This window comes from Oncorhynchus keta, chromosome 19 (assembly GCF_023373465.1).
Source record: "Oncorhynchus keta strain PuntledgeMale-10-30-2019 chromosome 19, Oket_V2, whole genome shotgun sequence".
Lineage (NCBI taxonomy): Eukaryota > Metazoa > Chordata > Actinopteri > Salmoniformes > Salmonidae > Oncorhynchus > Oncorhynchus keta.
The window spans coordinates 18,905,972-19,189,091 of record NC_068439.1 but is presented as its reverse complement, the minus strand read 5'-3'; the positions used below and the strand labels follow the sequence as shown (position 1 = coordinate 19,189,091).

The following is a 283,120-nucleotide window of genomic DNA, read 5'->3' as shown; positions in this document are numbered from 1 at the left end:
AGGGAGTTTTTCACCCATTCAAATGAAAGGGCAAAATCTATACTTTAAAATATATCATTTATACTGTGGACATTCAAATCCCATCTGTGACCAACATGTACCACACCCGGGAATTAAACCCAAGGTTTAGTTTTCATGGGTCAGAGAAATCTTCACATACTCCTCAAACACAGACTGGACATAGTTGAGTGATGACTGATTGTTGCATTAATGTTTGAAGGGAAACAGTTGGGAATCCTGGGGAGATCTTCAACTGTGTGATAAACTCTCTGGCCCTTAGGATACCTCACATTCCAGTGCTTTAGGCTGGACCAGACAGCCACTATCCACTATCCAATAGAGACCTGAATTCAAATTCTATTTCAAATCTTTTTTTTAATTCAGCGTTTGCTTTGGCTGCCTGGATGTGCCAGATGGGCGGGGTTTAACATTTTGGGACTATTCTATTGGTCCATTAAGCCAGGAAAGCCCAGATAAGGTATTTGAAATGATTTTAAATAGTATTTGAACACAAGTCTTATCCACTAGTCCTCTGAGAAAGACTTTTGTCTGAACAACTATCAAGACATGGTGACTTACTATTCGAATTTCACTATTGTTGAAAATGAATGTTATGGTGCATTACCACCTATGGTGACTCATATACAGTACATTACATTTACATTTACATTTAAGTCATTTAGCAGACGCTCTTATCCAGAGCGACTTACAAATTGGTGCATTCACCTTATGACATCCAGTGGAACAGCCACTTTACAATAGTGCATCTAAATCTTTTAGGGGGGTGAGAAGGATTACTTATCCTATCCTAGGTATTCCTTAATGAGGTGGGGTTTCAGGTGTCTCCGGAAGGTGGTGATTGACTCCGCTGTCCTGGCGTCGTGAGGGAGTTTGTTCCACCATTGGGGGGCCAGAGCAGCGAACAGTTTTGACTGTCTAGGTCTTGACTTAGTCCTTTATGAGCATCTCTTGATTCCACTACTGGATGTTGATGCTTGATGTTCAGACGGGTCAAACACGACACATAGATATCAACAGAACTCTTGTTCTAAGTACTACTCAAACGAGGAGTAATGTTTTTACATGTAGACCTGTAATTGTTATCAACTGCGGTAGATTCGTAGCCACCATTGTTGTATGTGTCATAATGAAAAGATACTGGAGTCTTGCAGGCAGGGAGCATCTTTCATTTCATATTCATGGATGCAGGCTGGTCTCAAAGTAGTTCAAGATTTCCAGCGTCTCAGTCAGAGAACATGAGCCATGTTCAGCTGCAGTGCATTGGGCGTGCAGCCATCAACACATTTCATCCCAGCAGAACTCTCCCCTCCCCTCTCTGATCTCGCCTTTCACTCAGGGAGAGAGAGTTGAGTGTGGGTTGTCTGGCTATTCCAGTGATGACTCATTTTTTTCTGGCACTGCTCAGGGAGGAGAGAGGAGGCCAATGGAGGAGGCCCACGGAAAAAGAAGAGCAGCGCTTTGGGCATTTTGAGGCAGACTAGGCAACTTCACGAGCTAGATTAGGGCCCCAACACTCATACCCAGTTCATTTTCTCTGTTTTAAGACTGTTGGTATCATTACAGTGCATGGTCCACATCTTCCTATATTGTTAGCTCTGCCTGGGCTTACTAGGGATAGCACAGATATCAGAGGAGGTATTCCTCATTGAAAATAGGGCATCTTGTCAATTATATCTGCTTGGTTGAAAAAATAACTGTGTTCTTGTTTGACTTCTGGTTGAATAACGGTTTAACTGCATGAATCAATACATGAACACAATGAATAAACCAGCACATGAAAATACAAGTGGAATATTGTCAGGTTGGAGAAAGGCCACGGATGTCATCAAGAGAGAGTCGGGATATGGGCCGACACTTGTAAAACATATAACTGCCAAACCGTTGGCAACTGTGGTTAGTTAGATGAAGTTAGAACATATGAGTATTTCTGATATGAGAATGTGTATAGATGTTAGTGTAATCATTTTCCTCTCTGGTGAAGTTGAACACAACGGCCATACGAAGTATTCCCTCATTTCTCTAAGGGGACGTATGAAGTCGTATTGTAGGACTATGTGTCTTTGGAGTGTCTGTGATGTGTGATTCAATCTTCTTCTCCGAGAGAACAGTCTTTATAGCCTACTTTTGATTATTTCCAAACTACATTAAACTAAGTCTGTTTTACTTTACAGGGTATGCAGCTTCCATAAATGATATACATATATAGACTTTCACAACTTTGATGTGGAAAGGACATGTCGGTCTTTATAGTAACCACGTATTTACTATTCAATGTAAGATAATATCAACATCTTTAATGTGCTAAATCTTTAAAGAGGCCAAGTGACTGTGAGAGGTACAGATAGCAATATTGAGGTAGTAATGTGACTACTGACATGTCTGGTCATGTGGCCATCTGAAATTAGATCCCTCTCACCTGCCCTTTGTATACTCCCATCTAAGCTGTCGACTACCTCCATTTCATTCCATAGCAATGCACAGGCTCTTCCTAAATACAGGGCTCAGTACCTTTTGAGAACCAGATCCACCAACACCTGTGTTATAATGTATTCATTCATTAACAGATGTGTTATAATTTATAGCAGCAAAACTCATATACTCTACTGTAATGAATGTTGCTTGGGGGTGATCTGTCATTAAACGTGGGATTTTATTCACTCAGATAGACATGTCAAATGTTTGGAAACTAAATGCTATTCATACATTTTCTGTTTGGATTAGATGAAATTGCTTTATTTTAGGTAGGAGTAATTTAGACCGTTTCGGGAAGCTTTACAATGTTGTCAGGCAGGGAGAGGCCTGTGTGTGAAGTCAGTTAAATGATTGTGCAAAAAGTAAATAGTGATTATAATAAACAAAACATAATTAAATTAAATAAAGTGAATACAGACGGCTTTTGTGGAAAATAAGTCAAATATAAGCTAAATCCGCGGTAAAGTAGAACTTGAAGTACAAACAGACCAATTCGACATGAAATGAGTTATAAAGAAAGAAACATCTCTTGCATCCTATCCCTGTATGGCATTTGATTCTTTAAATCCTATTGAAAGAGATGCAAGGCCCCGATGCCCATGCATTCCTGCGCGCACCCCACTGGACATATTACGCACCAGACCCGAACCAGGCAATGCACAAGGTGACAGTCGGATGCCCAACGCGCCCTCACTCAGCCGCGACGCACTGACTGAACTTCCCTTTCCCTCTCGACTACACGTCCAGTGAGATGAACCATCTTACAAAAAGTCTGAAAAAATGCAGGTCTTGCTCCTTTTAAAACGTCTACATTGTCCACGTCCTCAAGAATGGATCTAATTAAACCGTTGCACTCGTCATCATCGCCGAAGCATTGCCAACGTTTCTGAGGGAAGGCTGGAGATGAAGGACCACATGACTTATTGGGGCTGGGATGGGATGGGAGTCATAGGATTTCACTTCTCCTATTGGTCCAGGGGCTAACTCTTGACACGCAGACAAAGGAACCTCCTGCCATATAAATAGGACTGATTGGTCTTTATTATTCTAGCATCACGGCAGCAGGTTTCCGAGCTTGGAGTTATTCTAGTCACCACAACTGTATGCCTGCTTGAAGTAGTTAAAAACAGGGCACTGCAGCACAAGGAGTCTGCATGTCTGCTTAGACATGCTCAGCTTTGTGGATAACCGGATTCTGTTGCTGCTTGCAGTAACTTCATTGCTAGCATCATGCCAATGTAAGTTTGATATCTGCTTTTTGTCTTTTACCGAGGATTTTTGGTCCCGTTTTAAGAGTTCGGGAGGACTCTTATGCTTGGGTTTTTATTTGGAACTTACTTGGAAATCAACCCGAGGACAGCTAAAAGTTCTTTTGATGGCTTCCCTCTGGCTAACCCGTATAAAACCGATCGGATCCTGGTCATTTCGGTGGATTCTTCATTATTCTTCCGTGGATACAATTGTCAATTTGATTAGTCTCAGAGAGAGAGAGAGAAACGCCCTGATGAGAAAAAAAAACAGCCTTGAAGGAAGTTGTAATTTAGTGCTTTTTGAATAGATTTTAGAACAGTGGAACTACCAACATTTAGACTACAAATGGAATTTATCTGTAAACTCCTAGTATTAAAAGTTTGGGGCGTTGTACGTATTGTTTCAGGAGTCCAGGCAATTAACTTTTATTATAGGGAATTGAAAGGCCGCCCCCTAGTGGTCATATTGAATAGGATCCTTATTAACATCAAGCCTCTTCGATTTATTTTCTATAGAAATACATACATATAATTATTTCTACATATTATTGAAGTGACTTAGTGCAATGTATGACTCATTTTCTGGGCATTGTGGAAGATAAGGTTTTGCATAGTTAGGGTTAGGGCTAGGGCTATTTAGTTTGAAAAAAAGTTATTATCAGTATTATAAGAATATAATGCATTAGTTTCAAGCAATACATGACATTTGATTTATATTTACAAGTAATATAAATTGAAACAATATTTTCCATGATTATTTTATTTTTAGTGTCCAAAGGTGCCTCCTCGTGGTGAGGGCCTGACACCGTAGTATTTAAGAGGAGGTGCAATGCCACTCCATCATCAGCAGGGCAGGACCAAATGTAGAATAAATTACCAGTTGTTATGCCACATCAGATTGAGGACACCACTGAGGCTTAGTCATTTATACCAAATTGAACTCCTAAAAATGAAGGTATTGTAAAAAAAACAGCTTCTCACTTGAGTTATAGTTGTGCATCCACACCTAAAAACACAATACTTTTTTCTGGTCTCTCCACCACAGTGCCAAGTTGTTGTCCTTATGGGATGTGGCAGTACAGACCTGTGTTCACCTGACTGTTTTCTCGTTAGCTAGTGTTCGATTCACACTGAAATGAACAGTCAGTAGGATGTTGTGAACAATGCAGAAGATTCTAATGGTTTTTAGATACATTCCTGAGAGACAACTGCTGTTTAACTGTAGAAGCTAGTTTATTAGCAGTGTGTGTATTGAGCCAATGCTTACAGTACTATGGGCCCTAAAAAACTTCAGGCCTCCTGAAACCCAAATGTGTTGACTAACTGAATTAGCACATGTATGTGGCCAGCTTCTATCACTTTCACTTTTTGTTTATTTTGTCAGATAAGATTTTAGATTAATCTAATGTTAATCTTTATTCATACATTTGGATATAGGCTAATATCAGTTCCCTTGCATTTCATTGATTAGATCCAGTTCTGTGTATATTATACAACCACAGAATTCATACCAGTAATTTAGTCTGAAGGAAAAGAAGAGGGCGACTTGAATTGAACAAATGGTTGGAACATAGAAAGTGGATAAACATGTAGTCTGCTACAACAAAAAAATGATTGTACTTCATATGTCAGACATTTGTTTTTCCTAAAGTTATCATGTTCTAACTGAGTATCCCTTTTCCCCTCTCCTCCTCTTCCTCCTCTCCTCATCCTCCTCTTCCTCATTATTGCAACATCACAGCGGTTAGTACATGTGCATGATATTATCTATCAAGCAGCTTTTAGAAGATATTTTACCTTTTGCATCTTGTCTGTTCCAAATTCCAGCTGATATTCGGTGAAAAGATCCCTCTGTTGACAATTTGAGCGATCTCAACTATAGCAGACTGTTTCAGTTTCATTTTAGACTACCCCCTTTTTTATTCACTTTCTGCCAATGAATAGGTGAGGGTCCTATTGGTCAGGGCTAGTGTCAGTGAAAGTTAAAACCGCCCGTGCTGGTGCTGCTTTACCCATGGGACCACTGGGCACAAGATGTCCTTTAATAGGATCAGGAAGAGGTTTGAAAGCTAAACATTGCAGATACATTCCAGGCCAGCACTTCTCTGAGACCTAGTGAATATGGATCTTGGGATCAGTTTATCCTTTTAAATCATAACAAAAAACATTATGTGGACAGGGGGGACCTGATCCTAGATCAGCACTCCTACTATGATTTATTTTACAGTATGAAGGAAGTTTGGCCTGTTCAGAATTGCCTGGTATAGTTGAGATTGCTACAAATTGCTCACCTGGATATTGTATCTCAGCAGTTATATTGGCATTCTGATGTTTTAAAGGGGCAGTGGATCTAAAAGGTGAACTGATTATGATAGATTAGGGTTGATTGATTGACTGATTGGTCTATCCACCTGCATAGCCTACTGTCATCCAACATCAATCTGGATTTGGCTTTCAGCCAGTTAAACCAGCTCCATTGTGCTCTTTTAAACATCTCTCTGCAATTGTGAATAAGATAACATTAGATCTGTATGTGTTATGTGTTTGATATTTGTTGTAGTTATCTGCACGAGCATGTGGCTTTATAATATACATGTATGCATGTAATAATGTTTTGACACTGGCAATTAATATGCTTTGTTGGCAAATAAGAGGGATGAAAAAAGCTGATCTATAGTAGATATAGCCTACACGTTGAATGACATAAGAAATGTGGTGGAAAAGACTGAATAAATAAATCTTATATTTATTTATCTTATTTTCTATCCAGGGGGGACTCAAGGTGAGCAAACATGTTCTTATGTGTCATTTACTAGTATAGAAAAGTGTGGCATATCTGAACTTTGTGGCTCAGGCTCAAAGGTCAAAGATCAAATGTTGAGGCCTAGTCAGCATGCACTGTTGACTCATACAGTAAAGTTAATGTGTGGATATGCTTGTCCTTAAACCGTAAGGTCAAGTTTATGTACACATTACGTACACATACGTACACATTATGACACATATTGTGATACTACCTTCAAATGTATCAACATTGATGCATCATTCATTTGAGATTAGGGTCTATAACCTGCTCTGCTTGAGGCACTGATAAGCTTTTAAAACATATATTTCAGTCATCTGTCTTGTATGTTTGTCTGATTGAGATATTTTCCAACCATAGGGCCCAAGAGGAGCTAAGGGGCCTCGAGGTGACAGGGTAAGCAAATTAAACCCAGCTGTTTTGTGTGAACTTTAAAAATGCTTTGACATTTTCCTTGTTCAATAATTATTGTAATTTTCCATTGGTGTGTAGAGATTGTATGTTATGTGTCTGTAAGTCACTACACTTGTTTAAATACACATTTCTGAGAGGGCTACCCCGTGTGGCCACACCCCTTGTTGTCATGACACAGAGATCTAGATCCTCGATGTTGACAATAATATTATTGGATGTATTTTTACCCAGCTATAATATGAACATATTAGCAATTACATATTATTTTATATGATTTTAAATAAATTATACATGATGTAAATCATAGAAATGGTGTAGTTTTGCTTATGTAATATGTTTTCCCATTTCTCCATAGTGTAGGAGTATAGCACTTACAGTATGTCGCAGGACAGTACAATCACACCAGAAAGCAAAACAGAAAACAAAACTGAAATAGAAAGTCATCAACAACAACAGAAATATGTATAGAACATAAAGTATTTTAGCTCAGACTTTCTTTAATAGTAAGTATTTCTTTCTGTCTGATAGGGTCCCCAAGGTCCTAATGGAAGAGATGGTAAAGCTGGACTTCCCGGTGTTGCCGGCCCCCCTGGTCCCCCTGGACTTGGAGGAGTAAGTTCACCTATATTATTTTTACCACAAATGTCCTTACTTTTCTCTAAATGACTGACAGTTCTGTTACTCTAAAAATGTCCCTACTGTTCTCTAAATGACTGACAGTTCTGTTACTCTGAAAATATCTGACAGATCTGTAACTGAAGATTACCCTCATTTTCTCACTCAAAAAATTACTGACAGTTCTGTAACTCAGAAAATGTCATCCATTTTCTTCACTGGCTGTAATTTGTCCCTCAGAAGATGGCAGACATTTTTCACCCAACAACACCCATCTGCTCTGGTGTGTTTATCAGGCATGGCACTTGGTTCCTCTTTCAAATCAGCCATGTTAAGTGTTCAAAGTGTGCCTTACTCACTAGGGATGGGTTGAATTGGGTAGTCTTGACCCCATGACCTCATGCCCTGAGGAACTCTCATGACCTCATGCCCTGATGAACTCATACCCTGTTGACCTTTGACCCTGTGGTCTATGACCCTATGACCCCACAATGACCCTGTGGCACAGTAAAACATAAACATAGCTGCCAGTGCTGTTGTTACATAGTTACTACCATGTTATTACACACGACATGGTGATTGTAGGTTCAGTGAGTTTATATTATGAGATTATTTCGTTTTAGACCAAAAATAAATGTTCAATACTGGTACAGTTTGTCAATATTGTTCATTGTGGTTCATCATGCTTGACACTAAGGACTACTACTCTCATGTCTCAAGGCCCTCAACCGAACATCTGGGATTAACCAATGGAATTTATGACTACTATGCAATTATTATTTGTCACAATACATGTATATTATCATAATTATCTAGACATGGCTTTTATTCCTTGTTAATTTGTGTGCTAATGATTTGTGTCCCTTTTTTCTTTTGCCAGAACTTTGCTGCTCAGTTTGATGGAGGAAAGGGCAGTGACCCCGGACCTGGACCAATGGTGAGGCCCCAAATATACAAGAGGGAGGGGGTGACCATGAATTAACCCCAAATTAAACCCTCACCCCTTGGCACTATCCTGTAGCCCCCACCTACAAGGCACCAGCCCCTGGCACTGTCCCTATTTAGCCCATAGGCATATTCCCTTGGCACTAGCCCTTGCCTAGCCCTGGTCCCTAGGCACTTGTGTGGATCTGATAAGATGGATGTAAGCAAGTAATGTTGTGAAAATCCCACCTGGCCTATGAGAGGGCAAGGTAGAGTTATAACTGTAAGGCTTCTACCTATTCCCAATCTTCTCAGTGCCTATGGGTCTATATTGGAATTCAGCCAGAAACAACGTTGTGGAATAGATCATTGTAGATCATGCACTGTTATGCCACTGATCATAACCTCTTCATCGTCCTGCATGGAGCAGCTGCCAGAATATTACACCAAACTCTGGACATGATAGGTGCACTGCAGTTATTTCTTTATCTGTTGCTGTGACCCCTCTCATAGCTAAGTGTTTACCAATAGATACATAGATAATAATATATGTATCTATAATAATATATTATATTATTATAGATACATAGATAGCTAAGTGTTTACCAATAGAATACTAATTGGGTAACCAATTACCCTTATATTCTCTTCGAATTGTATTCCCCTTCCTCCCAAATTCTTTAAGATTTAATTTCAGATAAGATCTCATACATTTCATTTCAGATAAGACCTTATACATTTCTCGATTTTTATAGGCATGCGTTCCCCGATTTTATGCAAATGGGTTGCCATATTTCCAATTGCATTCCCCCATACACATATTTATATCGAAATTGGATGTGCACTTTCATTGAACAGTATTGAAATGATGTAGGTGCTTTTGTTTGATCTTATTTGAATCGGATTTGTCTTTCTCTCCTCAGGGTTTAATGGGATCTAGAGGACCCAACGGACCTCCCGGATCCCCTGTAAGTAGTTCACTAATGTAATATGTAATATGTCAAATGACTCAATGTTGTCTTTCTCTCATATAAACTCAACACAAAGGCCAGAAGGTCTTCTTGACTAAGTGACCTGGTCAGACCACATGGTCAGGATGGAATAACTCCTGGTTCTGCTCCTTACACCTAACTGATAAAATGGCTCACTGATGTGTCTTCCCATCAACAGGGACCCCAAGGATTCACAGGACACGCTGGAGAGCCTGGAGAGCCCGGACAGACTGTAAGATGAAACTCTAACCTAAACTGGCACACCTAATTTCATTAGTCAACTAATCATCAAGCCTTTTACTAATTGACACTACTGCACAGAAAGGCAATTTATAACTTAGAACCTAGAACTTAGAATGTGAAAGTGACCTTAACTCTGAACCCTGACCTCTGACCTCTGACCTCTCTCTCATCCAAGGGCTCCATTGGTGCTCGTGGACCCACTGGATCCGCTGGCAAACCTGGTGAGGATGTAAGTAAACAGTTAAAATCATCTGCATTATTTTGGTCTAACTTTTGAAATAATTAACTGTGGCACTACTTGCCTACTGGGGCGATAAGTGAATGTGGAAAATCTACAGACTCCAAATGCTACAAATGCTTTCATGATATTGGACCTACAGTATACACATCTAATGCAGCTTGTCTGTTCACTTGTAGGGTAACAACGGCAGACCTGGCAAGCCTGGTGACAGAGGTGGCCCCGGAACTCAGGTAAGGGCAATGTCCAGAGCTGACAGATTTGTTAACTAAATATACATTTGACACTAAATATGCATGAACCCACTAAGTGTTATCACTTAAAATATGCAGAGAAAGAGTTTTTCTAATCTCTTCTCTCGATCTGTAGGGTGCTCGTGGATTCCCCGGAACTCCTGGACTTCCTGGAATGAAGGGACACAGAGTGAGTATTTACATAAATACATGCTAGGCCCTGCCACTCCTAATATCTCCCCAACGCCTTCAGGTGGGTGCAATGCTCTGAAGGTTACATATAGAGGTGACTTATATAGAGCTGATGTGATTCCCTATTCCACATGACAGAGAAGCGTGTCTATTCTACGTAATACATTTCTATCTGGATGCTCTGTAATGTTGCACCTCACTGAATGTGACCCCGTCATGTTCTGAAAATATGTATCCCACACATCTCCACCTGCTTCCTCTTGCACACATATCCCTCATTTCAAATGACACCCTATTCCCTATTTAGAGCACTACTTCTAACCTATGTGGCCCCAGTCAAGTGCACTATGAAGGGAATAGCTTGTGATATGAAGGTAAAACTGTGGTGATTATGGGAAGTTAGGAGTTGTATCCCATGAAGCTGAGCGAAAATGCATCCCATATCAAATAGAATGCAAGAAGCAGAGATCTCTAGATAATGATCAAACCAAAAACTCCCTCAGTTAATCAATATGCTCTGAACGATATGGGGACAAAATATAATTTGATATACATATTTTACAGTTTTAATAGATTTTAGACTATAATAGTTGTGTATTGTCTCAGGATGCTAACCTGTTCTTGTTGTGCTCCAGGGTTACAATGGTCTGGATGGACGCAAGGGAGAGTCTGGTACCGCTGGTGCTAAGGTAACGTTGCAGCCACACCTTCCTCCATCACTTTGTGGGCTAGTTTCCCAGACACAGATTAGGCCTAGTCCAGAACTAGGAAACACTTTCAATGGAGAGATCCATTGTGCATGCTTTTTATTCCACATATAGGATTAATCTGGGTCCAGGAAACAGGCCCCGTAACACCTAAAAGTAAAGTGAGTTTCACATACAGTAGCACACGTTTAGTCTTGATCACTCTACGTTGATAGCAGTTACTCAAAGGTCAGTTCTTGTTTAACCACTAACATGCATAGTACTACGTATTTTTTCTAAATCTCAGAGAATACATTTTTTTAGGACACTCATGCTTACCAATCTAGATATGTCCCAAAGTTCAAACTCATCGTAACTTTCTACCTCCTATGAGTGCCTGTCATCTGAATACGTGTTCTTCTGCTTCTCACATAGGGTGAGACAGGTGCCCATGGAGCTAACGGAACCCCCGGACCAGCTGTAAGTTCACACACGACGTCACCCTTGTCTTTTCCCTCGTATTGTTCCCTAGAGGGGAATGTCAGCATCAGCATGTTGTCAGGTGCCAGGCAAGGCAAATGTACATGTATCACTAATGAAACATGTCACATGCATAGAGTCTGAATGTACCTCACAATGATTCTTTACCATTTGTCACATTCAAAAGACATTCACATAGCTGATTGCAAAGGACACACACAGTGGAGATGAGGACATCAATTGTACAACCAGGAATACATTATATACAACAAATTCTCAGTACATACAGACACATTACAAAATCCCAGTGCACTTGTCCTCAACCATTCTCTCTCTCTCTCTCTTACCCTCCCCCCAGGGTTCTCGTGGTCTGAATGGTGAGAGAGGGCGTGCCGGCCCTGCTGGACCAGCTGGTGCCCGTGGTGCTGATGGAAGCACTGGACCCGCCGGCCCTGCTGTGAGTCCGGCTCCCCTTTGACCCAATAACCTCTGACCCCTTAACCTAATGTATCACATACATGTGACCCCTCTGTTGTGTAATATAATGCCAGATAGAAGTCACTGTGCCTTTAGGCCCAAATCTGGTCCCTCCCCGAATCATAACCTAAATCATTACAGGTGGAAATGCTAAAACTGAAGTTAAATCATCTGCTTCTAGGGGTAGCTTCATCTAACACACTTTACTGTAACCCTTGACCTCTATTTAACTATGTCCTCTCTCTATTTCCTGTTTCACAGGGTCCTCTTGGAGCAGCTGGCCCCCCTGGTTTCCCTGGTGCCCCTGGCCCCAAGGTAAGTGTGATGTCATCATGGTCATCTCCAGAGCAGTTCTTCATTATCACAATCCTTAGTATATCATCCTTGGAACATCACCTGTAAAATGTCATCTGTAGAATATCATATACGTTATTAGTGTGGACACCAAGGAAGATTCACAGATTCACAGTTCTGGGAACTGTAAAGGCACATCTAAGAAGCTTTCTCCACACCCAAAACATCATAACTCTCTAATTGGTTATCACTATCCGGTAATCTGATTGGTTTACTGTAAAGGGGCCAATCACATTGACCAAACTACTGATTCCAAACATAGTATTCCCATGAGGATTTATATACCATAAAACATCTATACAACATCTATATAGCATCCTAAAACAGCCCACTGGATGGTGTGACTCTATTACAGGGAGAGATTGGAGGTGCTGGATCCAATGGCCCATCTGGACCTCAGGGAGGCAGAGGAGAGCCCGGTATCAATGGAGCTGTTGGCCCCGTCGGTCCCGTTGTAAGTATACACAGATACCAATAAACCACAACATTCTCACAGTGTGAAACATGTCGTATTGAAGGCTCTATCTTGGTTCTCTTTTCCTGATGTACTGTATGTAGCGTCATTATTTTGCATCATGGTTTCTTGTCGTCTTGGCACCTCCACACACTTGTCTGCAACACTCTCTTTCCTTCTCCTCTCCTTGTAGGGTAACCCTGGTAACAACGGTATCAACGGCGCCAAGGGAGCTGCTGTAAGTATTCTGGCCAGAGTTGCATTGTGGGTAGACTAGATTGACAGTTCAATGGTAATTTAGGGCCAGACAAGGGTCAAGATGTAAAATCTTGTTCACTTGATCCTTGAACTTGTACAGAGATATGAGTTATGAATGTAGCACAACAGCAAATATCACTCAAATAACATCAACAATGAATCACTTTAGCTTTGGAATTCATGATGTACAGAACTTATTTCAGTTGTTCCCACATTACATACATGTGATATTAGCCATTGGTAACTGTTATAGTGAAACCATTGGATGTTGGGTAATGTGATTAGGTAATGTTTATGCAGTAGGTCCTTCAGCTGTCTCCTTACTCATAATTTCTTCCATTCTGTGTGTGTGTTCTAGGGTCTCCCCGGTGTTGCTGGAGCCCCTGGTTTCCCTGGCCCAAGAGGAGGTCCCGGCCCCCAGGGCCCCCAAGGATCCACTGGAGCTAGAGGCCTTGGTGTGAGTACTGCTGGACCTAAAAACCAATGCAACAACACTTAACTTTATTCACAGAACATTTACTTTATTCACACAATCGGTATGAATATTGAGTGATTTGATCATGTTTCTGTGTTTCTTTGAATGCAGGGTGACCCTGGACCCTCTGGACAAAAGGGAGATTCTGGTGCTAAGGGAGAGCCAGTGAGTATCCATACTACTGCTATTTAGCAGTATAGGTATGCTCTAGCATTATGTCAATACATGGTGTGTTTGTGGCAGTCTCTAATGTCTCTGCTTTCTCCTTCAGGGTCACTCTGGTGTCCAGGGTGCCGCTGGTCCCGCTGGTGAGGAGGGCAAGAGAGGCTCAACTGGCGAGGCTGGTGCCACTGGGCCCGCTGGTCTGCGTGGAGCTAGAGTGAGTATATTATCCCAGACCCAGTTTACCAGACCCAGGCTAGGTAAATATTTTGTGGTGTGTTTGATATAAGTTGCAGATGAGTGGTTATGGTTGAATAATGTCTCGCTCTGTGTGTGTCTCGTAGGGAGGTGCTGGAACTCGTGGTCTGCCTGGTCTGGAAGGAAGAGGTGGTCCCATTGTAAGTTACCAAAAATATGATTTACCATTATGACAATTGTTCAAAAGCAGAAAAAAACGGACTTTTACCTTTTAATTTAGTGACTGTTTTGTACTCATGGGTTGCTCTTCCTCCTCCTCTCTCTGACAGGGTATGCCCGGAGCTCGTGGAGCCACCGGCCCTGCTGGTATCCGCGGAGCCCCTGGTGATGCCGGTCGTGCTGGCGAGTCTGGTCTGACTGGAGCCAGAGTAAGTGTTACACACACCCGTCAATCAAAATATTTGTATCAGATGTGTAATGGATTCTCTGATTGTCTAATCTCTGAACCAAATATAGCATGTGTTCTCTAGCTGTGATGCTGAATGACTAACAAGTTCTGTCTGTTTATAGGGCCTCCCTGGAAACTCTGGACAGGGTGGACCCCCAGGCAAAGAAGGCCCATCTGTAAGTGATCAAACATGTCATCTCCAATATTGATCCTTTCAAATGCTCTACATCATTTAAAAAAAAGTATACAATAAAACTGGTGCCATGGTAATGGATTGGTTTAAAGCACTTACATTGTGTTGGTGGTACGGTTACCCACCCCATCCACCACCAATGTTAACACCCACCTGGTGGTGGTGTGTCATATCTGATCCCTGTTGTTTTGTGTGTTTCCTCTTCCAGGGTGCTGCTGGTCTGGATGGCCGCACTGGTCCCCCTGGCCCAACTGGACCCAGAGGCCAGCCCGGTAACATCGGATTCCCCGGCCCCAAGGGACCTGGAGTAAGTAGAAACTGGAAGTAGAACCAGCAAGTAGAGATCTGCTCGAGGATGACTTGATAGCATAAGATTGGACCATGAGAGAGACAGCTAGGGTCTTGTTGCACTTCGCTATGGACAGATTATGATCTAAAGAGTAAAAAAGAAGTGATATTGAAGGATAAAATAAAATATGGACAGAATGATTTTAGGAGTAGAAAGAGTTGTACTTATCTTGATGATGGTCTGAACATCAACATGATGTTCATCTGACATTTCCATGCTCTCTTCTTCCCTTTCACCCTCCAGGGTGAGGCTGGCAAGGGTGGTGATAAGGGACCTACTGGTGCAACTGGTCTGAGAGTAAGTACCCCCGCATCCGACAACATTCATTACATTATCAACTCTCTACTGGTTTAAGAGTAAATACCCCCGCATCCGACAACATTCATTACATTATCAACTCTCTACTGGTCTGAGAGTAAATACCCCCGCATCCGACAACATTCATTACATTATCAACTCTCTACTGGTTTAAGAGTAAATACACCCGCATCCGACAACATTCATTACATTATCAACTCTCTACTGGTTTAAGAGTAAATACACCCGCATCCGACAACATTCATTACATTATCAACTCTCTACTGGTTTAAGAGTAAATACCCCCGCATCCGACAACATTCATTACATTATCAACTCTCTACTGGTCTGAGAGTAAATACCCCCGCATCCGACAACATTCATTACATTATCAACTCTCTACTGGTTTAAGAGTAAATACACCCGCATCCGACAACATTCATTACATTATCAACTCTCTACTGGTTTAAGAGTAAATACCCCCGCATCCGACAACATTCATTACATTATCAACTCTCTACTGGTCTGAGAATAAATACCCCCGCATCCGACAACATTCATTACATTATCAACTCTCTACTGGTTTAAGAGTAAATACACCCGCATCCGACAACATTCATTACATTATCAACTCTCTACTGGTTTAAGAGTAAATACCCCCGCATCCGACAACATTCATTACATTATCAACTCTCAACTGGTCTGAGAGTAAATACCCCCGCATCCGACAACATTCATTACATTATCAACTCTCTACTGGTTTAAGAGTAAATACCCCCGCATCCGACAACATTCATTACATTATCAACTCTCTACTGGTCTGAGAGTAAATACCCCCGCATCCGACAACATTCATTACATTATCAACTCTCTACTGGTTTAAGAGTAAATACCCCCGCATCCGACAACATTCATTACATTATCAACTCTCTACTGGTTTAAGAGTAAATACCCCCGCATCCGACAACATTCATTACATTATCAACTCTCAACTGGTCTGAGAGTAAATACCCCCGCATCCGACAACATTCATTACATTATCAACTCTCTACTGGTTTAAGAGTAAATACCCCCGCATCCGACAACATTCATTACATTATCAACCCTCTACTGGTCTGAGAGTAAATACCCCCGCATCCGACAACATTCATTACATTATCAACTCTCTACTGGTTTAAGAGTAAATACCCCCGCATCCGACAACATTCATTACATTATCAACTCTCAACTGGTCTGAGAGTAAATACCCCCGCATCCGACAACATTCATTACATTATCAACTCTCTACTGGTTTAAGAGTAAATACCCCCGCATCCGACAACATTCATTACATTATCAACTCTCTACTGGTCTGAGAGTAAGTACTCCCGCATCAGACAACATTCATTACATTATCAACTCTCTACTGTAAAAGGGAATTAATTTACTATTATGGTAGATATCTCTCAAATGTGCGGTTGGTAACGCTGAGTATCCTAAATCTGTGACCTCGTAGGACTGACAGGGCGCTAGCCAAACAGTCCAAACAAATGTATTACTTACTCTAGATTTATCGTCGGTCATTACAATAGAGTTGTGTTTCCTCAAATCATGAGTTCCAGGATAAACTCTGACCAAACTATCATGGATCATTGATCATTCACCTACCTCTCTCTCCCTGTCTCTGCTTAGGGAGGCCCCGGTGCTGATGGCAACAATGGAGCTCCCGGCCCAGCTGGAGTCGTTGTAAGTAGTCTGCACTATTTCATTTAAATACACACATGTAATAATTAGAATCTTATCTTACAGTGAACTGTATTTGATTGAACTTGATGCCATCCTCTTCTACAGGGTAACGCTGGTGAGAAGGGAGAGCAGGGGCCCTCTGGTGCACCAGGTTTCCAGGGTCTACCCGGCCCTGCTGGACCTGCCGGTGAGGCAGGCAAAGCTGGCAACCAAGTGAGTAACCAAACCTAAAACCTTGACCTGTAACACAAACCCAGTGTACATCCACAAACCTAGAACCTTGACCTGTAACACAAACCCAGTGTACATCCACAAACCTAGAACCTTGACCTGTAACACAAACCCAGTGTACATCCACAAACCTAGAACCTTGACCTGTAACACAAAGCCAGTGTACATCCACAAACCTAGAACCTTGACCTGTAACACAAACCCAGTGTGCATCCACAAACCTAGAACCTTGACCTGTAACACAAACCCAGTGTGCATCCACAAACCTAGAACCTTGACCTGTAACACAAACCCAGTGTGCATCCACAAACCTAGAACCTTGACCTGTAACACAAACCCAGTGTACATCCACAAACCTTGACCTGTAACACAAACCCAGTGTACATCCACAAACCTAGAACCTTGACCTGAAACACAAACCCAGTGTACATCCACAAACCTTGACCTGTAACACAAACCCAGTGTACATCCACAAACCTTGACCTGTAACACAAACCCAGTGTACATCCACAAACCTTGACCTGTAACACAAACCCAGTGTACATCCACAAACCTAGAACCTTGACTGTAACACAAACCCATTGTACATCCACAAAGCCATAACAAACCAACATCCACAAATGCATATATATTTCCACAATCACTAACAGCAAAATATGTTTTTGTTTATAGAAATGTTACCTCTTACTGTTTATTTCAGTATATTTTAATCATATTCTCACTATGTAATATTTTGACCTAACAAAGCATTGTTTTGTAATATTTTTAACTAACAAAGCATTAATCTCTCAACAGGGTATGCCCGGAGACCAGGGACTCCCAGGACCCGCTGGTGTCAAGGTATATCCTCACTCATGAATCCCTCTCACAGAACATTAAGTATGATCTGGTGGTCCTTCTGTGGCTCAGTTGGTAGAGCATGGTGCTTGTAACGCCAGGGTAGTGGGTTCAATTCCCGGGACCACCCATACGTAGAATGTATGCACACATGACTGTAAGTCGCTTTGGATAAAAGCGTCAGCTAAATGGCATATATTATTATATTATATTATCTTCTAACAGCTGGTCAACCAAACACATGTTTCTGTTCACCCATTTACCTGTACTCTTAAGTAGGACGAAGGCCCTATATAGGCCTTAACTAGACCCTATTTTTACAATTCACATCCACACACTTGTAATGTGTACATACTGTGGTGTGCCCATGACAGAGCACTGGAGCTGACTGTTGCCCTCTCTCTCTATGTCTGTACCTAGGGAGAGCGTGGAAACTCTGGTCCTGCTGGTTCTGCCGGATCTCAGGGAGCCATCGGTGCTCGTGGACCTGCTGGAACTCCTGGCCCCGATGGTGGCAAGGTGAGCACAGCTCTATGAAGGTCTTAGTAAACAAGGCCCAGAGTTTGTCCTGTTCACCTGGTCAGATCATATGGTCTGGAAATCCTCCTGACCCTACAGTCGGTATAAACAAAATATATGAACGATAGCTCTGATAGTACTGGTGTATTCTGTATGAGAAATAGACCACTGTTCTTTTAAGCACTGTAGTCAGATGAAGCTCCTAACCACTCACGAGCTTGCTCCATGAGTTGGATCGCTTATAGGTGGAACCATTCTTCACCAATGTCTCTGTTTCAGGGAGAGCCTGGTTCTGTCGGCATTGTTGGTGCCGCCGGACACCAAGGACCCGGTGGTATGCCCGGTGAGCGCGGTGCTGGTGGTACTCCCGGACCCAAGGGTGAGAAGGTAAGTCCCCCCAGAATATGCCGCCTGCAAACATATAAAAAAGTTACATTTCACAAGAAAAACAGAAATCATGTGAAAAGTTGTATAAAAGCTATAATTGATGTCAATTATAATTTCTGATATGCTGATGTGAAATGCAGTGCTTGATAAAGTTGTCCTACAGTACAAACACTGGGAGAATTTGAAATACTGATTTTATCTGATAGACCTAGACTAAAAACAACTGTATATAATGGCTATTTTAAAGGAGTAACATGTCTTTTCCCCCTTTCCAATCTAGGGTGAGGGCGGACACAGAGGACTTGAGGGTAACATGGGAAGAGACGGCGCCCGTGTAAGTTCCTCTCTCCTAATGTGGTCACTTTCACAATGAAAACAACATCCAATTCATTGTTATTCTGTCTCTATTGGGTTTTAGTCTGACTTTACCTTGTGTCTCTTTCTAGGGTGCCGCCGGACCAAGTGGACCCCCTGGACCTTCCGGTGCTAATGGTGAAAAGGTAAACAGCCTGAATATCGGCTCCTTTAACTTCAACACATGAAAGGATATCTAAGGATGAAGGAAATACGTTGGTTCAGATGATGAGAAATAATGTGGGGCTCACTTAGGGAAGATTTGTCAACGATTGTGCATTTCCAAGACATCCAAGATGGAGTAGGCCTAATGTTCACTGACCTTCAGAGGTGCAATGATGTCCATGGCCAATTCAAGACTCTTTGGCTTGACCTTTAGAGGAGCAATGATGTCAATGGCCATTTCAAGACTCTTTGACTTGACCTTCAGAGGAGCAATGATGTCAATGGCCGTTTCACTCTTTGGCTCTCCACAAGTGATCAAGATATGGACTGGACCATATTGTCGAGTGTGGTCATTCTGAATATTTGGACAACAACAAATGCCTGTCTACTCCAAACCAAAGAGAAGGACTATGAGCACACCACCTGCCACAGCTTGTGAAGCTAGAATCTCAACCTCGCCATCTGCTGGGCAGTTTGCAGTTGCACACTGCTGAGGTCACAACAGCTGATGTCATCTCCAAAGGATGGAAACCAGGGTCATGTTCAGGAGGGTACACCATACCGCTCACCCATATTTTTTTTAACATTTTGCATCGGAAAACAGAAAGTAGCATTTCTAATTGGACAATCACCACCCTGTTTCAAAACATTTTCGCTGGACATGAACCTGGCAGAAAGCACACTGCCTGGACACCTGCTCCATTATACATGATCATACTTCAAACTCATCTACCAGCATATGGCAGTTGATGATGGTAGTCATAGTAACAACTATTTTTCCATTTTTGGAAACAATTAGTCAATACACTTAAATACTGGATATTCTGTGGAACTTGAAGGTCTAGGGTTGACTGATCAAAGTTATACAGACTGGATTGATTCAGCCCACACATTCTCATCTTTGCTCTCTTTCAGGGTGAGTCTGGCTCCTTCGGCCCTGCCGGACCTGCTGGTCTTCGTGGACCCAGTGTAAGTACCTACAAACACTTGTATAACACATTATAACACATCTATAACACATTATCACACATCTATAACATATTATAACACGTCTGCTCATCACCCCTCATCAAAGGAATTAAGGACTAACATGATCTAATATTCAGAATATCTACCCAATATAGACGCTATATCAGTCAACACTATCATGTTGTTAGGTTCTAAACAAACAGAGTAAAAACTCAAACAGACGACTAGAAAAATCTCATACCAAGTTCATTCAACCCACTGGGTGCTTCAGCAATAAACACAACATACAAGTCACACAAGCATATTTATGCCTTCTGACTAGGCGGAGTCACCTCCTAGTATGTCTAAGATAAACAATCTGTCTCTGTTGCTAGGCAGGAACTCAGCCTGTTCCTCTTACTGCTGTTGTCATAGCCGTGTGTGTGATAGGACTGTAGTTAGGTGGGCTTCGGGGAGGGCCCCTTTGGCCCCCCTCCCAGAGGTTTCTTCTCTCCAACTGTTTACCTTATCTCGAGTTGAGTTCCACATCCTAGTTCTACAGGAACTGGCCTGCCTTTATCAGGAACTGAGACTAGACTTTTGCTCTTTACCTCCTTCTGTATAAATATTAATTTTCAGCAATAAAATGTTTGAACAGACAGAAACTTTCTGTACTGCCCCTTGTCTGACACAGTAACTTTCTGTACTGCCCCTTGTCTGACACAGTAACTTTCTGTACTGCCCCTTGTCTGACACAGTAACATTCTGTACTGCCCCTTGTCTGACACAGTAACTTTCTGTACTGCCCCTTGTCTGACACAGTAACTTTCTGTACTGCCCCTTGTCTGACACAGTAACTTTCTGTACTGCCCCTTGTCTGACACAGTAACTTTCTGTACTGCCCCTTGTCTCACACAGTAACTTTCTGCACTGCCCCTTGTCTGACACAGTAACTTTCTGCACTGCCCCTTGTCTGACACAGTAACTTTCTGCACTGCCCCTTGTCTGACACAGTAACTTTCTGTACTGCCCCTTGTCTGACACAGTAAGTTTCTGTACTGCCCCTTGTCTCACACAGTAACTTTCTGTACAGAGTTCCTAGTCACCCTTCATTGACCCCAACATATACATTTCTTATAGATGTAAAGTAATCAATAAATTCTAGTATGGCGACAGGAATAAGTATATTTCAAGAGAGAATCCAACAATGTCATGTTATATCAGTGTCTAGTTGATGCTTGATTATCTGTCTGGATGGTTGGATGGATGTGTAGATCTCTACTGTACATGGATGGGCTCCTCTGACCGTTTGCCTCTGTGTTCCTGCTCTGATTTAGGGAGAGCGTGGAGAGGGTGGACCTGCTGGGCCTCCCGGCTTCGCCGGACCCCCTGTAAGTACTCATTCGGTTGATACCCTGAAACCACACACAAACACGTCACATACATGTATGCATCAAAATATAGTGATGTTCTTTAACATGGAAACACACACGCAAACTCACTCCTTCACTGACCGATGTATGGAAACACACACGCAAACACACACACTAATTCACTGTCTGACAGACTAATACACACACATACACAAACTAGTGTGCACACACCTTTACACACACTACCTCGTGTTTCTGCAGCCTTTGTTCTGTGGGCTCTGTTCTGACCCATGTCTGTGCATCCCATGCAGGGTTCTGATGGTCAGTCTGGCCCTAGAGGAGAGAAGGGACCCGCTGGTGGAAAGGGAGATGTCGGCCCCGCCGGCCCTGCTGGACCTTCTGGCCAATCTGGACCTTCTGTAAGTCACTTACTTAGTTGGCCCTCTTAATTCCAGTGTGTGACACACAGCCCATTCTTACCACCTACTTCAATGGGAATCCACTGAATCATTCACACAGACAATTATATGCAGTACATGGTCCTGTTTGGCTTAGGTGGTAAAGTATGGTGCTTGCACTGCCAGGGTTGTGGGTTTGATCCCGGGGCCACAAATATGTAAAATGTATGCAGGCATGACTAAGTCACTTTGGATAAAAGCCTCTGCTAAGTGGCAAATGTTATTATTCCAAGATGTACATCCTCACTGGGAATGATATCCTCTACTTGTGAAGATGATGCAAACTGACTTCCTGTGCTTGTCTAGGGTGCTAGCGGACCCGCTGGTCCTCCTGGTGGTCGTGGTGATGCTGGACCTTCTGTAAGTACTGTCACTGATATCACACACAACGACACCCCATATCTCTGTGACCTTGGCTGCTTTCTAACCTTTCTAACCTTTGACCTTTGTGTGTGGTCTTTCTCATCAGGGTCTGACCGGTTTCCCTGGTGCTGCCGGTAGAGTTGGAGGCCCCGGTCCCGCTGTAAGTGCGGCAGTAGTGTTAACACACACACACGGAGGTGCCATTTTGTACAGATGTAGGATCTTAATTTGATCACCCTGTTGCAAGATAACTTTTACACATTTAAAACGTGTGGTGTGTTTGAGGTTTAAAAAGGCTTCTTAAGTCTGTAATTTAGACTTTGACATTCCCTGACAAAGAAATGATCAACCTCTACAAAAATGTGCATTCATAATAATCCACATTTCCTATTGCTGCAGGTTTATTTTCTTGCTATAGCAAATTGGCTAGAATTAAGAGCCTACATCTGTACTTAGAAGCAATATCATGCTGTCTAGACATCATGTAGTTATTCAAACCCCTTGTGTTCATATTTCACTCATGTCAGTCTCTTATCAGTGATAACATCCTGGCTGATTCTGAACAAACACAGATACTTCTCCCACTTTTTATTCTCAACAACCACCTGTCCTCTTCCCTACACACAGGGTATTTCTGGGCCCCCTGGCTCCGCCGGTCCCGCTGGCAAGGATGGCCCTCGTGGTCTCCGTGGTGATGCTGGCCCCGGTGGACCTCAGGGAGAGCAGGGAGTTGTTGGACCCGCTGGTATCGCTGGAGACAAGGGACCCAGTGGAGAGAGCGGTCCTCCCGTAAGTCATCATAACTCCCATTGAGGCCTCTCAGTAAGCTTCTCCTCAATAAAGGATTTATGCTGTGGCTTTCACTAGCCTGGTTCCAGATCTGTTTGTGCTGTTTTGTCATAGGACCATAGGAGTTGGCAAAACAGCACAGAACCATTCTGGGACCAAGCTAGCTTTTCATTAGGTCTCAAAGCGTTTTACATTGTTTGGGCTGCATAACAAAACACCCCCATTCACCACTAATGGCGATGACGGGGGAAAGTGATTGTGTTTCTTTCTCTGTTCTCTGCTTTTCTCCACTCTCACCTCCTGATCTCCTGTCCCTGTTCAGGGTGCTCCTGGTACCGCTGGACCCCAAGGTGTGCTCGGACCCTCTGGCTTCGTTGGTCTGCCTGGTTCCCGTGGTGACAAGGGTCTTCCTGGCGGTCCTGGTGCTGTGGTGAGAACATCACACCTTCTGTTTCAAAACATTATTCAAACTGCCCTAGCAGACAAATCCGGCCACAGAACAAACAAGAGGGCTCTGTAAAAATAGCAATTTGTCATATTTTATGGGAATGATTTTGATCAAATGGGGCAAATTACAGTTCTATTCCAGACAGGTGGAGCCCAGACAACCAGATGTGTTTGTGCTGCGATCCATTGAGTTATGGATACAGTACATAGTTACTTACTATGGTATGTGTTTGTACTGTGTTGACCCTGTGATACTCTGTGCCATTCAGGGTGAGCCTGGTAGACTTGGACCTGCTGGTGCCTCTGGACCCCGTGGTCCCTCTGGTAACATTGGCATGCCCGGTATGACTGGTACTCAGGGAGAAGCTGGACGTGAGGTAAGGTTTGATGTGTTAAACAAGTACTCAGAGCCTGTATTCTAGATACATGGCCCAAATCCTACATTTTAGTTCACCCACAATTCCCATGGCAACACAATTAACATGCTATTGTGTCACCCCACAGGGTAACTCTGGCAACGATGGACCTCCCGGTCGTCCCGGAGCTGCTGGCTTCAAGGTACACTCTCTGTCAGTTATGCTGTAGGGTGAAGTTGCCCCTAGATGCTAATCTAGGGTCCGTTTAGCATTTTCCCCTCTAATGGTTAAGGTTACGATTGGTAGAGGGGAAACTGATCCTAGATTGCTACCTTGGGAAAACTTCACCCCGGAGTGTAATTTATACCTCACAGTACTGAAGGCACTGTTCACCTGAGGTGAATTCAGGACTAAATCCATCTTGTAGTGGAGTGGAAATGTTCCCTTGGGCTTCCATTTTACAAACTTCATCTCAGGAACATGTTAAGTTCATATGAATATCAGTTAAAACTATAATGTCTTGAACTTTCAACTTTGAATCTTTAACTTTGCAGGGTGACCGTGGTGAGCCTGGTTCTCCTGGAGCCCTTGGAAGCTCTGGTCAACCTGGACCCAACGGACCCGCTGGCTCCGCTGGCAGACCTGGAAACCGTGGAGAGTCTGTAAGTGCCCCCCCCCCTACCCGAATTGGACCCCCTGAACAGGGTTGACGAAGGGCACGTTTTACCTGGTTTCTAGAAGGAGGACGGTGGAGTCCATGTTAGCAATGTCATGGTGTTACAGTATTTCCCATGAGGCTCCTTCTTCACATACCCATATAACCTCTGTAACTATTCCCCAGGTCATTAGTGGAAATGAGAATGTGTTCTCAGTCAACTTACCTGGTAAAATTAGGGTTAAATAAATACTACAATAATTATAGAAAAAAAGCATTCACATGAAACAGAAACATCACTTCTACTCTACACAGAAGAATGGTTCCTGTGGTTCTATCTCTAGCATGCTGATGTGGATATATCTTCTCCCTCTCTGCCTCTATAGGGCCCCACTGGAAATGGTGGTCCCGTCGGTGCTGCTGGTGCTCGTGGTGCCCCCGTGAGTACCCTGTCCAACCTCATCTTGACTCGGACTGCTGAATTAGAACTCCACTAATCATTTCAACTATCTTAGTGCATCACCGTAGCCTAGTTGTGCCTATACTGTAGACTATACTGTAGCCATAGCCTAGTTGTGCCTATACTGTAAGACTATACTGTAGCCATAGCCTAGTTGTGCCTATACTGTAGCCATAGCCTAGTTGTGCCTATACTGTAAGACTATACCGTAGCCATAGCCTAGTTGTGCCTATACTGTAAGACTATACTGTAGCCATAGCCTAGTTGTGCCTATACTGTAGCCATAGCCTAGTTGTGCCTATACTGTAAGACTATACTGTAGCCATAGCCTAGTTGTGCCTATACTAAATGTGAAATAACACACCTGTGTTATGGTTCTGTGTCTCTTTGTGTTGTAGGGCCCTGCTGGTCCCCGTGGAGAGAAGGGTGGCGCTGGAGAGAAGGGAGACAGAGGCATGAAGGGTCTGCGTGGACATGGTGGTCTCCAGGGAATGCCCGGACCTAATGTAAGTCATCATGACTGCTGTGACCATCCATTCTCCATCCATTAAGATCAATTCAATATGATCTAATCTCATATCCTTAAATATCCCATCCCATATGCCCAAGTTTGTATTGGCTTCACCATTTCATTTAGAGACGCCTTATAGCCACTTCACGTAAATATCTGAATAATTTGCAGTACGACAATGTTCTTATGCTGTAGCTACTCCTGAGCTAACCGTATCTCTCCCCTACAGGGACCAACTTTAGCTACCCCTGAGCTCTCCTGTCTAATCATATCTCTCCCCTACAGGGACCATCTGGTGAGACTGGCTCTGCTGGTATCACTGGACCTGCTGGACCCAGAGTAAGTAACTATTACTATCCACATCAAACGCTTCCTCCATTGTATCTTCCAACTAGACAGATACATGTATTTGACACCTCTCATTGTCTCTAGGGCCCCGCCGGACCCCATGGTCCCCCTGGTAAGGATGGTAGAGCTGGAGGTCATGGTGCTATCGGACCTGTTGGACACCGTGGTTCCCCTGGACATCTTGGACCTGCTGTGAGTATATCTAGTACTCACATAACTGCCTCAGTCAGCCAGTCAGCCAAATGCCACAGAATTGGTGACAAAGGGGAATGATTGTTTAAGGTGTGAAGGCAGACACTAGTTGTTAACATAGCAACTCTCTTCTCTCGCCCACAGGGTCCACCCGGCTCTCCTGGTCTTCCCGGACCCGCAGGTCCCGCTGGTGGTGGATATGACCAGTCTGGTGGATACGATGAGTACAGAGCCGATCAGCCCTCTCTCAGGGCCAAGGACTACGAGGTGGACGCCACCATCAAGTCCCTGAACTCCCAGATCGAGAACCTGCTCACCCCCGAGGGCTCCAAGAAGAACCCCGCCCGTACCTGCAGAGACATCCGACTCAGCCACCCCGAATGGAGCAGCGGTGAGTTGGTGGCACAAACATCGGTCTTTCTCTTCATTGATAGTTTGACTCACTGAGTTGCCACAGAACCCTCACACTCTCTTTGTAAACTCTTAACCACTAAAATCTGTAATTCGTTCTAGTCTCAACACAGACTAACTTTCCATATCTTTATCTCTGTAAGTCGCTTTGGATAAAAGCGTCTGCTAAATGGCTATTATTATTTATCTATCACCCTACATGTCACTATCAATACTCTCCTTGAGCGATCAAACCCATACAATAGACAGTATCATGTTGAATAGTAATAATAACCTGAAACTCAAAACACAAACAACACCTAAACACAGCAAAACCCCAGTGAAGTATTACTACTAGAAATCATAACATTATCAATGATAATCAATGTCATTCTTTCTTGTACTCTCCTGCAGGTTTCTACTGGATCGACCCCAACCAGGGCTGCATCGCTGACGCCATCAAGGCCTACTGTGACTTCTCCACCGGACACACCTGCATCCACCCTCACCCCGAGAGCATCGCCCGCAAGAACTGGTACAGGAGCTCTGAGAACAAGAAGCACGTCTGGTTCGGCGAGACCATTAACGGTGGTACTGAGGTGAGCGGACTGAACCTGCACTGATTCTAATGACAAGAGCAGACAGTTTGAACATCTGAGAGGAAGATAAATTGATGTGATTGGTACACCAGTTTGATTCTAGGCATATTTTAGTAGTATTGTATAGACCCATGTTATTGGCTTACATTCATCTCCAGCACCATAAACCTGATTGCATTGGTTTCATTTGAAAGAGATCATCAGATCTCTGATTCTTCACCCAGGTTTTTCTCTAAATGCTTGATACTGCACCTTGACAGTGATCCTGTCTTAACTCCTATGTTGTTTCTCAGTTTGCTTACAACGACGAGACCCTGAGCCCTCAGAGCATGGCCACACAACTGGCCTTCATGCGTCTCCTGGCCAACCAGGCTACACAGAACATCACATACCACTGCAAGAACAGCGTGGCGTACATGGACGGAGAGAACGGCAACCTGAAGAAGGCTGTGCTCCTGCAGGGTTCCAACGACGTGGAGCTGAGGGCCGAGGGCAACAGCCGTTTCACTTTCAACGTTCTGGAGGACGGCTGCACTGTAAGTCCCCTTTCTTTTACCCTGCAATGTCTGGAACAATAGCTTTGTTCATTCTCTCTCTGTGTTCACTCCCACAAGTAGATACAGTGCATGGTAGAAGGGTGAACTCAGGGTAGTTTTCTGTAACTTCCTGGTTAGTGAAAGAGTTAGGAACCTGACTCTTTATTTAAAGTATCATAGGTTTCTACTGATATCAAGATATGATATACTGAGTGCACTATTCTGATACATGGTTTCTCCTTTCATCCTACCTCTGCAGAGACACACTGGCCAATGGAGCAAGACAGTCATTGAATACAGAACAAATAAACCATCTCGCCTGCCCATCCTCGACATTGCACCTTTGGACATTGGTGAAGCTGATCAAGAGTTTGGTTTGGACATTGGCCCAGTCTGTTTCAAATAAATAGACTCATGATAAATTAAAAAAAGGGAGAAAGAAAGAAAAAAAGAATCTCTGCCCTTTGTGTTTTTTTTTTTAATACTGAATGCTCATTTCCTCTGCGCATCCACTTGCTTAAGCTGGGCTCTATCGGAGAGAACCAATGGACTGAACGGAGCTTTGTGCAATGCAAATTAATACAGCAGCCCAAAGAGACGCGGGAAAACACCATGTTGTGGAACATGTCAACATTTTGTAAAAAATCTAATAAGTGTAATAAAAACGCTGAAAGTATGCATCACTTTGTGGTCTTTGTATATCTTCCAAAGAGGAGGTTTAAAACCACATTTTTTTTTTATAAAAAAAAAAAGGTTGAAGCTACCTCATGCCTGTGTTTTAGAAAATTCTATTGAGAAGCTGTCTGATCCACAACGTAGATGTTACGAACTCTACGGCTTCAAGCTCTGTCCTGTATCAAAGGTGCTGAATTACTTGAAGCAGAGATCTATGGTGCTAAACATGCAGCTGTGGAAAAGCAGGAAACCACTCATTCTCACTGTGTTACTTTGTATTGACTTTGAGTCTTGCACAGGTCCCCCTGATAAACCCCATTTTAAGCAGGTGGAATTTTCCTAAATCTGGTCTGTTTGTCTGGTTTTGACTTTGTTTCTGGTTTTTTAAATATTTTTTTTTTGTCTTGGAAGTTTTGTTTTCTTTTTGTTCAGACATTTTACTCCTTCAATTCCCCCTATCAATGCAGTGTTCATGCTGACAGCACATTATTTTATCCATTTTTAATGGATTTTAGGCGGCCTCTCTCTCAAAACCACAAAGTTTATTGTACCTATTTTGTATATGTGAGATGTTTAAATAAAGTGTGAAAGTTCTGAAATAAAGCATGTCCAATGTTCCAAAACGACACCATTCAATGACTAAAGTGCTTTCATGTTTTACGATGATGATATTATTAAATGAGGTTGGAGTTGAAAGATTGTTTTGTGTTTTTGGTGATATATATAGAACTTAACTCTTCCTTCCACATCATCTTCACGACCAAGAGGAGAATACAAAGACCCTGCCAGTATGCAAGTAGCTTCTTTAATCATCATTATGTATTTTCTATCAGTAAACCAAACACCTTTTTTCAATAGATTAAGAATCAAATAGCCCAACAAGTACATGAAAACGGATGTCTGTTTACAAATGTAGCGTTCACCACAGCTAACACAGGCCAACAGTAGGCTACAACATCCACCATAGCTAACACAGGCCAACAGTAGGCTACAACATCCACCATAGCTAACACAGGCCAACAGTAGGCTACAACATCCACCATAGCTAACACAGGCCTACAGTAGGCTACAACATCCACCATAGCTAACACAGGCCTACAGTAGGCTACAACATCCACCATAGCTAACACAGGCCTACAGTAGGCTACAACATCCACCATAGCTAACACAGGCCAACAGTAGGCTACAACATTCACCATAGCTAACACAGGCCTACAGTAGGCTACAACATCCACCATAGCTAACACAGGCCTACAGTAGGCTACAACATCCACCATAGCTAATACAGGCCTACAGTAGGCTACAACATTCACCATAGCTAAAACAGGCCTACAGTAGGCTACAACATTCACCATAGCTAAAACAGGCCTACAGTACGCTACAACATCCACCATAGCTAACACAGGCCTACATTAGGCTACAACATCCACCATAGCTAACACAGGCCTACATTAGGCTACAACATCCACCACAGCTAACACAGGCATACAGTACTGTAGACTACAACATCCACCACTCTTAATACAGGCCTACAGTGGGCTACAACATCCACCACAACTAACATAGGCCTACAGTAGGCTACAACATCCACCATAGCTAACACAGGCCTACAGTACAATAGAATACAACATCCACCATAGCTAACACAGGCCTACAGTAGGCCACAACATCCACAACAAACACAGGCCTACATTAGGCCACAACATCCACCACAGCTAACACAGGTCTACAGTAGACTACAACATCCACCACAGGTAACAAAGGCCTACAGTAGGCTAAACATCCACCACAGGTAACAAAGGCCTACAGTAGGCTAAAACATCCACCACAGCTAACAAAGACCTGCAGTAGGTGAAAACATCCACCACAGCTAACAAAGGCCTAGAGTAGGCTAAAACATCCACCACAGGTAACAAAGGCCTACAGTAGGTGAAAACATCCACCACAGCTAACACAGGCCTAGAGTAGGCTAAAACATCCACCACAGGTAACAAAGGCCTACAGTAGGCTAAAACATCCACCACAGATAACAAAGACCTGCAGTAGGTGAAAACATCCACCACAGCTAACGCAGGCCGAAAACATCCACCACAGCTAACACAGGCCTAAAACATCCACCACAGCTAACACAGGCCTAAAACATCCACCACAGCTAACACAGGCCTCAAACATCCACCACAACTAACAGTAATATGGTTACAATGAACTCAACTATGGATTGCCATTGGATAATGATGATTATGTCATGGTTCCACCTGTCACCAGAGGGCGGCAGAGACCGTCCTAGAGACATTAACGACACTCAGGTGAATGCTGTATTCTCATGATTTCCCTGAGAAGCTTGAATTGTTTACTGTGTGTGGTTGTTTCTTGAGTGAGTTTTTGAGATGTGGGGTTTGTTGTTTTTCAAGTATACTGTGATTGTGTGGCTACCGTTTCTCATTAAAGTATTACATTTATCCTTAACCCCTGATTTCCTCGTCTGGTCTCTTCTCTGTACCTGGGTCCAACCTCACCACATCACAGACAAATTAAAATGTCTGTGCTTTGCTCACATCACTAGAGTAGGGAATTGATAATGCTTGGTCATGTTAATCCTTGTAAGAACAATTTTCTATAAATTTGTCAAGAATGTGTGCTTATGCTGCACTGTCTGCGTGAGCAGGGCATTGAGTGAAATGAGTGTCTTTTGGAGTCTGTTCCGCCTATTGTTATTAATGTGACTATCTTGCATACACTCAGAAAAAAAGTGTTCTTTGGCTGTCCCCATAGCAGAGCACTGTTTGGATCCAGGTAGAATACTTTTTGGGTTCAGGTAGAACCATTTTGGGTTCTATGTTGAACCCTCTGTGGAAAGGGTTCTACATGGAACCCAAAAGGGCTATACCTGTGTTGTGTCTTTGGCTATGCCGGATTAAGTGATATGACATGCTATTCTATAAAATAATTTCTCTCTAATTAATATTACCTGATTAAGCTAATCATGTAAATGTAATTAACTAGAAAGTTGGGGCACCACGAAATAATGTTTATAAAGCTGTTATCTTCCGAATAAACTCTTAAAGACCTGGTAATCTTTTACATCAATAACAGTCAATATTTAATCGTCGCCTTATTCAGTCTCATCTGAAAGTTGTAAATTCTTGGTTATCTTGACGAACCCTGGCTAACAAGTTGAATCAGCAATACAAAATTTGGTTTAATTATTTATTTACTAAATACCTAAATAATCACACAGAATTACATCTACACAGAATGGATCATACATTGATTACAAATTATGTCATAAAGGAAAACATCCCTAGCGGACTGAACAAATATGACGGCTGGTTACACAAAGAAAGGGGGTTGAGTTTTGAATGAAAGAGCGGGAAGACTGAGTAACAAAGGGAGAAGCTATGCTATCGGGCCGTAGGCAGCTACTCTATCGTAAACACAGAATCTTATGCATTCTAAATAACCGGCCATTTGGAAAAGGAAAATGCAATAAATATTTACTCTGAGCTGCGCTTCAATTGGTTGGTCGTAGATGGAAGGCCGGTTTTTCCTTTGAAGAATGTCTGGTGGTAGAACGGATACTTGGTAGTATCGTCGTCGTGTGGTGGGTCAGATACTCTGTCCATCCTCTCCTAGCCCACGTCTACAGATGCTGCTCTAACGCAACAGCTAGGACGTATCACTTCTTTAGTGAATAAGAGTTCAAAGTTCATACCTAGTTGCCATACTTTAAGCTCATGCTATATTCTAGCTGGTATCATCGAAATTCATCCAACTTAAGGGACCTTCCCAACAATGCAGAGAGAAAGAAAATAGAGAAATAATAGAAAAGTAGTAACACGTAATAATAGATACACGATGAGTAACGATAAATTGGCTATATACACGGGGTACCATTACTGAGTTGATATGCAGGGGTACGAGCTGATTGAGGTAGATATGTACATATAAATTGGAATAAAGTGACAGATAGTAAACAGTATATGATGAGTCAAAGTTAGTGCAAAAAGGGTAAACGCAGTTAGTACAGGTAGCTATTTGGTGAACTATTTAACAAACTATTTTGCAGTGTTATGGCTTGGGGGTAGAAGCTGTTCAGGGTCCTGTTGGTTCCAGACTTGGTTTATCGGTACCGCTTGCCGTGGGGTAGCAGAGAGAATAGTCTATGACTTGGTATAGAGATCCTGGATGGCAGGGAGATCGGCCCCAGTGACATACTGGGCCATATGCATTACCCTCTGTAGCGCATTGCAGTCGGATACCAAAGCAGTTGCCATATCAAGCGGTGATACAGCTAGTCAAGATGCTCTAAATGGTGCATCTGTAGAACTTCTTGAGGATCTGAGGGCCCATGCAGAATCTTTTCAGCCTCCTGAAGGGGAACAGGTGTTGTCGTGCCCTCTTCACGACTATGTTGGTGTGTTTGGACCATGATAGGTCCTTAGTGATGTGGACACAGAGGAACTTGAAGCTCTCAACCTGCTCCACTACAGCCTCGTCGAGTGCTCAGCCCTCTGTTTCCTGTAGTCCACAATCAGCTCCTTTGTCTTGCTGACGTTGAGGGATAGGTGTACCCGAGTGGTGCAGCTGTCTAAGGCACTGCATCTCAGTGCACGAGGTCCCTGGTTTGGCAGTTCAGTCCCTGAACAAGGCAGTTAACCCACTGTTCCTAGGCCATCATTGAAAATAAGAATTTGTTCTTAACTGACTTGCCTAGTTAAATCAAATAAAATAGGGCACTGCACAATTGGGCCGGAGTTGGCCGTCATTGTAAATAAGAATGTGTTGTTAACGGACTTGCCTAGTTAATAAAGGTTATATAAACAAATAAAGGTGGTTGTTGTCCTGGTGCCACACTGCCAGGTTTCTGACCTCCTCCCTATAGGCTGCCTCATTGTCATCTGTGATCAGGCCTACCACCGTCATGTCACCAGCAAACTTAATGATGGTGTTTTAGTCCTGCGTGGCCACTTAGTTGTTGATGAACAGGGTCCTTAGATTAGTGATGAGCTTGGAGGGCACTATGGTGTTGAACAGCAATCTCACATAGGTGTTACTTTTATCCAGGTGGGAAATGGCAGTGTGGAGTGCAATAGAGATTGCGTCATCTGTGGATCTGTTTGGGCAGTATGCAAATTGGAGTAGGTCTAGGGTTTCTGGGATAATGATGTTGATGTGAGCCATGACCAGCCTTTCAAAGTATTTCATGGCTACAGACGTGAGTGCTACGTGTCGGTAGTCATTTAGGCAGGTTACCTTAGTGTTCTTGGGCACAGGGCCTATGGTGGTCTGCTTGAAACATGGTATTAAAGACTAGTAACACTTAGATTGGACAGATTGAAAATGTCTGGGAAGACACTTGATAGTTGGTGTGCGCATGCTCGGTGTACATGTCCTGGTAATCCGTCTGGCCCTGCGGCCTTGTGAATGTTGACCTGTTTAAAGGTCTTACTCACATCGGCTATGGAGAGCATGATCACAGTGTTACTTGCCTCGAAGCAAGTATAGAAGTAATTTAGCTTGTCTGGTAGGGTCGTGTCACTAGGCAGTTCGCGACTGTGCTTCCCTTTGTAGTCTGTAATAGTTTGCAAGCCATGCCACATCTGACGAGTATCAGAGCTAGTGTAGTAAGATTCAATCTCAGACCTGTATTTACGCTTTACCTTTTTGATGGTTCGTCGGAGGGCATTGCTCCTTGAAAGAAAGCGGCAGCTCTAGCCTTTAGCTCGGTGTAGATGTTGCCTGTAAGCCGGTGACTGAGGTGGTGTACTCCTCAATGCCATTGGATGAATCCCGGAACATATTCCAGTCTGTGCTTGCAAAACAGTCCTATAGCTTAGCATCTGCTTCATCTGACCACTTTTTTATTAACCGAGTCACTGGTACTTCCTGCTTTAGTTTTTGCTTGTCACTGGTACTTCCTGCTTTAGTTTTTGCTTGTAAACAGAAATCAGGAGGATAGAGTTACGGTCAGATTTTCCAAATGGTGGGCAAGGGAGAGCTTTGTACACGTCTCTGTGTGTGGAGTAAAGGGTGGTCTAGAGTTTTACTCCCTCTTGTTGCAAATGTGACATGCTGGTAGAAATTAGGTAACAAAGATTTAAGTTTGCCTGCGTTAAAGTCTCCGGCCACTAGGAGTGCCTCTTCTGGATGAGCATTTTGTTGAGTGCGATCTAAGTGCCAGTGTCGGTTTGTGGTGGTAAATAGACGGCTACGAAAAATATAGATGAAAACAATATTTTTTGTAGCCATCTATTTGCCACCATGATAAGGGAATTTTGTTTAAGGAAATGACTAAAGAATTCCACCCTGAAACATAATTATTAGATGATGTAACACGTATAACAATAATTAGACTAACGTAATTATTAGACTATGTCAAATGTATTAAGAATAATTAGACTAAAGTCCAATAAGGTTTGGTCGAGACAAGTAAGGGAGAGAAATGTGTGTGTGTGACTAAGAAAACACAGAGGACAATTAAACTATACATGACTTGACCTGGTTGGAACTTTGAAAAACTTCCGACAGGAAAGAGACACTGTCATGGTCCCTCTAATCTCGGGAGGGAGGGAACGGTATGAGACTGCCAGCTTGGTAGTGATATACGAGGAATGCGAACTGTGGGGAAAGACACATCCCACCTACTGTTTGTGTGTCTGTGTGTGTGTGTAATCCCCCTACTGTTTGTGTGTGTGTGTGTGTGTGTGTGTGTGTGTGTGTGTGTGTGTGTGTGTGTGTGTGTGTGTGTGTGTGTGTGTGTGTGTGTGTGTGTGTGTGTGTGTGTGTGTGTGTGTGTGTGTGTGTATGAGTTGAAATGTTAAGCAGCTCCAGACATCTGTTCTCCCAGAGAAGGTATTACCTCTTGCTCTTTAATCATATATAATATTAAACTGAGGCAGTGTTTCTTTCTCCCTCTCTCCCCTCTCCTTCTCTATCTCCCTCTCCTCTCTCTCTCCCTCTCCTTCTCTATCTCCCCTCTCCTCTCTCTCTCCCCTCTCCTCTCTCTCTCCCCTCTCCTCTCTCTCTCCCCTCTCCTCTCTCTCTCCCCTCTCCTTCTCTCTCTCCCCCTCTCCTCTCTCCCCTCTCCTTCTCTATCTCCCCTCTCCTTCTCTATCTCTATCTCCCCTCTCCTCTCTCTCTCCCCTCTCATTCTCTATGTCCCCTCTCCTTCTCTCTCTCTCCCTTCTCTCTCTTCCCTCTCCTCTCTCTCTCTCTCTCTCTCTCTCTCTCTCTCCCCTATCCTTCTATCTCCCCTCTCCTTCTCTATATCTCTCCCTTCTCTCTCTTCCCTCTCCTCTCTCTCTCCCCTCTTAGCTTAAATAATTGTTCAGTTATCATCATTGGGATTGAAAATTCTCGTGACACACCACATACCGAATTTGGCAGTAAGACTGCACTCAACGAGCTATATAAGCAATCAAGAATAAGCAATCAAGAAAATGCCACTGTATTAAACTAAGCATAGGTGATTTGATGATGTTGAAATGTGTAAGTTGAAATGCTGGAATAATGAAGGCATAATACTGCTTTCTCTTTGACTTGCGATATCTCTCCGTGGTTCTAAATCAATGGTTGTTTGGTAGTCTGAAAACGTTGGAAACATGAACTTGCTTGGCCATGCTGTAGGTCATGTAACCAGGGGCGCAACTTTCACTGAGGATGGGGGGACATGCCCCCCCCCCACACACACACACATTCTGAAATGGCATTTTTCTCCCTCCAAGTTTTGTCATTGGAATGTGATACAAAACGAGCCAACGTGTGCTTTAAGACCATGTGGACGTCTCCAAGCAGTCGGGTAGGCTGTTTGAAGTGTTTAAAAAACACTTTTAAAACATAAGTTGCGCCCCTGCATGTAACTGTTTATTATACTTTGTGGACTTCAATGGACAGATGTGGCTCTCCTGTTTTATGATGAAAAAAAAGGTGTGGTTGAATGTATTTTGCCACTGTGTCTTCTTATTGTCTCGACCTTTAGCCTATATATTATTGTGGCAAGGCATAAGAACTAACAGGTTATAGAGCAAACAATGCAATTATCACAACACATAGGTTGCCATATGGCTTTTTTCCCCTGGTTTTGGATTCCCCAGTGATTTTTCTGATGATATAGGCTAAATCAAGTGTTATCAAGTGTTGATCAAATGTTATGCTGCTGTGGCAGTACTGTTGATATTTAAACTAGGTAGCTACCTACACACACTCTACCGGTGACCGCATCTCTCAAGCCATTCAGGTTTGGATACCAGGCGCATGCAATCTCTGTGCAGGGCAGACTGGGAAACAGGCCCAACCGGGCCGTGCAAGCTCTGTAGGCGCAACCAACAGACGGGTGCAACCAACGGATGGGGTGGTGAACTTGATGATGATGTCATGACAACTTGCGGGCTCCGAACAATGACACAAATGTATAACAAAAATCTAAATCTATTTAGGAATTGTTTTCATTAGTCCACTGTTGATACAGTCCCAAAATGTTTTATATGTCAGCAGTCAAGTTTTCAGGATATAGTATTTTCAAGAAGCAAAGTGTCACTTGCCACATCAACATGATGGTGTGTTCTTTTTATAAAAAATAAACACAATATCACTTACAGTTTTGTTAATATATTATATACAATCATTTATTTGGGAAAGGAGTAAAAAAACGGCCAATTCTTCACACATAGGTCACTAAACCTAATTAATTGAATGAAACGCAGCAGAGTGCTCAATTGGCCTGCAGGCCGTCTGATCCAGACAATAGCACTAGACCAAGTTGCCCCACAAGTTTGACGGGAGTATTGATTAGGCCTACCATCTCAGTGTATAACACAGGAGAAGCATTCAAGTTAAGTCACCCTCAAATGACAGTCCCTTTTTAGCAGCACTTGTTCTTCGTAATCGGTAGACAGTTCTTATTAAATCGGTATGGCTTACATCACCGAGCAGTGCACTAGAAAGAGCTGAATCATGATGACGTCATTGATCTTCAGGTCGTAGCTCTAGCAAGAGGCCCGTGTTTCTGATTTACAATTTCGAGTTGGATGACCGTTCAAAACTTATTTCCCTGCTGGAGCTCGTTTTTCCAGGAATTCCCAGTTGTCTTGAACTCACTGAAGTTAAGTTTTTTGCAGTTCCGAGTTAACCGTAGTCTTGTGCGAGGCACAAATCATGCTTCATTGACAGCATGGCCCATGTTGAATGTTTATAATTTTAAACTTGGAAAAGAGACACTTAATCCCAGATTTGGGACCACACAGCCACTCCACTGAATAGCAGTTTGGAGATTGCTTTGCAATGCTTGCAGTTAGCCACTCTCACTGGTTCCTTCCAAACCACTCATTGTTGAATTTGCGATTTCCAACTTGTGTAATGTTTATGTCCAATGGCCGATGAGCACCGATACATTTGACCTATTACCTAAGGTAACTGAGCTAAATGACTACCACCCCGTAGCACTCACTTCCGTCATCATGAAGTGCTTTGAGAGACTAGTCAAGGACCATATCACCTCCACCCTACCTGACATGCTAGACCCACTCCAATTTGCTTACCACCCCAATAGGTCCATAGACGACACAATCGCAATCACACTGCACACTGCCCTAACCCATCTGGACAAGAGGAATACCTATGTAAGAATTCTGTTCATCGATTACAGCTCAGCATTTAACACCATAGTACCCTCCAAACTCGTCATTAAGTTCGAGACCCCGGGTCTCGACCCTGCCCTGTGAAACTGGGTCCTGGACTTCCTGACGAGCCGCCCCCTCCACTTCGCTGATCCTCAACACTGGGACCCCACAAGGGTGCATGCTCAGCCCCCTCCTGTACTCTCACTCAACGTCAACAAAATGAAGGAGATGATCGTGGACTTCAGGAAACAGCAGAGGGTGCACCCCCCTATCTACATCAACAGGACTGCAGTGGAGAAGGTGGAAAGATTCAAGTTCCTTGGCGTACACATCACTGACAAACTGAAATGGACCACCCACACAGACAGTGTGGTGAAGAAGGCGCAACAGAGCCTCTTCAACCTCAGGAGGCTAAAGAAATGTGTCTTGTCACCTGAAACCCTCACACATTTTTACAGATGCACAATCGGGCTGTATCACGGCAAGACAGTGGTGCGGTCTGCCCAACACATTACCGGGGGCAAACTACCTGCCCTCCAGGACACCTACAGCACCCGATGTCACAGGGAGACCAAAAAGACTATCAAGGACATCAACCACCCGAGCCACTGCCTGTTCACCCGCTATCATCCAGAAGGCAAGGTCAGTACAGGTGCATCAAGGCTGGGACAGAGAGACTGAAAAACAGCTTCTATCTCAAGGCCATCAGACTGTTAAACAGCCATCACTAGCACATTAGAGGCTGCTGCCAATAGGCATAGACTAGGAATCACTAGCCCCTTTAAGGAAAGAAAGTCTAGTCACTTTAATAATGTTTACGTATCTGGCATTACTCCTCTCATATGTATCTACTGTATTCTATACTATTCTACAGTATCTTAGTCACTTAATAATGTTTACATATCTTGCATTACTCATTTCATATGTATATACTGTATTCTATACTATTCTACAGTATCTTAGTCACTTAATGTTTACATATCTGGCATTACTCATCTCATGTGTATATACTGTTTTCTAGACTAATCTATGGTATCTCATTCACTTAATAATGCTTACATATCTTGCATTACTCATCTCATATGTATATACTGCTTTTCTATACTATTCTACTGTATCTTAGTCTGTTCTGCTCTGACATCGCTCGTCCATATTTAATTAATTCCTACTTAGATTTGTGTGTATTGGGTATATGTTGTGTAATTTGTTAGATATTACTGCACTGGCAAGGCTAGAAGCACAAGAATTTCACTACACCCCCAATTTGATTTGATCTTCATTGCAGCCAATTTCTTTATGTGTCTTTCTGATCATTGTACCCTCAGTTGATATCAGTCTTTCAGATCATTGTACCCTCAGTTGATATCAAAAAGCCATGGCAATCCAGAAAGTCAAATCACCACAATTTCTATAGTTCCAGGAACGGAATGATTTTAAAACGTAACAAGGCAAGTCAGTTAAGAACAAATACTTATTTACAATAACGGCCTAATCCGGTCAAACCCGGACGACGCTGGGACAATTGTGCGCCACCCTATCCCTGCAGTGCCTTAGACCGCTGCAGCACTCTGGAGCCCCTGATGACAACACAATGAATACAATTCAAACAACTGATACGATTTTGCAGGATACGTTTTCAGGATCCTTTAATTGCACTGTTGATTTATTTAAATCATGTTTGCATTGACGATGGAAGGTGAAAAGCAGATGCAGGTGTCTGGATCAACCTCAGGTTTAGTACAGCGTCGGAAATCGCGCACCGGTTATGCCCCACACAACAGTGCCAGACAGCGGATGCGTGGACGCGCGGGTGTACTCAGCCCCCGACCACCCCGCTGTATCCTATTTGTCTACTTGTTGTCATGGAGGAGCCAAGATGGCGGTCCTGGCCTATAGCCTAGGCAAACGGGAAATAAATCAGTATTTTTGCATTAAAAATGCTAAATTATTATCTCTCGCTGTCGTCATCCTACTCACCGTGTTTCACACAGTTTCTCGCTATTATGGAGGTAAGCGACTGGCTTAAATATGTTTGTTAGATAGCCAGGTAACGTTACGTTAGCTAACAGACACTTGACTCAACTGTGTTCGGGGAACTTGTAGCTAGCTAACGATATAGCTTCCCTCTTTGCTCGCTGTTAGGGCGTTTACTAACACAATCTTACTGGTTACAACAATATGGTATTTGCAAATTGAGAAAACATAATAATAAAACCGCAAAGACTTAGCTACAGCCAAGCAATTGCAAGGAAGCATGAATACACTTGCAGGAGCCTGAATTAACTACCTAACGTTAGCTACATCGTTTTAGCACAGATAGAACAATGATATATAACATATTTGGTGCATTGCTGTGATGCATTCAACCAAGAGACAGTCAAGCACAATGTGTAAAGTATCCTAGTGGCATCGTCGCGAGTTAACCCATGTTTAATTACACCATTGTAGTAGCTGGCTAGTAACGTTAAGATCTTACTGGCAAACTAGCCTACTGTATTAGCTGATCGCAACTAGCTTGTTAGTGAATATGTCTCTTATTTGTCATCAACCTAAGCAAACGTTAGTTAACTGGTCAGTTAACGTTAGCTAATGAGTTAACGTAAGTAACCTACTGCGCATGCGCATAACTAGCTAACGCTTGCTAGTTACTATAGAGCGTCATTTATTTAAAATTTTTACGGGAAGCTCAAATTTGACATTACTGTTGATTTGATAGTGGGGATAATAAAGCCATAGCTGTCTGTGGCTAACTGTGTAATCTAATGTATGTCTTATGATTGTCAAGTATGCACATACAGCCACAGAGGAGGCAGGAGCCTAGCTGGCCATTTCTAAATTATTGTTTGTATCTGGCAGGCAAGCGCTCGCCTCCGGGATGATGGCTTGCATACAGTGATCTTTGTTTATGGAAGGCATAGGACACAGTGGGCTCTCTGTGTGTACACTGAGAACAGCTGCTGCTGTTGTCTGGCTGGTGTTGACATTGACTGCTCTTGACGCCTTCTCTTGTCACCCCACATCTTTTGCTCGTTTGCATTGATTAATTGCCAGATGGTTCTATTCAATTAGAACACAAGTGAACGTCATGAGATGTGTGTGCTTTAGTGGAAAATGTTGATGGCTTAATTTGTACTGCAGGCTGCAATGGTGTCTTGGCTGAACCTTGCATTGCGCACACTGCATTTGTAGTGTTGAAAACCGTGTAGAGGCAGCAGGTTTCATTGTGTGTGTTTTTTTGTTATGGCTTACTGGAATGATCTCTCTGTCTTCCCCCTCAGGCGGAGACACATGTGAGTGGTTGCTGTCCAGTGGTCGGTTCTTAGGAGAAAACGTATGGCAGCCCTATGGCTGTATGATGCACAAATATAAAAGCATGTGAGTCACACCAATGGGGGGAATGTATGTATGTGGTGTGTGTAAAATGTGTTAAATACTTTTGAGAGCATTTTAACCAAGCCCAAAACTACACAATTATCAAATTTTTTGTCAGTTGTTGTTACTATGTGCGAGTGAGTCATTAGTTGTTGTTTTTTCCACAGTGAAGCAAAGACTTGCCTTGCTGAGAAAAGGGTGGCCTTCATTGGCGATTCCAGAATACGGCAGCTATTTTATTCATACATACAAATAATCGATCCTACACAAAAAGAGAATGGAAGAAAGGTAAGCTAAATCCCCCTGGCATAAAGCACACACAAACCTGAATCTCTGAGCTTATGGCTGAATCTTAACTTGAGATCTCTGCCATTAAGTTACTCTCATTAAGTTACTCTCATTCTCTATTCTGGATAAGAGCGTATGCTGAATTGCTCAAATGTAAGTGTGTGTGTGTATATATATATATATATATTACACACACACACACACACACACACACACACACACACACACACACACACACACACACACACAGTGGGGCAAAAAAGTATTTAGTCAGCCACCAATTGTGCACCAATTTTCATCATAGGTACACTTCAACTATGACAGACAAAATGAGAAAAAGAAATCCAGAAAATCACATTGTAGGATTTTTAATGAATTTATTTGCAAATTATGGTGGAAAATAAGTATTTGGTCATTAACAAAAGTTTATCTCAATACTTTGTTATATACCCTTTGTTGGCAATGACAGAGGTCAAATGTCTTCAAGGTTTTCACACGCTGTTGCTGGTATTTTGGCCATTCCTCCATGCAGATTTCCTCTAGAGCAGTGATGTTTTGAGGCTGTTGCTGGGCAACACGGACTTTCAACTCCCTCCATAGATTTTCTATGGGGTTGAGATCTGGAGACTGGCTCTGCCACTCCAGGACCTTGAAATGCTTCTTACGAAGCCACTCCTTCGTTGCCCGGGCGGTGTGCTTGGGATCATTGTCATGCTGAAAGACCCAGCCACGTTTCATTTTCAATGCCCTTGCTGATGGAAGGAGGTTTTCACTCAAAATCTCACGATACATGGCCCCATTCATTCTTTCCTTTACACGGATCAGTCGTCCTGGTCCCTTTGCAGAAAAACAGCCCCAAAGCATGATGTTTCCACCCCCATGCTTCACAGTAGGTTTGGTGTTCTTTGGATGCAACTCAGCATTCTTTGTCCTCCAAACACGACGAGTTGAGTTTTTACCAAAAAGTTATATTTAGGTTTCATCTGACCACATGACATTCTCCCAATCTTCTTCTGGATCATCCAAATGCTCTCTAGCAAACTTCAGACGGGCCTGGACATGTACTGGCTTAAGCAGGGGGACTGCAGGATTTGAGTCCCTGGCGGCGTAGTGTGTTACTGATGGTAGGCTTTGTTACTTTGGTCCCAGCTCTCTGCAGGTCATTCACGAGGTCAACCCGTGTGGTTCTGGAATTTTTGCTGACCGTTCTTGTGATCATTTTGACCCCACGGGGTGAGATCTTGCGTGGAGCCCCAGATCGAGGGAGATTATCAGTGGTCTTGTATGTCTTCCATTTCCTAATAATTGCTCCCACAGTTGATTTCTTCAAACCAAGCTGCTTACCTATTGCAGATTCAGTCTTCACAGCCTGGTGCAGGTCTACAATTTTGTTTCTGGTGTCCTTTGACATCTCTTTGGTCTTGGCCATAGTGGAGATTGGAGTGTGACTGTTTGAGATTGTGGACAGGTGTCTTTTTATACTGATAACAAGTTCAAACAGGTGCCATTAATACAGGTAAAGAGTGGAGGACAGAGGAGCCTCTTAAAGAAGTTGTTACAGGTCTGTGAGAGCCAGAAATCTTGCTTGTTTGTAGGTGACCAAACGTATTTTCCACCATAATTTGCAAATAAATTCATAAAAAATCATACAATGTGGTTTTCTGGATTTTTTTCCTCATTTTGTCTGTCATAGTTGAAGTGTACCTATGATGAAAATTATAGGCCTCTCATCTTTTTAAGTGGGAGAACTTGCACAATTGGTGGCTGACTAAATACTTTTTTCCCCCACTGTATATATATGATCTTTAGCCATTGTATTCCTAAAATAAGATGGGTAGTTGCTGCACTCAGTCAATGCTCTAATCTTGAGTAGAGAAATAGAGGGACAGTGACTGTTTTATCCCCTGTTGTGATGTCTGTCCACCAGCACGAGAACATTCCCTTCGAAGATAGGAGCGCTTCAGTCAATGTGGTGAGCTATTTGTGTATCTCTCTCTCTCTTCACATCTCCTCTGTCTCAGTCAACAATAACAATGTCAAAGCCCAACAATTCCTTTTTTTAATTTGGCGATGTAGATTCACCTCCCAATTATTATTTTTTCTTCCTTCAAGGCAAACAGCATGTTTATTTTGGGGATTGTCCTGATAAGATCGATTGTTTCCTGTTTTGTTGTTAGGACTTCCTGTGGTATGCAGAGGTGAATAACTCTCTGAAGGAGCGCTTGATGTCATGGACAGAGGTAAAGGCAAGCACATGTGCCTTGCAAAAGTATTTTTTCCTATTTTGTTGCACTACAACCTGTAATTCAAATATATTTTTATTTAGATTTAATTTAATGGATATACACAAAATAGTAAATATTAGTGAAGTGAAATGAAAACATTTATTTTATGAAACATTTTATGGTGGGGAAAGTGGTACGTGCATATCTATTCACCCCCTTTGCTATGAAGTCCCTAAATAAGATCTGGTGCAACCAATTACCTTCAGAGGTCACATAATTAGTTAAATAAAGTCTACCTGTGTGCAATCTAAGTGTCACATGATCTGTCACATGATCTCAGTATACAGTTAAATCAGAAGTTTACATGCACCAAATACATTTAAACTCAGTTTTTCACAATTCCTGACATTTAATCCTAGTAAAAATTCCCTGTCTTAGGTTAGTTAGGATCACCACTTCATTTTAAGAACGTGAAATGCCAGAATAATAGTAGAGAGAATGTTTTATCACATTCCCAGTGGGTCAGAAGTTTACATTCACTCAATTACTATTTGGTAGCATTGCCTTTAAATTGTTTAACTTGGGTCAAACATTTCAGGTAGCCTTCCACAAGCTTCCCACAATAAGTTGGATGAATTTTGGCCCATTCCTCCTGACAGAGCTGATGTAACCAAGTCAGGTTTGTAGGCCTCCTTGCTCGCACACACTTTTTCAGTTCTGCCCTCACATCTTCTATAGGATTGAGGTCAGGGCTTTGTGATGGCCACTCCAATACCTTGACTTTGTTGTCCTTAAGCCATTTGGAAGTATGCTTAGGGTCATTGTCCATTTGGAAGATCCATTTGCGACCAAGCTTTAACTTCTTGAGAAGGTAGGCCTTGAAATACATCCACAGGTACACCTCTTGAGATGTTTCTTCAATATATCCACATAATTTTCCTACCTCATGATGCAATCTATTGTGCACCAGCCCCCCGGCAGCAAAGTACCCCCACAACATGATGCTGCCAACATCGTGCTTCATTGTTGGGATGGTGTTCTTCGGCTTGCAAGCCTCTCACTTTGTCCTCCAAACAGAACGATGGTCATTATGGTCAAACAGTTCTATTTTTATTTCATCAGACTAGAGGACATTTCTCCAAAAAGTATGATCATTGTCCCCATATGCAGTTGCAAACTGTCATTTGGCTTTTTTATGTCCGTTTTGGAGCAGTGGCTTCTTCCTTGCTGAGCAGCCTTATAGCAGCGATATAGGACTTGTTTTACTGTGGTGATAGATACTTTTGTACCTGTTTCCTCCAGCATCTTCAGAAGGTCCTTTGCTGTTGTTCTGGGATTGATTTGCACTTTTCGCACCAAAATACGTTCACCTCCAGGAGACCGAACATGTCCCCTTCCTGAGCGGTGTGATGGCTGCGTGGTCCCATGGTGTTTATACTTGCATACTATTGTCTGTACAGATGAACGTGGTACCTTTAGGTATTTGGACATTTCTCCCAAGGATGAACCAGACTTGTGGAGGTCTGAAATTTTGTTTCTGAGGTCTTGGATGATTTCTTTTGATTTTCCCATGATGTCAACCAAAGAGGCACTGAGTTTGAAGTTAGGCCTTGAAATGCATTCACAGGTACACCTCCAATTGACTCAAATGATGTCAATTAGGCTATCAGAAGCTTCTAAAGCCATAATATAATTTTCTGGAATTTTCCAAGCTGTTTAAAGGCACAGGCAACTTAGTGCATGTAAACTTCTGACCCACTGGAATTGTGATATAGTGAAATAATCTGTCTGTAAACAATTGATGGAAATATGATTTGTCATGCACAAAGTAGATGTCCTAACCGACTTGCCAAAACTATAGTTTGTTAACAAGAAATTTGTGGAGTGGTTGAAAAATGAGTTTTAATGACTCCAACCTAAGTGTATGTAAAATTCTGACTTAAATTGTATATACATCTGTTCTGAATGGCCCCAGAGTCTGCAACACCACTTAGCAAGGGGCACCACTAAGACCAAGGAGCTCTCCAAACAGGTCAGGGACAAAGTTGTAGAGAAATGCAGATCAGGGTTGGGTTATAAAAAATATCAGAAACTTTGAACATCCCACGGAGCATCATTAATTCCAATATTAAAAAATTTAACAAATATGGCACCACAACAAACCTGCCAAGAGACGGCCGCCCACCAAAACTCATGGGCCAGGCAAGGTGGGCATTAATCAGAGAGGCAACAAAGAGACCAAAGATAACCCTGAAGGAGCTGCAAAGCGCCACAGTGGAGATTGGAATATCTGTCCATAAGACCACTTTAAGCCGTACACTTCACAGAGCTAGGCTTTACAGAAGAGTGGCCAGAAAAAAGCCGTTCCTTAAAGGTAAAAAAACAGCAAACACGTTTGGTCTTCACCAAAAGGCATGTGGGAGACTCCCCAAACATATGAAAGAAGGTACTCTGGTCAGATGATACTGAAATGTAGCTTTTTGGCCATCAAGGAAAACGCAAATTCTGGCGCAAACCCAACACCTCTCATCACCCCGAGAATACCATCCCCACAGTGAAGCATGGTGTTGGCAGCATCGTGCTGTGGGGATGTTTTTCATCGACAGGGACTGGGAAACTGGTCAGAATTGAAGGAATGATGGATGGCGCTTTATACAGGGAAATTCTTGAGGGAAACCTGTTCTAGTCTTCCAGAGATTTGAGACTGGGACGGAGGTTCCACTCTCAACTTAAAGATTGCCGTACACCAGCAGAACCCATTCAACTTGAAATAGCAGGCGCAGTTTTGCCTTGAAGAATGGGCAAAAATCCCAGTGGCTAGATGTGCCAAGCTTATAGAGACACCCCAAGAGACTTGCAGCTGCAAAAGATGGCTCTACAACGTATTGACTTTTAGCATCAGTAATTCTACATTTGTTGTTAGCCCAGCTAGCATGGACACTTGACAGTTGTGAATATGATGCAGCCAAAGAGTTACTGCTTACTTACCTGGGAAAGCACAGAACAACAGACAGGGACGTTGGACCATCGAAGAGGCGTAAATATGAGAACTACATTGATTTGGGGTTCACTATTATTGGGAGTAGTGCCTTTCCTCAGCCATAGTGCGTTTATATGTGCAAAAGTACTATCTCAGAACTCGATGAAACGTTCCCTCTTGCGCAGACATTTAGAAACAAAACCTGCTAATTTGAAAAATAAGTGACATGGCAAGAGATGTTTTGAAACAATTACTGCTTCGCATACAATTCAGTCAATTCTATGCGTTACAGCTGGATGAGTCAACAGACTTGGCGGGCCTGGTATATGTCCGTTACATTTATGGGGGGTCAATTAAGGAAGACATCCTCTTCTGGTGGCAAGCAGTTGCTCCCGACGCCACTTGGGTACACTGTAGCATCCACAAGAGGCTCTTGCTGCCAAGGGAATGCCTGACTGCTTGAAAGACGTTTTGGACACTACAGTGAAAATGGGTAACTTTGTTAATGCAAGGCCCCTGAACTCTTGTATTTTCTGCACTATGCAATTATATGGGCAGTGACCATGTAATGCTTTTACAACATACAGAAAGAACTATGCTGGTTATCAAGGGGCAAAGTATTGACGTGTTTTTTTTAAATTGAGAGACGAGCTTAGTTATTTACTGACCATAATTTTCACTTGTCTGACCGCTTGCATGATGTTGAGTTTCTCACACGACTGGCCTATCTGGGTGGTGTTTTTTCTTGCCTGAATGACCTGAATCTAGGATTACAGGGACTATGCAACTATATTCAATGTACTGGACAAAATTGAGGCTATGATTAAGAAGTTGGAGTTCTTCTCTGTCTGCATTAACAAGGACCGTCCTCCATGGCCGGCCTCCAGTCCACTTACCGATATCTGAACAGGAGAGCCTCATCAAAATTGCAAATGGAATTTAATCAGAAGCCACTGCCAATTTTCTGGATTGGGCTGCGCTCAGAGTATCCTGCCTTGGCAAATCTCGCTGTTAAGATACTGATGCCCTCTGCAACCACGTACCTATGTGAGAGTGGATTCTCGGCCCTCACTAGCATGACAACTAAATACAGGCACAGACTGTGTGTGGAAAATGATTTAAGACAGACTGTCCAATACAACCCAACATTGCAGTGTTATGGGCATCTTTTCAAGCACACCCTTCTCATTAACCTGTGATGAGTTAATCACCATTTTTGATGAACAAATAAAGTTTTATATGTAACTATTGATTATTATTTGTGCCCTGGTCCTATAAAGGTTCTTTGTCACTTCCCACGAGCCGGGTTGTGACAAACTCCTACTCGTTCTTATGTTTAATAAAGGTATCGTACAATGTGTGTGGCAGGCTTACAATGATGGCAAAAAACTACATTGGAGAGTGCGCTGACCCTGGTCCTAGAGGGGGTACGTGGCTGGAGGTTGAATGTTTTGAAGGGGTACAGGACTATAAAAAGTTTGAAACACTGGTCTAATCCCACATAATCGGAATAACATCTTTGTTTACACCTCTTCTGTCCTCAAACATCCGCGTCTTATTCGTGAAAGTGTGTATTTAATGAGAGATTTTTAAAATGTATTTTTTTGTTTGACAATGCGTATGCAATATGCAAGAGAGATTATATTTAAGTGCTACTGTATAAATACTGTGATTTAATTAGGTTTGATTGAATTGAGCCCCTGGAAGAGCCCTCAGCATTAGGCTATTTCTGTTGCCCGTAAGCAGATGATACATAGCAACAGTTTACTGCGACTTTAAAGATCATTCCAAAATAGTAACATGGCATGATTTAATATGACTTCTTGACTGTGTTTCAGGATCCTTCTGTAAAACCAGATGTAGTCATCATCGGAGCTGCCACTGTTAGTGAAATATGCTCATTCTCAACTCTGTTTACCACATATTTATCACATTTCCTCCTGCATAGTTTAGATGGATTTCATCATAGAGATTTCAATCTTTCCCATAGTGGTCCATCAAGTTGCGTAGTGGCAGCAGTGAGGCGCTGCAGCAGTACAGGGCCAACCTCACAGCCATCTCCTTGCCTCTGGAACAACTGGCTGAGGATGGGGAGGTCTACTGGGTCTTACAGGGTTAGTGCTTTACTGTTCATCTACCAGTCAATCAAAAGGAGACATGTTGATGAGTGCTTTGAAAATGAGGAATTTATATTAATTAAGCATTTCTCTCTCTCCCCTCCGCTCCATCTTTCTATATTTTCTCTCTTCTTCCATCTCTTTCCAATCTCACTGTCCTCCTCCCCCTCCATCGCTCTCTTTCAACCCCCCCTCTCTCATGCCCCCTCTCACTCCCTTTCTCTCTCTCCTCCAGACCCTGTCCATGAGGAAGTTCTGAGTGATAACAGGAAGATGATTACTAACGAGCAGTTGGAGCTGTACAACGAGGCGGCACTCGGCACTCTGAACAGCAACAAGAAGAACGCCAAGGCCAGAGTCAGGTTCTTGGGCGCCTCGCGCCAGGCTGCCATGGAAACCATTGCCCAATCAGCTGATGGCCTGCACCTGCCCGAGAACACCCGGAACGTGGTAGGCTTTCAGGTGGTCTGTCTGGCCTGGCACCTCTACCTGCATCTGTATGATCAAATAACAGCTGGTTTAAGACTAAAATAGAAACAAAAATGAAATATGTATGGTTTGAAACAGTTTAGTGCTGAAAAACCGTCCGGCTTTATGACTCTCTTAACCAGCACCATGTCAAATTACACTGTCCATCCTGTATACCTTGACAGCTTCTATGTTCATCTGCATTTGCCTAGTTAGTAGATTGGTGTGCTCCCCTTTATAGAAACAGAGTCTTTGAGGACAGGGTTCAAAGTACAAACAGAAATCAAATCCAATTTTATTTGTCACCTGCGCCGAATTCAACCGGTGTAGACCTTACAGTGAAATGCCCTAACCAACAGTGTAATTTTGAAGTAAAAAAAATAGGTATTTAGATGAACAATAGATAAGTAAGGAAATAAAATATATATACAGTAATGAGGCTGTATACAGGCACCGGTTAGATGGGCTAATTGAGCTAGTATGTACATGTAGGTATGGTTGAAGTGACTATGCATATATGATTAACAGAGAGTAGCAGTAGCGTAAAAGAGGGGGTGGCGGGACACAATGCAGATAGTCCGGGTTGCCAATGTGCGGGTGCACCAGTTAGTCGGGCTAATTGAGGTAGTATGTACATGAAAGAATAGTTCAAGAGACTGCGTATATGATAAACAGAGAATAGCAGCAGTGTAAAAGAGGCGTTGGACACACAATGCAAATAGTCCGGGTAAAAGCTGTTGAAGCCTTTTGGTCCTGGACTTGGCACTCCGGTACCGCTTGCCATGTGGTAGTAGAGAGAACAGTCTATGACAGGGGTGGCTGGGGTCTTTGACACCTCCAGGTGAAGAGGTCCAGCAGCTTAGCCCCAGTGATGTACTGGGCCGTACGTATAAGGTTACATACCGTAAGACTGCGGTAACCTGCGAGTCTGTTACAGCACGAGCCGCGCATAGCTCATTCTAACCTGCCCTGGGTATGAAGTTTCCCAAAGGTACAGGTCTAGGATCAGCTTCTACTCCCCATAATCCTAACCGTTAGTGGGGAAAACGCAAAACTGACACAAGATCCATGTCTAAGGGCAACTTCACCCTATACCTGATAATTCTGTCACAGTAAACCTAACCTTTACCCTTAATCCGGAGCCAGGACAAGGCTTGCACTGTGCTGGAGTCTGGCGCTCTATAATAATGTCCCTCTACCCTCCACCAGGGTGCCATGATCCTGATGAACGCTGTGTGCAACAAGGTCCTGCGGCCCATCCACGGCTCCTGCTGCCAGGCCCTGCCGGCCCCCAGCCTCCTCCAGAAACTGACGGCCTGTGTCTTCCTGGGCTCAACACTGGTATTCCTGGTGCTTCATGCTCTGGGCCACAACAGGTACACGCTCCCTTGTGGGTCATGGGTTCTATTCCCGCTGGGGCCACATATACTGAAATATATACACCTTGACTATTTTGTGTTGTTCAGATCCAGGGCTCTAAATTAAAACATTTCACTGGTGCTCCCAACGTAAACAATGTTAGGAGCACCCCATGAAATGTAGTAGCACCAGAAAGTGTTTTTATTGATTGAGATGCAGCTTACATTGAGCCTATATGAATTCTAGCTGCTTTTGAAGCACATGTTGAGCCCTAGAAAATATGGAACACTGTAAACACATGAGTTTATTATAAAAACTCAATTGTTGATACGAATCCCTGTCATTAAAATTAAAGTAATTTGTAGAATATTAGGTTTCTACATTGTGTAAAAGCACTATTTTCCGATTGAGATGCATTACATTCAAATTTGTTCACTGTCTCTTTAAAAAAACGTCAGGTTTGTGATCGGGATGCACCGATATGACATTTTTGGCTCATACCGATATCCAATATTTGACTTGCCAAAAACAACAGATACAGATAGCGATATTTAAAAATGTGTCAGCCTTTTAAGCATTCTAGTACAGCTAAATAGTTGAAACAAGGTGTCAAATGTTAATTTGTTCAGTTAGGAATAGATGGTTTAATAACTTGTAAATGAGAAAAATTACAAATCCATTTAATCGCACAACAGTTATTCATGACAATTATTTTAGCTGCCCCGTATTACAAAGATGGTTAAGTTGTTGGTGGCTCTTCTTACTATCCAATATTTACTGTGTGGACAAACTTAAAAAATGTAATTAAATATTGGTGGAAACTAAAATGCAGTTAATAAATTGCTTGATAAAAGTGCTGTCTCTAGGCTGTCATAAACTGCTATAACCTTTCAAATGTGCTTCACTGACTTGACTAGCAAATGTGAAATTTACATCTCATCTTTTATTTAGGAAATGGTTATTTTTTACAAAAGAACAAAACTGCTTTGTTTTAAATTCAATAAAAATCTTGACCTATTATACCAGGCATGAATGAACAACAGAAAAGCCACTGGGCTTAGTCAATTTTTCCAGTGCCTTTAGATGGCTGGGTTACAATATGACTGCCCATTTACAATTTTAACATTTGGGGGAGGTTTTTCTTCACAAAGAGGACCTGCTCAGCTTTGTCACGAGAGTCTGTTTCTTTTTTCGTCTACAATGTGTGAAGCTGCACTGAAAAAGCGCTCACTGTCCACACTAGTAGAGGGAGAACCAAGATACTTGTGCACAGCTTTAGCTAGGATGGGGAAACGGTGCTTGTTACTTCTCCGGTATCTAAGTGCATCTTCATTCCTGGTAGGTTCTGTCAGGTATCCTAGGATCTGCAAATAATGGGAAAGGGGGAGTTAGAACATTGAATACACCATATTGCATTATTCTTACATTCCAAAGGATCATTAGGCATAGATCAACATTGGCAAATGTTGGCTGATGTAGTAACAGAAAATGAAAATACAACGCATCTCTCTCACAGAGACAGACACACACACTGACCAAAAAGTTATTTTGTTGGCATTTACATATGTCCCCATTACTAGTAAAACATAGTCAAACCCTATTTCTTTCACTTACTTGCTGCCGCGCCTTTTCGTTGTTTATTTGTTGAGTCGTTTTCATTCTCACAAAGGATTTCATCATACATGTCAAGCAGTGACGTTTAAACATATTAACAGGCACTGGAAGTCCCGGCCCACTCCCCCCGACGTGGAGAGTGGCGAGGAGAAGCCGGCCACGGCGGCGTCGCCTCTCAGCCACAAGGCTCCGTTCCAGGCCATGTGTAAGATGGGCCTCATCATGGCTTACTTCTACCTGTGTGACCGGGCCGACGTCTTCATGAAGGAGCAGAAGTTCTACACCCACTCCACCTTCTTCATCCCCCTCATCTATGTGTTTGTCCTGGGAATCTTCTACAGCGAGAACAGCAAGGAGGTGAGACGGTTTGGGATGGAATGTTTAAGGGAGTTGGAAAAAGTGTTATGTTTCTTGGAGGTGGAAGCTTAGGCCTAAATGAATTCAGAGATGCTTCTGTTTTAAATATGTTGTTGTTGACTGCTAAACTCAATCGTCCATGTGTGACCTGATAGAAGGCTCTATCTCAGTGATGTTCTATTTCCCACTCAGACCAAGCTGCTGAACAGAGAGCAGACCGACGAGTGGAAGGGCTGGATGCAGCTGGTCATCCTCATCTACCACATATCTGGAGCCAGCGCCGTGAGTTTTACCATTACCTTTGATTTATATTGATGTGTTAACTGTCGCTATGAATATAAACTCATTGACCACATGTATAATTGCATTAGAAAGCATTTACAGCCTCCCAGGTGGCGCAGTGGTCTAGGGCACTGCATCACAGCGCTAGCTGTGACCATGTAACCTATTTAAAAAAACTTTTTTTTATTTTTTTACTGCGATGTGTGATCAAGTGAAGGGGGGTGTGTTTTAAAAGTCAATCTTCCTTCCCAGTTCATCCCGGTGTACATGCATGTTCGGGTCCTGGTGGCAGCATACCTCTTCCAGACAGGATATGGACACTTCTCCTTCTTCTGGCTCAAAGGGGACTTTGGACTCTACAGAGTGTGCCAGGTAACTAATAGGTTTTATTAGAGTTAATAAAATGTTACTGTGATACTGATTCGAGCTGCTTAGACCTAAGGGACTAAATGTAACGTAAAATACACAACTGCTGACATGTCATTGTTTCTATGGCACCACATTTTTTAAATCAAAAACCAAAACATGGATAGTTAGCAACAACTGTATTGATCACATATGTAGAGGTATTGATAAGGAACCCCTTGATAAGAGGGATCGGTATGGTCTGGCCCAAGCTTACTTCACACAGGTTGTACTTTGGTTATGCTGCAGTATCAAGTTACTTATCTCAAGTCACCCTCTGTGTGTCATTGTTAAAAGCAATGTCTGTTCCACCATGCCAAACTATTTCTATTTCATTTACATAAATATCATTGTTTTTTAAGCACGTTCCATGTCTGTTCTTTTAGAATGCTTTGTTAAAAGTGAGAATGGCCATTTCCTGTTTCCTGTATCTGTATCTCTGGGGTGAAGATTCCCCTAGGTACAGAACAAGGATTAGCTTCCCTTCCCCCAATCCTAACCTTTACCATTAGTGGGGGAAATATTGGACCAGGTCTCTCTTGGAAAAGAGATATTATCTCAATGAGGAAAAAACCTGTATAAATAAAGGTAAAATAAATAATAAAAAATAAATGCAAAACTTACCACAGATCAGCGTTTAGGTGCAACTTCACCGTATTCCTGTCTGTTTCCAGGTCCTATTCCGTCTCAACTTCCTGGTCATAGTTTTGTGTCTGGTGATGGATCGGCCGTACCAGTTCTACTACTTTGTGCCTCTGGTCACTTTCTGGTTCGTCATAATCTACGCCACCATGGCCATGTGGCCCCAGATACTGCAGAAGAAAGCCAATGGTCCGTATGGGTCAGCCATTGTACTGGACAAGTAGTGGTAGAAGTAAAGATAGTAAATAAAGCAGTGTTTTAAAAGCTAAGAAATGCTTTGATTTTAAAAGTGATTAATTCAGAAGGGATTCATACTAGTGTTGAATTGTGAAGAACTTCTGTCCAGCACAGTGAGTGTTTAGTCATTTGTCTTTTTACAGGTAGTGGGATGTGGCACATTGGAATTCTAGTGAAGCTGCTTGGGCTACTCCTGTTCATCTGCTTCTTTGCGTATTCACAGGTGAGTTCATCATCCGGGATATTCACTCATTTAGAGCCTTTAACTCTCTTGATATTTTGAATGTAACTAAAAAGTTCTCAACTGGTATGGGTCAATGTTTAAGACCAATGGCTGTATTCATAAAGAGTCTCAGAGCAGGAATAGTTATCTAGGATCAGGGCCCCCATGTCCATGTAAGCTTACCTTATTTTATGTAAAAGGCTAAACTGATCCTAAATCAGAGGATGTTTAACTGTCTATCTCTTCCAGGGGTTGTTTGAGAACATTTTCTCAGTCTGGCCCGTCTCCAAGCTCTTTGAGCTGAACGGAAGCATTCACGAGTGGTGGTTTAGGTGGAAGCTGGATCGATTTGTAAGTAGATATTTGAACATGTTTTTACACCCTTTAAGTGGCTCTCTCCTATCAGATTTTCTTGATAAGGTATCAAAATATCACAGTATCACATCTCTTTAGGAAGTTGCACCAATAACTTGTCAAATGTTTTTTTTATTGTCACATACACCTGATAGGTGCAGTGAAATGTGTTTTGTAGGGTCAGCCATAGTAGTACATTTCTACTTGGTGTTGCTGGTATTAGAACCAGCAAACTTTCGGTTACTGGCCCAACACTCTAACCGCTAAGCTAACTGCCACCCTAGATGAATCTGTTGGTTGATGTTTAATGTTGGTGATCTAGATGGTTCTATTGGTTGGTCAGTGTGAGTAAGTGGTACTGTGTGGTTCAGTCGGTAGAGCAGGGTGCTTGTAACATCAAGAGTGTGGGTTTGATTCCCACTGGAATACACACACTACTAAGTTGTTTAGCATAAAATAATCTGTGAAATGGCATTTTTTATTGTTATTATTATATATATTTGTTATTATTATATATATTTGTATCTGAATGTGTGTGTTTTGACTTTGTGTGTGTGTGTGTGTGTGTCGTTCAGGCCATTATCCACGGGATGCTGTTTGCCTTTGTCTACCTGTTGCTGCAGAAGTGCCAGGTCCTCTCTGAGGGGAAAGGAGAGTCTCTCTTCTCCACAACAATCTCCAACATCCTACTCCTCATCTCTGTGGTCTCATTCATGGTAAGAAGACCATTTTTGATGTATTTATTTAACCATTACTAATACTACACTCTAAAACCATATTCTAGTATTGACTTTATTAGTCTGTCAATCTCCAAACCATTGTGCTTGTCAGCAGTCCAGTTTTGAAGAGTAAAAAACTGTCATGATGATGTGTTTTTGTAGTATTCATTTTAATCAGTCAGGTGAGTGTATTGAGCACCTATTCTCATAAAGTTAACCTCATCATTTATTTTTTATTTGTGAACATTCACACTGAGGTCAATGCAAATCTCAGATGGAAGATGTCCCTTCTATCCCTTTCTGGTGCACATTGTGCTCCTTGTTACTAACCTTAGCTTTTACCTTGTAGTCCTTGAACAACACTTTCCTAACCTCTCCGTGTACATTGTGATCCTTGAACAACACTTTCCTAACCTCTCCGTGTACATTGTGATCCTTGAACAACACTTTCCTAACCTCTCCTTGTACATTGTGATCCTTGAACAACACTTTCCTAACCTCTCCTTGTACATTGATACTTGAACAACACGTTCCTAACCTCTCCTTGTACATTGTGATCCTTGAACAACACTTTCCTAACCTCTCCGTGTACATTGATACTTGAACAACACGTTCCTAACCTCTCCTTGTACATTGTGATCCTTGAACAACACTTTCCTAACCTCTCCGTGTACATTGATACTTGAACAACACTTTCCTAACCTCTCCTTGTACATTGTGATCCTTGAACAACACTTTCCTAACCTCTCCTTGTACATTGATACTTGAACAACACGTTCCTAACCTCTCCTTGTACATTGTGATCCTTGAACAACACTTTCCTAACCTCTCCGTGTACATTGTGATCCTTGAACAACACTTTCCTAACCTCTCCTTGTACATTGATACTTGAACAACACTTTCCTAACCTCTCCTTGTACATTGATCCTTGAACAACACTTTCCTAACCTCTCCTTGTACATTGTGATCCTTGAACAACACTTTCCTAACCTCTCCTTGTACATTGATCCTTGAACAACACTTTCCTAACCTCTCCTTGTACATTGTGATCTTTGAACAACACGTTCCTAACCTCTCCTTGTACATTGATCCTTGAACAACACTTTCCTAACCTCTCCTTGTACATTGATCCTTGAACAACACGTTCCTAACCTCTCCTTGTACATTGATCCTTGAACAACACGTTCCTAACCTCTCCTTGTACATTGATCCTTGAACAACACTTTCCTAACCTCTCCTTGTACATTGTGATCCTTGAACAACACGTTCCTAACCTCTCCTTGTACATTGATCCTTGAACAACACTTTCCTAACCTCTCCTTGTACATTGATCCTTGAACAACACTTTCCTAACCTCTCCTTGTACATTGATACTTGAACAACACTTTCCTAACCTCTCCTTGTACATTGATACTTGAACAACACTTTCCTAACCTCTCCTTGTACATTGATACTTGAACAACACTTTCCTAACCTCTCCTTGTACATTGATCCTTGAACAACACTTTCCTAACCTCTCCTTGTACATTGTGATCCTTGAACAACACTTTCCTAACCTCTCCTTGTACATTGATCCTTGAACAACACGTTCCTAACCTCTCCTTGTACATTGATCCTTGAACAACACTTTCCTAACCTCTCCTTGTACATTGATCCTTGAACAACACTTTCCTAACCTCTCCTTGTACATTGATCCTTGAACAACACTTTCCTAACCTCTCCTTGTACATTGATCCTTGAACAACACTTTCCTAACCTCTCCTTGTACATTGATCCTTGAACAACACGTTCCTAACCTCTCCTTGTACATTGATCCTTGAACAACACTTTCCTAACCTCTCCTTGTACATTGATCCTTGAACAACACTTTCCTAACCTCTCCGTGTACATTGATCCTTGAACAACACTTTCCTAACCTCTCCTTGTACATTGATACTTGAACAACACGTTCCTAACCTCTCCTTGTACATTGATACTTGAACAACACTTTCCTAACCTCTCCTTGTACATTGTGATCCTTGAACAACACTTTCCTAACCTCTCCTTGTACATTGTGATCCTTGAACAACACTTTCCTAACCTCTCCTTGTACATTGATACTTGAACAACACTTTCCTAACCTCTCCTTGTACATTGTGATCCTTGAACAACACTTTCCTAACCTCTCCGTGTACATTGATCCTTGAACAACACTTTCCTAACCTCTCCTTGTACATTGATACTTGAACAACACGTTCATAACCTCTCCTTGTACATTGATACTTGAACAACACTTTCCTAACCTCTCCTTGTACATTGTGATCCTTGAACAACACTTTCCTAACCTCTCCTTGTACATTGATTCTTGAACAACACTTTCCTAACCTCTCCTTGTACATTGTGATCCTTGAACAACACGTTCCTAACCTCTCCTTGTACATTGTGATCCTTGAACAACACTTTCCTAACCTCTCCATGTACATTGATCCTTGAACAACACTTTCCTAACCTCTCCGTGTACATTGTGATCCTTGAACAACACTTTCCTAACCTCTCCTTGTACATTGATACTTGAATAACACTTTCCTAACCTCTCCTTGTACATTGATACTTGAACAACACTTTCCTAACCTCTCCTTGTACATTGTGATCCTTGAACAACACTTTCCTAACCTCTCCGTGTACATTGATCCTTGAACAACACTTTCCTAACCTCTCCTTGTACATTGATCCTTGAACAACACTTTCCTAACCTCTCCTTGTACATTGTGATCCTTGAACAACACGTTCCTAACCTCTCCTTGTACATTGTGATCCTTGAACAACACTTTCCTAACCTCTCTGTGTACATTGATCCTTGAACAACACTTTCCTAACCTCTCCTTGTACATTGTGATCCTTGAACAACACGTTCCTAACCTCTCCTTGTACATTGATCCTTGAACAACACTTTCCTAACCTCTCCTTGTACATTGTGATCCTTGAACAACACGTTCCTAACCTCTCCTTGTACATTGTGATCCTTGAACAACACGTTCCTAACCTCTCCTTGTACATTGTGATCCTTGAACAACACTTTCCTAACCTCTCCGTGTACATTGATCCTTGAACAACACTTTCCTAACCTCTCCTTGTACATTGTGATCCTTGAACAACACTTTCCTAACCTCTCCTTGTACATTGATCCTTGAACAACACTTTCCTAACCTCTCCTTGTACATTGATCCTTGAACAACACTTTCCTAACCTCTCCTTGTACATTGATCCTTGAACAACACTTTCCTAACCTCTCCTTGTACATTGATCCTTGAACAACACTTTCCTAACCTCCTTGTACATTGATCCTTGAACAACACTTTCCTAACCTCTCCTTGTACATTGATACTTGAACAACACTTTCCTAACCTCTCCTTGTACATTGTGATCCTTGAACAACACTTTCCTAACCTCTCCGTGTACATTGATCCTTGAACAACACTTTCCTAACCTCTCCTTGTACATTGATCCTTGAACAACACTTTCCTAACCTCTCCTTGTACATTGTGATCCTTGAACAACACGTTCCTAACCTCTCCTTGTACATTGTGATCCTTGAACAACACTTTCCTAACCTCTCCGTGTACATTGATCCTTGAACAACACTTTCCTAACCTCTCCTTGTACATTGTGATCCTTGAACAACACTTTCCTAACCTCTCCTTGTACATTGATCCTTGAACAACACTTTCCTAACCTCTCCTTGTACATTGATCCTTGAACAACACTTTCCTAACCTCTCCTTGTACATTGATCCTTGAACAACACTTTCCTAACCTCTCCTTGTACATTGTGATCCTTGAACAACACGTTCCTAACCTCTCCTTGTACATTGATCCTTGAACAACACTTTCCTAACCTCTCCTTGTACATTGTGATCCTTGAACAACACGTTCCTAACCTCTCCTTGTACATTGTGATCCTTGAACAACACTTTCCTAACCTCTCCTTGTACATTGATCCTTGAACAACACTTTCCTAACCTCTCCTTGTACATTGATCCTTGAACAACACTTTCCTAACCTCTCCTTGTACATTGATCCTTGAACAACACTTTCCTAACCTCCTCCTTGTACATTGATCCTTGAACAACACTTTCCTAACCTCTCCTTGTTTCATCTGTTCCAGACCTACTCCATATGGGCCAGCAGCTGTAAAAACAAGACAGAGTGCAACGAGATGCATCCCTACATCTCAGGGCTCCAGGTAAATAGAGCAGGAAGTCAGGCCTTGCTTACTGTTGGTCTCACAGACAAAGCCATGCTCACAGTAGTTTTCCCGTACACATATTTAAGTTTTGTTACTTGTCAGGCAGTTACCCCGAAGCTAAGGAGTTAGTGAACATCTTTAAACAGTTAATGCACACCTACCTTTAAACAGTACGGAACGTACTGTAGTTGACACAGACATGGATTTCAATTATTCATATTTTATAAATCCTTAGCCCTTCTCTGAAGGCCCATTGTTCCCCACTGTGTTTGGGTTAGTAATCATTTGTAGAGGGGCTATATTTCCCCCCAGCATGCATTTATTCACTATTCTTAATGTCTGAAGAATCCAGATGTTGTTCTGAAATATGAACACAGAAATAATGAACATTTTCAACTCTTATGGTGGTGATTTGACAAAATTACAATCATGGCCTTGAATTGGGCTTGCATTCTTCTGGTCTCGGTCTTGACTCGGGTCTCCCTCCTGGTCTTGGCTTGATTTGCTCTGGTATTGGGCTTGTTTCGGTTTCGCTTTAGGTGGTCTCGAACACAACACTGTGATATAAACTCAGCAAAAAAAGAAATGTCAGTTTTTCAGGACCGTCTTTCAATGATAATTAGTAAACATCTAAATAACTTAACAAATAAATAACAGATCTTCATTGTAAAGGGTTTAAACACTGTTTCCCATGAACCATAAACAATTAATGAACATGCACCTGTGGCACAATCGCTAAGACACTAACAGCTTACAGACGGTAAGCAAATAAAGTCACAGTAATGAAAACTTAGGACTCTAAAGAGGCCTTTCTAATGACTCTGAAAAACACCAAAAGAAAGATGCCCAGGGTCCCTGCACATTTGTGTGAACGTGCCTTAGGCATGCTGCAAGGAGGCACGAGGACTGCAGATGTGGCCAGGGCAATAAAATAGATGGACACCTGATCATCCTCGCAGTGGCACACCACGTGTAACAACACCTGCACAGGATCGGTACATCTGAACGTCACACCTGCGGGACAAGTACAGGATGGCAACAACAACTGCCGAGTTACACCAGGAACGCACAATCCCTCAATCAGTGCTCAGACTGTCCGTAATAGGCTGAGAGAGGCTGGACTGAGGACTTGTAGGCCTGTTGTAAGGCAGGTCCTCACCAGACATCACCGGCAACAACGTTGCCTATGGGCACAAACCCACCGTCGCTGGACCAGACAGGACTGGCAAAAAGTTCTCTTCACTGGCGAGTCGCGGTTTTGTCTCAGCAGGGGTGATGTTCGGATTTGCGTTTACTGTCGAAGGAATGAGCGTTACACCGAGGCCTGTACTCTGGAGCGGGATCGATTTCGAGGTGGAGGGTTCATGGTCTGAGGCGGTGTGTCACAGCATCATCAGACTGAGCTTGTTGTCATTGCAGGCAATCGCAACGCTGTGCACTACAGGGAAGACATCCTCCTCCCTCATGTGGTACCCTTCCTGCAGGCTCATCCTGACATGACCCTCCAGCATGACAATGCCACCAGCCATACTGCTCGTTCTGTGCATGATTTCCTGCAAGAAAGGAATGTCAGTGTTCGGCCATGGCTAGCGAAGAGCCCGGATCTCAATCCCATTGAGCACGTCTAGGATCTGTTCGATCGGAGAGTGAGGGCTTGGGCCATTCCCCCCCCCAGAAATGTCCGGGAACTTGCAGGTGCCTTGGTGGAAGAGTGGGGTAACATCTCACAGCAAGAAGAGGAAAATCTGGTGCAGTCCATGAGGAGGAGATGCACTGCAGTACTTAATGCAGCTGGTGGCCACACCAGATACAGACTGTTACTTTTGATTTTGACCCCCCTTTGTTCGGGGACACATTATTCTATTTCTGTTAGTCACATGTCTGTGGAACTTGTTCGTTTTTTGTCTCAGTTGTTGAATCTTATGTTCTTACAAATATTTACACATGTTAAGTTTGCTGAAAATAAACTCAGTTGACAGTGAGAGGATATTTATTTTTTTGCTGAGTTTACGATACATAGCCCAAAATGACGATGGAATTAGTTGCCTTCTACAATAACAGGAGGGGTGTAGTTTACTGTAGCTCAGCCAAAGAAGAATAAAGAACATGCTTTGCTGTTCCCAAATGAAACAGTGAGCCGACATTCTCTTGTTTCTATGTATTGGATCGTCTTTTTGGTCCAGCCCCTGTTAGCTTTGGCATGTGCTTAACCCCCCCACCCCCCACCCTTAATACAGTTGGTCCATGCCATGCACTGACTGTCTGGAATGTCTTTCTCCTCCTCCTCTCAGATCCTAGCCTTCATCCTAATCAGAAACATTCCCGGATACGCCCGCTCTCTATACAGCTCATTCTTCGCATGGTTCGGGAAGATCTCCCTGGAGGTAAGATTGATGCCACTTGCAGGGATGCTGCACTCACTGTTCATCAGCAGAATCTCTGTATGATACTTGTAAATTTCATTTATTGCATCGTACTCCCTCCCTTTCCCTCTCTCTTTCCGACCCCCAGCTGTTCATCTGCCAGTACCACATCTGGCTGGCGGCGGACACCAAGGGCATCCTGGTGCTGATCCCAGGCAACCCCTCGCTCAACATAATTCTCAGCACCTTCATCTTTGTGTGTGTGGCCCATGAGATCTCCCTGATCACCAACGACCTGGCCCAGGTGGCCATCCCCAAGGATGGGGCCGCCCTGCTCAAGAGGCTGCTGGCTGCCGGGGTCTTCACCCTGGGTCTACTTCTGATGTCCAAGAGCCAGGGTGAAGGGAACCAGGGAGAAGGCCACTGAGATGAGGGGAGGGGGTACCACTGTGGGGGAGAGGTAGACTGATTTCTAGACTAATAAGAGTGACTGACTGGTTAGTCTTCCATGACCCCAGGGTCGTATTCATTTGGCACCAAACTGAAGAAAATTGACTGATAGATGTGTTCCATTGCAAACCTTTTAAAACCTTTTGCTACGGTTTGCATCAATGAATACGACAGAGTTGAACAGGCCAAGTCAAGGATATGGCACTGCTGTCTGTCTCTCTTGACTGCTCTGCTTTGAGTACTGGGGTGAAAGTCATACACTGAAGAGGACGAGGTCCCAACTTGGGCCCACACATCACTGAACAGCACATTAATAAGGTACTGACTCCATACTATAGACGTTTACAATGGAAGAAGGGTGAGGTGGGGGTAGAGGATCGGGGGTAATGGTGGGTTTGATGATGTGTGGATTTTTTAAACAAATTGCTCCCCAGATGACTCCCTATGCAGTGTACTAGCTTTGACTGGGCTCTGGTCTAAAGTAGTGCACTATATAGAGAAGGGTGCCATTTGGGATGCAGGTAGAAACAAATAAAATTTGCCTTGTGCTGAAAAGTGAGGTCAGCAGTCACCTAGCTCTGAAATCTATGTTTTATGCACATTATTTATTTAAATGAAGCTTCTATTTTATACAGGGTTATTTTTGTTGTTGCTTTTATTTTTCCATTTGTTGTGTATGTGCCCATGACTGCTGTTTGTTTGTGAATGAAGTATTGCCTAGATATTTTCCGTTTAATTTGTCACCACCTCAGACCACAGCCAGGCCATGGAGAAGATGCAGTAATGAATTTTCATTGCAGAATCCTGTTGCATTCTGGGTCTGACACGAGCCTATCCAATCCGGGTGAACAACCACTGGTGTCTGTGTGCATCCGTTTGCGCAGGTTCAGTTTCACCAATTTCTACTAGTATGTTAAATGAGAAGTGTGGATGTTGTTTCTGTGTTAGTCATCTTAAAGCAGGCTTCTCAGAGCTACAATAGAACAGGCACTGCTTTGTAAATACATCTAACATACCGTGGCAGGACATCCGTCAAAGCATACTTACCACTATAACGAAGCCACTGCTAATGAGTGGATGGATGATATGCACCTGACTTAATGCCTTCGTTCTACTCCCTACAGTTTTCTCTTCAGTTGCCACACGGCATCAGTGCCAAGTTTGCATTGAAATCTGACGCGTCGTGATCAAGGTTGGAACTTAAGGATTTTGGGCAGTGGCTTGCTGGGCTAGTAGACTGTAATTTCTTCTATCCCGGTTGGTATTCTGTGCTATATTGTAAAACACCTAATTTCACTCGCCGCCGGGCTAGTTAAACACATTTTCTACTAGCCCAGTCTGAAAAGTGCTAACATCGGGGCTAGCTTAATTTCCAACCTTGGTCATGATACTTCATGATGTAGTTTAAAAGGGGGGGGCGGTTGAATGGGAATTATTGCTATAAAGAATAAAAAGCAGTACTTCATGTTGAGCCTGTCATTTACCTACAGATGGACAATATACACCAACCGTTAAGCCTTCTTTCAGCCAACGAGTCAAACCCATGTTCTTTGTGTGTATTTTCCAATTCTGCTATGTAAGGTTTTTACAAGGGAAGGTTATTTAATTTTAAATGGCATAGTAAAACTAAGATTTTTGTATATCTGCTACTTCATCCATTTTGTACCTCACCTTGGCGGTAGCCTAAATACAACAGCCAAAATTGTATGGATTTAAGGAAACACTGAATCGCTTCATATCCAGTTGTTGAATCATTTAGATACCACTTTGATCCATTGGTTATAGTGCCCATTATTTAACACCCTTCACAATGTGTAAATCACCTGCTTAAAGCTGGATGTTAAGGCAACTTAGCAGATATTGTAAGTGTACATTAAGAAGACTGCAAATTAGTTAGTTATTTTAGTTTAATCGCATATGAATTTTATCTGTATATTTTCTGTGCCGTGGAAAGGTAACTGAATGGGGTGTACACTGTAGAATTATTACAGGTTGATGTAGCTTCTCAATTAAATTAATTCAATACCATAGATTGGTCTGACAGGTCTTGGCACTATTCAGAAGTCTGTATCCCAAATGGCACCCTATTCCGTATGTAATGCAAACCTCTTAAACCTGAGCCCATAGAGCTCTGATCAAAAGTAGTACACTTTGCAGGGAATAGGGTACCATTTGTTTGTTACGATTTGCTTGAAAGTCAAAACATTACACATTTTGAAAATTGGATTGATCAAGGAAATTGCACCGACTGTAAATGGACAGCAATTGTTCTGAATTTGGTTGTCAGGAAAATGGTTATCTACCTTGATTTACAGTATGTTATTCACAATTTTAGATTTTTCTGTTTTAAATTAGTTTTGGTCAAATTAAAAGAAGCAACAACTATATATACCCAGAGAAGTTTTATGTAAATTATTTTGTGACGTCTTAAAAATGTGAAATGTACCCATTTTATTTATAAATGCCTTTATTCTGTTGTACATTGTCAATAATACATACCTTCATAAAAATATTGTCTGACTTCTTTGTCCCTTCCTTGTCAACACCGTGAGGTTAATCACTAGGCTTAATCTGTGTCCGGGAAGCCGGCCCCGAATGTTTTGTTTTTGGTCTTTATGTTAACACTACTAAAATTGCCCTCAGGTGGACACCAGCAAGAAAGTGGAAGCGAGGCAGACTAAAAACACCATGGCAGCGTTGGCAGAGCTGGAAGAGACGGGTCTCTCTTAGAGCGGGACAGTGGTGGCAGAGCTGGGTCTCTCTTAGAGCGGGACAGTGGTGGCTGAGCTGGAAGAGACGGGTCTCTCTTAGAACGGGACAGTGGTGGCTGAGCTGGAAGAGATGAGTCTCTCTTAGAACGGGACAGTGGTGGCTGAGCTGGAAGAGACGGGTCTCTCTTAGAACGGGACAGTGGTGGCAGAGCTGGAAGAGATGGGTCTCTCTTAGAGCGGGACAGTGGTGGCTGAGCTGGAAGAGACGGGTCTCTCTTAGAACGGGATAGTGGTGGCTGAGCTGGAAGAGACTGGTCTCTCTTAGAGCGGGACAGTGGTGGCTGAGCTGGAAGAGACGGGTCTCTCTTAGAACGGGATAGTGTTGGCTGAGCTGGAAGAGACGGGTCTCTCTTAGAACGGGATAGTGGTGGCTGAGCTGGAAGAGACTGGTCTCTTTTAGAACGGGACAGTGGTGGCTGAGCTGGAAGAGACGGGTCTCTCTTAGAACGGGACAGTGGTGGCTGAGCTGGAAGAGACTGGTCTCTCTTAGAACGGGATAGTGGTGGCTGAGCTGGAAGAGACTGGTCTCTCTTAGAACGGGACAGTGGTGGCTGAGCTGGAAGAGACGGGTCTCTCTTAGAACGGGACAGTGGTGGCTGAGCTGGAAGCGATGGGTCTCTCTTAGAGCGGGACAGTGGTGGCTGAGCTGGAAGAGATGGGTCTCAGAGCGGGACAGTGGTGGCTGAGCTGGAAGAGATGGGTCTCAGAGCGGGACAGTGGTGGCTGAGCTGGAAGAAATGGGTCTCTCTTAGAACGGGACAGTGGTGGCTGAGCTGGAAGAGACGGGTCTCTCTTAGAACGGGACAGTGGTGGCAGAGCTGGAAGAGACGGGTCTCTCTTAGAATGGGATAGTGGTGGCTGAGCTGGAAGACGGGTCTCTCCTAGAACAGAACACAAGCTGTGGCGAAAGACAGGCTCCAGTGTTTTATGTCCGACCCGGGACTAAGAGGATTAAGGAAGTACCTAATTCATACAACAAGCTGGAGAATGATGAAGATAGAGTGGGTCCTCCTGGCCTGCCACAGGCCTGGTTCTACAATTGACACCAAACAGCAAATTTAAATAAAATGTATTTTTACTGTTATGTGACAGAAAATTAACAGTTACACATACATTGTCAGACATTAAACATAAAAGCATCTCTGTCTCTTCATCTAAAGAGTACAAGGCCAGTAAAAATACAGATATATCGTTAATGGCATATCATTTCTAGAACAAAATATTTAAATAAAATCCTATAAACATAGCATTTTAATATTTATTAGTAAGCTTGAATAAACACATTCGTAAACTCATCAACATGTATAGTTGACTACTGATAAATGCAACTGCTTGGCATTGTGGTGAAAGTGTGCACAAAAATATGTATCGTAAAGTAGGGTCAAGTGCCTTATTCACGGGCACATCAACAGATTTTTCACCTTGACAGCTCAGGTATTTGATCCAGCAACCTTTCGGTTACTGGTCCCAACTCTCTAACTGATAGACTACCTGCTGCCCCAAAGATCATATAGTGCAAGATCTGTAGTGTAATTGTTTTTTCAGGCCCAATCAATTGGTCTACTTTTTAACCAATACTAAGTGCGCTTATCAGGAGTCTACTGTACTCTGCAACACTCACTCACATATATAAGTGCACACGGAAAGACAATAGCGTCGAGTATGAAAGCACTGCTTGGGCATGCAGATTGGCACAGATGTAGTGTTTGTTCCAAATGGCATCCTATTCCCTCCATAGTGCACTACTCTATGGGCCCTGGTCAGAAGTGTGCACTATATAGGAAATGGTGTGCTATTTGGGACTTAGACATAGAAAAACACTTGGCTAAAAAGGATAGAGACAGACAGACAGCAGCTCCAGCACTCTGGGGGTTTTCTCTCGTCACAAATTCACTGCTTCAGCCACTTTCCTCTCAGGAATACCATTTGCCTAGAATGGAGAATAAAATACATGAATCAATATATTGCATAATATAATGTATTGGGATATAAGATACATATAGACTGTTTACAGGTTCTGAGAGGGAATATTGTAACTGCATGGGAATATGGTCACTATATTGTAACTGTGGAAAGATGAGGGCACTCAACCTACTTGAGTCGAGGTGCAACCCAAAAATGTGATCATTGAGTGAAGGCCAGAACGTCCAACTCATAGTTGTTTAAGTAAAATATTATGATTTGAATGCTGAGCGAGCGTAGCACCTTCTCCTTTTCAACTAGTCTACTACTGTTATATTAAGTGCAAAATAAAATATTCTCTCCTATAGTTCAGAGATTCCTTTAAACAAAACCAGACCAGTATACTTGCCTCCAGTCTCCGAAATGTCGACATACAATAATTCTCTCTATCTCCTTTGTTAGCAGTAAAAAGAACAACAGAGCAGTGATTTACACAGAGTAGTGATTAAGACAGAGTAGTGATTAAGACAGAGCAGTGGTTTAGACAGAGTAGTGATTAAGACAGAGCAGTGGTTTAGACAGAGTAGTGATTAAGACAGAGTAGCTAGTTAGGCAGAGCAGTGATTTAGACAGAGCAGTTAGACAGAGCAGTGATTTAGACAGAGTAGTGATTAAGACAGAGCAGTGGTTTAGACAGAGTAGCTAGTTAGACAAAACAGTGATTTAGATAGAGCAGTTAGACAGAGCAGTGATTTAGACAGAGCAGTTAGACAGAGCAGTGATTTAGAAAGAACAGATATTTAGACAGAGCAGTGGTTTAGACCGAGTAGCTAGTTAGACAGAGCAGTGGTTTAGACAGAGTAGCTAGTTAAACAGAGCGATGATTTAGACAGAGCAGTTAGACATAGCAATTAAGAGGGCCCTCTTGTAGTTCATTGACATGCACACAAGCGGGAGCCATATTCTAGTTAGACACAGTAACTACAGAACAGTAGGTGGGTGGAAGAATGTATTTGATTGAGGTGAATAAAAAGGAAAAATCAGGAAAGAACTATTGCAGTCAACATTAACTATGTTATCAGAAGTGAGCCTCCATGTTATTTAATCTAAAATGTGATAGGTTAGATGATTGAGGATGACCATGATTAATCTATGTCCAAGGTAGTTATGTTACTTAGTGAGGACTTTACTGTATACATTTTCATTGGTCCATGAGATAATAGACCAATCGTACTAAAGCAGAACTCAATACTAACCTGATGGCTGTTGCTGTGGTATCTGAATCTGGTTCTGCAGGTTTCTGAAATTAGAGGTCAACAGATTATAAGGACCCCCAAGCCATAAGACTGCTGAACAACTAGTCAAATGGCCACTGGACTATTTACATTGACCCTCCCCCCCTCAATTGTTTTTACTTTAGGTTATTTGGTAAATATTTTCTTAACTCTTCTTGAACTGCATTGTTGGTTAAGGGCTTGTATGTAAGTAAGCATTTCACGGTAAGGTCTACAGTCATGGCCAAAAGTTTTGAGTATGACACATTAATTTTCACAAAGTTTGCTGTTTCAGTGTCTAGGTATTTTTGTCAGATGTTACAATGGAATACTGAAGTATAATTACAAGCCTTTCATAAGTGTCAAAGGCTTTTATTGACAATTACATGAAGTTGATGCAAATAGTCAATATTTGCAGTGTTGACCCTTCTTCTTCAAGACCTCTGCAATCCGCCCAGGCATGTTGTCAATTAACTTCTGGGCCACATCCTGACTGATGGCAGCCCATTCTTGCATAATCAATGCTTGGAGTTTGTCAGAATTTGTGGGTTTTTGTTTGTCCATCCGCCTCTTGAGGATTGACCACAAGTTCTCAATGGGATTAAGGTCTCGGGAGTTTTCTGGCCATGGATCCAAAATATAATGTTTTGTTCCCCAAGCCACTTAGTTATCACTTTTGCTTTATGACAAGGTGCTCCATCATGCTGGAAAGGGCATTGTTTGTCACCAAACTGTTCCTGGATGGTTGTGAGAAGTTGCTCTCTGAGAATGTGTTGGTACCATTCTTTATTCATGGCTGTGTTCTTAGGCAAAATTGTGAGTGAGTCCACACCCCACACATGAGTGGTCTCAGGATGCTTTACTGTTGGCATGACACAGGACTGATGGTCGCGCTCACCTTGTCTTCTCCGGACAAGCTTATTTCCGGATGCCCCAAACAATCGGAAAGGGGATTCATCAGAGAAAATTACTTTACCCCAGTCCTCAGCAGTCCAATCCCTGTACCTTTTGCAGAATATCAGTCTGTCCCTGATGTTTTTCCTGGAGAGAAGTGGCTTCTTTGCTGCTCTTCTTGACACCAGGCCATCCTCCAAAAGTCTTTGCCTCACACCTGCCTGCTGCCATTCCTGAGCAAGCTGTGTACTGGTGGTGCGCCGATCCCGCAGCTGAATCAATTTTAGGAGACGGTCCTCGTGCTTGCTGGACTTTCTTGGGCGCCCAGAAGCCTTCACAACATTTGAACCGCTCTCCTTGAAGTTCTTGATGATCCGATAAATGGTTGATTTAGGTGCAATCTTACTGGCAGCAATATCCTTGCCTGTGAAGCCCTTTTTGTGCAAAGCAATGATGATGGTACGTGTTTCCTTGCAGGTAACCATGGTTGACAGAGGAAGAACAATGATTCCAAGCACCACCCTCCTTTTGAAACTTCCAGTCTGTTATTTGAACTCAATCAGCATAACAGAGTGATCTCCAGCCTTGTCCTCGTCAACACTCACATCTGTAACAAGAGAATCACTGACATGTTGTCAGCTGGTCCTTTTGTGGCAGGACTGAAATGCAGTGGAAATGTTTTTTGGGGATTCAGTTCATTTGCATGGTAAAGAGGGACTTTGCAATTAATTGCAATTCATCTGATCACTCTTCATAACATTCTGGAGTATATGCAAATTGCCATCATACTGAGGCAGCAGACTTTGTGATAATTAATATTTGTGTCATTCTCAAAACTTTGGCCACGACTGTACACCTGTTGTATTCAGCGCATGTGACAAATAAAGTTTGATTTGATTTGTATAGCTTGTATAGAATGTGTGTTCTATAATTATCATAGGAAAGCATTTTTACTTGAAACTATTAACAGGACCCATTTGCTCTGGTTTTCCTGAGCCATGCCATACTAGAAATCATATGACAGATTTAGCGTTTAGAGTTTAAACCAGTTTTACTCGGAGCGCTTCGACAAAAGTCTCACTATGCTGGTTGTAAGCATGGTATAGCTCAATACATACTGTATTAGAACAACATTGTGAATGCATGTGTGTGTGCGCACCTGTATTGTTTGTGTGTGTGTGTGTGTGTGTGTGTGAGAGAGAGAGAGAGAGGTGCAGAGGAAATATAGTGTATGTCTACATGTCTCCCTGCATGTGTGTGTTGGGACACCCCAGCCACTCGGTGTGTTTGGACACCCCAGCCACTCTGTGTGCTTGGACACCCCAGCCACTCTGTGTGCTTGGACACCCCAGCCACTCTGTGTGCTTGGACACCCCAGCCACTCGGTGTGTTTGGACACCCCAGCCACTCGGTGTGTTTGGACACCCCAGCCACTCGGTGTGCTTGGACACCCCAGCCACTCGGTGTGTTTGGACACCCCAGCCACTCTGTGTGTTTGGACACCCCAGCCACTCGGTGTGTTGGGACACCCAAGCCACTCGGTGTGTTTGGACACCCCAGCCACTCGGTGTGCTTGGACACCCCAGCCACTCGGTGTGTTGGGACACCCCAGCCACTCGGTGTGTTGGGACACCCCAGCCACTCGGTGTGTTGGGACACCCCAGCCACTCGGTGTGTTTGGACACCCCAGCCACTCGGTGTGTTGGGACACCCCAGCCACTCGGTGTGTTGGGACACCCCAGCCACTCGGTGTGTTTGGACACCCCAGCCACTCGGTGTGTTTGGACACCCCAGCCACTCGGTGTGTTTGGACACCCCAGCCACTCGGTGTGTTTGGACACCCCAGCCACTCAGCCAGGACTCACGTCTGTGTCTGCATCAGGGGCATGCTTGTTGTCTCGTAGTTGTCTGGGTGTATGGGGGGCACCACCTCCCCACTTTGGCTGAAGACAGGCAGGGTGGAGAGGGGCCAGGAGATCTCCCTGTTCTTAGACATGCTCCGCAGCTCCTTGGTCGACTTCTGGATGGAGCTGTGATGCACTAACTGGATACTGAGGAGAGAAGAGACGGACAGAAAATAAATCAATCATATTTAAATAATACAGAAATAGATCTTAAGTCTTAAAGTGGTACTTTGGCAGTCAGATGTAGTCATGGATACCATTTGTATGACTGCGTCCAGTATGAAGGAAGTCAGAGGTAGTTTGTTAATGCAATGACTGGAAGTCTATGGGTATCTGATAGCATTCAGTAGGCACCCATATACTTCCAGTCTTTGTGCTAACACTAATTAGTGTTGGCTTGCAAAACTACCTCTAACTATGAGACACAGAGACATACAAATGGTATCCATGAGTTCATCTGACCCTGGGGAAGTAGATATCCGGACTCATTGTATCCCTTGTTGTATCCTTAACATCGCAGTCAACACGCACACTCTAGTGTACTGTACACACATGCATTAAGGTATATATTATATAGGAAATATTTTGTAGACCAACAGCATAAAGAGTGTTTATCTTTGACAGGAGGGAACTGTTTTGTTGTTACTATTGGTTATTTGGCTGCTGAGTCTAATGGAGTTTGTTTGAGAGTGTCTCCACTCCCTCTCATGCTGTCATACTCACTCTCTTTTCTCCCCCCTCTCTCTGTTTCTCTCTCCCCCTCTCCGATCTCTCTCTCTCCCTTCCCCCTTCTCTCTCCTCCTCTCTCTCCCCCTTTCCCCCTGTCTGTGTCTCTCACACTCTCTGTCTCTGTCTCTGCCTCCCTCATCTCCTCTCTGTCTCTGTAAGCAACACTGGTCTGATATTTCTCTGCTTCAGGTACAGAACTATATAAGTTCTCCTTAACCACAGATGTAGGGTAAGATTACTGTATCACCCAATCCCAGATATTGGTGAATCAATATCTGGCCCTGGATCAGTTAAGGTCGACTTCCATTCTAACACCTTCCTGCAGCTTTGAGCAGCTCATTGGATGACGGGATGTAAAACACACAGATGACAGTATGAATGGACATGAGGATGTCACCATGGCGATTCAAAAGCAAAAGGTGATAGGGAAAATTATTTGAAGGGGGGATACAAACTAAGAAGAACCAAAACTCAAAAGAAAAAAAAACACAGGAGAGAATTAACACTTACTCTGGTGTTTGCATGTTTCTTTTATCCCTAGAAACAAAACAAAATTAATGAATTAAATACTAATATTAATAGTTAAAAGACATTCACAGACGCGAATGGAGAGCACGTGATGTTGGATGGATGAATGGTGCGGGCGAAGCAACAAACAGTACTTCATGGACACACTGAGTGGTGGGTGGAGGGACACAGTCTCTCTCAGCCTGTAAATGAGGGTTGGAGGAGCAATATAATGGTTGATTGACCATCAATGTCATAATGATTATGCTAATAACCATCAAGATGAATATGAGAAATCAAAGCTGAGACAGAACAGTGTAACGTATGGAGAACATACATCGACCATAAGACTGGATGGTCATTGACAAGCTGTGCTTCCAGAATATTAAACCTCTTGACGTCCATCTATAGTGACTAAGTAGCACAACTAAACATCCCTTAACTGACTGGGCCTGTGACACTGCACTCAGAGTAATCAGTCTATCCCTCAGGATCTGAGAACCCCTACGTGACAACTAGAAAGAAAAGTGTCTGTGTGTGTCTGTTTCTGTCAGTGAAAGCAGCACACTTACACCCCTTCCCGCCGGCAGCACATGGAGTAACCCAGGACGCTGAAGAGGACCATGGCCACGGCCGAGGGCACCGCCAACGTGATGAGGAAGTCGGCAAAGAAGTCCCTGCTCTTCAGAGACTCTGGCGGAGGGTTGTACCCCCCGATGTCAGGCAGGACCCCCGTCCCTGGGTCCGGATGATTACTGTGGGTCATGATCATCTTGGTGATGTCCACCTGGAGAAGACAGAGGTTCAATCAGCACATCATTTACTATAGATATTAGGGTGGTCAATTCTGGTCATTTCCACAAAATTGAGACGTTTTCCAGAAATCCCAGTTTGAGGATTCCCATTTCCTTCTTATTCCCTCCAGATTTCAGCCGAATACATGTTCAAATATACCTAAATGTAATTTTTCTTATTGCGAATGTGGAATGGCTTGTCCAAATACATGATGCTACTGTCAATGTAAAAAAGCACATAGCTTGTGAACAACAATCAACAACACCTCAGAATCTCTGATCTATAAAAATTTGTGTGTGTGTGTGTGTTTGTCTGTTTGGCATAGTTTTGTGTGGGTTTGTGTGTGTGTGCATATGACTCTACAAAAACACACTACAATCTTTGAAAGGCATGGTCAGAGAACAGGTCAAGAGGTCACACCATGGTTCCAGGGTCCTGTCCAGTCCTCACCAGATTGATCTTACACCAGTCGATGTCGAACTGGGCTCTGAACTTCTTGTCACAGCTGATGACAGGCTCCATCTCCTGGCTGCAGCGGAGCTGGTTCTGGGAGTTCTCCACCTCCCTCAGGCAGGAAGAGAACTGCACATCAGCTCCCACCATCACATACACACTGGAGAGGGAGGCAGTGACTTAGACACTGTCTTATAATACAGGTGGCTGGTGGCCCCTTAATTGAGGAGGACGGGTTCATTTTAATGGCTGGAACGGAATAAATTCAATGGTATCAAGCAAATCAAGAATGTGGTTTCCAGGTGTTTGATAACATTCCATTGACTCCATTCCAGGTATTATTATACGCCGTCCTATCCTCAGCAGCCTCCTGTGGTTTACAGGTATAATGACAGACAGACAGACAGACAGTTAGTGGTATATCTGATAATAAAGGTATAATGACAGACAGACAGTTAGTGGCAGGCAGGCAGGCAGGCAGGCAGCAGGCAGCAGGCAGGCAGGCAGGCAGGCAGGCAGGCAGGCAGGCAGGCAGGCAGGCAGGCAGTGGTATATCTGATAATACAGGTATGATGACAGACAGTGGTATATCTGATAATACAGGAATGACAGACAGACAGACAGACAGACAGACAGACAGACAGACAGACAGACAGACAGACAGACAGACAGTGGTATATCTGATAATACAGGTATAATGACAGACAGTGGTATATCTGATAATACAGGTAAAATGACAGACAGACAGTGGTATATCTGATAATAAAGGTATAATGACAGACAGACAGTTAGTGTTATATCTGATACTACAGGTATAATGACAGACAGTTAGTGGTATATCTGATAATACGGGTATAATGACAAACAGACAGACAGACAGTGGTATATCTGATAATACAGGTATAATGACAGACAGACAGACAGACAGTGGTATATATGATAATACAGGTATAATGACAGACAGACAGACAGTGGTATATCTGATAATACAGCTATAATGACAGACAGACAGACAGACAGACAGACAGTGGTATATATGATAATACAGGTATAATGACAGACAGACAGACAGACAGGCAGACAGTGGTATATCTGATAATACAGGTATAATGACAGACAGGCAGTGGTATATCTTATAATACAGGTATAATGACAGACAGACAGACAGTGGTATATATGATAATAAAGGTATAATGACAGACAGACAGACAGTGGTATATCTGATAATACAGGTAAAATGACAGACAGACAGTGGTATATCTGATAATAAAGGTATAATGACAGACAGACAGTTAGTGTTATATCTGATACTACAGGTATAATGACAGACAGTTAGTGGTATATCTGATAATACGGGTATAATGACAAACAGACAGACAGTGGTATATATGATAATACAGGTATAATGACAGACAGACAGACAGACAGTGGTATATCTGATAATACAGGTATAATGACAGACAGACAGACAGACAGACAGACAGACAGTCAGACAGTGGTATATCTGATAATACAGGTATAATGACAGACAGTGGTATATCTGATAATACAGGTAAAATGACAGACAGACAGTGGTATATCTGATAATAAAGGTATAATGACAGACAGACAGACAGACAGTGGTATATATGATAATACAGGTATAATGACAGACAGACAGACAGTGGTATATCTGATAATACAGCTATAATGACAGACAGACAGACAGACAGACAGACAGACAGACAGACAGACAGACAGACAGTGGTATATATGATAATACAGGTATAATGACAGACAGACAGACAGGCAGACAGTGGTATATCTGATAATACAGGTATAATGACAGACAGGCAGTGGTATATCTTATAATACAGGTATAATGACAGACAGACAGACAGACAGACAGTGGTATATATGATAATAAAGGTATAATGACAGACAGACAGACAGACAGACAGTGGTATATCTGATAATAAAGGTATAATGACAGACAGACAGACAGACAGACAGTGGTATATCTGATAATAAAGGTATAATGACAGACAGACAGTTAGTGTTATATCTGATACTACAGGTATAATGACAGACAGATAGTGGTATATCTGATAATATGGGTATAATGACAAACAGACAGACAGTGGTATATATGATAACACAGGTATAATGACAGACAGACAGACAGGCAGTGGTATATATGATAATACAGGTATAATGACAGACAGACAGACAGACAGACAGACAGTGGTATATCTGATAATACAGCTATAATGACAGACAGACAGACAGTGGTATATAAGATAATACAGGTATAATGACAGACAGACAGACAGACAGCCAGACAGTGGTATATCTGATAATACAGGTACAATGACAGACAGGCAGTGGTATATCTTATAATACAGGTATAATGACAGACAGACAGACAGTGGTATATATGATAATACAGGTATAATGACAGACAGACAGACAGTGGTATATCTGATAATACAGGTATAATGACAGACAGACAGACAGTGGTATATCTGATAATACAGGTATAATGACAGACAGACAGACAGACAGTGGTATATCTGATAATACAGGTATAATGACAGACAGGCAGTGGTATATCTTATAATACAGGTATAATGACAGACAGACAGACAGTGGTATATATGATAATACAGGTATAATGACAGAGACAGACAGTGGTATATATGATAATACAGGTATAATGACAGACAGACAGACAGTGGTATATCTGATAATACAGCTATAATGACAGACAGACAGTGGTATATCCGATAATACAGGTATAATGACAGACAGACAGACAGACAGACAGTGGTATATCTGATAATACAGGTATAATGACAGACAGTTAGTGGTATATCTGATAATACAGGTAAAATGACAGACAGACAGTGGTATATCTGATAATACAGGTATAATGACAGACAGACAGACAGTGGTATATATGATAATAAAGGTATAGTGACAGACAGACAGTTAGTGTTATATCTGATAATACAGGTATAATGACAGACAGACAGTGGTATATCTGATAATACAGGTATAATGACAAACAGACAGTTAGTGGTATATCTGATAATACAGGTAAAATGGCAGACAGACAGTGGTATATCTGATAATAAAGGTATAATGACAGACAGACAGTTAGTGTTATATCTGATACTACAGGTATAATGACAGACAGTTAGTGGTATATCTGATAATACGGGTATAATGACAAACAGACAGACAGTGGTATATATGATAATACAGGTATAATGACAGACAGACAGACAGTGGTATATCTGATAATACAGCTATAATGACAGACAGACAGACAGACAGACAGACAGACAGACAGTGGTATATATGATAATACAGGTATAATGACAGACAGACAGTGGTATATCTGATAATACAGCTATAATGACAGACAGACAGACAGACAGACAGACAGACAGACAGACAGACAGACAGACAGACAGACAGACAGTGGTATATATGATAATACAGGTATAATGACAGACAGACAGACAGACAGACAGACAGACAGGCAGACAGTGGTATATCTGATAATACAGGTATAATGACAGACAGGCAGTGGTATATCTTATAATACAGGTATAATGACAGACAGACAGACAGTGGTATATATGATAATAAAGGTATAATGACAGACAGACAGACAGTGGTATATCTGATAATACAGGTATAATGACAGACAGGCAGTGGTATATCTTATAATACAGGTATAATGACAGACAGACAGACAGTGGTATATATGATAATAAAGGTATAATGACAGACAGACAGACAGACAGTGGTATATATGATAATACAGGTATAATGACAGACAGTGGTATATCTGATAATAAAGGTATTATGACAGACAGACAGACAGTGGTATATATGATAATACAGGTATAATGACAGACAGACAGCCAGACAGTGGTATATCTGATAATACAGGTATAATGACAGACAGGCAGTGGTATATCTTATAATACAGGTATAATGACAGACAGACAGACAGTGGTATATATGATAATACAGGTATAATGACAGACAGACAGACAGTGGTATATCTGATAATACAGGTATAATGACAGACAGACAGACAGTGGTATATCTGATAATACAGGTATAATGACAGACAGTGGTATATATGATAATACAGGTATAATGACAGACAGACAGACAGGCAGACAGTGGTATATATGATAATACAGGTATAATGACAGACAGACAGACAGGCAGACAGTGGTATATCTGATAATACAGGTATAATGACAGACAGGCAGTGGTATATCTTATAATACAGGTATAATGACAGACAGACAGACAGTGGTATATCTGATAATACAGGTATAATGACAGACAGTGGTATATCTGATAATACAGGTAAAATGACAGACAGACAGTGGTATATCTGATAATAAAGGTATAATGACAGACAGACAGTTAGTGTTATATCTGATACTACAGGCATAATGACAGACAGACAGACAGTGGTATATCTGATAATACAGCTATAATGACAGACAGACAGACAGACAGACAGTGGTATATATGATAATACAGGTATAATGACAGACAGACAGACAGACAGACAGGCAGACAGTGGTATATCTGATAATACAGGTATAATGACAGACAGGCCGTGGTATATCTTATAATACAGGTATAATGACAGACAGACAGACAGTGGTATATATGATAATAAAGGTATAATGACAGACAGACAGACAGTGGTATATCTGATAATACAGGTAAAATGACAGACAGACAGTGGTATATCTGATAATAAAGGTATAATGACAGACAGACAGTTAGTGTTATATCTGATACTACAGGTATAATGACAGACAGGCAGTGGTATATCTTATAATACAGGTATAATGACAGACAGACAGACAGTGGTATATATGATAATACAGGTATAATGACAGACAGACAGACAGTGGTATATCTGATAATACAGGTGACAGACAGACAGACAGACAGTGGTATATCTGATAATACAGGTATAATGACAGACAGTGGTATATATGATAATACAGGTATAATGACAGACAGGCAGTGGTATATCTTATAATACAGGTATAATGACAGACAGACAGACAGTGGTATATATGATAATAAAGGTATAATGACAGACAGACAGACAGTGGTATATCTGATAATACAGGTAAAATGACAGACAGACAGTGGTATATCTTATAATACAGGTATAATGACAGACAGACAGACAGTGGTATATATGATAATAAAGGTATAATGACAGACAGACAGACAGTGGTATATCTGATAATACAGGTATAATGACAGACAGACAGACAGGCAGACAGTGGTATATCTGATAATACAGGTATAATGACAGACAGGCAGTGGTATATCTTATAATACAGGTATAATGACAGACAGACAGACAGTGGTATATATGATAATAAAGGTATAATGACAGACAGACAGTGGTATATCTGATAATACAGGTAAAATGACAGACAGACAGTGGTATATCTGATAATAAAGGTATAATGACAGACAGACAGTTAGTGTTATATCTGATACTACAGGTATAATGACAGACAGTTAGTGGTATATCTGATAATACGGGTATAATGACAAACAGACAGACAGTGGTATATCTGATAATACAGGTATAATGACAGACAGACAGACAGACAGACAGACAGACAGACAGACAGACAGACAGTGGTATATCTGATAATACAGGTATAATGACAGACAGGCAGTGGTATATCTTATAATACAGGTATAATGACAGACAGACAGACAGTGGTATATCTGATAATACAGCTATAATGACAGACAGACAGTGGTATATCCGATAATACAGGTATAATGACAGACAGACAGACAGACAGACAGTGGTATATCTGATAATACAGGTATAATGACAGACAGACAGACAGACAGTGGTATATATGATAATAAAGGTATAGTGACAGACAGACAGTTAGTGTTATATCTGATAATACAGGTATAATGACAGACAGACAGACAGTGGTATATCCGATAATACAGGTATAATGACAGACAGACAGACAGACAGACAGTGGTATATCTGATAATACAGGTATAATGACAGACAGTTAGTGGTATATCTGATAATACAGGTAAAATGACAGACAGACAGTTAGTGTTATATCTGATAATACAGGTATAATGACAGACAGACAGTGGTATATCTGATAATACAGGTATAATGACAGACAGACAGACAGTGGTATATCTGATAATACAGCTATAATGACAGACAGACAGTGGTATATCCGATAATACAGGTATAATGACAGACAGACAGACAGACAGACAGACAGACAGTGGTATATCTGATAATACAGGTATAATGACAGACAGACAGACAGTGGTATATATGATAATAAAGGTATAGTGACAGACAGACAGTTAGTGTTATATCTGTTAATACAGGTATAATGACAGACAGACAGTGGTATATCTGATAATACAGGTATAATGACAGACAGACAGACAGTGGTATATCTGATAATACAGGTATAATGACAGACAGACAGACAGACAGTGGTATATATGATAATAAAGGTATAATGACAGACATACAGTTAGTGTTATATCTGATAATACAGGTATAATGACAGACAGACAGTGGTATATCTGATAATACAGGTATAATGACAGACAGACAGACAGTGGTATATATGATCATAAAGGTATAATGACAGACAGACAGTTAGTGTTATATCTGATAATACAGGTATAATGACAGACAGACAGTGGTATATCTGATAATACAGGTATAATGACAAACAGACAGTTAGTGGTATATCTGATAATACAGGTAAAATGGCAGACAGACAGTGGTATATCTGATAATAAAGGTATAATGACAGACAGACAGACAGTGGTATATCTGATAATACAGCTATAATGACAGACAGACAGACAGACAGACAGACAGACAGACAGACAGTGGTATATATAATAATACAGGTATAATGACAGACAGACAGTGGTATATCTGATAATACAGCTATAATGACAGACAGACAGACAGACAGACAGACAGACAGACAGACAGACAGACAGACAGTGGTATATATGATAATACAGGTATAATGACAGACAGACAGACAGACAGGCAGACAGTGGTATATCTGATAATACAGGTATAATGACAGACAGGCAGTGGTATATCTTATAATACAGGTATAATGACAGACAGACAGACAGTGGTATATATGATAATAAAGGTATAATGACAGACAGACAGACAGACAGTGGTATATCTGATAATACAGGTATAATGACAGACAGGCAGTGGTATATCTTATAATACAGGTATAATGACAGACAGACAGACAGTGGTATATATGATAATACAGGTATAATGACAGACAGACAGACAGTGGTATATCTGATAATACAGGTATAATGACAGACAGTGGTATATCTGATAATAAATGTATTATGACAGACAGACAGACAGTGGTATATATGATAATACAGGTATAATGACAGACAGACAGACAGACAGTGGTATATATGATAATACAGGTATAATGACAGACAGACAGACAGTGGTATATCTGATAATACAGCTATAATGACAGACAGACAGACAGACAGACAGACAGACAGACAGACAGACAGACAGACAGTGGTATATATGATAATACAGGTATAATGACAGACAGACAGCCAGACAGTGGTATATCTGATAATACAGGTATAATGACAGACAGGCAGTGGTATATCTTATAATACAGGTATAATGACAGACAGACAGACAGTGGTATATCTGATAATACAGGTATAATGACAGACAGTGGTATATATGATAATACAGGTATAATGACAGACAGACAGACAGGCAGACAGTGGTATATCTGATAATACAGGTATAATGACAGACAGGCAGTGGTATATCTTATAATACAGGTATAATGACAGACAGACAGACAGTGGTATATCTGATAATACAGCTATAATGACAGACAGACAGTGGTATATCCGATAATACAGGTATAATGACAGACAGACAGACAGACAGACAGACAGACAGACAGACAGTGGTATATCTGATAATACAGGTATAATGACAGACAGACAGACAGTGGTATATATGATAATAAAGGTATAATGACAGACAGACAGTTAGTGTTATATCTGATAATACAGGTATAATGACAGACAGACAGTGGTATATCTGATAATACAGGTATAATGACAGACAGACAGACAGACAGTGGTATATCTGATAATACAGGTATAATGACAGACAGAGACAGTGGTATATATGATAATAAAGGTATAATGACAGACATGCAGTTAGTGTTATATCTGATAATACAGGTATAATGACAGACAGACAGTGGTATATCTGATAATACAGGTATAATGACAGACAGACAGACAGTGGTATATATGATAATAAAGGTATAATGACAGACAGACAGTTAGTGTTATATCTGATAATACAGGTATAATGACAGACAGACAGTGGTATATCTGATAATACAGGTATAATGACAGACAGACAGTGGTATATCTGATAATACAGGTAAAATGACAGACAGACAGACAGACAGTGGTATATCTGATAATAAAGGTATAATGACAGACAGACAGACAGTGGTATATCTGATAATACAGGTATAATGACAGACAGGCAGTGGTATATCTGATAATACAGGTATAATGACAAACAGACAGTTAGTGGTATATCTGATAATACAGGTAAAATGGCAGACAGACAGACAGTGGTATATCTGATAATAAAGGTATAATGACAGACAGACAGTGGTATATATGATAATAAAGGTATAATGACAGACAGAAAGTTAGTGTTATATCTGATAATACAGGTATAATGACAGACAGACAGTGGTATATCTGATAATACAGGTATAATGACAGACAGACAGTGGTATATCTGATAATACAGGTATAATGACAGACAGACAGTGGTATATCTGATAATAAAGGTATAATGACAGACAGACAGACAGTGGTATATCTGATAATACAGGTAAAATGGCAGACAGACAGACAGTGGTATATCTGATAATAAAGGTATAATGACAGACAGACAGTGGTATATCTGATAATACAGGTATAATGACAGACAGACAGTGGTATATCTGATAATAAAGGTATAATGACAGACAGACAGTTAGTGGTATATCTGATAATATTGTTATGACTAGGTGAATCTTAAGGCCAAGATGTACATGTACAGTGCATGCACACTCACATGTGCACACACGTGCAGTCACACACACAATGGGGAGGAAGGATTTGAACACCTTAATCTACACACAAACACGCAAGCGCATTAGAGGTAGATGAGAGGACGATTTAACAGCTAGGTTACACAGTCATATCTTGCTAACCATTCACATACACTTTCACAACCCCACTATGAACCACATAGTGTTTTCCCCTCCTGTCTCAGTCAGCATGGACAGCTTCCGGATATTGTACTGTCAGGGAATCTTAGTCTTTCTATGGGGCTCTCCTCTACCTTTATCTTCCCAAATGGGGGCCATGCATGTTACAATGTATGAACAACATGACAATTCATGTGGGGATTCATCCTCTCTGACTGCTACAAACAGCCTGCCAGTGTCTCTCTGAGGCTGTAATGTCTAACACACTCAGTGTGTTGATCTGGATCGCTCCCTCTTCCTCCCTCTCTCTCTGCCTCTCTTTGCCTTTCACCCTCCCTCTTTCACTCTCTCTCTTCGCCTCTCACTCTCCCTCTCTCCCTCTCCCTCTCTCCTGTCTCTCCCACACACACTCTCTGCATTCCAATTAAAGGAAACCTCATCAGGATGCGATAGTGAGACCAGGCTGTAAAGTGAGAAGAAAGGATGGGAGTTTTTACATTAAGGTCATGCATTGCATAAGCATATTTAAGTGCATGTTTGTGTTGCAACTGATGCACAAAATGTTATGAAGGTGCTTATTCAAAATACAAGACTGTAGACAAGGCATTCTAAAGCTGCTATAGTACTTTCTGAGGATGAATATTTAGGTAACAAACCATCCTGTTATGTCTTACATCTACCAGGCAATATTTAAATTCATCATCAACCTCTCTCTTGTTTCTGTAAGGGCTGAAGATAATGTACTTGAAGTCATCATCTGCTTTCAACTGAAGATACTTGAATGAATCATCCTCTACCAACTGAAGATATTTGAATGAATCATCCTCTATCAACTGAAGATATTTGAATGAATCATCCTCTATCAACTGAAGATATTTGAATGAATCATCCTCTATCAACTGAAGATACTTGAATGAATCATCCTCTATCAACTGAAGATACTTGAATGAATCATCCTCTCTCTACCAACTGAAGATATTTGAATGAATCATCCTCTACTAACTGAAGATATTTGAATGAATCATCCTCTACCAACTGAAGATATTTGAATGAATCATCCTCTACCAACTGAAGATATTTGAATGAATCATCCTCTACCAACTGAAGATATTTGAATGAATCATCCTCTATCAACTGAAGATACTTGAATGAATCATCCTCTCTCTACCAACTGAAGATATTTGAATGAATCATCCTCTACTAACTGAAGATATTTGAATGAATCATCCTCTACCAACTGAAGATATTTGAATGAATCATCCTCTACCAACTGAAGATATTTTAATGAATCATCCTCTCTCTACCAACTGAAGATATTTGAATGAATCATCCTCTACCAACTGAAGATATTTGAATGAATCATCCTCTACCAACTGAAGATATTTGAATGAATCATCCTCTACCAACTGAAGATATTTGAATGAATCATCCTCTATCAACTGAAGATATTTGAATGAATCATCCTCTACCAACTGAAGATATTTGAATGAATCATCCTCTATCAACTGAAGATACTTGAATTCATCATCCTCTTTCAACTAAAAATACTTGAATTCATCAATTCATCAAACTATGTATCAAACTGCTCTGGTCCTGTAAGGGCTGCAGATGGTGACCCTGTCCCTCACCCCTCTGAGGTTGTTGATGGGCAGGAGAACTGTCCAGGGCTGAGGTGATGTTGATATGTAAATTTATCCTCAAACTCGGTTAAACCATGTTTTGAACTGTGCTAAAGAGGGTCACTCTCACCCATAGAGAGATGTGTTTCTAATTATATTTCTATGCCCTCACCCCTCTTTGAGGTTGTTTATGGGCAGGGGAACACGTCCGCCCCTGTCCAGGGCTGAGGTAATGTTGACGGCGTTGAGGCGTTCGGGCTGCCACACGTTCTTCACTGCCCCTAGGAAGTCTCCCAGAACCTCGCTTGCCAACATCTCCTCCACATTCATGTTCTTTATGTAGAACTCTGCCTGGTACGGCAGTGGGTACTCTGAGAGAGGGAGGGCGAGAGGGAGGGAGTAAGGGAGCGAGGGACGGAGGGAGACAGAGAGAGCGAGGGAGAGAGGGGAAGAGAGAGATTACAGATACAGAATCTGTTCATTTTCAAATGTGTGTTTATTAATTTACACAGATGTGACTACCGCATTATAAGGTGTTAACTTGATTTAGAAATTGTGGGTTTGGTTGAGTGTGTTGTGTTGCCCTTTTAGGGGATGTCATTGTGGATATGTGAATGATATTCAGCCACTCTTGAAAGAAATTGAAATAGGAGCTTTTGGGCCTTTTAGTCTTTATCAGGAATTTAGGACTGTGGCGGTCATGAAATGTTGTCAGCTGGTGATTGTCAAGCAAATAACTGCCGGTCTCACGGTAATTGACCCTTAACTAACATAAACACATTTAGCATTTACTGGCTTCCACGCATAGCCTACAAGCCACTGATACAGACCTCTACATTTTAAAATGTCTAATAAATCCATGTAATATAGCTTACACCATCACAATAAATCCATTATTTATTTTAGACAGGTCTAAAGAAACATGATATAAAGAAAATGCAGTCTATTTCAGAAGAAAATAATTGCATACTTTGAGCTGTCTTTACTCTGATGTAGTCCCATGTAGCTCAGTTGGTAGAAGATGGTGCTTGCAATGCTGGGGTTGTGGGTTCAATTCCCACGGACGACCAATATGATTTTTTTTTTTTTAAATGTATGCACTTGCTCTGGATAGGAGTGTTTACTAAAATGTAGATGTTAGACCCTGATATAGCGGTAGACTACACAAGTTAATTTAGCAGACAAGATTTGCCTAGAATTCCATGGCATTAATTTATAGTATGAAGAATACAATTGAACAGAGCTGAATAAAATAGAAAGAATATTTTCTCCAAAATGATTTGAGGGAGCGTCACATGTGACTATTCTGTGTTGAGTGGTTAACAAAGAAGCAGGTCCTCCTATATGCTTAATTTAGGGTTATTTATGCAACTTTAGTAGTGATACAAACGTTGGGCTGTATGTTTTGATGTTTAATACATTCCAAGGCTGCATGATGCGACTCTAATGATGATTTGAAAACAGTTGCATGAAAGGCATGAGCTCTGCTTTGTTTCTTGTGCAGGCTTCACACACTTAAGGACTCAAATTTCCCAGTGGCATCCCCTTTCTGTGGCCACAATGCCCCCTAAAATAATCCATGCCTTTTGAGGCCAGTAGCCGTTGTGCACTTTGGCTGAATATAATAATTATAATTCCCTTATCCCGGCTGCATGCCCCCGAAGCACTCACATGGCTCTCTCAGAAATCTAAGTTCTTATTAACCAATGCCCGTCGCGTGATTGGGTCCTTCTCACAGGCTACAAGTGAAGACAGACATATCGGGGACGTGTGCGTCCTTATCGAATACCGAGGTGCATATTGAAGATGTTGGAAGAACTGTCCACGTTTACTTTTCGTCAGCCAACAAGATGAGTAAGCCTAACGAACAGCAAAAGCTTGAGCCTATGTCAATCTACTATCCCCCATAGTACAAAAGTTTACCTATTCTATTCTGTGCAAGAAATAAATATTCCAAACATAGTCTGGGACAGTTGTGGGATGCGATAGATCCCAAATTAATACAACCACGAGCATAAAAAACCTCCGGTTAAAATCAATTAGGTTGACGCAAAAGGTCAGAACGTTTAGCTTAAAATGTTGCTAAACTATTAGGCTATTTCCTCACATTATAAGCGCAGCAATGCACACACGGCAGCAGGCTATAAGCACAAATGTTCCAAAATGCAATCAATTAGCAGGAAAACACCATTCTCAAAAGTGACCGCAAATCTGATTATGCATGTACTGCTTTCATTAAAAAGGTGCATTTTTATGGTGAAAAGAAAAGAAGGTCGACGACATCCGATCCTCGTTTGCTAAGTCAAACGACACCGCTGGTTCTGCTCACACTGCCCTACCCTGTGCTCTGACCTCTTTCTCCCCTCTCTCTCCAGATGAAATCTCGCGTCTTGTGACGGCCGGCCGCCCAACAACCTGCCCGCTTGACCCTATCCCCTCCTCTCTTCTCCAGACCATTTCCGGAGACCTTCTCCCTTACCTCGCTCATCAACTCATCCCTGACCGCTGGCTACGTCCCTTCCGTCCTCAAGAGAGCGAGAGTTGCACCCCTTCTGAAAAAACCTACACTCGATCCCTCCGATGTCAACAACTACAGACCAGTATCCCTTCTTTCTTTTCTCTCCAAAACTCTTGAACGTGCCGTCCTTGGCCAGCTCTACCGCTATCTCTCTCAGAATGACCTTCTTGATCCAAATCAGTCAGGTTTCAAGACTAGTCATTCAACTGAGACTGCTCTTCTCTGCATCACAAAGGCGCTCCGCACTGCTAAAGCTAACTCTCTCTCCTCTGCTCTCATCCTTCTAGACCTATTGGCTGCCTTCGATACTGTGAACCATCAGATCCTCCTCTCCACCCTCTCCGAGTTGGGCATCTCCGGCGCGGCCCACGCTTGGATTGCGTCCTACCTGACAGGTCGCTCCTACCAGGTGGCGTGGCGAGAATCTGTCTCCTCACCACGCGCTCTCACCACTGGTGTCCCCCAGGGCTCTGTTCTAGGCCCTCTCCTATTCTCGCTATACACCAAGTCACTTGGCTCTGTCATAACCTCACATGGTCTCTCCTATCATTGCTATGCAGACGACACACAATTAATCTTCTCCTTTCCCCCTTCTGATGACCAGGTGGCGAATCGCATCTCTGCATGTCTGGCAGACATATCAGTGTGGATGACGGATCACCACCTCAAGCTGAACCTCGGCAAGACGGAGCTGCTCTTCCTCCCGGGGAAGAACTGCCCGTTCCATGATCTCGCCATCACGGTTGACAACTCCATTGTGCCCTCCTCCCAGAGCGCTAAGAACCTTGGCGTGATCCTGGACAACACCCTGTCGTTCTCAACATCAAGGCGGTGGCCCGTTCCTGTAGGTTCATGCTCTACAACATCCGCAGAGTACGACCCTGCCTCACACAGGAAGCGGCGCAGGTCCTAATCCAGGCACTTGTCATCTCCCGTCTGGATTACTGCAACTCGCTGTTGGCTGGGCTCCCTGCCTGTGCCATTAAACCCCTACAACTCATCCAGAACGCCGCAGCCCGTCTGGTGTTCAACCTTCCCAAGTTCTCTCACGTCACCCCGCTCCTCCGCTCTCTCCACTGGCTTCCAGTTGAAGCTCGCATCCGCTACAAGACCATGGTGCTTGCCTACGGAGCTGTGAGGGGAACGGCACCTCAGTACCTCCAGGCTCTGATCAGGCCCTACACCCAAACAAGGGCACTGCGTTCATCCACCTCTGGCCTGCTCGCCTCCCTACCACTGAGGAAGTACAGTTCCCGCTCAGCCCAGTCAAAACTGTTCGCTGCTCTGGCCCCCAATGGTGGAACAAACTCCCTCACGACGCCAGGACAGCGGAGTCAATCACCACCTTCCGGAGACACCTGAAACCCCACCTCTTTAAGGAATACCTAGGATAGGATAAGTAATCCTTCTCACCCCCCCTAAAAGATTTAGATGCACTATTGTAAAGTGGCTGTTCCACTGGATGTCATAAGGTGAATGCACCAATTTGTAAGTCGCTCTGGATAAGAGCGTCTGCTAAATGACTTAAATGTAAATGTAAAATGATCTTCACCAAACTTGAAACTCGCGTGATGCTTATGTATACCAGTTAGGCTTTACACTCGTTATAAAGCGGATTAATATGCTTAATTTTAAGATTTTTTTGGTTGTGATACAAACCTTATCAAAACATATAGGCCTATTGGCTAGGCTACATGAGGTGTGCAACTATGGTAGCCTAGGCGGCAGGTAGCCTAGTGGCTAGAGCGTTGGACCAGTAACCGAAAGGTTTCTGTATTGAATCCCTGAGCTGACAAGTTAAAGATCTGTTCTGCTCCTGAGCAAGGTAAAAATCTGTTCTGCTCCTGAGCAAAGTTAACCCTCTGTCTGCCGAAGACGTGGATGTCGATTATGGCAGCCCCCATCACCTCCCTGATTCAGAGGGGTCGGGTTAAATGCGGAAGACACATTTCAGTTGAATGCATTCAGTTGTACAACTGACTAGGTATCCCCCTTTCCCTATGATGTGAAAAAGTTGTAAAAAAAAGGCATGCGATATTTCTTGCCTTACTGCACACAAGCTGGGCATCATTCACAAGTGATGAATTAATATTGTCACCCATCAGACTATTCTTGATTTAATCTTGTCTTAACATATATTAAATAGTATATGTTTGAAATTTGTTTTGATTTAGAATGGACTGTTATCATGCACCAGTCTCGGAACAAGGACAGGGGAAAAAAGACATCTATGCCCTTAAATAGGGAATGGAGGACATTCATGCCAGCCAGGTAGGCTATACTGCTGTTGTAAAGAGAAGCAACGTGCTTAATGTTAGGAAAGTTGAGAAATACATATAGTTGATCTAGCCTAAACAAAGCTGATGGGCCCCTCCTCTTTTTAATAGAGGCCATCGAAACTCTGTTTTTTGTCACGCAATTGCATAGCCTATAGAAATTTTACACAACATGAACTCATGGCTCTAATGAAGTGTTTGATTAGATTTTTGATTATATTTGCATCGATGTCAGAGTGATTAGAGGGACAATAGAGTGCTGAGTACCAGGCAGTTAGCAAGTTTGGTAGGCTACTAATGACCATCAGAGGCATCAGAGCTTGGAGAAGCCTGATTACTGTGACTAAACGGTCACGTGGAATTTGACTGCCATCATGACTCGTGACCGCCGGTGTGGCAGTAATGCGGTCACCGTTAACAACCCTAATCAGGATTCATGGGGGTGTCATCATTGAAGGTGACCCTTTAGATTTCAATAAAGAACATCCTGCTTAATAATCTCCTCACTAAGCCGGTCCTTTGTCTCTCTCTCTCTTTCTTACCTTCTGTGGACATGATGTTTATGACCAAGTTGTGCCGGGCCGTTTCGAAAGTACGTCTGTTATAGGCAATAATCTGGAACACATAAGGGGAAAAGTTTAAGCCCAGATCAGTGCAGCTTACGCCCCAGGCTGAGGCTCGCTGGCGAGGTCTGAGCCAGATGCAAACATATACCATAGTAGAAGGCTCAGAGGAAAGCGGGACATGGGGTACTGCCATCCTATAGGAACATTCCTACAAGGAACATAAAGCCTTTGGGAATATGCTACAGTAGGTTAGGTACAGATAAGCCTGAAACACATAATGGTCGAAGCCTGCCTGTACCTTACAGACTAGACTAGATGTCTAAAACCCTAGGAAAAAGCTATATCACAACCATATGACAGCTACTATGATCAAAAAACACATTGTTCTACCTGCTGGACTATCTACTGTAAATAATAACTAACCACTACTATGATTATTACAGGTTGTACCGAAATACAGTACCAGTCAGAAGTGAAGACATCAAAACTATGAAATAACACATATGTAACCAAAAAGTTTTAAACAAATCTAAAAAAAACTGAAACTTTTCAGGACACTGTCTTTCAAAGATCATTTGTAAAAATCCAAATTACTTCACCTATCTTCATTGTTTAAACACGGTTTCCCATGCTTGTTCCCATACTTGTTCAATGAACCATAAACAATTAATGAACATGCACCTGTGGTCGTTAAGACACTAACAGCTTACAGACAGATGGCAGGCAATTAAGGGCACAGTTATGAAGACGTAGGACACTAAAGAGGCATTTCTACTGACTCTGAAAAACACCAAAAGAAAGATGCCCAGGGTCCCTGCTCATCTGTGTGAACGTACCTTAGGCATGCTGTAAGGAGGCATGAGGACTGCAGATGTGGCCAGGGCAATAAATTGCAATATCCGTACTGTGAGATGCCTAAGACAGCGCTACAGGGAGACAGGGCGGACAGCTGATCGTTCTCGCAGTGGCAGACCACGTGTAACAACACCTGCACAGGATCGGTACATCTGAACATCACACCTGCCGGACAGGTACAGGATGGCGGCAACAACAACTGCCCGAGTTACACCAGGAACGCACAATCCCTCCATCAGTGCTCAGACTGTCCGTAATAGGCTGCGAGAGGCTGGACTGAGGGCTTGTAGGCCTGTTGTAAGGCAGGTCCTCACCAGAAATCACCGGCAACAACGTCGCCCATGGACACAAACCCACTGTCGTTGGACCAGACACAGGACTGGCAAAAAGTGCTCTTCACTGACGAGTCGCGGTTTTGTCTCACCAGGGGTGATGGTCGGATTCGCGTTTATCGTCAAAGGAATGAGCGTTACAGCGAGGCCTGTACTCTGGAGCGGGATCAATTTGGAGGTGAAGGGTCCGTCATGGTCTGGGGTGGTATCTCACAGCATCATTCGACTGAGCTTGTTGACATTGCAGGCAATCTTAACGCTGTGCGTTACAGGAAAGACATCCTCCTCCCTCATGTGGTACCCTTCCTGCAGGCTCATCCTGACATGACCCTCCAACATGACAATGCCACCTGCCATACTGCTCGCTCTGTGCATGACTTCCTACAAGATAGGAATGTCAGTGTTCTGCCATGGTCAACGAAGAGCCCGGATCTAAATCCAATTGAGCACATCAGGGGCCTGTTGGATCGGAGGGTGAGGGCTAGGGCCATTCCCCCCAGAAATGTCTGGGAATTTCCAGGTGCCTTGGTGGAAGAGTGGGATAACATCTCACAGCAATAACTGGCAAATCTTAATGCAGCTGGTCGCCATACAAGATACTGACAGTAACTTTTGATTTTGAACCACCCCTTTGTTCAAGGACACATTATTCAATTTCTGTTAGTCACATGTCTGTGGAACTTGTTCATACAAATATTGACACATGTTAAGTTTGCTGAAAATAAACACAGTTGACAGAGAGAGGAGGTTTCTTTGTTTGCTAAGTTTATATTCTATATTTGATTCTCCAAAGTAGCCACCCTTTGCCTTGATGACAGCTTTGTGCACTCTTGGCATCATTACAGCACTGTATATAGACATATTATTTGAAATGTCTTTATTCTTTTGGAATTTTTGACATTTTTGTAAGTGTAATGTTTACTGTAAATTTTTTGTTGTTTATTTAACTTTTGTTTATTATCTATTTCACTCTATTTGGCAATGTAAACATACAGTTGAAGTCAGAAGTTTACATACACCTTAGCCAAATACATTTAAACTCAGTTTTCACAATTCCTGACATTTAATCCTCGTAAAAATTCCCTGTATTAGGTCAGTTAGGACCACCACTTTATTTTAAGAATGTGAAATGTCAGAATAATAGTAGAGAGAATGATTTATATGAGCTTTTATTTCTTTCATCAAATTCCCAGTGGGTCAGAAGTTTACATACACTCAATTAGTATTTGGTAGCAATGCCTTTAAAAGGTTTAACTTGGGTGAAACTTTTCGGGTAGCCTTCCACAAGCTTCCACAATAAGTTGGGTGAATTTTGGCCCATTCCTGACAGAGCTGGTGTAACTGAGTCAGGTTTGTAGGCCTCCTTGCTCGCACACGCCTTTTCAGGTCTGCCCAAAAATGTTCTATAGAATTGAGGTCAGGGCTTTGTGATGGCCACTTCAATACATTGACTTTGTTGTCCTTAAGCCATTTTGCCACAACTTTGGAAGTATGCTTGGGGTCATTGTCCATTTGGAAGACCCATTTGTGACCAAGCTTTAACTTCCCGACTGATGTCTTGAGATGTTGCTTCAATATATCTTTATCATTTTCCCTCTTTATGATGCCATATATTTTGTGAAGTGCACCAGTCCCTCTTGCATCAAAGCACCCCCACAACATGATGCTGCCACCCCTATGCTTCACGGTTGGGATGGTGTTCTTCAGTTTGCAAGCTTCCCCCTTTTCCCTCCAAACATAACGATGGTCATTATGGCAAAACATTTCTATTTTTGTTTCCTCAGACCAGAGGACATTTCTCCAAAAAGTACAATCTTCGTCCCCATGTGCAGTTGCAAACCGTAGTCTGGCTTTTTTATGGCGGTTTTGGAGCAGCGGCTTCTTCCAAGTTATTTCTTAGTTTTACTGTGGTGATTGATACTTTTGTACCTGTTGCATCCAGCATCTTCACAAGGTCCTTCCTTTGCTGTTGTTCTGGGATTGATTTGCACTTTTCACACCAAAGTACTTTCATTTCTAGGAGACAGAGCACGTCTCCTTCCTGAGTGGTATGACGGCTGCGTGGTCCCATGGTGTTTATACTTGCGTACTATTGTTTGTACAGATGAAGGCGTTTGGAAATTTCTCCCTGTTGATTTCTCTATTTGGTTAGGTCGGGGTGTGATTTGGGTGGGCATTCTAGTTTTCTATTTCTTTGTTGGCCGGGTAGGGTTCCCAATCAGAGGCAGCTGTCTATAGTTGTCTCTGATTGGGAATCATACTTAGGCAGCCTGTTTTCCACCCTAGTTCGTGGGATTTTGTCTTTGTATAGTTGCTGGTTAGCACTACAGAGCTTTAAAGTCGTTTATATTTTGGTGTTTTTTTGGGTGTTCATTTAATGAAGTACAATGAACACTTCCCACGCTGCGCTTTGGTCTCACTCATTCAACAACGGACGTAACAATTATAAGTGAAATAATCTGTAAACAGTTGTTGGAAAACTGATTGTCATCCACAAAGTAGATGTCCTAACTGACTTGCCAAAACTATAGTTTGTTAACAAGAAATGGTTTTAAAAAACGAGTTTTAATGACTTCAACCTAAGTCTATGTAAACTTCCGACTTCAACTGTATGTTTCCCATGCCAATACAGCCCCTTCAATTGAATTGGAATTGAGAGAGAGCTCTGCAGACAATATACTCCAGCTGCATTAGCAGTAAATGGAGCCACACACCTCTATGATGGTGGCCTTGCCCACGTGTTCGGCAGTGGGGGATCCGTAGAGCACACCATCGCTGTGGGAGGTTCTCTGGATGTAACGCAGCCAGCCTGGCCGGTCTGGGTAGCCCATCAGGTTGGTGTTGAAGGTGATGGGGTCGTTGCTGGAATCCCCTGTACGGACAGACGTTGGTACATGTACAATAAACGCACCCAGCCTAGTAGTTAGTCAACTAGACCCTGATAGTGTGAGATGTAAATGCTACTCTGACACTGACATTTATGCATTTACTGTATTGTAGCTTAGCTAAATATATGTTATTACCGAATAGATGAGTATTTATTATTAGTATTAATAATAAATAGGTACTAGTAGTAATAGTAAAATGAGTCATCTGGTTATTATTGAATTGAGTGATCCAATGAGGAACACAGACCAGGTTTGGGATAGGGGGGAAACTCTCCTTTGAAGTGCTCTCTCTCCAGGACGTGGACAAACAGCACACCTGCAGACGGGTAGACGTTCCGGTCGGCGTGCAACGTCGACAGGATGGTGACCACTGTAGCACAGAGAGAGAGAGGACACAGAGGTAATTAGCTGGGGGTCCTGTGTGTGGGGGAGGCAATGCGTGTTTGTCTTCATCATTACAGCCCCTACCAACGGCATTCAGGAGGGAGAAAATGTCCCTTTCCAAGGTGAAAATCTCCATCATGTGTACATTGTTCAAGTTCTTTGTTTCTGGCCATATTGAGCCTGTAATCGAACCCACAAATGATGATGCTCCAGATACTCAACTAGTCTAAAGAAGGTCAGTTTTATTGGTTCTTTAATCAGAACAACAGTTTTCAGCTGTGCTAACATAATTGCAAAAGGGTTGTCTCATGATCAATTAGCCTTTTAAAATTATAAACTTGGATTAGCTTACACAACGTGTCATTGGAACACAGGAGTGATGGTTGCTGATAATGGGCCTCTGTACGCCTATGTAGATATTCCATTAAAAATCATCCATTTCCCTCTACAATAGTCATTTACAACATTAACAATGTATACACTATATTTCTGATCAATGTGATGTTATTTTAATGGAAAAAAAAAAACATTCTTTCAAAAACAAGGAAATGTCTAAGTGACCCCAAACCTTTGAATGGTAGTGTATGAGCTTAGTTCAACTGTCGTACCCCATCAGAACCCACATTTTTGTCAACAATGTACATGATTAAAAGTATAATCTTAATGTAATGGATGGTCAGTCCTTTCATCCATTCCTCTGTCTATTCATTTATATTTCACCAGCCCCATTCCTCAGCTTTTTTTGTTGTTTCAACTCGATTCCCACTTTAATTGATCTAGAAATCTATTTGGAGGATGCTGGCTAAATTGGGAGAGCTGGTACATAAGTTTTGTTTCCTTGCCAAACAAGGCCAGTAGTATATAGCCAGAGAAGTTTAAGCTATTCAGTCTGGTCTTTGATATAGGCCGAGCCTAGTGGTGATGAGTGCAGGAACAGTCAGCCAGGCACCCAGGCTACAGTTGACTTGTCAGTAGTTATTAAAGGCCTATGATATCAGGAACCAGAGAGTCAGAGGGCCAGAGCAGTGAATGGTTGTCAACGGCAGTAGGGAGCTGCAGTACTGGGACTCAGTCAGCCTCTTAAAGATACAGTCTGGGATTCCAACAACCAAACAGCCGCCCCGCCCCGCCTCTTATTTTGGTAAACAGCTGTCGGATGGGAGTTCTGAAAGGATAAGACAGTTTTGCTCAGCTCATTTATAAGTTATGTTCCACAATAATGAATGGCTATATATAATGAATTTAAGTTTTAAAAAATGATCCCAATCCCAGACTGTTCTGGAACCTAGCGTACCTTCTTCTCTGTCTCATACTCCCTGACTCCATTATACCACAACCTACTGTTTAGACCCTCTCCACTTAGAACACAAACACACATATTCTTTATTCAGGAAGTGTGGCAGAGGCAAATGGAAGCTCTTAAGATGGTTTATGCAAGATAGAGCTAGAGGTGTTGTGTGCCATTACTCTCTTTCTCCCCCTCCTCTCTCCTCCCCTCTCCTTCTCTGGTTTGACAGTGTTTCTCTTTCTATACCTCTTCTACCTCCCCCTCCTCCCCCTCTTCTTCTCTGGTTTGACAGAGCGTTTCTCTTTCTCTCTTTTTCCCCTCCCTCCTCCAATGGAGCTACGTCTTTTATCACTATGGGAAAGGGAGTGCGCTGGGAAGGGAGGGAGGGGGTAGAACTGCAGTACAGTGTGTGTGTGTGTGTGTGTGTGTGTGTGTGTGTGTGTGTGTGTGTGTGTGTGTGTGTGTGTGTGTGTGTGTGTGTGTGTGTGTGTGTGTGTGTGTGTGTGTGTGTGTGTGCGTCAAAGAGAGAGACAGCTCCACTGTTCATGACTGCAGACAAATAACTTAAATTCCATTATCAGGAAATGGAGCCCGGAAGAGATTAACATATACTACATGACCAAAGGTATGTGGACACCTGCTTGTCAAACATCTCATTCCAAAATCATTAATATGGATTTGGTCCCTCACTTTGCTGCTATAACAGCCTTCACTCTTCTGAAGGCTTTCCACTAGATGTTGGAACATTGCTGCGGGGACTTGCTTACATTCAGCCACAAGAGCGTTAGTGAGGTCGGGCGCTGATGTTGGGCGATTAGACCTGGCTTGCAGTCAACGTTCCAATTCAATTCAAATCAGATTTTATTTGTCACATACACATGGTTAGCTGATGTTAATGCGAGTGTAGCGAAATGCTTGTGCTTCTAGTTCCGACAATGCAGTAATAAACCAATGAGTAATCTAACCTAACAATTCCACAATAACTACCTTATACACACAAGTGTAAAGGGATGAAGAATATGTACATAAAAATATATGAATGAGTGATGGTACAGAACAGCATAGGCAAGATGCAGTAGATGGTATAGAGTACAGTATATACATATGAGATGAGTAATGTAGGGTATGTAAACATTACATTAAGTGGCATTGTTTAAAGTGGCTAGTGATACATTTTTCCATTATTAAAGTGGCTGGAGTTGAGTCAGTATGATGGCAGCAGTCACTCAATCTTAGTGGTGGCTGTTTAACAGTCTGATGGCCTTGAGATAGAAGCTGTTTTTCAGTCTCTCGGTCCCTGCTTTGATGCACCTGTACTGACCTCGCCTTCTGGATGATAGCGGGGTGTACAGGCAGTGGCTCGGGTGGTTGTTGTCCTTGATGATCTTTATGGCCTTCCTGTGACATCGGGTGGTGTAGGTGTCCTGGAGGGCAGGTAGTTTGCCCCCGGTGATGCGTTGTGCAGACCTCACTACCCTCTGGAGAGCCTTGCGGTTGTGGGCGGAACAGTTGCCGTACCAGGCGGTGATACAGCCCGACAGGATGCTCTCGATTGTGCATCTGTAAAAGTTTGTGAGTGCTTTTGGTGACAAGCCAAATTTCTTCAGCCTCCTGAGGTTGAAGAGGCGCTGCTGTGCCTTCTTCACAACGCTGTCTGTGTGAGTGGACCAATTCAGTTTGTCTGTGATGTGTACGCCGAGGAACTTCAAACTTACTGCCCTCTCCCCTACTGTTCCGTCGATGTGGATAGGGGGTGATCCCTCTGCTGTTGTTTGATGGAGTTGAGGTCAGGGCTCTGTGCAGGCCAGTCAAGTTCTTCCACACCGATCTCGACAAACCATTTCTGCATGGATCTCACTGTGTGCATGGGGGCATTGTCAAGCTGAAACTGGAAAGGGCCTTCCCCAAACTGTTTCCACAAAGTTGGAAGCAAAGAATCATCTAGAATGTCAATGTATTGTATGCTGTAGCATTATGATTTCCCTTCACTGGAACTAAGGGGCCTAGCCCGAACTATGAAAAACAGCCCCAGACCATTATTCCTCATCCAAAACTTTACAGTTGGCACTATGCATTCGGGCAAGTAGCGTTCTCCTGGCATCTGCCAAACCCAGATCCGTCCGTCGGACTGCCAGATGGTGAAGCATGATTCATCATTCCAGAGAACCCGTTTCCACTGCTCCAGAGTCCAATGGTGGCGAGATTTATACCAAACCAGCCGAAGCTTGACATTGTGATCTTAGTCTTGTGTGAGGCTGCTTTGCCATGGAAACCCATTTCATGACACTCCTAACGAACAGTTATTGTGCTGACGTTGCTTTCAGAGGCAGTTTGGAACTTGGTAGAGAGTGTTGCAACCGAGGACAGATGATTTTTACGCGCTTCAGCACTTGCTTGACGGTCCCATTCTGTGAGCTTGTGTGGTCTACAACTTTGTGGCTGAGCCGTTGTTGCTCCTAGACATTTCCACTTCACAATAACATCACTTATAGTTGCCCGGGGAAGCTCTAGCAGGTAAGAAATTTGACGAACTGACTTGTTGGAAAGGTGGAATCCTATGATGGTGCCATGTTGAAAGTCACCGAGCTCTTCAGTGCAGGCCATTCTGCTGCCAATGTTTGTCTATGGAGATTGCATGGCTGTGTGCTCGATTTTATATACTGTACCTGTCAGCAACGGGTATGGCTGAAATAGCCTAATCCACTAATTTCTAGGGGTGACCACATTAGAGGTCGACCGATTATGATTTTTCAACGGCGATACCGATACCGATTATTGGAGGACCAAAAAAAGCTGTTTTTTTTGTCAGTATTTGTAATACTGACAATTACAGCAATACTGAATGAACACTTATTTTAACTTAATATAATACATTAATACAAATCAATGTAGCCTCAAATAAATAATTAAACTTGTTCAATTTGGTTTAAATAATGCAAAAACAAAGTGTTGGAGAAGAAGGTAAAAGTGCAATATGCCATGTAAAAAAGCTAACGTTTAAGTTCCTTGCTCAGAACATGAGAACATATGAAAGTTGGTGATTCCTTTTAACATGAGACTTCAATATTCCAAGGTTTTAGGTTATAGTTAATATAGTATTTATAGGACTATTTCTCTCTATACCATTTCTATTTCATATACCTTTGACTATTGGATGTTCTTATAGGCACTTTAGTATTGCCAGTGTAACAGTATAGCTTCTGTCCCTCTCCTCCCCCCTACCTGGGCTTGAATCAGGAACACATCGACAACAACCACCCTTGAAGCAGCGTTACCCATCGCTCCACAAAAGCCGCGGCCCTTGCAGAGCAAGGGGAACAACCACTCCAAGTCTCAGAGCGAGTGACGTTTGAAACGCTATTAGCGCGCACCCCGCTAATTAGCTAGCCATTTCACATCAGTTACACCAGCCTAATCTCGGGAGTTTATATACTTGAAGTCATAAACAGCGCAATGCTTGAAGCACAGCGAAGAGCTGCTGGCAAAACGCACGAAAGTGCTGTTTGAATGAATGCTTACGAGCCTGCTGCTGCCTTATATCGCTCAGTCAGACTGCTCTATCAAATATCAAATGATAGACTTAATTAGAAGATAATAAAACACAGAAATACAAGCCTTTAGTCATTAATATGGTCGAATCCGGAAACTATCATTTCGAAAACAAAACGGTTATTATTTCAGTGAAATACGGAACCGTTCGGTATTTTATCTAACGGGTGGCTTCCATCAGTCTAAATATTCCTGTTACATTGTACAACCTTCAATGTTATGTCATAATTCCGTAAAATTCGGGCAAATTAGTTCGCAATGAGCCAGGCAGCCCAAACTGTTGCATATACCCTGACTCTGCGTGCAATGAACACAAGAGAAGTGACACAATTTCACCTGGTTAATATTGCCTGCTAACCTGGATTTATTTTTGTGAAATATGCAGGTTTAAAAATATATACTTCTGTGTATTGATTATAAGAAAGGCATTGGTGTTTATGGTTAGGTACAGTCGTGCAAAGATTGTGCTTTTTTTGCAAATGAGCTTTTTGTTAAATCATCCCCCTGCGTTGCATCGCTTATATGCAGGACACGCTAGAAAACTACGCATGGTTGATTATATTACTAGGTTAACTAGTGATTATGATTGATTGATTGATTGATTGATTTTTATCAAATAAGTTTAATGCTAGCTAGCAACTTACCTTGGCTTCTACTGCATTCGTGTAACAGGCAGGCTCCTCGTGGAGTGCAATGTAATCAGGTTGTTAGAGCGTTGGACAAGTTAACCGTAAGGTTGCAAGAATCCTGGAGCTGACAAGGTAAAAATCTATCGTTCTGCCCCTGAACAAGGCAGTTAACCCACCATTCCTAGGCCGTCATTGAAAATAAGAATGTGTTCTTAACTGACTTGCCTAGTTAAATAAAGGTGTAAAAAAAATAATAATAAAAAAATGTTTAAAAAAAAATCAGTGTCCAAAAATACAGATTTCCGATTGTTATGAAAACTTGAAATCGGCCCTAATTAATCGGCCATTCCGATTAATCGGTCGACCTCTAGTTCACATACTTATGACAATTTTGTGTAGGTCCCTACTCCCTACTGGAAAACATGTTACCATCATCATCTTCATCATCGTTATGACATACTGGGAGATTTGGGCCGCTTTCCCGGACACAGATTAGGCCTAGTCCTAATTGGACTAAAAATCACTTTCAATGGAGAATGAACATACTTTCTAGTCCAGTACTAGACTTAATCTGTGTCTGGGAAACTGGAGAAAAATAAACACAAGAGTCCACATAAAGGGTTAAACCACTCTGGGACAGAGGATATTACAGACAGCACAGTCAGATTACGCTAGCCTACGTCCTATCCAGTACACACAGTTGTCTGAAGCCCATTCAAAATCAGACTGTGAACAAATGTCTCAATAGACTTTGACTACTTTAACCAAACAGATCTAGGATCCCCATCTGAATTAAAACACTAAACATTAAAGTGTCCCAGATATCCTTTGTCCCCGGGGACCTGGTCACAGAAAAAGGCGGTCAATGATCTAAACGGTTGTATAGATGTGAAATAATCACACGCTTGGGATCAGTGGACTGTGACGAAGACATAGAAATAGAACCGGCCCAGCAACCGCTAACCTGCCCGGCAACCACTACTGCACATTGAGCTATGATCTAGGCTACTCCTGTAGTTGGCTGAATGTTCCAATACACCAGTACACCATAAAACTAATGTTGCATCCCAAATGGCACCATATTCCTTACATAGTGCTCTGTCCCTATGGGCCCTGGTCAACAGTAGTTCATTATATAGGGTATAGGGTGACATTTTGGGAAGCAGCCCAGGTCTGTCAGTGACCCTCTCTTAAATCACACTTAAGTATATTATTCTATTAGGCGTCACACTACAAACCCCATGGTGGTCACAGCCGTAGCCAAGGTCAAGCATCGACCCTTCCTTTCAGAGATGGTTGATGCGGTTTAATTAACACACATTGCCCACAGACGTGTCAGCCCATAGAATGAGACTTACTAGAATGGAAATCCCCATTCAAGTCAACATTCCAAATTCAATTTCTATGTGTCAGCCCAGATGGCCTTTCCCAGGTCGCCGTCAAGTCTATTTCTTAGAGGCTCCAAGAGGGCTGCATCCTAACTTGCACCCTATTCCCTACATAATGCAATACACTCTTAGAAAAAAAGGTGCTATCTAGAACCTAAAAGGGTTCTTAGCTGTCCCCATAGGAGAACCCCATTTTGGTTCCATGTAGACCTGGAACCCAAAAGGATTCTACTTTGGGAACAGCCAAAGAACCATTTTGGAACCCTTTTTTCTGAGAGAATACTTTTGACCAGAGCCACATGTGCCCTGGTAAAATGTAGTGCAGTAGCCTATATTGGTAATAGGGTGGCATTTGAAACGCATTTGAGAGACTCCAGCCAAAGAAAGCAGATATAGTTTGCTAATTTAATGACAGGCCGTGCTAATAGCATCAGATCTGCGTACACCTGGATTTGTGGGCACAGCAAGGCCTTCTGGAGATGATGAACCAACAGCCTACTCTAATACATCACCCATTAATGGTTAATGCTAAACTCCCTAACCACGAGATAATCCCGCGGGAGCCATCACACGCACACAGATACAAACATACTAACACACACACACACACACACACTCACATGCATATAGGCTAGGGTACACACACACAAAACACACACACACCTTGCCATGTTCCCTTGCTGCAGATCACTAACAGAATGGATAACCCTTCTTTTATGCATTTATGGACCAACCCGACCTTGGGCACACAGCAGCCTCAGCCAAAAATAGTCTTTATTAATGTCATTGGCCACACATAGAAAAAAGAGCTTGTCTCCTGAAAGGCTGGCTAGGCAGCAAGGGGATGTCCTCTGTCCTGTTATTCTTTCCAATCAGCAGTGTAAGGTGGAGGAAGGTGGATCAGTCTGTAATTTCCGGTCAGGGGGAATGCATGTGCATTTAGTTCTCATTAAAACTACACAGACTTATGGGAGCACTATTAGATTTGATCTAGCCTTTGGTCTCTCTCTCTAGACTGGAGTGATCCTACATGGAAGTGAAACTGTGCTCTGTGTCTGCCTCTATAAGCAGTGATCCTACCTGGAAGTGAAACTCTGCTCTGTGTCTGCCTCTATAGGCCGTGGTCGCTAGCAGGGGAGGACCACAGCAAACTCAGACGTCCCTACTGTACCTAACCTGAACTTGGAGCACAACCATTCTGGACTAAGGTAACAATGAGAATATTTTTTCGTTCCAGGGAATGGAGTCTTTTGGAGAAGTTAAGAAAGAAGAAGTAGGCTGTTGTCTGGGATTTTCAAAATGTTATTATTTTCTTGGTCTCTCGATAGGCGGGCTCTATAGGTTGACGATATCGTTGCATTAAAAACTCAGTGAGCATCAACATTTTAACTATCAACTGAAAGTCTCTTAACAATACAAAGGTTATAGTAGTTGGGTAACCAAGCAAAGGCTAATTTACAGTAAACTCAAATTTACAGTAAACTTGAATTTACAGCCACTCTAAATAATACAGTTATGGCTAGTCAGGATTAGACTGTGACTCAAGAAATCGAAAACAACCGGAGAGAACAGATTACAAACAAAGCATAAGAGGTTACACCACAGTCTGTTACATTCAAGACAAATGTGTCCATTAATGGGGAACTATTTGAGCATATCTTCGTGTTATGATGAGCGGCTGGGCTCAGTGGGGAGTCACAAGATATGCACCACTGCACATGCCCACTCACCGTCTTGAGGGCAGTTCTCTGCTTCAAACCCAGATTATCCTGTAGTTGGCTATTTCTTCCAGTCACATCATAATAATGTGTGACACGAGAGACAAGCACAATGAAAACTTAATAGGCCAACAAACACAAACAAAAGTAATATTTTAAACCTTTTCTCAAACTGATTAGAATATGTTTGCAAAACAGTAACTATTCACATTAAATTAAAATATTATAATTTTAATTCAAACACTGAATGCCTCCCTCTAATGTCTAGCACATCTAGCTAGATACCATGCACAATTCATCAATTCACAACTGTTGCAGCTGTGATGAAATAATATTCACGTGGTGAGGAAAGATGTTTTCACAAGTGATTACTATAGTATTCAATATGGCTTTTGTAGCCTAGGCTACATATAGCAGACTAAACTCCATTCCTGGCTACATGTCATGCAAAAATATGAGAAATGCATATGAGAAATATATGAGAAATGCAAGATGAAGAGTAACATCTTCTCATGAATTGCAGGACTGATGACATACTGTAGCATAGACGTAGTAGGTGTAATAATATTGGTAGTTTATTGTACATGTGTAACACCTGGGCTAAATAAGGTGATACGTTGTGTCAGTGAAAGACTGTTGAAGGAACATGCTATTAACCAACAACACATCCTTGGAGGAATAGCAACATTGTTGCAAAATAACGTTAATGGTAAAATAGTTATATTGTAGCTACTAATAACTAACAATACCATATCCTAAATAGCTCGTTTGTTATCTAGATAAACACAAGTAGATTTAAACGACAAGGCACCTTTTTCCCTGAATAACTTGAGAGGAAGCTAACGTTAGCTATTTGTTCCATGACAGTGTGAAGAAATGACCAGCCCACCAACCACATAGCTGTACCATGCTAGCTTGCTACTAGCTAACATTCATAACATGAAAAGGCGTGCATATTTCTCAATATTTCCATTTTAAATCTATACATACCCATATAAATCCATACAGGAACAACCGTTATGTCCATTTTTCATTGGAGTCGGGTGAATTTTACATGGAAAAATATGTTTTTCTCATCGCTAGTGGTTTGACAGCCATAACAAGCATCCCTGAAATTCCAGCCTCCGCCTCCTCCTTCCCGAGCGCTTTCATTGGTTGGAACATCTGGCGCAGAAACTGGAAAATAAAATGAGCAGTCAAACGATAATCTATAGCAAATTATGCAAATCAGTGGGGCAACTCCTATCATAAAAATGGGAATGATGCAATTTCATCTACGTTAAAAAGCATCACAATTTCAATTTACATAATCGAGTCACTAAAATAACGATCTGTCCGTCTGTGTTTCTGACTATCTGTCTGTCTGTCTCTCTCTCTTTCTCTCACTCACTCACTCACTCACTCCCTCCCCCCTCTCTCTCCCTCTCTCAATTCAATTTCAATTTAAGGGGCATGGGAAACATATGTTATTGGCATGAGAAACATATGTTTACATTGCCAACCAAGTGAAATGGATAATAAACAAAAGTGAAATAAACAATAAAAAATAACATTAAACATTACACTCTCAAAAGTTAAAAAATAATAAAGATATTTCAAGTGTCATATTATTTCTATATACAAATAGTTAAAGTACAAAAAGGAAAATAAATAAACATACATTTCGGTTCTATTTACAATGGTGTTTGTTCTTCACTGGTGGCCCTTTTCTTGTGGCAACAGGTCACAAATCTTGCTGCTGTGATTTCACATTGTGGTTTTTCAGCCAATAGATATGGAAGTTTAACAAAATTTGATTTGTTTTCGAATTCTTTGTGGGTCTGTGTAATCTGAGGGAAATATGTGTCTCTAATAGGGTCACACATTTAGCAGGAGGTTAGGAAGTGTAGCTCAGTTTCCACCTCATTTTGTGTGCAGTGGACAAAAAAATAGGTGGAAACTGAGCTGCACTTCCTAACTGCCTCCCTCGCTCTGTGCTTTGCTTCTAAAATTATGTAGATGTGATATTGACCCTGCGTGACCAACACAACCCCTCCATCCCTGCCACCCCTCCTTGCAATGTGTAAATCCAGCTGTAAAGAGGGCAGTAAGATGTCTGAGAAGTCTATTAAAATCTGTTCTCCCCCTGTGGTGAACCAGAGCAGACAGATGGCCATGCTCAGCCCCTCAGCCCCCTTTCCTCTTTGGGCTATTCAGCTCAGACAAGGGTCCTGAAGAAGGAAGAAAGGGTCAGTCACTCTTAAAGGCCCAGTACAGTTAAAATTCATGTTTTACTGTGTTTTGGATCATATTGTGAAACAGCTGATGAAACTAATCAGTGTTAAGTCTGAAAATATTTGATCAGTGTTATTTTCTGGTTGAAAAGCCAATCTACACAGGACCGTCTAATTAGCAGGTTTGCATGGGCGGGGGTTTCGGGCTATCCATGGTGACATCATCATGCAGTAAATGAGTTAATAGTCAAATAAAAAACGTAGTTCCAAACCTTTCTACCAATGACAGAACGTTTTCAGCCCCCCCCACTCAGATCACTCCCAGACAGTCCAACAAAAACATTTTTTGCCCATTTTAATGGAAGTCTATTACAGTAAGGTACTTAATTGTTACCCAGAGATTTGATATTGATATAAAAACAGCTGCGTTGGGCCTTTAAGTCTCCATCTTGCTCCCTTGGAGTTTATTATGCTGGGCACAGATACAGCAAGACACACTGGTAATGCTTTTTCCACCACAAGTCTTTAGAAAGGTTCTGTTCCGGCATATATGATCAACGAGTGTGATCCACGATACGGTAGTATATTAAATGTGTAGAGATTTTTTATAATGATTTTGATTGGGTGCATTCAATGCACTGTGAAGAATAGTATAGCATCTCCTGTTCTCTGCAGTTCCCGGATGTTTTTCTTTCTCAATTTCCAATAAAAAAAATTAGGTTGCTTAGCAACATGTTGAGATTTGAGGTGCTAGTAATTGTGGGTGGAGATGGTGAGTGTATTTCATAATATAGCCTATATACTGTAGTCTATATGGGGATTCCCATTCATTGGCCAGTTGAGGACTAAACACTGTAGTCAGTGGGGGAAACCATGTTTGTCAATACAAGCCTTCTAGAATTCTGCTGTATTAGCACATGCCTTTACTCTGCCCGGGATCTCATTTTCTAAACAGACAAGCCTTTGATCCAGGTGATCATCATGCCAATGTGAAATCTATTTATCTCATAATGAACTGCATTAAACCTGATCCTCTCCCCTTCCTTCATTGCATCCCCAATATGATAATGTCAAGTGAATAGTGTACTAAATACAAAATATGACTATAATAATACCACAGTGAGAACTTGTTGTGATAGTGAAGTGTCCATGATGTTGATATTAGTAAAACGGCATCCCCACATTAAAAAAGGAATAATGAGCTCCTTTCAGATCCCAAAGATCCCTAGGTTCTTAATCACATGGCCCAGTCAGCTGCATATGCTATAAGCTGGCTCCTTTGACGCAATACTTTTATTCTAATATAATGTGTTCTTAGATTCATATGGTGTGTGGTGGTACATGTAACCCATTCGGTACTGTAAATGGTAGGATAAGTTAGTTTCACCTAACACTATAACCCTAACCTTAACCACACTGCTAAGCTTATGCCTAACCCTAACCTTAAATGAAGACCAAAAAGCAAATTTTTGTTTTCATAAATGTTTATGATCAAGTCCATTTAGACTTTGTGGCTGTGGTAACTAGTGACAACCATAGTAAAGCCAGTGAAGTTATTTGTGGTGGTATTTTTGCCAGACTGCACTTTCCTGGACCGAACCATTACTGCGATAAGGTTAAACACCTGCCACATGTGTATGCCATTTGCAAAACATCATATTTCCTAAATGTAAAATGTGTTTTTGTTAGTAGTTGATTAAGATATATAAGATGTTTTCACATCCAGTTGCGCACCCTTCATTGAGATGGAATATTTAATAGCGTCGGCTCCCACATTGTGCACACGGCAGCATCACCCATTGCCTGCAATGGCGTTGTTTAGCGGTGTGTAGACCACGGCTTGTGTGTCAAAGTGTCAATAGGGCGACAAAATACTGGACTATCGACGGGCTTGAATGGAAATGTCGTATTGGAGGGGATTTATAACGATAGCAGAGTATTTCATGTGAATTTTTACTGGACTATTTTATGTCACGGTCATTCATCACATGAATCAATGAACGAACGTAAGTCACTCTTTTGTTTTGTGCTTTGTGAAACATCGAGAGTAGCCTGGTGGAAACAGTTAACTTCTGCTTTTTCTATACATGATAAACAACACTATGCAGTAGCCCAATCGTTTTCCTTTACATGGGCTACTGAAATTAAATAATGTATTATAATATATAGAGTTCAAGTGGAGCTGACAACCATGCCTGTGTGGGTGATGCGCGTCTATCTGTTCGACGTAGGATATAGCTCGAGCGGGCGGAAACAATGTTACACGTTCGAGTTTTATCCTCTGCATCTAGAAGTTTAACATTTATGTCCGACGTTGATAAAATGGCTGGGCGGATAGGCTACTGCTTTCCGAAAAAGATTCTAGCACGTTTATATTGTTTATCATAGCAGCAACGTTGCAATTTTTGCATTTTTGTTGACCAGCTGATGATGAAAACATTTTGTCAAATTTATCCGATATCTTTTCACTTTGCAACATTTAAAAATGTATCTTTGTTCTCGTGTATCCTAGTGTTTTCCACCTGATACCCTACGTAGCCCATGTGGGATTTTTTTTATTAGCAAATGTGAATTTCACAAACAGGGTGGTATGATGAAATTACATTAGTATAATAGTAATAACACATACAAACACATTTGAAATAAGGACATTTTATATTGAAATGAAAATTGCGTTGTTCATACTAAATGATATAAACATTATGACAAATGGAATGCACAGTGTATTTGGATCGTTTTTATCAATGGATTATATCACAGTTATGTGTGTGGTGTGTTGCACCCTTTCCCAAAAACCGCCCGTCGAGCCTGCATTTTTCTGCCTGCCTGTCTTTATGAGCTGAACTGTCCTTCAGTCCTTGACTTAATCGAGATGATCATGCAGAATGTCTCGGGCCGGGGCGGTGGGGAGACAGTAAACTACATGGTCAGACCTCAGGTTTAGGATAGGCTTCTATCCTACACGGAAAATATTAACATTAGCTACATAATGGAGAGAAGGCATGTCTCTATCACACAAACATTGAATTTATGTTACAAGATGCTATAGTTCACATTTGTTCATGTATTCAACAATGTTCAAGATGTTTCATGTTTTGTTGAGTCTCTATCTTCAGATGGCCCACACATGATTTCAATCACCCATATTGATCAGTGCTTGTTTTAGCTTACACGTGAGGAAGTGAGTATTGATAAGATAAATGGGTCAACTCACTGCTTTCTAAACAGAGGCATCATTACCATCAGAATGTGTTTTAGTATTGATGGGTATAAATCCATACAGTTGAATATCGGGATATTCTTTTTCACAATATTTCGTATTGTATCGTTTTGACAATATTGCAATATTTTTTGGGGCACTAGTAAAACTCCAGTACTTTTCCTTCATAGATTGTTCTCCATCTTCTTTTTAAATAGGGAGCCAATTTGTTTTCAGCACTTTTATTTCCATGACTGATCAAAAAGAGTTTTCTCATGGCTCTCTCTTGTTCCTCTGCAGCAGACATATGGTGAGCAATATGTTTGGACTACGGAATCGCAATAAAATCACAGTATTGAATCGCAATACATATAGAATCGTGATAATCTCAATACATATCGTATTGGCACCTAAGTATCATGATAATAACGTATCGTAAGGTCCCTGGCAATTCCCAGCCCTAGCTTTTAGAGGGCAAATATAATTTATATTCAGTGCATTACTTGTGCTAAGAGCTTTTAACAGATAGAGCATCGTCTTTGATTACGTTGATTACGTTAATTCATGCTAGGAATGAATGGTGTTTATCAAATGTTCTAATGCTTGATTGCAATTGATCTTCACCTCATATTGTAGTGTAAAGCATAATTATGACAGTTTGGTTGGTATCTTTTTATCTAACAGGCATCGCCTTTTCTCTCCCAGGTGTCCATGGCCCCTAATGAAGTGTGAAATCAAATCACAGTGACAATCACACAGGCAGGAAACTCGCTGGATACTACAGTAGTATATGTGAGATGAAGGCCCAGCGATGCTGCTGAGATCCCCTCCGCCTCCTCATCTCTGACACCATCATGCTGAAGACGGAGGCCTCAGGGGAGAGGAGCAATCTCCGGAGCGCCTCTCCCCACCGCAACGCCTACAGGACAGAGTTCCAGGCCCTAAAGAAGGCCTTCGACCAGCCAACCCGGCAGGACAGCAAGGAGCCCCAGCTCAAGGACACTGAGCGGGTCACCCAGCGCCGGGGACGACAGTATGGTGCCCACGTTAGCCGCATCAAGGACATGTTCATGCAGATGCAGGGCACAGAGAGCTCCAGTACCTCCACCAGGCGGGAAGACCCGTCGCCTCAGAAGATGACCAAGCCCACCAACTTCATCAACAAGGTTGATGGCTCAGTCATCAAGCTCACGCAGCACCCTATAGCAGACCGAACCAGCGCAGGGTCAAAGGTCGTAGAGGCCAGGAAGCTGTTTGAGCAGCAGTCACGTGATGCGTCCCAATCGCCTGTCTACTCCTATGGCCGGGAGAAGAGGGGTTCCCATGAGCACCTGGATGACTGGCGAGGGTCGCGCTCCAACAGGGGCAGCACAGACTCCCTGGATTCACAGTGTTCCAGGACGGAAGCCCAGTCGCCCACCGTGAGCCAGCTGAGCGCTGTGTTTGAGAACGTCGACCACCAGGGAGGGGGAGGAGGGGGCCCATTCCGGCGAGGACGGGCACTCTACTCCCCTGATAACTTCCACCGGCACGGCGACCTCAGCGAAGATGACTCGCGCCAATCCCCGGTGCGTGGTGGAGGGTACAGGAACCGCGTGGGGGGCAAACTTCCCGTGTCCTCATCCTCAGAAGACCTCCTCAGCCCTAGCCCGCTGTCGGAGACGGTGGAGCTAAAACCCTTCCTGCATGAGGAGGAGCCCCAGGAGAGAGAGGAGACAGCAGGGGAGTTAGGACAGAGGGACAGAGAGAGACATCCCGTAAGGGCCACCACCAACGGAGGGGAAGTGAACGGATCGTATGAGGAGAAGCAGGTGGAGGAAACCGACACCTCCAGAGAGACGTCGGGAGTCTGCACAGACTCAAGGCCCACAAATGATGCCACCGTCAGGGACAAGACTTCCGAGGACACCTATGATACCCCAGCTACCCCAGCCCAGGATGAAGCCCAGGATGAGGCAGAAGCCCGTGGGGTGGAGGTGGAGAATGCCTCCTCCAGGCCCAGGGTCTTTCCAGAGGACCAGGCAGAAGAGCCCAATGAGGAATACAGTGGGAACGAGAGGGTGATTTTTAACGCGGACGGAGACGCTTGCTACCAGGGATGGGGGGAGAGCTGTACTGACCCTGAGGATGACCTTTACGGTGATGATGACGTCATCTATGACCCTGGGAATGATCTTACTGAGATCCCTGGTCTACCAGAGGAAGAGAAGGAGGATATCCCTCCGAAGAGGAAACTACGATTCAGCACCAAACCCATGATGGTAAGTCTGTTTTTTCATGTTGTGGCCTTTAACCTCATCAGTGTTGGGTAATATTTCTGGGTGTAAGGTGCTGGGTCAGTTTCATATTTCCCCCACTAATGCTTAAGGTTAGGATTGATGGAGGAAAATGTGACCCTAGATCTGTTAACATTTAATGTTTTTCGGGTCATATAATTATGATGAGATAATCTGAGTTTAGCCGACTCCCTTCATGTCCCAAAATACCATTTATAATACCATTAGTCAGGTAATACCATCAGTCAGATGATACCATTAGTCAAGTGATACCATTAGTCAGGTGATACCATCAATCAGGTGATACCATCAGTCAGGTGATACCATTAGTCAGGTAATACCATCAGTCAGGTGATACCATTAGTCAGGTAATACCATCAGTCAGGTGATACCATTAGTCAGGTAATACCATCAGTCAGGTGATACCATCAGCCAAGTGATACCATTAGTCAGGTAATACCATCAGTCAGATGATACCATTAGTCAAGTGATACCATCAGTCAAGTGATACTATTTGTCAGGTGATACCATCAGTCAGGTGATACCATCAGTCAGGTGATACCATCAGTCAGGTGATACCATCAGCCAAGTGATACCATTAGTCAGGTGATACCATCAATCAGGTGATACCATCAGTCAGGTGATACCATTAGTCAGGTAATACCATCAGTCAGATGATACCATTAGTCAAGTGATACCATCAGTCAAGTGATACTATTTGTCAGGTGATACCATCAGTCAGGTGATACCATTAGTCAAGTGATACCATTTGTCAGGTGATACCATTAGTCAGGTGATACCATCAGTCAGGTGATACCATTAGTCAGATGATACTATTAGTCAAGTGATACCATCAGTCAGGTCCATTAGTCAAGTGATACCATCAGTCAGGTGATACCATTAGTCAGGTGATACCATTAGTTAGGTAATACCATTAGTCAGGTGATGCCATTAGTCAAGTGATACCATCAGTCAGGTGATACCATTAGTCAGGTGATACCATTAGTCAGGTGATACCATTAGTCAGGTGATACCATTAGTCAAGGGATACCATTAGTCAGGTGATACCATTAGTCAGGTGATAACATTAGTCAGGTGATACCATTAGTCAAGTGATACCATTAGTCAGGTGATACCATTAGTCAAGTGATACCATTAGTCAGGTGATACCATTAGTCAAGTGATACCATTAGTCATGTGATACCATTAGTCAGGTGATACCATTAGTCAGGTGATACCATTAGTCAAGTGATACCATTAGTCAGGTGATACCATTCGTCAGGTGATACCATTAGTTAAGTGATACCATTCGTCAGGTGATACCATTAGTCAAGTGATACCATTAGTCAAGTGATACCATTAGTCAGGTGATACCATTAGTCAGGTGATACCATTAGTCAAGTGATACCATTAGTCAGGTGATACCATTAGTCAAGTGATACCATTAGTCAGGTGATACCATTCATCAGGTGATACCATTAGTCAAGTGATACCATTCGTCAGGTGATACCATTAGTCAGGTGATACCATTAGTCAGGTGATACCATTAGTCAAGTGATACCATCAGTCAGGTGATACCATTAGTCAGGTGATACCATTAGTCAGGTGATACCATTAGTCAGGTGATACCATTAGTCAAGGGATACCATTAGTCAGGTGATACCATTAGTCAGGTGATAACATTAGTCAGGTGATACCATTAGTCAAGTGATACCATTAGTCAAGTGATACCATTAGTCAGGTGATACCATTAGTCAAGTGATACCATTAGTCAAGTGATACCATTAGTCAAGTGATACCATTAGTCAGGTGATACCATTAGTCAGGTGATACCATTAGTCAAGTGATACCATTAGTCAAGTGATACCATTAGTCAGGTGATACCATTCGTCAGGTGATACCATTAGTCAAGTGATACCATTCGTCAGGTGATACCATTAGTCAGGTGATACCATTAGTCAGGTGATACCATTAGTCAAGTGATACCATTAGTCAAGTGATACCATTAGTCAGGTGATACCATTAGTCAGGTGATACCATTAGTCAAGTGATACCATTAGTCAGGTGATACCATTCGTCAGGTGATACCATTAGTCAAGTGATACCATTCGTCAGGTGATACCATTAGTCAGGTGATACCATTAGTCAAGTGATACCATTAGTCAGGTGATACCATTAGTCAGGTGATACCATTAGTCAAGTGATACCATTAGTCAAGTGATACCATTAGTCAGGTGATACCATTAGTCAGGTGATACCATTAGTCAGGTGATACCATTAGTCAAGTGATACCATTAGTCAAGTGATACCATTAGTCAGGTGATACCATTAGTCAGGTGATACCATTCGTCAAGTGATACCATTAGTCAAGTGATACCATTAGTCAGGTGATACCATTAGTCAAGTGATACCATTAGTCAAGTGATACCATTAGTCAGGTGATACCATTAGTCAAGTGATACCATTAGTCAGGTGATACCATTAGTCAAGTGATACCATTTGTCAGGTGATACCATTAGTCAGGTGATACCATTAGTCAGGTGATACCATTAGTCAAGTGATACCATTAGTCAAGTGATACCATTAGTCAGGTGATACCATTAGTCAGGTGATACCATTAGTCAAGTGATACCATTAGTCAGGTGATACCATTCGTCAGGTGATACCATTAGTCAAGTGATACCATTCGTCAGGTGATACCATTAGTCAGGTGATACCATTAGTCAAGTGATACCATTAGTCAGGTGATACCATTAGTCAGGTGATACCATTAGTCAAGTGATACCATTAGTCAAGTGATACCATTAGTCAGGTGATACCATTAGTCAGGTGATACCATTAGTCAGGTGATACCATTAGTCAAGTGATACCATTAGTCAAGTTATACTATTAGTCAGGTGATACCATTAGTCAGGTGATACCATTAGTCAAGTGATACCATTAGTCAGGTGATACCATTCGTCAGGTGATACCATTAGTCAGGTGATACCATTAGTCAAGTGATACCATTAGTCAGGTGATACCATTAGTCAGGTGATACCATTAGTCAAGTGATACCATTAGTCAGGTGATACCATTAGTCAAGTGATACCATTAGTCAGGTGATACCATTAGTCAAGTGATACCATTAGTCAGGTGATACCATTAGTCAGGTGATACCATTAGTCAAGTGATACCATTAGTCAAGTGATACCATTAGTCAGGTGATACCATTAGTCAGGTGATACCATTAGTCAGGTGATACCATTAGTCAAGTGATACCATTAGTCAAGTGATACCATTAGTCAGGTGATACCATTAGTCAGGTGATACCATTCGTCAAGTGATACCATTAGTCAAGTGATACCATTAGTCAGGTGATACCATTAGTCAAGTGATACCATTAGTCAAGTGATACCATTAGTCAGGTGATACCATTAGTCAAGTGATACCATTAGTCAGGTGATACCATTAGTCAAGTGATACCATTCGTCAGGTGATACCATTAGTCAGGTGATACCATTAGTCAGGTGATACCATTAGTCAAGTGATACCATTAGTCAAGTGATACCATTAGTCAGGTGATACCATTAGTCAGGTGATACCATTAGTCAAGTGATACCATTAGTCAGGTGATACCATTCGTCAGGTGATACCATTAGTCAAGTGATACCATTCGTCAGGTGATACCATTAGTCAGGTGATACCATTAGTCAAGTGATACCATTAGTCAGGTGATACCATTAGTCAGGTGATACCATTAGTCAAGTGATACCATTAGTCAGGTGATACCATTAGTCAGGTGATACCATTAGTCAGGTGATACCATTAGTCAGGTGATACCATTCGTCAGGTGATACCATTAGTCAGGTGATACCATTAGTCAGGTGATACCATTAGTCAAGTGATACCATTAGTCAAGTGATACCATTAGTCAGGTGATACCATTAGTCAGGTGATACCATTAGTCAAGTGATACCATTAGTCAGGTGATACCATTCGTCAGGTGATACCATTAGTCAAGTGATACCATTCGTCAGGTGATACCATTAGTCAGGTGATACCATTAGTCAAGTGATACCATTAGTCAGGTGATACCATTAGTCAGGTGATACCATTAGTCAGGTGATACCATTAGTCAGGTGATACCATTAGTCAAGTGATACCATTAGTCAGGTGATACCATTAGTCAGGTGATACCATTAGTCAAGTGATACCATTAGTCAAGTGATACCATTAGTCAGGTGATACCATTAGTCAGGTGATACCATTAGTCAGGTGATACCATTCGTCAAGTGATACCATTAGTCAAGTGATACCATTAGTCAGGTGATACCATTAGTCAAGTGATACCATTAGTCAAGTGATACCATTAGTCAGGTGATACCATTAGTCAGGTGATACCATTAGTCAGGTGATACCATTAGTCAAGTGATACCATTAGTCAGGTGATACCATTCGTCAGGTGATACCATTAGTCAGGTAACTTGTATTTGGAGATTTGAAAATAGAACACTCCTCAACCTACAGCACCAATGGTAGCTATGCCTCTCTGATGAAGAAGATGATGATGATGATGATGAGCAGTAGAGCGTAACAGCCATAAACTTATTTAACTATCTAGACAAGGCCTGGGGGTCTGGTAGCAATGTGGTATTCGGGGTCACACTGCTGCCTTCTGGGTAATGTGTGCATGAAAAGCTAACCGTATATTCGTCATTATTCTGGCTCAGCGGCCAGTCGGTCTTCACACCGGTAGAGACCTTGATGTGTTTTAACCTCCATTCCATGAGTCTGTCAGTCAGTTCATCAATGTTCTTGGTATTATTCACGAGCCACAAAACAGAAGCAAAGTGGCTGAAGTGGGCAGGGGCTACCTGAACTTGTTTTGGTTTAAGTTGTAAATGTTTTGCTACGGTGTGAACTAATGAATATGACCCAGGTCTCCAAGTGGGAAATGGTGTGGATTGATTGGGTAACATTGTGAGCTGTGCATTAGATGTGTGTATCCTGCTGAGTCATGTTAAGTACATTTCTCAGAATATGAAACAGGACAAGGAATTATGTTGATGTAGATTTTTAGAATATGTTTGCATCACATTTATCCATAGCAGGACAGATGAATTCAGCACATGTATTCTGAATATATAAAACTCTTTATGTTATTACAGTTCTTTTTTCAAAGGATTACATCCAGTTTATAATGGGTGCGTCTCGACTCAAATTCCTCCAGTTGGTTTATTTCCTTGTTCTTGAAGATCTGTTAACTCTCTGGGAAACAATGACTTCCCTGTCTGTGTTATTGCTACTGATATGAACAATAACACTGATCAAGAACTGTGTGTGTGTGTGAGAGAAGGGAGTGTGTGTTGTGTGTTAGTGTGTGTGCGTGTGCGCGTGCTAGTGTGTGTGTGTGAAGGGAGTGCCTATCAAGATCAGAGGCTAGCTAAGACAAACATTCCACAGGTTTGGGATAGATCCTATTAACATGCTGTAACGGAGTGGAACAATTACCCCAGTTATATGTAATGTTGGACCGCTAATCTTCCTCTCACACACACACACACACACACACACACACACACACACACACACACACACACACACACACACACACACACACACACACACACACACACACACACACACACACACACACACACACACAGGAGCAGCCGGAACACACACTCATGGAGGCACATAAATGCACACACCAGCACACACACATAGATACACACGTGTGTGCTGTGGCCTTTCCCTTACCGAAGAGGATAGGATCAGCGAGGTTTACTTTTTCGTACAGTATGAAGTACATCATATTCTTTGAATACCATTATCAGATCACATCCCCATGCTACACAAAAATGTTATTCTCAGATAAGCCAGCTGATTGTAAATGTTATTCTGTATATAGGTCTGCCAGCCGTGCTGCCCAAATGTACTATAATGATGCAAATAAACCATAACCAGCCATCACAATATGTAACAGTGACTGCTTTTAAAACATGAATATTGGGTTAAGAGTTCAACCATTTCATCCCACTGCTCCTATTAATATACAATATAAGAACTCAAAACATTTCCAAAGAGCTATAAAGCGGTTATTGTTCCAAGACAGTCTGTGTTTGTGCATGTGTGTGATACGATAATAGAAAATACAAAAACTACACATTGTGGACCATTCAAATTGAGTTTTGAGACTCTAAAATCAATCATGGTCAAACGTGTGTGTGTGTGTGTGTGTGTGTGTGTGTGTGTGTGTGTGTGTGTGTGTGTGTGTGTGTGTGTGTGTGTGTGTGTGTGTGTGTGTGTGTGTGTGTGTGTGTGTGTGTGTGTGTGTGTGTGTGTGTGTGTGTGTGTGTGTGTGTGTGTGTGTGAGTTGAAATGTTAAGCAGCTCCAGACATCTGTTCTCCCAGAGAAGGTATTACCTCTTGCTCTTTAATCATATATAATATTAAACTGAGGCAGTGTTTCTTTCTCCCTCTCTCCCCTCTCCTTCTCTATCTCCCCTCTCCTCTCTCTCTCCCCTCTCCTTCTCTATCTCCCCTCTCCTCTCTCTCTCCCCTCTCCTCTCTCTCTCCCCTCTCCTCTCTCTCTCCCCTCTCCTCTCTCTCTCCCCTCTCCTTCTCTCTCTCCCCTCTCCTCTCTCCCCTCTCCTTCTCTATCTCCCCTCTCCTTCTCTATCTCTATCTCCCCTCTCCTCTCTCTCTCCCCTCTCATTCTCTATGTCCCCTCTCCTTCTCTCTCTCTCTCCCTTCTCTCTCTTCCCTCTCCTCTCTCTCTCCCCTCTCCTTCTCTATCTCTCTACCTTCTCTCTCTTCCCTCTCTCCCCTCTCCTTCTTTATCTACCCTCTCCTTCTCTCTCTCTCTCTCTCCCTTCTCTCTCTTCCCTCTCCTCTCTATCCCCTTTCCTTCTCTATCTCCCCTCTCCTTCTCTCTCTCTCCCTTCTTTCTCTTCCCTCTCCTCTCTCTCTCCCCTCTCCTTCTCTATCTCCCCTCTTCTTCTCTATCTCTCTCCCCTCTCCTCTCTCTCTCCCCTCTCCTTTTCTCTCTCTCCCACAGCAAACAAACAGTGTTCTGTCTTTTGTTCCGGCTCATGAAAGAGACCGAGATATTTCTCCCTGAGCATGGCCCTTCACTGGGGCTGACCACGCAGGAGACCCGCTTGACCCCGAGGCAGGCAAACTTACAATGAAGAACATTGAAAAGAATAGATGTAGTCAGTTAATCTTACTTAAAAAATATATGGAATATGTCTTGGTGCCTCTCAAAGTGGATAAAATGATCTTGACATCCCGTTTCTAAACCTTAAAGGGACAGTCTGCAGTTGCTACATTAATTTTTGGAGTTATAAATGAATTATATTTACCTATTGATTATTGAAGAATTTAACTTATGAATAACTCATGAGTTTAAAGTACTACTTGATATTGGTATTTTGTTAGGATCCCCATTAACTGTTGGGAAAGCAGCAGCTATTCTTCCTGGGGTCCACACAAAACATATCATACCGCATCAGAACCCAAAATATTTACTCCAATGTTTGTAAACAAAGTAAATGTAAACACGCACTATATAGACTATAAAAATGGTTACAACTATAATCTTGATATAATGGATGGTCAGTTCTTTCATTCACTCTCAGTCCTTTTCATGTCTATTCATTTGAGAGTTGGTTACATTTCTCGTGCTCCAGTCCTCAGGTTTTCTGTTGTTTCAACCTCTGATTCCTGCTTTAATAGATCTGAGAATCTATTTGGAGGCTGCTGGTGGCTTGTGGAAAACTGGTACATAAGCTTGTGGCGGCTGGCGATATAAAAACACACTTTGTTTATTCCTTTCTGCATTGATGCACACAGATGCAGAAATATCTATTTATGCCGATATACGTCTCTATACAAACAGAATGCTTGTTTAACTAACTGATTTTTATTGTATATATCTAGGCACCAGATGATCTCCATACACCCATTTATCTGTCAGTATGTGGAGGGACATTGCTCGGCTCGTCCGAGGCAGAGCCAGCCTCTTCTCATGGAGGGTCTGGGTCTGACACATAGGACATCAGTCTTACTGGTCATTGGAGCCACTCAGCTTATCCTTGGCATCATGGCCTCCTCAGCCAGTCATTGGTTGCATCCAAAAAGGCAGCCTTTTGCCTACTTAGTGCACTACTTATGACCAGGGCCCATTGGGCTGTAAAGAGAATAGGGTGCCATTTAGGGCGCATACATGGTCACATCTCAAGACTCTGCTGTGCTGGTGTGTTACTGTGCAGCTCCCTCTGTAGCCTCCAGGTTCTACAGTCACAGTTCATATCATATAGGATTAGAATGGTCAATCCAGAACAGGAGAAATGGGATGCTTTAGGATTCTTTGATCTATATAGCTCACCCTTAATCCACATTGAATCATTCTGGGGAATAGCAGAATACTTACACAGAGAACTACAGTACTGTGTGCCTTTGCACCAAGGACTTTTCAACATTAGTAACTAACTGTCTGTTCTAATTGAATGGTCATTTGCGCTTGTTCAGGATACTGGTAATCCAAACAAGGGCCTCTACCACCTCTTTCTGAGATTCTCTCCCTGTCACTGTCCCCTCTCCTCTTTATTGCCTTTAGTAAATACTGGCTCTTGTGACAGCTTCCTTACCTGAGAACTAGAAACCTATGTGAGCTCTCCAAGCTATCACAGAGGCTTTATCTCAATGGGCTACCACAGTCATGTGGTCTGAAGGAGACTCTGGTTCAAACCCAGTGGGTCACACCTACTGTTGTGCGGGACCTATAGTCCCTCGCTTTCTCTGATTCCTTCCCTATCTTCCTCCACTTGAATGGTGTTTATAGCAGCTGTAATGAAACGTTTGTGTCTAATATGGAAAAGTTGCTTTTGCCTCAGCTGTGACATCTTGATTTCCTAATGGAATGAAGCACATGTGAAGGACTGACTGGTAGGCAGAGGCACTAGTGAATGAACATTGAAGTGATTGTGTAATTGTATCCTCTCTGTGCTGCACTTACATCAAATAGGCTAGCGTTTAGTCTGTTAGGGTTTCTGCTCACCGTTTAGCCCACTGTACTCAATCAGTTACATGCTGAGTAGTGAAGAATGTAGCTCTGAAGAACCAAAGGCATATTAAATCAATGTGGAGAGGAGTAGGTCTATTTTGAGAGGGGCTGAATTTATTGAACAGTCAGCATTACGGAGAAAGTATGGACAGTTTTATGTTGTACTCTACCTTTGTTTTCATTTGACTCTGATAAAGGGTTGGGATTGTCTAGTTCAGGGTGTTAGTGTGCATTCCTCTACAAATGGTCAAGAGCTGCGCATCCTCCATAACACAACCAAGCCGCACTGCCCACATAACCCGGAAGGTATCTTTCTACATGAAATAACATCATCATCTGAAAATGTTAGCCTTTTCCCCATTTAAAAAACATAAACATAAACTTTTTATGGTCTCCAATGGGTTGGGATTGTCTAGTTCAGGGTGTAGGTGAAGGTCAAGAGCTGTGCATCCTCCATAACACAACCAAGCCGCACTGCCCACATAAGGAAACACCATATACCTGGCGACTGTGTCAGCATGCATTGCACCTGGCCCGCCACAGGAGTTGCTAGAGCGTGATGGCACAGGAACATCCCTGCCAGCCAAATCCTCCCCTAACCTGGATGATGCTGGGCCATTTGTGGGTCTCCCAGGAACAGACCGCTGCAACAGAGCCTGGACTCGAACCAGGATCTCTAGTGGCACAGCTAGCACTGCGATGCAGTGCCTTAGACCACTGTTCCACTCGGGAGGACCCTTCACTTTAGCCTCCTAACAGGATTAGGTCCTCTAGCCTGGCTACAGATCTGTTTGTACTTGAGCCAACAATGCAGACTATCAAAGGTAGTCAGAGGATTAATTGTCTAAAGCACATCTGGACAAGGCTATAGCATAGGGGCATAGGGGCTAAAGAGCCTCCGGAAGAGGAAGAGGCTGATATTCAGTGGGACAGAGAGACTGAAGATTTTGTTTGTATACAGTTGAGAGGTTGTTTTCCCTTCTCAATATTCAGAGAGAATTTGGTGCTATTCTTGTGTGAACAAAACCATCGCACACAGGTCTATGACAATGTCTCTCTCTCCATCCCCACCCTCCCTCTGACTGAACTCAGTGAAGCAGTGTGACTCCCTCCCGTCAGACTGAACAATCTGTAATCTGTGTTGGTCTGTAATGAGGCTGAATTTGTAATATGTGTTGGGCTGTAATGAGACTGAACATGTAATCTGTGTTGGTCTGTAATGAGGCTGAATTTGTAATATGTGTTGGGCTGTAATGTAATCTGTATTCTTCCACATTTTGTTACGTTACAGCCTTATTTTACAATGGATTAAATTAACAAATGATCCTCAGCAATCGACAAACAATACCCCTTAATGACAAAGCAAAAACAGATTTTTTTACATTTGAGCAAATTTATCAAATATTTTAAACAGAAAGACCTTATTTGAATAACTATTCAGACCCTTTGCTATGAGACTCGAAATTGAGCTCAGATGCATCCTGTTTCCATTGATCGTCCTTGAGATGTTTTTACAACTTGACTGGAGTCCACCTGTGGTAAATTAAATTGATTGGACATGATTTGTAAAGGCACACACCTGTCTATATAAGGTCCCACAGTTGACAGTGCATGTCAGAGCAAAAAAAAAAAAAATGAGATCGAAGGAATTTTCCGTAGAGCGCCGAGACAGGATTGTGTCGATGCACAATCCTGTGCATCGACACAAGGGTACCAATTTTTTTTTCAGCATCATTCTTAAATGGAAGAAGCTTGGAACCACCAAACTGAGCAATTGGGAGAGAAGGGCCTTGGTCAGGGAGGTGACCAAGAACCCGATGGTCACTTTGATAGAGCTCTAGAGTTCCTCTGTAGAGATTTTATTTATTTATTATTATTTATTTTTTTTACCTTTATTTAACCAGGCAAGTCAGTTAAGAACACATTCTTATTTTCAATGACGGCCTGGGAACAGTGGGTTAACTGCCTGTTCAGGCGCAGAACAACAGATTTGTACCTTGTCAGCTCGGGGGTTTGAACTCGCAACCTTCCGGTTGCTAACTAGTCCAACGCTCTAACCACTAGGCTACGCTGCCGCCCCAGATGGGAGAACCTTCCAGAAAGGTCCAACTCTGAAGCACAACACCAATCAGGCCTTTATGGTAGAGTGGCCAGACGGTCAGTTTAAGGCACATGACAGCCCGCTTGGAGTTTGTCAAAATGCACCTAAAGACTCAGACCATGAGAAACAAGATTCTCTGGTATGATGAAACCAAGATTGAACTCTTGGCCTGAATGCCAAGCGTCACGTCTGGAGGAAACCTGGCACCATCCCTATGGTGAAGCATGGTGTTGGCAGAATCTTGGGGATGTTGGGGATGTTTTTCAGTGGCAAGGACTGGGAGACTAGTCAGGATCGAGGCAAAGATGAACGGGTCAAAGTACAGAGAGATCCTTGATGAAAACCTGTTCCAGAGCGCTCAGGACCTCAGACTGGGACGAAGGTTCACCTTCCAACAGAAAAACAACCCTAAGCACACAGCCAAGACAACGCAAGAGTGGCTTCAGGACAAGTCTCTGAATTTCCTTGAGTGGCCCAGCCAGAGCCCAGACTTAAACCTGATTGATCATCTCTAGAGAGACCTGAAAATAGCTGTGCAGCAACGCTCCCCATCCAACCTGACAGAGCTTGAGAGGATCTCAGAGAGGAATGGGAGAAACTCCCCAAATACAGGTGTGCCAAGCTTTTAGCGTCATACCCAAGAAGACTTGAGGCTGTAATCACTGCCAAAGGTGCTTCAACAAAGTACTGAGTAAAGGGTCTGAACACTTAAGTAAATGTTTTCTTTTGAATAAATTAGCGGAAATTTCTGAGGTATTGTGTGTAGATTGATGAGGGGGGAAAAATCTATTGAATAAGTTTCAGAATAAGGCTGTAACCTAACAAAATTAGGAAAAAGTCAAGGGGGTCTGAATATTTTCAGACTGCACTGTTTATCCCTCTGTGTGTATTATTCATGATGTGGTGTTTTTGTTTGCTTGTTTCGGTGACACCCAACCCTCTGGGATTACATTTGTAATGATCCAGGAAACCTGAGCCGATGCCTGTGGTTATGGAGGCCTCCTGCCCAGTCTGTCGTCAGTTGTTGGTCGATGATGTGTAGAGAGGTCCGTGTCAGTCGCCTCTCGTCCCCTCTTGTGACTTCACTGTCCTCTCACAGAGGCAGAGCGCGTCGTATTGTCCCGATGCCCTGTTTTTACAGAACACCAGATGAACATCCCAAATTGCACCCTATTCCCTAGTGCACTACGTAGGGAATGGGGTGCTGTTTGGGACTGAACCTAGGAGGCCTCTTAACAGTGATACAGTGTTCAGTGTTGTGCAGAGCCACCCAGCCAAGAGTGTTACTGCCATCTCACTCCGTGCTCTCGCCCGTTGTGGGTCAAACACTAATGCATCAGAGATTCTCTGAGGCCAACACGTGGAAAGTTAAAAACACATACAATACAGTATGTTGCACTGTATACAATGTTCAAGTGAGCTACTGTCATCAACCAAGTGAAGGAATGATGGAATGGTTGAAATTCTCTATGACAGTTTCCATGATATTGTCAGTGTAGCTCACAATCTATCAGGCAACCAACCCAGTCATTCTAAGTCATTCTAACTAGCCTAATGAATAACATGGGATTTGAGAGGGCGTATGGATTGAAGAGACACATTATAGTAGTTAGTGCCTTAACAACCATGGTGCTTTTGTTAGCATGGAGAATGTATGCCCCTCCTGCCCACACATTGAATGCGTTCCAAATGGCACTCTATTCCCTATATTGAGCCCTATTGGCCCTGGTCAAAAGTAGTGCACTGCAAAGGGAATAGGATGCCATTTGGGACGTTACCATTGTATGTGAAGGAGGCGAATGCATGACATGAAGGAGACAATTATTGACTTCCCATTCAGGGTCTGTCATTCTTTCTTGGGCAGATAAGCTGCCAACAGGGTCAGCGATTTGGTTCATGTCAAGTAACAAGCCAAGCAAGGAAAAGTAACCTGGATGGATTTAAGGCCTGTATGCAAACATTTCTGGATGGGTTGTCTTTATAGAAACTTCTAGCGCTGTGCTTGTCAAGCTGGAGATCTGTTGTTGTGCATCCCAAATGGCACCCTATTCATGATGTAGTGTACTACTTTTGACCAGGGCCCATAGTTCTGACTCATCACATTCTCTCTCCATAACAACATGCTCTTTTCACAGAGGCCAATGTTACTCTGCTCTGCTCTGCCTGCAGGTTTTGGAAAAGACTGAGGAGGAAACATCTCCCTTCTCTTTCTCTTCCTTAGTTTCTCTCTCCATTCTCTGTTTCTCTCTAACCCCCCTTCTCTCTCTCTCTCGCTCTCTCTCACTCTCTCTCTCTAATGATGCAGGCCATCATAGTAAATAAGAATTTGCTCTTAACTGACTTGCCTTGTTAAAAAATGTTAAATAAAAAATGAAAATAAATAAAATAACCCATCCTCTCTCTCTCTCTCTCTCTCTCTCTCTCTCTCTCTCTCTCTCTCTCTCTCTCTCTCTCTCTCTCTCTCTCTCTCTCTCTCTCTCTCTCTCTCTCTATCCAATCAAAGGACTTTATTGATATAAACAAAAGTGAAATAAACAATATAAAATTAACAGAAAACATTACACTCACATATGTTCCAATCCAATGGAATAGACAAGAAACAAAATCTAAATAAACAAGGGAAATATTAGTAAACATTAAACTCACAAAGGTTTTAAAAGAATAATGACATTTCAAATGTACAGTGTTGTATCAATGAGCAAATAGTTGGAGTATGATCAGATCAGTGTGATCTGTGGAAAATGTGTGTCTCTAATGTGGTCATACATTTGGCAGGAAGTTAGGAAGTGTAGCTTAGTTTCCACCTCATTTTGTGAGAAGTGTGCATATACTGTAGCCTGTAATCTCTTGAGAGCCAGGTCTGCCTACGGTGGCCTCTCTCAATGGAAAGGCTATGTTCACTGAGTCTGTACATACAGTAGTCAAGGATTTTCTTCATTTAGGGTCAGTCACAGTGGTCAGGTATTCTGCCACTGTGTACTCTCTGTTTAGGGGCAAATAGCATTCCAATTTGCTCTGTTTTCTGGTTGATTCTTTCCACTGTGTTTTTGCTTTCTCATATTTTGGTTGGGTCTAATAATTGTGTTGCTATCCTGGGGCTCTGTGGGGTTTGTTTGTATTTGTGAACAGAGCCCCAGAACCAGCTGGCTGAAGGGACTCTTCTCTTGGTTCGTTTCTCTCTAGGTGAGGGCTTTGTGGTAGAATGTGTGGGCATTGCTTCCTTTTAGGTGGTTGTAGAATTGAACTACTCCTTTCTGGATTTTGATAACTAGTGGGTACATTCCTAATTATACACTGCATGCATTGTTAGGGGTTTTGCATTGTTCACAAAGTATATTTTTGCAGAATTTTGCATGCAGTCTTCATTTGGTGTTTGTTCCATTTTGTGAATTCTTGGTTGGTGAGTGGACACCAGACCTCACAACCATGGAGGGCAATGGGCTCTATGACTGATTCAAGTATTTTTAGCCAGATCCTAATTAGGATGTTGAGTTCAATGTTCCTTTTGATGGCATAGAAGACCCTTCTTGCCTTGTCTCTTAGATCGTTCACAGCCTTGTGGCTGTTACCTGTGGTGTTGATGTTTAGGCCGAGGTAGGTATTCTTTGTGTGCTCTAGGGCCATAGTGTCCTGGCGGATCCTGGCAGACTGCCGGCTCTGGCGGCTCCTTGCAGACTGGCGGCTCCTTGCAGACTGGCGGCTCTGGCGGCTCCTTGCAGACTGGCGGCTCTTTGCAGACTGCCGGCTCTGGCGGCTCTTTGCAGACTGCCGGCTCTGGCGGCTTCTTGCAGACTGGCGGCTCTGACTGGCAGCTCAGACTGGCGGCTCTGGTGGATCCTGGCTGAATGGCGGCTCTGGCGGATCCTGGCTGAATGGCGACTCTGGCGGATCCTGGCTTACTGTCGGCTCTGGCGGCTCCTTGCAGACTGGCGGGAGACTCTAGCAGCTCTGGACAGGCGGGAGACTCTAGCAGCTCTGGACAGGTGAGGCGCACTGTAGGCCTGGTGCGTGGTGCCGGCACTGGTGTTACTGGGCCGAGGACACGCACCTCAGGACTAGTGCGGGGAGGAGAAACAGGGAGTACTGGGCTCTGGACATGCACAGGAAGCCTGGTGCGGGGGGCTGCCACCGGAGGACTGGTGCGTGTAGGTGGCACTGGACGTGCAGGGCCAGGGAGGTGCACAGGAGGCCTGGTGCGTGAGGCTGGCACAGTCTTCACCATATGACGAGCACGCACCTCAGGACGAGTATGGAGAGCTGACCCAGGTGCCATCAAATCCCCTACACGCTCCGTCGGGCGAATGCCGTGCCTCATGCACCAACACAGCACCTCCCTCATAACTCTCTCTCCTCCAATTTCCCCATTAACTCCTTCACGGTCTCTGCTTCGCTCACCTCCAACACCGGCTCTGTTTCCATCCTTGGCTCCTCACGGTAAACAGGGGGAGTTGGCTCAGGTCTGACTCCTGACTCTCCCTGTGCCTCCCCCCAAGAAAGTTTTGGGGCTTCCTCTCGGGCTTCCTCCCGCACCGCCGTGCTCATTTCGCCAACTCCATTCTCCTGTAACCCTCCTCGCACTGCTCCAGCGAATCCCAGGCGGGCTCCGGCACTCTCCCTGGGTCGACCGCCCACCTGTCTATCTCTTCCCAAGTTGTGTAGTCCAGATTCTGCTCCCATGTCCAGAAATCCTGACATCGTTGCCTCTCCTGCCCGTTACCACACTGCTTGGTTCTGTTGAGGTGGGTGGTTCTGTAACGGTTTTCTTCCTGGGAAGGAGAGGAGGACCGAAATGCAGCGTAGTTCGTGTTCAACATATTTAATAAAAGACGATAATGTGAACACTACACAAATACAAAATAACAAATGTGGCAAAACCCGAAACAGTCCTATCTGGTGCAGAGAACACAAAGACAGGAAACAACCACCCACAAAGTACTCACAGAATATGGCTGCCTAAATATGGTTCCCAATCAGAGACAACGATAGACCGGTGCCTCTAATTGAGAACCAATCTAGGCAACCATAGACCTATAAATTACCTAGAAATGAAACAGCCCCATAAACATACAAAAACCCCTAGACCAGACATAACACATACATCCCCCATGTCACACTCTGACCTAACCAAAATAATAAAGAAAACAAAGATAGCTAAGGCCAGGGCGTGACAGTTTGTTTATCAATAAGGGTGTGCAGGGTGTATACATGGTCTGTCGGACGGTATTTTGGTAAGAAGCCAATTTGACATGTGCTCAGGACATTGTTTTCACAGAGGAAATGTTGGAGTCTGCTGAGGATGATACTGCAGAGGATTTTTCAGAGATTGTGCTGACTCATATGACTCTGTATTGGTTTCAAGTGGATTGGGGTGATCAGGTCTTGGTTCCAAATATTAGGAAGATGCCAGAGCTGAAGATGATGCTGAAGAGTTTAAAAATAGCCTATTTGTGGTCTGTGTATTTTATAATTTTGTTTAGAAAAACATCAACACCACAGGCCTTTTTGGGTTGGAGGGTTTGTATTTTGTAATTGGAGAATCCAGTGGGTTCTGGTAGGCTTTAATAGTTGATTCTAAGTTTAGTATATGATCATGGGTTTTTGCTCTTGGTTCTTTGTTAAATGGTCAAAAAGGTTGGAGAAGTGGATTATCTGATTCTATGAATTCTTCAATCACAATGAGCTGTTTTCTGTCACGCTGTTCCTTCTTTTTTCTTAGTGTATTTCTGTATTGTTTTAGTGTTTCACCTACTCTAGGAGTTCCCTAGAAAACCTACCATTGACTATGTACAGTTGAAGTTGGACATTTACATACACCTTAGCCAAATACATTTAATACCGTTTTTCACAACTCCTGACACTTAATCCTAGTAAAAGTTCCCTTTCTTAGGTCAGTTAGGATCACCACGTTATTTTATGAATGTGAAATGTCAGAATAATAGTAGAGAGAATGATTTATTTCAGCTTTTATTTCTTTCAACACATTCCCAGTGGGTCAGAAGTTTACATGCACTCAATTAGTATTTGGTAGCAATGCCTTTAAATTGGTTAACTTTGGTCAAACGTTTCAGGTAGCCTTCCACAAGCTTCCCACAATAAGTTGGGTGAATTTTGGTCCATTCCTCCTGACAGAGCTGGTGCAACTGAGTCAGGTTTGTAGGCCTCCTTGCTTGCACATGCTTTTTCAGTTCTGCCCACAAATTTTGAATAGGATTGATTTCAGGGCTTTGTGATGGCCACTCCAATACCTTGACTTTGTTGTCCTTAAGCCATTTTGCCACAGCTTTGGAAGTATGCTTGGGGTCATTGTCCATTTGGAAGACCCATTTGCGACCAAGCTTTAACTTCCTTACTGATGTCTTGAGATGTTGCTTCAATATATCCTTATAATTTTCCTTCCTCATGAAGCCATCTATTTTGTGAAGTGCACCAGTCCCTCCTGTAGCAAAGCACCCCCACAACATGATGCTGCCACCCCCGTGCTTCACAGTCGGGATGGTGTTCTTCGGCTTGCAAGCCTCCCCCTTTTTCCTCCAAACATAATGATGGTCGTTATGACCATACAGTTCTATTTTTATTTCATCAGAGCAGAGGACATTTCTCCAAAAAGTACGATCTTTGTCCCCATGTGCAGTTGCAAACCGTAGTCTGGCTTTTTTATGGCAGTTTTGGAGCAGTGGCTTCTTCCTTGCTGAGCGGCCTTTCAGGTTATAAGTCGATATAGGACTCGTTTTACTGTGGATACTTTACTGTGGATACTTTTGTACCTGTTTCCTCCAGCATCTTCACAAGGTTCTTTGCTGTTGTTCTGGGATTGATTTGCACTTTTTGCACCAAAGTATGTTCATCTCTAGGAGACAGAACGTGTCTCCTTCCTGAGCGTTATGACGGCTGCGTGGTCCCATGGTGTTTATACTTGCGTACTATTGTTTGTACAGATGAACGTGGTACCTTCAGGCATTTGGAAATTGCTTCCAAGGATGAACCAGACTTGGTGAGGTCTGCAATTTTTTTTCTGAGGTCTTGGATGATTACTTTTGATTTTCCCATGATGTCAAGCAGAGAGGCACTGAGTTTGAAGGTAGGCCTTGAAATACATCCACAGGTACACCTCCAATTGACTCAAATGATGTCAATTAGCCTATCAGAAGCTTCTAAAGCCTTGACATAATTTTCTGGAATTTTCCAAGCTGTTTAAAGGCATAGTCAACTTCTGATCCACTGGAATTGTGATATAGTGAATTATAAGTGAAATAATCGGTCTGTAAACAATTGTTGGAAAAATGACTTGTGTCATGCACAAAGTAGATGTCCTAACCGACTTGCCAAAACTATAGTTTGTTAACAAGACATTTGTGGAGTGGTTGAAAAAATAGTTTTAAGGACTCCAACCTAAATGTATGTAAACTTCCGACTTCAACTGTACATACCCAGCGTGCGACAGAGCTGCAGGAGTTGCGACCTGTTTTTGTTGGTTATGTTGTCATAGTTGTGCCTAGGGGGGGCATATGTGGGAGAGAATGCTGTCACCTCCAGGTAGGTGTTTGGCCCCCTGTGTGCTGAGGGTGTCAGGTTCTTGTCCAGTTCTGGCATTTAGATCATCCCAGAATAGTACATGCCCCTCGGCCTGGAAATGATTGCTCTCCCCCTCTAGGATGGAGAAGCTGTTTTCATTAAAGTACTGTATGGGGATTCTAGTGGGGGTATATACAGTAGGTAGACCACAGGAGGACATGTTTCTCTGTTGAGATAATTTCCTTTTGAATTCCTAGCCAAATGTAAAATGTTCCTGTTTTGATTCATTTAATAGATTGAATTAGGTCTACCTTATACCAAATTAGCATACCCCCTGAGTCCCTTCCCTGTTTCACACCTGGTAGTTTGGTGGATGGGACTACCAGGCCTCTGTAACCTTGAGGGCAACCAGTGGGCCCATCACCTCTCTGGATAAGAGCGTCTACTAAATGACTTAAATGTAAATGTAATACCATGTTTCTTGTAGGATGACAACGTCTGTATTTATCTTGTGAAGTCCAGGTTCCTGCTCTTTAGGCCAAAGGCAGATGACCTCAGGCCTCAGGATGAGATGGTGAAGGCTTGGTGTTCTATAAAGGGTCCAGTGTTGTTAGTGGTGTTGTTTGCCCTCAGACCAGTAAGTGTGAGTGGTGCCTGCTGAGCATCTGGTACATTCCATTGGCTTGGGCTAGTGTAAGAGTGGGGGTTTGGCATGTTTGCCTGCTCACGGCCTGGGCTTATGTGTAACTTTCATGTTGAGGCCCGTTTTTCAGGAGTTGGGAGCATAGGGTGGGCAGGAGGGGCAAATGTCAGATCTGAGAGGGCCTATATGGGGTGTGGGCATGGTTGGTTTGGGGGGAGGTATTGATTGGTGGGGGTGTGGATGGGGATGTGGCTGGTGGTGCTGTGGTCTGGGTTTACAGTAGGTCCTCTAGGTGTAGGTCTGTGGGGGGGGGTCTGGTGGTGTTGTGGTCTGGATATACAGTAGGTCCTTTAGGTGTAGGTCTGGGGGGTTCTGGTGGTGCTGTGGTCTGGATATACAGTAGGTCCTCTAGGTGTAGGTCTGGGGGTCTGGTGGTGTTGTGGTCTGAATGTACAGTAGGTCCTCTAGGTGTAGGTCTGGGGGGGTGGTCTGGTGGTGTTGTGGTCTGGATGTACAGTGGGTTCTCTAGGTGTAGGTCTGGGGGGGATCTGGTGGTGCTGTGGTCTGGATGTACAGTATGTTCTCTGGAGGGGGGTCTGGTGGTGTTGTGGTCTGGATATACAGTAGGTCCTCTAGGTGTAGGTCTGGGGGGTCTGGTGGTGTTGTGGTCTGGATATACAGTAGGTCCTCTAGGTGTAGGTCTGGGGGGTCTGGTGGTGCTGTGGTCTATATATACAGTAGGTCCTCTAGGTGTAGGTCTGGGGGGGTCTGGTGGTATTGTGGTCTGAATGTACAGTAGGTCCTCTAGGTGTAGGTCTGGGGGTGGTCTGGTGGTGTTGTGGTCTGGATGTACAGTGGGTCCTCTAGGTGTAGGTCTGGGGGGGGTCTGGTCGTGTTGTGGTCTGGATATACAGTAGGTCCTTTAGGTGTGGGTCTGGGGGGTTCTGGTGGTGCTGTGGTCTGGATATACAGTAGGTCCTCTAGGTGTAGGTCTGGGGGGTCTGGTGGTGTTGTGGTCTGAATGTACAGTAGGTCCTCTAGGTGTAGGTCTGGGGGGGGGGGTCTGGTGGTGTTGTGGTCTGGATGTACAGTAGGTCCTCTAGGTGTAGGTCTGGGGGGTCTGGTGGTGTTGTGGTCTGAATGTACAGTAGGTCCTCTAGGTGTAGGTCTGGGGGTGGTCTGGTGGTGTTGTGGTCTGGATGTACAGTGGGTTCTCTAGGTGTAGGTCTGGGGGGGATCTGGTGGTGCTGTGGTCTGGATGTACAGTATGTTCTCTGGAGGGGGTCTGGTGGTGTTGTGGTCTGGATATACAGTAGGTCCTCTAGGTGTAGGTCTGGGGGGGTCTGGTGGTGCTGTGGTCTGGATATACAGTAGGTCCTCTAGGTGTAGGTCTGGGGGGTCTGGTGGTGCTGTGGTCTATATATACAGTAGGTCCTCTAGGTGTAGGTTTGGGGGGTCTGGTGGTATTGTGGTCTGAATGTATAGTAGGTCCTCTAGGTGTAGGTCTGGGGGTGGTCTGGTGGTGTTGTGGTCTGGATGTACAGTGGGTCCTCCAGGTGTAGGTCTGGGGGTCTGGTGGTGTTGTGGTCTGGATATACAGTAGGCCCTCTAGGTGTAGGTCTGGGGGGGTGGGGGCTGGTGGTGTTGTGGTCTGAATGTACAGTAGGTCCTCTAGGTGTAGGTCTGGGGGGGTCTGGTGGTGTTGTGGTCTGGATGTACAGTAGGTCCTCTAGGTGTAGGTCTGGGGGGTCTGGTGGTGTTGTGGTCTGAATGTACAGTAGGTCCTCTAGGTGTAGGTCTGGGGGGTCTGGTGGTGAATGTACAGTAGGTCCTCTAGGTGTAGGTCTGGGGGGTGGTCTGGTGGTGTTGTGGTCTGGATGTACAGTGGGTTCTCTAGGTGTAGGTCTGGGGGGGATCTGGTGGTGCTGTGGTCTGGATGTACAGTATGTTCTCTGGGGGGTCTGGTGGTGTTGTGGTCTGGATATACAGTAGGCCCTCTAGGTGTAGGTCTGGGGGGTCTGGTGGTGTTGTGGTCTGAATGTACAGTAGGTCCTCTAGGTGTAGGTCTGGGGGGTTCTGGTGGTGCTGTGGTCTGGATATACAGTAGGTCCTCTAGGTGTAGGTCTGGGGGGGGTCTGGTGGTGTTGTGGTCTGAATGTACAGTAGGTCCTCTAGGTGTAGGTCTGGGGGTCTGGTGGTGTTGTGGTCTGAATGTACAGTAGGTCCTCTAGGTGTAGGTCTGGGGGGGGTGGTCTGGTGGTGTTGTGGTCTGGATGTACAGTGGGTTCTCTAGGTGTAGGTCTGGGGGATCTGGTGGTGCTGTGGTCTGGATGTACAGTATGTTCTCTGGAGGGGGGTCTGGTGGTGTTGTGGTCTGGATATACAGTAGGTCCTCTAGGTGTAGGTCTGGGGGGGGTCTGGTGGTGTTGTGGTCTGGATATACAGTAGGTCCTCTAGGTGTAGGTCTGGGGGGTCTGGTGGTGCTGTGGTCTAGATATACAGTAGGTCCTCTAGGTGTAGGTCTGGGGGGTCTGGTGGTATTGTGGTCTGAATGTACAGTAGGTCCTCTAGGTGTAGGTCTGGGGGGGGTCTGGTGGTGTTGTGGTCTGGATGTACAGTGGGTCCTCTAGGTGTAGGTCTGGGGGGGCGGTGGTCGTGTTGTGGTCTGGATATACAGTAGGTCCTTTAGGTGTAGGTCTGGGGGTTCTGGTGGTGCTGTGGTCTGGATATACAGTAGGTCCTCTAGGTGTAGGTCTGGGGGGTCTGGTGGTGTTGTGGTCTGAATGTACAGTAGGTCCTCTAGGTGTAGGTCTGGGGGGTGGTCCGGTGGTGTTGTGGTCTGGATGTACAGTAGGTCCTCTAGGTGTAGGTCTGGGGGTCTGGTGGTGTTGTGGTCTGAATGTACAGTAGGTCCTCTAGGTGTAGGTCTGGGGGTCTGGTGGTGAATGTACAGTAGGTCCTCTAGGTGTAGGTCTGGGGGGGTGGTCTGGTGGTGTTGTGGTCTGGATGTACAGTGGGTTCTCTAGGTGTAGGTCTGGGGGATCTGGTGGTGCTGTGGTCTGGATATACAGTAGGTCCTTTAGGTGTAGGTCTGGGGGGTTCTGGTGGTGCTGTGGTCTGGATATACAGTAGGTCCTCTAGGTGTAGGTCTGGGGGGGGTCTGGTGGTGTTGTGGTCTGAATGTACAGTAGGTCCTCTAGGTGTAGGTCTGGGGGGGGGGGGGTTCTGGTGGTGCTGTGGTCTGGATATACAGTAGGTCCTCTAGGTGTAGGTCTGGGGGGTCTGGTGGTGTTGTGGTCTGAATGTGCAGTAGGTCCTCTAGGTGGGTCTGGGGGGGGTGGTCTGGTGGTGTTGTGGTCTGGATATACAGTAGGTCCTTTAGGTGTAGGTCTGGAGGGGGGTTCTGGTGGTGCTGTGGTCTGGATATACAGTAGGTCCTCTAGGTGTAGGTCTGGGGGGGGGGTTCTGGTGGTGTTGTGGTCTGAATGTACAGTAGGTCCTCTAGGTGTAGGTCTGGGGGGTGGTCTGGTGGTGTTGTGGTCTGGATGTACAGTGGGTTCTCTAGGTGTAGGTCTGGGGGGGATCTGGTGGTGCTGTGGTCTGGATGTACAGTATGTTCTCTGGAGGGGGGTCTGGTGGTGTTGTGGTCTGGATATACAGTAGGTCCTCTAGGTGTAGGTCTGGGGGTCTGGTGGTGCTGTGGTCTGGATATACAGTAGGTCCTCTAGGTGTAGGTCTGGAGGGGGGGGTCTGGTGGTGCTGTGGTCTATATATACGGTAGGTCCTCTAGGTGTAGGTCTGGGGTGGGGGGGGGCCTGGTGGTATTGTGGTCTGAATGTATAGTAGGTCCTCTAGGTGTAGGTCTGGGGGGGGGGGTGGTCTGGTGGTGTTGTGGTCTGGATGTACAGTGGGTCCTCTAGGTGTAGGTCTGGGGGGGTCTGGTCGTGTTGTGGTCTGGATATACAGTAGGTCCTTTAGGTGTAGGTCTGGGGGGTTCTGGTGGTGCTGTGGTCTGGATATACAGTAGGTCCTCTAGGTGTAGGTCTGGGGGTCTGGTGGTGTTGTGGTCTGGATATACAGTAGGCCCTCTAGGTGTAGGTCTGGGGGGTCTGGTGGTGTTGTGGTCTGAATGTACAGTAGGTCCTCTAGGTGTAGGTCTGGGGGGGTCTGGTGGTGTTGTGGTCTGGATGTACAGTAGGTCCTCTAGGTGTAGGTCTGGGGGGTCTGGTGGTGTTGTGGTCTGAATGTACAGTAGGTCCTCTAGGTGTAGGTCTGGGGGGTCTGGTGGTGAATGTACAGTAGGTCCTCTAGGTGTAGGTCTGGGGGTGGTCTGGTGGTGTTGTGGTCTGGATGTACAGTAGGTCCTCTAGGTGTAGGTCTGGGGGGTCTGGTGGTGTTGTGGTCTGGATGTACAGTAGGTCCTCTAGGTGTAGGTCTGGGGGGTCTGGTGGTGTTGTGGTCTGAATGTACAGTAGGTCCTCTAGGTGTAGGTCTGGGGGGGGTCTGGTGGTGAATGTACAGTAGGTCCTCTAGGTGTAGGTCTGGGGGGTGGTCTGGTGGTGTTGTGGTCTGGATGTACAGTGGGTTCTCTAGGTGTAGGTCTGGGGGATCTGGTGGTGCTGTGGTCTGGATATACAGTAGGTCCTTTAGGTGTAGGTCTGGGGGGTTCTGGTGGTGCTGTGGTCTGGATATACAGTAGGTCCTCTAGGTGTAGGTCTGGGGGGTCTGGTGGTGTTGTGGTCTGAATGTACAGTAGGTCCTCTAGGTGTAGGTCTGGGGGGTTCTGGTGGTGCTGTGGTCTGGATATACAGTAGGTCCTCTAGGTGTAGGTCTGGGGGGTCTGGTGGTGTTGTGGTCTGAATGTGCAGTAGGTCCTCTAGGTGTAGGTCTGGGGGGGGTGGTCTGGTGGTGTTGTGGTCTGGATATACAGTAGGTCCTTTAGGTGTAGGTCTGGAGGGGGGTTCTGGTGGTGCTGTGGTCTGGATATACAGTAGGTCCTCTAGGTGTAGGTCTGGGGGTCTGGTGGTGTTGTGGTCTGAATGTACAGTAGGTCCTCTAGGTGTAGGTCTGGGGGGTGGTCTGGTGGTGTTGTGGTCTGGATGTACAGTGGGTTCTCTAGGTGTAGGTCTGGGGGATCTGGTGGTGCTGTGGTCTGGATGTACAGTATGTTCTCTGGAGGGGGGTCTGGTGGTGTTGTGGTCTGGATATACAGTAGGTCCTCTAGGTGTAGGTCTGGGGGTCTGGTGGTGCTGTGGTCTGGATATACAGTAGGTCCTCTAGGTGTAGGTCTGGAGGGGGGGGTCTGGTGGTGCTGTGGTCTATATATACGGTAGGTCCTCTAGGTGTAGGTCTGGGGGTCTGGTGGTATTGTGGTCTGAATGTATAGTAGGTCCTCTAGGTGTAGGTCTGGGGGGGGTGGTCTGGTGGTGTTGTGGTCTGGATGTACAGTGGGTCCTCTAGGTGTAGGTCTGGGGGGTCTGGTCGTGTTGTGGTCTGGATATACAGTAGGTCCTTTAGGTGTAGGTCTGGGGGGTTCTGGTGGTGCTGTGGTCTGGATATACAGTAGGTCCTCTAGGTGTAGGTCTGGGGGGTCTGGTGGTGTTGTGGTCTGAATGTACAGTAGGTCCTCTAGGTGTAGGTCTGGGGGGTGGTCTGGTGGTGTTGTGGTCTGGATGTACAGTGGGTTCTCTAGGTGTAGGTCTGGGGGGGATCTGGTGGTGCTGTGGTCTGGATGTACAGTATGTTCTCTGGAGGGGGTCTGGTGGTGTTGTGGTCTGGATATACAGTAGGTCCTCTAGGTGTAGGTCTGGGGGGTCTGGTGGTGTTGTGGTCTGGATATACAGTAGGTCCTCTAGGTGTAGGTCTGGGGGGGTCTGGTGGTGCTGTGGTCTATATATACAGTAGGTCCTCTAGGTGTAGGTCTGGGGGGTCTGGTGGTATTGTGGTCTGAATGTATAGTAGGCCCTCTAGGTGTAGGTCTGGGGGTGGTCTGGTGGTGTTGTGGTCTGGATGTACAGTGGGTCCTCTAGGTGTAGGTCTGGGGGGTCTGGTCGTGTTGTGGTCTGGATATACAGTAGGTCCTTTAGGTGTAGGTCTGGGGGGTTCTGGTGGTGCTGTGGTCTGGATATACAGTAGGTCCTCTAGGTGTAGGTCTGGGGGGTCTGGTGGTGTTGTGGTCTGGATATACAGTAGGCCCTCTAGGTGTAGGTCTGGGGGGTCTGGTGGTGTTGTGGTCTGAATGTACAGTAGGTCCTCTAGGTGTAGGTCTGGGGGGTCTGGTGGTGTTGTGGTCTGGATGTACAGTAGGTCCTCTAGGTGTAGGTCTGGGGGTCTGGTGGTGTTGTGGTCTGAATGTACAGTAGGTCCTCTAGGTGTAGGTCTGGGGGGTCTGGTGGTGAATGTACAGTAGGTCCTCTAGGTGTAGGTCTGGGGGTGGTCTGGTGGTGTTGTGGTCTGGATGTACAGTGGGTTCTCTAGGTGTAGGTCTGGGGGATCTGGTGGTGCTGTGGTCTGGATGTACAGTATGTTCTCTGGGGGGGTCTGGTGGTGTTGTGGTCTGGATATACAGTAGGCCCTCTAGGTGTAGGTCTGGGGGGTCTGGTGGTGTTGTGGTCTGAATGTACAGTAGGTCCTCTAGGTGTAGGTCTGGGGGGTTCTGGTGGTGCTGTGGTCTGGATATACAGTAGGTCCTCTAGGTGTAGGTCTGGGGGGTCTGGTGGTGTTGTGGTCTGAATGTACAGTAGGTCCTCTAGGTGTAGGTCTGGGGGGGTGGTCTGGTGGTGTTGTGGTCTGGATGTACAGTGGGTTCTCTAGGTGTAGGTCTGGGGGATCTGGTGGTGCTGTGGTCTGGATGTACAGTATGTTCTCTGGAGGGGGGTCTGGTGGTGTTGTGGTCTGGATATACAGTAGGTCCTCTAGGTGTAGGTCTGGGGGGGGGGTCTGGTGGGGTTGTGGTCTGGATATACAGTAGGTCCTCTAGGTGTAGGTCTGGGGGTCTGGTGGTGCTGTGGTCTATATATACAGTAGGTCCTCTAGGTGTAGGTCTGGGGGGGTCTGGTGGTATTGTGGTCTGAATGTATAGTAGGCCCTCTAGGTGTAGGTCTGGGGGGGGGGGTCTGGTGGTGTTGTGGTCTGGATGTACAGTGGGTCCTCTAGGTGTAGGTCTGGGGGGTCTGGTCGTGTTGTGGTCTGGATATACAGTAGGTCCTTTAGGTGTAGGTCTGGGGGGTTCTGGTGGTGCTGTGGTCTGGATATACAGTAGGTCCTCTAGGTGTAGGTCTGGGGGGGGTCTGGTGGTGTTGTGGTCTGGATATACAGTAGGCCCTCTAGGTGTAGGTCTGGGGGGTCTGGTGGTGTTGTGGTCTGAATGTACAGTAGGTCCTCTAGGTGTAGGTCTGGGGGGTCTGGTGGTGTTGTGGTCTGGATGTACAGTAGGTCCTCTAGGTGTAGGTCTGGGGGGTCTGGTGGTGTTGTGGTCTGAATGTACAGTAGGTCCTCTAGGTGTAGGTCTGGGGGGTCTGGTGGTGAATGTACAGTAGGTCCTCTAGGTGTAGGTCTGGGGGTGGTCTGGTGGTGTTGTGGTCTGGATGTACAGTGGGTTCTCTAGGTGTAGGTCTGGGGGATCTGGTGGTGCTGTGGTCTGGATGTACAGTATGTTCTCTGGGGGGTCTGGTGGTGTTGTGGTCTGGATATACAGTAGGCCCTCTAGGTGTAGGTCTGGGGGTCTGGTGGTGTTGTGGTCTGAATGTACAGTAGGTCCTCTAGGTGTAGGTCTGGGGGTCTGGTGGTGCTGTGGTCTGGATATACAGTAGGTCCTCTAGGTGTAGGTCTGGGGGTCTGGTGGTGTTGTGGTCTGAATGTACAGTAGGTCCTCTAGGTGTAGGTCTGGGGGGTGGTCTGGTGGTGTTGTGGTCTGGATGTACAGTGGGTTCTCTAGGTGTAGGCCTGGGGGATCTGGTGGTGCTGTGGTCTGGATGTACAGTATGTTCTCTGGAGGGGGTCTGGTGGTGTTGTGGTCTGGATATACAGTAGGTCCTCTAGGTGTAGGTCTGGGGGGTCTGGTGGTGTTGTGGTCTGGATATACAGTAGGTCCTCTAGGTGTAGGTCTGGGGGGTCTGGTGGTGCTGTGGTCTATATATACAGTAGGTCCTCTAGGTGTAGGTCTGGGGGGTCTGGTGGTATTGTGGTCTGAATGTATAGTAGGTCCTCTAGGTGTAGGTCGGGGGGTGGTCTGGTGGTGTTGTGGTCTGGATGTACAGTGGGTCCTCTAGGTGTAGGTCTGGGGGGTCTGGTCGTGTTGTGGTCTGGATATACAGTAGGTCCTTTAGGTGTAGGTCTGGGGGGTTCTGGTGGTGCTGTGGTCTGGATATACAGTAGGTCCTCTAGGTGTAGGTCTGGGGGGTCTGGTGGTGTTGTGGTCTGGATATACAGTAGGCCCTCTAGGTGTAGGTCTGGGGGGTCTGGTGGTGTTGTGGTCTGAATGTACAGTAGGTCCTCTAGGTGTAGGTCTGGGGGGTCTGGTGGTGTTGTGGTCTGGATGTACAGTAGGTCCTCTAGGTGTAGGTCTGGGGGGTCTGGTGGTGTTGTGGTCTGAATGTACAGTAGGTCCTCTAGGTGTAGGTCTGGGGGGTCTGGTGGTGAATGTACAGTAGGTCCTCTAGGTGTAGGTCTGGGGGTGGTCTGGTGGTGTTGTGGTCTGGATGTACAGTGGGTTCTCTAGGTGTAGGTCTGGGGGGGATCTGGTGGTGCTGTGGTCTGGATGTACAGTATGTTCTCTGGGGGGGGGGGGGGTCTGGTGGTGTTGTGGTCTGGATATACAGTAGGTCCTGTAGGTGTAGGTCTGGGGGGTCTGGTGGTGTTGTGGTCTGGATATACAGTGGGTTCTCTAGGTGTAGGTCAGGGGGGTCTGGTGGTGTTGTGGTCTGGATATACAGTAGGCCCTCTAGGTGTAGGTCTGGGGGCGGGTCTGGTGGTGTTGTGGTCTGGATATACAGTAGGCCCTCTAGGTGTAGGTCTGGGGGTCTGGTGGTGTTGTGGTCTGGATATACAGTAGGTCCTCTAGGTGTAGGTCTGGGGGGTCTGGTGGTGTTGTGGTCTGGATATACAGTGGGTTCTCTAGGTGTAGGTCAGGGGGTCTGGTGGTGTTGTGGTCTGGATATACAGTAGGCCCTCTAGGTGTAGGTCTGGGGGCGGGTCTGGTGGTGTTGTGGTCTGGATATACAGTAGGCCCTCTAGGTGTAGGTCTGGGGGGGTCTGGTGGTGTTGTGGTCTGAATGTACAGTAGGTCCTCTAGGTGTAGGTCTGGGGGGTCTGGTGGTATTGTGGTCTGAATGTACAGTAGGTCCTCTAGGTGTAGGTCTGGGGGGTGGTCCGGTGGTGTTGTGGTCTGGATGTACAGTGGGTTCTCTAGGTGCAGGTCTGGGGGGGATCTGGTGGTGCTGTGGTCTGGATGTACAGTATGTTCTCTGGGGGGTCTGGTGGTGTTGTGGTCTGGATATACAGTAGGTCCTCTAGGTGTAGGTCTGGGGGTCTGGTGGTGCTGTGGTCTGGATGTACAGTAGGTCCTCTAGGTGTAGGTCTGGGGGGGTCTGGGAGAGTGTCTCACTGGTCTGGGCGGGGTGTCCATTGATCTGTTGCTCCTGTGTCAGGTGTTTGGGCTGCGGTTGAGGGCGATGTCCTTTAGGTTATTGACGACGGTGGGCACTGCTGCCTTGTATAGGTGGATCTGGTTGTAAAGGCTGATCAAGTCCCGGGGGGAGTGGTGGGCCAGGTTGACATTTGGTTTTGATCGCAAGAAATACTTGCTTTTACCCGCTGTATGGTGGCAATAACTACTTGTGATGTGGCCACTAGAGGTCGACCGATTAATCGGAATGGCCGATTAATTAGGGCCGATTTCAAGTCTTCATAACATTCGGAAATCTGTATTTTTGGGCGCCGATTTGCCGATATATATTTTTTTACACCTTTATTTAATCTTTATTTAACTAGGCAAGTCAGTTAAGGACACATTCTTATTTTCAATGACGGCCTAGGAACGGTGGGTTAACTGCCTCATTCAGGGGCAGAAAGACACATTTTCACATTGTCAACTCGGGGGATCCAATCTTGCAACCTTACAGTTGACTAGTCCAATGCAATAACGACCTGCCTCTCTCTCGTTGCACTCCACAAGGAGACTGCCTGTTATGCAAATGCAGTAAGCCAAGGTAAGTTGCTAGCTAGCATTAAACTTATCTTATAAAAAACAATCAATCATAATCACTAGGTTATCATGGTTGATGATATTACTAGAAATTACTAGAAATGATCTAGCTTGTCCTGTTTTGCATATAATCTGACTGAGCATACAAGCATACAAGTATCTAATTATCTGACTGAGCGGTGGTAGGCAGAAGCAGGCTCGTGAACATTCATTCAAACAGCACTTTAGTGCGTTTTGCCAGCAGCTCTTCGTTGTGCGTCAAGCATTGTGCTGTTTATGACTTCAAACCTATCAACTCCCAAGATAAGGCTGGTGTGACTGAAGTGAAATGGCTGGCTAGTTAGCGCGCGCTAATAGCGTTTCAAACTTCACTGAGCTTCATCTGAACTTCACTTGCTCTGAGCCTTGGGGTGGTTGTTTCCCTTGCTCTGCATGGGTAACGCTGCTTCGATGTGGTGGCTGTTGTCGTTGTGTTGCTGGTTCGAGCCCAGGGAGGAGCGAGGAGATGGACAGAAGCTATACTGTTACACTGGCAATACTAAAGTGCCTATAAGAACATCCAATAGTCAAAGGTTAATGAAATACAAATGGTATAGAGGGAAATAGTCCTATAATAACTACAACCTAAAACTTCTTACCTGGGAATATTGAAGACTCATGTTAAAAGGAACCACCAGCTTTCATATGTTCTCATGTTCTGAGCAAGGAACTGAAACGTTAGCTTTCTTACATAGCACATATTGCACTTTTACGTTCTTCTCCAACACTTTTCGTTTTTGCATTATTTAAACCAAATTGAACATGTTTCATTATCTACTTGAGGCTAAATTGATTTTATTTATGTATTATATTAAGTTAAATATTGTAATTGTTATTATTACAAATACATGTTTTATTTTATTTTTTAATCGGCCGATTAATCGGCAGCGACTTTTTTTTGGCCCTCCAATAATCGGTATCGGTATGAAAAAACATGAAAAATCATAATCGGTCGACCTCTAGTGGCCACCCTTTGAGTGCTGTGGCCACCCTTTCCTGCTGTGCTCTCAGGTCGTTTGTGCCTACATCGGGGCAAAAAAGTATTTAGTCAGCCACCAATTGTGCAAGTTCTCCCACTTAAAAATATGAGAGAGGCCTGTAATTTTCATCATAGGTACACTTCAACTATCACAGACGAAATTAGAAAAAAAATCCAGAAAATCACATTGTAGGATTTTAAATGTATTTATTTGCAAATTATGGTGGAAAATAAGTATTTGGTCAATAACAAAAGTTTATCTCAATACTTTGTTACATAGTCTTTGTTGGCAATGACAGAGGTCAAACGTTTTCTGTAAGTCTTCACAAGGTTTTCACACACTGTTGCTGGTATTTTGGCCCATTCCTCCATGCAGATCTCCTCTAGAGCAGTGATGTTTTGGGGCTGTTGCTGGGCAACACGGACTTTCAACTCCCTCCAAAGATTTTCTATGGGGTTGAGATCTGGAGACTGGCCAGGCCAGTTTTTTGTTATTTCTGTACCTTTTTGGAATATCATTATATTTGTTTTTTTAGGTTAACGGTCAGAGCCCAGGTCTGACAGAACCTGTGAAGATGATCTAGGTGCTGCTGTAACCCATCTTTAGTGGGAGACAGCAGCACCAGGTCATCTGCGTACAGCAGACACTTGATTTCAGTGTCGTGTAGGGTGATACCAGGTGCTGCCGAGTCTTCTAATGATTTTGCCAATTCATTAATGTAAATGTTAAATAGTGTTGGACTTATTGGCCAGCCCTGTTTCACTCCCCGTCCCTGAGAGAAGTAGTCTGTTTGCTTGTTGCCAATTTTAACCGCACATTTGTTTTTAGTGTACATTGATTTAATAAAATCATATGTTTTCCCTCCAATACCACTTTCTATTAGTTTATTAAAAAAACTTTGTGCCAAATTGAATCAAATGCTTTCTTGAAATCTACAAAACACAAGGAGATTTTGCCTTTGTTTTGCTTTACTTGTTTATCAATTAGAGTGTGGAGGGTGTAAATGTGGTCTGTTGTACGATAATGTTTTCGAAATCCAATCTGGCTTCTGCTCAGGACGTTGTGTTCGTCAAGGAAATTATGTAGTCTGCTATTTATAATACTGCAGAGAATTTTCCCCAAGTTGCTGTTAACGCAAAATCCTCTGTAATTATTTGGGTCAAATTTGTCTCCATTTTTATAGATTGGTGTGATCAATCCCTTGTTCCAAATATTGGGGAAAATACCTGTAGTGAGGATAATGTTGAAGAGTTTGAGTATAGCCAATTGGAATTTGTGGCCTGTATATTTGATAATTTCATTTAAAATATCATCAGCACCACAGGCCTTTTTGGGTTGGAGAGTGCATAGTTTTTCCAAGAATTCTTCTTCTGTAATTGGGGTATCCACAGTATTTGTAGTTTTTCTTGTATATCTTTTTGTTCTGGGCTCTTTGTTATATTGCTGTAGAGGTTTGCAAAGTGATTTCTCCACATATCCCCATTTTGGATAGCCAATTCCTCATGATGAGGTTTGTTTAATTTATTCCAATTCTCCCAGAAGTGGTTTGATTCTATGGATTCTTTAATTCCATCCAGCTGATTTCTAATGTGCTGTTCCTTTTTTGTTCTCAGGGTGTGTTTGTACTGCTTCAGTGTTTCCCCACATTGAAGGCCTATATTTTTGTTGTCTGGTTCTCTGTGTTTTTGATTAGATATATTTCTCAATTACTTTCTTAGATTTTTGCAATCATTATCAAACCATGTTTAATTATCTGTTATTTCTTGTTTGTTCTTATGCTTCTTTAAATTAGCCTAGGAGGCTAATTTGTCAAATATAAAGTTATAGGCCTGTTTTGTACCATGTAATTTATTGGGCCGTGATGCTTCATGGTTGTGTTCTGCTCTTCTCAGATACACTGTGATTTTACTGTGGTCTGAGAGAGGTGCTAGTGGGCTGACTGTGAAGGCTCTGAGAGAGGTGTTAGTGGGCTGACTGTGAAGGCTCTGAGAGACTCTGGGTTTAGGTCGGTGAGGAAGTAGTCTGAGCTGTAGGTGTACCTACCAAAAGAGTCCCCTCTCAGCCTACCATTGACTATGTACAGACCCAGTGTTCGACAGAGCTTCACGAGCTGTACTCCGTTTTTGTTTTTCACTTTGTCATAGTTGTTTCTGTGGGGGTCTGTGGTGAGGGAAAGGTTGTTGCTTCCTGTCTGTATGTGGGGAGGGAAAGGTTGTTGCTTCCTGTCTGTATGTGGGGAGGGAAAGGTTGTTGCTTCCTGTCTGTATGTGGGGAGGGAAAGGTTGTTGCTTCCTGTCTGTATGTGGGGAGGGAAAGGCTGTTGCTTCCTGTCTGTATGTGGGGAGGGAAAGGTTGTTGCTTCCTGGTAGGTGTTTATCCCCATGACTGTTAATAGTGTCTTGTTCTTCTGCTGTTCTAGCATTCAGGTCTCCACAGACCAGTACGTTGCCTTGGGCCTGAAAGTGACTAATTTCCCCCTCTAGAATGGAGAAACTCTCTTCATCGAAGTAGGGTGACTGTGAGGGGGGAATGTATGTGGAGGAAATGGAGGAACTCTCTTCATTGAAGTAGGGTGACTGTGAGGGGGGAATGTATGTGGAGGAAATGGAGAAACTCTCTTCATTGAAGTAGGGTGACTGAGGGGGGAATGTATGTGGAGGAAATGGAGAAACTCTCTTCATTGAAGTAGGGTGACTGAGGGGGGAATGTATGTGGAGGAAATGGAGAAACTCTCTTCATTGAAGTAGGGTGACTGAGGGGGGAATGTATGTGGAGGAAATGGAGAAACTCTCTTCATTGAAGTAGGGTGACTGAGGGGGGAATGTATGTGGAGGAAATGGAGAAACTCTCTTCATTGAAGTAGGGTGACTCTGAGGGGGGAATGTATGTGGAGGAAATGGAGAAACTCTCTTCATTGAAGTAGGGTGACTGTGAGGGGGGAATGTATGTGGAGGAAATGGAGAAACTCTCTTCATTGAAGTAGGGTGACTGAGGGGGGAATGTATGTGGAGGAAATGGAGAAACTCTCTTCATTGAAGTAGGGTGACTGTGAGGGGGGAATGTATGTGGAGGAAATGGAGAAACTCTCTTCATTGAAGTAGGGTGACTGAGGGGGGAATGTATGTGGAGGAAATGGAGAAACTCTCTTCATTGAAGTAGGGTAACTCTGAGGGGGGAATGTATGTGGCACAGAGGAAGACGTTTTTAACTGTCAAGATAGTCTCCTTGTTGATTTTTAACCATGTAAAGAATTCTCCTATTTTGATCAATTCGATTGAATTAATTAGTTCATATTTATACCATATTAGCATTCCCCCTGAGTCTCTGCCCTGTTTGATTCCTTTTAATTTAGTGGATGGTATGATTATCTCCCTATAACCTTTTTATTTTATTTTTTATTTCACGGAAGGAGTGTTGTATGGCATTGAAGCTCGTTTGGAGGTTAGATAGCACAGTGTCCAAGGAAGGGCCAGAAGTATACAGAATGGTGTCATCTGCGTAGAGGTGGATCAGGGAATCGCCGCAGCAAGAGCAACATCATTGATATATACAGAGAAAAGAGTCGGCCTGAGAATTGAACCCTGTGGCACCCCAATAGAAACTGCCAGAGGACCGGACAACATGCCCTCCGATTTGACACACTGAACTCTGTCTGCAAAGTAGTTGGTGAACCAGGCAAGGCAGTCATTAGAAAAACCGAGGCTACTGAGTCTGCCGATAAGAATATGGTGATTGACAGAGTCGAAAGCCTTGGCGAGGTCGATGAAGACGGCTGCACAGTACTGTCTTTTATCAACCTCGTGGACATCCAGTGGAAACACTGCACCATGTTTCCTGTTGTACTACAATATCAACATCATCAATTTCTTTCAGGAAGTCGGGGTTTCTGCTCTTTAGTCCAAAAGCAGAGGACTTCAACCCTTCGTTGGTAGAGCATGGCGCTTGTAATGCCAGGGTAGTGGGTTCGATTCCCGGGACCACCCATACGTAGAATGTATGCACACATGACTGTAAGTCGCTTTGGATAAAAGCGTCTGCTAAATGGCATATATTATTATATTATTATTAAATTCCAACATGCAAAGTAAAAAGATTTCATAACTTTTTTTTTCTTTATTTACCTTCAAAATGAGACAAACTCTCACAATCCAACAATAACTATTAAAATAGGATTTTTCAATTAAAGTAAACTCTTATTATGCAAATGTGATTTGTTTATCATTTAAGATTTTTGCCACTTGGGTGGGTGTAGTGTGAGGATAGTGGAGTTCTTGTGCTCATCTTACCATGACCCTCGGCCTATTACATGTGAGCATAGTAGACTCAGCATTTGTTTAATGTCACTCATTTGGTTGGTGGGGGCTGGGCCAGTTGCTCCTCTCACAGCCTGTGCGTAGCTCAGCCTGCTGGGCTGTGGCTCCTCCAAGTGTGGGTCTGCGGTGGGGGGAAGGGGGGTGGGAGGCCTCGTCTGGGTGGCTCTGAAGCTGGGCTGGGGTGGTCTGTGCTGCGCTGGCTGTGGTGGGCATTGAGGTTGGTGGTGCTGTGGTCGTGGCTGGGGGTTCCAGGGTGCTGGTCCCGGGTGTTGTCTTGGTGATCTTGGCGGGGTGGAGATTGCTGTTCCTGGGTGGAGAGGTCGGACTGCGGTTTAAAGCGACGTCCTTGAGAGTTTTGGCAAGGATGGGGACTGGGGCTCTGTGGGGTGTGTTTGTGTTTGTGAACAGAGCCCCAGGACCAGCTTGCTTAGTTAAGGGACTCTTCTCCAGGTTCATCTCTCTGTAGGTGATGGCTTTGTTATGGAAGGTTTAGGAATCGCTTCCTTTTAGGTAGTTGTAGAATTTAACGTCTCTTTTCTGGATTTTGATAATTAGTGGGTCTCGGCCTAATTCTGCTCTGCATGTATTATTTGGTGTTGTACACTGTACGTTGTACACTCAGGATATTTTTGCAGAATTCTGCATGCAGAGTCTCAATTTTGTGTTTGTCCCATTTTGTGAAGTCTTGGTTAGTCAGCGGACCCCAGACCTCACAACCATAAAGGGCAATGGGCTCTATGACCGATTCAAGTATTTTTAACTAGATCCTAATTGGTATGTTGAAATTTATGTTCCTTTTGATGGCATGCCCTTCCTTGTGTCTCTCAGATCGTTCACAGCTTTGTGGAAGTTACCTGTGGCGCTGATGTTTAGGCCAAGTTATGTATAGTTTTTTGTGTGCTCTAGGGCAACAGTGTCTAGATGGAATTTGTATTTGTGGTCCTGGTGACTGGACCTTTTTTGGAACACCATTATTTTGGTCTTACTGAGATTTACTGTCAGGGCCCAGGTCTGACAGAATCTGTGCAGAAGATCTAGGTGCTGCTGTAGGCCCTCCTTGGTTGGTGACAGAAGCACCAGATCATCAGCAAACAGTAGACATTTGACTTCGGATTCTAGTAGGGTGAGGCCGGGTACTGCCGACTTTTCTAGTGCCCGCGCCAATTCTCTCTCTCTCAGACACGTATAGTTACTGTTTATATATGCCATTTAGCAGACGCTTTTATCCAAAGCGACTTACAGTCATGTGTGCATACATTCTACGTATGTTTGTAATGCAGTGTCCCCTGAGCCGCCCTCCTTCTCATCACTAGTCAGCAGTAGTGGTGGTGGCGCTGTGTGTGTGTGTGTGTTAGTTGTGGTGTGTGAATGTGTTAGTTGTGGTGTGTGCAGTGCTGGTGGTGTGTGCAGTGTGTGTGTGTGTGTGTGTGTGTGTGTGTGTGTGTGTGTGTGTGTGTGTGTGTGTGTGTGTGTGTGTGTGTGTGTGTGTGTGTGTGTGTGTGTGTGTGTGTGTGTGTGTGTGTGTGTGTGTGTGTGTGTGCATAGCCACAGGTAGCTGTAATGGAATGCTAATGTGCTGAGCTGAACTTGTCTCTGCAGTGTTACTACACAACAGAACAGACAGGGACATGGTGCGTTGCGTTGCCACGGCTAATCTGCTACTGCAAGGCCTTCTGGGTGTGTGCCGTGGCCCTCTCCTCTCTCTTGGGAGACTAGTCTGGGGCTCTGTCCCAAATGGCACCCTATTCCCTTTATAGTGCACTACGTTTGACCCATAAGGCTTTGGTCAAAAGTAGTGGACTATAAAGGGAATAGGGGGCCATTTGGGACATAACCTCAGTCTGGTCTGGGTCTAACCTGGGTCTGGTTTGGATCTGGTCTGGGTCTAACCTGAGTCTGGTCTGGATCTGGTCTTGTTCTAACCTGGGTCTGGTCTGGTCTGGGTCGAACCTGGGTCTGGTCTGGGTCGAACCTGGGTCTGGTCTGGGTCGAACCTGGGTCTGGTCTGGATCTGGTCTTGTTCTAACCTGGGTCTGGTCTGGTCTGGGTCTAACCTGGGTCTGGTCTGGGTCTAACCTGGGTCTGGTCTGGGTCTGGTCTGGTTCTAACCTGGGACTGGTCTGGTCTGGGTCTAACCTGGGTCTGCTCTGGATCTAGTCTTGGTCTAACCTGGGTCTGGTCTGGGTCTAACCTGGCAGGATCCACCCGTCTTCTGGCTGGGTGGCTAGTTGGCACTGTGTGGTCTGGCCGGGCTGCGAGCGCCATGCAATGCCATCTTGGGCAACGACTCAAATGGCCCCAGAGCGAACAGAACAGAACCCCTCCTCTCCTCCCTCTCTCCCTCTTCCATCTGATAACCCATCCTTCCTTCTTTCCCTCCTCCTTTTCATCCCTCCCTTGCTGCTTAGCGCCCCCCAGGCTAATCCCTCGACTGTGCCCTGGAGAAAAGGCAGTCTGACACAATTTGACTAAGAGGCTGTCGGCCTGGTCCCCTGTAGATGAATACTGAGCAGGCGAGACTCCAACACCCAATCTCTCTCTCTCTCTTTCTTTCTCTCTATCTCTCTCTCTCTCTCTCTCTCTCTCTCTCTCTCTCTCTCTCTCTCAGACCTGGGTCTGGTCTGGATCTGGTCTAGGTCTAAGCTTGGCCTCAGTGATGTACTGGGGTGTGTGTGTGTGTGTGTGTCGTCGTTCAGCCACGACTCCGTGAAGCATAAGATATTACAGTTTTTAATGTCCCGTTGGTAGGTAGTTTAATCTTCCGCGTAACTCTGCGATGTTATTGTCCAAAGATTGCACGTTTGCAACTAGAATGGAGGCAAGTGGGGGTTTATTCGATCGTCTACGACTTCTCGGCCTCTCTTTTTCCGCCTCTTCTTCAACCAGATCACGGGGATTGGGGCCTGTTCCCGAGGAAGCAGTGTATCCTTCGCGTCGGGCTCATCAGAGTCGTGAAAGGGAAAAAAGGATTCTGCCAGTCTGTGGTGAGTAATCGCAGTCCTGATGTCTAGAAGTTATTTTCGGTCATAAGAGACGGTAGCGGCAACATTATGTACAAAATAAGTAAAAAAACTAGTTACAAAAAATGCAAATAAACAAACAAAAAAACACAATTTGCTGGGGGCACGTAAAACGTCTGCCACCTTCTCCGGCGCCATCTTAAATCAGAGGCGAGAGGAAGATGGGGAGATTGTGATGGAGGTGTTATTTGTCCTACAAGCCCCATCGCTATCCAGTAGAGTAACATCATTCCTCCTTAACCTCTTGCTCCTACCTGACACGCAGGCGTCCCATCTAGACATCTGGAAATGCAAATGCGCTACGCTAAATGCTAATAGTACTAGTTAAAACTCAAACGTTAATTAAAATACACATGCAGGGTATTGAATTAAAGCTACACTCGTTGTGAATCCAGGCAACAAGTCAGATTTTTAAAATGCTTTTCGGCTAAAGCATGAGAAGCTATTATCTGATAGCATGTAACACCCCAAAAGACCCGCAGGGGACGTAAACAAAATAATTAGCATAGTCGTCGCTACACAAACCGCACAAATAAAATATAAAACATTCATTACCTTTGACCATCTTCTTTGTTGGCACTCCTAGATGTCCCATAATCACTATTGGGTCTTTTTTTCGATTAAATCGGTCCATATATAGCCTAGATATCTATCTATGAAGACTGTGTGATAAACGGAAAAAAATAGCGTCTTATAACGTAACGTCATTTTTTAAAATTAAAAAAGTCGACGATAAACTTTCACAAAACACTTCAAAATACTTTTGTAATGCAACTTTAGGTATTAGTACACGTTAATAAGCGATCAAATTGATCACGAGGCGATGTATATTCTATATGGGGTACGTCTGGAAATAATGTCCGGGTAAATCTCAACCAAAATATCCGGTCGGAGACCTGAACAAATGGCTTGTCTCTTCTTTGTTTGACCAAGAAACAAAGCCTAGGCAAATGACAAGACTGTTGACATCGTGTGGAAGCTGTAGGTAATTGCAACCTCAGCCCCATTTAATGTGGTTCGCCTTTATCAATGAGTTGAAGTGGCGGATGGATATATTTTTCCATTTTCAGTGATCAGATTTTCCTGCACTTTTCGATGAAACGCACGTTCTGTTATAGTCACAGCCGTGATTTAACCAGTTTTATAAATGTCTGAGTGTTTTCTATCCACACATACTAATCATATGCATATACTATATTCCTGGCATGAGCAGCAGGGCGCTGAAATGTTGCGCGATTTTTAACAGAATGTTCGAAAAAGTAGGGGGTAGGAGTAACAGGTTAAACAGACACACATAGGTAAATACACACACATCTGCATACACTCACACACCAGTAGAAGAAGTGAGCTGGGATATGAGAATCATAAAGAGATGGAGGTTCCATGAGCAGCAGATGAAATATAATTTCCAATATGAAAAGCCATCCTCCAACAACCCTGGACTTTCATGTAGACCAGAACAGCACTGTGAACTTACATCCCAACAGCAGCAGTAGTAACAGCTATAGGTCTGCAATAGGACGTCTGCAAGAGGACGTGGCCTTAAACATCCCATTTTGATTCCTCTCTACACTCTTAGAAAAAAAGTTGTTATCTAGAACCTTAAAGGTTCTTCGGCTGTCCCAATAGGAGAATCCTCTGAAGAACCCTTTATGGTTGCAGGTAGAACCCTTTTTGTTTCAGGTAGAACCCTTTTGGGTTCCATGAAGAACCATTTCTACAGAGGGTTCTCCATTGTACCCAAAAGGGTTCTACCTGGAGCCAAAAAGGGTTCTACCTGCAACCAAAAAAGGCTCTCCTATGGGAACAGCGGAAGAAAAACTTTTGGAATCCCTTTTTTCTAAGAGTGTAAACGATTACAGAATACAGGCTAGCTTTATCTGGGGTAAAAGAAGGCTGGTTTATGAGGGAAACAAACAAAAGCGCTGTGCTGCATTGTGTTGTGTGGGGTGTCGCCTGACAGTTCTGTTGACTGGAGGATCCTGTGTTTGGATGAGAGATGGATAGCAGTGAGAGAGTGGAGGAAGAGGAAGCCGGACTGATAGAGCGAGAGAAGATGAAGAGAGAAACAATGAGAAAGGGAGCCATGCTGTTTCTGTTTTCCATCAACACACGCACGCACGCACACACGCACGCGCACACGCACACACACACACACACACACACACACACACACACACACACACACACACACACACACACACACACACACACACACACACACACACACACACACACACACACACACACACACACAATTAGCTCTGAGAGGCTTGTCTTGTTGAGGAGTAGTGAGTGTCTGAGTTTTTGTACAGATCCAATGATAGAGTACATAACTATACTTGTACCTGTTTGTCGCTCTTAAGTGTGATCATTATTTCCCCATAGGTCCTTTTCAAATAAAGCAGCATGGGTTGTCCTTGAAAGTGTGTGGGTCAGGGCAGACACCTGTGTTACGACCAGGACATAGACTTAGAAGTGATTACAGTGTTATTAGAAAGAATATATACTTTACAGTATGTAGGTCTTTTATAGGGGTTGACCAAGGGGCAGAGAGAGAGCATCAACTCTCTGTCCTTGTCTTGTGTTAATATTGTTCTTTATGTAGCTGTTGTTTTTAACAACTGTTTCATGTAGAGTACCAGTCAAACGTTTAGACACACCTACTCATTCAAGGGTTTTTCTTCATTTGATTATATTTTCTACATTGTACAATAATAGTGAAGACGTCAAAACTATGAAATAACACATATGGAATCATGTAGTAACCAAAAAAGTGTTAAACAAATCCAAATATATTTTATACGAGATTCTTCAAAGTAGCCACCTTTTGCCTCGATGACAGCTTTGCACACTCTTGGCATTCTCTCAACCAGCTTCATGAGGTAGTTACCTGGAATGCATTTCAATTAACAGGTGTGCCTTGTTCATTTGTGGAATTTCTTTCCTTCTTAATGCGTTAAGAATCCATTTTGAAAATATATATTTTGATTTGTTTAATACCTTTTGTGTTACTACATGATTCCAAATGTCTTATTTCATAGTTTTGATGCGTCCAAACTTTTGACTTGTACTGTAGGTATTTTCCCTGTAAAGATGGATGAATACAGCTGTAGAGCTGAAGAGTATGTAGACAGCAGGTACACTGAAGGGCAGGCACCAGGTACCAGGCACCAGACACCAGACACCAGACACCAGACACCAGACACCAGACACCAGACACCAGACATCAGGCACCCGACACCAGGCACCAGGCACCAGGCACCAGGCACCAGGCACCAGACACCAGACATCAGACACCAGACACCAGACACCAGACACCAGGCACCAGACATCAGACACCAGGCACCAGACACCAGACATCAGACACCAGGCACCAGACATCAGACACCAGGCACCAGACATCAGACACCAGGCACCAGACACCAGGCACCAGACATCAGACACCAGGCACCAGACACCAGACATCAGACACCAGGCACCAGATGCTTCTCTACCACTGTAGTGCTCCCCTTTGGAATTCCTCCACATGTGCGTGCGTGCGCGCACACACACACACACACACACACACACACACACACACACACACACACACACACACACACACACACACACACACACACACACACACACACACACACACACACACACACACACACAAAGCTCCTCTCTCTCTCCCTGCCACTTTCACCGCTCTTGTGCTTTCTGCTGTCTCACGCTCTCTCTGCCTGCCCATTCCTTTCTCTCTTTAGCTCCATCCATTTCTCTTTCTATGGTATATTATATATCTCTCTGGTCTGCCTTAGCCTAGGTCCCATGGACATAGTGCCTCTACTGTATGGCATCTTATTGTGCTCATTCTCATGGACCTGTCAAAGCTTTGTCAAACACACAGCAAGCTGAGCAGGAGTTTATTAGGCTGAAAACAACAGGACACATTCAGGTTTGGCCATGTTTCATATCCCAATGATACACTGCTGTGCTCTGGTCTGGCCTCTGTCAAGGTTAAACAACACACTCACTCACAGTCTCTCTCTCTGTGTCTCTCTCTCTCTGTCTCTCTCTCTCTCTCTCTCTCTCACTCTGTCTCTCCTCTCAATCTCACTCTACATTTATCGCTCTCTAGCTCTTTTGCTTCCAACTCCTCTCTCCTTTTGATCTCTTTCTCTATTTCTCTCCCTCTCTCCTTCTCCCTCTCGGTTCCTCCTCTCTCCCTCTTTGTTCCCCCCTCCTCTTCTGCCTCTAGTTATGTTGATGTTTTTCCATCCTCTCTCTTCCCACCTGTCCTTTCCCACTCCCTCTCTCTCCCTCCCTCTATCCCTCCTTCTCACTCCCTCTCCCTCCCTTCTACTGTGCCCTAGTCAGGTTGATGTGTGAATACAGAGGGTGACTGTGGAGAGACGTTGTTACTGCCAGTCAGCTGTCCTGGCGTCTGACCAGTGGCGTGACCGTACACTTTAATAATGCAAGGCTGTTGATCACTCTAAATGATTGATGATGGAGAGGTCTCAGTGATAACACACACCGCAGAACACAACACTACTCATAGTATCACTCAACTTTTTCTCTCTCTCATGCTTTCATTCTCTTTTAAACGCTTTCCGCTCCACTCTCTCTTTGGTTTGATATCATCTTGCCAGTGAACTGTTGTGTGTAATGCACTGTAATATAGTCTACTGGACACATATCCAAACATGGCATAGGAGCTGGATAAGAAAGGTATACAGATGTGTCTCACTCTGTCTCTCTATCTCTCTGTGTGGTGTCATTCTGCCAGTCAACCTTTGTGTGGTTGTGTTTATTGGTCTAAAACGATGGAAAGAGTAGCCTATATTTGCACTGGCAGGCCTGATAAACGACGACGATAACACTGCCTATAGGGAGGAGGTCAAAGACCTAGCAGTGTGGTGCCAGAATAACAACTTCTCCCTCAACGTCAGCAAGACAAAAGAGCTGATCGTGGACTACAGGAAACGGAGTAGCCAAGCACGCCCCCATTCAGATCGACGAGGCTGTAGTAGAGCTGGTCGAAAGCTTCAAGTTCCTCGGTGTCCACATCACTAAGGATCTATCATGGTCCACACACACCAACACAGTCTTGAAAAAGGCACGACAATGCCTCTTCCCCTTCAGGAGGCTGAAAATAACTTCTACAGCTGCACCATTAAGAGCATCTTGACTGGCTGCATCATCGCTTGATGTGGCAACTTCTTGGCATCCGACCAAAAGGCGCTACAGAGTGTAGTGCGCACGGCCCAGTGCATCACTGGGGCTGAACTCCCTGCCATCCAGGACTATAGCAGGCGGTGTCAGAGGAATACCCCAAAAATTACTCCAGCCACCCAAGTCACAGACTGTTCTCTCTGCTACAGCACTGCAAGCAGTACCGATGCACCAAGTCTGGAACCAACAGGACCCTGAACAGCTTCTACCGCCAAGCCATAAGACTGATAAATAGTTTGTTAAATAGTTAATCAAATAGCTTCCCGAGCTGTCTGCATTGACCCTTTTTTCCTGTTTTGACTCATCACATACACGGTTGCTACTGTTTATTATCTATCCTGTTGCCTAGTCACTTTGTTCCTAGTAATATGTACATATCTACCTCATTACCTCGTACCTCAGCACATCGACTCGGTACAGGTACCTCGTGTATATAGCCAAGCTATTACCTCGTACCCCTGCACATCGACTCGGTACAGGTACCTCGTGTGTATAGCCAAGTTATTACCTCGTACCCCTGCACATCGACTCGGTACAGGTACCTCGTGTATATAGCCAAGTTATTACCTCGTACCCCTGCACATCGACTCGGTACAGGTACCTCGTGTATATAGCCAAGTTATTACCTCGTACCCCTGCACATCGACTCGGTACAGGTACCTCGTGTTTATAGCCAAGTTATTACCTCGTACCCCTGCACATCGACTCGGTACAGGTACCTCGTGTATATAGCCAAGTTATTACCTCGTACTCCTGCACATCGACTCGGTACAGGTACCTCGTGTATATAGCCAAGTTATTACCTCGTACCCCTGCACATCGACTCGGTACAGGTACCTCGTGTATATAGCCAAGTTATTACCTCGTACCCCTGCACATCGACTCGGTACAGGTACCTCATGTGTATAGCCAAGTTATTACCTCGTACCCCTGCACATTGACTCGGTACAGGTTCCTCGTGTTTATAGCCAAGTTATTACCTCGTACCCCTGCACATCGACTCGGTACAGGTGCCTCGTGTATATAGCCAAGTTATTACCTCGTACCCCAGCACATCGACTCGGTACAGGTACCTCGTGTATATAGCCAAGTTATTACCTCGTACCCTAGCACATCGACTCGGTACAGGTACTTCGTGTATATAGCCAAGTTATTACCTCGTACCCCTGCATATCGACTCGGTACAGGTACTTTGTGTATATAGCCAAGTTATTCCCTCGTACCCCTGCACATCGACTCGGTACAGGTACTTTGTGTATATAGCCAAGTTATTACCTCGTACCCCTGCACATCGACTCGGTACAGGTACCTTGTGTATATAGCCAAGTTATTACCTTGTACCCCAGCACATCGACTCAGTACAGGTACCTCGTGTATATAGCCAAGTTATTACCTCGTACCCTAGCACATCGACTCGGTACAGGTACTTCGTGTATATAGCCAAGTTATTACCTCGTACCCCTGCACATCGACTCGGTACAGGTACCTCGTGTGTATAGCCAAGTTATTACCTCGTACCCCAGCACATCGACTCGGTACAGGTACCTCGTGTATATAGCCAAGTTATTACCTTGTACCCCAGCACATCGACTCGGTACAGGTACCTCGTGTATATAGCCAAGTTATTACCTCGTACCCCAGCACATCGACTCGGTACAGGTAACTCGTGTATATAGCCAAGTTATTACCTCGTACCCCAGCACATCGACTCGGTACAGGTACCTCGTGTATATAGCCAAGTTATTACCTCGTACCCCTGCACATCGACTCGGTACAGGTAACTCGTGTATATAGCCAAGTTATTACCTCGTACCCCTGCACATCGACTCGGTACAGGTACTTTGTGTATATAGCCAAGTTATTACCTCGTACCCCAGCACATCGACTCGGTACAGGTACCTCGTGTATATAGCCAAGTTATTACCTCGTACCCCAGCACATCGACTCGGTACAGGTACCTCGTGTATATAGCCAAGTTATTACCTCGTACCCCAGCACATCGACTCGGTACAGGTAACTCGTGTATATAGCCAAGTTATTACCTCGTACCCCAGCACATCGACTCGGTACAGGTACCTCGTGTATATAGCCAAGTTATTACCTCGTACCCCTGCACATCGACTCAGTACAGGTACCTCGTGTATATAGCCAAGTTATTACCTCGTACCCCAGCACATCGACTCGGTACAGGTACCTCGTGTATATAGCCAAGTTATTACCTCGTACCCATGCACATCGACTCGTTACAGGTACCTCGTGTATATAGCCAAGTTATTGTTTATCATTTTGTATCTATTATTACATGTTTTACTTTTCTTCTTCTATTATTTCTCTATTTTCTCTCTGCAATGTTGAGAAGGGCCTGTAGGTAGGCATTTCACTGTCATTCTCCACTAGGGCTGTGGCAGTCATGACATTTTGTCAGCTGGTGATTATCAAGCGAATAACTGCCAAGCAAATAACTGCCGGTCTCACAGTAATTTGACTTTAATTAGCATAAACACGTTTAGCATCTTCCTTGCTTCCACGCATAGCCTACAAGCCACTGATGAAGACCTTTTGGAGCATCTATATTTTTAAATGTCTAATAAATGCGTTTCATACAGCCTACACCATCACAATAAATATGTTATTTATTCTAGACAGGTCTAAAGAAACATGATATAAAGAAAATGTATTTCAGAAGAACATAATAGCATACTCTGAGTCCTTATGTTAGGCCCAGATATGGCAATGACATATTGCTGTGGGCTACACTAGTTCACTTAACAGACAAGATTTGCTTAGAATTCCTTGGCATTATATTTTATTATTTTTATAGTATGAAGAAAATTGAACATAGCTTAATGCTTAATAAAATAGAAAGGATATTTTATCCAAACGATTTCAAATGAAGAGTGCACATTTGGCTATTCTGTGGCTATATGTGGCTATATGTTTTGATGTTCAATACATTCTAAGGCTGCATGATTGGACTCAAAAGAGGATTTGGGGACTGAGGGGCAGCTCGGGACTGAGGGGCAGCTCGGGACTGAGGCAACTCGGGACTGAGGGGAAGCTTGAGACTGAGGGGAAGCTCGGGACTGAGGGGCAGCTCTGGACTGAGGGAAAGCCCGGGACTGAGGGGAAGCCCGGGACTGAGGGGAAGCCCAGTACTGAGAGGAAGCCCAGTACTGAGAGGAAGCCCAGTACTGAGAGGAAGCCCAGTACTGAGATGAAGCTCAGGCAGGTAGTAGGCTCCGGTAGATCCTGGCTGGCTGGCGGATCTGGAAGATTCTGGTTGACTGGCAGATCTGGAAGAGTCTGGTTGACTGGCAGATCTGGAAGAATCTGGTTGACTGGCAGATCTGGAAGATTCTGGTTGACTGGCAGATCTAGAAGAGTCTGGTTGACTGGCAGATCTGGAAGATTCTGGTTGACTGGCAGATCTGGAAGATCATGGCTGACTGGCGGATCTAGCTGCTCTGGCTGCTCCATGCAGACTGGCAGCTCTGGCTGCTCCATGCAGATTGGCAGCTCTGGCTGCTCCATGCAGATTGGCAGCTCTGGCTGCTCCATGCAGACTGGCAGCTCTGGCTGCTCCATGTAGACTGGCAGCTCTGGCTGCTCCATGCAGATAGACAGCTCAGGCTGCTCCATGCAGACTGACAGCTCAGGCTGCTCCATGCAGGCTGACAGCTCTGGCTGCTCCATGCAGACTGGCAGCTCAAAATCAAATCAAATTTTATTTGTCACATACACATGGTTAGTAGATGTTAATGCGAGTGTAGCGAAATGCTTGTGCTTCTAGTTCCGACAATGCAGTGATAACCAACAAGTAATCTAACTAACAATTCCAAAACTACTGTCTTATACACAGTGTAAGGGGATAAAGAATATGTACATAAGGATATATGAATGAGTGATGGTACAGAGCAGCATACAGTAGATGGTATCGAGTACAGTATATACATATGAGATGAGTATGTAGACAAAGTAAACAAAGTGGCATAGTTAAAGTGGCTAGTGATACATGTATTACATAAGGATGCAGTCGATGATGTAGAGTACAGTATATACGTATGCATATGAGATGAATAATGTAGGGTAAGTAACATTATATAAGGTAGCATTGTTTAAAGTGGCTAGTGATATATTTACATCATTTCCCATCAATTCCCATTATTAAAGTGGCTCGAGTTGGGTCAGTGTCAATGACAGTGTGTTGGCAGCAGCCATTCAATGTTAGTGGTGGCTGTTTAACAGTCTGATGGCCTTGAGATAGAAGCTGTTTTTCAGTCTCTCGGTCCCAGCTTTGATGCACCTGTACTGACCTCGCCTTCTGGATGATAGCGGGGTGAACAGGCAGTGGCTCGGGTGGTTGATGTCCTTGATGATCTTTATGGCCTTCCTGTAACATCGGGTGGTGTAGGTGTCCTGGAGGGCAGGTAGTTTGCCCCCGGTGATGCTTTGTGCAGACCTCACTACCCTCTGGAGAGCCTTACGGTTGAGGGCGGAGCAGTTGCCGTACCAGGCGGTGATACAGCCCGCCAGGATGCTCTCGATTGTGCATCTGTAGAAGTTTGTGAGTGCTTTTGGTGACAAGCCGAATTTCTTCAGCCTCCTGAGGTTGAAGAGGCGCTGCTGCGCCTTCTTCACGACGCTGTCAGTGTGAGTGGACCAATTCAGTTTGTCTGTGATGTGTATGCCGAGGAACTTAAAACTTGCTACCCTCTCCACTACTGTTCCATCGATGTGGATAGGGGGTGTTCCCTCTGCTGTTTCCTGAAGTCCACAATCATCTCCTTAGTTTTGTTGACGTTGAGTGTGAGGTTATTTTCCTGACACCACACTCCGAGGGCCCTCACCTCCTCCCTGTAGGCCGTCTCGTCGTTGTTGGTAATCAAGCCTACCACTGTTGTGTCGTCCGCAAACTTGATGATTGAGTTGGAGGCGTGCGTGGCCACGCAGTCGTGGGTGAACAGGGAGTACAGGAGAGGGCTCAGAACGCACCCTTGTGGGGCCCCCGTGTTGAGGATCAGCGGGGAGGAGATGTTGTTGCCTTCCCTCACCACCTGGGGGCGGCCCGTCAGGAAGTCCAGTACCCAGTTGCACAGGGCGGGGTCGAGACCCAGGGTCTCGAGCTTGATGACTAGCTTGGAGGTCACTATGGTGTTAAATGCCAAGCTGTAGTCGATGAACAGCATTCTCACATAGGTATTCCTCTTGTCCAGATGGGTTAGGGCAGTGTGCAGTGTGGTTGAGATTGCATCGTCTGTGGACCTATTTGGGCGGTAAGCAAATTGGAGTGGGTCTAGGGTGTCAGTTAGGGTGGAGGTGATATGGTCCTTGACTAGTCTCTCAAAGCACTTCATGATGACAGAAGTGAGTGCTACGGGGCGGTAGTCGTTTAGCTCAGTTACCTTAGCTTTCTTGGGAACAGGAACAATGGTGGCCCTCTTGAAGCATGTGGGAACAGCAGACTGGTATAGGGATTGATTGAATATGTCCGTAAACACACCGGCCAGCTGGTCTGCGCATGCTCTGAGGGCGCGGCTGGGGATGCCGTCTGGGCCTGCAGCCTTGCGAGGGTTAACACGTTTAAATGTCTTACTCACCTCGGCTGCAGTGAAGGAGAGACCGCATGTTTTCGTGCGCAGACCTGCTCCATGCAGACTGACAGCTCAGGCTGCTCCATGCAGACTGACAGCTCAGGCTGCTCCATGCAGGTTGACAGCTCTGGCTGCTCCATGCAGACTGGCAGCTCTGGCTGCTCCATGCAGACTGGCAGCTCTGGCTGCTCCATGCAGTCTGGCAGCTCAGGCTGCTCCATGCAGACTGGCAGGTCAGGCTGCGCTGAACAGGCAGGAGGCTCAGGCAGCGCTGTAGAGGAGGAAGGCTCTAGAAGCGCTGAACAGGCGGGAGACTCTGACAGCGCAGGAGAGGAGGAAAACACTGGCTGCGCTGAACAGGCGGGAGACTCCGGCAGCACAGGAGAGGAGAAAAGCTCTGGCTGCGCTCAACTGGCGGGAGACTCCAGCAGCGCAGGAGAGGGGGAAAGCGCTGGCTGCGCTGAACAGGCGGGAGGCTCCGACAGCGCTAGAGGGAAGGAAGGCTCTGGCTGTGCTGAACAGGCGAGGCGCACTGAAGGCCTGGTGTGTGGTGCTGGAACTGGTGGTACTGGATCGAGGACACGCACAGGAAGCCTGGTGCGGGGAGCTGCCACCGGCGGACTGGTGTTTGGATTTGGCTCTGGATAGACCGGACCGTGCAGGCGCACTGGAGCTCTTGAGCACCGAGCCTGCCCAACCTTACCTGGCTCGATGCCCACTCCAGCCCGGCCAATACGAAGAGCTGGTATGAACCGCACCGGGCTATGCACCCGCACTGGAAACACTGTGCGCTCCATAGCATAACACGGTGCCTGCCCGGTCTCTCTAGCCCCCCGGTAAGCACAGGGAGTTTGCGCAGGTCTCCTACCTGGCATAGCCATACTCCCTGTAAGCCCCCCCCCCAATACATTTTTGGGGCTGCTTTTCGGGCTTCCTTGCCAACCGTGTTCCCTCGTATCGTCGGCTCCTATCTCCGGCTGCCTCTGCTCTCCTAAGTGCCTCCACCTGTTCCCATGGGAGGCGATCTCTTCCGGCCAGTATCTCCTCCCAAGTGTAACAACCCGTACCATCCAAAACGTCTTCCCATGTCCATTCCTCCTTTCGCTGCTTCTGCTCTCGCTGTTGCCTGTTACCACGCCGCTCGGTCCGGGTGTGGTGGGTGATTCTGTAACGGCGTTCGTCTGTTGAAGGAGAGTCGGACCAAAATGCAGCGTGGTGGTTACTCATGTTCTTTAATGTAGAATAGCGATACATGAAATAACTATTATATATACAAAACAACAAACGGAACGAGAAAACCTATCACAGCCTCTGGTGAACACTACACAGAGACAGGAACAATCACCCACAAAATACACAGTGAAACCCCGGCTACCTAAATATGGTTCCCAATCAGAGACAACGAGAATCACCTGACTCTGATTGAGAACCGCATCAGGCAGCCAAACCTATGCTACACCCCTACTCAGCCGCAATCCCAATGCCTACAAAACCCCAATACGAAACACAACAAAATAAACCCATGTCACACCCTGGCCTGACCAAATATATAACGAAAACACAAAATACTATGACCAAGGCGTGACAGGATTTGAAAAAAGTAGCAAGCTGCATACACTTCATCAGTCTCTCATTCACAATTTGACAAGCAATTGATAATATTCTCTCCAGGCCTCTAATTTCCCGGCGACATCCCCCTTGTGTGGCCGTAATACCCCCTAAAAAATCCGTGCCGTTTACAGCCAAAGTGACTGTTGTGCCCTTGGGCTGAATATAATAGGCTAATTATAATTCCCTTCTCCCGGCTGACGTGCTCCAAAGCACCTCTCACTCACATGGCTCTCTCAGATGTAGCCAATGCCCATCACGTGATTGGGTCCTTCTCACAGGCATTTCAGCTAAGTAGGCTACAAGTGAATGAAGACAGACACATTGGGGATGCAACTGCACGCATCCCTGTGATGGAATTCCCAGGCGCATATTAAAGATGTTAGAACTGTCCACATTCAGCCTACTTTACTTCAGCCAACAGCACAACTCTAGCATATGTCAATCTACTATGTCCTATAGTACTCTGGGACTGTTGTGGGATGCGATAGATCCGAAATTAATACAAAAACATTTTAAAGCAACGAGGCTGAACGTTTAGCCTGTAATGTTGATAAACTATTCGGGAATTTCTTGACATTATACATTATAGCACAGCAATGTGCACACGGCCGTAGGCTATAAGTGCGAATGTTCCAAAATGCAATCAATTAGCGGGGAAACAGTGTTGTTGAAAGTGATGGCAAATGTGATTATGCATGTATGGTGCTTTTTTATGGTAAAAAATGATCTTCCCTAAACTTTAAACTTACTCACAGCCTATGTTTGCCATTTAGGCTCTACACCAGTTGTTAAGCAGATTAATGTGCTTAATTTGAACCTCTACAGGATCGTGGGTTTCCCGCTGGATGGTTGAGCTAAAGTAGGCTAATGTGATTAGCATGAGATTGTAAGTAACAAGAAAATAGACATATCTGATATTGGCAGAAAGCTTATATTCTTGTTAATGTAATTGCACTGTCCACTGTACAGTGAAAGAAAACATGCTATAGTTTGAGGAGAGTGCACAGTTATGAACTTGAAAATGTATTAATAAACCAATTAGGCACATTTGGGCAGTCTTGATACAACCTTTTGAACAGAAATACAATGGATCAGTCAAAAACTTTGCATATTTAATTTTTGTATTTTATTTTTATTTCACCTTTATTTAACCAGGTAGACAAGTTGAGAACAAGTTCTCATTTACAACTGCGACCTGGCCAAGATAAAGCAAAGCAGTTTGACACATATAACAACACAGAGTTACACATGGAGTAAAACAAAAAACATAAAAAAAACATACAGTCAATAATACAGTAGAAAAATAAGTCTATATACAATGTGAGCAAATGAGGTGAGATAAGGGAGGTAAAGGCAATAAATAGACCATGGTGGCGAAGTGAATACAATATAGCAATTAAAACATTTGGAATGGTAGATTTGACAGTAGATGAGTGTGCAAAGTAGAAATACTGGGGTGCAAAGGAGCTAAATAAATAAATAAATACAGTAGGGGAAGTGTTTACATCCATCGTTGAATGAGTGAGACCAAAGCCCGGCGTGGAAAGTGTTCATGATAATTTAATTATGAAACACAGACAAAACATGAACAAACGTAAAGTTCTGCAGGGCTAGACCGCTACTGTGCAAAAACAAGAACCCACAAACTCAGGTGGAAAACAGGCTGCCTAAGTATGATTCCCAATCAGAGACAACGATAGACAGCTGCCTCTGATTGGGAACCATACCCGGGCAACAAAGAAATAGAAAACTAGAATGCCCACCCAAATCACACCCTGACTGAACCAAATAGAGAAATGAACAGGCTCTCTAAGGTCAGGGCGTGACAGGAAGAGGTAGTTGTTTGGGCTATTTATAGATGGCCTATGTACAGGTGCAGTGATCTGTGACATACACTTACTATATCACATACATTATTATATTATATTATATATTATTACATTATATTATTATATTATTATATCACATACACCGCTGCCATCTAGTGACCAAAATATATATTGCGCCTGGGCTGGAATAATACATTATGGCCTTTCTCTTGCATTTCAAACATGATGGTACAAAATAAATGCATGTTTTTTTCTTTGCATTATCTTTTGTGGGCGGCAGAGTAGCCTAGTAGTTAGAGCGTTGGACGAGTAACCGAAAGGTTGCAAGATCGAATCCCAGAGCTGACAAGGTACAAATCTGTGTTCTGCCCCTGAACAAGGCAGTTGTTCCTAGGCCGTCATTGAAAATAAGAATTTGTTCTTAACTGACTTGCCTAGTAAAATAAATATTTTTTAACCAGATCTAATGTGTTATATTCTCCTACGTTAATTTAACATTTCCAAAAAACTTCAAAGTGTTTCCTTCCAAATGGTATCAAGAATATGCATATCCTTTCTTCAGGTCCTGAACTACAGGCAGTTAGATTTGGGCATGTCATTTTAGGCGAAAATTGAAGGAACAGATCCTTAATTAATAAGTTATTTTGCCAGTTTAGTGATACAAACTGTATCAAAACAATTAAGCCTATGGGCTAGGCTACAGCAGCTAATGGGGATCCATAATAAATACAAATACAAATAAATACTTGAGTGATGATTGGAAAATTGGAAAAATTGGAAAAATAAGGTATGTGCTGTTTCTTGCCTTAATGCACAAGCTGGGCATCATTCACAAGTGATAGGCTGCCACCCATCAGACTATTCTTAGTTTAATGTTGTCTTAACATATACTAAATCATATATGTGTGATATTAGTTTTTATTTAGAATGGACCATTATCATGCACCTGTCTTGAAACAGGGAGATACATCTATGTACTTAAATAGCGAATGGAGGACGCTTTTCCCATGGTTCATTTTCATGCCAGCCAGGTAGACTATACTCTTGTTATAAAATGAAGCAATGTGCTTAATTTGAGGAAAGTTGATAAATAAATATAGTAGATCTAGCCTGTAGAAAGCTGATGGGATCCTCCTCTTTTTAATAGAGGCCATTAAAACTCTGTTTTCTTACACAATCGCATGATCTCATGGGCACTAATAAAGTGTTTGATTATATTTTCAATTAAATTTGCTTTGATGTCAGAGTGATTAGAGGGACAATAGAGTGCTATAAGTACCAGGCATTTAGCAAGTTTGGTAGGCTGCTAATGACCATCAGCAGCATCAGAGCTTGGAGAAGCCTAATTACTGTGACTAAACATTGGACAGGAGCTGTCGATGCAGTCATCATGTTTGTTTGCGTACTAGGAGCAGCAGAGAATGTGTGGACATTACTCTTACTTTAGTCTGTCATAAACTATTTCCTATTTGGTGAGCTGACCACGTATGTATTGTTATGGCCTGTCATGCTCATAGACTATATCTTAGACTTTATCATACTCATAGACCATATCATACTCATAGACTATATCATAGACTATATCATACTCATAGACTATATCTTAGACTTTATCATACTCATAGACCATATCATACTCATAGACTATATCATAGACTATATCATACTCATAGACTATATCATAGACTATATCATACGCATAGACTGTATCATACTCATAGACTATATCATATGCATAGACTATATCATACTCATAAACTATATCATACTCATAGACTATATCATAGATTATATCATACTAATAGACTACATCATACTCATAGACTATATCATAGACTATATCATACTCATAGACTATATCATAGATTATATCATACTCATAAACTATATCATAGACTATATAATATTCATAGATTATATCATAGACTATATCATACTCATAGACTATATCATACTAGTAGACTATATCATAGACTATATAATACTCATAAACTATATCATAGACTATATAATACTGATAGACTATTCATAGACTATATCATACTCATAGACCATATCATAGACTATATCATACTCATAAACTAGATCATACTAGTAGACTATATCATACTCATAGACTATATCATACTCATAGACTATATCATAGAATATATCATACTCATAGACCATATCATAGACTATATCATACTCATAGACTATTTCATACTAGTAGACTATATCATAGACTATATCATACTCATAGACTATATTGTAGACTATATCATACTTGTAGACTATATCATATTCATAAACTATATCATAGACTATATCATACTCATAAACTATATCATAGACTATATCATACTCATAGACTATATCATACTCATAGACTATTTCATACTAGTAGACTATATCATAGATTATATCATACTAATAGAGTACATCATACTCATAGACTATATCATAGACTATATCATACTCATAGACTATATCATAGATTATATCATACTCATAGACTATATCATACTCATAGACTATATCATACTCATAGACTATATCATACTAATAGACTACATCATACTCATAGACTATATCATAGATTATATCATACTCATAAACTATATCATAGACTAGATCATGCTCGTAGGCTATATCATAGACTATATAATACTCGTAGACTATATCATACTCATAAACTATATCATAGACTATATAATACTCATATATTATATCATACTCATGGACTATATCATAGACTATATCATACGCATAGACTATATCATACTCATAGACTATATCATACACATAGACTATATCATACTCATAAACTATATCATACTCATAGACTATATCATACTAATAGACTACATCATACTCATAGACTATATCATAGACTATATCATACTCATAGACTATATCATAGATTATATCATACTCATAAACTATATCATAGACTATATAATACTGATAGACTATACCATAGACTATATCATACTCATAGATTATATCATAGACTATATCATACTCATAGACTATATCATACTAGTAGACTATATCATAGACTATATAATACTCATATATTATATCATACTCATGGACTATATCATAGACTATATCACACTCATAAACTATATCATAGACTATATAATACTGATAGACTATTCATAGACTATATCATACTCATAGACTATATCATACTCATAGACTATATCATACTAGTAGACTATATCATACTCATAGACTATATCATACTCATAGACTATATCATAGAATATATCATACTCATAGACTATATCATACTCATAGACTATATCATACTCATAGACTATATCATACTCAGACTATATCATACTCATAGATTATATCATACTCATAGACTATATCATATACTATATCATACTCATAGACTATATCATACTAATAGACTACATCATACTCATAGACTATATCATAGACTATATCATACTCATAGACTATATCATACTCAGACTATATCATACTCATAGATTATATCATACTCATAGACTATATCATATACTATATCATACTCATAGACTATATCATACTAATAGACTATATAATACTCATAGATTATATCATAGACTATATCATACTCATAGACTATATCATACTAGTAGACTATATCATAGACTATATAATACTCATAAACTATATCATAGACTATATAATACTGATAGACTATTCATAGACTATATCATATTCATAGACCATATCATAGACTATATCATACTCATAAACTACATCATACTAGTAGACTATATCATACTCATAGACTATATCATACTCATAGACTATATCATAGAATATATCATACTCATAGACCATATCATAGACTATATCATACTCATAGACTATTTCATACTAGTAGACTATATCATAGACTATATCATACTCATAGACTATATCGTAGACTATATCATACTTGTAGACTATATCATACTCATAAACTATATCATAGACTATATCATACTCATAAACTATATCATAGACTATATCATACTCATAGACTATATCATACTCATAGACGATTTCATACTTGTAGACTATATCATAGATTATATCATACTCATAGACTATATCATAGATTATATCATACTCATAGACTATATCATACTCATAGACTATATCATACTCATAGACTATATCATACTAATAGACTACATCATACTCATAGACTATATCATAGACTATATCATACTCATAGACTATATCATAGATTATATCATACTCATAAACTATATCATAGACTAGATCATGCTCGTAGGCTATATCATAGACTATATAATACTCGTAGACTATATCATACTCATAAACTATATCATAGACTATATAATACTCATATATTATATCATACTCATGGACTATATCATAGACTATATCATACGCATAGACTATATCATACTCATAGACTATATCATACACATAGACTATATCATACTCATAAACTATATCATACTCATAGACTATATCATACTAATAGACTACATCATACTCATAGACTATATCATAGACTATATCATACTCATAGACTATATCATAGATTATATAATACTGATAGACTATACCATAGACTATATCATACTCATAGATTATATCATAGACTATATCATACTCATAGACTATATCATACTAATAGACTACATCATACTCATAGACTATATCATAAACTATATCATAGACTATATAATACTGATAGACTATACCATAGACTATATCATACTCATAGATTATATCATAGACTATATCATACTCAAAGACTATATCATACTAGTAGACTATATCATAGACTATATAATACTCATATATTATATCATACTCATGGACTATATCATAGACTATATCACACTCATAAACTATATCATAGACTATATAATACTGATAGACTATTCATAGACTATATCATACTCATAGACTATATCATACTCATAGACTATATCATACTAGTAGACTATATCATACTCATAGACTATATCATACTCATAGACTATATCATAGAATATATCATACTCATAGACTATATCATACTCATAGACTATATCATACTCATAGACTATATCATACTCAGACTATATCATACTCATAGATTATATCATACTCATAGACTATATCATATACTATAACATACTCATAGACTATATCATACTTGTAGACTATATCATACTCATAAACTATATCATAGACTAGATCATAGACTATATCATAGACTATATCAAACTCATAGACTATATCATACTTGTAGACTATATCATACTCATAAACTATATCATAGACTAGATCATAGACTATATCATAGACTATATCATACTCATAGACTATATCATACTTGTAGACTATATCATACTCATAAACTATATCATAGACTAGATCATAGACTATATCATAGACTATATCATACTCATAGACTATATCATACTTGTAGACTATATCATACTCATAAACTATGTGCTATGTGCTTTTACACCTGCATTGTTTGCTGTTTGGGGTTTTAGGCTGGGTTTCTGTACAGCACTTTGAGATATCAGCTGATGTACGAAGGGCTATATAAATCAATTTGATTTGATTTGATTTATATCATAGACTAGATCATGCTCGTAGGCTATATCATATATATAATCCAAGAAAAATCTCAAACCCGAGATGCAAAAACTTCCAAATGCAATTTCCCAATAAGGAAGTTCCCCTACCTAAATAATGCAAAAGTTACATGTTAACTTCATTCATGAAGAGAGAGAATACAGGAGACAGTTATATAATAAAGCAGGCAGCGGACCATTTTGTGGTGCTGAAATGTAAAGCTGCAGCCACAGTGCAATCAATAGGAGGTGAACAGTGCCTGGTGCTGAAAATATAGCTAACTTGTTATGCAAGTGTTGCACAGCAACAGATGGAGAAAACCTATACCAGTCGAGTAATTCATTTCAACAATAATCTTCATTTTAATTTGACTTTACAAATAACAAGAGGGCTTTATTGGAGTCTATTTTTCAGAGCCTAGGCCTATATAACATTATTTAACTGGCTGAGGTAGGCTAGGAGGCTTAACAGCATCTTTTACAGTAAAAAATATTTGTCCTAATATAGGTGTGATACTTCCATATAGGCCACTAAGTGACTTACTCAATGGGAAAGTTGCATTTCCCCTCAGACACGATCTTGTGGATGTCGCGTGAGATGGATGTGATTTTGAATGCACAGGCTGTCCTCAATTGACTTATGTAAAAAGCCAGTTGCTGTCGTCAATCTATACTGCGTTCATTGAGGAAAATGCGGACTCGCAGGTGTAAGTCGATCCAAACATTGTTAGTACATTAAATGCAAGATTCTTTATTGTGCTGTATTTCTCTGAACATGCCACCCCAAACGCACACAAGGACTCGGCAGTCCTGAGTACATCCCTGACATGACTCCATGTCTGGAATTCAATCAGCTCAGTTTGAATTATGGCTTCATCCAGTGAGGGTATCGTTTTCTTAGCACGGGAGGAGACTTCTCCACCTGGGCAGACTGTGAAAGGTTTACATACAAACACATTGGTATCCTTGTTCGTGCTGTAGTCTTCAAATCTGGTGGAGAAGTTGTCTGGTCCCTCTGTCTGTTGTTTTTCAGTGTGCTGAAGTGCAGTAGCCTTCCAGATGGCATGTCCAAATCGGGACAACTCAAGCTTCCTAGTGAAGGCCTTTTTCCACCATGTCCACGACTGTTTTCCCTCTTCCTTGTAACTGCAGATTTAACCCTTTTAAGTGACAGAAGCTGTGTGTGTAGCTTGCAGTTAACGCCTCTGTCTGGGGCAGGAAGGCCACTTTTAAAGTTCCATGCTTAGATTCATAATGACGTCCGAGATTAAATTATTTGCAAACAGCAACATTTCTTATTGCAAATAAGACACACTGGCTTGGCATTGGCAAACGATGGTAAGATGAACACATCTCTCTGTACATTCATGATTGATTTGGTAGCCTAGTGGTTAGCGCGGTGGCCAATTAATTGTGCTAATATTATACACTAATTATGTTCTGGCCCGCCGACTATTAGCTCAGATTCTTTTGGCCTAAAGCTAAACCTAGTTGACGAACCCTGTCATAGACTATATCATACTCATAGACTATATCATACTCATAGACTATATCATACTCATAGACTATATCATACTCATAGACTATGTCATAGACTATATCATACTCATAGACTATATCATACTCATAGACTATATCATACTCATAGACTATATCATAGAATATATCATACTCATAGACTATATCATAGAATATATCATACTCATAGACTATATCATAGAATATATCATACTCATAGACTATATCATAGACTATATCATACTCATAGACTATATCATAGAATATATCATACTCATAGACTATATCATAGACTATATCATACTCATAGACTATATCATACTCATAGACTATATCATAGACTATATCATAGACTATATCATAGACTATATCATAGAATATATCATAGACTATATCATAGACTATATCATAGAATATATCATACTCATAGACTATATCATACTCATAGACTATATCATAGACTATATCATACTCATAGACTATATCATAGAATATATCATACTCATAGACTATATCATAGATCTCATCATACTCAGACTATATCATAGACTATATCATACTCAGACTATATCATAGACTATATCATACTCATAGACTATATCATAGAATATATCATACTCATAGACTATATCATAGATCTCATCATACTCATAGACTATATCATACTCATAGACTATATCATACTCATAGACTATATCATACTCATAGACTATATCATACACATAGACTATATCATAGACTATATCATACTCAGACTATATCATAGACTATATCATACTCATAGACTATATCATAGACCATATCATACTCATAGACTATATCATTTACTATATCATACTCAGACTATATCATACTGATAGACTACATCATACTCATAGACTGTATCCCACAGGGAATATGTTTTTGTGAGACAGACAGACATACTATCACGTTTCAGGAATGACCCAGATGCAGACAGTGTCAAAGAAACAAAAGTTTAATTCTAAAACAGAGTCGGGCAATGACAGGTCAAAGGGAGGCAGGGGTCAATAACCCAGAGAGGGTGTAAAGGGTCCAGAACGGCAGGCTCAGGGTCAGGTCTGGCAGGGGTCAATAACCCAGAGAGGGTGTAAAGGGTCCAGAACGGCAGGCTCAGGGTCAGGTCTGGCAGGGGTCAATAACCCAGAGAGGGTGTAAAGGGTCCAGAACGGCAGGCAGTCTCAGGGTCAGGGCAGGCAGGGGTCAATAACCCAGAGAGGGTGTAAAGGGTCCAGAACGGCAGGCTCAGGGTCAGGTCTGGCAGGGGTCAATAACCCAGAGAGGGTGTAAAGGGTCCAGAACGGCAGGCAGTCTCAGGGTCAGGGCAGGCAGGGGTCAATAACCCAGAGAGGGTGTAAAGGGTCCAGAACGGCAGGCAGTCTCAGGGTCAGGGCAGGCAGGGGTCAATAACCCAGAGAGGGTGTAAAGGGTCCAGAACGGCAGGCAGTCTCAGGGTCAGGGCAGGCAGGGGTGGGTGGGTCAGGGTATAGAATGGCAGGCAGTCTCAGGGTCAGGGCAGGCAGGGGTCAATAATCCAGTGAGGTGGGTCAGGGTATAGAACGGCAGGCTCAGGGTCAGGGCAGGCAGAACGGTCAAAACCGGGAAGGACTAGAAAACAGGAGCAAGAAACCGGCAGGATCAGGGGAACAAATGCTGGTAGGTTTCACAAACAAAACATACTGGCAACAGACAAACAGAGAACACTGGTGTAAATACACAGGGGATAATGGGGAAGATGGGCGGCACCTGGACGGGGGTGGAGACAAGCACAAAGACAGGTGAAACAGATCAGGGTGTGACACAGACAGCATCTTTCTGTTATTGTAGCTTTCTGTTAATGGCTGTCTTCATCAGCCACTTCTGTTCTGTTCTGATGAATGTGTTCTTCACAGATGAGATATTCTGGAATATTAATCATGACATATTATCATTAATCATGACGCGTTGTCATTCTCCTGATGTTGCTTATTATGGAGAGTCGAAAACTGACACAGAGACACAGACTCGGCTGAATCTTTAATCCATGCTTTTGTCACTTCTAGGTTAGACTACTGCAATGCTCTATTTTCCGGCTACCCGGATAAAGCACTAAATAAACTTCAGTTAGTGCTAAATACGGCTGCTAGAATCCTGACTAGAACCAAAAAATTTGATCATATTACTCCAGTGCTAGCCTCTCTACACTGGCTTCCTGTCAAAGCAAGGGCTGATTTCAAGGTTTTACTGCTAACCTACAAAGCATTACATGGGCTTGCTCCTACCTACCTCTCTGATTTGGTCCTGCCGTACATACCTACACGTACGCTACGGTCACAAGACGCAGGCCTCCTAATTGTCCCTAGAATTTCTAAGCAAACAGCTGGAGGCAGGGCTTTCTCCTATAGAGCTCCATTTTTATGGAACGGTCTGCCTACCCATGTCAGAGACGCAAACTCGGTCTCAACCTTTAAGTCTTTACTGAAGACTCATCTCTTCAGTGGGTCATATGATTGAGTGTAGTCTGGCCCAGGAGTGGGAAGGTGAACGGAAAGGCTCTGGAGCAACGAACCGCCCTTGCTGTCTCTGCCTGGCCGGTTCCCCTCTTTCCACTGGGATTCTCTGCCTCTAGCCCTGTTACGGGGCTGAGTCACTGGCTTGCTGGGGCTCTCTCGTGCTGTCCCTGGGGGGTGCGTCACCTGGGTGGGTTGATTCACTGTTGTGGTCGGCCTGTCTGGGTTGCCCCCCCTTGGGTTGTACCGTGGCGGAGATCTTTGTGGGCTATACTCGGCCTTGTCTCAGGATGGTAAGTTGGTGGTTGAAGATATCCCTCTAGTGGTGTGGGGGCTGTGCTTTGGCAAAGTGGGTGGGGTTATATCCTTCCTGTTTGGCCCTGTCCGGGGTGTCCTCGGATGGGGCCACAGTGTCTCCTGACCCCTCCTGTCTCAGCCTCCAGTATTTATGCTGCAGTAGTTTGTGTCGGGGGCTAGGGTCAGTTTGTTATATCTGGAGTACTTCTCCTGTCCTATTCGGTGTCCTGTGTGAATCTAAGTGTGCGTTCTCTAATTCTCTCCTTCTCTCTTTCTTTCCCTCTCTCGGAGGACCTGAGCCCTAGGACCATGCCCCAGGACTACCTGACATGATGACTCCTTGCTGTCCCCAGTCCACCTGGCCATGCTGCTGCTCCAGTTTCAACTGGCCTGGGCCCTAGGACCATGTCCCAGGACTACCTGACATGAGGACTCCTTGCTGTCCCCAGTCCACCTGGCCATGCTCCTGCTCCAGTTTCAACTGTTCTGCCTTACTATTATTCAACCATGCTGGTCATTTATGAACATTTTGAACATCTTGGCCACGTTCTGTTATAATCTCCACCCGGCACAGCCAGAAGAGGACTGGCCACCCCACATATGCTCTCTAATTCTCTCTTTCTTTCTCTCTCTCGGAGGACCTGAGCCCTAGGACCGTGCCCCAGGACTACCTGACATGATGGCTCCTTGCTGTCCCCAGTCCACCTGACTGTGCTGCTGCTCCAGTTTCAACTGTTCTGCCTTATTATTATTCGACCATGCTGGTCATTTATGAACATTTGAACATCTTGGTCATGTTCTGTTATAATCTCTACCCGGCACAGCCAGAAGAGGACTGGCCACCCCACATAGCCCGGTTCCTCTCTAGGTTTCTTCCTAGGTTTTGGCCTTTCTAGGGAGTTTTTCCTAGCCACCGTGCTTTTACACCTGCATTGTTTGCTGTTTGGGGTTTTAGGCTGGGTTTCTGTACAGCACTTTGAGATATCAGCTGATGTACGAAGGGCTATATAAATACATTTGATTTGATTTGATTTGATTTGAATCTGCTAAATCTGACATGTCTTGTCACTGCTTGTCTGCAAACAAATGACAACAATCAGCACACAACACCTGTAACCTGTTCTGCAGAAGCCGGGCCACTTGGATGAAGCCAGGTGTGTGTTCAGTTAGAAATGCGTTATGTAGAACAGATATGACTGTCTGTCATGTTGAATAGGGGATCCTGTGAGGCTATTTCCACTGTTCCTTTCACCTTACTGGTTAACCCTACTAAATACACCATGCCAGGTGTTTGTTAGTTTGTCACCAGGATGGGTGTTGTCAGTGCAGAGCTCAGAGTAGGAATGCTGACCTAGGATCAGTTTAGCCTTTTAGATAATAATGAATAAGATTACATAGGCGGGCACTCCTACTCTGAGAAGCTGTGTGGGCCTAGGTGTGTGTTTGTCACCCGGCTGGGTGTTGGCGGTTCAGAACTGAGCTGACACAGAGACCGTGTATCAGTCTGGGATGTGGTCCGCGGTCAGTGACAGGAGTGCGTGCATCAGCCCCTTCACACCAGAGTGAGCAACAGAATCTCTCAGGCTGAAGGGGAGTGGAAGTGACTGGTATCGTTACAGAAGATGACCATCACTATGCCCACGCTCAAGGACGAAAACTCTGCCCCCTTTCTCCTCTGTCTCTATGGACCTCATACTCCTCCAGGGTGATGATGTGTTAGTGCTAATGTAATATATCATATATATAATAATAGTAGAATTAAGCAATAAGGCCCTAGGGGGCGTGGTATCTGGCCAATATACCACTGCTATGCACTGTTTCACTGCACGACGCAACGCAGAGTGCCTGGATACAGCCCTTAGCCGTGGTATATTGGCCATATACCACAAACCCCTGAGGTCCATTATTGCTATCATAAACTGGTTACCAATGTAATAGGAAGAGTAGGAAGAATAAAAATAAATGTTTTGTCATACTCGTGGTATACGGTCTGATATACCACGGCTGTCAGCCAATCAGCATTCAACGCTCGAACATGCCGGTTTCTAATAACATATATGACATTAAAGTAGATACACCAGTAGTTATGTAGCCTATACTCCTAAACTCCGTGGTACAACACGGCCAGGCATCAGTATACTGAACTGCACATATCCACCAAAGCTCTTCACTGGACTGGATGACAATATCATCTTTATTAACATATTTCAAACACTTGTAGCACCACTCATCTAAAGACATGTGGTCTTGCACAATATACTTATGCTACTGTATATGTCTTGTTACCAACTACAAAATATGATTCCCCCATAGCTTGTGTAAAAAGTGTAAACTCAGTGTGGTAGCTAACAAGTGTGTTTCTATGTATCTGCAGGTGTTCAACACCTACTGTAACGAGGACTATGACAGGAGGAATGAGGAGGTGGACCCGGTGGCCTCGTCAGCAGAGTACGAGCTGGAGAAGAGGGTGGAGAAACTGGAGCTGTTCCCTGTAGAGCTGGAGAAAGGTACATAAGACCTGGGGCCGATCCCAAATAACCATATCCTCTAAGCACTATCTCTTCACTCCCTACCCCCTACACACTTCATGTACAGTGCTTTCAGAAAGTATTCACACCCCTTGACTTTATTCACAGTTTGTTGAGTTACAGCCTGAATTTAAAATTAATGAAATGTAGATGTTTTTGTCACTGGCCTACACACAACACCCGTAATGTCAAAGTGGAATTGTTTTTAGGCATTTTTACCAAGTAATACAAAATTAAAAGCTAAAATGTCTTCAGTCAATAAGTATTCAACCCCTTTGTTATGGTAAGCCTAAATAAGTTCAGAAGTGGAAATGTGCTTGACAAGTCACATAATAAGTTGCATGGACATACTCTGTGTGCAATAATAGTGTTTAACATGATGTTTTAATGGCTACCTCATCTCTGTACTCCACACATATAATTATCTGTAATGTCCCTCAATCGAGCAGGGAATTTCAAGCACAGATTCAACTACAAAGACCAGGGAGGTTTTCCGATGCCTAGTAACGAAGGACACCGATTGGTCGATGGGCCAAAATAAAAAAGCAGACAGCGGCTGTGATAGGAGAAAACTGACGATGGATCAACAACATTGTAGTTACTCCAAAATACCAACCTAAATGACAGAGTGAGAAGGAAGCCTGTACATATTTTTTTTCTCTCCAAAACATGCATCCTGTTTGCAATAAGGCACTGAAGTAAAACTGCAAAAGATTTGGCAAAGAAATTAATTTCATGGACGGAATACAAAGCGTTATGTTTGGAGCAAATCCAACTCTTCACTAATTACCTCTCTTCATATTTTCAAGCATGGTGGTGGCTGCATCATCTTATATGGGTATGCTTGTCATCAGCAAGGACTAGGGAGTTTTTAAGGATAAAAATAAAATGGAATAGAGCTAAGCACAGGCAAAATCCTAGAGGAAAATCTGGTTCAGTCTGCTTTCCACCAGACACTGAGAGACAAATTCACTTTTCAGCAAAAAACACAAGGCCAAATCTACACTGGAGTTGCTTACCAAGATGACATTCCTAAGTGGCCTAGTTACAGTTTTGACTTAAATCAGCTTGAAAATGTATGTCAAGGCTTGAAAATGACAGTCTGGCAATGATCAACAACCAACTTGAAGAATTTTGTACAATCCAGGTGTGCAAAGCTCTTAGCAACTTACCCACAACTGTTACCACTTCCAGAGGTAACAGGTGGTACTTATCAAATAAAGATCTATATTTTTTTCATATTTTATTGCACTTTAAAATACAATTAAATTCAAATCACATTGTATTTGTCACATGCGCCGAATACAACAGGTGTAGTATACCTTACTGTGAAATGCTTACAGATCATTCTGTCTTCAATTTTATTGATTATTCACGTTAATTACAAAAGTACAAAAGTAGTTTGAAATGTTTTGCAAAGTTTACTGGTAACTTTTGAGATATTTTGTAGTCATGTTGCGCAAGTTGGAACCGGTGTTTTTCTGGATCAAACGCACCAAATAAATTGATATTTTAGATATATATAGACGGAATTAATCTAACAAAAGGACCATTTGTGATGTCTATGGGACATATTGGAGTGCCCACAAAAGAAGCTCGTCAAAGGTAAGGCATTAATTATATTTTTATTTCTGCGTTTTGTGTCGCGCCTGCAGGGTTGAAATATGCTTCTCTCTCTTTGTTTACTGGGGTGCTGTCCTGAGATAATAGCAACTTTTGCTTTTGCCGAAAAGCCTTTTTGAAATCTGACATGTTGGCTGGATTCACAACATGTGTAGCTTTAATTTGCTATCTTGCATGTGTGATTTAATGAAAGTTTGATTTTTATAGTAATTTATTTGAATTTGGCGCACTGCATTTTCCCTGGCTTTTGGGACGTTTGCATCCCACATATCCCAGAGAGGTTAAGGAGCCTTTTGGACCTAGATTTGGCGCTCCGGTACCGCTTGCTGTGCGGTAGCAGAGAGAACAGTCTATGACTACCAGTCAGGATGCCCTCGATGTCGCAGCTGTAGAACTTTTTGAGGATCCTGGAACTCAAGCTAAATCTTTTCAGTTTCCTGAGGGGGAATAGGCATTGTTGTGCCCTCTTCACGACTGTCTTGGTGTGTTTGAACCATGATAGTTTGTTGGTGATGTGGACACCAAGGAACTTGAAGCTCTCAACTTGCTCCACTACAGCCCCGTCGATGAGAATGGGGGCGTGCTCGGCCCTCCTTTTCCTGTAGTCCATGATCATCTCATTTGTCTTGATCACATTGAGATAAAGGTTGTTGTCCTGGCACCACACTTCCAGGTTTCTGACCTCCTCCCTATAGGCTGTGTCATTGTTGTCGGTGATCAGGCCTACCATCATTGTGTCGTCGGCAAACTTAATGATGGAGTTGGAGTCATGCTTGGCCGCGCAGTCATGAAGTAACAGGGAGTACAGGAGGGGACTAAGCATGCACCCCTGAGGGGGCCCCATGTTGAGGACTAGCATGGCAGATGTGTGGTTGAAAATGTCAGTGAAAACACTTGCCAGTTGGTCACCGCATGCTCGGAGTACATGTCCTGGTAATCCATCTGTCCCTGCAGCCTTGTGAAGGTTGACCTGTTTAAAGGTCTTACCCACATCGGCTACAGTGAGTGTGATCACACAGTCACCGGGAACAGCTTGTGTTCTCATGCACGCTTCAGTGTTGCTTGCCTCGAAGCGCGTATGGAAGTCATTTAGCTCGTCTGGTAGGCTTGTGTCACTGGGCAGCTCGCGGCTGGGCTTCCCTTTGTAGTCCGTAATAGTTTGCAAGCCCTGCCACATCTGACGAGCGTCGAAGCCGGTGAAGTAAGTAGGATTCAATCTTAGTCCTGTAGTTACGATTCGCCTGTTTAATGATTCGTCTGAGGGCATAGTGGGACTTCTTATAAGCATCCGGGTTAGAGTCCTGCTCCTTGAAAGCGGCAGCTCTACCCTTTAGATCAGTGCGGATCTTGCCTGTAATCCATGTCTTCTGTTTGGGGTATGTACGCACGGTCACTGTGGGGACAACGTCATTGATGCAGTTATTGATGAAGCTGGGGACGGATATGGTATACTTCTCAATGCCATCGGATGAGTCCCGGAACATAGTCCAGTCTATGCTAGCAATACTGTCCTGTAGCTTAGCATCTGCGTCATCTGACCACTTCCGCATTGAGCGAGTCACTGGTGCTTCCTAATTTAGTTTTTGCTTGTAAGCAGGAATCAGGAGGATAGAATTATGGTCAGATTTGCCAAATGGAGGGCGAGGGAGAGCTTTGTACACGTCTCTGTGTCTGGATTAAAGGTGGTCTAGAGTCTATCTATCCATCCATCCCTCGCCTCCTACCCACAGTCAGAGGGCTGACATTAAGGATGGTTTTGACTGAAACACACACACAGGGCACGCCCCCCCCCCCCTCTCTCTATGACACAAACACATACACACTTGCCATTGTATAACCCCTGTCTCCTCTCTGCCCAGATGACGATGGCCTTGGTATCAGTATCATAGGAATGGGAGTGGGTGCTGACGCCGGTCTGGAGAAACTTGGCATCTTCGTCAAGACTGTCATCGAGGGCGGGGCAGCTGAGAGAGATGACAGGTAAGAGCTCTCTGCTTCCTGAGAAGGTGCCAATTCAATCCCTGTACACACACACACACACACACACACACACACACACACACACACACACACACACACACACACACACACACACACACACACACACTCGTCCTCATGTCCCAGAGAGATTTAGCAGCAGGGGTCTGGGATTACAGTGACGAGGGAGGCACGGACAGAAATTTAAGCAACAGCTCTGGGATGTTATCACACTCTGCAGCTGCAGGAAACAGTGTGTGCATGTGTGTGCGTGGGTGGGTGCGTGGGTTAGTGTGCACGCATAATATAATATAACATAATATACTCCACGGGCATATCAAAGTTCCAGGGATCTCTGCTAGTGTTAAAGTTATGGCCCGTTTTATAAAGAGAAATTGGGATAGTAGACAATGTAACCAATCACAGCGCTCCTCTTACTTGTAACATTGCACATCCTGCAAGTCACCAGCAGAGGGCGACCATTTTGAATCCATTTTCACATTCAATCTGTTGGTAAGGCTTAAAAATTGGATCATAACTCTAAAAGTAGCAGAGATCCCAATCTGGAAATTTCATATGCACATAAATTATATTATGTTAAACAATGTATTTAATTTTTTTTTACAAATATTCATGTTTATATTTATTTTTAAACTAATATTAAACAAAATTATCAAAATAGTACTCATATTACAGAGCAAGCGGTAAAGCGTCATATGACACCAATGTTTGCTTTGTAGCACCTACAGATGAAACACTATGGAGTCTTAAAGGAGGACTGGGTAAGGCCAAAACGTCCTAAATATGCCAACTTTGACCAATTATTTCTCAACTATGCTTTTAGATACACATGTCAAATATGTCCACAATCCTTCCTCCAAAGGACTATTCTATGGATTACATTTCGTGAAAATCCCCCAAATCATGTTCTTTTTTGTCTGGGTTTCGTGAGGAATCACTCAACACAGAGATCAGGTTTCATAGTCACACATACACGGACGCATGCAGACACAGGGAGAGAGAGAAAACCCCTCTGCATCATCTTCCACTGAGCCTCTCAGTCTCAACCCACACCCCGCTGAAATCTGAGGGTTAATCGGAAAGTGGTCTTGGTGAGAAATTTAATGTGAGACAGAGAGACCTGTGTGTGTGTGTCAAATCAAATCAATAAATCAAATCAAATTGTATTGTATTTGTCACGTACTTTGTAAACAACAGGTGTAGACTAACAGTGAAATGCTTACTTACGGGGCCCTTCCTAACAATGCAGAGAGAAATAACATGTAATAGTAAAAGTAATAATGAATACACAATGAGTAACGATAACATGGCTATATACACGGGGTACCAGTACTGATTCGATGTGCTGGGGTATGAGGAAATGAGGTAGATATGTACATATAACTTGGAATAAATTGACTAGGCAACAGGATAAATAATAAACAGTAACAGCAGCGTATGTGTTGAGTCAAAAGGTTTATGCGAAAAGAGTCAATGCAGATAGTACGGGTAGCTATTGGTTAACTATTTAACTATTTTACTTCTACCCCCAACTATGGCTTGGTGGTAGAAGCTGTTCAGGGTCCTATTGGTTCCAGACTTGGGGCATTGGTACCGCTTGCTATGCGGTAGCAGAGAGAACAGTCTATGACTTGGGTGGCTGGCTACCGCCGGGTATAGTAGTCCTGGATGGCACTACCCTCTGTAGTGCCTTGCAGTCGGATGCCAAGCAGTTGTCATACCAAGCAGTGATACAGCCAGTCAAGATGTTCTCAATGGTGTAGCTGTATATCTTTTTGAGGATCTGAGGCCCCATGCCAAATCTTTTCAGCCTCCCAAGGGGAAGAGGCATTGCTTTGCCCTCTTCATGACTGTGTTGGTGTGTGTGGACCATGATAGATCCTTAGTGATGTGAACACGAGGAACTTGATGTGAATGGGGGCATGCTCGGCCCTCCGTTTCCTGTAGTCCACGATCAGTTACTTTTGTCTTTCTGACTTTGAGGAAGATGTTGTTGTCCTGGCACCAGACTGCCAGGTCTCTGACCTCCCTATAGGCTGTCTCATCGTCATCGGTGATCAGGCCTACCACTGTTGTGATGTCAGCAAACTTAATGATGGTGTTGGAGTCGTGCGTGGCCACGCAATTGTGGGTGAACAGGGAGTACAGGATGGGACTAAGCATGCACCCTTGAGGGGCCCCCATGTTGAGGGTCAGCGTGGCGGATGTCTTGTTGCCTACCCTCACCACCTGGGGACGGGCCGTCAGGAAATCCAGGATCCAGTTGCAGAGGGAGGTGTTCAGTCTCAGGATCCTTAGCTCAGTGATGCGCTTGGAGGGCACTATGGTGTTGAACGCTGAGCTTTAGTGAGTGAACAGCATTCTTACATTGGTGTTCCTCTTGTCCAGGTTAGAGAGGGCAGTGTTGAGTGCATTAGAGATTCTATCACCTGTGGATCTATTGGGGCGGTATGTAAATTGGATTGGGTCCAGGGTGTCTGGGATGGAGTTGATGTGAGCCATGATCAGCCTTTCAAAGCATTTCATGTCTACAGATATGAGTGCTATGGAGCGATAGTCATTTTGACAGGTGACCGTGGCTTTCTTGGGCACAGGGACTATGGTGGTCTGCTTAAAACATGTAGGTATTACAGACTGGGTCAGGGAGAGGTTCAAAATATCAGTGAAGACACTTGCCAGCTGGTCAGTGTGTGCGCTGAGTACACATCCTGGTAATCCGTCTGGCCCTGCAGCCTTGTGAATGTTAACCTGTTTAAAGATCTTCCTCATACCGGCTGCAGAGAGAGTGATCACACAGTCGTCCAGAACAGCTGGTGCTCTCATGCATGGTTCTGTGTTGCTTGCCTCGAAGCAAGCATAGAAGTCATTTAGCTCGTCTGGTAGGTGTATGTGTGTGTGTGTGTGTGTGTGTGGGTGGGTGTGTGTGTCCTTGCGTGCGTGCATGCGTGCACGGTGCTTAATAGTCTGGTCTCGGTCTGACAGGAAGGCACTGCTTCGGCCTACAGAGGTCTGTCTGGGGAGCCAATGTCTTCTCCGCCGGGGTCAGAGTCAGGATCAATTCCATTTAAATTCAGTCAATTCAGAAATTGAAATGGAATTGACCACAACCGTGTCCGGGCTTTGATGATTACTGTTGTCCCTGTATGAAAGGAAAGCCCTTAAAAGTGTCATATGCAACCACTCAATGTTACGTGAAGTGGTTGACAGTGTTGCAATGCTGATGGTTAGCCTGTCTGTCTGTGTTAGGTGGTTTGTATTCTGTCTGTCTGTCTTAAGTGGTTTGCATTCAGTCTGGCTGTCCCGACACCGTACAGTATGTCAGTAATCATATCTGTGTTTGTCCACTGAGTTGTGGATGTGATGCCACAGTGATTCAGACTGTAAACTGCTGTTAGGTCAGACAGTGTTAGGTTTGACACGTTTTAAGGGTACGTTTAAATTCTCCGAATAGCTTGGACATCCACTGTATTGATGCTTTGTTACATGGGTATTATAATGTTATTGCGACCATAGACGATCTATGAATAGAAGAGTGGGACTTAGGAAAAAACATGCCCTGGACTTTCACGCTAATGTTATCTAAATTAATTATTATATTTGAATTGTTAAATCAAAATGGAATTTTAAAATAGGCAGCCTATTCATTATTGTTTTGTTAAAGAACTGTCACCACAACAGCCTTGTCATAGGCTGTGGCTACGTCCCAAATGGCACAGTGTTCTCTATGGGCCCTGGTCAAATGTTGTGCACTAAATAGGGAATAGGGTGCCATTTGGCAATACAAACATTCTGATAACCTTGTTTCCTCTGTTGACCAAATTGGCGTTGGCTCACAAGCCCTGGGCGCTATCAAGCAGCGATAGCTACACATCCTGTCATGTCCAAGCTAACCCCACAGTGTGAATGTAATGCTTTCTGTCTGTTCGGCAATAGTGCTGCTCCACTCTTGTAATGGAGAATGGTTGCCTCAAGACACGTCTAGCTGTACTATATTCAGTAGTTTGATAATTAGCTATTGCACCATTTTGCACCACTGAACACTCAGCTCACATCATGTGATAATACATTTTCAAAAGCAGATTATGATATCTGACTTCGATTAGATATTTTCTAAGCAAACATGTACTTTTTTTGTATCACTCTGCAATGCACCACATCAGTGCATAGTCTACTACTCCACAGTGGATCATTTTATACATGTATATCCACTACCGTTCAAAAGTTTGGGGTCACTTAGAAATGTCCTTGTTTTTGAAAGAAAAGCTATTTTTTTGTCCATTGAAATAACATCAAATTGATCAGAAATACAGTATAAACATTGCTAATGTTGTAAATGACTATTATATCTGGAAACGGACGATTTGTTATGGAATATCTACATAGGCGCACAGAGGCCCATTATCATCAATCATCATTCCTGTGTTCCAATGGCACGTTGTGTTAGCTATTCCAAGTTTATAATTTTTAAAGGCAAATTGATCATTAGAAAACCCTTTTTGCAATTATGTTAGCACAGCTGAAAACTGTTGTTCTGATTAAAGAAGCAATAAAACTGTCTTTTAGACTAGTTGAGTATCTGGAGCATCAGCATCTGTGGGTTTGATTACAGGATCAAAATGGCCAGAAGAAAATCACTTTCTTCTGAAACTTGTCAGTCTATTCTTGTTCTGAGAACTGAAGGCTATTCCAAGAACTGAAGTTCTTGTACAGTGCTATGTACTACTCCCTTCACAGAACAGCACAAACTGGCCCTTACCAGAATAGAAAGAGGAGTGGGAGGCCCGGATGCACAACTGAGCAAGAAGACAAATACATTAGAGTGTCTTTTGTCCCATTCCCCCTGACAGAGCTGGTGTAACTGAGTCAGGTTGTCGGCCTCCTTGTTCGCACACACTTTTTCAGTTCTGTCCACAAATTGTCTATAGGAATGAGGTCAGGGCTTTGTGATGGCCAAATTTGGAAGTATGCTTGGGATCATTGTCCATTTGGAAGACCCATTTGCGACCAAGCTTTAACTTCCTGACTGATGTCTTGAGATGTTGCTTCAATATAACCACACACTTTTCCTTCCTCATGGTGCCATTTATTTGATGAAGTGTACCAGTCCCTCCTGCAGCAAAGCACCCCAACAACGTGATGCTGCCACCCCTGTTCTTCACAGTTGGGATAGTGTTCTTCGGCTTGTTTTCATATACATTTTTCTCTCCATAGAACATAACAGATAGAGAGAGAATGACAAGTAGTTGGCCTGATTCAAACCGATGCCGCAGACATGTGTACCAGAGGCTACGGCTTTACCACTAGACCAGCCAAGCCACAGCTCAGTAGATCCTACAGTAAGTAACCTGTATCTCTTACCTGTGTGTGACCTTTCTGTGACCTCAGTATGTTGTGTCGTAGGATCAAGGTGAACGACCAGATCGTGGAGGTGGACGGCACCAGTCTGGTGGGGGTGACACAGAGCTTCGCTGCCTCCGTCCTGAGGAACACCCAGGGAGTGGTTAGGTAAGATCAACTGCCACATGCGTAACATTTTATTTTCATTTATTTATACAGATGAGTCCACGGTACCATAAAGTGGCATAAACCACAGCCGTCATGGGCATCAGCCATGGTCTGTTTAGTTAAAACGGCATTGTTAGGGGGGATAACTCAATGTGTACTGCTACACTTTATATAGTAGTCTGCCAGATAGTCAACCTTTCTGCACATGAGAAATAATGCATGGGTCGTCCTTTTGCGTGGATTTGATATTTTAAGTAGAGATTGTGTACCGATATTGAATAAAAGCCTCTTCTATTAAATGAAGTTCCCTTTAATACAGACCACGTGGAGAAATCAATAAATCAGATTTTTAATATGAATAAAGGCTTGCTAAAGTGTCTTTAAACTTAACCCAATTTACTGTTAATGTTTTCAAACTGCAGACCACCAAAACCGCTACACGAACACACAACATAGCCTGCATGTGAAAACGGTTTTGGCAGACCCCCATTCATGCATTCATTAGCATAATATCAATAGTGTGGAAATGTATCATTGTAAGAGAGTAGCAGTGGACAGCAGGCCTCCGCTCTACAGAGCAGAACAGTCAAAATAGGAGCACAGCATGGAAGAGACACAGACACGGTCAGAGGATCTTCTTACTGGTGTGATTGGTGCTCAGGGGATGAGGGCTGGAGAGGAAGGACATGTCAAACTTTATTGCAGCATATTGTTCCCATGAACACATGGCTGTTTGATGAGCAAATATTGATTGAAGTATGGACAGCAGGTTGGCTGGTTATAAGAGAACGTGATATTAAACACTGCCATTTCTCTGCTGTTCTTTCCTCTTCTCTTCTATCCTCTCCTCTCTATCACTCCTTTTTCATTCACTTTCTTCTTCCTGTCCAGAACACCCCCCCCTCTCTCTCTCTATCCTACCTGGGTTTGATCACCCTGTGCCCCAGATTCGCCATTTTAACTCAATTTAACCCTGACTGACGACGTCATCCAGGTCTCTGAAACCACACAAGTGTAAGTTCACTGGTCCCCCAGCATAAGGCTAAAAAAATTAAGCGGATCTTTTGCCACCAAATTTACAGTTGAAGTCAGAAGTTTACATACACCTTAGCCAAATACATTTAAACTCAGTTTTTCCACAATTCCTGACTTTTAATCCTAGTAAAAATTCCCGGTCAGTTAGGATCACTACTTTATTTTAAGAATATGAAATGTCAGAATAATAGTAAAGAGAGGGATTTATTTAAGCTTTTATTTCTTTCATCACTTTCCCAGTGGGTCAGAAGTTTACATACACTCAATTAGTATTTGGTAGCATTGCCTTTAAATTGTTTAACTTGGGTCAAACATTTCGGGTAGCTTCCCACAATAAGTTGGGTGAATTTCGTCCCATTCCTCCTGACGGAGCTGGTGTAACTGAGTCAGATTTGTAGGCCTCCTTGCTCGCACACACTTTTTCAGTTCTGCTCACAAATTTTCTATGGGATTGAGGTCAGGACTTTGTGATGGCCACTCCAATACCTTGACTTTGTTGTCCTTAAGGTATTTTCCCACAACTTTGGAAGTATGCTTGGGATCATTGTCAATTTGGAAGACCCATTTGCGACCAAGCTTTAACTGATATCTTGAGATGTTGCTTCAGTATAACCACATAAGTTTAATTCCTCATGATGCCATTTATTTTATGAAGTGTACCAGTCCCTCTTGCAGCAAAGCACCCCAACAACATGATGCTGCCACCCCCGTGCTTCACATTTGGGATGGTGTTCTTCGGCTTGCCTCCTCCTTTTTCCTCCAAACATAATGATGGTCATTATGGCCAAACAGTTCTATTTTTGTTTTATCAGACCAGAGGACATTTCTCCAAAAAGTACGATCTTTGTCCCCTTGTGCAGTTGCAACCCGTAGTCTGGCTTTTTTATGGCGGTTTTGGAGCAGTGGCTTCTTCCGTGCTGAGCAGCCTTTCAGGTTATGTCGATATTGGACTCATTTTACTGTGGATATAGTGTAATGGATCTCGTCCTCCTCTTCTGAGGAGGAGTAGCGAGAAGGATCGGAGGACCAATGGCAGCGTGGTAAGTGTCCATAATGTTTAATAAAACACAACAGAACACTGGAACAAAACAATAAACGTTAATAAACGAAACAGTCCCGTGTGGAAACACACACTGACACGGAAAACAAACACCCACAACTCAAAAGTGAAACCAGGCTACTTAAGTATGATTCTCAATCAGGGACAACGATTGACAGCTGCCTCTGATTGAGAATCATACTTAGGTAGCCTGGTTTCACTTTTGAGTTGTGGGTGTTTATTTTCTGTTCTGTGTTTTGCGAAAGGGACCGGGCAGGCACCGTGGTATGCGATGGAGCGCACGGTGTCCCCAGTACGCGTGCTTAGCCCGGTGCGGTACATTGCATTGTTGATGTCCTAACCGACTTGCCAAAACTATAGTTTGTTAACAAGAAATTTGTGGAGTGGTTGAAAAACAAGTTTTGATGACTCCAACCTAAGTGTATGTAAACTTCTGACTTCAACTGTATAAACCAGATATTAAAAGACAGCACAATTAAACAACATCCCACGTGGTTGACTGAGTGAGGGCATATCTGTTGTGAGGCAATGTAATGCGGACATCCCTGACATCTCCAACCCCAGTGCCCTGTGTGTCCCAAATGGCACCTTATTCCCTATATAGTGCACTACCTTTGATCAGAGCCCTATGTGCCCTTGTCAAATAAGTACATCATATAGCAGGGTTTCCCAAACTCGATCCTTGGGACCGTCAGGGGTGCACGTTTTCATTTATGCCCTTACACTACACAGCTGATTAAAATATTAAACTAATCATCAAGCTTTGATTATTTGAATCAGCTGTGTAGTGTTAGGGCAAAAAACTAAACATGCACTGAGGACCGAGATTGGGAAACGCTGCTATATAGGAAATAGGGTGCCATTTGGGACTCAGACCCAGTATGTCTGTCAGCATACTGTATCAGCTCCTAATGGACAAGACATGTCAGTATTATGGCTGTTGTTCCCAGAAGCAGGGTCGCCCCCCCCCTGCATGTTGCTTTGCCGGGAAAGAGGAAACTGTTTCCAGGTCAGCTGCTAGATGGAGAGATGGAGGAGCACGCTCCTTGATTCTGATTTCTCTCAGTTGTTAATTCAGATGTAGATCAAAGTTAACTCTGGAATGTAGCCAGCCTAGCTCTGTAATCAGCATGCCCACTCCGGGTGATTGGAGACACAGTCAAATATGCTCTCCCACTGAGATAGAGGGATCCATCTTGGAGTAAACGAGAGAGAAACCAGAAAAATATACTGTATACTGGGTATTTAAAAAAAGACATATATATTTAACCTTTATTTAATTAGACAAGTCAGGTAAGAACAAATTAGAGGGAACATGGGGGAAGAAAGCCTGCCCCTCTCTTTCTCTCTCTCTCTCTCTCTCTCTCTCTCTCTCTCTCTCTCTCTCTCTCTCTCTCTCTCTCTCTCTCGCTATATCTCTCTCCCTCTCTCTCTCGCTATCTCTCTCTCGCTATCTCTCTCTCTCTCTCTCTCTCTCTCTCTCTCTCTCTCTCTCTCTCTCTCTGTCTCTCTCTCTCTCTCGCTATATCTCTCTCCCTCTCTCTCTCGCTATCTCTCTCTCGCTATCTCTATATCTCTCTCCCTCTCTCTCTCTCTCGCTATATCTCTCTCCCTCTCTCTCTCGCTATCTCTCTCTCTCTCTCTCTCTCTCTCTCTCTCTCTCTCTCTCTCTCTCTCTCTCTCTCTCGCTATATCTCTCTCTCTCTCCATTTCTCCCTCTCTCTCTCTTTGTTTCTCTCTCTCTGTTTCACCCTTTATCAAATTTAAATGGCTTTATTGGCATGGAAAGTGTTACCGCATACATTGCCAAAGGAAACATATATTGTAGACCCATGATGACGCAGATAGATATTAATAGGAAAAATAATACTACTCAATGAGTAACAATTAACAGGACACTACAATTAAAAATATATATATTTTTCACCTTTATTTTACCAGGTAGGCCAGTTGAGAACAAGTTCTCATTTACAACTGCGACCTGGTCAAGATAAAGCAAAGCAGTGCGACAAAAACAACAACACAGAGGTACACATGGGATAAACAAATGTACAGTCAATAACACAATAGAAAATATATATATACAGTGTGTGCAAATGAAGTAAGGAGGTAAGGCAATAAATAGACCATATTGACGAAGCAATTACAATTTAGCAAATGAACACTGGAGTGATAGATGTGCAGATGAGGATGTGCAAGTAGAAATACTGGTGTGCAAAAGTACAGAAAAAAGCAAAAACAAATACAGGATGAGGGAGGTAGTTGGTTGGGTGGGCTATTTACAGATGGGCTGTGTACAGCTGCAGCGATCGGTAAGCTGCTCTGACATCCGATGCTTAAAGTTAGTGAGGGAGATATGTCTCCAACATCAGTGATTTTTACAATTCGTTCCAGTCATTGGCAGCAGAGAACTGGAAAGAAAGGTGGCCAAAGAGGTGTTGGCTTTGGGGATGACCAGTGAAATATACCTGCTGGAGCCCGTGCTACGGGTGGGTGTTGTTATCGTCACCAGTGAGCTGAGATAAGGTGGGGCTTTACCTAGCAAAGACTTATAGATGACCTGGAGCCAGAGGGTTTGGCGACGAATATGTAGCGAGGACCAGCCAACGAGAGCATATAGGTCTCAGTGGTGGGTAGGATATAGGGCTTTGGTGACAAAACGGATGGCACTGTGATAGACTGCATCCACTTTCTGAGTAGAGTGTTGGAGGCTATTTTGTAAATGACATCGGCCGAAGTGAAGGATCGGTAGGATAGTCAGTTTTACGAGGGTATGTTTGGCAGCTTGAGTGAAGGAGGCTTTGTTGTGAACTAGGAAGCCGATAATAGATTACATTTCAGATTGGAGATGCTTAATAAGACATGAATGAAGTCCGTTATCGTAAATAAGAATTTGTTCTTAACTGACTTGCCTAGTTAAATAAAGGTTAAATAAATAAAATAAATGCTCGAAATAGACAATAATGAAATGGTGAGAAGACAGGTAGAAATGGTATTGTTCTGGTTGTTTGTTCTCTCTATCTCTCTCTCCCCCTTTCTTTCTCTCTCTCCCTCTCCATCTCTCCCTTTCTTTCTCTCTCTCCCTCTCTCTGTTTCCGTCTATCAACATGGAACTCCTTGGCTCTGTAGGGTAGGGTGTGAGAGAACGGCTGGTACAGCTGTAGCCCAGAGTCTGTGCCAATGTGCCTGTGCCAGTGCCCGATGTGCACATTCCAACCTGGACGGCTGCATGCCATTGTCACGTTATTGTGTTAGCGCTGAAAGCCCCATCCCCCTCCCTCTCCCCCTCCCTCTCCCCCCTCCACTCCCCTATAATCAGATCCTGCTATTGAGTCCCTGCGAATCACACAGACTGCCTGTTACAGCCTCAATCACACAAACAAATAAACATACATAGTGGAAAATGGCACCTTTTCTAGTGCACACATTAAAAGGAGGAAGTTCTGTCATGTTTCAGTTCAGCTGAAAATATCTCAGGAAAAAGTATATTGAGGTGAAGCCCTAATTCATCATTGAACCAACATGCACAGTGGTTCAAAGCATATTGTAAAGTCACCCCTTGAGTGAAATGCAACTGATTGGCTGTGTTGCTGTCTGTTTCCAGGTTTGTGATTGGTCGAGAGCGTCCGGGTCAGGTGAGCGAGGTGGCTGCTCTGATCCAACAGACTCTGGAGCAGGAGAGGAGACAGAGAGAGTTGCTGGAGCAGCAGTATGCCCAGTATGACGCTGATGACGATGAGGTGGGTAGTCTACTTCCCCGCTGTCTCACCCTCCTACTGATACACCTATAAGTGTGGCCAATCAAATCCTATACAGTTTTATTAACTCATTCATAGGAGCTAGTAACCTACAACAACGTCTAACTTACCGACCCACTTGTACTCTCCTCTACTTATCAGGTATTCACAAAGTATCTCAGAGTGCCTTTTCGATTATAATGAATATACAGTATATGGACAGGGGGGACCTGATCCTAGATCAGCCAGTAGCGGTGCATGGGTAAAATCACTGGGGAAGCCAAGCCAGAAAAAAAGCCATATTGCAACCAATATGTTGTGATAATTGCGTTGTTTTCTCTATAACCTGTTAGTTCTTATGCCTTGTGACCATAATATATAGGCCAAAGGTCGAGAAAATAATAAGAATAAATTCAGCCACACCTTTGTTTCATCACAAAACCGGAGAGCATCTGTTCAGTGATGTCCACAAAGCATTTAGCATGTAACAAGCAGTTACATTACCTACAGCATGGTCAAGCAAGGAAACACCGTGCACCTGGCAAACTTGGTTAGAGTGCACTGCGCCCGGCTGGTTCGCGATGAGACAAGGATTTCCCTACCGGCCAAGCCCTCCCTAACCCAGACGACACTAGGCCAATTGTGCATCGCCCCACAGACCTCCCGGTCGCGGCCAGTTACGACAGAGCCTGGGCGCGAACCCAGAGTCTCTGGTGGCGCAGTGCCCTTAACCACTGTGCCACCCGGGAGGCCTTTGTTGTCCTAGTTTTTGTTGCACGCTAGCCTAACTTCCTTTCATGGGCAATGATTAGCCAGCTAGTTAACATTAGCCTACTACATATAGCTTCCATCCTCTAAGGCCAGAGGCATAATGTATGAATTCATGGTCGGATCAGAATCACAGTTATAATCATTGTACGGAAAATGAAGTAAAACCAGTCCAAATCAAAATATCCGTCCATGCCTAATTTAGGAAAGGGACCATTTTAGCGAGCTAGCCACCGGGGGACAACAACACAACGCGATGCAGCAATTCAAGTTTTTTCTGTCAAAAGACATTTGGCTTGATGTGATGTGATTGGTGTGGAGCCAAATCCAAACTGGCTTGACACTTGTTTTTGGTGCGTCAGGACCATTCACAGATGAGCTCACTCAGTTTAGCTCAATGCTGAATGGCTATTATTCTTTTTACAAAATTTTATCAAGGAAGTACAATTGCTCGCTGGCTTCCCTTGCATTCAATTATACGTGCGGCAGCAATATCATCCTCTTTTTGGCTAGACAGCATCAGATAAATGGATTACACATACAGAGACACAGGGGCGCTGTTTCGCTCACTCAGATGCTTTCTCCAGTCAGATACATTCAGCCTCTTGTGAATTGAAGGAAAATTATGAAACACAGAGAAACGAAAGATATGTTTTTGTATGTTTTTGTATTTTATTATTTTATTGGTACATTTTTGGGGGAAGCCTGGCTTCCCGTGGCATCCATGAGTACACGCCACTGAGATCAACACTCCTACTCTGAAAAGCTTTATACATACGGCTCAGATATGTTTCACCATACTAACGACAGACCTGTGTGGTTACACTGCACTCCAATCTTCTACAACAGGTCATCTTGGTCATGAGTTGTGGTAGTCATTATGTCATGTCAAATCAGGCGTTGATAAAAACACAGTTCAAGAATAATGTGGCTGTTCACTTTAAAAACGCCTCTAGGGCTGTTTTCCTGTGTTTGAGGGACTACCAACATGTTTTCCTGGCTGTGTTTGTTCTAGCACACACTAAATTCCATTACCATACACTCATCATTAGTGGGTCAGAAGGCTGGAGGACAATAAAGCCACCATTTCCATAATGGTAGCGCGTTGCCATGGCTGCGAGGCTGAGGGTCTATATTTAAGCCCCATTTAGAGGCGGAGGTGGGAGACGCCGGGTTAATCACCATGTATCTAAGTGGAGTGATGCACATCCTATAGGCTCAGGTCTGGTGATATGTGTATGAAATATGTATGGTAATATACTGTATATGTATGGTAATATACTGTATATGTCTGATATATGTATGGTAATATACTGTATATATCTGATATATGTATGGTAATATACTGTATATGTCTGATATATGTATGGTAATATACTGTATATGTCTGATATATGTATGGTAATATACTGTATATGTCTGATATATGTATGGTAATATACTGTATATGTCTGATATATGTATGGTAATATACTGTATATGTCTGATATATGTATGTAACCCCGCCATTCAGTACATCATGAATAGATAGATAGAAAATCAGAGAGGAATTTAGAATGGCATTTGGCAGTGTTGTGAAGTAGTATCACGTTTCAGGTGAGACCCAGGTGCAGACAACATCGAATTAACAACAGTTTATTAATCCAACAGGGGCAGACAAAAGACAAGTCAAGGCAGACAGGGGTCAGTAATCCTGATAGGTGATGCAAATGTACAGGATGGCAGGCAGGCTCGGGGTCAGCGTAGGCAGAGGTCAGTAATCCTGATAGGTGATGCAAAGGTACAGGACGGCAGGGAGGCTCGGGGTCAGGGTAGGCAGAGGTCAGTAATCCTGATAGGTGATGCAAAGGTACAGGACGGCAGGCAGGCAGGCTCGGGGTCAGGATAGGCAGAGGTCAGTAATCCAGATAGGTGGGGCAAAGGTACAGGACGGCAGGCAGGCAGGCTCGGGGTCAGGGTAGGCAGAGGTCAGTAATCCAGATAGGTGGGGCAAAGGTACAGGACGGCAGGCAGGCTCGGGGTCAGGGTAGGCAGAGGTCAGTAATCCTGATAGGTGGGGCAAAGGTACAGGACGGCAGGCAGGCAGGCTCGGGGTCAGGGTAGGCAGAGGTCAGTAATCCTGATAGGTGGGGCAAAGGTACAGGCCGGCAGGCAGGCTCGGGGTCAGGGTAGGCAGAGGTCAGTAATCCTGATAGGTGGGGCAAAGGTACAGGACGGCAGGCAGGCTCGGGGTCAGGGTAGGCAGAGGTCAGTAATCCTGATAGGTGATGCAAAGGTACAGGACGGCAGGCAGGCTCGGGGTCAGGGTAGGCAGAGGTCAGTAATCCAGATAGGTGGGGTAAAGGTACAGGAAGGCAGGCAGGCTCGAGGTCAGGGTAGGCAGAGGCCAGTAATCCAGATAGGTGGGGCAAAGGTACAGGACGGCAGGCAGGCTCGGGGTCAGGGTAGGCAGAGGTCAATAATCCAGATAGGTGGGGCAAAGGTACAGGACGGCAGGCAGGCTCGGGGTCAGGGTAGGCATAGGTCAGTAATCCTGAGAGGTGGGGCAAAGGTACAGGACGGCAGAAAAGGTCAAAACCGGGAAACTAGAAAACAGGAACAATCGCGACATGAACAGAGGTAAAACCTCTTGATGAAACAAAACGAACTGGCAACAGACAAACAGAGATCACAGGTATAAATACACAGGGGATAATGGGGAATATGGGCGACACCTGGAGGGGCGAGGAGACAATAACAAAGACAGGTGAAACAGATCAGGGTCTGACAAGTAGGTTCTTGGTGTGTGTGTGTGTGTGTCAGACCTGGGATAGCTATAGTTTTAACAATGCTTTGTGTAAAGCATGGGTTGGAACAAAAACATTTCCCAATCGTTTCGTTCTGAACAGAACCAGTATGTTCTGCGTTCCGTTCCACTGTTCCGAGCAGCAAAATAAAGTTATGGTTCCAACAAAGAAATTGTTATTTTCTGTTCCTTTTTAAACCTCTGAAATCGATATCATACTCAATGGGTGACATGTCTGGTATGTATGCAGGCCATGGAAGTACTGGGACATTTTCAGCTTCCAGAAATTGTGTACAGATCCTTGCGATCCATGCTGAAACATGAGGTGATGGCGGCAGATGAATGGCACTACAATGGACCTCAGGATCTTGTCACTGTATCTCTGTGCATTTATACTGCCTTAGATAAAATCCAATTATGTTCGTTGTCTATAGCTTATGCCTTCCCTTACCATAGCCCCACCCCCACGGGCATTCTGTTCACAACATTGACATCAGCAAACCGCTCAGCCACACGACACCATACACGGGGTCTGCGGTTGTGATGCCAGTTGGACGTACTGCCTAATTCTCTAAAATGACATTGGAGGCGGCTTATGAGAAATGAACATTAAATTCTCTGGCAACAGCTCTGGTGGACATTCCTGCAGTCAGCATGCCAATTTCATGCTCCTTCAAAACCTGAGACTGTAAGGATCGATGCTGGAGATGAGAAGCAAGTACAGTGAGTGACCATTTACTGGAAAACGGACATCAAACCAAAACAAGAACATTGTCTGGACAGGGGGAACAAATTGACATAAGGACAATAATGTGACACAGGGCACCAACTGAGGAACAGACAGATATAGAATGGCAATCAACAAAGTAATGGAGTCCAGGTGATTCCAATATTGCGCAGCTGCGCGTAATGATGGTGACAGGTGTGCATAATGAAGGGCAGCCTGGCGCCCTCGAGCGCCAGAGAGGGGAAACGGGAGCAGACATGACAACATCCCCCTCTAGGGGCGCCACCCAGCTTCCCACCTGGGCGAGCCTGACAGGCCGGCCAAGGCATGGGAGTTGGACAGCTGGATGAGCCGTAGAAGCCCGACTAGCCGGCAGAGGCGTGGGAAGCCTGACGAACCGGCTGAGGCGTGGGAGCCTGACGAACCGGCTGAGGCATGGGAGCCTGACGAGCCGGCTGAGGCGTAGAAGCCCGACTAGCCGGCAGAGGCGTGGGAGCCCGACGAGCCGGCTGAGGCGTGGGAGCCCGACGATCCCGCTGAGGCGTGGGAGCCTGACGATCCCGCTGAGGCGTGGGAGCCCGACGATCCCAATGAGGTGTGGGAGCCTGATGATCCCGCTGAGGCGTGGGAGCCTGACGATCCGGCTGAGGCGTGGGAGCCTGACGAACCGGCTGAGGCGTGGGAGCCAGATGAGCCGGCTGAGGCGTGGGAGCCTGACGATCCCGCTGAGGCGTGGGAGCCTGACGATCCCGACGAGGTGTGGGAGCCTGACGATCCCGCTGAGGCGTGGGAGCTTGACGAACCGGCTGAGGCGTGGGAGCCCGACGATCCGGCTGAGGCGTGGGAGCCCGACGAACCGGCTGAGGCGTGAGAGCCCGACGAACCGGCTGAGGCGTGGGAGCCCGACGAACCGGCTGAGGCGTGGGAGCCCGACGATCCGGCTGAGGCGTGGGAGCCCGACGAACCGGCTGAGGCGTGGGAGCCCGACGAGCCGGCTGAGGCGTGGGAGCCCGACGAGCCGGCTGAGGCGTGGGAGCCTGACGAGGTGGATGGATCTGGGATTGTTTATTTCAGCTCATGAAACATGGGACCAACACTTTATATGTTGCGTTTATATTTTTGTTCAGGGTATTCTTCAAGGAGAACAAATAATTACTTTGAAGGTGGTTACAACTATTTGAATACAGATCCCCCAAAATTAAAAAGTTTTAAAACTATTTGAATGTTGCTATTGTAATAAATCACAAAGTTACTACAACTTGATGTTGTCACTGCCGTCGTAGGGAGGAGACCAAGGCGCAGCATGGTATGTTTACATTCTCTTTATTATAAGAGTGAATGAACAAACTAACATAAAAACAACAAACCGAACCGTGACGCTATATAAACAAGTGCTGACAGGCAACTACACATAGACAAGAACCCACCAAACCAAAAGGGAAAATGGCAACCTAAATAGGATCATCATTATTATACTGTGTGCTGTCAGACTGTAAGACTTAATGGCACCCTATCTCCTATATAGTGCACTACTTTCGACGAGAGAGCGACCCCCCCCCCCACATGGAAAACACACAGGGTTGAATCTCTGACTGGTCAGCCCTGAGTAATTCAGCTAGGCTTTAGATGTCTGTCCAGATCGTCAGCCATGTAAACACACACACACACTATAAATGCACTATAGCAGATATGTGTTGAGAGCAGCAGGAGAGAAATATTCTGCTGTACCATGACAAAGCAAGCACCAGATGTTTCTAATATTGTGTGTCTATGTTTGTTTGCTCGCCATCTCTGTAAGCTCCAGCACCAGTGTTTCTGAGGTGTCAATCACCCAGTGTGATTCTGGCAGGAGGACCAGAGAGAGGATGCCAGGATGGGTCATTCGATCCTGGGTAGAGCAGGCCCTGGGTCTGCTTGGCTCTCCCTGCCTGGCTCTCTGCAACCAGATCTGAGGCTGCTGCAGGCTGCAGCAGAGCGGAACTCCTCTTTATAAGCATGTCTGTCTGGATTACTTTAGTGAGGCTGCCAGGCTGTAGGGAAGAGAAGCACATAGAGTATCCTGCTGTGGCTGTGTTCTAGACCACACATACTGTACAATCATCCCTCTTCCTTACTTACCCCCCTGTAACCCTAACTCTGACCCTCTCCTCATCCCCCATCCCGCAATCATCCCCCTTCCTCACCTTACCTCATCCCCCAGCTTTACCTACACCCCCTTAACCCCAACTCTGACCCTCTACTCATACCCCATCCCTCAATCATCCCCCTTCCTCACCTTACCTCATCCCCCAGCATTACCTACACCCCCCTAACCCTGACCCTCTCTCAACCCCCATCCCTCAATCATCCCCTTCCTCACCTTACCTCATCCCCAGCATTACCTACACCCCCTAACCCTGACCCTCTCCTCAACCCCCATCCCTCAATCATCCCTCTTCCTCACCTCATCCCCCAGCATTACCTACACCCCTAACCCTGACCTCTCCTCAACCCCCATCCCTCAATCATCCCTCTTCCTCACCTTATCCCCAGCATTACCTACACCCCCTAACCCTGACCCTCTCCTCAACCCCCATCCCTCAATCATCCCCCTTCCTCACCTCACCTCATCCCCCAGCATTACCTACACCCCCCTAACCCTGACCCTCTCCTCAACCCCCATCCCTCAATCATCCCCCTTCCTCACCTCACCTCATCCCCCAGCATTACCTACACCCCCCTAACCCTGACCCTCTCCTCAACCCCCATCCCTCAATCATCCCTCTTCCTCACCTCACCTCATCCCCCAGCATTACCTACACCCCCCTAACCCTGACCCTCTCCTCAACCCCCATCCCTCAATCATCCCTCTTCCTCACCTCATCCCCCAGCATTACCTACACCCCCCTAACCCTGACCCTCTCCTCAACCCCCATCCCTCAATCATCCCTCTTCCTCACCTCATCCCCCAGCATTACCTACACCCCCCTAACCCTGACCCTCTCCTCAACCCCCATCCCTCAATCATCCCCCTTCCTCACCTTACCTCATCCCCCAGCATTACCTACACCCCTAACCCTGACCCTCTCCTCAACCCCATCCCTCAATCATCCCCCTTCCTCACCTTACCTCATCCCCAGCATTACCTACACCCCCTAACCCTGACCCTCTCCTCAACCCCCATCCCTCAATCATCCCTCTTCCTCACCTTATCCCCCAGCATTACCTACACCCCCCTAACCCTGACCCTCTCCTCAACCCCCAGCATTACCTACACCCCCCTAACCCTGACCCTCTCCTCATCCCCCAGCATTACCTACACCCCCCTAACCCTGACCCTCACCTCATCCCCCAGCATTACCTACACCCCCCTAACCCTGACCCTCTCCTCAACCCCCATCCCTCAATCATCCCCCTTCCTCACCTTACCTCATCCCCCAGCATTACCTACACCCCCCTAACCCTGACCCTCTCCTCAACCCCCATCCCTCAATCATCCCCCTTCCTCACCTTACCTCATCCCCCAGCATTACCTACACCCCCCTAACCCTGACCCTCTCCTCAACCCCCATCCCTCAATCATCCCTCTTCCTCACCTTATCCCCCAGCATTACCTACACCCCCCTAACCCTGACCCTCTCCTCATCCCCCAGCATTACCTACACCCCCTAACCCTGACCCTCTCGTCAACCCCCATCCCTCAATCATCCCTCTTCTTCCTCACCTCATCCCCCAGCATTACCTACACCCCTAACCCTGACCCTCTCCTCATCCCCCAGCATTACCTACACCCCCCTAACCCTGACCCTCTCCTCATCCCCCAGCATTACCTACACCCCCTAACCCTGACCCTCTCCTCATCCCCCAGCATTACCTACACCCCTAACCCTGACCCTCTCCTCATCCCCCAGCATTACCTACACCCCCCTAACCCTGACCCTCTCCTTATCCCCCAGCATTACCTACACCCCCCTAACCCTGACCCTCTCTCAACCCCCAGCATTACCTACACCCCCCTAACCCTGACCCTCTCCTTATCCCCCAGCATTACCTACACCCCCCTAACCCTGACCCTCTCCTCATCCCCCAGCATTACCTACACCCCCCTAACCCTGACCCTCTCCTCAACCCCCATCCCTCAATCATCCCCTTCCTCACCTTACCTCATCCCCCAGCATTACCTACACCCCCCTAACCCTGACCCTCTCCTTATCCCCCAGCATTACCTACACCCCCCTAACCCTGACCCTCTCCTCATCCCCCAGCATTACCTACACCCCCCTAACCCTGACCCTCTCCTCATCCCCCAGCATTACCTACACCCCCCTAACCCTGACCCTCTCCTTATCCCCCAGCATTACCTACACCCCCCTAACCCTGACCCTCTCCTTATCCCCCAGCATTACCTACACCCCTAACCCTGACCCTCTCAACCCCCAGCATTACCTACACCCCCTAACCCTGACCCTCCTTATCCCCAGCATTACCTACACCCCTAACCCTGACCCTCTCTCCTCATCCCCCAGCATTACCTACACCCCTAACCCTGACCCTCCTCATCCCCCAGCATTACCTACACCCCTAACCCTGACCCTCTCCTCATCCCCCAGCATTACCTACACCCCTAACCCTGACCCTCTCCTTCTCCCCCAGCATTACCTACACCCCCCTAACCCTGACCCTCTCCTCAACCCCCAGCATTACCTACACCCCCCTAACCCTGACCCTCTCCTTATCCCCCAGCATTACCTACACCCCTAACCCTGACCCTCTCCTCATCCCCCAGCATTACCTACACCCCCTAACCCTGACCCTCCTCAACCCCCATCCTCAATCATCCCCTTCCTCACCTTACCTCATCCCCCAGCATTACCTACACCCCTAACCCTGACCCTCTCCTTATCCCCCAGCATTACCTACACCCCCCTAACCCTGACCCTCTCCTCATCCCCCAGCATTACCTACACCCCCCTAACCCTGACCCTCTCCTCATCCCCCAGCATTACCTACACCCCCCTAACCCTGACCCTCTCCTTATCCCCCAGCATTACCTACACCCCTAACCCTGACCCTCTCCTTATCCCCAGCATTACCTACACCCCTAACCCTGACCCTCTCCTCATCCCCCAGCATTACCTACACCCCTAACCCTGACCCTCTCCTCATCCCCCAGCATTACCTACACCCCTAACCCTGACCCTCTCCTCATCCCCAGCATTACCTACACCCCCTAACCCTGACCCTCTCCTCATCCCCCAGCATTACCTACACCCCCCTAACCCTGACCCTCTCCTCATCCCCCAGCATTACCTACACACCCTAACCCTGACCCTCTCCCCCCTCCTACACCCCCTAACCCTGACCCTCTCCAACCCCCAGCATTACCTACACCCCCTAACCCTGACCCTCTCCTCATCCCCCAGCATTACCTACCCCCTAACCCTGACCCTCTCCTCATCCCCAGCATTACCTACACCCCTAACCCTGACCCTCTCCTCATCCCCCAGCATTACCTACACCCCCCTAACCCTGACCCTCTCCTCATCCCCCAGCATTACCTACACCCCCCTAACCCTGACCCTCTCCTCATCCCCCAGCATTACCTACACCCCTAACCCTGACCCTCTCCTTATCCCCCAGCATTACCTACACCCCCTAACCCTGACCCTCTCCTCATCCCCAGCATTACCTACACCCCTAACCCTGACCCTCTCCTCATCCCCCAGCATTACCTACACCCCTAACCCTGACCCTCTCCTTATCCCCAGCATTACCTACACCCCTAACCCTGACCCTCTCCTCATCCCCCAGCATTACCTACACCCCTAACCCTGACCCTCTCCTCATCCCCCATTACACACCCCCTAACCCTGACCTATCCCCCAGCCCTAACCCTGACCCTCTCCTCATCCCCCAGCATTACCTACACCCCCTCAACCCCATCCCAATCATCCTTCCTCATCCCCCAGCATTACCTACACCCCCCCTGACCCTCTCCTTATCCCCCAGCATTACCTACACCCCTAACCCTGACCCTCCCTCATCCCCCAGCATTACCTACACCCCTAACCCTGACCCTCTCCTCATCCCCCAGCATTACCTACACCCCTAACCCTGACCCTCTCCTCATCCCCCAGCATTACCTACACCCCTAACCCTGACCCTGAGCCCCTACACCCCTAACCCTCTCCTCATCCCCAGCATTACCTACACCCCTAACCCTGACCTCTCCTATCCCCAGCATTACCTACACCCCTAACCCTGACCCTCCTCCCCCAGCATTACCTACACCCCTAACCCTGACCCTCTCCTCATCCCCAGCATTACCTACACCCTAACCCTGACCCTCTCTCTCATCCCCAGCATTACCTACACCCCTAACCCTGACCCTCTCCTTATCCCCCAGCATTACCTACACCCCCTAACCCTGACCTCCTCATCCCCCAGCATTACCTACACCCCCCTGACCCTCTATCCCCCAGCATTACCCACCCCTAACCCTGACCCTCTCCTCATCCCCCAGCATTACCTACACCCCCTAACCCTGACCCTCTCCTCCCTTAGCCCCATCCTCAATCCCCCCCTGACCCTTCCTCATCCCCCAGCATTACCTACACCCCTAACCCTGACCCTCTCCTCATCCCCCAGCATTACCTACACCCCCCTAACCCTGACCCTCACCTCATCCCCCAGCATTACCTACACCCCTAACCCTGACCCTCTCCTCATCCCCCAGCATTACCTACACCCCTAACCCTGACCCTCTCTCATCCCCCAGCATTACCTACACCCCCCTAACCCTGACCCTCTCCTCATCCCCCAGCATTACCTACACCCCTAACCCTGACCCTCTCCTTATCCCCCAGCATTACCTACACCCTAACCCTGACCCTCTCTCATCCCCAGCATTACCTGACCCTAACCCTGACCTTCTCCTCATCCCCCAGCATTACCTACACCCCTAACCCTGACCCTCTCCTCATCCCCCAGCATTACCTACACCCCTAACCCTGACCCTCTCCTCATCCCCCAGCATTACCTACACCCCTAACCCTGACCCTCTCCTCATCCCCCAGCATTACCTACACCCCTAACCCTGACCCTCCTCATCCCCAGCATTACCTACACCCCCCTAACCCTGACCCTCTCCTCATCCCCCAGCATTACCTACACCCCCCTAACCCTGACCCTCTCCTCATCCCCCAGCATTACCTACACCCCCCTAACCCTGACCCTCTCCTCATCCCCCAGCATTACCTACACCCCCCTAACCCTGACCCTCTCCTCATCCCCCAGCATTACCTACACCCCCCTAACCCTGACCCTCTCCTCATCCCCCAGCATTACCTACACCCCCCTAACCCTGACCCTCTCCTCATCCCCCAGCATTACCTACACCCCTAACCCTGACCCTCTCCTCATCCCCCAGCATTACCTACACCCCCCTAACCCTGACCCTCTCCTCATCCCCCAGCATTACCTACACCCCCCTAACCCTGACCCTCTCCTCATCCCCCAGCATTACCTACACCCCCCTAACCCTGACCCTCTCCTCATCCCCCAGCATTACCTACACCCCCCTAACCCTGACCCTCTCCTCATCCCCCAGCATTACCTACACCCCCCTAACCCTGACCCTCTCCTCATCCCCAGCATTACCTACACCCCTAACCCTGACCCTCTCTCATCCCCAGCATTACCTACACCCCTAACCCTGACCCTCTCCTCATCCCCCAGCATTACCTACACCCCCTAACCCTGACCTACACTCCCTCATCCCCCAGCATTACCTACACTAACCCTGACCCCTAATCCCCCAGATTACCTACACCCTAACCCTGACCCTTCCTCATCCCCCAGCATTACCTACACCCCTAACCCTGACCCTCTCCTCTCCCCCAGCATCCCCACAACCCTGACCCTCTCCTCATCCCCCAGCATACCTACACCCCTAACCCTGACCCTCTCTCCCCCAGCATTACCTCACCCCCCTGACCATCCTATCCTAGCATTACCCACCCCTAACCCTGACCCTCTCCTCATCCCCCAGCATTACCTACACCCCTAACCCTGACCCTCTCCTCATCCCCCAGCATTACCTACCCCCTAACCCTGACCCTCTCCTCATCCCCCAGCATTACCTACACCCCCTAACCCTGACCCTCTCCTCATCCCCCAGCATTACCTACACCCCCTAACCCTGACCCTCTCCTCATCCCCAGCATTACCTACACCCCTAACCCTGACCCTCTCCTCATCCCCAGCATTACCTACACCCCCTAACCCTGACCCTCTCCTCATCCCCCAGCATTACCTACACCCCCTAACCCTGACCCTCTCCTCATCCCCAGCATTACCTACACCCCTAACCCTGACCCTCTCCTCATCCCCAGCATTACCTACACCCCTAACCCTGACCCTCTCCTCATCCCCAGCATTACCTACACCCCTAACCCTGACCCTCTCATCCCCCAGCATTACCTACACCCCTAACCCTGACCCTCTCCTCATCCCCCAGCATTACCTACACCCCTAACCCTGACCCTCCTCATCCCCAGCATTACCTACACCCCCTAACCCTGACCCTCTCTCATCCCCCAGCATTACCTACACCCCTAACCCTGACCCTCTCTCATCCCCAGCATTACCTACACCCCCAACCCTGACCTATTACCTACACCCCTAACCCTGACCCTCTCCTCATCCCCCAGCATTACCTACACCCCTAACCCTGACCCTCTCCTCATCCCCCAGCATTACCTACACCCCTAACCCTGACCCTCCTCATCCCCCAGCATTACCTACACCCCTAACCCTGACCCTCTCTCATCCCCCAGCATTACCTACACCCCCTAACCCTGACCCTCTCCTCATCCCCAGCATTACCTACACCCCTAACCCTGACCCTCTCCTCATCCCCAGCATCCTACACCCCTAGCCTGACCTTACTCATCCCCCAGCATTACCTACCCTAACCCTGACCCTCTCTCATCCCCCAGCATTACCTACACCCCCTAACCCTGACCTGACCACTCTAACCCTGACCCCTCTCATCCCCCAGCATTACCTACACCCCTAACCCTGACCCTCTCTCATCCCCCAGCATTACCTACACCCCTAACCCTGACCTTCCTCATCCCCCAGCATTACCTACACCCCCTAACCCTGACCCTCTCTCATCCCCAGCATTACCTACACTTTAACCCTGACCCTCTCCTCTCCCCAGCATTACCTGACCCCTAACCCTGACCCTCCTCATCCCCAGCATTACCTACACCCCTAACCCTGACCCTCTCCTCATCCCCCAGACCACTCTAACCCTGACCTCTCCTCATCCCCTAGCATTACCCACCTAACCCTGACCCTCACCTCATCCCCCAGCATTACCTACACCCCTAACCCTGACCCTCTCCTCATCCCCCAGCATTACCTACACCCCCTAACCCTGACCCTCTCCTCATCCCCAGCATTACCTACACCCCTAACCCTGACCCTCACTCATCCCCAGCATTACCTACACCCCCTAACCCTGACCTTCTCTCATCCCCCAGCATTACCTACACCCCCCTAACCCTGACCCTCTCCTCATCCCCCAGCATTACCTACACCCCCTAACCCTGACCCTCTCCTCATCCCCAGCATTACCTACACCCCCTAACCCTGACCTCACCTCATCCCCAGCATTACCTACACCCCTAACCCTGACCCTCACCCTCATCCCCAGCATTACCTACACCCCTAACCCTGACCCTCCTCATCCCCCAGCATTACCTACACCCCCTAACCCTGACCCTCTCCTCATCCCCCAGCATTACCTACACCCCCCTAACCCTGACCCTCTCCTCATCCCCAGCATTACCTACACCCCTAACCCTGACCCTCACCTCATCCCCCAGCATTACCTACACCCCCTAACACCCTTACCTAGCATTACCCCCTAACCCTGACCCTCTCTCATCCCCCAGCATTACCACCCCTAACCCTGACCCTCACTCATCCCCAGCATTACCTACACCCCTAACCCTGACCCTCTCCTCATCCCCAGCATTACCTACACCCCTAACCCTGACCCTCTCCTCATCCCCCAGCATTACCTACACCCCTAACCCTGACTCCTCATCCCCAGCATTACCTACACCCCCTAACCCTGACCCTCACCTCATCCCCAGCATTACCTACACCCCTAACCCTGACCCTCTCCTCATCCCCCAGCATTACCTACACCCCCTAACCCTGACCCTCTCCTCATCCCCAGCATTACCTACACCCCTAACCCTGACCCTCTCTCATCCCCAGCATTACCTACACCCCCTAACCCTGACCCTCTCCTCATCCCCAGCATTACCTACACCCCTAACCCTGACCCTCTCCATCCCCAGCATTACCTACACCCCCTAACCCTGACCCTCTCCTCATCCCCCAGCATTACCTACACCCCTAACCCTGACCCTCTCCTCATCCCCCAGCATTACCTACACCCCTAACCCTGACCCTCTCCTCATCCCCAGCATTACCTACACCCCTAACCCTGACCCTCCTCTCCCCCAGCATTACCTACACCCTAACCCTGACCTTCTCTCATCCCCCAGCATTACCTACACTTCTAACCCTGACCCTCTCTCATCCCCAGCATTACCTACACCCCTAACCCTGACCCTCTCCTCATCCCCCAGCATTACCTACACCCCCTAACCCTGACCTCTCCTCATCCCCCAGCATTACCTACACCCTAACCCTGACCCTCTCCTCATCCCCAGCATTACCTACACCCCTAACCCTGACCCTCACTCCCCCAGCATTACCTACACCCCTAACCCTGACCCTCACCTCATCCCCCAGCATTACCTACACCCCTAACCCTGACCTCTCCTCATCCCCCAGCATTACCTACACCCCTAACCCTGACCCTCTCCTCATCCCCCAGCATTACCTACACCCCTAACCCTGACCCTCTCTCATCCCCAGCATTACCTACACCCCTAACCCTGACCTCTCCTCATCCCCAGCATTACCTACACCCCTAACCCTGACCCTCTCCTCATCCCCAGCATTACCTACACCCCCTAACCCTGACCTCTCCTCATCCCCCAGCATTACCTACACCCCTAACCCTGACCCTCTCCTCATCCCCCAGCATTACCTACACCCCCTAACCCTGACCCTCTCCTCATCCCCCAGCATTACCTACACCCCTAACCCTGACCCTCTCCTCATCCCCCAGCATTACCTACACCCCCTAACCCTGACCCTCTCCTCATCCCCCAGCATTACCTACACCCCCTAACCTGACCTCTCTCTCATCCCCCAGCATTACCTACACCCCTAACCTGACCTTCCTCATCCCCAGCATTACCTACACCCCCTAACCCTGACCCTCACCTCATCCCCAGCATTACCTACACCCCTAACCCTGACCCTCACCTCATCCCCCAGCATTACCTACACTTTAACCCTGACCCTCACCTCATCCCCCAGCATTACCTACACCCCTAACCCTGACCCTCACTCATCCCCAGCATTACCTACACCCCTAACCCTGACCTCTCTCATCCCCCAGCATTACCTACACCCCCCTAACCCTGACCTCTCCTCATCCCCCAGCATTACCTACACCTAACCCTGACCCTAACCCTGACCCCTAACCTGACCTCTCTCATCCCCCCCCAGCATTACCTACACCCCTAACCCTGACCCTCTCCTCATCCCCAGCATTACCTACACCCCTAACCCTGACCTTCCTCATCCCCCAGCATTACCTACACCCCCTAACCCTGACCCTCTCCTCATCCCCCAGCATTACCTACACCCCCTAACCCTGACCCTCTCCTCATCCCCAGCATTACCTACACCCCTAACCCTGACCTCTCCTCATCCCCCAGCATTACCTACACCCCCTAACCCTGACCCTCTCCTCATCCCCAGCATTACCTACACCCCTAACCCTGACCCTCTCCTCATCCCCTCAGCATTACTTACACCCCTAACCCTGACCTCTCCTCATCCCCAGCATTACTTACACCCCTAACCCTGACCCTCTCTCATCCCCAGCATTACCTACACCCCTAACCCTGACCTCTCCTCATCCCCCAGCATTACCTACACCCCTAACCCTGACCCTCCTCATCCCCCAGCATTACCTACACCCCTAACCCTGACCTCCTCCCCCAGCATTACCTACACCCCTAACCCTGACCCTCTCATCCCCTAGCATTACTTACACCCCTAACCCTGACCTTCTCATCCCCCAGCATTACCTACACCCCCTAACCCTGACCCTTCTCTCATCCCCCAGCATTACCTACACTAACCCTGACCCTTCTCCCCCAGCATTACCTACACCCCTAACCCTGACCCTCCTCATCCCCCAGCATTACCTACACCCCCTAACCCTGACCTTCCTCATCCCCAGCATTACCTGACCCCTCCTGACCCTCCTCATCCCCCAGCATTACCTACACCCCTAACTCTGACCCTCTCTCATCCCCAGCATTACCTACACCCCCTAACCCTGACCTCTCATCCCCCAGCATTACCACTTCTAACCCTGACCTTCTCATCTCAGCATTACCTACACTTCTAACCCTGACCCTCCTCATCCCCAGCATTACCTACACCCTAACCCTGACCCTCCTCATCCCCAGCATTACCTACACCCCTAACCCTGACCCTCTCCTCATCCCCCAGCATTACCTACACCCCTAACCCTGACCTCCTCTCATCCCCAGCATTACCTACACCCCTAACCCTGACCCCTCCTCATCCCCAGCATTACTTACACCCCTAACCCTGACCCCCATCCCCAGCATTACCTACACCCCTAACCCTGACCCTCTCCTCATCCCCAGCATTACCTACACCCCTAACCCTGACCCTCTCTCTCATCCCCCAGCATTACCTACACCCTAACCCTGACCTCACCTCATCCCCTAGCATTACCTACACTTCTAACTCCTGACCCTCTCTCATCCCCAGCATTACCTACACCCCCTAACCCTGACCCTCTCTCATCCCCCAGCATTACCTACACCCCTAACCCTGACTCTCACCCATCCCCAACATTACCTGCACCCCCTGACCTCCTCATCCCCCAGCATTACCTACACCCCTAACCCTGACCTCTCCTCATCCCCCAGCATTACCTACACCCCCCTAACCCTGACCCTCTCCTCATCCCCCAACATTACCTACACTTCTAACCCTGACCCTCCTCATCCCCAGCATTACCTACACCCCTAACCCTGACCCTCTCCTCATCCCCAGCATTACCTACACCCCCCTAACCCTGACCCTCTCCTCATCCCCCAGCATTACCTACACCCCCCTAACCCTGACCCTCACCTCATCCCCCAGCATTACCTACACCCCCCTAACCCTGACAAGTCAGAACAACAAAAGATAAGAGGAAAACAGTAAACGAGCTTTAGATACATAACACTGTGTGTTCCCAGTGACATGTACGACTAGTTATGGAATGTGTTCTCATTTCTCATGTTGTGTGTGTGTCCTCAGACTGGGGAGTACGCCACTGATGAGGAGGAGGAGGAGGCGGGGCCGGCCGCAGACGGTGGGGGGGAAGAGGAAGGTGACGGGGAGAAGAGCATCGAGGTGTTCGATTTGCCAGAAACAGATGACATCATTTCCCCCTCAGAGTTGGACGCTACCAAACTCTACCAGACATTCAGAGAGGTCACTCCAACACCCCTTTCATTTGTCTGTTGTATTTATTCTATTCTTCTGTCTATTTCATTAGTCTAGGTATTCCAGCACTCTAAAAAATACAGAAGATCCAACAAAACCGTCTTGTGTATTTTCCTCACACGAATATCACTAATACTGTGGCCCGGAACTTTGTTCAACAACTATTCCTCCTTCCTGATTGCAACAAAGTCAAAGAGTAACAAATTACTGAAATATCGTTTTTGGCCGTTACTGTCTTCTAGAGCCCATTTTCCTTTTTAAAGGACCCAACCTGCTAGTAATATTGATTGAAACGCCTCACTAGCACTGCTGGCACCAGAACATTTTGTCCCTCACTCCACACTTGTGTGACACATTTAACAAATTGCCTGAGCTGCACGGCGGTGTTCTGGATATTGAGTGAGAAATCATGTAATCTCTACTGTCCCAAGACCTCTACTCTCTCTCACTGGGACTCTCTCTCTCTCTCTCTCTTCACTTTCCTCAACTGCCTCTCTTTCTTGACTTCTCTCTTACTATAGCAGATATGTCGTTCCTATATCCCTTTCACTTTCTGTCAATCACTCTCCACGTTTATCTCTCTGCCTACTGACTCTCCCTCTATTTTGTACCTTTCTCTCTCTCCCTCTATTTTCTACCTTTCTCTCTCTCCCTCTCTACTTTGGACCTTTCTCTCTCTCCCTCTCTACTTTGGACCTTTCTCTCTCACCCTCTCTACTTTGTACCTTTCTCTCTCCCTCTCTACTTTGGACCTTTCTCTCTCCCTCTCTACTTTGGACCTTTCTCTCTCCCTCTCTACTTTGGACCTTTCTCTCTCCCTCTCTACTTTGTACCTTTCTCTCTCCCTCTCTACTTTGTACCTTTCTCTCTCCCTCTCTACTTTGGACCTTTCTCTCTCCCTCTCTACTTTGGACCTTTCTCTCTCCCTCTCTACTTTGTACCTTTCTCTCTCCCTCTCTACTTTGTACCTTTCTCTCTCTCCCTCTCTACTTTGTACCTTTCTCTCTCTCCCTCTCTACTTTGTAACTTTCTCTCTCCCTCTCTACTTTGTACCTTTCTCTCTCTCCCTCTCTACTTTGGACCTTTCTCTCTCTCCCTCTCTACTTTGGACCTTTCTCTCTCTCCCTCTCTACTTTGGACCTTTCTCTCTCCCTCTCTACTTTGGACCTTTCTCTCTCTCCCTCTCTACTTTGGACCTTTCTCTCTCTCCCTCTCTACTTTGACCTTTCTCTCTCTCCTCTCTACTTTGGACCTTTCTCTCTCTCTCTCTACTTTGGACCTTTCTCTCTCTCCCTCTCTACTTTGTACCTTTCTCTCTCTCCCTCTCTCCTCTCTACTTTGGACCTTTCTCTCTCTCCCTCTCTACTTTGACCTTTCTCTCTCTCCTCTCTACTTTGGACCTTTCTCTCTCTCCCTCTATTTTCTACCTTTCTCTCTCTCCCTCTCTACTTTGACCTTTCTCTCCCCTCTCTACTTTGGACCTTTCTCTCTCACCCTCTCTACTTTGTACCTTTCTCTCTCCCTCTCTACTTTGGACCTTTCTCTCTCCCTCTCTACTTTGGACCTTTCTCTCTCCCTCTCTACTTTGGACCTTTCTCTCTCCCTCTCTACTTTGTACCTTTCTCTCTCCCTCTCTACTTTGTACCTTTCTCTCTCCCTCTCTACTTTGGACCTTTCTCTCTCCCTCTCTACTTTGGACCTTTCTCTCTCCCTCTCTACTTTGTACCTTTCTCTCTCCCTCTCTACTTTGTACCTTTCTCTCTCCCTCTCTACTTTGTACCTTTCTCTCTCTCCCTCTCTACTTTGTAACTTTCTCTCTCCCTCTCTACTTTGTACCTTTCTCTCTCTCCCTCTCTACTTTGGACCTTTCTCTCTCTCCCTCTCTACTTTGGACCTTTCTCTCTCTCCCTCTCTACTTTGGACCTTTCTCTCTCTCTCTCTACTTTGGACCTTTCTCTCTCTCCCTCTCTACTTTGGACCTTTCTCTCTCTCCCTCTCTACTTTGGACCTTTCTCTCTCTCCCTCTCTACTTTGGACCTTTCTCTCTCTCCCTCTACTTTGGACCTTTCTCTCTCTCCCTCTCTACTTTGTACCTTTCTCTCTCTCCCTCTCTCCCTCTCTACTTTGGACCTTTCTCTCTCTCCCTCTCTACTTTGGACCTTTCTCTCTCTCCCTCTCTACTTTGGACCTTTCTCTCTCTCCCTCTATTTTCTACCTTTCTCTCTCTCCCTCTCTACTTTGGACCTTTCTCTCTCTCCCTCTCTACTTTGGACCTTTCTCTCTCACCCTCTCTACTTTGTACCTTTCTCTCTCCCTCTCTACTTTGGACCTTTCTCTCTCCCTCTCTACTTTGGACCTTTCTCTCTCCCTCTCTACTTTGGACCTTTCTCTCTCCCTCTCTACTTTGTACCTTTCTCTCTCCTCTCTACTTTGTACCTTTCTCTCTCCTCTCTACTTTGACCTTTCTCTCTCCTCTCTACTTTGGACCTTTCTCTCTCCCTCTCTACTTTGTACCTTTCTCTCTCCCTCTCTACTTTGTACCTTTCTCTCTCTCCCTCTCTACTTTGTACCTTTCTCTCTCTCCCTCTCTACTTTGTAACTTTCTCTCTCCCTCTCTACTTTGTACCTTTCTCTCTCTCCCTCTCTACTTTGGACCTTTCTCTCTCTCCCTCTCTACTTTGGACCTTTCTCTCTCCCTCTCTACTTTGGACCTTTCTCTCTCTTTGGACCTTTCTCTCCTCTCTACTTTGGACCTTTCTCTCTCTCCCTCTACTTTGACCTTTCTCTCTCTCCCTCTCTACTTTGACCTTTCTCTCTCTCCCTCTCTACTTTGTACCTTTCTCTCTCTCCCTCTCTACTTTGTACCTTTCTCTCTCTCTCTCTACTTTGACCTTTCTCTCTCTTTGGACCTTTCTCTCTCTCCCTCTCTACTTTGACCTTTCTCTCTCTCCTCTCTACTTTGGACCTTTCTCTCTCTCCCTTTCTACTTTGGACCTTTCTCTCTCTCCCTCTCTACATTGTACCTTTCTCTCTCTCCCTCTCTACTTTGTACCTTTCTCTCTCCCTCTCTACTTTGTACCTTTCTCTCTCCCTCTCTACTTTGGACCTTTCTCTCTCCCTCTCTACTTTGTACCTTTATCTCTCCCTCTCTACTTTGTACCTTTCTCTCTCTCCCTCTCTACTTTGTACCTTTCTCTCTCTCCCTCTCTACTTTGTACCTTTCTCTCTCCCTCTCTACTTTGTACCTTTCTCTCTCTCCCTCTCTACTTTGGACCTTTCTCTCTCCCTCTCTACTTTGGACCTTTCTCTCTCCCTCTCTACTTTGGACCTTTCTCTCTCCCTCTCTACTTTGGACCTTTCTCTCTCTCCCTCTCTACTTTGTACCTTTCTCTCTCTCCCTCTCTACTTTGTACCTTTCTCTCTCTCCCTCTCTACTTTGGACCTTTCTCTCTCTCCCTCTCTCCCTCTCTACTTTGGACCTTTCCCTCTCTCCCTCTCTACTTTGGACCTTTCTCTCTCTCCCTCTCTACTTTGGACCTTTCTCTCTCCCTCTCTACTTTGAACCTTTCTCTCTCTCCCTCTCTACTTTGTACCTTTCTCTCTCTCCCTCTCTCCCTCTCTACTTTGGACCTTTCTCTCTCTCCCTCTCTACTTTGTACCTTTCTCTCTCTCCCTCTCTCCCTCTCTACTTTGGACCTTTCTCTCTCTCCCTCTCTACTTTGTACCTTTCTCTCTTTCCCTCTCTCCCTCTCTACTTTGGACCTTTCTCTCTCTCCCTCTCTACTTTGGACCTTTCTCTCTCCCTCTCTACTTTGACCTTTCTCTCTCCCTCTACTTTGGACCTTTCTCTCTCTCCTCTCTACTTTGGACCTTTCTCTCCTCCTCTCTACTTTGTACCTTTCTCTCTCTCCTCTCTACTTTGGACCTTTCCTCTCTCCTCTCTACTTTGGACCTTTCTCTCTCTCCCTCTCTACTTTGGACCTTTCTCTCTCCCTCTCTACTTTGTACCTTTCTCTCTTTCCCTCTCTCCTCTCTACTTTGACCTTTCTCTCTCCCTCTCTACTTTGACCTTTCTCTCCTCTCTACTTTGACCTTTCTCTCTCCCTCTCTACTTTGGACCTTTCTCTCTCCCTCTCTACTTTGGACCTTTCTCTCTCTCCCTCTCTACTTTGTACCTTTCTCTCTCTCCCTCTCTACTTTGGACCTTTCCCTCTCTCCCTCTCTACTTTGGACCTTTCTCTCTCTCCCTCTCTACTTTGGACCTTTCTCTCCCCCTCTCTACTTTGGACCTTTCTCTCTCCCTCTCTACTTTGGACCTTTCTCTCTCTCCCTCTCTACTTTGGACCTTTCTCTCTCTCCCTCTCTACTTTGTACCTTTCTCTCTCTCCCTCTCTACTTTGGACCTTTCTCTCTCTCCCTCTCTACATTGTACCTTTCTCTCTCTCCCTCTCTACTTTGTACCTTTCTCTCTCTCCCTCTCTACTTTGGACCTTTCTCTCTCTCCCTCTCTACTTTGGACCTTTCTCTCTCTCCCTCTCTACTTTGGACCTTTCTCTCTCTCCCTCTCTACTTTGGACCTTTCTCTCTCCCTCTCTATTTTGTACCTTTCTCTCTCCCTCTCTACTTTGTACCTTTCTCTCTCTCCCTCTCTACTTTGGACCTTTCTCTCTCTCCCTCTCTAATTTGGACCTTTCTCTCTCTCCCTCTCTCCCTCTCTACTTTGTACCTTTCTCTCTCTCCCTCTCTACTTTGTACCTTTCTCTCTCTCCCTCTCTACTTTGGACCTTTCTCTCTCTCCCTCTCTACTTTGGACCTTTCTCTCTCTCCCTCTCTCCCTCTCTACTTTGGACCTTTCTCTCTCTCCCTCTCTACTTTGTACCTTTCTCTCTCTCCCTCTACTTTGGACCTTTCTCTCTCTCCCTCTCTACTTTGTACCTTTCTCTCTCTCCCTCTCTACTTTGTACCTTTCTCTCTCCCTCTCTACATTGTACCTTTCTCTCTCTCCCTCTCTACTTTGGACCTTTCTCTCTCACCCTCTCTACTTTGTACCTTTCTCTCTCTCCCTCTCTACTTTGTACCTTTCTCTCTCTCCCGCTCTCCCTCTCTACTTTGGACCTTTCTCTCTCTCCCTCTCTACTTTGGACCTTTCTCTCTCTCCCTCTCTACTTTGGACCTTTCTCTCTCCCTCTCTACTTTGTACCTTTCTCTCTCTCCCTCTCTCCCTCTCTACTTTGGACCTTTCTCTCTCTCCCTCTCTACTTTGTACCTTTCTCTCTCTCCCTCTCTACTTTGGACCTTTCTCTCACCCTCTCTACTTTGTACCTTTCTCTCTCTCCCTCTCTACTTTGGACCTTTCTCTCACCCTCTCTACTTTGGACCTTTCTCTCTCTCCCTCTCTACTTTGTACCTTTCTCTCTCTCCCTCTCTACTTTTGACCTTTCTCTCTCTCCCTCTCTACTTTGGACCTTTCTCTCTCTCCCTCTCTACTTTGTACCTTTCTCTCTCTCCCTCTCTACTTTGTACCTTTCTCTCTCCCTCTCTACTTTGTACCTTTCTCTCTCTCCCTCTCTACTTTGGACCTTTCTCTCTCCCCTCTCTACTTTGTACCTTTCTCTCTCTCCTCTCTACCTTTTCTCTCCCTCTCTACTTTGGACCTTTCTCTCTCCTCTCTACTTTGGACCTTTCTCTCTCTCCCTCTCTCTCTACTTTGAGACCTTTCTCTCTCTCCCTCTACTTTGTACCTTTCTCTCTCACCCTCTCTACTTTGGACCTTTCTCTCTCTCCCTCTCTCCCTCTCTACTTTGGACCTTTCTCTCTCCCCTCTCTACTTTGTACCTTTCTCTCTCTCCTCTCTACTTTGACCTTTCTCTCTCTCCCTCTCTACTTTGACCTTTCTCTCTCCCTCTCTACTTTGGACCTTTCTCTCTCTCCCCTCTCTACTTTGGACCTTTCTCTCCTCTACTCCTTTCTCTCTCTCCCTCTCTACTTTGGACCTTTCTCTCTCTCCTCTCTTTGTACCTTTCTCTCTCCCTCTCTACTTTGGACCTTTCTCTCTCTCTACTTTGTACCTTTCTCTCTCCCTCTCTACTTTGGACCTTTCTCTCTCTCTCTACTTTGTACCTTTCTCTCTCCCTGGACCTTTCTCTCTCTCCTCTCTACTTTGGACCTTTCTCTCTCCCTCTCTACTTTGGACCTTTCTCTCTCTCCCTCTCTACTTTGGACCTTTCTCTCTCTCGCTCTCTACTTTGGACCTTTCTCTCTCTCCCTCTCTACTTTGTACCTTTCTCTCTCTCCCTCTCTACTTTGTACCTTTCTATCTCCCTCTCTACTTTGTACCTTTCTATCTCCCTCTCTACTTTGGACCTTTCTCTCTCTCCCTCTCTCCCTCTCTACTTTGGACCTTTCTCTCTCTCCCTCTCTACTTTGTACCTTTCTCTCTCCCTCTCTACTTTGGACCTTTCTCTCTCTCCTTCTTGGTCTCCTGTTCTGTGAGTCTCTCCCTGTCAGTGGTAGAGAGGGTTGCTGTCATGCATGGGCTGGGCTATGTGGCTCTTCTCAGTGGTTGTGTGTGTGCACGAGGCTAGCCCAGTACAGAGGCTGCGCAGCCAAGGGTTTGATCATCAGATCGACCTCTTCCCTTTCTTCTCCCTCAGCTGCAGATCAAGCACACTGTCACCGAGGCAGAGATACAGAAGCTCAAAAACAAGGTAAGAAATGTCCCCTGCTGTCATCTCTAAGATGAATGGTATAAAAGGCAAATTAAGTGCAATATACGCATGAGAAATATACATATGTTTGGAAACAGGACATCATTGGATAGTGCAGGGTATAATAGTTTCTATTTTAAGGTATTAATGAATAGTTAAGGCAATTGCATGCATATTTGATCAGTTTAGCTTCACTGCAGAGTTGCCTCTTGCAGTTTCATGTCAAAGGTGTCTGGGCAGTGAGAGAGACAGTGGTTAAGTGAGAGTGACATGCAAGCAGGCACAGCTTTCTAAAAGTTTCTTCTTCATCCTCCCTCTGCATCCTCACGAGGACAGCTTAGCTCAAACTGCAGGAAATTATTTAGAGATATTAACTGTATTCAATGAGTGGATTTAGTGAAATTGAAAGATAAGCTTGTTGGTGTAATACTCTGAGCATGAGCTGCTCTGGTGGTCCTTGGTAGAGGGCTGCCCTGAGGAGTAGAAGGATTTAATACAATAACAATGTTTAGAAGGAGGTCACACCAATAAACTAAGCTCAACGAAGAGCTTGTCAGGACATGGTCTGTTAGTTTCTCTCCGTTGTGAAGTCTGGATTAGCCTTAAGTCAAGTATATTATGGTGCTGTGTGTTTTATGTTATGTGTTTAACCCATAGCACAGTCTCTTTTTTAGTGTTGTCTATCATACTGTACCTGCATTTCCATGGCAAAAAGACAAACACAAAGCAGACTCAAGTCTTTGTTTCTTTAAAACCTATTTTTGTCAAATATTGTGTGCTATAGCTTGAAACATGAACAAATGTTTCTTCCAACATTAGGACTATCTTCATGTTTTGTTTGCTTTGCTTAGTTGCTTCCTCGTATCAAAGTACTGGTATCGTGACAACACGTAATACCATAGTGTGTCTAGTCAGTCAGCTGGCTTGTACATTACAGTATTTGGAAATCTGTCAATACTGTATTTGTGTTCCACTGTTTGTTTTTAATGATGTACCTAGTGGTGGGTGTGGGCCGTGTTGGTGTGTGAGTGTAATACCATGCTTATCTGTGCTCGTCTATCCCAGCTTGCTGTGGTGGAGAGGGATAAGGCGCGCTGGGAGAAGGAGAAGAGCCAGCTGAAGGCCAGCATGGAGGAGAACAAGGAGAGGATGCTGAAGCTGGAGAGTTACTGGATCGAGGCCCAGACCCTGTGCCACACGGTCAACGAGCACCTGAAGGAGGCCCAGTGCCAGTACACCACCCTAGAGAAGAAGTACAACAAGGCCAAGAAACTCATCAAGGACTTCCAGCAGAAGTGAGTCAAAGTCTGGTACCAAACTGGTCTAAATTAGACAATACACTGGTTCAATATACTGTAACATTCTTAGCCTTGGTAAGGCTGTTATGTTATGAACCCAGGTTCTATCCCCTATTCGGGAGTTACTCATCCCCAGATCTGTTGCTCTGGTCTAGTCAGTACCTAGCCGCACACTCCAGACGTGTTGCTCTGGTCTAGTCAGTACCTAGCCACACACTCCAGACATGTTGCTCTGGTCTAGTCAGTACCTAGCCGCACACTCCAGACGTGTTGCTCTGGTCTAGTCAGTACCTAGCCGCACACTCCAGACATGTTGCTCTGGTCTAGTCAGTACCTAGCCACACACTCCAGACATGTTGCTCTGGTCTAGTCAGTACCTAGCCACACACTCCAGACGTGTTGCTCTGGTCTAGTCATTACCTAGCCACACACTCCAGACGTGTTGCTCTGGTCTAGTCATTACCTAGCCACACACTCCAGACGTGTTGCTCTGGTCTAGTCATTACCTAGCCACACACTCCAGACATGTTGCTCTGGTCTAGTCATTACCTAGCCACACACTCCAGACGTGTTGCTCTGGTCTAGTCAGTACCTAGCCACACACTCCAGACATGTTGCTCTGGTCTAGTCAGTACCTCGCCACACACTCCAGACGTGTTGCTCTGGTCTAGTCTGTACCTAGACACACACTCCAGACGTGTTGCTCTGGTCTAGTCAGTACCTAGCCACACACTCCAGACATGTTGCTCTGGTCTAGTCATTACCTAGCCACACACTCCAGACATGTTGCTCTGGTCTAGTCAGTACCTAGCCACACACTCCAGACGTGTTGCTCTGGTCTAGTCATTACCTAGCCACACACTCCAGACGTGTTGCTCTGGTCTAGTCATTACCTAGCCACACACTCCAGACGTGTTGCTCTGGTCTAGTCAGTACCTAGCCACACACTCCAGACGTGTTGCTCTGGTCTAGTCTGTACCTAGCCACACACTCCAGACGTGTTGCTCTGGTCTAGTCTGTACCTAGACACACACTCCAGACGTGTTGCTCTGGTCTAGTCAGTACCTAGACACACACTCCAGACGTGTTGCTCTGGTCTAGTCAGTACCTAGACACACACTCCAGACGTGTTGCTCTGGTCTAGTCAGTACCTAGACACACACTCCAGACGTGTTGCTCTGGTCTAGTCATTACCTAGCCACACACTCCAGACGTGTTGCTTTGGTCTAGTCAGTACCTAGCCACACATTTCAGATCTGTTGCTCTGGTCTAGTCAGTAACTAGCCACTCAGATGTGTCCATGTCATCTGTTGCTCTGGTCTAGTAACTAGCCACTCAGATGTGTCCATGTCATCTGTTGCTATGAGTGTTAAACTGGTTGGTTACGACTGAAAACCTGAAAATGTATTACTACATTATTCAGCCTACTTTGGTTCATATGGACATGTCAAACCTTATTAATGTAGCTTTGTTTTTTAATTAAAGTCCAAGTTTAGAGGCCATTTCAAATTGTCGCTTATTTTAGGTAATACACTTACTATCTGTTATTCAAACCCTGTTATTTTCCTATAGTATGTTTATCAAACAATTTCCCAAACAAATTCCACCCATTAGTCTGGAGGACATTTTAACCAAGTGGCACTCAGTTGAAGGATTGCTTTAGAGAGAGAGAGCTGTGTTGACTTCCTTCCTGTGCAGCTCTCCTCCACACCGCAGCCTCTTTTTCAGCAGTGAGTTGATCTCTATGGTCATTCTCATCAGAACCTCTTTGTCCCTCTCCGCTCTGAATGCCTTTAATTGCCCTTGGTGTGTGTGTGTGTGTGTGTGTGTGTGTGTGTGTGTGTGTGTGTGTGTGTGTGTGTGTGTGTGTGTGTGTGTGTGTGTGTGTGTGTGTGTGTGCGGGGGAGCCTTGCGTCCTTCAGCCCTGCTGAAGAGAGAGGCAGGTCTGTGTCTGACTGTCTCTCTGACTTAAGTTCACTGAGCTCCTATTCTCCCTGGGATACTCTCCTTTTACCATCTCTCACACACACACACTGTCCCCAACCACCTAACACTCTGTCCCTGTCCTCACCCCTCTGAGAGGAGCTGTCCCCAACCATCCAACCACCTAACACTCTGTCCCTGTCCTCACCCCTGTCTGATGGCCACCAACACACCCTTCTAACCCCACCCCTGTCTGATGGCCACCAACACACCCTTCTAACCCCACCCCTGTCAGAGGGCCACCAGCAAACCCTTCTAACCCCACCCCTGTCAGAGGGCCACCAACACACCCTTCTAACCCCACCCCTGTCAGAGGGCCACCAACACACCCTTCTAACCCCACCCCTGTCAGAGGGCCACCAACACACCCTTCTAACCCCACCCCTGTCAGAGGGCCACCAACACACCCTTCTAACCCCACCCCTGTCAGAGGGCCACCAGCACACCCTTCTAACCCCACCCCTGTCTGAGGGCCACCAACACACCCTTCTAACCCCACCCCTGTCAGAGGGCCACCAGCACACCCTTCTAACCCCACCCCTGTCTGAGGGCCACCAACACACCCTTCTAACCCCATCCCTGTCAGAGGGCCACCAACACACCCTTCTAACCCCACCCCTGTCTGAGGGCCACCAACACACCCTTCTAACCCCACCCCTGTCAGAGGGCCACCAACACACCCTTCTAACCCCACGCCTGTCAGAGAGCCACCAACACACCCTTCTAACCCCACCCCTGTCAGAGGGCCACCAACACACCCTTCTAACCCCACCCCTGTCAGAGGGCCACCAGCACACCCTTCTAACCCCACCCCTGTCAGAGGGCCACCGACACACCCTTCTAACCCCACCCCTGTCAGAGGGCCACCAACCCACCCTTCTAACCCCACCCCTGTCAGAGGGCCACCAGCACACCCTTCTAACCCCACCGCTGTCTGAGGGCCACCAACACACCCTTCTAACCCCACCCCTGTCAGAGGGCCACCAACACACCCTTCTAACCCCACCCCTGTCAGAGGGCCACCAACACACCCTTCTAACCCCACCCCTGTCAGAGGGCCACCAACACACCCTTCTAACCCCACCCCTGTCAGAGGGCCACCAACACACCCTTCTAACCCCACCCCTGTCAGAGGGCCACCAGCACACCCTTCTAACCCCACCCCTGTCAGAGGGCCACCAGCACACCCTTCTAACCCCACCCCTGTCTGAGGGCTACCAACACACCCTTCTAACCCCACCCCTGTCTGAGGGCCACCAACACACCCTTCTAACCCCAAAACTGTCTGAGGGCCACCAACACACCCTTCTAACCCCACCCCTGTCAGAGGGCCACCAACACACCCTTCTAACCCCACCCCTCTGTTTCTTCCAGAGAGGTGGAGTTTGTCCAGAAGGAGGAAGCAGAGAGGAAGAGGCTGGAGGATACAGAGAAGGTCCACCTGGAGGAGATTCAGGGACTGCAAGTCAGGGTAACTATACTTTCTCTGTATATTCCCTCTCCCATTTTCTCAATGCTGCTGATTATACCCATTCCTTTTTAGGTGAGAATTCAGCACATACTTGCCACAGTACATGGCTTTGATGTACATGTATACGCTTACAATGCTGACTGTGTACAGTGCAAAGCTGTCTAAGTACAAGATAAATCCCTTATGTAATTACCCCAGTTCAACATTAGTCCACTGCCTTGATTAGACATTTCCCCTGCTGGTACATGATGTTGCCAGTGGAGGGAGCCACTGGACAGCCACACTGCATGGGTCGCTAAGCCTGAAACTCATTTGAAACGGTTTCTACGCAGATTGCAGCCCTGGAGTCTGAGCTGATGCAACTGATGAAACAAAATGGCATCCAGATGAACAACAACAACAACAGCGCCCAACAGCAGAGTCCTGGGATGGCCGGCCCTGCAAGAGGTGAGTCTCAGGGAGATGGAGAGATCCAGAAATACAGTGGTCATAGTCTAGTCGAGCTCCCTCCCTAGGCAGTAATACCTACAATGGGGAAATAGAATACACATTACTGGTTATGCTCAGATGATTGACCCTGAATCTTCCATCCATTCTAATTGTACATTTTTTGTCATTTAGCAGACGTTCTTATCCAGAGCAACTTACAGGAGCAATTAGGGTTAAGTACCTTGCTCAAGGGCACATTGACAGACTTGTCATCTAGTCGGCTTGGGGATTCAATCCAGCAACCTTTCAGTTACTGGCCCAATGCTCTTAACCGCTCATCCCCCACTTCTCACTTCTCTTCCCTATGCGCCCTGGTCAAAAGTAGTGCACTATAATATGGATAGGGTACCATTTGGGATGAACCTTCTCTGTAGATGATGCATTGTTTAAGCTTGTACTGTGAGAAAGATTCAGTACACTGCCAGTTTGTAGTCCTAAAACACGGACACAAGTTACCTCTGGGTTGTTCAGCCATCCCTATAGGGAAATGAATGAGGAAATAATGTGGTTCTGGGATAAACGCTGAAAATAAGGTCAGAGGTTAACACATGCTTAGGAGATTTTAATTATTTTGTTCTGTGAGATAATATCAGTCAGTTAACATGACCTTTAAAGAGTCATTAAATTACCTTTTTATTATTACTCAAATTCTTCAAAATTCACAAAGTGACATTAGCTGATGAAGGTTATCTCATAGAACAAAACATATAAGATCTTCTAAGCCTGTGTTCCCCACAGACCTTATTTTCGCTGTTTATCCAAAACGCCATTAATTTTCCTCATAGGCTTTGTCCAATGAACCATGGCGGAGTTAGTGATGACAAAAAGACGCCATTACTATTTCTCTCTATTGCCAATGAAACAAGGACAGCTTGTCCCCCCATCACCGTATCCCTGTCTTAGCTATACGTCTCTATCAGGGTATTTCAATACAGGGCAATGGAGGCTGTAGAGAGAAATGACACATCCTTAGGAGGGGTTGATGTGTCAGTGTCACTCAAACCCTGAGATACACCCTACATCTGTCCTATCAGCTCCTTTCCTATTTCCTTTGCCCTCAAACTCTGCTGTTATTACCTTATTAGGGACATGGAGGGGCAAACAAGGACTGTGTCTCACTCCAAATGGCATCCGATTGGCTCTGGTCAAAAGTAGTGCACTATGTAGGGATTCGGGAATAGGGTGTCATTTGGGAAGCGGCTTGTATTACTGCATACTGTCATCACTAGCTCTAAGACTAACCGTACCCAAAGGCTTGAGATGTGTCCTTGTATTAATGCATACTGTCATCACTAGTTCTAAGACTAACAGTACCCAAAGGCTTGAGATGTGTCCTTGTATTAATGCATACTGTCATCACTAGCTCTAAGACTAACCGTACCCAAAGGCTTGAGATGTGTCCTTGTATTAATGCATACTGTCATCACTAGCTCTAAGACTAACCGTACCCAAAGGCTTGAGATGTGTCCTTGTATTAATGCATACTGTCATCACTAGCTCTAAGACTAACCGTACCCAAAGGCTTGAGATGTGTCCTTGTATTAATGCATACTGTCATCACTAGCTCTAAGACTAACCGTACCCAAAGGCTTGAGATGTGTCCTTGTATTAATGCATACTGTCATCACTAGTTCTAAGACTAACAGTACCCAAAGGCTTGAGATGTGTCCTTGTATTAATGCATACTGTCATCACTAGCTCTAAGACTAACCGTACCCAAAGGCTTGAGATGTGTCCTTGTATTAATGCATACTGTCATCACTAGCTCTAAGACTAACCGTACCCAAAGGCTTGAGATGTGTCTTTGTATTAGTGCAAACTGTCATCACTAGCTCTAAGACTAACCGTACCCAAAGGCTTGAGATGTGTCCTTGTATTAGTGCAAACTGTCATCACTAGCTCTAAGACTAACCGTACCCAAAGGTTTGAGATGTGTCCTTGTATTAATGCATACTGTCATCACTAGCTCTAAGACTAACAGTACCCAAAGGCTTGAGATGTGTCCTTGTATTAATGCATACTGTCATCACTAGCTCTAAGACTAACCGTACCCAAAGGCTTGAGATGTGTCCTTGTATTAATGCATACTGTCATCACTAGCTCTAAGACTAACCGTACCCAAAGGTTTGAGATGTGTCCTTGTATTAATGCATACTGTCATCACTAGCTCTAAGACTAACCGTACCCAAAGGCTTGAGATGTGTCTTTGTATTAGTGCAAACTGTCATCACTAGCTCTAAGACTAACCGTACCCAAAGGCTTGAGATGTGTCCTTGTATTAATGCATACTGTCATCACTAGCTCTAAGACTAACCGTACCCAAAGGCTTGAGATGTGTCCTTGTATTAATGCATACTGTCATCACTAGCTCTAAGACTAACCGTACCCAAAGGTTTGAGATGTGTCCTTGTATTAATGCATACTGTCATCACTAGCTCTAAGACTAACCGTACCCAAAGGCTTGAGATGTGTCTTTGTATTAGTGCAAACTGTCATCACTAGCTCTAAGACTAACCGTACCCAAAGGCTTGAGATGTGTCCTTGTATTAATGCATACTGTCATCACTAGCTCTAAGACTAACAGTACCCAAAGGTTTGAGATGTGTCCTTGTATTAATGCATACTGTCATCACTAGCTCTAAGACTAACAGTACCCAAAGGCTTGAGATGTGTCCTTGTATTAATGCATACTGTCATCACTAGCTCTAAGACTAACCGTACCCAAAGGCTTGAGATGTGTCTTTGTATTAGTGCAAACTGTCATCACTAGCTCTAAGACTAACCGTACCCAAAGGCTTGAGATGTGTCCTTGTATTAATGCATACTGTCATCACTAGCTCTAAGACTAACAGTACCCAAAGGTTTGAGATGTGTCCTTGTATTAATGCATACTGTCATCACTAGCTCTAAGACTAACAGTACCCAAAGGCTTGAGATGTGTCCTTGTATTAATGCATACTGTCATCACTAGCTCTAAGACTAACCGTACCCAAAGGCTTGAGATGTGTCTTTGTATTAGTGCAAACTGTCATCACTAGCTCTAAGACTAACCGTACCCAAAGGCTTGAGATGTGTCCTTGTATTAATGCATACTGTCATCACTAGCTCTAAGACTAACCGTACCCAAAGGCTTGAGATGTGTCTTTGTATTAGTGCAAACTGTCATCACTAGCTCTAAGACTAACCGTACCCAAAGGCTTGAGATGTGTCCTTGTATTAATGCATACTGTCATCACTAGCTCTAAGACTAACCGTACCCAAAGGCTTGAGATGTGTCCTTGTATTAATGCATACTGTCATCACTCGCTCTAAGACTAACCGTACCCAAAGGCTTGAGATGTGTCCTTGTATTAATGCATACTGTCATCACTCGCTCTAAGACTAACCGTACCCAAAGGCTTGAGATGTGTCCTTGTATTACTGCATACTGTCATCACTAGCTCTATGACTAACAGTACCCAAAGGTTTGAGATGTGTCCTTGTATTAATGCATACTGTCATCACTAGCTCTAAGACTAACCGTACCCAAAGGCTTGAGATGTGTCCTTGTATTAATGCATACTGTCATCACTAGCTCTAAGACTAACCGTACCCAAAGGCTTGAGATGTGTCCTTGTATTAATGCATACTGTCATCACTAGCTCTATGACTAACAGTACCCAAAGGCTTGAGATGTGTCCTTGTATTAATGCATACTGTCATCACTAGCTCTAAGACTAACCGTACCCAAAGGCTTGAGATGTGTCCTTGTATTAATGCATACTGTCATCACTAGCTCTAAGACTAACAGTACCCAAAGGCTTGAGATGTGTCCTTGTATTAATGCGTACTGTCATCACTAGCTCTAAGACTAACAGTACCCAAAGGCTTGAGATGTGTCCTTGTATTAATGCATACTGTCATCACTAGCTCTAAGACTAACCGTACCCAAAGGTTTGAGATGTGTCCTTGTATTAATGCATACTGTCATCACTAGCTCTAAGACTAACCGTACCCAAAGGCTTGAGATGTGTCCTTGTATTAATGCATACTGTCATCACTAGCTCTAAGACTAACCGTACCCAAAGGCTTGAGATGTGTCCTTGTATTAATGCATACTGTCATCACTAGCTCTAAGACTAACCGTACCCAAAGGCTTGAGATGTGTCTTTGTATTAGTGCAAACTGTCATCACTAGCTCTAAGACTAACCGTACCCAAAGGCTTGAGATGTGTCCTTGTATTAGTGCAAACTGTCATCACTAGCTCTAAGACTAACCGTACCCAAAGGCTTGAGATGTGTCCTTGTATTAATGCATACTGTCATCACTAGCTCTAAGACTAACCGTACCCAAAGGCTTGAGATGTGTCCTTGTATTAATGCATACTGTCATCACTAGCTCTAAGACTAACCGTACCCAAAGGCTTGAGATGTGTCTTTGTATTAGTGCAAACTGTCATCACTAGCTCTAAGACTAACCGTACCCAAAGGCTTGAGATGTGTCCTTGTATTAGTGCAAACTGTCATCACTAGCTCTAAGACTAACCGTACCCAAAGGTTTGAGATGTGTCCTTGTATTAATGCATACTGTCATCACTAGCTCTAAGACTAACAGTACCCAAAGGCTTGAGATGTGTCCTTGTATTAATGCATACTGTCATCACTAGCTCTAAGACTAACCGTACCCAAAGGCTTGAGATGTGTCCTTGTATTAATGCATACTGTCATCACTAGCTCTAAGACTAACCGTACCCAAAGGTTTGAGATGTGTCCTTGTATTAATGCATACTGTCATCACTAGCTCTAAGACTAACCGTACCCAAAGGCTTGAGATGTGTCTTTGTATTAGTGCAAACTGTCATCACTAGCTCTAAGACTAACCGTACCCAAAGGCTTGAGATGTGTCCTTGTATTAATGCATACTGTCATCACTAGCTCTAAGACTAACCGTACCCAAAGGCTTGAGATGTGTCCTTGTATTAATGCATACTGTCATCACTAGCTCTAAGACTAACCGTACCCAAAGGTTTGAGATGTGTCCTTGTATTAATGCATACTGTCATCACTAGCTCTAAGACTAACCGTACCCAAAGGCTTGAGATGTGTCTTTGTATTAGTGCAAACTGTCATCACTAGCTCTAAGACTAACCGTACCCAAAGGCTTGAGATGTGTCCTTGTATTAATGCATACTGTCATCACTAGCTCTAAGACTAACAGTACCCAAAGGTTTGAGATGTGTCCTTGTATTAATGCATACTGTCATCACTAGCTCTAAGACTAACAGTACCCAAAGGCTTGAGATGTGTCCTTGTATTAATGCATACTGTCATCACTAGCTCTAAGACTAACCGTACCCAAAGGCTTGAGATGTGTCTTTGTATTAGTGCAAACTGTCATCACTAGCTCTAAGACTAACCGTACCCAAAGGCTTGAGATGTGTCCTTGTATTAATGCATACTGTCATCACTAGCTCTAAGACTAACAGTACCCAAAGGTTTGAGATGTGTCCTTGTATTAATGCATACTGTCATCACTAGCTCTAAGACTAACAGTACCCAAAGGCTTGAGATGTGTCCTTGTATTAATGCATACTGTCATCACTAGCTCTAAGACTAACCGTACCCAAAGGCTTGAGATGTGTCTTTGTATTAGTGCAAACTGTCATCACTAGCTCTAAGACTAACCGTACCCAAAGGCTTGAGATGTGTCCTTGTATTAATGCATACTGTCATCACTAGCTCTAAGACTAACCGTACCCAAAGGCTTGAGATGTGTCTTTGTATTAGTGCAAACTGTCATCACTAGTTCTAAGACTAACAGTACCCAAAGGCTTGAGATGTGTCCTTGTATTAATGCATACTGTCATCACTAGCTCTAAGACTAACCGTACCCAAAGGCTTGAGATGTGTCCTTGTATTAATGCATACTGTCATCACTAGCTCTAAGACTAACCGTACCCAAAGGCTTGAGATGTGTCTTTGTATTAGTGCAAACTGTCATCACTAGCTCTAAGACTAACCGTACCCAAAGGCTTGAGATGTGTCCTTGTATTAGTGCAAACTGTCATCACTAGCTCTAAGACTAACCGTACCCAAAGGTTTGAGATGTGTCCTTGTATTAATGCATACTGTCATCACTAGCTCTAAGACTAACAGTACCCAAAGGCTTGAGATGTGTCCTTGTATTAATGCATACTGTCATCACTAGCTCTAAGACTAACCGTACCCAAAGGCTTGAGATGTGTCCTTGTATTAATGCATACTGTCATCACTAGCTCTAAGACTAACCGTACCCAAAGGTTTGAGATGTGTCCTTGTATTAATGCATACTGTCATCACTAGCTCTAAGACTAACCGTACCCAAAGGCTTGAGATGTGTCTTTGTATTAGTGCAAACTGTCATCACTAGCTCTAAGACTAACCGTACCCAAAGGCTTGAGATGTGTCCTTGTATTAATGCATACTGTCATCACTAGCTCTAAGACTAACCGTACCCAAAGGCTTGAGATGTGTCCTTGTATTAATGCATACTGTCATCACTAGCTCTAAGACTAACCGTACCCAAAGGTTTGAGATGTGTCCTTGTATTAATGCATACTGTCATCACTAGCTCTAAGACTAACCGTACCCAAAGGCTTGAGATGTGTCTTTGTATTAGTGCAAACTGTCATCACTAGCTCTAAGACTAACCGTACCCAAAGGCTTGAGATGTGTCCTTGTATTAATGCATACTGTCATCACTAGCTCTAAGACTAACAGTACCCAAAGGTTTGAGATGTGTCCTTGTATTAATGCATACTGTCATCACTAGCTCTAAGACTAACAGTACCCAAAGGCTTGAGATGTGTCCTTGTATTAATGCATACTGTCATCACTAGCTCTAAGACTAACCGTACCCAAAGGCTTGAGATGTGTCTTTGTATTAGTGCAAACTGTCATCACTAGCTCTAAGACTAACCGTACCCAAAGGCTTGAGATGTGTCCTTGTATTAATGCATACTGTCATCACTAGCTCTAAGACTAACAGTACCCAAAGGTTTGAGATGTGTCCTTGTATTAATGCATACTGTCATCACTAGCTCTAAGACTAACAGTACCCAAAGGCTTGAGATGTGTCCTTGTATTAATGCATACTGTCATCACTAGCTCTAAGACTAACCGTACCCAAAGGCTTGAGATGTGTCTTTGTATTAGTGCAAACTGTCATCACTAGCTCTAAGACTAACCGTACCCAAAGGCTTGAGATGTGTCCTTGTATTAATGCATACTGTCATCACTAGCTCTAAGACTAACCGTACCCAAAGGCTTGAGATGTGTCTTTGTATTAGTGCAAACTGTCATCACTAGCTCTAAGACTAACCGTACCCAAAGGCTTGAGATGTGTCCTTGTATTAATGCATACTGTCATCACTAGCTCTAAGACTAACCGTACCCAAAGGCTTGAGATGTGTCCTTGTATTAATGCATACTGTCATCACTAGCTCTAAGACTAACCGTACCCAAAGGCTTGAGATGTGTCCTTGTATTAATGCATACTGTCATCACTCGCTCTAAGACTAACCGTACCCAAAGGCTTGAGATGTGTCCTTGTATTACTGCATACTGTCATCACTAGCTCTATGACTAACAGTACCCAAAGGTTTGAGATGTGTCCTTGTATTAATGCATACTGTCATCACTAGCTCTAAGACTAACCGTACCCAAAGGCTTGAGATGTGTCCTTGTATTAATGCATACTGTCATCACTAGCTCTAAGACTAACCGTACCCAAAGGCTTGAGATGTGTCCTTGTATTAATGCATACTGTCATCACTAGCTCTATGACTAACAGTACCCAAAGGCTTGAGATGTGTCCTTGTATTAATGCATACTGTCATCACTAGCTCTAAGACTAACCGTACCCAAAGGCTTGAGATGTGTCCTTGTATTAATGCATACTGTCATCACTAGCTCTAAGACTAACAGTACCCAAAGGCTTGAGATGTGTCCTTGTATTAATGCGTACTGTCATCACTAGCTCTAAGACTAACAGTACCCAAAGGCTTGAGATGTGTCCTTGTATTAATGCATACTGTCATCACTAGCTCTAAGACTAACCGTACCCAAAGGTTTGAGATGTGTCCTTGTATTAATGCATACTGTCATCACTAGCTCTAAGACTAACCGTACCCAAAGGCTTGAGATGTGTCCTTGTATTAATGCATACTGTCATCACTAGCTCTAAGACTAACTGTACCCAAAGGCTTGAGATGTGTCCTTGTATTAATGCATACTGTCATCACTAGCTCTAAGACTAACCGTACCCAAAGGTTTGAGATGTGTCCTTGTATTAATGCATACTGTCATCACTAGCTCTAAGACTAACCGTACCCAAAGGCTTGAGATGTGTCTTTGTATTAGTGCAAACTGTCATCACTAGCTCTAAGACTAACCGTACCCAAAGGCTTGAGATGTGTCCTTGTATTAATGCATACTGTCATCACTAGCTCTATGACTAACAGTACCCAAAGGCTTGAGATGTGTCCTTGTATTAATGCATACTGTCATCCCTAGCTCTAAGACTAACCGTACCCAAAGGCTTGAGATGTGTCCTTGTATTAATGCATACTGTCATCACTAGCTCTAAGACTAACAGTACCCAAAGGCTTGAGATGTGTCCTTGTATTAATGCATACTGTCATCACTAGCTCTAAGACTAACCGTACCCAAAGGCTTGAGATGTGTCCTTGTATTAATGCATACTGTCATCACTAGCTCTAAGACTAACCGTACCCAAAGGCTTGAGATGTGTCCTTGTATTAATGCATACTGTCATCACTAGCTCTAAGACTAACCGTACCCAAAGGTTTGAGATGTGTCCTTGTATTAATGCATACTGTCATCACTAGCTCTAAGACTAACCGTACCCAAAGGCTTGAGATGTGTCTTGTATTAGTGCAAACTGTCATCACTAGCTCTAAGACTAACCGTACCCAAAGGCTTGAGATGTGTCCTTGTATTAATGCATACTGTCATCACTAGCTCTAAGACTAACAGTACCCAAAGGCTTGAGATGTGTCCTTGTATTAATGCATACTGTCATCACTAGCTCTAAGACTAACCGTACCCAAAGGCTTGAGATGTGTCCTTGTATTAATGCATACTGTCATCACTAGCTCTAAGACTAACCGTACCCAAAGGCTTGAGATGTGTCCTTGTATTAATGCATACTGTCATCACTAGCTCTAAGACTAACCGTACCCAAAGGCTTGAGATGTGTCCTTGTATTAATGCATACTGTCATCACTAGCTCTAAGACTAACCGTACCCAAAGGCTTGAGATGTGTCCTTGTATTACTGCATACTGTCATCACTAGCTCTATGACTAACAGTACCCAAAGGTTTGAGATGTGTCCTTGTATTAATGCATACTGTCATCACTAGCTCTAAGACTAACCGTACCCAAAGGCTTGAGATGTGTCCTTGTATTAATGCATACTGTCATCACTAGCTCTAAGACTAACCGTACCCAAAGGCTTGAGATGTGTCCTTGTATTAATGCATACTGTCATCACTAGCTCTATGACTAACAGTACCCAAAGGCTTGAGATGTGTCCTTGTATTAATGCATACTGTCATCACTAGCTCTAAGACTAACCGTACCCAAAGGCTTGAGATGTGTCCTTGTATTAATGCATACTGTCATCACTAGCTCTAAGACTAACAGTACCCAAAGGCTTGAGATGTGTCCTTGTATTAATGCATACTGTCATCACTAGCTCTAAGACTAACAGTACCCAAAGGCTTGAGATGTGTCCTTGTATTAATGCATACTGTCATCACTAGCTCTAAGACTAACCGTACCCAAAGGTTTGAGATGTGTCCTTGTATTAATGCATACTGTCATCACTAGCTCTAAGACTAACCGTACCCAAAGGCTTTGAGATGTGTCCTTGTATTAATGCATACTGTCATCACTAGCTCTAAGACTAACCGTACCCAAAGGCTTGAGATGTGTCCTTGTATTAATGCATACTGTCATCACTAGCTCTAAGACTAACTGTACCCAAAGGCTTGAGATGTGTCCTTGTATTAATGCATACTGTCATCACTAGCTCTAAGACTAACCGTACCCAAAGGTTTGAGATGTGTCCTTGTATTAATGCATACTGTCATCACTAGCTCTAAGACTAACCGTACCCAAAGGCTTGAGATGTGTCTTTGTATTAGTGCAAACTGTCATCACTAGCTCTAAGACTAACCGTACCCAAAGGCTTGAGATGTGTCCTTGTATTAATGCATACTGTCATCACTAGCTCTATGACTAACAGTACCCAAAGGCTTGAGATGTGTCCTTGTATTAATGCATACTGTCATCCCTAGCTCTAAGACTAACCGTACCCAAAGGCTTGAGATGTGTCCTTGTATTAATGCGTACTGTCATCACTAGCTCTAAGACTAACAGTACCCAAAGGCTTGAGATGTGTCCTTGTATTAATGCATACTGTCATCACTAGCTCTAAGACTAACCGTACCCAAAGGCTTGAGATGTGTCCTTGTATTAATGCATACTGTCATCACTAGCTCTAAGACTAACCGTACCCAAAGGCTTGAGATGTGTCCTTGTATTAATGCATACTGTCATCACTAGCTCTAAGACTAACCGTACCCAAAGGTTTGAGATGTGTCCTTGTATTAATGCATACTGTCATCACTAGCTCTAAGACTAACCGTACCCAAAGGCTTGAGATGTGTCTTGTATTAGTGCAAACTGTCATCACTAGCTCTAAGACTAACCGTACCCAAAGGCTTGAGATGTGTCCTTGTATTAATGCATACTGTCATCACTAGCTCTAAGACTAACAGTACCCAAAGGCTTGAGATGTGTCCTTGTATTAATGCATACTGTCATCCCTAGCTCTAAGACTAACCGTACCCAAAGGCTTGAGATGTGTCCTTGTATTAATGCATACTGTCATCACTAGCTCTAAGACTAACCGTACCCAAAGGCTTGAGATGTGTCCTTGTATTAATGCATACTGTCATCACTAGCTCTAAGACTAACCGTACCCAAAGGCTTGAGATGTGTCCTTGTATTAATGCATACTGTCATCACTAGCTCTAAGACTAACCGTACCCAAAGGCTTGAGATGTGTCCTTGTATTACTGCATACTGTCATCACTAGCTCTATGACTAACAGTACCCAAAGGTTTGAGATGTGTCCTTGTATTAATGCATACTGTCATCACTAGCTCTAAGACTAACCGTACCCAAAGGCTTGAGATGTGTCCTTGTATTAATGCATACTGTCATCACTAGCTCTAAGACTAACCGTACCCAAAGGCTTGAGATGTGTCCTTGTATTAATGCATACTGTCATCACTAGCTCTATGACTAACAGTACCCAAAGGCTTGAGATGTGTCCTTGTATTAATGCATACTGTCATCACTAGCTCTAAGACTAACCGTACCCAAAGGCTTGAGATGTGTCCTTGTATTAATGCATACTGTCATCACTAGCTCTAAGACTAACAGTACCCAAAGGCTTGAGATGTGTCCTTGTATTAATGCGTACTGTCATCACTAGCTCTAAGACTAACAGTACCCAAAGGCTTGAGATGTGTCCTTGTATTAATGCATACTGTCATCACTAGCTCTAAGACTAACCGTACCCAAAGGTTTGAGATGTGTCCTTGTATTAATGCATACTGTCATCACTAGCTCTAAGACTAACCGTACCCAAAGGCTTGAGATGTGTCCTTGTATTAATGCATACTGTCATCACTAGCTCTAAGACTAACTGTACCCAAAGGCTTGAGATGTGTCCTTGTATTAATGCATACTGTCATCACTAGCTCTAAGACTAACCGTACCCAAAGGTTTGAGATGTGTCCTTGTATTAATGCATACTGTCATCACTAGCTCTAAGACTAACCGTACCCAAAGGCTTGAGATGTGTCTTTGTATTAGTGCAAACTGTCATCACTAGCTCTAAGACTAACCGTACCCAAAGGCTTGAGATGTGTCCTTGTATTAATGCATACTGTCATCACTAGCTCTATGACTAACAGTACCCAAAGGCTTGAGATGTGTCCTTGTATTAATGCATACTGTCATCCCTAGCTCTAAGACTAACCGTACCCAAAGGCTTGAGATGTGTCCTTGTATTAATGCGTACTGTCATCACTAGCTCTAAGACTAACAGTACCCAAAGGCTTGAGATGTGTCCTTGTATTAATGCGTACTGTCATCACTAGCTCTAAGACTAACAGTACCCAAAGGCTTGAGATGTGTCCTTGTATTAATGCATACTGTCATCACTAGCTCTAAGACTAACCGTACCCAAAGGCTTGAGATGTGTCCTTGTATTAATGCATACTGTCATCACTAGCTCTAAGACTAACCGTACCCAAAGGCTTGAGATGTGTCCTTGTATTAATGCATACTGTCATCACTAGCTCTAAGACTAACCGTACCCAAAGGTTTGAGATGTGTCCTTGTATTAATGCATACTGTCATCACTAGCTCTAAGACTAACCGTACCCAAAGGCTTGAGATGTGTCTTCGTATTAGTGCAAACTGTCATCACTAGCTCTAAGACTAACCGTACCCAAAGGCTTGAGATGTGTCCTTGTATTAATGCATACTGTCATCACTAGCTCTATGACTAACAGTACCCAAAGGCTTGAGATGTGTCCTTGTATTAATGCATACTGTCATCCCTAGCTCTAAGACTAACCGTACCCAAAGGCTTGAGATGTGTCCTTGTATTAATGCATACTGTCATCACTAGCTCTAAGACTAACAGTACCCAAAGGCTTGAGATGTGTCCTTGTATTAATGCGTACTGTCATCACTAGCTCTAAGACTAACAGTACCCAAAGGCTTGAGATGTGTCCTTGTATTAATGCATACTGTCATCACTAGCTCTAAGACTAACCGTACCCAAAGGTTTGAGATGTGTCCTTGTATTAATGCATACTGTCATCACTAGCTCTAAGACTAACCGTACCCAAAGGCTTGAGATGTGTCCTTGTATTAATGCATACTGTCATCACTAGCTCTAAGACTAACCGTACCCAAAGGCTTGAGATGTGTCCTTGTATTAATGCATACTGTCATCACTAGCTCTAAGACTAACCGTACCCAAAGGTTTGAGATGTGTCCTTGTATTAATGCATACTGTCATCACTAGCTCTAAGACTAACCGTACCCAAAGGCTTGAGATGTGTCTTTGTATTAGTGCAAACTGTCATCACTAGCTCTAAGACTAACCGTACCCAAAGGCTTGAGATGTGTCCTTGTATTAATGCATACTGTCATCACTAGCTCTAAGACTAACCGTACCCAAAGGCTTGAGATGTGTCTTTGTATTAGTGCAAACTGTCATCACTAGCTCTAAGACTAACCGTACCCAAAGGCTTGAGATGTGTCCTTGTATTAATGCATACTGTCATCACTAGCTCTAAGACTAACAGTACCCAAAGGCTTGAGATGTGTCCTTGTATTAATGCATACTGTCATCACTAGCTCTAAGACTAACCGTACCCAAAGGCTTGAGATGTGTCCTTGTATTAATGCATACTGTCATCACTAGCTCTAAGACTAACCGTACGCAAAGGCTTGAGATGTGTCTTTGTATTAGTGCAAACTGTCATCACTAGCTCTAAGACTAACCGTACCCAAAGGCTTGAGATGTGTCCTTGTATTAGTGCAAACTGTCATCACTAGCTCTAAGACTAACCGTACCCAAAGGTTTGAGATGTGTCCTTGTATTAATGCATACTGTCATCACTAGCTCTAAGACTAACAGTACCCAAAGGCTTGAGATGTGTCCTTGTATTAATGCATACTGTCATCACTAGCTCTAAGACTAACCGTACCCAAAGGCTTGAGATGTGTCCTTGTATTAATGCATACTGTCATCACTAGCTCTAAGACTAACAGTACCCAAAGGCTTGAGATGTGTCCTTGTATTAATGCATACTGTCATCACTAGCTCTAAGACTAACAGTACCCAAAGGTTTGAGATGTGTCCTTGTATTAATGCATACTGTCATCACTAGCTCTAAGACTAACCGTACCCAAAGGTTTGAGATGTGTCCTTGTATTAATGCATACTGTCATCACTAGCTCTAAGACTAACAGTACCCAAAGGTTTGAGATGTATCCTTGTATTAATGCATACTGTCATCACTAGCTCTAAGACTAACCGTACCCAAAGGTTTGAGATGTGTCCTTGTATTAATGCATACTGTCATCACTAGCTCTAAGACTAACCGTACCCAAAGGCTTGAGATGTGTCTTTGTATTAGTGCAAACTGTCATCACTAGCTCTAAGACTAACCGTACCCAAAGGCTTGAGATGTGTCCTTGTATTAATGCATACTGTCATCACTAGCTCTAAGACTAACCGTACCCAAAGGCTTGAGATGTGTCTTTGTATTAGTGCAAACTGTCATCACTAGCTCTAAGACTAACCGTACCCAAAGGCTTGAGATGTGTCCTTGTATTAATGCATACTGTCATCACTAGCTCTAAGACTAACCGTACCCAAAGGCTTGAGATGTGTCCTTGTATTAATGCATACTGTCATCACTAGCTCTAAGACTAACCGTACCCAAAGGCTTGAGATGTGTCCTTGTATTAATGCATACTGTCATCACTCGCTCTAAGACTAACCGTACCCAAAGGCTTGAGATGTGTCCTTGTATTACTGCATACTGTCATCACTAGCTCTAAGACTAACAGTACCCAAAGGCTTGAGATGTGTCCTTGTATTAATGCATACTGTCATCACTAGCTCTAAGACTAACAGTACCCAAAGGCTTGAGATGTGTCCTTGTATTAATGCATACTGTCATCACTAGCTCTAAGACTAACCGTACCCAAAGGCTTGAGATGTGTCCTTGTATTAATGCATACTGTCATCACTAGCTCTAAGACTAACCGTACCCAAAGGCTTGAGATGTGTCCTTGTATTAATGCATACTGTCATCACTAGCTCTAAGACTAACAGTACCCAAAGGCTTGAGATGTGTCCTTGTATTAATGCATACTGTCATCACTAGCTCTAAGACTAACCGTACCCAAAGGCTTGAGATGTGTCCTTGTATTAATGCATACTGTCATCACTAGCTCTAAGACTAACAGTACCCAAAGGCTTGAGATGTGTCCTTGTATTAATGCATACTGTCATCACTAGCTCTAAGACTAACCGTACCCAAAGGCTTGAGATGTGTCCTTGTATTAATGCATACTGTCATCACTAGCTCTAAGACTAACCGTACCCAAAGGCTTGAGATGTGTCCTTGTATTAATGCATACTGTCATCACTAGCTCTAAGACTAACAGTACCCAAAGGCTTGAGATGTGTCCTTGTATTAATGCATACTGTCATCACTCGCTCTAAGACTAACCGTACCCAAAGGCTTGAGATGTGTCCTTGTATTAATGCATACTGTCATCACTAGCTCTAAGACTAACCGTACCCAAAGGCTTGAGATGTGTCCTTGTATTACTGCATACTGTCATCACTAGCTCTATGACTAACAGTACCCAAAGGTTTGAGATGTGTCCTTGTATTAATGCATACTGTCATCACTAGCTCTAAGACTAACCGTACCCAAAGGCTTGAGATGTGTCCTTGTATTAATGCATACTGTCATCACTAGCTCTAAGACTAACCGTACCCAAAGGCTTGAGATGTGTCCTTGTATTAATGCATACTGTCATCACTAGCTCTATGACTAACAGTACCCAAAGGCTTGAGATGTGTCCTTGTATTAATGCATACTGTCATCACTAGCTCTAAGACTAACCGTACCCAAAGGCTTGAGATGTGTCCTTGTATTAATGCATACTGTCATCACTAGCTCTAAGACTAACAGTACCCAAAGGCTTGAGATGTGTCCTTGTATTAATGCGTACTGTCATCACTAGCTCTAAGACTAACAGTACCCAAAGGCTTGAGATGTGTCCTTGTATTAATGCATACTGTCATCACTAGCTCTAAGACTAACCGTACCCAAAGGTTTGAGATGTGTCCTTGTATTAATGCATACTGTCATCACTAGCTCTAAGACTAACCGTACCCAAAGGCTTGAGATGTGTCCTTGTATTAATGCATACTGTCATCACTAGCTCTAAGACTAACCGTACCCAAAGGCTTGAGATGTGTCCTTGTATTAATGCATACTGTCATCACTAGCTCTAAGACTAACCGTACCCAAAGGTTTGAGATGTGTCCTTGTATTAATGCATACTGTCATCACTCGCTCTAAGACTAACCGTACCCAAAGGCTTGAGATGTGTCCTTGTATTAATGCATACTGTCATCACTCGCTCTAAGACTAACCGTACCCAAAGGCTTGAGATGTGTCCTTGTATTACTGCATACTGTCATCACTAGCTCTATGACTAACAGTACCCAAAGGTTTGAGATGTGTCCTTGTATTAATGCATACTGTCATCACTAGCTCTAAGACTAACCGTACCCAAAGGCTTGAGATGTGTCCTTGTATTAATGCATACTGTCATCACTAGCTCTAAGACTAACCGTACCCAAAGGCTTGAGATGTGTCCTTGTATTAATGCATACTGTCATCACTAGCTCTATGACTAACAGTACCCAAAGGCTTGAGATGTGTCCTTGTATTAATGCATACTGTCATCACTAGCTCTAAGACTAACCGTACCCAAAGGCTTGAGATGTGTCCTTGTATTAATGCATACTGTCATCACTAGCTCTAAGACTAACAGTACCCAAAGGCTTGAGATGTGTCCTTGTATTAATGCGTACTGTCATCACTAGCTCTAAGACTAACAGTACCCAAAGGCTTGAGATGTGTCCTTGTATTAATGCATACTGTCATCACTAGCTCTAAGACTAACCGTACCCAAAGGTTTGAGATGTGTCCTTGTATTAATGCATACTGTCATCACTAGCTCTAAGACTAACCGTACCCAAAGGCTTGAGATGTGTCCTTGTATTAATGCATACTGTCATCACTAGCTCTAAGACTAACTGTACCCAAAGGCTTGAGATGTGTCCTTGTATTAATGCATACTGTCATCACTAGCTCTAAGACTAACCGTACCCAAAGGTTTGAGATGTGTCCTTGTATTAATGCATACTGTCATCACTAGCTCTAAGACTAACCGTACCCAAAGGCTTGAGATGTGTCTTTGTATTAGTGCAAACTGTCATCACTAGCTCTAAGACTAACCGTACCCAAAGGCTTGAGATGTGTCCTTGTATTAATGCATACTGTCATCACTAGCTCTATGACTAACAGTACCCAAAGGCTTGAGATGTGTCCTTGTATTAATGCATACTGTCATCCCTAGCTCTAAGACTAACCGTACCCAAAGGCTTGAGATGTGTCCTTGTATTAATGCGTACTGTCATCACTAGCTCTAAGACTAACAGTACCCAAAGGCTTGAGATGTGTCCTTGTATTAATGCGTACTGTCATCACTAGCTCTAAGACTAACAGTACCCAAAGGCTTGAGATGTGTCCTTGTATTAATGCATACTGTCATCACTAGCTCTAAGACTAACCGTACCCAAAGGCTTGAGATGTGTCCTTGTATTAATGCATACTGTCATCACTAGCTCTAAGACTAACCGTACCCAAAGGCTTGAGATGTGTCCTTGTATTAATGCATACTGTCATCACTAGCTCTAAGACTAACCGTACCCAAAGGTTTGAGATGTGTCCTTGTATTAATGCATACTGTCATCACTAGCTCTAAGACTAACCGTACCCAAAGGCTTGAGATGTGTCTTCGTATTAGTGCAAACTGTCATCACTAGCTCTAAGACTAACCGTACCCAAAGGCTTGAGATGTGTCCTTGTATTAATGCATACTGTCATCACTAGCTCTATGACTAACAGTACCCAAAGGCTTGAGATGTGTCCTTGTATTAATGCATACTGTCATCCCTAGCTCTAAGACTAACCGTACCCAAAGGCTTGAGATGTGTCCTTGTATTAATGCATACTGTCATCACTAGCTCTAAGACTAACAGTACCCAAAGGCTTGAGATGTGTCCTTGTATTAATGCGTACTGTCATCACTAGCTCTAAGACTAACAGTACCCAAAGGCTTGAGATGTGTCCTTGTATTAATGCATACTGTCATCACTAGCTCTAAGACTAACCGTACCCAAAGGTTTGAGATGTGTCCTTGTATTAATGCATACTGTCATCACTAGCTCTAAGACTAACCGTACCCAAAGGCTTGAGATGTGTCCTTGTATTAATGCATACTGTCATCACTAGCTCTAAGACTAACCGTACCCAAAGGCTTGAGATGTGTCCTTGTATTAATGCATACTGTCATCACTAGCTCTAAGACTAACCGTACCCAAAGGTTTGAGATGTGTCCTTGTATTAATGCATACTGTCATCACTAGCTCTAAGACTAACCGTACCCAAAGGCTTGAGATGTGTCCTTGTATTAATGCATACTGTCATCACTAGCTCTAAGACTAACCGTACCCAAAGGCTTGAGATGTGTCTTTGTATTAGTGCAAACTGTCATCACTAGCTCTAAGACTAACCGTACCCAAAGGCTTGAGATGTGTCCTTGTATTAATGCATACTGTCATCACTAGCTCTAAGACTAACAGTACCCAAAGGCTTGAGATGTGTCCTTGTATTAATGCATACTGTCATCACTAGCTCTAAGACTAACCGTACCCAAAGGCTTGAGATGTGTCCTTGTATTAATGCATACTGTCATCACTAGCTCTAAGACTAACCGTACGCAAAGGCTTGAGATGTGTCTTTGTATTAGTGCAAACTGTCATCACTAGCTCTAAGACTAACCGTACCCAAAGGCTTGAGATGTGTCCTTGTATTAGTGCAAACTGTCATCACTAGCTCTAAGACTAACCGTACCCAAAGGTTTGAGATGTGTCCTTGTATTAATGCATACTGTCATCACTAGCTCTAAGACTAACAGTACCCAAAGGCTTGAGATGTGTCCTTGTATTAATGCATACTGTCATCACTAGCTCTAAGACTAACCGTACCCAAAGGCTTGAGATGTGTCCTTGTATTAATGCATACTGTCATCACTAGCTCTAAGACTAACAGTACCCAAAGGCTTGAGATGTGTCCTTGTATTAATGCATACTGTCATCACTAGCTCTAAGACTAACAGTACCCAAAGGTTTGAGATGTGTCCTTGTATTAATGCATACTGTCATCACTAGCTCTAAGACTAACCGTACCCAAAGGTTTGAGATGTGTCCTTGTATTAATGCATACTGTCATCACTAGCTCTAAGACTAACAGTACCCAAAGGTTTGAGATGTATCCTTGTATTAATGCATACTGTCATCACTAGCTCTAAGACTAACCGTACCCAAAGGTTTGAGATGTGTCCTTGTATTAATGCATACTGTCATCACTAGCTCTAAGACTAACCGTACCCAAAGGCTTGAGATGTGTCTTTGTATTAGTGCAAACTGTCATCACTAGCTCTAAGACTAACCGTACCCAAAGGCTTGAGATGTGTCCTTGTATTAATGCATACTGTCATCACTAGCTCTAAGACTAACCGTACCCAAAGGCTTGAGATGTGTCTTTGTATTAGTGCAAACTGTCATCACTAGCTCTAAGACTAACCGTACCCAAAGGCTTGAGATGTGTCCTTGTATTAATGCATACTGTCATCACTAGCTCTAAGACTAACCGTACCCAAAGGCTTGAGATGTGTCCTTGTATTAATGCATACTGTCATCACTAGCTCTAAGACTAACCGTACCCAAAGGCTTGAGATGTGTCCTTGTATTAATGCATACTGTCATCACTCGCTCTAAGACTAACCGTACCCAAAGGCTTGAGATGTGTCCTTGTATTAATGCATACTGTCATCACTAGCTCTAAGACTAACCGTACCCAAAGGCTTGAGATGTGTCCTTGTATTAATGCATACTGTCATCACTAGCTCTAAGACTAACCGTACCCAAAGGCTTGAGATGTGTCCTTGTATTAATGCATACTGTCATCACTAGCTCTAAGACTAACCGTACCCAAAGGCTTGAGATGTGTCCTTGTATTAATGCATACTGTCATCACTAGCTCTAAGACTAACAGTACCCAAAGGCTTGAGATGTGTCCTTGTATTAATGCATACTGTCATCACTAGCTCTAAGACTAACCGTACCCAAAGGCTTGAGATGTGTCCTTGTATTAATGCATACTGTCATCACTAGCTCTAAGACTAACAGTACCCAAAGGCTTGAGATGTGTCCTTGTATTAATGCATACTGTCATCACTAGCTCTAAGACTAACCGTACCCAAAGGCTTGAGATGTGTCCTTGTATTAATGCATACTGTCATCACTCGCTCTAAGACTAACCGTACCCAAAGGCTTGAGATGTGTCCTTGTATTAATGCATACTGTCATCACTAGCTCTAAGACTAACAGTACCCAAAGGCTTGAGATGTGTCCTTGTATTAATGCATACTGTCATCACTCGCTCTAAGACTAACCGTACCCAAAGGCTTGAGATGTGTCCTTGTATTAATGCATACTGTCATCACTCGCTCTAAGACTAACCGTACCCAAAGGCTTGAGATGTGTCCTTGTATTACTGCATACTGTCATCACTAGCTCTATGACTAACAGTACCCAAAGGTTTGAGATGTGTCCTTGTATTAATGCATACTGTCATCACTAGCTCTAAGACTAACCGTACCCAAAGGCTTGAGATGTGTCCTTGTATTAATGCATACTGTCATCACTAGCTCTAAGACTAACCGTACCCAAAGGCTTGAGATGTGTCCTTGTATTAATGCATACTGTCATCACTAGCTCTATGACTAACAGTACCCAAAGGCTTGAGATGTGTCCTTGTATTAATGCATACTGTCATCACTAGCTCTAAGACTAACCGTACCCAAAGGCTTGAGATGTGTCCTTGTATTAATGCATACTGTCATCACTAGCTCTAAGACTAACAGTACCCAAAGGCTTGAGATGTGTCCTTGTATTAATGCATACTGTCATCACTAGCTCTAAGACTAACAGTACCCAAAGGCTTGAGATGTGTCCTTGTATTAATGCATACTGTCATCACTAGCTCTAAGACTAACCGTACCCAAAGGTTTGAGATGTGTCCTTGTATTAATGCATACTGTCATCACTAGCTCTAAGACTAACCGTACCCAAAGGCTTGAGATGTGTCCTTGTATTAATGCATACTGTCATCACTAGCTCTAAGACTAACCGTACCCAAAGGCTTGAGATGTGTCCTTGTATTAATGCATACTGTCATCACTAGCTCTAAGACTAACCGTACCCAAAGGTTTGAGATGTGTCCTTGTATTAATGCATACTGTCATCACTAGCTCTAAGACTAACCGTACCCAAAGGCTTGAGATGTGTCTTTGTATTAGTGCAAACTGTCATCACTAGCTCTAAGACTAACCGTACCCAAAGGCTTGAGATGTGTCCTTGTATTAATGCATACTGTCATCACTAGCTCTATGACTAACAGTACCCAAAGGCTTGAGATGTGTCCTTGTATTAATGCATACTGTCATCCCTAGCTCTAAGACTAACCGTACCCAAAGGCTTGAGATGTGTCCTTGTATTAATGCATACTGTCATCACTAGCTCTAAGACTAACAGTACCCAAAGGCTTGAGATGTGTCCTTGTATTAATGCGTACTGTCATCACTAGCTCTAAGACTAACAGTACCCAAAGGCTTGAGATGTGTCCTTGTATTAATGCATACTGTCATCACTAGCTCTAAGACTAACCGTACCCAAAGGTTTGAGATGTGTCCTTGTATTAATGCATACTGTCATCACTAGCTCTAAGACTAACCGTACCCAAAGGCTTGAGATGTGTCCTTGTATTAATGCATACTGTCATCACTAGCTCTAAGACTAACCGTACCCAAAGGCTTGAGATGTGTCCTTGTATTAATGCATACTGTCATCACTAGCTCTAAGACTAACCGTACCCAAAGGTTTGAGATGTGTCCTTGTATTAATGCATACTGTCATCACTAGCTCTAAGACTAACAGTACCCAAAGGCTTGAGATGTGTCCTTGTATTAATGCATACTGTCATCACTAGCTCTTAGACTAACCGTACCCAAAGGCTTGAGATGTGTCTTTGTATTAGTGCAAACTGTCATCACTAGCTCTAAGACTAACCGTACCCAAAGGCTTGAGATGTGTCCTTCTATTAGTGCAAACTGTCATCACTAGCTCTAAGACTAACCGTACCCAAAGGTTTGAGATGTGTCCTTGTATTAATGCATACTGTCATCACTAGCTCTAAGACTAACAGTACCCAAAGGCTTGAGATGTGTCCTTGTATTAATGCATACTGTCATCACTAGCTCTAAGACTAACCGTACCCAAAGGCTTGAGATGTGTCCTTGTATTAATGCATACTGTCATCACTAGCTCTAAGACTAACAGTACCCAAAGGCTTGAGATGTGTCCTTGTATTAATGCATACTGTCATCACTAGCTCTAAGACTAACAGTACCCAAAGGTTTGAGATGTGTCCTTGTATTAATGCATACTGTCATCACTAGCTCTAAGACTAACAGTACCCAAAGGCTTGAGATGTGTCCTTGTATTAATGCATACTGTCATCACTAGCTCTAAGACTAACCGTACCCAAAGGTTTGAGATGTGTCCTTGTATTAATGCATACTGTCATCACTAGCTCTAAGACTAACCGTACCCAAAGGCTTGAGATGTGTCTTTGTATTAGTGCAAACTGTCATCACTAGCTCTAAGACTAACCGTACCCAAAGGCTTGAGATGTGTCCTTGTATTAATGCATACTGTCATCACTAGCTCTAAGACTAACAGTACCCAAAGGCTTGAGATGTGTCCTTGTATTAATGCATACTGTCATCACTAGCTCTAAGACTAACCGTACCCAAAGGCTTGAGATGTGTCCTTGTATTAATGCATACTGTCATCACTAGCTCTAAGACTAACAGTACCCAAAGGCTTGAGATGTGTCCTTGTATTAATGCATACTGTCATCACTAGTTCTAAGACTAACCGTACCCAAAGGCTTGAGATGTGTCCTTGTATTAATGCATACTGTCATCACTCGCTCTAAGACTAACCGTACCCAAAGGCTTGAGATGTGTCCTTGTATTAATGCATACTGTCATCACTAGCTCTAAGACTAACAGTACCCAAAGGCTTGAGATGTGTCCTTGTATTAATGCATACTGTCATCACTAGCTCTAAGACTAACCGTACCCAAAGGCTTGAGATGTGTCCTTGTATTAATGCATACTGTCATCACTAGCTCTAAGACTAACCGTACCCAAAGGCTTGAGATGTGTCCTTGTATTAATGCATACTGTCATCACTAGCTCTATGACTAACAGTACCCAAAGGCTTGAGATGTGTCCTTGTATTAATGCATACTGTCATCACTAGCTCTAAGACTAACAGTACCCAAAGGCTTGAGATGTGTCCTTGTATTAATGCATACTGTCATCACTAGCTCTAAGACTAACAGTACCCAAAGGCTTGAGATGTGTCCTTGTATTAATGCATACTGTCATCACTAGCTCTAAGACTAACAGTACCCAAAGGCTTGAGATGTGTCCTTGTATTAATGCATACTGTCATCACTAGCTCTAAGACTAACAGCACCCAAAGGCTTGAGATGTGTCCTTGTATTAATGCATACTGTCATCACTAGCTCTAAGACTAACCGTACCCAAAGGCTTGAGATGTGTCCTTGTATTAATGCATACTGTCATCACTAGCTCTAAGACTAACCGTACCCAAAGGCTTGAGATGTGTCCTTGTATTAATGCTTGTTTTGCTTGATGCTTCTCTTTTGCAAATCCCTCTTATTCTTTTTTTCGCCCACCGTGCATTACCTCTGAATGCACTTTGAACTTTGACCTTGTACTCCAATGCCACTTCAGTAAACAAACAAACAGTAAACCATTGCAAACTAAATTTGTCCTTCAGACGTAAACCCATGGTTTGGGTCCCAAATAACACCCTACTTCCTATTTAGTGCACTATGTAGGAAATAGGATTGCATTTGGGATCCATACTATCACTGGCCTTTTTTTCTGGGCTCCTCTGGCTTCTTCCAGTCCATTATAATGGATGCAGTGACCCTTGATCTGCCATCTCCGGGATCCATAAAAGACCTGATGAGCGGACAGTGGGCAGTCTCCGAATACTGATCCAGATCTGGAGAGACTGAATGAGGCAGTTGATTAAGCAATATCAGGGAGCGAGAGAGAGGGAGGGAGGTAGAGCGAGGCGGAGGCAGGGAGAGAGAGGCGGAGGGAGGGAAAGAGAGAGGGAGAGAGAGGGAGGGAGGGGTGGGAGGGAAGGAAAGGGAGGAGGGAGAGAAAGAGGGGTGGAGGGAGGGACCCTTCTGTGATTCAGCCTGTTCTGTGGTGTGTGATTTGATTTGGATGCTTGTGTGTGTACTTACATACCGTTGATACAGTCCTGTAAATCTGTCTATAGTGAAGTAAGTAGCCTGGGCTTGTGGGACGCAGAACGGCTCATAGGAGCAGGAGCCTATCTCCTGTTTCTGTAGCGTGAGGCAGCTTGATGTACAAGGACATCCCCTAGACAGGACGCTAGTCTAAGGAGATTGATTGGGGGTAAAGGCCTGCGATAGATCTACACATGTTTGGTACCTAATGACCAACAGCCTCTCTTTTATCACAGATTTCATCTATAGAGTATGTTCATGTAATTCTATAGCAAGAGGACCTTTGTTAGCCTGTTCCCAGATCTGTTTGTACTATAATGTCAACTCCTTGTCATGCCAAAAATGATAGCACAAACAGATCTGAGATCAGTGTTGTGTTGTGTGTTTTTCCAGAGCTGAGTGAGGTGGTTCCCCACGCTGGAAGTAGACAGAGACTCTCCAGAGGACTACTACAGGACAGCATTAGCTCTACAGAGGAAGAGGTTAGAATGGACACACACACGCACACACAGCACCAGTTCTGTTGACTCACACCATTTGAATACATACAACAGACTTTAGTCTCATTGATGATATCATCCGTCTGCTATAATCACTACCGGATGTTGAATCAACATTACTCATTAAAAATGAATTGAACTGTTTTCATATTTCTATGATTTATTGAAGTTAATCAGTGTGAGTGTGTGTGGTTAGTCCTGTCTGTCCTCTGCCCTTATATAATTAAGCAATAAGGCACGAGGAGGTGTGGTATATGGCCAATATACTACGGCTAAGGGATGTTCTTGCGGAGTGCCTGGATACAGCCGTTAGCCATGGCATATATATATATATATGTACCACAAACACCTGAGGAGCTTCATTGCTACTATAAACTGGTTACCAACGTAATTAGAGCAGTAAAAATAAATGTTTTGTCGGTCTGATATACCACGGCTGTCAGCCAATCAGCATTCAGGGTTCGGATCACCCAGTTTATAAAAGCCTTTATGTAATATATTCATTTCTGGCTACGAGCCTGTGCCCTGCGACACACCTATTTAACCCTGAGTGGTGTCAAAGCCTCTTCTCCTTCCTTACTGAGTGAATGGCTGGTCAAGTCTCTCTTGGAAAACACTCTTTCCGAGGTACTCAGCAATAATATTGAGCAGGGCTTCGCCCCAAATGCCACCCTGTTGACCAGGGCCCTTTTGACCGGGGTCCATAGGACTCTGCACTATACAGGAAATAGGGTGCCATTTGGGACGCAGCCTCCGACTACAAGTATATAGGCTTAGAAAAGCAGGAAGACAGACAGTCACCAGCGACTACACTGAGGACAGACAGTCAACAGCCACTATACAGAGGACAGACATTCACCAGACACTATACAGAGGACAGACAGTCACCAGCCACTATACACAGGACGGACAGTCACCAGACACTATACAGAGAACAGACATTCACCAGACACTATACAGAGGACAGACAGTCACCAGCCACTATACAGAGGACAGACATTCACCGGACACTATACAGAGGATGGACAGTCACCAGCCACTATACAGAGGACAGACATTCACCAGACACTATCCAGAGGACAGACAGTCACCAGCCACTATACAGAGGACGGACAGTCACCAGACACTATACAGAGGACAGACATTCACCAGACACTATACAGAGGACAGACAGTCACCAGCCACTATACAGAGGACAGACAGTCACCAGCCACTATACAGAGGACAGACATTCACCAGACACTATCCAGAGGACAGACAGTCACCAGCCACTATACAGAGGACGGACAGTCACCAGACACTATACAGAGGACAGACATTCACCAGACACTATACAGAGGACAGACATTCACCAGCCACTATACAGAGGACGGACAGTCACCAGACACTATACAGAGGACAGACATTCACCAGACACTATACAGAGGACAGACATTCACCAGCCACTATACAGAGGACAGACAGTCACCAGCCACTATACAGAGGACAGACAGTCACCAGCCACTATACAGAGGACAGACATTCACCAGACACTATACAGAGGACAGACAGTCACCAGCCACTATACAGAGGACAGACATTCACCAGACACTATACAGAGGATGGACAGTCACCAGCCACTATACAGAGGACAGACATTCACCAGACACTATCCAGAGGACAGACAGTCACCAGCCACTATACAGAGGACGGACAGTCACCAGACACTATACAGAGGACAGACATTCACCAGACACTATACAGAGGACAGACAGTCACCAGCCACTATACAGAGGACGGACAGTCACCAGACACTATACAGAGGACGGACAGTCACCAGACACTATACAGAGGACAGACATTCACCAGACACTATACAGAGGACAGACAGTCACCAGCCACTATACAGAGGACGGACATTCACCAGACACTATACAGAGGACAGACAGTCACCAGCCACTATACAGAGGACAGACATTCACCAGACACTATCCAGAGGACAGACAGTCACCAGCCACTATACAGAGGACGGACAGTCACCAGACACTATAAAGAGGACAGACATTCACCAGACACTATCCAGAGGACAGGCATTCACCAGACACTATACAGAGGACAGACAGTCACCAGCCACTATACAGAGGACAGACATTCACCAGACACTATCCAGAGGACGGACAGTCACCAGACACTATACAGAGGACAGACATTCACCAGACACTATACAGAGGACAGACAGTCACCAGCCACTATACAGAGGACAGACATTCACCAGACACTATACAGAGGACAGACAGTCACCAGCCACTATACAGAGGACAGACATTCACCAGACACTATACAGAGGATGGACAGTCACCAGCCACTATACAGAGGACAGACATTCACCAGACACAATCCAGAGGACAGACAGTCACCAGCCACTATACAGAGGACAGACAGTCACCAGCCACTATACAGAGGACAGACAGTCACCAGCCACTATCCAGAGGACAGACATTCACCAGACACTATACAGAGGACAGACAGTCACCAGCCACTATACAGAGGACAGACATTCACCAGCCACTATCCAGAGGACAGACAGTCACCAACCACTATCCAGAGGACAGACATTCACCAGACACTATACAGAGGACAGACAGTCACCAGCCACTATACAGAGGACAGACATTCACCAGACACTATCCAGAGGACAGACAGTCACCAGCCACTATCCAGAGGACAGACAGTCACCAGCCACTATCCAGAGGACAGACATTCACCAGACACTATACAGAGCACAGACATTCACCAGACACTATACAGAGGACAGACAGTCACCAGCCACTATCCAGAGGACAGACATTCACCAGACACTATACAGAGGACAGACATTCACTAGCCACTACTGAAGACAGACAGTCACCAGCCACTATACTGAAGATTGACAGTTACCAGCCACTATACCGGTGACAGACAGTCACCAGCCACTATACTGAAGACAGACAGTCACCAGCCACTATACTGAGGACAGACAGTCACCAGCCACTATACTGAAGATTGACAGTTACCAGCCACTATACCGGTGACAGACAGTCACCAGCCACTATACTGAAGACAGACAGTCACCAGCCACTATACAGAGGACAGACAGTCACCAGCCACTATACTGAAGATTGACAGTTACCAGCCACTATACCGGTGACAGACAGTCACCAGCCACTATACTGAAGACAGACAGTCACCAGCCACTATACTGAGGACAGACAGTCACCAGACACTATACTGAAGACAGACAGTCACCAGCCACTATACTGAAGACAGACAGTCACCAGCCACTATACTGAGGACAGACAGTCACCAGACACTATACTGAGGACAGACAGTCACCAGCCACTATACTGAAGACAGACAGTCACCAGCCACCAGACAGACAGTCTTCAGTATAGTCCTCGATTTTTGATAGCATTGTTAAAGTAAATCTCTCTTTCTCTCTGTTCATCTTTCTGTCTCTCCTTCTATCTTTCCCCTTCTTTATTGATCCCTCCCTCCCTCCTTACTTTGTTCCTCCTTCTCCTTTCCCCTCTCTCTGCCTCCCCTTCTTCTCGCTCTGTCTCTCTGTCTCTCTCTCTCTCCAGGCATCAGAGGGCCCTGGCAATACTTGTTCATCCATGTGGAGTGCAGCCTCCAGTACTGTGGATGAATGCAGAGCCTCCAGGGCCCCTGGCAGTGCTGAGGGCTCCCCCAGACACACCCTCCTCCAGCAGGCAGCAGACAACACCGGTCAGTGTAGAACCACATCATAAACCATTATACTTAGTGTTACCCACAACAATAAAGGATAGGTAACTCATATTTTTGTTCATTAGACCAACAAATTAGATTTGTTCATTGAGTATTTTGTTCATTAGACCCGTGTTAATATAATCGACCCCAAAATGGTACATGCCTTAGGTCCAGTTTTCAAGAAAGAGCGCTTTCAGTACAGAGCAAAAACTGTAATGATGATGTGGGCAGCATCTTACGAATATGAATGCAGAACATACATTGTCTTCAAAGATGACTTCAGAGAAAGTCACGTCCTTGATCACAATGTAGTGATGTTAATACTTGTTGCTGGAGGTTTGCATCTATTTCTTGAACCTTTCTGATGGTGTGCAGGGTCTCAGTCTCCTGTGGTGTCCAGCCCCTCTCTCAGCCTGGACGAGAAGATCACCAGGAGCGGTCTGGACCCACTGACACGAAGCAAAGGGAAGGACCCCAGAAGCTCACCAGGAAACAGGTACTAACCACCTCTCTGCCACTGTGTTCCTCTGGCTACGGGGTGAAATTTCCCGGCTACGGGTGTGATTCTCTATGGAGGTTCAGGGGTTTTACTGGTGTGATTCTCTCTGGAGGTTCAGGGGTTTTACTGGTGTGATTCTCTCTGAGGGTTCAGGGGTTTTACTGGTGTGATTCTCTCTGGGGGTACAGGGTTTTACTGGTGTGATTCTCTATGGAGGTTCAGGGGTTTTACTGGTGTGATTCTCTATGGAGGTTCAGGGGTTTTACTGGTTTGATTCTCTCTGGAGGTTCAGGGGTTTTACTGGTGTGATTCTCTCTGGGGGTACAAGGTTTTACTGGTGTGATTCTCTCTGGGGGTACAAGGTTTTACTGGTGTGATTCTCTCTGGGGGTACAGGGTTTTACTGGTGTGATTCTCTCTGGGGGTACAAGGTTTTACTGGTGTGATTCTCTCTGGGGGTTCAGGGGTTTTACTGGTGTGATTCTCTCTGGAGGTTCAGGGGTTTTACTGGTGTGATTTTCTCTGGAGGTACAGGGGTTTTACTGGTGTGATTTTCTCTGGAGGTACAGGGGTTTTACTGGTGTGATTTTCTCTGGAGGTACAGGGGTTTTACTGGTGTGATTTTCTCTGGAGGTACAGGGGTTTTACTGGTGTGATTTTCTCTGGAGGTACAGGGGTTTTACTGGTGTGATTTTCTCTGGAGGTACAGGGGTTTTACTGGTGTGATTCTCTCTGGAGGTTCAGGGGTTTTACTGGTGTGATTCTCTCTGGAGGTTTAGGGGTTTTACTGGTGTGATTCTCTCTGGGGGTTCAGGGGTTTTACTGGTGTGATTCTCTCTGGGGGTTCAGGGGTTTTACTGGTGTGACTCTCTCTGGAGATTCAGGGGTTTTACTGGTGTGATTCTCTCTGGGGGTTCAGGGGTTTTACTGGTGTGATTCTCTCTGGAGGTACAGGGTTTTACTGGTGTGATTTTCTCTGGAGGTACAGGGGTTTTACTGGTGTGATTCTCTCTGGAGGTTCAGGGGTTTTACTGGTGTGATTCTCTCTGGAGGTTCAGGGGTTTTACTGGTGTGATTTTCTCTGGGGGTACAAGGTTTTACTGGTGTGACTCTCTCTGGAGGTTCAGGGGTTTTACTGGTGTGATTCTCTCTGGGGGTTCAGGGGTTTTACTGGTGTGATTCTCTCTGGAGGTTTAGGGGTTTTACTGGTGTGATTCTCTCTGGGGGTACAAGGTTTTACTGGTGTGATTCTCTCTGGGGGTTCAGGGGTTTTACTGGTGTGATTCTCTCTGGAGGTTCAGGGGTTTTACTGGTGTGATTTTCTCTGGAGGTACAGGGGTTTTACTGGTGTGATTTTCTCTGGAGGTACATGGGGTTTTACTGGTGTGATTCTCTCTGGAGGTACAGGGTTTTACTGGTGTGATTCTCTCTGGAGGTTTAGGGGTTTTACTGGTGTGATTCTCTCTGGGGGTACAAGGTTTTACTGGTGTGATTCTCTCTGGGGGTTCAGGGGTTTTACTGGTGTGATTCTCTCTGGAGGTTCAGGGGTTTTACTGGTGTGATTTTCTCTGGAGGTACAGGGGTTTTACTGGTGTGATTTTCTCTGGAGGTACAGGGGTTTTACTGGTGTGATTTTCTCTGGAGGTACAGGGGTTTTACTGGTGTGATTTTCTCTGGAGGTACAGGGGTTTTACTGGTGTGATTTTCTCTGGAGGTACAGGGGTTTTACTGGTGTGATTTTCTCTGGAGGTACAGGGGTTTTACTGGTGTGATTCTCTCTGGAGGTTCAGGGGTTTTACTGGTGTGATTCTCTCTGGAGGTACAGGGGTTTTACTGGTGTGATTTTCTCTGGAGGTACAGGGGTTTTACTGGTGTGATTTTCTCTGGAGTTACAGGGATTTTACTGGTGTGATTTTCTCTGGAGGTACAGGGGTTTTACTGGTGTGATTTTCTCTGGAGGTACAGGGGTTTTACTGGTGTGATTCTCTCTGGAGGTTCAGGGGTTTTACTGGTGTGATTCTCTCTGGAGGTTTAGGGGTTTTACTGGTGTGATTCTCTCTGGGGGTTCAGGGGTTTTACTGGTGTGATTCTCTCTGGGGGTTCAGGGGTTTTACTGGTGTGATTCTCTCTGGGGGTTCAGGGGTTTTACTGGTGTGATTCTCTCTGGAGGTACAGGGTTTTACTGGTGTGATTCTCTCTGGAGGTTTAGGGGTTTTACTGGTGTGATTCTCTCTGGGGGTACAAGGTTTTACTGGTGTGATTCTCTCTGGGGGTTCAGGGGTTTTACTGGTGTGATTCTCTCTGGAGGTTCAGGGGTTTTACTGGTGTGATTTTCTCTGGAGGTACAGGGGTTTTACTGGTGTGATTTTCTCTGGAGGTACAGGGGTTTTACTGGTGTGATTCTCTCTGGAGGTACAGGGTTTTACTGGTGTGATTCTCTCTGGAGGTTTAGGGGTTTTACTGGTGTGATTCTCTCTGGGGGTACAAGGTTTTACTGGTGTGATTCTCTCTGGGGGTACAAGGTTTTACTGGTGTGATTCTCTCTGGGGGTTCAGGGGTTTTACTGGTGTGATTCTCTCTGGAGGTTCAGGGTTTTACTGGTGTGATTTTCTCTGGAGGTACAGGGGTTTTACTGGTGTGATTTTCTCTGGAGGTACAGGGGTTTTACTGGTGTGATTTTCTCTGGAGGTACAGGGGTTTTACTGGTGTGATTTTCTCTGGAGGTACAGGGGTTTTACTGGTGTGATTTTCTCTGGAGGTACAGGGGTTTTACTGGTGTGATTTTCTCTGGAGGTACAGGGGTTTTACTGGTGTGATTTTCTCTGGAGGTACAGGGGTTTTACTGGTGTGATTTTCTCTGGAGGTACAGGGTTTTACTGGTGTGATTTTCTCTGGAGGTACAGGGTTTTACTGGTGTGATTCTCTCTGGAGGTTCAGGGGTTTTACTGGTGTGATTCTCTCTGTAGGTTCAGGGGTTTTACTGGTGTGATTTTCTCTGGGGGTACAAGGTTTTACTGGTGTGACTCTCTCTGGAGGTACAGGGGTTTTACTGGTGTGATTTTCTCTGGAGGTACAGGGGTTTTACTGGTGTGATTTTCTCTGGAGGTACAGGGGTTTTACTGGTGTGATTCTCTCTGGAGGTTCAGGGGTTTTACTGGTGTGATTCTCTCTGGAGGTACAGGGGTTTTACTGGTGTGATTTTCTCTGGAGGTACAGGGGTTTTACTGGTGTGATTTTCTCTGGAGTTACAGGGATTTTACTGGTGTGATTTTCTCTGGAGGTACAGGGGTTTTACTGGTGTGATTTTCTCTGGAGGTACAGGGGTTTTACTGGTGTGATTCTCTCTGGAGGTTCAGGGGTTTTACTGGTGTGATTCTCTCTGGAGGTTTAGGGGTTTTACTGGTGTGATTCTCTCTGGGGGTTCAGGGGTTTTACTGGTGTGATTCTCTCTGGGGGTTCAGGGGTTTTACTGGTGTGATTCTCTCTGGGGGTTCAGGGGTTTTACTGGTGTGATTCTCTCTGGAGGTACAGGGTTTTACTGGTGTGATTCTCTCTGGAGGTTTAGGGGTTTTACTGGTGTGATTCTCTCTGGGGGTACAAGGTTTTACTGGTGTGATTCTCTCTGGGGTTCAGGGTTTTACTGGTGTGATTCTCTCTGGAGGTTCAGGGGTTTTACTGGTGTGATTTTCTCTGGAGGTACAGGGGTTTTACTGGTGTGATTTTCTCTGGAGGTACAGGGGTTTTACTGGTGTGATTCTCTCTGGAGGTACAGGGTTTTACTGGTGTGATTCTCTCTGGAGGTTTAGGGGTTTTACTGGTGTGATTCTCTCTGGGGGTACAAGGTTTTACTGGTGTGATTCTCTCTGGGGTTCAGGGGTTTTACTGGTGTGATTCTCTCTGGAGGTTCAGGGGTTTTACTGGTGTGATTTTCTCTGGAGGTACAGGGGTTTTACTGGTGTGATTTTCTCTGGAGGTACAGGGGTTTTACTGGTGTGATTTTCTCTGGAGGTACAGGGGTTTTACTGGTGTGATTTTCTCTGGAGGTACAGGGGTTTTACTGGTGTGATTTTCTCTGGAGGTACAGGGGTTTTACTGGTGTGATTTTCTCTGGAGGTACAGGGGTTTTACTGGTGTGATTTTCTCTGGAGGTACAGGGGTTTTACTGGTGTGATTTTCTCTGGAGGTACAGGGGTTTTACTGGTGTGATTCTCTCTGGAGGTTCAGGGGTTTTACTGGTGTGATTCTCTCTGTAGGTTCAGGGGTTTTACTGGTGTGATTTTCTCTGGGGGTACAAGGTTTTACTGGTGTGACTCTCTCTGGAGGTTCAGGGGTTTTACTGGTGTGATTCTCTCTGGGGGTTCAGGGGTTTTACTGGTGTGATTCTCTCTGGAGGTTTAGGGGTTTTACTGGTGTGATTCTCTCTGGGGGTTCAGGGGTTTTACTGGTGTGATTCTCTCTGGAGGTTTAGGGGTTTTACTGGTGTGATTTTCTCTGGGGGTACAAGGTTTTACTGGTGTGACTCTCTCTGGAGGTTCAGGGGTTATACTGGTGTGATTCTCTCTGGGGGTTCAGGGGTTTTACTGGTGTGATTCTCTCTGGAGGTTTAGGGGTTTTACTGGTGTGATTCTCTCTGGGGGTTCAGGGGTTTTACTGGTGTGATTCTCTCTGGAGGTTTAGGGGTTTTACTGGTGTGATTCTCTCTGGGGGTACAAGGTTTTACTGGTGTGATTCTCTCTGGGGTTCAGGGTTTTACTGGTGTGATTCTCTCTGGAGGTTCAGGGGTTTTACTGGTGTGATTTTCTCTGGAGGTACAGGGGTTTTACTGGTGTGATTTTCTCTGGAGGTACAGGGGTTTTACTGGTGTGATTTTCTCTGGAGGTACAGGGGTTTTACTGGTGTGATTCTCTCTGGAGGTTCAGGGTTTTACTGGTGTGATTCTCTCTGGAGGTTTAGGGGTTTTACTGGTGTGATTCTCTCTGGGGGTACAAGGTTTTACTGGTGTGATTCTCTCTGGGGGTTCAGGGGTTTTACTGGTGTGATTCTCTCTGGAGGTACAGGGTTTTACTGGTGTGATTTTCTCTGGAGGTACAGGGGTTTTACTGGTGTGATTCTCTCTGGAGGTTTAGGGGTTTTACTGGTGTGATTCTCTCTGGAGGTTCAGGGTTTTACTGGTGTGATTTTCTCTGGGGGTACAAGGTTTTACTGGTGTGACTCTCTCTGGAGGTTCAGGGTTTTACTGGTGTGATTCTCTCTGGGGTTCAGGGGTTTTACTGGTGTGATTCTCTCTGGGGGTTCAGGGGTTTTACTGGTGTGATTCTCTCTGGAGGTACAGGGGTTTTACTGGTGTGATTTTCTCTGGAGGTACAGGGTTTTACTGGTGTGATTCTCTCTGGAGGTTCAGGGGTTTTACTGGTGTGATTCTCTCTGGAGGTTTAGGGGTTTTACTGGTGTGATTCTCTCTGGGGGTTCAGGGGTTTTACTGGTGTGATTCTCTCTGGGGGTTCAGGGGTTTTACTGGTGTGATTCTCTCTGGGGGTTCAGGGGTTTTACTGGTGTGATTCTCTCTGGGGGTTCAGGGGTTTTACTGGTGTGATTCTCTCTGGAGGTTCAGGGGTTTTACTGGTGTGATTTTCTCTGGAGGTACAGGGGTTTTACTGGTGTGATTTTCTCTGGAGGTACAGGGGTTTTACTGGTGTGATTTTCTCTGGAGGTACAGGGGTTTTACTGGTGTGATTCTCTCTGGAGGTTCAGGGTTTTACTGGTGTGATTCTCTCTGGAGGTTTAGGGGTTTTACTGGTGTGATTCTCTCTGGGGGTACAAGGTTTTACTGGTGTGATTCTCTCTGGGGGTTCAGGGGTTTTACTGGTGTGATTCTCTCTGGAGGTACAGGGTTTTACTGGTGTGATTTTCTCTGGAGGTACAGGGGTTTTACTGGTGTGATTCTCTCTGGAGGTTTAGGGGTTTTACTGGTGTGATTCTCTCTGGAGGTTCAGGGGTTTTACTGGTGTGATTTTCTCTGGGGGTACAAGGTTTTACTGGTGTGACTCTCTCTGGAGGTTCAGGGGTTTTACTGGTGTGATTCTCTCTGGGGGTTCAGGGGTTTTACTGGTGTGATTCTCTCTGGGGGTTCAGGGGTTTTACTGGTGTGATTCTCTCTGGAGGTACAGGGGTTTTACTGGTGTGATTTTCTCTGGAGGTACAGGGGTTTTACTGGTGTGATTCTCTCTGGAGGTTCAGGGGTTTTACTGGTGTGATTCTCTCTGGAGGTTTAGGGGTTTTACTGGTGTGATTCTCTCTGGGGGTCAGGGGTTTTACTGGTGTGATTCTCTCTGGGGGTTCAGGGGTTTTACTGGTGTGATTCTCTCTGGGGGTTCAGGGGTTTTACTGGTGTGATTCTCTCTGGAGGTACAGGGTTTTGCTGGTGTGATTCTCTCTGGAGGTTTAGGGGTTTTACTGGTGTTATTCTCTCTGGGGGTACAAGGTTTTACTGGTGTGATTCTCTCTGGGGGTTCAGGGGTTTTACTGGTGTGATTCTCTCTGGAGGTTCAGGGGTTTTACTGGTGTGATTTTCTCTGGAGGTACAGGGGTTTTACTGGTGTGATTTTCTCTGGAGGTACAGGGGTTTTACTGGTGTGATTCTCTCTGGAGGTACAGGGTTTTACTGGTGTGATTCTCTCTGGAGGTTTAGGGGTTTTACTGGTGTGATTCTCTCTGGGGGTACAAGGTTTTACTGGTGTGATTCTCTCTGGGGGTTCAGGGGTTTTACTGATGTGATTCTCTCTGGAGGTTCAGGGGTTTTACTGGTGTGATTTTCTCTGGAGGTACAGGGGTTTTACTGGTGTGATTTTCTCTGGAGGTACAGGGGTTTTACTGGTGTGATTTTCTCTGGAGGTACAGGGGTTTTACTGGTGTGATTTTCTCTGGAGGTACAGGGGTTTTACTGGTGTGATTTTCTCTGGAGGTACAGGGGTTTTACTGGTGTGATTTTCTCTGGAGGTACAGGGGTTTTACTGGTGTGATTCTCTCTGGAGGTTCAGGGGTTTTACTGGTGTGATTCTCTCTGGAGGTTCAGGGGTTTTACTGGTGTGATTTTCTCTGGGGGTACAAGGTTTTACTGGTGTGACTCTCTCTGGAGGTTCAGGGGTTTTACTGGTGTGATTCTCTCTGGGGGTTCAGGGGTTTTACTGGTGTGATTCTCTCTGGAGGTTTAGGGGTTTTACTGGTGTGATTCTCTCTGGGGGTTCAGGGGTTTTACTGGTGTGATTCTCTCTGGAGGTTTAGGGGTTTTACTGGTGTGATTCTCTCTGGGGGTACAAGGTTTTACTGGTGTGATTCTCTCTGGGGGTTCAGGGGTTTTACTGGTGTGATTCTCTCTGGAGGTTCAGGGGTTTTACTGGTGTGATTTTCTCTGGAGGTACAGGGGTTTTACTGGTGTGATTTTCTCTGGAGGTACAGGGTTTTACTGGTGTGATTCTCTCTGGAGGTACAGGGTTTTACTGGTGTGATTCTCTCTGGAGGTTTAGGGGTTTTACTGGTGTGATTCTCTCTGGGGGTACAAGGTTTTACTGGTGTGATTCTCTCTGGGGGTTCAGGGTTTTTACTGGTGTGATTTTCTCTGGAGGTACAGGGTTTTACTGGTGTGATTTTCTCTGGAGGTACAGGGGTTTTACTGGTGTGATTTTCTCTGGAGGTACAGGGGTTTTACTGGTGTGATTTTCTCTGGAGGTACAGGGTTTTACTGGTGTGATTTTCTCTGGAGGTTCAGGGGTTTTACTGGTGTGATTCTCTCTGGAGGTTCAGGGGTTTTACTGGTGTGATTCTCTCTGGAGGTTCAGGGGTTTTACTGGTGTGATTTTCTCTGGGGGTACAAGGTTTTACTGGTGTGACTCTCTCTGGAGGTTCAGGGGTTTTACTGGTGTGATTCTCTCTGGGGGTTCAGGGGTTTTACTGGTGTGATTCTCTCTGGAGGTTTAGGGGTTTTACTGGTGTGATTCTCTCTGGGGGTTCAGGGGTTTTACTGGTGTGATTCTCTCTGGGGGTTCAGGGGTTTTACTGGTGTGACTCTCTCTGGAGGTTCAGGGGTTTTACTGGTGTGATTCTCTCTGGGGGTTCAGGGGTTTTACTGGTGTGATTCTCTCTGGAGGTACAGGGTTTTACTGGTGTGATTCTCTCTGGAGGTTTAGGGGTTTTACTGGTGTGATTCTCTCTGGGGGTTCAGGGGTTTTACTGGTGTGATTCTCTCTGGGGGTACAAGGTTTTACTGGTGTGATTCTCTCTGGGGGTACAAGGTTTTACTGGTGTGATTCTCTCTGGGGGTACAAGGTTTTACTGGTGTGATTCTCTCTGGGGTTCAGGGGTTTTACTGGTGTGATTCTCTCTGGAGGTTTAGGGGTTTTACTGGTGTGATTCTCTCTGGAGGTTTAGGGGTTTTACTGGTGTGATTCTCTCTGGAGGTTTAGGGGTTTTACTGGTGTGATTCTCTCTGAGGGTACAGGGGTTTAGTAACTCTGGCACTCTGTTTGTAGTTGTTTGTCCCTGTCTGTTGTTCCCAACCTATTTTCACACTGTTTTTGTATCTCAAATGTTTGATCTGTGTTTTCTCTACTAACCCGTGTCTCTTTTCCCTAGTTCTACAGAGCCCTCCGCTGAGAATTGCCCAGAGAGGCTCAAGGCCAAGGTATGTGTGTGAAGAGAAACCCAAACTGTGTGTCTCTAGTGGTACTAGACTAGCCAGGTCCCATGATGTACGTACAGTAACTCTTCTGTCGTTGTGTAGATGATAGGCTGATAGGCTGATGTTTGGCTTCATCACAGACAGTATGGTTACCAGGCTAGTACTGGACCATGTGAGTTTAAACTATTGACATTGATTAAATACTGTAGACTCTGGTTGTGTCCAAAATTGCACCCTCTCCCCTACATAGTGCCCTGGTCAAACGTAGTGTACTATGTAGGGGAGAGGGTGCTATTTGGGAAACCAACATTGATTCAAAACTCTGGGGCACGGTGATCAGAAACAGGGCATCTACATGATAATATGTATTGACAGTGCTCACTGATGTGTTCTAATGCATATAATACCTAAAGGCTATTCACTGTGTTGCATATTGTTTGTTCACGTTGCATTGATTTAACCTGTGTCTGGTTTTGATGCGTTTAACAGAAATCTCTTACTTGGCCCCACTTCTTCTCCTATTCATATGACTTGGTATTGTATTTATTCTTGTTTGCTCCAATCATACCCAATCAAACAGAATACGAACAAGTACTGTACATATAGCAGGGCATGACACGGTCTCATTAGCATATTCATATTGTACTTCATCAAAGTTAATTTCAGTAATTTACACAAATATAGAGGCATGTTGGATTAGACTGAAGTTAATGAAATCAAACGGAAATCTGAACAGTAATGAATCATTCATCACTTCTTCAAAGAATGTGAATCAGCATTTATTTTGTTATTTTCATTTCAGAGGTTGGGTTTTTGCGTAACAGCATTTCTCTTTCAATCACTGGCTGTTTGATTTGTCCATAGTAATGGGGAAATCACTTCCATATAATACCACATTTTTTGCATAGTATCTAGTCTTTCATCCTTGATACATAACCTTAAGGCAGAGATCGGCAACAGTCGGCCCGTGGGCCAAAACCGGCCCGCAAGTGATTTTGTTTTGCCCCCCAAAGTTTATAGTGAAAGAAATACTTTAAAATCAGCTGGAATTCAGCTTAAAATGTGTTTAATTTAGGAAATATGTTCCCAAGTATTCACACAAATAAAAGAAGAGACACAATTGTGTCTCAATGTAGTCAAGGTATGAAATTATTGTTATTTTTGAAATATAATCTCTTTCTGGGCTTAGTTGTGGTCAATTTGTAGTGTACAAATTGTTGTAATTATTTCCTGGCCATCCCCACCAACAAAAGTCATCCCGGGGCTGAATCTAGCTGCCTACCACTCCCCTAAGGTGAGGTTCAAGTGATGTATCTCTCTCTCTTCTCACAAACCTCAAGGCTGCACAACAGGGAATCACTAATGGATGGTGTGCATCTGGCTCAAGCTTTTCACCCAAAAAAAGCAGCTAGTTACCGAGCTCAGTGGATCCAATCTGGCCACAGACAAGAGAATCAGACAGACTTACAGTACCTCAAATCACAAGGAGGGTTATGTTTGTGCAGACATCTAATGAAGGCTAACGCTGACACCATGTTGACTAAGGAAAGCCCACCTTGGGCGGTAGGTAGGTAGGTAGGTCTGGCCAGCTGTAAGCTTCAGAGATTAAGATGCCCCCAGTCTGTCTGCCAGACAGAGTTTATTATTGTTATCACTGGGGACAGGGAGAACTACTGAGGTCTCGCAGGTAAACACACACATAAACACACCTGCATGCGCACATGCCTGTTCGTCACACACACACACACATGCACATACACATTCACAGACCGACATATGCGCATACACACACACTCACCCAGACTCTCTCTCACACACACTGCTGAGGGAAGATGACTCAGTTCAGCTACAGATCCCCAAACAACAACTCAAACCACAGTAAAATTGATTAATTATGCAGTATAATATCAAAGTTATATTTCATTACGTCACATCATTGAATAATACAATATGTCTCTGAATTAGCGATAAGTCCACAGAATATGTATGTAACAGTCCGTCCTGTCTAGTCCATCTATTCATTTTGTAATCAGCAGCAAATTACATCAACAATGGAATTTAGTTGCTTTGGATTAAAAACATCACAAAACAAAATGAATTTCTGTGTGTTGAGAGGGGATACAATATGTGAGATGGGCTCCCGAGTGGTGCAGCGGTCTCAGGCACTGCATCTCAATGCTAGAGGCGTCGCTACAGACTTTGGTTCGATTCCAGGCTGTATCACAACCGGACGTGAATGGGAGTCCCATAGGGCGGCGCCCAGGTTTGGCCGGGCTAGGCCGTCATTGTAAATAAGAATTTGTTGTTAACTGACTTGCCTCGTTAAATAAAGGTAAAAACAAAAAGTCTGGGCATGAAATGTCCCAGGGCCCATAGGGCACTAAATAGGGCATAGGATGCCATTTTGGATGTAAACAATGTTTTGACTAAGGACTAATAGACTTCTGCATGGTGTTGTTCTCCATAGGTTCCTGTGGTGAAGGATGATCTGAGTGTCAGCAGTAGCAGCTCAGTGGAGGTCAGTGGTCTGCTGACTGAAGCCAAGATGTCCAATCGCTCACACACCCTGGTGCTCTCCTCAGACGAGGTGAGAAACAAAGATTTGATCTCACATAAAGTATCAACCCAGTATCAACAAGCAGTAGTTATTGAACTAGATTTTAAGTGCCTATATTTCACCACATAGTGCTCCTGCCATGCCAAGTGTCCAGACTGTGTAAAAATGGTGTTCGAATGACCTGTTTCCTGTTTAATTCCTTACAACTTATATTAAATTGAACTAACTTTGATGTAAACAACAGTAGGTTCACTATTCAGCCATTTTGTTTCTTGTATGTACCCTGTAGCAGGGTCTCCTAAACTCTGTCCTGGGCCTCCTGGGTGCATGTTTTGTTTCTTTCCTAGCTCTACACAGCTGATTCAAATAATCAAAGCTTGATGATGAGTTGGTCATTTGAATCAGCTGTGTAGTGCTAGGACAAAAACCAAAACATGCACCCAGGGGGCCCAGGACAGAGTTTGGCAGGCCCTGCCCTGTAGGCCTGTAAAGGGCACCATTGCGTGCTACTGTGTTTTTGTATTGACTGGCCTCTCCTGTCCCGTTGTCCCCCGTGCTGCCATGTTCAGAGTCTGGATATGATAGATGAGGAGGTAGGATCTGGCTCTGAACGGCTAAAGGGAAATGTGTTTACATCACACGCCTCCATCCATCAATAATTCTCATATTGTTTTAACATACCGGTAGATACTCCAAAAGCTTGGGACTACATGTTTCTTATGTGATGTTCAGTCTTCAGCATGCTGTCAACACCTATTCTAAACATTTAGAAATGATTCACTTTAAATCACCCATCACTATGTGTTCGCTCTCGTCACTTCATGTGGAGAGAGAAATAATGGTTTAAGAAAGCTTGGATCTCTGTATACCTCCAACCGTGTGTGTGTGTGTATCTAGATCCTAGATGGGGGCCAGTGCCCCAAGCAGCACCAGTGGCAGAACCTCATTGTGACAGAGTGGACCTCCCAGCAGGTGTCCCGCTGGCTCATGGGACTAAACCTGGAGCAGTATATCCCAGATTTCATGGCCAAGAACGTAGACGGAGACCAGCTACTGCAGCTGGACAGTACTGAGCTCAAGGTAAAGAGCTGACACCTGTGTTAATGTGCATATCCAGCTGTGTTAGTTACTTTGGGATTCAATCTGAGGTGCGCTATAGAGCACCACACTATACAGTTGACCCTGAAGCTTTGAGCCAAGATATTAACTGTAAAAAAACCAGGCTAAAATTGTTACAGCTTGTGATGTATATTATTAGACCCTAGCTGCTGCGTTCAATTCCCAGCATTCCCTGCATGTGCATCTCTTCACTCACATCCCCCCCGATCTCTGACCCTTGCCCTGTGTGTGTGTGTGTGTGTGTGTGTGTGTGTGTGTGTGTGTGTGTGTGTGTGTGTGTGTGTGTGTGTGTGTGTGTGTGTGTGTGTGTGTGTGTGTGTGTTGGTGTACAGACCCTTGGCGTTGCCTCCTCCCAGGACCGGGCTCTGATCAAGAAGAAGGCAAAGGACCTCAAGGTCCTGATGGAGAAGGCTCGGAGGAACCGGGAGAAACTGGACAAACAGCGAGAGAAGCTCCGTAAGAAAGAGCTGGAGCAGCAACAGAAACAGGCCCACAAACCCAGCAGCAAGGGCCACTCCGAGACAGCAGAAGGCGCAGCAAAGTAACCCCCGGCTTTAAGACCTACCTCTCCTTGTCTGTCTACCAACAACCACTACAAAGTAGCGTCTCCAGGGATAGAAACAGTCACCAGAACCACTGACCTAAAATACCAGATGTGTTATGTGATATGTCAATTGATATAACCAGAGATACTTTTAAGGAGGAGATGGGGCAACTCCAGTGGAATCGTATTAATGCTCATTGTGTACGTTGCCCATGTGTCGTCAATGGGCCCGCGGTGCATTCTCGGGGCGATTCTGGGACAAGGAGAGCTCAATTGGGTGCTGGGTCAAAAACCCAACATTACAAATATTTTCCCGAGATGTGAGATAATTAACTTGTTCTGTGTAATATCGTACAGCTTTGGAATCGTGACATTACCTACTTTTGAGGAAGATATGCAGGTTTCTCGATTCATACCCTGACTTTGAGAATTGCGTGACGATTTGCTTAGCAACAGCGTGATGCAGCATGACAACGTGAATGCGATTGATTAACAGATTAACGTTCCTCCATTCATAGCCCAATGCGATTCCCATCTCCTCCTTTCTGTAATATCTCTAGTATAACACCTAACAGGGCTTGAGTTCAGGCTGTGGAGTTCAGTGCACTACTATTGGAGGCTGTAGCGCTGGAGGCCATCACGCTACTGTACCACCGAACAAATACCAAAATGACCAGACAGTTGGATAGTAAAGATGCTGCCCACCCACCTGCCTACCTTTCATCTCATTGTACATCCTCGTAGTGCAGCATTTCCCAAACTCAGTCCTACGGATCCCACGGTGTGCACGTTTTGTTTTTTGCCCTAACACTACACAGCTGATTCCAATGATCAAAGCTTGATGATTAGTTGAAACCAAAACGTGCACCCCTTGGGGTCCTGAGGACCATGTTTTGGAAACCCTGTCATAGTGTTTCCAAACCTCCACCTCCATTACATATTATTTATTTTGCTGTAATTCAGGTTTATTTATTCATTCGGAAAACAGAAACCCCCAAATATATCAGCTTCACACCCGTCTGTGTTCCTCCTCTTTTTATGATGTGTTATATAAAACACCTTTAGACATCATGACAATGTACATATATGATCATATAGAGAAGTCTAATGTGCCATTTTTTATCAAATGAACATGTGTATTCTGTGCAGATAGATCGATGGATTTATGGAATCTGAATCTTCCCATCATAGTTCTGATGAAGCACATACTCTACAAATGACCTGTGTTGGGGATAGTGAATGCAATACCCAGATCTCACCACTAGGTGGGGCAACCAACACCTAGATCTCACCGCTAGGGGTCAGGGCTGTGTGGTGGATGATGGGGCAATTCCCAGATCGTACCACTTGGTGGGGCAATACCTAGATCTCAACACTAGGGGTCAGGGCTGTGTGGTGGGGGCAATACCCATATTTAACCACTAGGTGGGGCAATACCTAGATCTCACCATTAGGGGTCAGGTCTGTGTCGTGGATGGTGGGGCAATATCCAGATCTCACCACTCTAGGGGTCATGCCTGCTCCTTGACTCCTTGACTCCTACTACTTGAGAATGATGGCAACACTGGAGCTACTCAAGAGGAACTGAAGTCTATTGAATAGACAAGTTTTACTGGAATAAGAACCAAGTTTGTGGGAGGAAAAAGTATTTATACTCCTTACTGGAACTACAATGGAGATCTCAACACTGGAATTCCAACTACTGTATGAACTAAAATCTTTAGTTTGCTAACATTAAACTGGGCTCTGCATCGCATTAGAGCACTTCACACTATGAATGACTAAGGACTTAGTGAGTGGACTGATTCCTCTTAGTGTGAAGTGAATAGTTCCATGAATTTGTAACATACCAGACCCTGCTCCAAAAACAGGACGATGACATTTCAAAGAGAACATAGTTTCATCAACCTGTTTTCAACCTCTTTCTGATACTCTCTAAATCGGATTCTCAAAGTGGGGTTGCGGAGGTACAGTAAGGTTTAAGAGGACAGATCTAAAATATATACAGTACCTGTCAAAAGTTTGGACACACCTACTCATTCGAGGATTTTTCTTTATTTTGACTATTTTCTACATTGTAGAATAATAGTGAAGACATCAAAACTATGAAATAACACATATGGAATCATAACCAAAAAAGTATCCAAATATATTTTATATTCTAAAAAAGTAGCCACCCTTTGCCTTGATGACAGCTTTGCAAACTCAACCAGCTTCACCTGGAATGCTTTTCCAACAGTCTTGAAGGAGTTCCCACATATGCTGAGCACTTGTCTTGAAGGAGTTCCCACATATGCTGAGCACCAGTTCCATCATAACGCTTGATGGTTTTTGCGACTGCACTTGTAAGAAACTTTTTCTTCTTCTTGACATTTTCCTCATTGACTGACCTTCATGTCTTAAAGTAATGATGGACTGTCGTTTCTCTTTGCTTATTTTAGCTGTTCTTGCCAGAATATGGACTTGGTCTTTTACCAAATAGGGCTATATTCTGTATACCCCCCTACAAATGTCCCAAAACAACTGATTGGCTTAAACGCATGAAGGAAAGAAATTCCACAAATGATATTTTAACAAGGCACACCTGTTAATTGAAATGCATTCCAGGTGACTACCTCGTGAAGCTGTTTGAGAGAATGCCAAGAGTGTGCGAAGCTGTTATTAATTAAGGCGAAGGGTGGCTACTTTGAAGAATCTCAAATATAACATATATTTTGATTTGTTTAACACTTTTTTAACACATGGGCATGTGAGGCTCACAGGGATATTGGTATCCACAGTACTCTACCAATGATACATTTTTCAACTCATTACTATTCCCCCAAACTGTTTTATTTAAAACCTAAATGCACTGTAATTGAAGCTTAAAAACTGCTAAGTTTTCTCTCTGACTCATGGCAAATTGTGTAGACTTGCAGGATATTCGTTTTAAAGTTGCAAAAAATATATATATCGCTGCCTCATGGCAAAATGTGTAGAATTGCAGGAAATTAGCTTGAAAACTGCAAAAAAAATATATCCGATGAGAAGAGGTGGGCCTTTGAAATGTTATTTCCCATGGTGCTTTCAAGACAACTGGGAACTCTGAAAAACACTAGGTCAAATCGTGACGTCATTGATCTTCAGATCGGAAAGTCAGAGCTCTAGGAGGCCCAAGTTTTTTTCAGAGTTTCCAGATGTCATGAACGCACTGAAGTCTGAGGTCGGAGATTTCCGAGTACAGAGGCTCTGAGCTCCCAGTTGTCTTGAATGCAGCATTTGTTCATCCAGCCGTGGAGACTACTGCAGATGTCTCTGATGAATTTGCTAACACAAAAGGGGTCCCCGACCCCAAAAAGTATGAGAACCCCTACTCTAAATAACTCAAGTAAAACCCACCCGCTGCCTAGATTTTCGCAACCCGACCAGCTTCTACCCGATTGTCTCAAAGCTGGCAAATAATATGGCCATATCTTTTCAGATGATTCTGTTTGTGTTTTATGCCCTGTGATTACGAAATGGCCCGTTTTCCATGATTAGAAAATGTATCCCACTACCTATGTACACTGAAACATGTGAAGAAAGATACATAATCTGAAAGAGAGGATTACATTTGTGTGCAGGTTCATCATTGACTCAGTTTCGCCACAGTACATACACAATTACTGAGATTACAAACGTTCCACTAGAACAGATACATACACGCAATACAGTCCAACCGTTTTGGATTTAATATTTCTGTTTCACAGATACCTTTACATCAGTTTTTTTTAAAGGACATTAACATACAGTACCAGTCAGAAGTTTGGAAACACCTCCTCATTCCAGGGTTTTTCTTTATTTTTACTAATTTCTACATTGTAGAATAATAGTGAAGATATCACAACTATGAAATAACACATATGGAATCATGTAGTAACCAAAAAAGTGTTAAACAAATCAAAATATAAAAGTTGCCTTTGTCACGTCTAATCAAGGTGGGTGGAATCAGGCGCAGAGAGCAGATAGCGATATGAAAGTTTATTCTCCGGTGAACAAGAAACACGGTCAACCCAATACACACAGGGTGAACAATCCAACACAGGATAAAAGACGAACCGGAGAATAAGAACACAAGATACACCGACAGACATAGATGACAAATAAACAATCCCGCACAAAACAAGGGCGGGACAACCTACTATATATACAGACACTAATAAACTAAACAACACACAGGTCAAACCAATCAGACAAAACGTACAGATACACGAAAAGGGATCGGTAGTGGCTAGTAGGACGGTGACGACGACCGCCGAGCACCGCCTGAACGGGCAGGAGAGCCAACCTCGGCGGAAGTCGTGACAGTACCCCCCTGACGCGCGGCTCCTGCAGCGCGCCGCCACCGTCCTCGAGGACGACCCGGAGGACGAGGTGCTGGGCGATCCGGGTGGAGGCGGTGGAATTCTATCAGGAGAGAAGGGTCCAAAATGTCCCTCACCGGAACCCAGCATTTCTCCTCCGGGCCGTACCCCTCCCAGTCCACGAGGTACTGTAGGCCCCCCACCCGGCGTCTCGAATCCAGAATGACTCGAACTGTGTACGCCGGGGACCCCTCGATGTCCAGAGGGGGCGGAGGGACCTCAGGCACCTCACCTTCTTGCAGGGGACCAGCCACCACCGGCCTGAGGAGAGACACATGAAACGAGGGGTTAATACGGTAATACCTAGGAAGTTGTAACCTGTAACACACCTCGTTTATTCTCCTCATGACTTTGAACGGCCCCACACACTGCGGCCCCAGCTTCCGACAGGACAGGCGGAGGGACAGGTTTCGGGTCGAGAGCCAGACCCTGTCCCCCGGTGCAAACACGGGGGTCTCACTGTGGTGCTGGTCAGCGCTCCTCTTCTGCCGTTCTCCCGCTAACCGTAATGAGTCCTGAATGGCTTTCCAGGTGTCCTTGGAGCGCTGTACCCATTCCTCCACCGCAGGAGCCTCTGATGCCATGGAGCCAGGACCGGCTGGTAACCTAACACACACTCAAAAGGAGACAAGTTAGTAGAGGAGTGGCGTAAGGAGTTCTGGGCTAGTTCGGCCCATGGAACATACCTTGCCCACTCACCAGGCCGGTCCCGACAATAGGACCGCAGAAACCTGCCCACATCCTGGTTTACGCGCTCCACCTGCCCATTACTCTCGGGGTGAAAACCTGAGGTTAAGCTAACCCGAGACCCCCAGTCTCTCCATAAACGCCCTCCACACTCTGAAAGTGAATTGGGGACCCCGATCAGAGACGATGTCCTCAGGGACCCCATAGTGCCGGAAGACATGGGTAAACAAAGCCTCAGCAGTCTGCAGGGCCGTAGGGAGACCGGGCAACGGAATGAGGCGACAGGACTTAGAAAACCGATCCACAACGACCAGGATCGTAGTACTTCCCTGGGACGGGGGAAGGTCGGTAAGAAAATCCACCGATAAGTGTGTCCACGGCCGTTGTGGAACGGGGAGGGGGTGTAATTTCCCTCTAGGCAGGTGCCGAGGAGCCTTGCTCTGAGCACACACTGAGCAGGAGGAGACATAAAATCTCATGTCTTTAGCCAGTGTGGGCCACCAGTATCTCCCTCTCAGACTCTGCACTGTCCTCTTGATACCAGGATGACCCGAGGAGGGAAGAGTATGAGCCCACCTAATCAGCTTGTCCCGGACCACCCTCGGCATGTACTTGGTCCCTACTGGACAGTTAGGATGAGCCGGCTCTGACCGTGAGGCCCTCTCTATCTCAGCGTCCACCTCCCATACCACCGGTGCTATGAGACATGACGGTGGAATGATGGGAGCTTGCTCAACTGACCGTTCCTCGGTATCATAGAGGCGAGACAGTGCGTCAGCTTTGGTGTTTTGGGAGCCTGGCCGATATGTGAGGGTAAACTGGAACCTGGTAAAAAAACATGGCCCATCTAGCCTGACGTGGATTTAGTCTCTTTGCTGCCCGCATGTACTCGAGATTACGATGGTCAGTCCAGATGAGAAAAGGGTATTTAGCCTCCTCAAGCCAATGTCTCCACACCTTCAGAGCCTTGACTACAGCTAACAACTCCCGGTCCCCCACATCATAGTTTCGCTCCGCTGGGCTGAGCTTGCTCGAAAAGAAAGCACACGGGCGGAGCTTGGATGGCACGCCCGAGCGTTGGGACAGCACGGCTCCAACCCCAGCCTCGGACGCATCCACCTCCACTATGAACGCTAAAGAGGGGTCCGGATGTGCCAACACGGGCGCATTGGTGAACAGCTCCTTCAGACGACTGAAAGCTCTGCCCGCCTCTGCTGACCAGCGCAAGCGCACCGGTCCTCCCTTCAGCAGTGAGGTGATGGGAGCAGCCACCTGACCAAAACCCCGGATAAACCTCCGGTAGTAATTGGCAAACCCTAAAAACCGCTGCACTTCTTTCACCGTGGTCGGAGTCGGCCAATTACGCACGGCTGTAACGCGATCATCCTCGATCACCACCCCGGAGGTGGAAATACGATACCCCAGGAAGGAAACGGACTGTTTGAAAAACTCCCATTTCTCCGCCTTGCAATACAGGTCATGCTCCAGTAGTCGCACAAGTACCTTACGCACCAGAGACACATATGCTCCGCGCGTGTGGCAGAATAGATCAAGATGTCATCAATGTACACTACCACTCCCTGCCCGAGCAGGTCTCTGAGAATCTCATCTACGAAGGATTGGAAAACGGCTGGAGCATTCTTCAACCTGTATGGCATGACGCAGTACTCATAATGACCAGAAGTAGTACTAAATGCGGTTTTCCACTCATCTCCTCCCCGGATATGTACCAGATTATACGTGCTCCTCAGGTCCAGTTTTGTGAAGAAGTGCGCCCCGTGAAATGATTCCATTGCCGTAGCGATGAGAGGTAGTGGGTAACTAAACCCCACTGTGATGGAATGTAGACCTCTATAATCAATACACGGACGCAGACCTCCATCCTTCTTCTTCACAAAAAAGAAACTCGAGGAGACGGGTGATATGGAGGGCTGAATGTACCCCTGTCCCAGCGATTCAGAAACATATGTTTCCATCGCAACTGTCTCCTCCTGGGACAATGGATACACGTGACTCCTAGGAAGTGCAGCGTTTTCCAGAAGGTTTATCGCGCAGTCCTCTCGACGATGAGGTGGTAATTGGGTCGCCTTCCCTTTACTAATGGCGATAGCCAAATCGGCATATTCAGAAGGAATGCGCATGGTGGAAACTTGGTCTGGACTCTCCACCGTAGTCGCACCATCGGCAACTCCTATACACCTACCTGAACACTCCTCTGACCACCCCTTAAGAGCCCCCTGTCGCCAGGAAATCACTGGGTTGTGTTTAGCTAACCAGGGAACCCCCAACACCACTGGAAACGCAGGTGAATCTATAAGGAACTGGCTAATCTGCTCCTCATGATCACCCTGCGTTACCATGTCCAGCGGCACCGTAGCCTCCCTAATTTCTCCTGACCCTAATGGTCGGCTATCTAAGGAGTGCACGGGGAAAGGTCGATCTAACGACACCAGGGGAATCCCTAGCCTTAACGCAAGCCCACGATCCATAAAATTCCAAGCTGCGCCTGAATCGACTAGCGCCTTATGCTGTAGAGAGGGGGAAAACCCAGGGAAAGAAATCAATACAAACACATGACCGACAGGAAGCTCTGAATGAGTTTGGTGCTTATTCACCTGGGGTGATCGAGCAGTGTTCCGCCTGTCCTCCCGACTCCTAGACGAGTTCCTCCAGCACCGGTCGGACGTGTGCCCTCGTCGACCACAACTGGTGCAGGAGGACACTCCTCCTCCGGCCCCCCACGAAGCCGTACCTCCTAATTCCATAGGGATAGGGAAAGGGGGGGCTGGGGATAGGAAACGACAGGATTTGATCCGAACGCCCGCGAGCAGCCAGCAGGTTGTCGAGACGGATAGCCAGATCGATAAGTCCATCCAGTGTGAATGTGGTGTCCCGACATGCCAGCTCCCTGCGGACGTCCTCCCTGAGACTACATCTAAAATGATCAATCAAGGCCCTGTCGTTCCATCCTGCTCCTGCTGCCAAAGTCCTAAACTCTAAAGAAAAATCCTGTACGTTCCTCGCCTCCTGACGCAGATGGAGCAGCCGTTCACCCGCCGCCCGACCCTCGGGTGGATGGTCAAAAACAGCTCGGAATCGGCGGGTGAACTCTGGGTAATTATCCTTAGCCGAGTCCGGACCATTCCACACTGCGTTGGCCCACTCGAGGGCTTGCCCAGTCAAGCAGGAGACTAGGGCGCACACACTCTCCTCTCCAGAGGGAGCAGGACGCACTGTAGCCAGGTATAGTTCCAGTTGAAGGAGGAAACCCTGGCACCCAGCCGCCGATCCGTCATACTCCCGTGGGAGTGTCAGCCGAAGAGCCCCGGAGCCAGATGTGGTCGCAGAAACAGGAGGTGCTGGAGAACGGGTTGCAAGAGATGAGGTGGGGAGGCCACTCCTCTCCCATCGATCCATTCTTTCCATCATTTGGTCCATAGCAGAACCAATCTGCTGAATCACGCTGGTATGATGGAGGACCCTCTCTTCCATCGATGGGAGAGGAGATGCTGCTGCTCCTGCTGATTCCATGGGTGGTGCGGGATTCTGTCACGTCTAATCAAGGTGGGTGGAATCAGGCGCAGAGAGCAGATAGCGATATGAAAGTTTATTCTCCGGTGAACAAGAAACACGGTCAACCCAATACACACAGGGTGAACAATCTAACACAGGATAAAAGACGAACCGGAGAATAAGAACACAAGATACACCGACAGACAATGATGACAAATAAACAATCCCGCACAAAACAAGGGCGGGACAACCTACTATATATAATAATAATAATAATAATAATATATACAGACACTAATAAACTAAACAACACACAGGTGAAACCAATCAGACAAAACCAACAGATACACGAAAAGGGATCGGTAGTGGCTAGTAGGACGGTGACGACGACCGCCGAGCACCGCCTGAACGGGCAGGAGAGCCAACCTCGGCAGAAGTCGTGACAGCCTTGATGAAAGCTTTGCGCACTTTTGGCATTGTCTTAACCAGCTTCATGAGGAATGCTTTTCCAACAGTCTTGAACGAGTTCCTACATATGCTGAGGACTTGTTGGCTGCTTTCCCTTCACTCTGCGGTCCAACTCATCCAAAACCATCTCAATTGGGTTGATATCAGGTGATTGTGGAGGCCAGGTCATCTGATGCAGCACTCCATCACTGTACTTGTCCTGTTGAAAAACAAATGATAGTCCTACTAAGCGCAAACCAGATGGGATGGAGTATCGCTGCAGAATGCTGTGGTAGCCATGCTGGTTAATTGTTCCTTGAATTGACTGTGAAGGCCTGATTGTTTCCTCTGAAGAGGATGTTGAGATGTGTCTGTTACTAGAACTCTGTGAATCATTTATTTGGGCTGCAATCTGAGGTGCACTTAACTCTAATTAACTTATTCTCTGCAGCAGAGGTAACTCTGGGTCTTACTTTCCTGTGGCGGTCCTCATGAGAGCCAGTTTCATCATAGCACTGGATGGTTTTTGCGACTGCACTTGAAGAAACTTTCAAAGTTCTTTACATTCTCCGCATTGACTGACCTTCATGTCTTAAAGTAATGATGAACTGTCGTTTCTCTTTGCTTAATTGAGCTGTTCTTGCAATAATATGGACAATGGTATTTTTCCCCAAATAGGGCTATATTCTGTATGCCACCCCTACCTTGTCACAACACAACTGATTGGCTCAAACACACTCCAAATGTACTTTTAACAAGGCACAACTGTTAATTGAAATGAATTCCAGGTGACTACACCATGAAGCTGGTTGAGAGAATGCCAGTGTGCAAAGCTGTCATCAAGGCAAAGGGTGGCTACTTTGAAGGATCTCAAATATCAAATATATTTTGATTTGTCTAACACCTTTTTGGTTACTACATGATTCCATATGTGTTATGTCAAAGTTTGGATGTCTTCAATATTATTCTACAATGTAGAAATTAGGAAAGAAAAACCCTGGAATGAGTAGGTGTGTCCAAACTTCGACTGATACTGTTGTAATTATATTTTATGCAATATGTGTTTTGAATATATTTTAAACTCATTTGAGTCATTATGTACCATTATCTTACCCAGGAATCATAATTTGTTCATGTTTACATACATTGTATAGCCATTGAAATGTCTCCATGATGGTGATGCTGCGGTTGTAATGGAGTAATGTGGGGCAGGTGCAACATAAGACAAAAAAAACGACAAAGCCTTGAGTGAGAGGACTAACTGGTGTCTCCAAGTGGACACACACCTCTCTGAAGTGTTCACACTTCCTAAGTCATTCCAATGCACTTTTATGACTCAAAAAGTCTTCAACTATAAGGTAGGGCGTTCAGCCACTCTGCCCAGAAAACGTGCTTTGGTGATGAAATGTCACTTCCCTATGTTACATAATACATTTGTACCAAGACAAATATGATTATTCATGTTCTGAATCTTTCAGTGGGGTCTTTCTCTAACATATCAAAGAAGTTGGATTTCATAACCTAATACATCTGTCAATAAACACCGAGCTCTGTTGACACAGCGGTGCAGGTTTCTCATAACAACTTTTTAGGATTTTACATTTTGTGGTTGTCTTCGTCAAAGTTGTTTCTGCGGGTTGCAAAAAGTTAAATTGGCGTGACACGAACTGAATTAAATGTAAAATAAAAAGCTTGATGTATGCTAGGCGCTCCGTTGACATTTCAAAGATATACGATTGTTTTTTAGAGAAATCTACTAAGACCAAGAATTAATATGAAAAGTCTATAATAAAATATGAAAATACTACATGTTATGTCTCAAAATCAATATCCATCTTACTTCTATATTGTTTTATGTCCCATGGTTTTGAGAAGAAAGATGAGTTCAACGGGAAAGTGAGCTTGTCAAGTAGACAGTAGCCTTCATTTTTGCACAGAGTCCAGCCGAGCTGATGTGATGCAATTTTCCAGATTTTGTAAAACGTTTTTTTCTCTGGCCTCCATTGATTGAGTCACTGCAATTCTGGACATCCTACATGGGTAAAAACTCCAATAACTTCTTAGATGATTATCTATACATTTACATTTACACATTATATATCCATTGTTCAAAATATGCCTTTTTAATTGGACACCCTATATAACGTTCTTTGTTTTGCTCACCGACCTGTGCTAGAGGAACTAGAGCAAGCACACTTGTTTCGTTTGGAACATATCCCTGTATTCGGCCCTCGCAGAATTACTGTTTACGCAATCCAAAAACGGTCCATAAATCGCAATCTGGGTCAAGTGGGCATAATTTGAAAGCCTGTTCTATTGCCAGCATGACTAGCTAAATTATGAAATGTGACATTACAGTGTTAGGCTTTTACAATGCAATTCAGGGACACAGATCGGCATTTTGGTGCACATAGAAATGGGTCGTGTGCATTCAGGTGCCTGTGCTGCGGTACATTTTCTTCACAACAGACTAACATAGGGTCATTCTGTTCAGAACAACCCAGAGTAAAACGCCATGTCATCTTGTAACCGTACATCAAACAAAATGATCATAAACATTGACACTGTATCTGACATTAGTTTTATGATATGGAAATGTGAAGTGCACATTTGGACTCTGGTGTTTGGCTTTCTTGTTTGACATCAAGGCAGTATTTATAATCCTCAATGTCTCATCTTTCAGAATACATAGAGTTCTCTTAATTTACAGCGTTTCCCTCTCTCGGACAACAAAAATGTTGCCCAATTAGCTGCAGGGACGGGGCACGAGTTAGGACGCCTGTCAGTCAAAACCCATACAGAGCTGTGAAGTGTAGAGCCGGAGGTCTGACATCATGTATAGCATGTTACTGTACAACCACTGCGTTCCAATTTAGGCATTTATCAGCGCCCAAATCTGCCATTTTCAACCCATATGAGGGTTAAAAGTATAGTTCACTCTCACCAAAAAATACATAATCATCATCATGTTTTTTTCTCTTTACTGAAAGTGCTCTATCTTAACTTGACTGCTGAGTGAACTATCCTTTTAAAGGCAAGTGTGTTGTGTGTTGGTGGATGGGATAAGAGCCAGAAATATGATACCTCCATGCAATGCCACTTAGATCACACTGGTATTAATGTTTATATGGTATTATTTATTATTTTATGTTAAAAACAAAGCATCTTGTATATCGTTTATAATAACTTATGCAACATTAGTGTATTAACACATCATTATAATATCAAGTAATTGTATGATTACCCTTTTGCCAAAAAGTTCTAAAACAAATGTTCATAAAATGTTGTAAAAAGGAAAATGATGATCATCAAATCGAGTGATTACCAATGATTGAAGTTTGTATATTAACCTGATTTTAAATTGCATAACCTGAGCAAATCTCCCTCCTCTTCCATTGTTATTGTAGTTGCGGCATCCTTTCTCTCAATCTAGTCCAGTACTACTCTTATAACAGAGCGTCTGGGCTTATGACGAAACACTACTCCAACCTATTCCCAACGCTCACCTGCCCAGTCTACCGTTGGACAGCACTCTATGACTTTTGTATGTACAGTCAAAGTTGAAAGCAATATGCTGTATTAACCCTGAAGAAGCCTTGTTTTCTACTGCGCCAGTGTGCAGCTTGTGTACAGTTTGTGTGGGGCTGAGGGGGTGTTGATCTGTCCGTGAGAATGTTCTGAGAGATAATCATGACTGCTTGGCTAGCTGCATTAGTTCACAAAAAAAGGCTGTGCTTCTTTTTCCCCTCTTTTTTTCAAATTTTCTTTGCTCTCCCTCTTTTGCATTTTGAAAAGTTGAATGGGCTTGAATCTGTCACACTGAATAAAATGGAACAGAGTCACTGTCATTGTTCTTTTTCCAGTTCCTCTTTTTTACTGTGTTTAAACAACATGTTGAAGGTAAAGCTTTTACATTTTTTCTCATGTCCCTTCCTAGCTCTGGTCCAGGGCGATAGTGCACGTTCCTCTAGTCTAGTACACTCGGAGGCAACTCGTCGTTGTTGTCATAGCGTGATGCACCAGAGCTAGTCCTGTAGCTGTATGAAGAACCCCAGGATGTCTGTGTAAGCCTACTACGATGCACCATTTATGACATCATCAGAAGGTGCCTCCATGCCTTGGTGAGGGCAGTAGTAACACCAGGAGAAGAGAAGGGACAGTGAGGAGCTGCTGACCCACAGACGGCAGACTGTTAGGAGGATCAAGGCCGTTTCTTGGAGGCCCTACAGACCAACAACAAAGTGGAGGTCCTGGAGATACTCTACACTGCTGCTGGAGGTGGAGGACAAACACATGGTCCTGGCCTCATACAAGCAAGGCAGGGTTGTGGTTGTGCTAGCTTATGGTTGTCCTTGTCAGTTTTGATTCCAGACTAGGGTTGTGCATGGTAGGAGTATGCAGGAACTAAGGTAAAGGCATGGTTGTGATCAAATTCACGCATGGTAAAGGTGTATCCTACTGACACTGTTGACTGACTAATGTAGGCCTCCATGTGTGGTTGGTTGGGGATTTGATAGATCACACATATCAGCTTGTAAATAGTAGGGGCATTGTGTTAACTCTAGCACAGGAGGCTGGTCGCACCTCATTGGGGAGAACGGGCTCTGGTAATGACTGGTGGTTTTCAGGTTTTTGATGCCATTCCATTTGCTCCATTCCGGCCCTCATTCTTTTATTATTTCACCTTTATTTAACCAGGTAGGCCAGCTGAGAACACGTTGTCATTTACAACTGCGGCCTGGCCAAGATAAAGGCCATCCTCCCCTCAGCAGCCTTCTCTGAACTCTATACACACCTAGTGAACAGTCTCCAACTGCTACATCTGATACTCAGGGCATTGGTAGCAGCTTTGTGGCTACCTTGTTCTTTGCATTTGTTTAGATAGGGTGTGGTGGGTTATTTAACTGTCAACAGTGCTTACACAGGCAGAGAGGAGTACTGTAGGATACCACCCACTGGAGGGTGTGGTGGGTTATTTAACTGTCAACAGTGCTTACACAGGCAGAGAGGAGTACCACTGGAGGGTGGAGGGTGGTGGGTTATTTAACTGTCAACAGTGCTTACACAGGCAGAGAGGAGTACTGTAGGATACCACCCACTGGAGGGGTGGTGGGTTATTTAACTGTCAACAGTGCTTACACAGGCAGAGAGGGAGTACTGTAGGATACCACCCACTGGAGGGTGTGGTGGGTTATTTAACTGTCAACAGTGCTTACACAGGCAGAGAGGAGTACTGTAGGATACCACCCACTGGAGGGTGTGGTGGGTTATTTAACTGTCAACAGTGCTTACACAGGCAGAGAGGAGTACTGTAGGATACCACCCACTGGAGGGTGTGGTGGGTTATTTAACTGTCAACAGTGCTTACACAGGCAGAGAGGAGTACTGTAGGATACCACCCACTGGAGGGTGTGGTGGGTTATTTAACTGTCAACAGTGCTTACACAGGCAGAGAGGAGTACTGTAGGGAGGGGTGGTGGGTTATTTAACCACCCACTGGAGGGTGTGGTGGGTTGGGTTATTTAACTGTCAACAGTGCTTACACAGGCAGAGAGGAGTACTGTAGGATATCACCCACTGGAGGGTGTGGTGGGTTATTTAACTGTCAACAGTGCTTACACAGGCAGAGAGGAGTACTGTAGGATACCACCCACTGGAGGGTGTGGTGGGTTATTTAACTGTCAACAGTGCTTACACAGGCAGAGAGGAGTACTGTAGGATACCACCCACTGGAGGGGTGGTGGGTTATTTAACTGTCAACAGTGCTTACACAGGCAGGCAGAGAGGATACCACCCACTGGAGGGGTGGTGGGTTACTGTCAGGATACCACCCACTGGAGGGGGTGGTGGGTTATTTAACTGTCAACAGTGCTTACACAGGCAGAGAGGAGTAACAGTGCTTACACAGGCAGAGAGGAGTACTGTAGGATACCACCCACTACCACCCACTGGAGGGTGTGGTGGGTTATTTAACTGTCAACAGTGCTTACACAGGCAGAGAGGAGTACTGGATAGGATACCACCCACTGGAGGGGGTGGTGGGTTATTTAACTGTCAACAGTGCTTACACAGGCAGAGAGGAGTACTGTAGGATACCACCCACTGGAGGGTGTGGTGGGTTATTTAACTGTCAACAGTGCTTACACAGGCAGAGAGGAGTACTGGAGGATACCACCCACTGGAGGGGTGGTGGGTTATTTAACTGTCAACAGTGCTTACACAGGCAGAGAGGAGGAGGGTACTGTCAACAGTGCTTATACCACCCACTGGAGGGGGTGGTGGGTTATTTAACTGTCAACAGTGCTTACACAGGCAGAGAGGAGTAGGATACCACCCACTGGAGGGGGTGGTGGGTTAGGATACCACCCACTGGAGGGTGTGGTGGGTTATTTAACTGTCAACAGTGCTTACACAGGCAGAGAGGAGTACTGTAGGATACCACCCACTGGAGGGGGTGGTGGGTTATTTAACTGTCAACAGTGCTTACACAGGCAGAGAGGAGTACTGTAGGATACCACCCACTGGAGGGTGTGGTGGGTTATTTAACTGTCAACAGTGCTTACACAGGCAGAGAGGAGTACTGTAGGATACCACCCACTGGAGGGTGTGGTGGGTTATTTAACTGTCAACAGTGCTTACACAGGCAGAGAGGAGTACTGTAGGATACCACCCACTGGAGGGGGTGGTGGGTTATTTAACTGTCACAGGCAGTGCTGGAGGGTACACAGGCAGAGAGAGGAGTACTGTAGGATACCACCCACTGGAGGGTGTGGTGGGTTATTTAACTGTCAACAGTGCTTACACAGGCAGAGAGGAGTACTGTAGGATACCACCCACTGGAGGGGGTGGTGGGTTATTTAACTGTCAACAGTGCTTACACAGGCAGAGAGGAGTACTGTAGGATACCACCCACTGGAGGGGGTGGTGGGTTATTTAACTGTCAACAGTGCTTACACAGGCAGAGAGGAGTACTGTAGGATACCACCCACTGGAGGGCGCTAGACCTCCATCAGACCCACTTAGAGTACACTGAGTAGGATGCTTTTACAGAGATATAAACTGTGAACAGGGAGAGTTTATAGAGTTGGAAAGGGATGTAAAGATGATAGACTTATTGTTGTCATTCTCCTCGTGCATGCAGGTATATTCACTCCTGCGCTTTGTGCCACCTTATATAACAATGTAAAGGAACATACAGTTGAAGTCGGAAGTTTATATGCACCTTAGCCAAATACATTTAAACTCAGGTTGTCACAATTCCTGACATTTAATCTGAGTAAAAATTCCCTGTCTTAGGTCAGTTAGGATCACCACTTTATTTTAATAATGTGAAATGTCAGAATAATAGTAGAGAGAATGATTTATTTAAGCTTTTATTTATTTCATCACATTCCCAGTGGGTCAGAAGTTTACATACACTCAATTAGTATTTGATAGCAATGCCTTTAAACTGGTTAACTTGGGTCAAATGTTTCAGGAATTCCTTCCACAAGCTTCCCACAATAAGTTGGGTGAATTTTGACCCATTCCTCCTAACAGAGCTGGTGTAACTGAGTCAGGTTTGTAGGCCTCCTTGCACACACACGCTTTTTCAATTTTGCCACAACTTTGGAAGTATGCTTGAGGTCATTGTCCATTTAGAAGACCCATTTCCAACCAAGCTTTAACTTCCTGACTGATGTCTTGAGATGTTGCTTTAATATATCCACATTTTGTGAATTGTACCAGTCCCTCTTGCAGCAAAGCACCCCCACAAAATGATGCTGCCGCACCTGTACTTCACAGTTGGGATGGGGTTCTTCGGCTTGCAAGCCTCCTCCTTTTTCCTCCAAACATAACAATGGTCATTATGGCCAAACAGTTCTATTTTTGTTTCATTAGACCAGAGGACATTTCTCCAAAAAGTATGATCTTTGTGGCTTTTTTATGGTGGTTTTGGAGCGGTGGCTTCTTCCTTGCTGAGCGGTCTTTCAGGTTATGCCAATATAGGACTTGTTTTACTATGGATATAGATACTTTGTACCTGTTTCCTCCAGCATCTTCACAATGTCCTTTGCTGTTGTTCTGGGATTGATTTGCACTTTTTGCACCAAAGTACGTTCATCTCTAGGAGACAGAACACGTCTCCTTCCTGAGTGGTATGACGGCTGCGTGGTCCCATTGTGTTTATACTTGTGTACTATTGTTTATACAGATGAATGTTGTACCTTCATGCGTTTGGAAATTGCTCCCAAGAATGAACCAGACTTGTGGAGGTCTACAATTCTCTTTCTGAGGTCTTGGCTGATTCTTTTGATTGTCCCATGATGTCAAGCAAAGAGGCACTGAGTTTGAAGGTAGGCCTTGAAATACATCCACAGGTACACCTCCAATAGATTCAAATGATGTCAATTAGCCTATCAGAAGCTTCTAAAGCCATGACATAATTTTCTGGAATTTTCCAAGTTGTTTAAAGGAACAGTCAACTTAGTGTATGTAGACTTCTGACCCACTGGAATTGTGATACAGTGAATTATAAGTGAAATAATCTGTCTGTAAACAATTGTTGGAAAAATTACTTGTGTCATGCACAAAGTAGATGTCCTAACCTACTTACCAAAACTATAGTTTGTTAACAAGAAATTTGTGGAGTGGTTGAAAAACGAGTTTTAATGACTCCAACCTAAGTGTATGTAAACTTCCGACTTCAATTGTACATACTCCTGCTATTAGGCAGTGTAAATGAATGTGCAAGAGACATTCAGACACTCTGCTGGAGTGTTCATTAGTGATCGCCTTTCCCTGTGTGATGTACAACTCACTGGAGAAAGCCCTGGTGCTTCTGCAATAACAGGAAGGATAACAGGAAGCCCAATGGGAAGACCCAGCTTCACGTGGCCCGTATGGTCGCTCACTGCCACTGTGTGGCCCTGTAATTGAGGGTCAACAGCCTGTCTCTGAGTGGACACACACCACTACTGTACTGTCACACTGGGCACACACTGGTTGAATCAATGTTGTTTCCACGTCATTTCAATAAAATTACGTTGAACCAACATGGAATAGAATGAAGCATACTAGTGTTCAGTGAAGGTCAAATCGTGTTATGTTCAGGTTGCCATGTCTTTGCATAATGCAAAATCAGATGATTATGAAGGCATTTTCTACTTCCCGGCCTGCCTGCCTCCCTCCCTCCCTCCCTCCAGGGGTCAATGTGAACAAGCCCAGTCAGAGCAAAGACGGGGACACACCTTTACACACGGCAACGCGCCTGGGTATCCCTGAGCTGGTGGTTCTCTACATTTCCCACGGGGCCCAGGTGGACGCGGTCAACTCCCTCCAGGAGATTCCCCTGATCACTACAGCCTTCTGGGCCCTGGACTGTCCACCACCAGGTCTGTGGAACCTGGACAGTCCTACTGTGAGGTCCACCACCTGGTCTGTGGAACCTGGACAGTCCTACTGTGAGGTCCACCACCTGGACAGTCCTACTGTGAGGTCCACCACCAGGTCTGTGGAACCTGGACAGTCCTACTGTGAGGTCCACCACCTGGTCTGTGGAACCTGGACAATCCTACTGTGAGGACCGCCACCTGGTCTGTGGAACCTGGACAGACCTACTGTGAGGACCGCTACCTGGTCTGTGGAACCTGGACAGTCCTACTGTGAGGACCGCCACCTGGTCTGTGGAACCTGGACAGACCTACTGTGAGGACCGCCACCTGGTATGTGGAACCTGGACAGACCTCCTGTGAGGACCGCCACCTGGTATGTGGAACCTGGACAGACCTACTGTGAGGACCGCCACCTGGTATGTGGAACCTGGACAGACCTACTGTGAGGACCGCCACCTGGTCTGTGAAACCTGGACAGTCCTACTGTGAGGACTGCCACCTGGTATGTGGAACCTGGACAGTCCTACTGTGAGGACCGCCACCTGGTATGTGGAACCTGGACAGACCTACTGTGAGGACCGCCACCTGGTCTGTGAAACCTGGACAGTCCTACTGTGAGGGCCGCCACCTGGTCTGCCACGTGCTGCTGGATCATGGAGCAGGTGAAAGGGAATTGGGTGTTCTGAACAGGTCACCCCTGACGGATGAGGTTTGGACCGTATCAAGCGTCTGAGTCCTGATCCAGTATCAGATCTCCCCTGTCCTTGTTACCTTATTGATTGTGATCTTAAAGGCAAAACTGATCCTAAAGCAGCACTACACTCGGAGATGCTTGACACATACGGCCCCTCATATGAGGCTTGGATTCATATGATTGTTCACCCAGTTGAATATGATCTGATTGAAAGGTTGAAATTGCAGGATGGTTCACCTTGTCGGATGCATTGTCATTAGGATGCAAATTGCTTTGTTTTGCTGTGTCTCATCTAAGGTTGCAAAGGTAGGGTATTACTGGAAACTCAAAGTTAACCAGTAAACTACCAGAATTTTGGTAATTTTTCATATTTTTTATTCTATAAAATGACATCTAGTGGCAGGCATGCCATGAGTGTCCCAGTGCTGTGTAAATCAGGACAAGCACATCAAACCACCAACCAGTGGAAATCATCCATTCCTGAAGCCTTCTACAAGGTAACCCACAAAATACAGTATCAAATCCTTATTGTCGGATTATACAGTATTAAACCAATCGAAATTATGCTAACTTTGTTGCACACAAATCAGGCACCATGTATCAGGACCAGTCTGAGATAAAACATTTTTTAAAGGATTCAAGATGATATCATCACTCTCGAAGGGATTATGCACTGACATTCATTTATCCTCCATATTATAACGAATTGGAACACGGATCCGCGACTGTTACGCCAAGAGATCCGAACATTTTAACGAGATCGCTATGTTGGGTTAAGGTCGCTACAATATGTAGCCTAGCGGTTAGCCTGGTGTGCTCCTTCTTCAGTCTATTGTATTGATCTCAGAAGCATACCACTGCCTTGCAGTCGAGGTTAGCACTGGGTGAAACAGACAAACTGGATATCCTGATCTTAGACTGGTGTGTCTATTGTGATAATGACATATGAGGGCATTGGTCTTCTTTGGCCCCACATGGTGGATTGTCTCAGTCTGACAGCTTGATTAATGTATGTCACAGTCTGACAGCAGAAGCCTCACCAGAGCCTCTCCACTACCATAACCCTCACCAGAGCCTCTCCACTACCATAACCCTGACCAGAGCCTCTCCACTACCATAACCCTGACCAGAGCCTCTCCACTACCATAACCCTGACCAGAGCCTCTCCACTACCATAACCCTCACCAGAGCCTCTCCACTACCATAACCCTGACCAGAGCCTCTCCACTACCATAACCCTGACCAGAGCCTCTCCACTACCATAACCCTGACCAGAGCCTCTCCACTACCATAACCCTCACCAGAGCCTCTCCACTACCATAACCCTGACCAGAGCCTCTACACTACCATAACCCTGACCAGACTCTCTACACTACCATAGCCCTGACCAGACTCTCTACACTAC

At 44.4% G+C, this 283,120-nt stretch overlaps 4 protein-coding genes and 1 long non-coding RNA gene across 20 annotated transcripts; 4 read left to right on the top strand and 1 right to left on the bottom strand.

The window, feature by feature from the left end:
- Positions 1 to 3,534: 3,534 nt before the first annotated feature.
- On the top strand, positions 3,535 to 29,177 carry LOC118370848 (collagen alpha-2(I) chain). 4 transcript variants are annotated; one of them, XM_052469960.1, is made up of 49 exons: positions 3,535 to 3,731; positions 4,984 to 4,985; positions 6,907 to 6,942; positions 7,489 to 7,572; positions 8,456 to 8,512; positions 9,423 to 9,467; positions 9,670 to 9,723; positions 9,910 to 9,963; positions 10,152 to 10,205; positions 10,342 to 10,395; positions 11,033 to 11,086; positions 11,519 to 11,563; positions 11,922 to 12,020; positions 12,302 to 12,355; positions 12,750 to 12,848; positions 13,042 to 13,086; positions 13,465 to 13,563; positions 13,693 to 13,746; positions 13,853 to 13,960; positions 14,088 to 14,141; positions 14,271 to 14,369; positions 14,512 to 14,565; positions 14,791 to 14,889; positions 15,175 to 15,228; positions 16,900 to 16,953; positions 17,059 to 17,166; positions 17,980 to 18,024; positions 18,442 to 18,540; positions 18,820 to 18,927; positions 19,208 to 19,261; positions 19,374 to 19,427; positions 20,362 to 20,415; positions 21,732 to 21,785; positions 22,079 to 22,186; positions 22,532 to 22,585; positions 22,695 to 22,748; positions 23,216 to 23,377; positions 23,700 to 23,807; positions 24,094 to 24,201; positions 24,329 to 24,382; positions 24,735 to 24,842; positions 25,222 to 25,275; positions 25,694 to 25,801; positions 26,092 to 26,145; positions 26,239 to 26,346; positions 26,491 to 26,737; positions 27,151 to 27,335; positions 27,629 to 27,871; positions 28,131 to 29,177. In XM_052469960.1, the coding sequence occupies exons 1-49, from the start codon at positions 3,662 to 3,664 to the stop codon at positions 28,275 to 28,277; spliced, it is 4,059 nt and encodes a 1,352-aa protein (XP_052325920.1). In that variant the 5' UTR covers positions 3,535 to 3,661; the 3' UTR covers positions 28,278 to 29,177. The 4 variants fall into 4 exon arrangements, with proteins under 4 accessions (XP_052325920.1, XP_052325917.1, XP_052325918.1 ...); XM_052469957.1 differs by lacking the exons at positions 3,535 to 3,731; positions 4,984 to 4,985; positions 22,532 to 22,585 and having other exon boundaries at positions 6,781 to 6,942; XM_052469958.1 differs by lacking the exons at positions 3,535 to 3,731; positions 4,984 to 4,985; positions 18,442 to 18,540; ... (2 more) ...; positions 19,374 to 19,427; positions 20,362 to 20,415 and having other exon boundaries at positions 6,782 to 6,942.
- Positions 29,178 to 39,856: 10,679 nt separating this feature from the next.
- Positions 39,857 to 65,354, top strand: LOC118370849 (N-acetylneuraminate 9-O-acetyltransferase). The gene is made up of 19 exons (XM_035756037.2): positions 39,857 to 40,172; positions 41,442 to 41,538; positions 41,703 to 41,823; positions 43,751 to 43,795; positions 44,001 to 44,063; positions 48,867 to 48,911; positions 49,019 to 49,142; positions 49,381 to 49,595; positions 50,823 to 50,989; positions 52,688 to 52,943; positions 53,136 to 53,225; positions 53,478 to 53,597; positions 54,305 to 54,461; positions 54,653 to 54,732; positions 54,982 to 55,083; positions 55,662 to 55,802; positions 59,949 to 60,026; positions 62,321 to 62,413; positions 62,541 to 65,354. Exons 1-19 carry the CDS (start codon positions 39,929 to 39,931, stop codon positions 62,817 to 62,819), a joined length of 2,517 nt encoding a protein of 838 aa, XP_035611930.1. The 5' UTR covers positions 39,857 to 39,928; the 3' UTR covers positions 62,820 to 65,354.
- Positions 65,355 to 66,670: 1,316 nt separating this feature from the next.
- On the bottom strand, positions 66,671 to 104,616 carry LOC118370850 (epsilon-sarcoglycan). Of its 3 annotated transcripts, XM_035756038.2 has the most exons (12): positions 104,440 to 104,614; positions 94,741 to 94,863; positions 94,320 to 94,477; positions 90,395 to 90,467; positions 85,231 to 85,429; positions 74,069 to 74,231; positions 73,396 to 73,610; positions 72,827 to 72,853; positions 71,549 to 71,734; positions 68,772 to 68,815; positions 67,925 to 67,968; positions 66,671 to 67,543 (listed from the first exon to the last, which is right to left on the bottom strand). In XM_035756038.2, exons 1-12 carry the CDS (start codon positions 104,474 to 104,476, stop codon positions 67,496 to 67,498), a joined length of 1,317 nt encoding a protein of 438 aa, XP_035611931.1. In that variant the 5' UTR covers positions 104,477 to 104,614; the 3' UTR covers positions 66,671 to 67,495. The 3 variants fall into 3 exon arrangements, with proteins under 3 accessions (XP_035611931.1, XP_035611932.1, XP_035611933.1); XM_035756039.2 differs by lacking the exon at positions 72,827 to 72,853 and having other exon boundaries at positions 104,440 to 104,616; XM_035756040.2 differs by lacking the exon at positions 67,925 to 67,968 and having other exon boundaries at positions 104,440 to 104,611.
- Positions 74,525 to 83,180, top strand: LOC127909285 (uncharacterized). Of its 7 annotated transcripts, XR_008070603.1 has the most exons (9): positions 74,525 to 74,923; positions 76,456 to 76,543; positions 76,898 to 76,937; positions 77,190 to 78,053; positions 78,726 to 78,981; positions 79,105 to 79,232; positions 79,537 to 80,048; positions 80,501 to 80,584; positions 82,141 to 83,180. It is a non-coding gene; the product is annotated as an uncharacterized LOC127909285 (long non-coding RNA). The 7 variants fall into 7 exon arrangements; XR_008070602.1 differs by lacking the exons at positions 74,525 to 74,923; positions 76,456 to 76,543; positions 76,898 to 76,937 and adding an exon at positions 75,027 to 75,471 and having other exon boundaries at positions 77,066 to 77,557; positions 78,014 to 78,097; positions 78,898 to 78,981; XR_008070605.1 differs by lacking the exons at positions 74,525 to 74,923; positions 76,456 to 76,543; positions 76,898 to 76,937 and adding an exon at positions 75,027 to 75,471 and having other exon boundaries at positions 77,066 to 77,557; positions 78,898 to 78,981.
- Positions 104,617 to 107,350: 2,734 nt separating the features above from the next.
- On the top strand, positions 107,351 to 263,548 carry LOC118379097 (neurabin-1-like). 5 transcript variants are annotated; one of them, XM_052469953.1, is made up of 19 exons: positions 107,351 to 107,668; positions 109,567 to 111,122; positions 175,525 to 175,657; positions 179,161 to 179,281; positions 184,685 to 184,804; positions 190,504 to 190,639; positions 208,405 to 208,581; positions 215,253 to 215,300; positions 216,366 to 216,595; positions 219,956 to 220,052; positions 220,385 to 220,499; positions 245,373 to 245,461; positions 249,079 to 249,223; positions 249,602 to 249,722; positions 258,353 to 258,401; positions 260,866 to 260,985; positions 261,525 to 261,548; positions 261,853 to 262,035; positions 262,407 to 263,548. In XM_052469953.1, the coding sequence occupies exons 2-19, from the start codon at positions 109,716 to 109,718 to the stop codon at positions 262,617 to 262,619; spliced, it is 3,528 nt and encodes a 1,175-aa protein (XP_052325913.1). In that variant the 5' UTR covers positions 107,351 to 107,668; positions 109,567 to 109,715; the 3' UTR covers positions 262,620 to 263,548. The 5 variants fall into 5 exon arrangements, with proteins under 5 accessions (XP_052325913.1, XP_052325912.1, XP_052325914.1 ...); XM_052469952.1 differs by having other exon boundaries at positions 107,352 to 107,668; positions 215,247 to 215,300; XM_052469954.1 differs by having other exon boundaries at positions 107,354 to 107,668; positions 184,700 to 184,804; positions 215,247 to 215,300.
- Positions 263,549 to 283,120: the final 19,572 nt, after the last annotated feature.

Excerpts from the sequence above, each read along its gene's own strand:
- LOC118370848 (XM_052469960.1), top strand. The coding sequence starts at position 3,662 with ATGCTCAGCTTTGTGGATAACCGGATTCTGTTGCTGCTTGCAGTAACT. Across the intron at positions 21,786-22,078 it reads CCGGCTTCGCCGGACCCCCT|GGTTCTGATGGTCAGTCTGG; the intron begins GTAAGTACTCAT and ends CATCCCATGCAG. Across the intron at positions 25,802-26,091 it reads AGGGAATGCCCGGACCTAAT|GGACCATCTGGTGAGACTGG; the intron begins GTAAGTCATCAT and ends TCTCCCCTACAG.
- LOC118370849 (XM_035756037.2), top strand. The coding sequence starts at position 39,929 with ATGCCCCACACAACAGTGCCAGACAGCGGATGCGTGGACGCGCGGGTG. Across the intron at positions 49,143-49,380 it reads GGTCTACTGGGTCTTACAGG|ACCCTGTCCATGAGGAAGTT; the intron begins GTTAGTGCTTTA and ends TCTCTCCTCCAG. Across the intron at positions 62,414-62,540 it reads TCGGGAAGATCTCCCTGGAG|CTGTTCATCTGCCAGTACCA; the intron begins GTAAGATTGATG and ends TCCGACCCCCAG.
- LOC118370850 (XM_035756038.2), bottom strand. The coding sequence starts at position 104,476 with ATGGACATAACGGTTGTTCCTGTATGGATTTATATGG. Across the intron at positions 85,430-90,394 it reads AAACATCATGTCCACAGAAG|AGTACCCACTGCCGTACCAG; the intron begins GTAAGAAAGAGA and ends TCCCTCTCTCAG. Across the intron at positions 68,816-71,548 it reads CCCCTGATGCAGACACAGAC|AAACCTGCAGAACCAGATTC; the intron begins GTGAGTCCTGGC and ends CTCTAATTTCAG.
- LOC118379097 (XM_052469952.1), top strand. The coding sequence starts at position 109,716 with ATGCTGAAGACGGAGGCCTCAGGGGAGAGGAGCAATCTCCGGAGCGCC. Across the intron at positions 175,658-179,160 it reads CCCTGTAGAGCTGGAGAAAG|ATGACGATGGCCTTGGTATC; the intron begins GTACATAAGACC and ends CTCTCTGCCCAG. Across the intron at positions 184,805-190,503 it reads AACACCCAGGGAGTGGTTAG|GTTTGTGATTGGTCGAGAGC; the intron begins GTAAGATCAACT and ends GTCTGTTTCCAG.